This window comes from Pelodiscus sinensis, chromosome 24, assembly GCF_049634645.1.
Source record: "Pelodiscus sinensis isolate JC-2024 chromosome 24, ASM4963464v1, whole genome shotgun sequence".
In the NCBI taxonomy this organism is placed as follows: domain Eukaryota; kingdom Metazoa; phylum Chordata; order Testudines; family Trionychidae; genus Pelodiscus; species Pelodiscus sinensis.
The window spans coordinates 24,879,991-25,158,211 of record NC_134734.1 but is presented as its reverse complement, the minus strand read 5'-3'; the positions used below and the strand labels follow the sequence as shown (position 1 = coordinate 25,158,211).

The 278,221-nt window shown below is 59.0% G+C and overlaps 7 protein-coding genes across 9 annotated transcripts; 2 read left to right on the top strand and 5 right to left on the bottom strand.

The window, feature by feature from the left end:
* Window positions 1-11,132: 11,132 nt before the first annotated feature.
* On the bottom strand, window positions 11,133-37,650 carry NHLH1 (nescient helix-loop-helix 1). 2 transcript variants are annotated; one of them, XM_075907351.1, is made up of 2 exons: window positions 37,578-37,650; window positions 11,133-15,867 (listed from the first exon to the last, which is right to left on the bottom strand). In XM_075907351.1, the coding sequence occupies exon 2, from the start codon at window positions 15,470-15,472 to the stop codon at window positions 15,071-15,073; it is 402 nt and encodes a 133-aa protein (XP_075763466.1). In that variant the 5' UTR covers window positions 15,473-15,867; window positions 37,578-37,650; the 3' UTR covers window positions 11,133-15,070. The 2 variants fall into 2 exon arrangements, with proteins under 2 accessions (XP_075763466.1, XP_025041522.2); XM_025185737.2 differs by lacking the exon at window positions 37,578-37,650 and adding an exon at window positions 22,740-23,272.
* An 18,578-nt stretch (window positions 37,651-56,228) lies between these two features.
* Window positions 56,229-89,864, bottom strand: NCSTN (nicastrin). Of its 2 annotated transcripts, XM_075908336.1 has the most exons (17): window positions 89,709-89,864; window positions 88,223-88,327; window positions 83,406-83,529; window positions 79,109-79,227; window positions 77,034-77,179; window positions 76,274-76,424; window positions 73,717-73,826; window positions 70,641-70,793; window positions 67,508-67,612; window positions 67,260-67,337; window positions 64,945-65,114; window positions 62,860-62,962; window positions 62,534-62,629; window positions 60,874-60,961; window positions 60,602-60,756; window positions 59,692-59,904; window positions 56,229-56,884 (listed from the first exon to the last, which is right to left on the bottom strand). In XM_075908336.1, the coding sequence occupies exons 1-17, from the start codon at window positions 89,770-89,772 to the stop codon at window positions 56,771-56,773; spliced, it is 2,094 nt and encodes a 697-aa protein (XP_075764451.1). In that variant the 5' UTR covers window positions 89,773-89,864; the 3' UTR covers window positions 56,229-56,770. The 2 variants fall into 2 exon arrangements, with proteins under 2 accessions (XP_075764451.1, XP_075764452.1); XM_075908337.1 differs by lacking the exon at window positions 83,406-83,529.
* On the top strand, window positions 89,836-134,533 carry COPA (coat protein complex I subunit alpha). Its single transcript, XM_075908334.1, is given in 35 exon segments — window positions 89,836-89,993; window positions 91,230-91,343; window positions 92,613-92,686; window positions 93,055-93,135; window positions 94,337-94,413; window positions 96,372-96,403; window positions 96,406-96,480; window positions 103,248-103,357; window positions 104,127-104,226; window positions 104,903-104,914; window positions 104,917-105,037; window positions 108,748-108,830; window positions 110,911-111,061; window positions 111,596-111,662; window positions 112,091-112,166; window positions 114,629-114,711; window positions 115,811-115,950; window positions 116,967-117,052; window positions 118,968-119,106; window positions 119,736-119,898; window positions 119,984-120,130; window positions 122,456-122,645; window positions 122,900-122,995; window positions 123,700-123,788; window positions 123,965-124,088; window positions 125,786-125,875; window positions 125,953-126,062; window positions 126,628-126,705; window positions 126,875-126,943; window positions 127,109-127,245; window positions 127,599-127,785; window positions 127,874-127,984; window positions 131,529-131,690; window positions 131,900-132,094; window positions 133,919-134,533. Coding segments are annotated over 35 exon segments (3,669 nt in total). The 5' UTR covers window positions 89,836-89,953; the 3' UTR covers window positions 133,979-134,533.
* Window positions 134,534-136,617: 2,084 nt separating this feature from the next.
* Window positions 136,618-140,856, bottom strand: LOC142819511 (protein S100-A11-like). The gene is made up of 3 exons (XM_075907243.1): window positions 140,719-140,856; window positions 137,985-138,140; window positions 136,618-136,934 (listed from the first exon to the last, which is right to left on the bottom strand). The coding sequence occupies exons 1-3, from the start codon at window positions 140,719-140,721 to the stop codon at window positions 136,761-136,763; spliced, it is 333 nt and encodes a 110-aa protein (XP_075763358.1). The 5' UTR covers window positions 140,722-140,856; the 3' UTR covers window positions 136,618-136,760.
* Window positions 140,857-147,149: 6,293 nt separating this feature from the next.
* Window positions 147,150-187,133, bottom strand: LOC102459675 (uncharacterized). Its single transcript, XM_075908318.1, has 5 exons — window positions 186,772-187,133; window positions 180,286-180,444; window positions 154,594-159,018; window positions 152,628-154,379; window positions 147,150-147,605 (listed from the first exon to the last, which is right to left on the bottom strand). The coding sequence occupies exons 2-5, from the start codon at window positions 180,421-180,423 to the stop codon at window positions 147,150-147,152; spliced, it is 6,771 nt and encodes a 2,256-aa protein (XP_075764433.1). The 5' UTR covers window positions 180,424-180,444; window positions 186,772-187,133.
* Window positions 187,134-191,056: 3,923 nt separating this feature from the next.
* On the bottom strand, window positions 191,057-192,839 carry LOC142819642 (uncharacterized). Its single transcript, XM_075908026.1, has 2 exons — window positions 191,897-192,839; window positions 191,057-191,701 (listed from the first exon to the last, which is right to left on the bottom strand). The coding sequence occupies exons 1-2, from the start codon at window positions 192,444-192,446 to the stop codon at window positions 191,208-191,210; spliced, it is 1,044 nt and encodes a 347-aa protein (XP_075764141.1). The 5' UTR covers window positions 192,447-192,839; the 3' UTR covers window positions 191,057-191,207.
* Window positions 192,840-240,494: 47,655 nt separating this feature from the next.
* Window positions 240,495-268,331, top strand: LOC102460263 (basement membrane-specific heparan sulfate proteoglycan core protein-like). Its single transcript, XM_075908335.1, is given in 11 exon segments — window positions 240,495-241,089; window positions 241,870-242,190; window positions 242,277-242,573; window positions 248,594-248,920; window positions 249,469-249,735; window positions 254,545-254,798; window positions 254,800-254,866; window positions 254,953-255,249; window positions 262,666-262,995; window positions 266,963-267,241; window positions 267,707-268,331. Coding segments are annotated over 11 exon segments (2,718 nt in total). The 5' UTR covers window positions 240,495-240,953; the 3' UTR covers window positions 267,850-268,331.
* The last annotated feature ends 9,890 nt before the right edge of the window (window positions 268,332-278,221 follow it).

Genomic DNA, 278,221 nt, shown 5'->3' with positions numbered 1-278,221 from the left:
CAGTTTGGTAGCATCTGTAAACTTAATAAGCGTACTTCCTATGCCAATATCTAAATCGTTGATGAAGATATTGAACAGAGCCAGTCCCAAAACAGACCCCTGTGGAACTCCACTTGTTATACCTTTCCAGCAGGATTGTGAACCATTAATAACTACTCTCTGAGAATGGTTATCCAGCCAGTTATGCACCCACCTTATAGTAGCCCCATCTAAGTTGTATTTGCCTAGTTTATTGATAAGAATTTAATGTGAGACCATATCAAATGCCTTACTAAAGTCTAGGTATACCACAACCATCGTTTCTCCCTTATCCACAAGACTCATTATCCTGTCAAAGAAAGCTATCCGATTGGTTTGACACAATTTATTCTTTACAAATCCATGCTGGCTGTTCCCTATCACCCTGCCACCTTCCAAGTACTACAATGCCTCTCTTTTTTTAATATCTCTGCTGCCTGACTGTATGCTTCCAGTTCCAAATCAGGTGCATAGCTGTCCAGTCAGCTCATAACTTTGAGGTTCTCCTGTTATTTTCCTTCAGTTTCTCCAGCGAGTCATCATCTCACATCCCCATGTGGAATCAGCCCATGGCTAACGAATCCCAGCTCTCCGTAGCTGCCTCTCCTTACAGGTGCCTTGCTGAGGAGGTTGGTATCATTAGCCACATTTTACAGATGGTAAAACTGAGGCCCACAACAGGCATGTGACTTGTCCCAGGTGGTTCAGTAGGCTGGACACAGTAGTGGGAATTGAACCTAGATCTCCTGAGCCCTTTCTCTAGCCACTAGGCCACACTGCCCCCTCCCCACCTAAAAAATGATCTGATGGCCTTTGCCATGTGAAACAGCTGATGGTTCAAGCCCGGCTCCTGAGTCCCAGCAGAGCGAGCTCCAGCGACCAAAGTCCAGACCCTCCCAGGTATTTAGACCCATGGAATTTGGGGGCTTAAGGAACTCGGGGGGTCTCAGTAACTAAGGGGGGGTGTCTCCAGGGCTCGGTGGGAGGGTGGTCAGTGGCCTGTGCTGCCCCTATGTCATGGATGGAGACAGGATTCCAGATTCCTCAACACCCTGGCTGTGTCTAGACTGGCAAGATTTTCCATAAAAGTGGCCGCTTTTGCGCAAAAACTTGCCAGCTGTCTACACTGGCCGCTTGATTTTGCGCAAAAGCACTGACGATCTCCTGTCCGAAATCAGTGCTTCTTGCACAAATGCTTTGATGTTCCTGTTTGGGCAAAAGCCCTTTCCCGGAAATGTTTTTGCACAAGAGGGCCAGTGTAGACAGCTAAAAACTGTTTTGCGCAAAAAAGCCCCGATGGCAAAAATGGCGATCGGGGTTTTCTTGTGCAAAACCGCGTCTAGATTGGCACGGACGCTTTTCCGTAAAAACTGCTTTTGTGCAAAAGTGTCCGTGTCAAACTAGACGCTCTTTTCCACAAATGTTTTTAACGGAAAATTTTTTCCATTAAAAGCATTTGCGGAAAATCCTGCCAGTCTAGACGCAGCCCCTCAGAATATCCAGCTGGCTTTCCGCAGGCGCAGCAAGGGGGGGGACACTGGAGCGGGTTGGCTGTGCTGCTTCAGACAGAGCGGGGCTGGGACTCTCTCTAGGAAAAGCCCCAATGAGTTCAGCTGGGGACAGCTCAGGTGAGACTCGGCCAATTGCAGAGTTTGGGGAGCCGGGAAGGCCCATAGACCTGGCTACAGGGTCCCTCCCGTGGCGGAGAAGGAGAATTGCTAGAGGGCAGACGCCAAGGCCTGGGAGCAGCCTGGCACAATTCACCAGCCTGGCTCCCAGAGCAGATCTTTAGCAGGGCTTCCTGCTTTCCCAGGAGGCGTGTCCTAGGGGAAGGACGCGGGAAGCAGGTCCGGAGTCAGTTCCTAGCTCTGCTACAGACTCCCCCTGCAAATTATTCCACGTCCCTTTGCGGCTCTTCCCAGTCTCTCTAGCCCTGGTCTACTCTAGGGAATTCTTTTGGAATAGCAAGCGGAGCCCGTCATTGGAAACAACAGCTCCTGCTTTCCGCAGGGAATAGTGTTTCTTTCGCAGTAGCCGCAGTGTGGACGTGCCGGGGCCGCTGTTCTGAAATTCCTCCCCCGTGCTCCCTGGGGCTCTACTTCGAGGGGCCCGGCCACGCTAGCGGAGCTGCCTCGGAGTAATTCCGAGGTTCTCCCGCAGCGGGGTCGTGCTCTTTGCATTTTGTTATTTCGGGAGTTTCTACTTTGAATTTCGTTATTTCAAAATTTCAGAGAGTGCGGCTCTTGGGGCAGGGCCTCTCCCATAACGTGCCCATGCAGCCCCTGATCTGTGCACGGCTAGGCTCTACATTTCCGACATGCCTGTCTGTCCGTCTGCCCAGCCACGAACGCCTCCTAACTGCTAAGAGCTGGGCCCACCAAATTCAAGAGGCAGCCCCCGCTGCTCAGAACGTAAAGCCAGGTCGGGGCTGGGCCGTGCCAGGACAATGGGCTGTGCCTGGAATGGGATTGCATCTCAAAGCCACACAGAAAAGAGAATCACCAGGCAGGTGAAAGGGGCTGGCTGGGGGCACTCCCCCCTTCCCCTTCCCCTTCCCCTTCCCCTTCCCCAGGAGCACCCCAACCCCAAGCATCCCACCCCACGGGAGCCCTTTAGGGAGGCTGGGAGAAGGGGCAGCTGAAGCCCCCCCCTCATTCAGGAACGTTTCTGGCTGGGAGCAAGGGGAGAGTGTCCAGTTGGCTGCATTCCTCACTGGCTGGGGAGTGCAGGGGCAGATGAACTTGGACCTGCCCCAGCTGGGTGACAGTCTACCCTCCCCATGGAGCTGCAGCCGCCATGCAAAGGCGCATCTCACCTGGCCCCAAGCTGCTGCGGTGAGAGAGGGCTGGGGTTGGCCTTTCTCCCTGGGGCGCCTTGAACCCCTCCCCGCGATGCATCAAAACCGACCTTGTTTTGCAAACAGCTGGGTGTGGACAAATCCACCGTTTGGGGCCAAACAGCAGGACGCTCCCCAGCAGCTCTGCCCCGATCGCGGCCGAAAGGTCCCAGTTCGTCATTTCCAGAATGAAGCGCTTTGGGGTCAAAACAACTTTTAGCAAATCTCGAGTAGAGCGGGGAAGCGCGTCACCGAGCCGCTTCGAAATGGTCCAAACGAGACATTTCAAATTGTCCAGAGCGGAACCCGTCTCGGTGGAAGATTCAGATTGTTTTGGTCCCAGGCTGAAATCTCAGAACTTTTTATGGGCAGGGAAAGTTTGCTGCCCCGCCCTCGCCAGAGATCTGGCCCCTCTGGCAGAGATGAGCCAAGCCCCATGTGCATCTGTCCCCAGGCTATCTCGTCTGACCCTGTGATTGCGCTGTGGATGGTCAACTCATCCCTCCCGTGTACGTGGTACTAGAGTCCAGGAGCTTGCGGCTGAGCTCACGGATTACTATCTGGACCAGGGCTTCTCCACCAAGGATGGGGGCAGGTTTCCGGGGGTCCTGATCTCCCGGCTTAGCAGTGCTGAGTGACTAAGGAAAGAGGGGAGGGGGCTAATTGTGCAGACCAGGCTGCTCTCTGCCCCACGGCCTCACACGCACGGCGGGCGCCTGATCAGAAGAGGTGCTGGCCAAGGCCAAGCTCCTGCATACGTTGGGAGGGGCTCATGCTAGCAAAAGACAGGCAGCCACCGCACTGTGGAGTCTCTACCACATCCCGGGGGCGCTGAGCCAAGGGTTAATCCCCCTCTCCAGCCATGAGCCTCGCACTCCCAGCGTTGGCTGGAACCTCTCGTTGGCTGTGAGCCTGCAAGTTCCTCGACGCGGAGCCCATCTCGTTGCAGTGTATTCGTGCAGCACCTGGCGCCGCGCTCCGTGAGACACTGATGAGGACAGGACAAGGGGCTCAGGCCTCCCGGGATCCGTTCCTGGCTCTGCTGCTGCGTGAGCCTCAGCAAGTCTCCGTGCTCCTGGAAAAATGCCGGTGGCCAGACCCCCCCTCGGCAAGTTCTTGGAGATCATGGGCTGGGAGTTGCTGAGCAGCGTTATAAGCACCCACGGGCCCGGCCCTGAATCCGGAGGAGAGACGGTGCCTCCTCTGAGAAACCAGCAGAGGGCATTGCAGACTCAGCGGAGAGTCAGCCACCCGGCGTCCCAGCCAAGGACCCTGCCCGGCAGCTAGAGAGGTGCAGCCCAGATGCTGAGGCCCAAACCAGGGCTCTGGGACACAGAGAAGGGGGGGGGGGGTAGAGTGGAGGATGGGGCTGGTTGGGTGGGGCTGGTCCTGCTGTGGGCGGGGGGCTGGACTCGATGCCTCCCGAGGTCTCTGCCCACCCCAGGATTCCTCCCCAAAGGGCAAATGGATGCGATAAGGCCAGACCTGCCCTGATGGACACCCCCGCTGCTCACGAGAGCCTGTGCCAAGCATGGGGGGTGGGGGGTGCAGAGAAATTCAGCAATAATAGAACATCAGTTCTCTGCACATTCCCCCGACGGCGTATTCTCGTGTGAAACAGGCTCCTTGACTGGCTCCTGGCACAAGCCTTCTGCTTCTGACCACAAACAGCAAGGTAGACTCTGCTCGTTTTCAGTAAACGCACCTCCCCTTACTGCCTGCACTGGGGGGGGGGGGGGGCACCTGCAGGCAGAACTCTCTTTTCGGGGTGGGGGGGCATTTCGTAGAAACCCCACTTTTCAATGCAGAACTCTCAGCTGGCTCTAGCCAGGAGGGGCCCGGCCTCCCTACCCGGCTGGGTTAACCAACGTGCACAGTCCCTGTCACAAGGAGCCCACCCAGTCCTGGGGGGCCTGGCAGCAGGAGAGGGGAACACACCGAGGTAGACACCTGAGCTGCTCCCCTGCCAGCCCCAAGTCAGCAAGAGGCACCTCTGCTGCCCATCCTGGTTCTCTGGGCTTAGCACACAGCTGCTCCCTGCCAGTCCCAGACCCTGGACGGAGTCCCTGGCGGCAGGGAAACTGAGGCAAGGGGCATGTCCCGGCTGGCTAGGAAGACCCCTCCCGTCCCACGGCTGCCAGGCAGGAGTCCCCAGCCCAGTGCAGGCAGTAAGCCCTAGGGAGACCATAGTGAGGGTGTTCTTGGGAGAAGCAGGCACAATCCCAACCCTCCATTTCCAGGGCGCAGCCTGCTGCACCCAGAGCCCCGGCTGCAGGGGGATAGTGGCTCCTCTCTGAGCTCCCATCCCAGGGCGAAACCTGGTCGACAGGCACCTTTCGCACGTGGCAGGGCACTGCACCTCTGGCCGGGCTGATGTGTGCGAACAATCCTGCACAGCCCAGCAGGCGGCGCACCCCCCCCCCCCCCGACGGTGTTCTCATCCACGCACGGCAAGCCCATGCTTGCACGGGTGCACTCGGAGGCCTGCAGCTGGAGCGGAGGGTCCGTGCAGGTCCCGTGTGTGTCAGTCCAAGCTGAGCAGCCAGCTGCAAACTCCCTCTGCCACTGGAGCAGGCTCCACCAAATGCCAGCAGCTCTGGCTCCCTGGGCTGGTCACTCTGCCTCTCTCTGGACCCAGAGTTAGTCTGGATCTCTGAGGTCTGTCCCAGGCAGCACTTTCCCAAAGAGCCCAGGTACCTACAGCCTCCTCCTGTGTGCAGGTATATGCAGCCCTTCTCAGCCACAGGCGCAGCCAGAGTCTCTCCACCGTAGGGCGACCCGCAGGCTGCTGGATCCAAGCCCCGCAGGCTCTCAGTCCCGAGCTGTAGCTGCAACACAACAGCTCCTGGACTGGATATAAGGCTCTTCCACCGCAGCCTGGCTCCCCCCCACAAAATGGAGAGCCCCAGACTGCCCAGTCCTTCTCTGCACAAGCCCTCTTGCCCTCTTTCCCTGGTTTTCTCAAGGGCTCATGGGAGTTGTAGTCTCTAGGGCTAGATTACAGCACACAGGATCCTCCCAGAAAAAGTCAGAGGCACCTCTAGAAAGGGGGCTACGTAAATACACCCAGATCCCTCAGCCGCTCCTCGGAGGTCAGTGCTGCAGCCCACCCCTCCCCCATCATTCTGGCTGCCCTCAACTCTGCCTGAGGAGGTGAGCAAAGAAGCTCACAGGTGGGGCTGGGCTCCTCCCTTAAAGGGCCAGCTGCCCTGAAAAAGTCAATGGGACTCCCTAGGCCTGTGAGTCCAGCATGCAGGAGGGAGAGCCGGGTTTGGTGCCGAGCTGTGGGCCTGGCTTTCCCAGGGCTGCGAGCCACGCTGGGCGGCTGCTTCTCCCCCTGAAAATGCCTGGAGGTCTCCGCTGGGCCCTGCACCAACCTGAAAACATGCCTCAGAGCCCAGCGCTTAGCGTGACGCGGAATTCCGGTTCCCAGCCAGTTCTTAGCTAAGACGCAAGCGTGTGCCGGTACCAACCCCCAGACAACCACGTGCCCACGAGCACCTCGCCGATGTGCCCGCTAACGCGTCTGTGCGGGTGCGGATTTTCCATGCGTGGGGCACGTTTTATGGGCACCAGGCATGTGTGGATAGAAACACAAACCTCACAGGGGCGCTCTGCTAAGCCACTGGGTGGCATTGGGCTCTCTCCAGGCTCACAGGGAACCCTGCAGGGGCCTTGCCCCTGTGCATATGCACATACACTGATGCGGTCAGAGGCCTACAGGTCAGAGGACAGGTGTGTGTGGGCTGGGGACAAAATCCTGGGTGTGGTCTGAAAAGGTGACAACAACCCCCATGTCTCTGGCACTGTCTGCTACAGCCCGCAGGGGCCCATTAACGGTTCTGCTCCAGGGCTGGGTGCTGTACTGGCCGAGCAGTGTGGGCTAATGGGTGGAGCAGGGGAGTCCATGGCAGGAATTCTGGGTTCTGCTCTGGGCGTTGCCATGACCTACAGAGGGACCTTTGCATAAGTCTCTTCTCTGTTACTTCACCCGCCCGTCTGCTTGCCTCTCTCGGGCGGGGCCTGTCTCTCACTATGTGTGCACCATAGAAGGGAGCCGGGGCCTTGGGGGCTAACGCAGGGGTTTTCAGATGGGTCGCGCCCCAGCACTGGGCGGGGGATGTCGGGCCCTGGGGCTTGTGGCTGCGGGGGGGGGGATCAGGTGAGTGCGGGGGGGGGGGGGGGGGGGAGGGAGGCATTAAGGTAGCTCCCTGCCTGGCCTGGCACCGCAGACTGCACAGCAGATCCAGCTCCTAGGTGCGGGGGGAGGGGAGCGCGCACAGGGCACCGCGCACTGCCTCTGCCCCCCGCTCTAGCTCCGCACTCCCACCGGCTGGGAGCTGCTGCCGGCTGCTTCTGGGCACGGCCTGGTCTGCAGCCCCAGGAGAGGCAGGAAGCTGCCTTAGCCCCCCTCTGTGCCGCTGCCTGGGAGCTGCTGGAGGTCAGCCCCTCCTGGCCTAGCCCTGACCCCCCAGAAAGCCGGAGCCCCCTTCTGCACCTCAAAGCTCCATCCTCAGTCCCACCCCGGAGACACACTCCAGCCACATCACGTCCGGTCGCGGCATCAACAATTTTCTTCAACTGGATCACGAATAAAAAAGCTTGAACCCCCCGTGCTAATGTCCTTTGGACAGAATAGCACAAGGCAGTGCCCGTCTACAGACCGAATCCCCCGATTTTCATCCCACCTGTGGCTGGTGGAACACCCCCTTGACTAGCCTTTGGATAATGGCAAACCAGGAGGGAAGATGAATTTTGGAAGGAGTTTGAATCTGTGTGGCCTGTTTCCTGTGCTATGAAATGAGCTGGCACCCAGCACTGCCGAGAAAAAAAGAGATGGAGATAAAACCAGACAGGTTATAATGGAGATAGACACATGCTTAATCACTTTAAATATTAGATAGATAGATAGATAGATAGATAGATAGATAGATAGATAGATAGATAGATGGGGGGGTGTACGGATAAATAGATAGATAGAGGGGGGGTGTACGGAGATAGATAGATAGGTAGATAGATAGATGGGGGGGTGTATGGATAGCTAGATAGAGGGGGGTGTACGGAGATAGATAGATAGATAGAGGGGGCTGTACGGAGATAGATAGATAGGTAGATAGATAGATGGGGGGGTGTACGGATAGATAGATAGATAGATAGATAGATAGATAGATAGATAGATAGATAGAGGGGGGGTGTACGGATAGATAGATAGATAGGTAGATAGATGGGGGGTGTACGGATAGATAGATAGAGGGGGGTGTATGGAGATAGATAGATAGGTAGATAGATGGGGGGTGTACGGATAGATAGATAGAGGGGGGTGTATGGAGATAGATAGATAGGTAGATAGATGGGGGGTGTACGGATAGATAGACAGAGGGGGGGTGTATGGAGATAGATAGATAGGTAGATAGATGGGGAGTGTACGGATAGATAGATAGAGGGGGGTGTATGGAGATAGATAGATAGGTAGATAGATGGGGGGGGGGTGTACGGATAGATAGATAGATAGGTAGATAGATGGGGGGGTGTACGGATAGATAGACAGAGGGGGGGTGTATGGAGATAGATAGGTAGGTAGATAGATGGGGGGTGTACGGATAGATAGATAGAGGGGGGTGTATGGAGATAGATAGATAGGTAGATAGATGGGGGGTGTACGGATAGATAGATAGAGGGGGGTGTATGGAGATAGATAGGTAGGTAGATAGATGGGGGGTGTACGGATAGATAGATAGAGGGGGGTGTATGGAGATAGATAGGTAGGTAGATAGATGGGGGGGGTGTACGGATAGATAGACAGAGGCGGCGTATGGGGACAGATCATAGTATTAAACCGGCAATACTTTGTGATGACCGCTCGCTGGACAGGTCCCCTTGTGACAGTGGATCAAGAGACCCCGACTAGAGGCCAGTGCAAAGCTTGCTAAGAAAACGAGGCTGCCAAGTGAAGCAAGAGCAAACCTGCCCGTCCCCTTGGCAAAGGCAGACAGAGCGCGAGGGCCGGAGCCCCAGCCTGTCGGCGGAGCCACCCAGGCCAGCGCCAGCGCCAGTGTCTAAATTAGCATGAAGTGTTTCCATTGTGCGCTGCACAATGCGGCCCGTATGTCAGGGCCGGGCGGGGAACAATGGGCGGCCCAGCCGGGCGGGAGCTGGCGACAGAATGTTCACACGTTGCTAACGTGATTAATGTGCTCTCACGTCTCCGGCTGCTCGCCCCTGCCAGCCCGCGAGGGTGGGAACCGGCAGCATCCACCACACCAGTTCGCTAGGGCCCCTGGGGCGGAGCGGCAGAGTTCAAGTCAGGCAGCCCCAGGGCAAGGCTGGGGGCAGGTCGGAGAGGCCAGCCTGAGGCTGCGCCCAAGCGAGCGCAGGGCTGGCGGGAGGGAGGTTCGGCCTCAGAGCCAGCGTTGGAACAGGCAGGCCACAAAGGGGCAGGATGCGCCCACAGGCTGGGGAGGGAGAGCAGAGAACAGAGCTGTTGTTGGGTCCCTCTCTCCCAGCCCTGATAATGGAACCCAGGAGTCCTGACACCCCCCTGCTCTAACCACTGGACCACACTCCTCTCCTGGGACTAGAACCAGAACCCAGGAGTCCAGACACTTCCTCCCCCGCCCCCCTCTAACCACTGGACCCTATTTCCCTCCCAGAAATGAAACCCAGGAGTCCTGACCCCCCCTGCTGTAACCACTAGACCCCATTCCCCTCCCAAGACCAGACCCAGGAGTCCTGACCCCCCCTGCTGTAACCACTAGACCCCATTCCCCTCCCAAGACCAGACCCAGGAGTCCTGACCCCTCCCCCACTCTACCCATGAGATCCCTGCATGGGCTGGGGCTGATGACGACGCTGGTAGCGCTGGCCCCGCAGGGCACGTCCACCTGCAGCGGGCAGGGAGCCGCGAGCTGGTGGCGGCAGGCTGGCGGGTGGGCATCCGAGCTTGGTGGCCATTGCTGGCGGGCGGGCCTGCCCTGGGCGTGGGGTGGCTCTCCTGAGCCTGCGCGGCCCCATGGCATTTTACCGGCTAGCACAGGCCCCTGAGCAGTGAGGCTGCTCCGGCTCCGGCGCAGACGCACCCTGAGAGCTGCCAGCCCCGCCCCAGCTGCCCTTTTCCCTTTGCCTTGGTGGCCAGCGTCCCGTCTTCGCCCCGGGCCGTCCCCTGGGGTAGTCGCAGGCTCCCGTGTCGGGGAGCTCTGGGGAGGACACTGCACCGTCCCTGTGCGCTCCCCTCCCCCTGCCCGTGCCCCGACACTTCCATTCCTCCGGGTGTATCCCGTGGGGCCGAGGCCAGTCGATTGTGGGCAGGAGTCTGCAGCAAGTCCAGAGGCCAGGGCAAAGGGCGAACAGCCGCAGACTCTGCCCGGCCTGGACCGGCGTGAGGGGCCGGGAGGGAGGAGGGGGGGGGGGCACTCAAGGCCTGGGAGAGGCCCAGCGCATTGGCCTGACACGCTCGTTACTCCCAACGCGCCGTGGCCCGAAGAGGGACCCACGAAGCGCCACGTCGGGTACGACATGCAAGCGGCTGGCGGGGCCTGCGATCCGCTGGGGCGTGTGCTCGGCTCCTGCAGGGGCTGCGGGCGAGGCAGGGCACAAACCCAGCCTGCACCAGGCCAAGGGCCGGGTATTTACCTGCCTGGCTGGCGGGCCAGGGGAAGGACACGTTCCTAGGTACATGGAGCTCCCGAGTGGCAGGACATGGGCCCAGCCTGCAGGGCAGGAAGGGGGGCAAAGCACCATGGCTTGGGAGGCAGAGGGTCCCCCCCCCCCCGAGCTGCTTGGCTCCCCTGGCCCGGACGGCCTTGTGAGGCAGTTGCATGTGATTTGGGGGCCCCGAGCGCCCCTCCCCACATGTCGCGTCCCCAGGGGTGGATCTTCCATGGCTGCTGAGCTGGTCTGAGCCTTCCCCCATCCCTCTCCCACTGGCTGGATCTGTCCTGCCTCGCGCTCACTGGGGGGGTTGGGTTCAAAGCCCCCGGGAGACTCCCCCAGTGGGTCCTCCAGATCTAGGTTCTGGGGGTGGGCACCTCCCGTCTCATGACGCCCTGGGTGAGTCGGTGTCTTGCCACTGTGGATCGGGACCCTCCGCCATTTGCATGTGGCAGGAGGAACCGCCACGCCCCTGCTGTGCCGGAGCGTGAGCCTTGATTAGCCACCAGCCCTAACAGGCGGAGCCGCCGGCGTCAGTGCCCGCGCACAGAATGACCCAGCTGCAAGCGGAAAGACACCGACGAGGCACGAAAAGAAAGGAAGAACGAGGGAAGCGTCTCTTTGCCAAGCCCGAGCGCTCTCTCTTCTCTGGGGCCGTTTAATTCCATCCCCGGCCCCGCTTTCTTAGGCAATCGTAAATAAGAAACCCTGGAACATTCTAAACAGCCAAGACGCACAGACAAGGGCACGTTAGCTACAAGGGGCTGGTGTTCCCTCCACAGTTGGGTTTTGTTTGTTTTTCTTTTAACAAAGTGCACAACCCACAAATAAATAGCAACATACAGCAATACATTAATTCAATCCATATCCTCGTGGCACAGAGACGTGGCTGATGAGTGAAGGAGGCAGCGGGTCAGCCCTGCGCTCCCTGTCTGTCGGTTTGCCCTGCTAATCCGAGTGTGGAGGGGCACATCTGTCTCTGTCGTCATTGCTCAGAACACCCTGCCGCCCAGGAATCTCAAAGCACGCGGCAGATGTTTGCTGAGGAGTCTGCATGCAGCCGAGGTAGGCATCATTCTCCCTATTTACATAGAGGGGGAAACTGAGGCAGAGATGCGGGAAAGTAGCCTGCCCCAGCGAATCAATGGCAGAGCCAGCAACCGAACCCAGAAGGCCAGATTGGAACAGTGTGTCAGGAAACTGCCCTCTTTTCATCACTCGTGTTCACTGAATTTCATCTGAGCCCCCAAACGGAGCTGGAGAAGGTTCAGCTGTGGTCAAATGCCTCGAGAGACAGACAGACAGACAGACAGACAGACAGACAGATGATGATAGACAGACACAGAGAGGGTTGGGGGTACGTAGCTATAAAAGGATTCGTACAGTGATAGACAGACAGACAGACACCCGGGTGATGTAGTGCAAAAGGACAGAGAGAGAGATGGGAGTATATGGCGATAGATCGGTCAACGGATGGAGGTGTATGGGAGCAGACAGACAGACGGACAGACAGACAGATGGACAGAGACACTGGCCAGGTGAGCGAGTGAAGGGAGACAGACCATGAGATGGAGGCGCATGGGAACAGACAGACGGACAGACAGGCGGACAGAGACACTGGCCAGGTGAGCGAGTGAAGGGGGACAGACAGACGGACAGACAGGCGGACAGAGACACTGGTCAGGTGAGCGAGTGAAGGGGGACAGACAGACGGACAGAGACACTGGCCAGGTGAGCGAGTGAAGGGGGACAGACCGTGAGATGGAGGCGCATGGGAACAGACAGACGGACAGACAGGCGGACAGAGACACTGGTCAGGTGAGCGAGTGAAGGGGGACAGACAGACAGACAGACGGACAGAGACGCTGGTCAGGTGAGCGAGTGAAGGGGGACAGACAGACAGACAGACGGACAGAGACACTGGTCAGGTGAGCGAGTGAAGGGGGACAGACAGACGGACAGACAGGCGGACAGAGACACTGGCCAGGTGAGCGAGTGGAGGGGGACAGACAGGCGGACAGAGACACTGGCCAGGTGAGCGAGTGGAGGGGGACAGACAGGCGGACAGAGACACTGGCCAGGTGAGCGAGTGAAGGGGGACAGACAGACGGACAGACAGGTGTGTATGGGGATAAATGACAGAGTCTCACCCTGCAGACCCTTGGCCAATAGACAGGTGGGTTTTGCAGGCTCAGACCCACACAGTTCACGCTTGCTTACTTGGTCTGCTCCAGCTCTTTTCTGATTGGCTGCAGGCTCTGTGTTTTGTTTACAGTTCGCTCACTCAGCGATCTCATTGGCCAAACACCATTTCTCTTTGGTTCTAACGTCTGCCAATCAGCTTCTCTGCCAATACCCCAGGCTTGGCTTTGCCATTGGGGGGGATTTGCTGAGCTGGGACACTGGGGTTGGGGTTCCAAGGAAGTGCAGGGCACCAGGTGAACCCCAGAGCTGCGTCTGGGTCTCCAAGGAGGGACATTTGCTGGCAGGGGAGGGAGGGGCCTTCTCTGCTCGGGATTCACACCAGGGAGCATGCGGGGGCACACAGCCCCATGGTTGCCCACCTGGGCTGTGCGCTCCACAGCTGCCTGTGGGGTTTGCTCATCCAGTTCCCGTTCCCTGCAGCCGTCGCTTGCGCCTACATCTCAGCGGTCGCATGAAAGGTGCAGCTGCCCAGCGCAGCCCGTACATTAGCCCAGGTTGGCTCTGAGATAAACTAGAATGGTGCAAACCGAGCTCTTTTGTGGTAAACGGTGTCCCACTAACGGGTTAAACCTGGTGCCTGGAAACCCAGCAGGAGGCAAGACCTGATACCTGCTTTGCCTGGGGGTTAATGACAACACAAGGTGCATAGCAGAGGAGACTGGAGGCCTTATAAATCAATGACTTCTCATCATCAAAATAGGGTGTTGACTCTGAAGGCTAATGATGGCAACAAACAGGTCAGTTGTATTTATTTACTATGCACCGATCATTACAGCAGACAGATCCAGTCATCTGAGATCGTCGGTGGGGGCTGGAAGCTTGAGTAAAGAGTTGCCACATTTCCCCTAGCGGGACCCCTCTCACTAAGGGCATCTATTCTGAGCTCCCTGGGCTTGATTCTGTGCTGTCCACCCTGAACAGTCACTTCTACCAGTGCAAAGTGGGTGCAAAACACTCGCTTTGCATGGGTAGAAACAGCCGCAGGATGTGGAGACTGGAGTCTCCGAACAGCGACGGGCGCAGACTCTGACCTTTGGGATGCTGACGTGGACATTGACTTGGGAGTCTGCGCTCCAGCCTTGGTGGCAGCAGCGCACTGAAATCCCTGGGGACTGACTTGCGGCGAGTTTCCCTGCCTGCCTGGGGAAGGGAGGGGCTCAGGACGGGCAAGGGTTAGGTTTCCGGGAGCAGGTCTGAGCGAGGAAACACCTCTTTCCTGTTCACCAGGCACCTTCCACCCACCGCGAGGGTCCGGGCCCTGCAGAAAGCTGCTGCTGTCTCACTTGGAGAGGCTGCCCCGTGTCGTCCGTCCCTGTGCTTAGCGGCACGTTGGGTATTCCTCTCCAGGCCAGGACAAGCAGGGGCCTCTGGCCGTGCAAAGGCTCCCAGCCTCCCAGCAGGTCGCACTCCCCTTCATGTCTGCCTGGATCCAGGGCCCGCCACGGGCGTCAGCTCAGAAATGCAGCAGCTGCTTGAGACAGGGCCTTGGGGGAGCCCAACGTGCGGCGCCCCTGGGCACGATGCAGCCGACAGACAAAGGCCTGAGACGCCCTCGCTCCAGGCTGTTGCTCAGGCAGAAGGAGCCGAGAACCCAGGGCTGAGAGCTGCTGTGGGCCAGGCGTCCGGCCCGGGGTTCCAGTGAGAGATGGATGGGGGAGGGGCAGACGGGGCTTGGTGGCTCAAGAGGTCCGGCCTGTGGCTCAGACAGACAGATGGATGAAAGCTCGGTGGCTCAGCAATCCACCAGGAGGGACGTCGGAGACATGGACGGATGGGCCTCGGCTCAGTGGCTCAGTCTCCAGCAAGTTGTCAGGTAACATGTATAGTAGCTGCACGGACAGACAGACAGAGATGGGGTTGGTGGAAGGATATGGAGGAGAAATATGGACAGACAGATGTGGGCTTAGTAGCTCAAATGTCCAGCATGTGGCTTGAGTAGGAGATGTAGCAGACAGACGGACAGGCAGACGTGGGCTCGGCAGCTCAGACATCCGGCACATGGTTCAGGTAGAAGACCCAGCAGACAGACAGACGTGGGCTTGGCAGCTCAGATGTCCAGCACGTGGTTCAGGTAGATGTAGCAGACAGATGGACAGGCAGATGTGGGCTCAGTGCCGTCCACCATATGGTACAGGTAGGAGACCCAGCAGACAGACGGACGTGGGCTCAGCGGCTCAGATAGGAGACATAGCAGACAGACAGACAGACAGACATGGGCTCGGTGCTGTCCAGCACATGGTTCAGGTAGGAAACGTAGCAGACAGACGGACAGACAGACATGGGCTCGGTGGCTCAGACGTCCAGCACGTGGTTCTGGGAGGAGACGTAGCAGACAGACGGACAGACAGACATGGGTTCAGTGGCTCAGACGTCCAGCACGTGGTTCAGGTAGGAAATGTAGCAGATGGCCAGTCGTAGGATCTCGATCTTGGAGAGCTTCTTGTCGGGGGGCAGGGTGGGCAGCAGCTTGCGCAGCTCGGCGAAGGCCATGTTGAAAGCCTCGACACGGATGCGCTCCCGCGTGGCGTGGGCTGTCCGGTACTTGGCCGTGGCACGCCGCCGCCGCCGCCGCTCCTCCCGGCTCAAGTGCTGCAGGTCCTTTTTCAGAGCCTCGCCTGGCTCAGCTAGCCGGGACTGGGCACACAGGCCCATGCTACCGGCCTCCTCCGCGCCAGCCCCGCGGCCCCCGCAGTCGCTAAAGACCGACTCTGTCTCTGAGTGAGATGGGGGCACGTCGATTTCCGTCTGGTCTGAGTTGAGCATCATCTTTTCAAAGGATGGAGGGATAGATATACCAATGGGTGTGTGGACAGACAGACAGACAGACAGACAGACAGACAGATAGACACAATTCCAAAATAAACTGGCTCTGCGTCTAATATTTTGTTTTCTGGTTCACATCATCATCATCTTGTTCCTCATTAAAAAAATCCTTCCAAAGAAATGTCAAAGCTGGCTCCCCTCTCCGGGGAACCGACACACAAATCAACAATCTTCCAAATAAATAATTTAAATAAATACCATTTCCAATAAATATATAACTTAAATAAATAAATCTCTCCTCTCTGTGTGCGCGGGGTGCAGGCTCCGTCTTGCGGCTCGCGGCGCAAAGCGGTTTTCCTTCTTCAGGAGTCAGTCTCTGCAGGTGCCTCCAAGGGGCTCTAGAAAACAGAGACAGCGGCGTTCTCACTAACGTCCTGCTCCCACTTGCCGAGGAAGGAGGGAAGGAAGGAGACTCGTCTGTCCCGTAGGGCAAGCAAACAGTCCCTGTCACAAGCCAGCAAAGCAGCCTGGTGCAGAGCAGAGAACGGCTGGAGCTCGACACAGGCAAGGTGCTAGTGGGGGGGGGAGCTTGGGGGTAGCAGCAGCCCAGGGCAGCAGGAAAGGCCACAGGGGGGAGCCCGTGGCGAGAGAAGCCATTTCTCCTGGCTCTCTGGAGAGATGACAGGTGGTGGATTGGAGCGGGGGGGAGACAGGCTGTGTGGGTGGGGGTGGGGGCCTATTGTATATTACATGAGCCCGTATGTCATGGATTCTGGCACCCCAGACATATGGAACCCAGCACAGCTGCTTTGCTTGATGTGTCCAAGTAGAAGCCGGCTCCCTGCTCCCCCCGGGAGTCTGCAAGCAGGCCAGGAATCCTGGCTCTCTGCCTCCCCTCCCTCCGCTGCCTTCGCAGCCCTGCTCCGGAGCCCGCGCCCGCACACAGACGCTTCCAAAGCTGGGACTGTGGGTCTGGGGAAAGGCCAGGCCAGGCCTGACCCACCCCTGCCAACCAGGCCAGGCCTGACCCACCCCTGCCAACCAGGCCGGGACAGAACGGGACAAGGGGCAGAGTCGAGGGAAACCAAGTTTGGAAGGAAGAGGGTTAGAAGGAAAGCTCTAAGCTCTCGAGAGCAGCCACCGCCAGCGAGACTGTAAGCCAGAGAGCCAGAGGGCTAGTTAGCTACAGAGCTAGTTAGCTAGACACCAGAGAGCGAGAGAGCTAGTTAGCTACAGAGCTAGTTAGCTAGACACCAGAAAGTCAGCTAGTTAGAGAGCGAGAGAGCTAGTTAGCTACAGAGCTAGTTAGCTAGACACCAGAGAGTCAGCTAGTTAGAGAGCGAGAGAGCTAGTTAGCTACAGAGCTAGTTAGCTAGACACCAGAGAGCCAGCTAGTTAGAGAGCGAGAGAGCTAGTTAGCTACAGAGCTAGTTAGCTAGACACCAGAGAGCCAGCTAGTTAGAGAGCGAGAGAGCTAGTTAGCTACAGAGCTAGTTAGCTAGACACCAGAGAGTCAGCTAGTTAGAGAGCGAGAGAGCTAGTTAGCTACAGAGCTAGTTAGCTAGACACCAGAGAGTCAGCTAGTTAGAGAGCGAGAGAGCTAGTTAGCTACAGAGCTAGTTAGCTAGACACCAGAGAGTCAGCTAGTTAGAGAGCGAGAGAGCTAGTTAGTTAGCTAGGGGTGTATGGTGACAGAGATAAAATATTCCTATGGAACATCTGCACACGGCAGGCTGCTTTTGCCTTCTGACAAGCCATGCCTGCAAGAAACCGAGCGGGGGGATAAGCAGAGGCGAGCCATGGAAGGAGCACTCCGAGTCGGACAGTAACAGACTGACCTGTGCAGACACAGCCTCGCGCCTGTTCAGAAGTGCCCCGGAGAAGGATCTATATAAACACATCCTGGGAAACTCCCAGGCATGTGCACAGACATTCACACACACAAACTGACGCTCCAAAATTCACACACAGAGAAATTAACCCCCACACCAACCATACACGTGTACACAGTCATTCAGCCCTCACACCGAGACACACACATGAAAATCACAGACACAGGAATTTGTTAACACAGGCATGGGCACACAACAGACACACATCTCCCTACACACAGAATTACACACATGAGATAACGTGCCCACGCATGTATGCACACACACACATGCCTGTGCACAGCCAAAGTCTGGTTGTTTATATATATATATCTGTGTGTGCGTACACGCATGTGTGGGCAAGTTATCACATGTGTGTAGTTTTGTGTGTAGGGAGACGTGTGTCAGTTGCGTGCCCGTGCCTGTGTGCATTGAGTTAGAGTAAGGGGCTGGGAGAGGGACACTCAGAAAGCTCGTGGGGTGGGGCAGGAGGGATACAGCGAGTCCCCGGGTGCGCAATTAGCACAAGAGACAAAGGAGCCTCCTCCTAGTACCGCACCCACCTTGGGGCAGGGCCCCGGTTCAGGGCCCCGATCCGGCCAAGCGCCCAGACACGTGATGCAATTCCCCAAGCGTGTCCGTCCCGTCAGCGCGCGGCGTCCGTCTGACGTCACATTGCCTCCCCGCCTCCCTCGCTCGCCGCCGCTGCTGCTTTTCCCCAGCGTGCTGCCCCACACCCAGGAGCGCCCACTGCTAAGCCTGAGGGGGGCCAGGCCCCTGCGCTCCCTGCCCGGCCGGGGGAGCAGTGCACGGTGGGAGCGAACGACGGTCCGTGGGCAGGGGGCAGCCGGGAGCCGCTTTGCTTTTCAGGGGGCTTCTTACTCTGGGGGGTTTCACCCGGTGTTATTCCTTAGCAGAGTCCCAGGGCACCAGCTGCAGCACTTGTGCGTACTCACACACATGCACGCACACTCACATGTGTACATGCACACACACACGCACACTCACATGTGTACATGCACACACGCACCCGCACTCACATGTGTACATGCACACACACACACACGCACCCGCACTCACGCACACACGTGTACATGCACACACACACACACACACATACGCACCCACATGTGTACATGCACACACACACACGCACCCGCACTCACATGCGTACACACACACACACACACTCACATGTGTACATGCACACACGCACCCGCACTCACATGCATACACACACACACGCACCCTCACTCACATGCGTACACACACGCACACTCACATGTGTACATGCACACACGCACCCGCACTCACATGCGTACACGCACACACACACGCACCCGCACTCACATGCGTACACACACACACACACTCACGTGTACATGCACACACGCACCCGCACTCACATGCATACACACACACACACGCACCCACACTCACATGCATACATGCACACACACACACACGCACCCGCACTCACATGCGTACACACACGCACACTCACATGTGTACATGCACACACGCACCCGCACTCACATGCGTACACGCACACACACACACACACACGCACCCGCACTCACATGCGTACACACACACACGCACACTCACGTGTACATGCACACACGCACCCGCACTCACATGCATACACACACACACACGCACCCACACTCACATGCGTACACGCACACACACACGCACATGCGTACACGCACACACACACACGCACCCGCACTCACATGTGTACACACACGCACACTCACATGTGTACATGCACACACGCACCCGCACTCACATGCATACACACACACACACACGCACCCACACTCACATGCATACATGCACACACACACACACGCACCCGCACTCACATGCGTACATACACGCACACTCACATGTGTACATGCACACACGCACCCGCACTCACATGCGTACATGCACACACACACACACACACGCACCCGCACTCACATGCGTACACACACACACACGCACCCACACTCACATGCGTACACGCACACACACACGCACATGCGTACACGCACACACACACACGCACCCGCACTCACATGTGTACACACACGCACACTCACATGTGTACATGCACACACGCACCCGCACTCACATGCGTACACGCACACACACACGCACCCGCACTCACATGCGTACACACACACACACACACGCACAGGCCCTGACCCCAAAGAGCTCACAACCCTGGCTCCACACGGGACACGGCTCAAGGCTGCAGCTTCGCCCAGCAGTGCGGGCGCGAAGGGCTCCCTGGAGGATGGCGCTTACGCCCGTGGACAGCAGCCCCACGCTTAGAATCCCGGAAGCCTCGAACCCTGGACGTGGCAGGGACCGCGAGAGGCATTGAGTCCAGTCCCGCGCCTCCCGGGACCCAGCACCACTGGACCGTCCCTGGCGGGTGTCTCTGTCCAACCTGCCCTGAAATATCCCCAGCGATGGGGACTCCACAGCCCCCTGGCAACTTGCCCCAGCGTTTAACCCCTGACAGGCAGGACGTTTTTCCTAACGTCCAACCCAACCCCCGGCAGCAGTTTCAGCCCCTTGCTTCTCGTCCTGCCCTCAGAGGCCACGGAGAATGTTTTCCCCTCCTCCTTGTGCCGTTAGGTACTTGGAAACCGCTCTCATGTCCTCTCAGGCTTCTCCTCTCCACACGAAACAAGCCCAGTTCTTCCAGCCTCCCTCCTAGCTCCTGTTCTCTAGACCTTCCATCCCCACGCTGGCGCCTCTACGCGCTGCCTCGGGCGAGGGCCGAATCCCTGCAGTCAGGTCTCCGGAGCCCCTGAGACCAGCTCCCTGGCTTCGGTGGACTCATGCTGGATTCGCACCCATCACCCCCACCTGTCAAGCCTTTCTAGCCCCGCTCCGCACCCTCTGCCTTCCTCCTGGGACTGTGGCCGCCCCACCGCTCGCATGGGCCAGTTTGCCACCAGATCGCAAGGCCAAAGAGAACAGGCCGGAGTCTCTGCCAGCGCTGCGGGCGCCCCGGCGCTCGCTCTGGGCTGTGCACATGGCTGTGCACGGTGACGGCGTCGCTCCGCTTGTTCCCCAGAAGAGCAGCGGGCAGGTGAGGACACAAATGCGGACCAGGGGCTCATCGGCTCTGAGGGAACAGGGGCTCTTCCCCTGCCCCAGACAGCCCATAGTTCTAGATACTCCACGGCCCCCCGACTTTACAGGAGTAATAGAACCACAAACAAGATTCCACAAGCTAACACAACTCCCCCTAACCAGGCTTCCCAGAAGCCGGTTGCCCGAGCGGCCGCTCAGGAGAGATTCAAAGGCTGATCAGCAGAGCAGCAGGGTTTTGTTTCTATGGGTGGTGCACATGCCTTGGTGCACAGAAAAAAAACTTATTCTGCGCACGGATGGAGAAAATCTGTCCTCTGATGGAAAAGAAATGGGGAACATTGACCTAGCCTACGGTTTGTTTTGCCGTGATGCCTCTGGTGCAGACACAAACACGATAAGCACCCGGCCCTAGCCTCCTGGGAGGTGATTAATGGAAAAGGAGTGGCCAGGAGGATTGGGGGAGGGGGCAAGGCACGCCACCTGCCCACCCCCCAGAACAATCACCAGCAGCAAGTGGAGGAAAACCGGCCATGTCCCTACTTGCCAGCCGCTTGCAGGGACGACGCGAGAGGGAATCACGTCGAGCGGCCGGGCTCTGAGGGGTGTCGATTCTGCAGCGCCACCCCAATCGCTGGAATTACACCCAGTCCCCCCCTTCCAGGGGTCTGGCCCTTTGCTATTACAGCGAGATTGCGGAGTCAGTTCACTGCGACCCACCACGCAGGACAGGAGGCCTGGACAATTTCCACCCCGGGGAGCGGCCTCAGTCCAGTCCGGACTCTCGGGGCTCCGCGGGTCACTCGCACCAGTCGAGGTTGCAGAGCTGGGTGTAAATGGCCTTTCCCTACCGCCTCCTGGCTGAGCGAGCGAGGACTGCAGCCCTGGTGCTTTAGGCTGGTGACTTCCCCTCCCGGGTCTTCCCTCCGCAAAGCGTCTGTTTCGCCCGCATGGCCACTGCACAAGCCTGGGCGGGGAAGCCCTCAGCTTCCACCGGCCATGAATATCGAACCCCCAGTTCTGAGCCAACGGCCTCCCCCACTTCCTGAAGCTCCCTGCGTGGCCCCTTGCCTGCCCCTCTCCGTGGTGCCACCCAATGCAGCCCACGAATGCTTGTGAGAGGCACCCGCACCCTGCCCAGGCAAAGCCGGGCATCTGGGCCCAGGACACCCCATCTGTGCTGGGCGCCTGGATCTGAGCCACCTCCATCGCCCAAATCGACCCCCCTTCGACTTCTCTGAAGTGCAGCAGGTGCACGGCAGAGGGACTTCACGTCTGGTAGTGGGTGGGCAGAAGAAATGCTTTGTCCTGAGTATTGGTGCACTTCTGCGTGTGTATGGAATCATCTGTCCCCACGCACCTATCTAATCTAATGCAGCTATGGATCCACATGTACCCCCGCTAGCTTATCTAATCTAATCTAATCTAATCTATGTATCCACATGTACCCCCGCTAGTTTATCTAATCTAATGCAGCTATGGATCCACATGTACCCCCGCTAGCTTATCTAATCTAATGCAGCTATGGATCCACATGTACCCCCCGCTATCTTATCTAATCTAATCTATGGATCCACATGTACCCCCGCTATCTTATCTAATCTAATCTATGGATCCACATGTACCCCCGCTATCTTATCTAATCTAATCTATGGATCCACATGTACCCCCGCTATCTTATCTAATCTAATCTATGTATTCACATGTACCCCCGCTATCTTATCTAATCTAATCTATGTATTCACATGTACCCCCGCTATCTTATCTAATCTAATCTATCTATGTATCTGCACCCCCATCTATCTATCTATCTATCTATCTATCTATCTATCTATCTATCTATCTATCTATCTATCTATCTATCCCCACGCACCTATCTAATCTAATGTAGCTATGTATCCACATGTACCCCCGCTATCTAATCTAATCTAATCTATCTATGTATCTGCACCCCCATCTATCTATCTATCTATCTATCTATCTATCTATCTATCTATCTATCTATCCCCACGCACCTATCTAATCTAATGTAGCTATGTATCCACATGTACCCCCGCTATCTAATCTAATCTAATCTAGCTATGTATCCACACATACCCCCGCTATCTAATCTAATCTATCTATCTATCCCCACACACCTCTTCCCTCCCTCTCCAGCCCGTTCACACTGTATTTTCTCTCTCTCCCCACCCATGCCCCCATCCCCACACCGTGTCCGTGCTTGGGACCGCAGCAATGGGTCGGATCCCAGCCCATCAGTGCATCTCTACTGCCCCCCCCCCAACCCCGTGCAGCCACCTTACCCCTAACCGGACGGCATCCTCAGTCACTAAAGTGCCTCTGGCTCTCCTCTGCGTGCAGGACGAAGCTGGACCAATCCCAGCCCCGAGGGTCTGGCCGGTCATTGACAGCGCAGAAAGTTTCCCCCTTGCGCGCTCAGACTCCTGCTGAGAGGGACGGGCCCGGGGAGGGGCGCGATCCTGTGACCGGGGCCCAGAGCTGCTGAGGGGCCCATGGGCTGCTGCACAGTTCTATGGACACACCTCGAAGCATGTGGGCCATACACTATATATACATGCACCCAAGCCAGCATGCTGCCTCCCAGCCCAGGCTTCCGATTGGCCACTCCGGTGCTCCCCCCTCATCAATATTAAAGACAGCAGAGGGGATCCCATTGGCTGGGAGGGAAGTTCGAGCCCCCCTGGGAGGAGAGGGGAGGGGGGTTGGCCATGGTCCGGCAGGAGGAAAGGAGGCTGTGGGGTGGGGAGGAGAAGGAGACATCTGTTCACCATGCATATTTCATAAAGGGGAAATGGAGAGACGGGGGGGGGGGGGGGGGGGGGAAGCAGCAGAGACTTCTCTGCGTGGGGACGGGACCGAGAGGCCAGGCTGGGAACAGACACTGACCGGGAAACGCTGTGCTGGCGGAGACAGGCAGCCCTGCACTGCCGGGCCTGGGAGTCCCTCCGACAGCTGGTGCACAGCACTGTGCGTGGCTTTGTGCACGTGTTTGTATACCTGTGAATGCGTGTGCACAGCGCTGTGCGTGGCTTTGTGCACGTGTTTGTATACCTGTGAACGCGTGTGCACAGCGCTGTGTGTGGCTTTGTGCACGTGTTTGTATACCTGTGAACGCGTGTGCACAGCACTGTGCGTGGCTTTGTGCACGTGTTTGTATACCTGTGAACGCGTGTGCACAGCGCTGTGTGTGGCTTTGTGCACGTGTGAGTGTTTGTATACTTGTAAATGCGTGTGCGCAGCACTGTGTGTGGCTTTGTGCACGTGTGTGTGTTTGTATACCTGTGAACACGTGTGCACAGCGCTGTGTGGCTTTGTGCATGTGTGTGTGTTTGTATACTTGTGAACGCGTGTGCGCAGCACTGTGCGTGGCTTTGTGCACATGTGTGTGTGTGTGTGTTTGTATACCTGTGAACGCGTGTGCGCAGCACTGTGTGTGGCTTTGTGCACATGCGTGTGTGTGTTTGTATACCTGTGAACGCGCGTGTGTGCAGGACTGTGTGTGTGAGAGAGAGAGAGGCAGGCAAAGGTGTGCTGTTGGCGTGTCTCACACATAGTGCAGGGAGCCTAAGAAGACTTCCTTGGCATCAGTGCAACCTTCCTGTCTGTGGACGGGTCTTGAAGCCGGTGAATAGACTTTGAAAGTTGGACGGGCTAAGGGAGTCAGCCAGGCAGCCGCCCCTGGCAGGCACACAGCCACGGGGCATGGGCACGAACTCTGAACAGCGCGCCAGAATCTGTTCGGTGTTACATTAAGCTGTGTCCCCCTTGCCAGGCAGCCCAGCCCCTCTTGCTGATCCCTCCTTTAAACTCTCGTTTTAACCCTTCCTACATTGCTCTCAACACCAAGAATCTCCCCACAAATTCCCCTCCCTGGATTATCTACCTAGTTAGCACCCCCATCCATCCATCCATCCATCCATCCATCCCCACCCCCATCTATCTATCTATCTATCTATCTATCTATCTATCTATCTATCTATCTATCTATCTATCTATCCCTACACACCCCCTCTATCTATCTATCTATCTATCTATCTATCTATCTATCTATCTATCTATCTATCCCCACACACCCTATCTATCTATCTATCTATCCCCACACACCCCCTCTATCTATCTATCTATCTATCTATCTATCTATCTATCTATCTATCTATCTATCTATCTATCTATCTATCTATCCCCACACACCCCCTCTATCTATCTATCTATCTATCTATCTATCTATCTATCTATCTATCTATCTATCTATCTATCTATCTATCCCCACACACCCCCTCTATCTATCTATCTATCTATCTATCTATCTATCTATCTATCTATCTATCTATCTATCTATCTATCTATCTATCTATCTATCTATCTATCTATCTATCCCCACACATCCCCTCTATCTTTCTTTCTTTCTTTCTTTCTTTCTTTCTTTCTTTCTTTCTTTCTTTCTTTCTTTCTTTCTTTCTTTCTTTCTTTCTTTCTTTCTTTCTTTCTTTCTTTCTTTCTTTCTTTCTTTCTTTCTTTCTTTCTTTCTTTCTTTCTAACTAACTATCTATCTATCCCCACACATCCCCTCTATCTATCTATCTATCTATCTATCTATCTATCTATCTATCTATCTATCTATCTATCTATCTATCTATCTATCCCCACACATCCCCTCTATCTATCTATCTATCTATCTATCTATCTATCTATCTATCTATCTATCTATCTATCTATCTATCTATCTATCTATCCCCACACATCCCCTCTATCTATCTATCTATCTATCTATCTATCTATCTATCTATCTATCTATCTATCTATCTATCCCCACACATCCCCTCTATCTATCTATCTATCTATCTATCTATCTATCTATCTATCTATCTATCTATCTATCTATCTATCTATCCCCACACACCCCCTCTATCTATCTATCTATCTATCTATCTATCTATCTATCTATCTATCTATCTATCTATCTATCCCCACACATCCCCTCTATCTATCTATCTATCTATCTATCTATCTATCTATCTATCTATCTATCTATCTATCTATCTATCTATCTATCTATCCCCACACATCCCCTCTATCTATCTATCTATCTATCTATCTATCTATCCCCACACATCCCCTCTATCTATCTATCTATCTATCTATCTATCTATCTATCTATCTATCTATCTATCTATCCCCACACATCCCCTCTATCTATCTATCTATCTATCTATCTATCTATCTATCTATCTATCTATCTATCTATCTATCTATCTATCCCCACACATCCCCTCTATCTATCTATCTATCTATCTATCTATCTATCTATCTATCTATCTATCTATCTATCCCCACACATCCCCTCTATCTATCTATCTATCTATCTATCTATCTATCTATCTATCCCCACACCACAGCTCCCCAGTTGATTGACTGGGAACATCCCCCCTTTTCCCGGTCCCCCTCTTGCTCCCCCCCGAGCGCCTGGGGCTGCCTTGCTGCCCACTGCCCCCCTCCCGTCCCCTCGCCAGCACCCCATGGCTGCTTTCCCCGGCCATGGTGGCCATGTGTGCACACCTGGGCCAGCTCCAGCCCGGCCCCTCTCAGCAGATGGTGGCGGAGTTTGCAGGGAGGAGAGAAGAGGCCGGGGAGGGATCAGGTGGCGGCGAGGAGCTTGCATCACCATTGCTATGGCACTGATTAAAAACCAATATCTGCCTAATGAGCCTGTGGCAACAGCAGCACCCACCCCGAAACTAACCCCCACCCAGATACACACACACACGGCCAGACACACACAGACACACACATGGACACACATGCAGACACGCACACACAGAGACACGCACACACACGGACATGCACACGGATACACACACATGGATGGACACAAACATGGATACACACACAGACCCACGGACACACACAGAGACATACGCGGACACACACACATGGACACACACATAGACACACAGTTACGGACGCACACACACAAGGTGCCCAGCTCTCTCTCACAAACACACTTGCACAAATGCATCAGCTCTCCCCCTGTAATCATCACACACACACACACATGCACACACACATGGACACACACATGCAGACACGCACACACAGAGACATGCACACACACGGACGGACACACACATGGACACACACAGAGAAACGTGCGCACACACACGCGCAGACACGCACAGATGGACGCACACACACAGACATGCAGACGCACACACACGGACATGCACATGGATACATACACACAGACGGACACACACACAGAAACACGCGCGTGCACACACACATGGACGCATGCACACAGACATGCAGACACGCACACACAGAGACAAGCACACACACGGACATGCACATGGTTACACACACACGGACGCACATACACACAGACATGCAGACACAGAGACACACATGGACACACACATGAATACACAGATTCGGACGCACACACACAGACAAGTTGCCCAGCTCTCTCTCACACACACACTTGCACAAATGCATCAGCTCTCCCCCTGTAACCATCACACACACACACACACATGCACATACACATGCCAAAGACCCTGGTAAATATCAGACATGCTCACCCTCCCCTCCCCACTATATCCATGACACACACCTCCGCCCCGTCACCCTGCGCTTCCTTTGGGCCAGGACACGTCAGGGCTGAGCCTGGCACCTCTAGGATTGCTGCATCCGCTAAGAATGTAAAAAACTGCTTAAGCCCAGCTCTTCCATTACACAGTAACACTGCCGTCACCCCCACAGCCTGTGGCACACATGCACACACGCACACACACACACACACAGGGACGCACACAAGTGCACACGCAGGGACGCATACACACGTGTACACACACACACGCACACACACACAGGGACGCACACAAGTGCACACACAGGAACGCACACACGTGCACACACACACACGCACACAAGCGCGCACACAGGGACACACACACACGTGCACACACACACGCACACAAGCGCGCACACAGGGACGCATACACATGTGTACACACACACACAGGGACGCACACACGGACGCATACACACGTGCACACACACACACATGCACACAAGTGCACACACAGGGATGCACACAAGCGCGCACACAGGGATGCACACAAGCACACACATGCACACAAGCGCGCACACAGGGATGCACACAAGCACACACATGCACACAAGCGCGCACACAGGGACGCACACAAGCACACACACACCCGGACACATACACACGTGCACACACACTCCGCCTGCTGCGGCCCACACTCCCATCTCCCCGTGGGAGGCCTGATGGGCCGCATCCATATTTATTTATTTCTCTCTCTGCCCCCGCCCCCCCGGGGCCAGCGCCTCTCCTATCGCCCGAGATGCTCTCTGGGCATCCTGCCCGGTTCCCGGGAGGAGGGGACGCAGGCAGCCAGCTCTGGGGCTCCCTCCTGCTCTGCTCTCCGCTTCCTGGTAGCCCAGCCCCGGGGCCAGCGTCTGGGTCTCTGCTTTGTGTGCTCTTCCCTGACTGCTTCCTCCGGGCCGCAGACAAACGTCTCCATGTAGCCGAGAGCCACGTCCCCGGATTCTCTCCGTCCAATGCAAGGCACCGGTGTCATTCAGCCACCCTGAGGATTCCCTCCGACAGCTGGTGCGAACCCCCGGGAGGGATCAGATTGGAGGGGGAGGCATCAGCCCATAGCCATCAGCAGCAATGGTCCCTCTTGGGTTTTCCATTCGCGTGCAGAATAAATGCTGTTGGGTGCATCAAGGCGTGTGCGGATGTGCACCGCTGCCCGCTGCCCGCCGTGGGCGCTCCGCTGACCAGCGGGGCCCTTGGGGTCTGGAGTGCTCGCCGAGCGCCAGGGAACGCTGGATGGCGGAGGACGGGAACGCTAAGGCCGTTAAAGACACATTGTCGGCGTCGCATCTCCCAAGAGCCAAAGGAGCCGCTGCCGACGAGACCTCGGACGCTCTCAGGCCGCGCGGCGAATCTCCACCGCACTTGGTGGAAGCATCCTTCCGGCGCGTCCGGTGTTCTCTGACCCCCTGCTGAAAACGGGCGCGTTCCCCACCTGCTCTGCCCCCCAGCTGTGCCAAATTGCCGCTCCCACAGCCTGCCGGCCCGCTCAGTGCCAACGCCAGGGTGGGGGAAGGGCCGCTCAGTGCCAGCACTGGGGGGGGGGAGGGGGAAGGGCCGCTCAGTGCCAGCGCCGGGGGGGGGGGAAGGGCTACTCAGTGCCAGCACCGGGGGGGGGAGGGGGAAGGGCCGCTCAGTGCCAGCACCGGGGAGGGGGAAGGGCCGCTCAGTGCCAGCACCGGGGGGGGGGAAGGGCCACTCAGTGCCAGCACCGGGGGGGGGGGGGAAGGGCAGCTCAGTGCCAGCACCGGGCGGGGGGGGAAGGGCTGCTCAGTGCCAGCACCGGGGGGGGGGGGGAAGGGCCGCTCAGTGCCAGCACCGGGGGGGGGGGGGAGGAAGGGCCGCTCAGTGCCAGCACCGGGGGGGGGGGGAAGGGCCGCTCAGTGCCAGCACCGGGGGGGGGGAAGAGCCGCTCAGTGCCAGCACCGGGGGGGGGGAAGGGCCGCTCAGTGCCAGCACCGGGGGGGGGGGAGAAGGGCCGCTCAGTGCCAGCACCGGGGGGGGGGGGAAGGGCCGCTCAGTGCCAGCACCAGGGGGGGGAGGGGGAAGGGCCGCTCAGTGCCAGCACCGGGGAGGGGGAAGGGCCGCTCAGTGCCAGCACCGGGGGGGGGAAGGGCCGCTCAGTGCCAGCACCGGGGGGGGGGGAAGGGCCACTCAGTGCCAGCACCGGGGGGGGGGGGGGGGGGAAGGGCCACTCAGTGCCAGCACCGGGGGGGGGGGGGAAGGGCCGCTCAGTGCCAGCACCGGGGGGGGGGGGGAAGGGCCGCTCAGTGCCAGCACCGGGGGGGGGGGGGAGGGGGAAGGGCTGCTCAGTGCCAGCACCGGGGAGGGGGGAGGGGGAAGGGCCGCTCAGTGCCAGCACCGGGGGGGGGGGGGGGGGGGGGAGGGGGAAGGGCCGCTCAGTGCCAGCTGGGGCTGGTCTCAGGGCAGCTGGATCTGGGCGCCAGAGGCCTGGAGCTGCCTCTGGAGAGTGAGGCCTGGGTCCAAGCTCCTCTCGCTGTTTGTTTCCTCGCCTCCAGGCAAGAAAGGCCCTTGCATGGGACTGGGCGTGATGTGGGCAGTTTGGAGGGGGGCCATGCTCAGACAGTGGCCCAGGACTCCGGAGAGCTGCGCGCAGCCCGGAGCTCTGCCACCGCCTCCCTGGGTGACCCTGAGCAAGACACCTCGTTGTCCCCTGCCTTGGTTTCCCCACCATTAGAACAGGGGTAAGAACGCTGCAGGCTTGGAGGGGGAGCAAGCGGCTTCTCGCAGTGCTGTTCCCTCCTCCCCCGCTGGCAGAACGGCTCCCGCAGGGCTTCCCCGCTGCCCCCACTGGCCACAATCACGACCAATGGGAGCAGCGGGGCATCTGGGAGCTGCACCCCTTCATGCCCAGGCCCTTCCACCCCTATTGCCCTCAACTACCCCTTCCCATTCAGAACCCCCCTCCTCAGCCTGCTCCTGCACCCAACCTCCCTCCCAGACCCCACCCCCACCTCCTGCACCCAACCTCCCTCCCAGACCCCATCCCCACCTCCTGCACCCAACCTCCCTCCCAGACCCCACCCCCACCTCCTGCACCCAACCTCCCTCCCAGACCCCACCCCCACCTCCTGCACCCAACCTCCCTCCCAGACCCCATCCCCACCTCCTGCACCCAACCTCCCTCCCAGACCCCACCCCCACCTCCTGCACCCAACCTCCCTCCCAGACCCCACCCCCACCCCCCAGCACCCAACCTCCCTCCCAGACCCCACCCCCACCCCCCAGCACCCAACCTCCCTCCCAGACCCCATCCCCACCTCCTGCACCCAACCTCCCTCCCAGACCCCACCCCCACCTCCTGCACCCAACCTCCCTCCCAGACCCCACCCCCACCCCCCAGCACCCAACCTCCCTCCCAGACCCCATCCCCACCTCCTGCACCCAACCTCCCTCCCAGACCCCACACCCACCTCCTGCACACAACCTCCCTCCCAGACCCCACCCCCACCCCCACCCCCCAGCACCCAACCTCCCTCCCAGGCCCCACTCCCACCCCCCTGCACCCAACCTCCCTCCCAGGCCCCACCCCCACCCCCTGTGCACCCAACCTCCCTCCCAGACCCCACCCCCACCCCCCTGCACCCAACCTCCCTCCCAGGCCCCACCCCCACCCCCTGCACCAACCTCCCTCACAGACCCCACCCCCACCCCCTGCACCAACCTCCCTCACAGACCCCACCCCCACCCCCTGCACCAAACTCCCTCCCAGACCCCACCCCCACCCCCCTGCACCCAACCTCCCTCCCAGATGCCACCCCCACCCCCCTGCACCAAACTCCCTCCCAGACCCCACCCCCACCCCCCTGCACCCAACCTCCCTCCCAGATGCCACCCCCACCCCCCTGCACCAACCTCCCTCCCAGACCCCACCCCCCTGCACCCAATGTCCCTCCCAGATACCACCCCCACCCCGCACCCTTTGTATTGTCTTGGGAGGTGGCTGGGTCCGCACAAAGGTCTCTTTGGAGCGGGGCGGCTGGGGGACAGAACGGTTGAGGCCGCTGCTCTCGATAAAACCCTCGGTCTGACAGGAACTCGGCTCCAGCCCAGCCGCCTGCGAGGACGGTTCCCGGGCGAGGGGTGGGGCGGGAGAGAGGTGCCTGATGTGGAAGGCTGGGGTTTGTCTCTAGGGTGGGGAAGTCCTGGCCTCGGTTCGGAACTGGTCGGATGGCCCTGGGCCAGGCCTGCCTCGGGGGGGTGACCTCTCGAGGCCCCCCCGCGGGACGTTGCTGGATTCTACGGCCCAGCCGCGTGAGGAGCGGCTTCGATGGCCCGGGGCGCGTGTGCTCACGCGGGACTCGAGAGGCAGAACACGAGAGGACACCCAGCCTGCTCCGGAGCCTCGGACCAGGCTGCGCTCGGCTCCAGGTGGCTCACGATCCACGGGGATCCTTCGCTGGCTCCGCTGCCGGGCCCCCGAGGGATCTGCCCATCTCGCCGGGATCAGCTGCACAGAAGGAGCCGCCGAGGTCGACTCTGGTGCCACAAGCTGAGCGTGCGGCCCGGACACCCCTGGGGCTGCGTGCGGGAGCACAGGGAGGTAGGCAAGAGACTCAGAGGCAGCATTTGGCAGGAGAGGAGGCGACATATTGTACAAACCCACCGGGGACCGACTGGCCCGTGCTTGTCAGGGAGAGCAGACGGCGTTAACCCTTGAGGGGCTGGAGCGGACGCGAGCCTGACTTCCAGGGCTTCTTACGCCGGGAGGCTGCGAAAGCTAAATGATCGCCAGGGGCCTTGACCTGAGATCAGGGCCCAGGGAGAGACAGGTCAGTGCTGGGGCCGGTTCTGAGCCGTGAGAGCACGTGTCGGGCGGGAGTGGGAGATCCCACGCCGGGAGGGGCAGGGGCATCATTCAGAGTCGGCTGGACAAACCAGAGAAACGGGCTGAGGCAAACAGGATGAAATTCAATAAGGACCAATGCAAAGTGCTCCAGGGAGGACGGGACAATCCGTGTCACACGCAGAACGGGAAGCGACTCTGGGAGGAGTCCTGCAGAGAGGGATCTAAATCCGTGTCACGCGCAGAACGGGAAGCGACTCTGGGAGGAGCCCTGCAGAGAGGGATCTAAATCCGTGTCACACGCAGAACGGGAAGCGACTCTGGGAGGAGTCCTGCAGAGAGGGATCTAAATCCGTGTCACACGCAGAACGGGAAGCGACTCTGGGAGGAGTCCTGCAGAGAGGGATCTAAATCCGTGTCACGCGCAGAACGGGAAGCGACTCTGGGAGGAGCCCTGCAGAGAGGGATCTAAATCCGTGTCACACGCAGAACGGGAAGCGACTCTGGGAGGAGTCCTGCAGAGAGGGATCTAAATCCGTGTCACGCGCAGAACGGGAAGCGACTCTGGGAGGAGCCCTGCAGAGAGGGATCTAAATCCGTGTCACGCGCAGAACGGGAAGCGACTCTGGGAGGAGCCCTGCAGAGAGGGATCTAAATCCGTGTCACGCGCAGAACGGGAAGCGACTCTGGGAGGAGTCCTGCAGAGAGGGATCTAAATCCGTGTCACGCGCAGAACGGGAAGCGACTCTGGGAGGAGCCCTGCAGAGAGGGATCTAAATCCGTGTCACACGCAGAACGGGAAGCGACTCTGGGAGGAGTCCTGCAGAGAGGGATCTAAATCCGTGTCACACACAGAACGGGAAGCGACTCTGGGAGGAGTCCTGCAGAGAGGGATCTAAATCCGTGTCACACACAGAACGGGAAGCGACTCTGGGAGGAGCCCTGCAGAGAGGGATCTAAATCCGTGTCACACACAGAACGGGAAGCGACTCTGGGAGGAGCCCTGCAGAGAGGGATCTAAATCCGTGTCACACGCAGAACGGGAAGCGACTCTGGGAGGAGCCCTGCAGAGAGGGATCTAAATCCGTGTCACACGCAGAACGGGAAGCGACTCTGGGAGGAGCCCTGCAGAGAGGGATCTAAATCCGTGTCACACACAGAACGGGAAGCGACTCTGGGAGGAGCCCTGCAGAGAGGGATCTAAATCCGTGTCACACGCAGAACGGGAAGCGACTCTGGGAGGAGTCCTGCAGAGAGGGATCTAGGGGCCAGAGTGGACCACAAGCTAAATACGAGTCAGCAGTGGGACACCATTGCACAAAAAGCCAACATGGTTCTGGGCTGTATTGACAGGAGTGTTGTGAGCACGACACGAGGAGTCGTTCCTCCGCTCCGCTCCGCACTGGTTAGGCCCCAAATGGAGCCTTGTGTCCAGTTCTGGGCACCGCATTTCAAGAAGGATGTGGAGAAATTGGAGAGGGTCCAGAGAAGAGCAGCAAAAATGATTGAAGGTCGAGAGAACATGAGCTAGGAGGGAAGGCTGAAAGAACTGGGCTTGTTTAGTTTAGAAAAGTGAAGTCTGAGAGGGGGGATATGACAGCGGTTTTCAGGTTTCTAAAAATTTGTTCTTTTTACGCTCTGAGGACAGGACAAGCAGCAAGGGGTTTCAACTGCAGCAAGGGAGGTTCAGGTTGGACATTAGGAAAAACTTCCTGCCTGTCAGGGGGTGAAACACTGGGATAAGTTGCCTGGGGAGGTTGTGGAGTCTCCATCTCTGGAGAGATTGAAGAGCAGGTTGGACAGACGCCTGCCAGGGATGGTCTAGCCGGTGCTGGGTCCTGCCGTGAGGGCAGGAACTGAACTCGATGCCTCTCGAAGTCCCTTCCAGCTCTGTTTTCTATGAGCCTGCCCTGTGGAGACCAGGGCCCTGTTTAGCTGGGTGTGTCACAGACAGGGAGTGAGAGAGAGTCCCTGCACAAAGGCCTCACACTCCATGGGCAAGACCGACAGATGGGGGTGGGGAGAGGCAGGATTACTACTCCTATTTTATGGAAGGGGAAACAGAGGCACAGAGCAATGCAGTGACTTGCCCAAGCTCCCAAGGCCTGATCGGGTGCATTAACCCTCGGCCCACTCTGCCTTTCCGGGACCCTTGCTGGCGTGCAGGCTGGTTAGCTGCTGCCCGTGGAGCAGTGGGGGCACCGGCTGACGCAGGGGCGCCGTGAGGATTGCGAGACAGGGGTGCGCGTTAGCCAGTCACATCTCCTAACGCCGGGGGAGTCACCTCCCCCCCATTCCCAGGCCATCGTGGGACCCCCGGAGCACCTATCCCATAGTGCTTAGCACGGTGGGAGCTGCAGGGGCTTCTGGGAAACATCCCGGGGGGCGGTGTGGGCGGGTGCGACAGCCAGCCCTGAGCTCACAGCTTGTCCCGGGTTTGCAGGCGATGGGGGCGGCCTTCACAGAGGGGGCAAAGGGCCGCACAGACCTTGCCCACGAGGCTGCGGGGACCAGCCTGCTGCTTGGAGCACCAGGGTGGGGACCCTGAGCCTGACTCCTAGGGGAGAGAGAACAACAGGGACGGGCCCTGGAGAAGCAAAAAGGACCCCCCAGGGGCTGGATTCACACACAAGTGCTGCAAGGCCCATGGAGTTACATGGGGGAGTCAGGGGGCTGGATTCACACACAAGTGCTGCAAGGCCCATGGAGTTACATGGGGGGGTCAGGGGGCTGGATTCACACACAAGTGCTGCAAGGCCCATGGAGTTACATGGGGGAGTCAGGGGGCTGGATTCACACACAAGTGCTGCAAGGCCCATGGAGTTACATGGGGGAGTCAGGGGGCTGGATTCACACACAAGTGCTGCAAGGCCCATGGAGTTACATGGGGGGGGGTGGCTCTGCCCTCTCCCAGCTCCCCCAGGCCAACTCCTCTTCCCACCAGCTGCGTCTCCTCTCAGCTGACACGGGCGGAGCCGAGCAGAATCCAGCCCTTGGCTCGTCCACACAGGAGCCCAACGGCTGCTTTCTCCGTCTCCCAGAGACGCCCCCGGCCGGGCCGGGCTGCGTGGCCAGTGCCCAGGGGCGAGGTGGGAGACCCCCTTTCTCTCTGCCTGTCCCTCCAGCCTGCAGCAGGGTGGCGAGTGCGGCTCGGAGCCGGCCCGTTAGCAGCGCCAGGGCCGTGGGCTCCTCTGCGGCTGTGTTTGTGCACCCGTGGTTCTGGGGACGGTGCCCCTGCACGTGCGTGCGCAGCCGTGTGTGCAGGGCCATGCACGCCACGCAGAGCTGGGCGGGGTGCGCACAGGGCTGTGCGTGGACAGGTGGGGTGTCACACGCCCGTGCCCGGCTCTTGACAGGTCCCGGCTCTGCGCGGCTCTCCGCACCCTGGGCACGCCTGCCTGGCTGGTGACAGAAGGTCTCGGCTCCCCTCACCCCTCTCCCCTCCTCGCCTTTGTCTCCCTGGCTTTTATGGAGTGCAGGTTTTGTGAGCGGCCGGTGACAGACGGCCCCGGCGCTCGCTCACCAGACAATCTGTCACTGCTTTCCCGAGGAGAACGCTCCTTTCATGCGCCCGGCTCCTCTGGCCCCACTCGTCCCTTTCCCCACGTGGGCCCGGCTCGCCCCCGAAAAGCCAAATAGCGACAGAAGCTGCTGATCATAATATCGCTCTAATTGAGTCTGTCATAATCGGATCCAATCTAATTACGCCCAGATCCCTCTCCTCTCCTGACTCTCCCTTGCCCGCCCATCTGTCCCCCTCTCCCCTTCCAGTCTTTGTGTCCGGGCATCTGTTATCTGCAGGCCCTTCTCCCTCCCCGCCGGGTCCTCGCGCCCAGCCCCCGTGCGGCATGGCGGCCCGGCCGGCCTCCAGTGGGTCCCTCTCCAATCCAGCTCTGAGGCCTCGCCATCAATCCACTTAGCAGCAGCTCCCTGCCTCGCTTAGCCCATCTGCTTCTCCCTTGCTGGAGGCGGCGCCTGCTTTGTGTGCAAGTCCGTCTTGATTAGCCCCAGCAACCTCGCTGCCTAACGCTGCGCCCGCAGGGCTGGGGAGAGATCACCGGAGTGGGACGGGGCCCCGGGCCCTATGCAGCATCCAGCCCCCTGCCTGGCGTCTCGCCCCTCCACGGAGGGGGCTGGGCGGCACTCTGCACCCACTGTGACAGCACGGGGGGGGGGGCAGTGGAGAACGGGCCCCTGCAAGAGGGGTGGGAGGGATCCCCCCGCAAACAGGAAACATCAACCTCTCCCTTCTTCCCAAACCCGCACGGGGAAAACGGAGTCCCAGAGATGGGCCTGGACAGACAGGCCGTGAGGGGACAGGTGGCTAGAAGGGATCGGGGTGTGAGGGGATGGATCGGGGTATACAGGGATAGATCGGCGCGAGTGGGGATAGGTTGGCATGCGAGGGGATAGATCAGCGCGTGTGGGGAATAGGTCAGTGCACGTAGGGGTAGATTGGCATGCGAAGGTATAAACTGGCATGCGAGGGGCTGGATCAGCGCACGAGGGGTAGATTGGTGTGCAAGGGGATAGATTGGCGTGCGAGGGGATAGATTGGTCTGTGTGGGGATAGGTCAGTGTGCGAGGGGATAGATTGGTCTGTGTGAGGATGGGTTGGAGTGCAAGGGGATAGAGTGCCATACAAGGGGATAGGTCAGTGTGTGGGGGGATAGATTGGCGTGTGAGGGGAGAGCGCCATGCGAGGAGATAGGTCAGCACGAGGGGATAAGTCACCATGCGCGGGGATAGGTCGGCGTGCGAAAGGATAGAGCGCCGTGCGAGGAGATAGGTCAGCGCACGAAGGGATATGTCACTGTATGCGGGGATAGAGCGCTGTGTGAAGGGATAGGTCGGTGTGCGAAAGGATAGAGCGCCGTGCGAGGAGATAGGTCAGCGCACGAAGGGATATGTCACTGTATGCGGGGATAGAGCGCTGTGCGAAGGGATAGGTCGGCGTGCGAAAGGATAGAGCGCCGTGCGAGGGGATGAGTCACCGTGTGCGGGGATAGAGCACCGTGCGAGGAGATAGAGTGCCGTGCGAGGGGATAGGTCGGCGTGCGAAAGGATAGAGCGCCGTGCGAGGGGATCAGTCGGCGCGTGAGGGGATAGGTCAGTCTGTGTCAGGATAAATTGATGTGCGAGGGAATAGGTTGGCGCACCAGGGGTTAGGTCACTGTGCGAGGGGATATGTCGGTGTGTGAGGGGATAGGTCAGCACATGTGGGGATATGTTGGTGCGTGTTGGGATAGGTCGGTTTGTGAGGGGATAGCTCAGTCTGTGTGGGGATAGGTCGACGCATGAGAGGATAGGTCGACGTGCAAGGAGATAGAACGCCGTGCGAGGGGACAGATGCGTTGGGCCATTGCTAGGTAGAAGGGGGTGCGCGACAGTGCGAAGTGACACACAACTGTGCCATTCCACCTTGTGGCACTTTGCTCCGCTGTGCAGGGCTGTGGCTGAGGACACATGGTGGGGCCCCCACAGAACCGGGCCCCTTGTTTTCCAACCCTCCAAAGTGGGGGGGGGGGACACCACGCCGGAGCCGGGGGTGGGTTGGATGGGGGGGCACTTGTGTGGTTCTGCCGCCTTCCTGCCAAGCAGCTGGAGCTGGCTGCTGCCAGCCAGGGGCCGCGGTGCGGATGCAGATGCGGCCTCAGCGCCGGGTTCCGGACACGTGGGGGGACTTACCTGCAGGCTGGGGCCAGTCAGCGTCCTGCGGCTCCTGTGCTCCCCCCCCCCGGCTGCTCGGCAGGTAGGACAGGACGGTGCGGGAGCAGGGCCTGTAGGCGACACTGCGCTCAGAGGTGCAGCGCCTGGCTGCTTTGGGAGCCTCCATGTCACTCCAAGGGGATTTAGGCACTTCACCGCTCAGACCCATCGGCAGTTGATGGGACTAGGCTCCTAATGAGCCAGGGCTGGTTTGGAAAGGAGATCCCAGAGCTCTTGTGACCCGGGGAGCAGCAACAGGGAAAGACCTTTAACAGCTGGGCCAGCAAGGAATGGGGTCCGGTGCCTAGAACAGGCTCTGATGCCTAGAACGGGGTCCGGTGCCTAGAACAGGCTCTGATGCCTAGAACGGGGTCCGGTGCCTAGAACAGGCTCTGATGCCTAGAACGGGGTCCGGTGCCTAGAACAGGCTCTGATGCCTAGAACGGGGTCCGGTGCCTAGAACAGGCTCTGATGCCTAGAACGGGGTCCGGTGCCTAGAACAGGCTCTGATGCCTAGAACGGGGTCCGGTGCCTAGAACAGGCTCTGATGCCTAGAACGGGGGCTGGTGCCTAGAACAGGCTCTGATGCCTAGAACGGGGTCCGGTGCCTAGAACAAGCTCTGATGCCTAGAACGGGGGCTGGTGCCTAGAACAGGCTCTAATGCTTAGAATGGGGGCTGGGAGACAGGACTCCTGGCTTCTGTGTGCACCACTATCCGGGACTCATGGCATGACTTGAGCTGGCCAGTTAGCCACTCTGTGCCTCAGTTTCCCTCAGCTGTAAAATGGGGATGACACCACTCACCTAGCCTCTCCCCTCCCTGCCATGAATCCTTGTGATCAGAGTCCTTGCGTACGGAAGGGCCGGGCAGGCGACTGTGAAAGCCAGTTAATCCAGCTGGGGATGCGCCCAGCCGAAAGGCACCAGGGACACGCACACTCCGTTCGGCGTGATGCAGCAATGGTCACAGGCCAACGGGGTCAGGCTGAATTTCAGGTGTCTAAGTGACATGCCCAGGATCACACGGGAAGTCAGTAGCAGAGCTCCATATTGAACCCTGACCCCTGGGCCAGTGCTTTAAGCACCAGATCAGCCTCCCTCAGCAGAAGGAAGCTTGGGGATGTGACCGCCTCAATGAACCCAGCAGCAAGGGACCAAACCCAGACATCACAGCTCCAGGCAGCAGCGGGCCTGCAGTCTAGGGCCGCACAAGGGGGAGGGAGCCTGGGCGCAAGGCGTGCGGCTGGCAGGAGCCGGGGCTGACTGCATCCGAGACCGGGTGCCACGGGCAGTGGGGGCCAAGCGGCACCTTAGAGAGGGAGGCACCAGCCCGATGGAGCTTTGAGCCTTGTGGCATGGCGAGGGGGATTGCTGGCCACCCACCCCTCAGCGCAGGGACCGCGGAAACCCGGGCCGAGTCCCACAGCGCCAGCTGCTTTTGACCCTTCCCTCGCCCCCGCTCATCCGCCCAAAGTGCTTCCTCCCGGGAACAGCGGCACCAGGCCTGGCCTTGCCCTGGGCGCTCAGTCCCTCCCTGTCTCCCCGCAGCCCCCAGCCAGGAGCTCGGCGCCTGGGAGGAAGATGCACAGCTCCTATTTGATTCCTTTCTCCTCGATTGACTCTCCGCTGCCCCCAGCCCCGCCCCCAGGCACTGGGGCAGCTGCAAACCCTCCCCTCCGGGCTCAGCCCCACCCCTCCGCCCCCAGGGAGGGAACCGAGGCCAGAGGCCAAGCCCGGCCGCGTTGAACCCCCCCAGGCGTCAGAAGGGAAAAGGAAATTAACGTGGGGGATGGGGAGCTGGGGGTGCCACCGGGGGGGTCGGATGCGGCCAGAGGCAGGGGATGCTCTGCGTCAGGGCCTGCAATTGCCGGCTGCCTCTCCCCCAGGCCGCCCCACCCCACCGACCGCAACCGGGGACGGCTTGTAGGACTCCAGCAGGCTGGCTACGGCGGGGGGGCATGGCCGCTGGAGAGTCACCCTGGGAGCAGGGGGCAATGGCAAAGTTGCCTCTCTTTTTCCAGCCACGTGCAGAATAACTGTTGCTCCATGCACCATGGTACGTGCGGATGTGCACCACCGATATACGCACCTGCTGCCGGCCATGGGCGCTCTGCTAACCAGCTGGGGGCACCGGAGTCTCTCCTGGGCGGGCGGGCCCCCCAGCGTTCAGCTGCAGGGGAGCTGGGCCAGCAGGAAGGGGAGCATGCCGGGCAGTGTGCTCAGGCAGGCTCCTGGGAGGCCCTGGGGTCCCCTTTGGGCAGGGTCTGTCCAGCTGCCCTTTGAACCAGGCCCCCAGCGGAGGCGAGGCCACCTCAGCTCCTCTCCTGCTGCTGGGGCGCCCCTCCAGGAGACAGCGGGGCCGGGGCCGGAGCTGGGAGTGCGGCAAGCAGTGAAAGCGGAGGGCTGGGCGGACGTAGCGGAGGGAGGGTCGGGGCTGGGAGTGCGGCAAGCAGTGAAAGCGGAGGGCTGGATGGACGTGGCAGAGGGAGGGTCGGGGTCGGGGCTGGGAGTGCGGCAAGCAGTGAAAGCGGAGGGCTGGGTGGACGTGGCGGAGGGAGGGTCGGGGCTGGGAGTGGGGCAAGCAGTGAAAGCGGAGGGCTGGGCGGACGTAGCGGAGGGAGGGTCGGGGCTGGGAGTGCGGCAAGCAGTGAAAGCGGAGGGCTGGGTGGACGTGGCGGAGGGAGGGTCGGGGTCGGGGCTGGGAGTGGGGCAAGCAGCGAAAGCGGAGGGCTGGGTGGACGTGGCGGAGGGAGGGTCGGGGCTGGGAGTGGGGCAAGCAGTGAAAGCGGAGGGCTGGGTGGACGTGGCGGAGGGAGGGTCGGGGCTGGGAGTGGGGCAAGCAGTGAAAGCGGAGGGCTGGGCGGACGTAGCGGAGGGAGGGTCGGGGCTGGGAGTGGGGCAAGCAGTGAAAGCGGAGGGCTGGGTGGACGTGGCGGAGGGAGGGTCGGGGTTGGGGCTGGGAGTGCGGCAAGCAGTGAAAGCGGAGGGCTGGGTGGACGTGGCGGAGGGAGGGTCGGGGCTGGGAGTGGGGCAAGCAGGGAAAGCGGAGGGCTGGGTGGACGTGGCGGAGGGAGGGCCGGGGCTGGGAGTGGGGCAAGCAGCGAAAGCGGAGGGCTGGGTGGACGTGGCGGAGGGAGGGTCGGGGCCGGGAGTGGGGCAAGCAGTGAAAGCGGAGGGCTGGGTGGACGTGGCGGAGGGAGGGTCGGGGCCGGGAGTGGGGCAAGCAGTGAAAGCGGAGGGCTGGGTGGACGTGGCGGAGGGAGGGTCGGGGCCGGGAGTGGGGCAAGCAGTGAAAGCGGAGGGCTGGGTGGACGTGGCGGAGGGAGGGTCGGGGCCGGGGCTGGGAGTGCGGCAAGCAGTGAAAGCGGAGGGCTGGGTGGACGTGGCGGAGGGAGGGTCGGGGCTGGGAGTGGGGCAAGCAGTGAAAGCGGAGGGCTGGGTGGACGTGGCGGAGGGAGGGTCGGGGCTGGGAGTGGGGCAAGCAGTGAAAGCGGCGGGCTGGGTGGACGTGGCGGAGGGAGGGAGGGTCGGGGCTGGGAGTGGGGCAAGCAGTGAAAGCGGAGGGCTGGGTGGACGTGGCGGAGGGAGGGTCAGGGCTGGGAGTGGAGCAAGCAGTGAAAGCGGAGGGCTGGGTGGACGTGGCGGAGGGAGGGTCGGGGCTGGGAGTGGAGTAAGCAGTGAAAGCGGAGGGCTGGGTGGACGTGGCGGAGGGAGGGTCGGGGCTGGGAGTGGGGCAAGCAGTGAAAGCGGAGGGCTGGGTGGACGTGGCGGAGGGAGGGTCGGGGCTGGGAGTGGGGCAAGCAGTGAAAGCGGAGGGCTGGGTGGACGTGGCGGAGGGAGGGTCGGGGCTGGGAGTGCGGCAAGCAGTGAAAGCGGAGGGCTGGGTGGACGTGGCGGAGGGAGGGTCGGGGCTGGGAGTGGGGCAAGCAGTGAAAGCGGAGGGCTGGGTGGACGTGGCGGAGGGAGGGAGGGTCGGGGCTGGGAGTGCGGCAAGCAGTGAAAGCGGAGGGCTGGGTGGACGTGGCGGAGGGAGGGTCGGGGTCAGGGCTGGGAGTGCGGCAAGCAGTGAAAGCGGAGGGCTGGGTGGACGTGGCAGAGGGAGGGTCGGGGTCGGGGCTGGGAGTGCGGCAAGCAGTGAAAGCGGAGGGCTGGGTGGACGTGGCGGAGGGAGGGTCGGGGCTGGGAGTGGGGCAAGCAGTGAAAGCGGAGGGCTGGGTGGACGTGGCGGAGGGAGGGTCGGGGCTGGGAGTGGGGCAAGCAGTGAAAGCGGAGGGCTGGGTGGACGTGGCGGAGGGAGGGTCGGGGCTGGGAGTGCGGCAAGCAGTGAAAGCGGAGGGCTGGGTGGACGTGGCGGAGGGAGGGTCGGGGCTGGGAGTGGGGCAAGCAGTGAAAGCGGAGGGCTGGGTGGACGTGGCGGAGGGAGGGTCGGGGCTGGGAGTGCGGCAAGCAGTGAAAGCGGAGGGCTGGGTGGACGTGGCGGAGGGAGGGTCGGGGCTGGGAGTGGGGCAAGCAGTGAAAGCGGAGGGCTGGGTGGACGTGGCGGAGGGAGGGAGGGTCGGGGCTGGGAGTGCGGCAAGCAGTGAAAGCGGAGGGCTGGGTGGACGTGGCGGAGGGAGGGTCGGGGTCAGGGCTGGGAGTGCGGCAAGCAGTGAAAGCGGAGGGCTGGGTGGACGTGGCAGAGGGAGGGTCGGGGTCGGGGCTGGGAGTGCGGCAAGCAGTGAAAGCGGAGGGCTGGGTGGACGTGGCGGAGGGAGGGTCGGGGCTGGGAGTGGGGCAAGCAGTGAAAGCGGAGGGCTGGGTGGACGTGGCGGAGGGAGGGTCGGGGCTGGGAGTGGGGCAAGCAGTGAAAGCGGAGGGCTGGGTGGACGTGGCGGAGGGAGGGTCGGGGCTGGGAGTGGAGCAAGCAGTGAAAGCGGAGGGCTGGGTGGACGTGGCGGAGGGAGGGTCGGGGCTGGCAGTGCGGCAAGCAGTGAAAGCGGAGGGCTGGGTGGACGTGGCAGAGGGAGGGTCGGGGCTGGGAGTGGGGCAAGCAGTGAAAGCGGAGGGCTGGGTGGACGTGGCGGAGGGAGGGTTGGGGCTGGGAGTGTGGCAAGCAGTGAAAGCGGAGGGCTGGGTGGACGTGGCAGAGGGAGGGTCGGGGCTGGGAGTGGGGCAAGCAGTGAAAGCGGAGGGCTGGGTGGACGTGGCGGAGGGAGGGAGGGTCGGGGCTGGGAGTGCGGCAAGCAGTGAAAGCGGAGGGCTGGGTGGACGTGGCGGAGGGAGGGTCGGGGTCAGGGCTGGGAGTGCGGCAAGCAGTGAAAGCGGAGGGCTGGGTGGACGTGGCAGAGGGAGGGTCGGGGTCGGGGCTGGGAGTGCGGCAAGCAGTGAAAGCGGAGGGCTGGGTGGACGTGGCGGAGGGAGGGTTGGGGCTGGGAGTGTGGCAAGCAGTGAAAGCGGAGGGCTGGGTGGACGTGGCAGAGGGAGGGTCGGGGCTGGGAGTGGGGCAAGCAGTGAAAGCGGAGGGCTGGGTGGACGTGGCGGAGGGAGGGTTGGGGCTGGGAGTGTGGCAAGCAGTGAAAGCAGAGGGCTGGGTGGACGTGGCAGAGGGAGGTTCGGGGCTGGGAGTGGGGCAAGCAGTGAAAGCGGAGGGCTGGGTGGACGTGGCGGAGGGAGGGAGGGTCGGGGCTGAGAGTGGGGTAAGCAGTGAAAGCGGAGGGCTGGGTGGACGTGGCGGAGGGAGGGTCGGGGCTGGGAGTGGGGCAAGCAGTGAAAGCGGAGGGCTGGGTGGACGTGGCAGAGGGAGGGTCGGGGCTGGGAGTGGGGCAAGCAGTGAAAGCGGAGGGCTGGGTGGACGTGGCGGAGGGAGGGAGGGTCGGGGCTGGGAGTGTGGCAAGCAGTGAAAGCAGAGGGCTGGGTGGACGTGGCAGAGGGAGGGTCGGGGCTGGGAGTGGGGCAAGCAGTGAAAGCGGAGGGCTGGGTGGACGTGGCGGAGGGAGGGTCGGGGCTGGGAGTGTGGCAAGCAGTGAAAGCAGAGGGCTGGGTGGACGTGGCAGAGGGAGGGTCGGGGCTGGGAGTGGGGCAAGCAGTGAAAGCGGAGGGCTGGGTGGACGTGGCGGAGGGAGGGTCGGGGCTGGGAGTGCGGCAAGCAGTGAAAGCGGAGGGCTGGGTGGACGTGGCGGAGGGAGGGAGGGTCGGGGCTGGGAGTGTGGCAAGCAGTGAAAGCGGAGGGCTGGGTGGACGTGGCGGAGGGAGGTTCGGGGCTGGGAGTGCGGCAAGCAGTGAAAGCGGAGGGCTGGGTGGACGTGGCGGAGGGAGGTTCGGGGCTGGGAGTGCGGCAAGCAGTGAAAGCGGAGGGCTGGGTGGACGTGGCGGAGGGAGGGTCGGGGCCGGGGCTGGGAGTGGGGCAAGCAGTGAAAGCGGAGGGCTGTGTGGACGTGGCGGAGGGAGGTTCGGGGCTGGGAGTGCGGCAAGCAGTGAAAGCGGAGGGCTGGGTGGACGTGGCGGAGGGAGGGTCGGGGCTGGGAGTGCGGCAAGCAGTGAAAGCGGAGGGCTGGGTGGACGTGGCGGAGGGAGGGTCGGGGCTGGGAGTGGGGCAAGCAGGGAAAGCGGAGGGCTGGGTGGACGTGGCTGAGGGAGGGTCGGGGCTGGGAGTGGGGCAAGCAGTGAAAGCGGAGGGCTGGGTGGACGTGGCAGAGGGAGGGTCGGGGCTGGGAGTGCGGCAAGCAGTGAAAGCGGAGGGCTGGGTGGACGTGGCGGAGGGAGGGTCGGGGCTGGGAGTGTGGCAAGCAGTGAAAGCGGAGGGCTGGGTGGACGTGGCGGAGGGAGGGTCGGGGTCGGGGCTGGGAGTGTGGCAAGCAGTGAAAGCGGAGGGCTGGGTGGACGTGGCGGAGGGAGGGTCGGGGCTGGGAGTGTGGCAAGCAGTGAAAGCGGAGGGCTGGGTGGACGTGGCGGAGGGAGGGTCGGGGCTTGGAGTGGGGCAAGCAGTGAAAGCGGAGGGCTGGGTGGACGTGGCGGAGGGAGGGTCGGGGCTGGGAGTGGGGCAAGCAGTGAAAGCGGAGGGCTGGGTGGACGTGGCGGAGGGAGGGTCGGGGCTGGGAGTGGGGCAAGCAGTGAAAGCGGAGGGCTGGGTGGACGTGGCGGAGGGAGGGTCGGGGCCGGGGCTGGGAGTGGGGCAAGCAGTGAAAGCGGAGGGCTGGGTGGACGTGGCGGAGGGAGGGTCGGGGCTGGGAGTGGGGCAAGCAGTGAAAGCGGAGGGCTGGGTGGACGTGGCAGAGGGAGGGTCGGGGCTGGGAGTGGGGCAAGCAGTGAAAGCGGAGGGCTGGGTGGACGTGGCGGAGGGAGGGTCGGGGCTGGGAGTGGGGCAAGCAGTGAAAGCGGAGGGCTGGGTGGACGTGGCGGAGGGAGGGTCGGGGCTGGGAGTGCGGCAAGCAGGGAAAGCGGAGGGCTGGGTGGACGTGGCGGAGGGAGGGTCGGGGCTGGGAGTGGGGCAAGCAGTGAAAGCGGAGGGCTGGGTGGACGTGGCGGAGGGAGGGCCGGGGCCGGGGCTGGGAGTGGGGCAAGCAGTGAAAGCGGAGGGCTGGGTGGACGTGGCTGAGGGAGGGTCGGGGCTGGGAGTGGGGCAAGCAGGGAAAGCGGAGGGCTGGGTGGACGTGGCGGAGGGAGGGTCGGGGCTGGGAGTGCGGCAAGCAGTGAAAGCGGAGGGCTGGGTGGACGTGGCGGAGGGAGGGTCGGGGCTGGGAGTGGGGCAAGCAGTGAAAGCGGAGGGCTGGGTGGACGTGGAGGATGAGGGTCGGGGCTGGGAGTGGGGCAAGCAGTGAAAGCGGAGGGCTGGGTGGACGTGGCGGAGGGAGGGTCGGGGTCGGGGCTGGGAGTGGGGCAAGCAGGGAAAGCGGAGGGCTGGGTGGACGTGGCGGAGGGAGGGTCGGGGTCAGGGCTGGGAGTGGGGCAAGCAGTGAAAGCGGAGGGCTGGGTGGACGTGGCGGAGGGAGGGAGGGCGGGGGCTGGGAGTGGGGCAAGCAGTGAAAGCGGAGGGCTGGGTGGACGTGGCGGAGGGAGGGCCGGGGCTGGGAGTGGGGCAAGCAGTGAAAGCGGAGGGCTGGGTGGACGTGGCGGAGGGAGGGTCGGGGTCGGGGCTGGGAGTGGGGCAAGCAGTGAAAGCGGAGGGCTGGGTGGACGTGGCGGAGGGAGGGTCGGGGCTGGGAGTGGGGCAAGCAGTGAAAGCGGAGGGCTGGGTGGACGTGGCGGAGGGAGGGTCGGGGTCAGGGCTGGGAGTGGGGCAAGCAGTGAAAGCGGAGGGCTGGGTGGACGTGGCGGAGGGAGGGAGGGCGGGGGCTGGGAGTGGGGCAAGCAGTGAAAGCGGAGGGCTGGGTGGACGTGGCGGAGGGAGGGTCGGGGCTGGGAGTGGGGCAAGCAGTGAAAGCGGAGGGCTGGGTGGACGTGGCGGAGGGAGGGTTGGGGCTGGGAGTGGGGCAAGCAGTGAAAGCGGAGGGCTGGGTGGACGTGGCGGAGGGAGGGTCGGGGCTGGGAGTGGGGCAAGCAGTGAAAGCGGAGGGCTGGGTGGACGTGGAGGATGAGGGTCGGGGCTGGGAGTGGAGTAAGCAGTGAAAGCGGAGGGCTGGGTGGACGTGGCGGAGGGAGGGTCGGGGCTGGGAGTGCGGCAAGCAGTGAAAGCGGAGGGCTGGGTGGACGTGGCGGAGGGAGGGTCGGGGCTGGGAGTGCGGCAAGCAGTGAAAGTGGAGGGCTGGGTGGACGTGGCGGAGGGAGGGTCGGGGCTGGGAGTGCGGCAAGCAGTGAAAGCGGAGGGCTGGGTGGACGTGGCGGAGGGAGGGTCGGGGCTGGGAGTGGGGCAAGCAGGGAAAGCGGAGGGCTGGGTGGACGTGGCGGAGGGAGGGTCGGGGCTCGCCCGGGGACCGGGCTTTCCAGCAGGTGAGAGCGGGGCCAACAGCATTACTGCCCTGGCCAAGCCCCTTCAGTCCTTGGGTGGGCAGCCCCCAAGGGGCATCAGCCAGCTGCAGCCCCCTTCCCTGGGGAGCCCCCTCCTGAACGCAATCAGCCCCTCGTCCGGCCTTCAGGCTCTCTAAGCCCCCCCGGCCGGGCCCCCCCACGGCAGCACAGACCCTGCCAGAACCACACGTGCGACTCTGCACACCCTGCGCAAGACACCTCTCCAGAGGGCGGGTCCAGGTCCCACCCCGCCTCCCAGGGGCACCTTCCCCCCCCACGCAGGACACGCCCCCTCCCCCGTGGCTGACACCTCTCCAGAGGGCGGGTCCAGGTCCCACCCCGCCTCCCAGGGGCACCTTCCCCCCCCCACGCAGGACGCCCCCTCCCCCGTGGCTGACACCTCTCCAGAGGGCGGGTCCAGGTCCCACCCCGCCTCCCGGGGGCACCTTCCCCCCCCACGCAGGACACGGCGCCTCCCCCGTAGCTGACAGCTCTCCAGTGGGCGGGTCCAGGTCCCACCCCGCCTCCCGGGGGCACCTTCCCCCCCCCACGCAGGACACGCCCCCTCCCCCGTAGCTGACACTTTTCCGGAGGGCGGGATCTACCCCTCCTGCTGGGGGCACCTTCCACCCCCCCACGCAGGACACGCCCCCTCCCCCGTAGCTGACACTTTTCCGGAGGGCGGGATCTACCCCTCCTGCTGGGGGCACCTTCCACCCCCCCACGCAGGACACGTCCCCTCCTCCGTAGCTGACACTTTTCCGGAGGGCGGGATCTACCCCTCCTGCTGGGGGCACCTTCCACCCCCCCACGCAGGACACGTCCCCTCCCCCGTAGCTGACACTTCTCCGGAGGGCGGGATCTACCCCTCCTGCTGGGGGCACCTTCCACCCCCCCACGCAGGACACGCCCCCTCCCCCGTAGCTGACACCTCTCCAGAGGGCGGGTCTGGGTCCCACCCCGCCTACCAGGGGCACCTTCCCCCCCCCACGCAGGACACGCCCCCTCCCCCGTAGCTGACACCTCTCCAGAGGGCAGGTCCGGGTCCCACCCCGCCTCCCGGGGGCACCTTCCCCCCCCCCACGCAGGACACGCCCCCTCCCCTGTAGCTGACACCTCTCCAGAGGGCGGGTCCGGGTCCCACCCCGCCTACCAGGGGCACCTTCCCCCCCACCACGCAGGACACGCCCCCTCCCCCATAGCTGACACCTCTCCAGAGGGCAGGTCCGGGTCCCACCCCGCCTACCAGGGGCACCTTCCCCCCCCCCACGCAGGACACGCCCCCTCCCCCATAGCTGACACCTCTCCAGAGGGCGGGTCCGGGTCCCACCCCGCCTACCAGGGGCACCTTCCCCCCCACCACGCAGGACACGCCCCCTCCCCCATAGCTGACACCTCTCCAGAGGGCGGGTCCGGGTCCCACCCCGCCTCCCAGGGGCACCTTCCACCCCCCCACGCAGGACGCCCCCTCCCCCGTGGCTGACACCGTGTGGCCGGCGCTGGGCTCTCAGCTGAACTGACAGGAAAGTGACAAATGCCCCTTGTGGCTGCCCGTCTGCTCAGCCTTCACCTGCCCGGGGAGCCTGCGCCACTGCCGAGGGCCAAGGCGGGGAGCTCCCATTCGTCACTCGGGCAGACGCAGAGTCCCGGGCTCACTGGACACTAACCCGCGACCACGGAGCCGGGAGGGGCCCGCCCTGCGCCGCCGGCCCCTCACAACCCTGCCCGCACTTGGCTGGCACACTGGGCGCGGCTGTCCCTGCCCTGCAGGACACCCTGGGCAGCTCAGATAAGAGCGGAGCCGGGAGCGCAGGGCTACAAGCCGACTGCGCAGCCGCGCCTGCGGTAGGGCTGCCAGCTCTGCCCGCACGTCTCCACGGGCGACGCCATGCCAGGGCCTAACCCGCTCTGCCACCCTCACGCGACCTGAGCCAGCAGCCCCTTGGCGTGGGCATCGGCCAGGGCGGGCGTCTCTGCGCCGCAGGAGAAACGGGCACAAACAGGGCGTCAGGAATGGTCACACCCCCGCCTGCAGGGAACGGGAACGGGGCCTGGATTTAACGCAGCCCTTCTTTTACACAAGGGACGCCTGGCCCTGGGCTGGGACAAGGACATTGACTGGTCGGCGCATTGCAAAGCTCGTTTCTCCTGCCTTTACCGTGCATTTCCCTCAAACGCTACGCGGGGGACACACCCGCCCTCTTAACTAGCCTCCTTCACACGGGCCCTGCAATGGACAGGCACTGCGGAGCTCAGCCTCTGTCCTCTCCCACCCCCGAGAAGTGGGCTTTGCCTAGGGAAGCTCATGGGTCTATAGACTTTGGTCTCTCCGGTGCCACAGGGCGGCTCGCTGGTTTTAAGTTACAGACTAACACAGCCACGGCCCTGTCAGCACGGAGACCCCGCCAGCCCGCACATGGTGGGGGAGGGACACATGGGAGGGTGCACTGAGAGCAGCCAGTTCCACCCCATCGCACCCAAGCCCTTCCACCGAGTTCTCACCGGAGGCCACGCGACCGGCGCTGCCCTCTCCTCTGGGGCAGGGCAGAAGGCCTGTCTGCCCCCAGCTCTGCCCATCCCTTCTGCAGGGCCCTCGGGAGAACGTCTGGGCCTGGAGCGGCGGGGCAGGGCCGCCCTCGGCCTCGGCGCAGATTGCTTGCAAGCAGCAGCTCTGTGCACAGACAACCTCCCGCCCCAGGGAGCAGCTGCCCCAACACCCGCAGGCGTCAGCAGCCTGTTTAAACAGCGTCTCTGCAACGCTTGCCACAAGTTGCATCACTTCTGTGGCCTGCCCAGGGCGGCAAGGGGGTGGGAAATCAGCTCCGGAGCCCCGCGTCTCTTCTCCCCCTTGGCCCCTCTGCGCATGGCGCCGGGTGCACAGCCGCTGGCACAAGCTGAAGGGCTTCGTGACACCCGCTGCAGAGCGGGAACCTGTGGCACCAAGCAACCCAAGACGGGTCGACGGGAGAGGTCTGGCCCTCGCGGGTCAACACGCCGAGCTCCGGCGGGCTTTGGCTGACACCTGGCCGGGCTGAGGGACGGTCTCTGGGCATGACGCACCTCTAGCTACTGGGCGCTAACGGGGTCTGCGTCTCTGGAGGAGCTTCTCTCATTGCTGCAGGGCTCTTGCTCCTTCTTTGGAAGCAGCTGACACGGGCCGCTGTCCGAAACAGGATCCTGGACAAAGTGGATCCACTGCTCTGAACCAGGAGGTCAAACCCACGGCTCCTGCAGATGGGCCAGTGGTTGGGGAGTTTAGGAGACTGCAGTTCAATTCTCTGCCACAGACTGTGTGGGTGACCTTGGGTGAATCACTTGACCGCTCTTTGGGCCTCAGTTTGCATAGCTGTACAATGGGGATAAAAGCCCAGCCCTGCCTCACAGGAGGCTGTGAGGCAAATACATTAAAGGGCGAGAAATGCTCAGATTCTCCACTGCTGGGGTCTATTGACATACCAGATAGGGAGATGCTCCAAGGGAGAGGTGAGCTGTCCTAGCTGGATTAGCCCTGCCATGCTGACAGCACTGCCAAAGCTAGTTTGTGCGTCTCTCGGCTCGGCAGTCACAGCTGGGGAGCTAAACAGTGACCAGACAGAACACGCAGCCGCGGCGAGACATGGCCATGGAGCCTGCTGCAGAGAAGTTATTTACTTTCCATGTGCTTTGCATAATTTCCCTCGCCGCCTTTCCTAATTATCAAAGCAAACTGGCCTGGAGCGAGGGAATTCGCCAGCGCCTCGTCTTCCTGCACAGGCGGCCAGGTTGGAGCCGTGGCGCCAGCTAGCGCGAGCACCGCCAGCTGCAGAAGATCAAGCAGAAATAGAAGCTGGACCGTCTTCGAACAAGACTGGCGCAAACACATTTTCGGGGCGGGAATTGCGGGGGTGGGGCGGGACCCCCTTACAGGAGAGGACTGGGATTCAGGCCTGCGGGGTTCTGCTCCCAGCACTGCCATGGGGCAAGTCATTTCCCTGCTCCATGCCTCAGTTTCCCCAACTGCGCCCTCCTGTTGCCTTTCACCATGTAGGCAGACAGTGAACGGGGCTGCCACCCTTTCTAAGCACAGGGTCTTTGGAATTGACCTGCCAGCCAAGATCCTCCTCAAAAATAAATCCCCTGCCCCTGCTCACTCCACCCTCCCTCCCTTTCACCAGGCCGGGGCAGAGGTGGGGCACAGGCTCTGGTCTTGGTTAAGGAATTTGGGGCATGAGAGGGCTCAGAGCTGAGCTTGGGGCAGGGCGTGGAGGTTCCAGGTGCAGGCTCTGGGAGGTGTTTGGATGCAGGGTGCTTGGGGTGCAGGAGGGGGGTTCATGACTAGGGTAGGAGTTCGGGGTGTGGGCTCCAGATGGGCCCTGCTGACCTCAGGTGGCTCCTGGGTGGGGTGCAGCGGGGCTGAGGCAGCTCGCCCCTGCCCTGGCCCCGGCCCCATTCCCCAAAGCAGCCGGCGAACTCCCAACCAAGCCCTGGATATGGATGGGACACCCTGCTCTGCCTGCCCTGCCCTGCCCCACGTGCAGGCAGCTCCCCGGGAGAGGGCAGGCGATGTGCAGCAGTGGGGGGAAGGGCAGCTGAGGTGCCTCTTGGCCAAGCAGCTCAGGGTCAGAGGCTCCGAGATGCACCGGTAGCTCCCGACCCCCTGGCTGGGGACCGCTGCGGTGACCTCTCGGGGGCGGGACGGCCGTTGCCTTGCGTGCGTCCCCCCCACGCCCAGCTGGCCCTACACAACCCGCCTCCTCCCCACGGCCTCCCCTTCCTCCCGGACCCCAGCCTCCCACCAGGGCCCCGGGCAGACACGCCAGCAGCAGAGCCCATGACTCGCGCTGCGTCCTGCCACCGGACTCGCCGCATCTCCCGGCCGAGGCTTCGCTCCTTCGCAAGGGGCTGGGAAGCAGGGGGATTGCCCCACCGCTCCCCAGAGCCGCCAGCCTCGCGCGGGGAGAGATGCATCCAGCAGGCGCTCCAGGCCCACACAGGGCCCTGCCTCACGCTCCCATCCCCGGAGCCGGCCTGCTGGCTGCTCTCCGGGCACCTGCCTCAGCACTGCTGACTGCGAGCCACCCAGACAGAGCGAGCTCCAAGCCCCCAGACCTGGAGCCTGCACCCCAAACCCCTCCTGCCCACCAATCCCCTGCCTCAACCGGCACCCCCTTCGTATTCCGACTCCGAGCCCCCTCCTGCACCTCTCACCCCTCCTGCCCAATCCCCTGCCTCAACCGGCACCCCCTTTTGTATTCCGACTCCCTGAGCCCCCTCCTGCACACCAAACCCCTCACCACTCCTGCACCCCGAACCCCTACTGCCCACCAATCCCCTGCCTCAACCAGCACCCCTTTCGTATTCCGACTCCGAGCCCCCTCCTGCACCTCTCACCCCTCCTGCCCAATCCCCTGCCTCAACCGGCACCCCCTTTTGTATTCCGACTCCCTGAGCCCCCTCCTGCACCTCTCACCCCTCCTGCCCAATCCCCTGCCTCAACCGGCACCCCCTTTTGTATTCCGACTCCCTGAGCCCCCTCCTGCACACCAAACCCCTCACCACTCCTGCACCCCGAACCCCTACTGCCCACCAATCCCCTGCCTCAACCAGCACCCCTTTCGTATTCCGACTCCGAGCCCCCTCCTGCACCTCTCACCCCTCCTGCCCAATCCCCTGCCTCAACCGGCACCCCCTTTTGTATTCCGACTCCCTGAGCCCCCTCCTGCCCACCAAACCCCTCACCACTCCTGCACCCCGAACCCCTACTGCCCACCAATCCCCTGCCTCAACCAGCACCCCTTTCGTATTCCGACTCTGAGCCCCCTCCTGCACCCCAAACCCCTCACCACTCCTGCACCCCGAACCCCTCCTGCCCACCAATCCCCTGCCTCAACCAGCACCCCTTTCGTGTTCCAACTCCCTGAGCCCCCTCCTGCACACCAAACCCCTCACCACTCCTGCACCCCGAACCCCTACTGCCCACCAATCCCCTGCCTCAACCAGCACCCCTTTCGTATTCCGACTCTGAGCCCCCTCCTGCACACCAAACCCCTCACCACTCCTGCACCCCAAACCCCTCCTGCCCACCAATCCCCTGCCTCAACCAGCACCCCTTTCGTGTTCCAACTCCGAGCCCCCTCCTGCACCTCTCACCTCTCCTGCCCAATCCCCGGCTTCAACCGGCACCCCCTTTCATATTCCGACTCCCTGAGCCCCCTCCTGCACCCCAAACCCCTCACCCCCCCTACCCAATCCCCTGCTTCAACCAGCACCCCCTTTTGTATTCCGACTCCCTGAGCCCCCTCCTGCCCCCCAAACCCCTCACCCCTCCTGCCCCCCAAACCCCTCACCCCTCCTGCCCAATCCCCTGCCTCAACCGGCACCCCCTTTCGTATTCCGACTCCCTGAGCCCCCTCCTGCATCCCTCACCCCTCCTGCCCAATCCCCTGCCTCAACTGGCACCCCCTTTCGTATTCCGACTCCCTGAGCCCCCTCCTACACCCCAAACCTCTCACCCGTCCTGCACCCCAAACCCATCACCCCTCCTGCCCAATCCCCTGCTTCAACCGGCACCCCCTTTCATATTCCGACTCCCTGAGCCCCCTCCTGCACCCCAAACCTCTCACCCCTCCTGCACCCCAAACCCCTCCTGCACCCCAAACCCCTCACCCCTACTGCCCAATCCCCTGCCTCAACCGGCACCCCCTTTTGTATTCCGACTCCCTGAGCCCCCTCCTGCACCTCAAACCCATCGTCCCTGGCCCCACCCGAGCCTGCACTCCTAGCCAGAGCCCTTACCCCCTGCATCCCAACCCCCTTCCCCAGCCCTGAACCCCCTCCCACACTCAGAACCCCTTTCACCACACCCCCACCACAATAATTGGTATGTGCACCAACATGGGGACATGTCACGTCGCGCCGCACGTCCCCTCCCCCTTGGTGCACATAAAATTCATTGCGCTCCAGGTATGAAAAGGGAACTCTGGCGCTGACTAGTTTTCTTCTGGGTTTCTACCTTATTGTCTCCAGCACGAGGCACGGGAGGGCTGTTCCGTCTCCCCCCAGATGAACCCTCTCTTACTTCAGGGTGCTGCGTGCACAGCAAAGGTTAAGAGGAAATCAAAGTCGATGGCAAACCCTCGATTTATTTCCCAGCCATGCTCAGAATAAGCATGGCGCGCAGGCAGCGGGAAGGGCTTCTTCGCCACTGCTTATTAGCATTAGGAACGCTCTAATTAACGTGTCTAATCGCGGGAATGATGGAGAGAGCGTATCAGGGGAGTTCAAAACTGTGCTCTGTTGCAGCTGAGGACTGCTGCCGTACAGGCGCTGAAGCCAGAGCCCCTGCCAGGATGCAGCCCCAGGGAGCTAGGGGAGCAGAGACGAGGGCTGGGTAGGACTCTGCCGTCCCGGGATGGCTTGGGAAGAGGAGAACGAGCCCTCACACCGGGATGGAAGCGACTAGTCGACTATCCGATAAGCAAAAGCTCATCAGGCAGCCTAGTCCCGCCCCCCTTGCTGCTGGGGAGACCAGGAGCCGGTGCTGGGGGAGCCGGCTTAAAAGCCATTTCCCCCCTGCACCGTCTCCGCGGGGGCAGGGCAGCGGGGACCGGGCACGAGTGGGAGTCCCCGGCTCGTGTCCAGTCCCAGACGGAGCCCGAGTCAGGCCTGCTCTCGCGCCAGGGCCCCGCTGCCTGCTGCCCGCTAATACATCGACTAGGCAGAGCTGCAGCGGGCGGGCTCCGGGGTCGGGAGCTGACCCCGCTGTGGCTCCCCTGTGGGTGGAGAGTTCAGTGGAAAAGCCATCGCCTCGTCCATTAGCTGGTTAAGCTAAGTGGAACGTCCCTAGGCTCCACTCTGGGCAGTGCAGCCTGCTCCCAGTAGATGAGCATGTCCCCCAAATGCTACCGCTGCCACGGGGCCCTTGGTTTGCAAGTCAGGGGCGGATGAGCCATGGGGCGGGGCGCAGGGCGCGATGGGGCCTTCTCCGCGTCCGTCACGGCCGGCGAGCCAGCACCTTTCACTGCTGCTCGCTGCGTTTTCATCAGAAATACGGTGCCTCTCGCGCCGCCCATGCCCAGGATCGCAGGCTCCCCACACTCCTCTGCCACCCCACAATATCCTCCCTGCTCACAGATGGCACGGGCAGGGGGAGGGGGGGGGGACACTCACTTAGGGACCAGAAACCAGGGGCTGTGGATTCAGGTCCGCAAAGCCGGGAGCAAACCCACAAGTCCTGACTCTTCGAACTGGCAGGAGGCTGAACACCTGAGTCATTCGCTGAGAGCAGCAGGACGGAGAGGAGGGGGAGGAACGTTCCTTGCTCTCCCCCTGATCCGGGGAGGCTGCTGGCACCCAGGGCTTCTGAGGGACTGAAAACCCCCAAACCAGGACACATTCTGGGCTGTCAGTCAAGCGACTTTTGGTGTTTTGCAGCCTTGGCAGCAGCGTGGAAAACGCGTCTTTGGCGCTCTGCTCTCCAGCCTGGCCCCTCGCTGCTCCTCTCCCTTTGTCAGCTCCTGATAGGAGCACTGCTTATTGCCCCGTCCACAGGGAGACCTGCTGGCCGTCCGCGGAGCGGCGGAGGCACAGACAACAGAGGCAGCTGTTCGTCAGCCTCGCCAGCCATCGGCTTGGGCACCAAGAGCCTGGAGTGGAGAACGAGGTGGGGGAGGGTTTGTGTCTCTTCCTAGAGGGATAAATACTGAGGGGCTCAGTCAAGCCGTCCTCAGCAAACAGCACGAGCACTGAATCTGCACGCCGCAGGGAAACCCCTCTTAGAAATACGGCTCAGGCCGAGGAGAGCACCAAGAACGATTCCAGCCTGGCTTTAAGCGGAACCCTTCCCCCACAGACCCCTCAGCGCTCTGCGGTTACCCAGCACCCTTCTTCAGGGAGCAGAGCTCGGCGCCCCTGGCCCAGCTTGGGCTGGGTTAGAAATTCGGTAGGGCCAGGGGCCCCTGATCGGCGGCCAGGCCAGCAAGCGAGCAAAGGAAGCGTCTCAGGCCCGGTGTCCTGCCAGCAAGGCGTGTGGGGGGGACCAGCTCCCCGGCCCAAGGGAGGCAGGGGGATCGCACAGCACGTCCCGTCCCAGACTCCACTGGAGAACAGAGCTGGGGACCCTTCCGGAGGCTGCCGCAGGACCACACCTTGCTCCTTACGGAGGCTTAAGGGGTTTGGGGTGGAGCTGACCAGCTCCACTTGCTGAGAGTTGCTCCTTGACCCAGATCTGAGCGGGCCACTGGGGACAGCAACACCATTTCCCTTAAATCCAGGCTGCTGAAGGACAAGAGGAATTTCTGATAACCCAGCACCACTGGAGCGGCGGCTTCTCCTGCCCTCCCCAGCCCGCACTGCCGCCAACGAGCGCTCAGGCCCGGCAGGTGCTGAGGCCAGCGTGGAGAGTGCTTACTACTAGCCATGTTTTGGTGAGCGCGCCCGGGGCTATCCACGATGGGGGCCCTTTGCCCTGGGCGCTGTAAACAGAGCAGCAGACACCCCCGCCCCGCAAGGCAGACTTTTTAAACAGACCAGGGGAACAATTCACAGCCCAATCTGCGGGCCCGGCTCGCTCTCCTCCTCCGGCCTACTGACCACACAGAGAAACGCGCCATGGTGAGAAGTAAGATCTGACAAGCTCCATTTCCCCAAGAGCAGACGTGGCAATGGCCAAGGGACTGCAGGCCCACAATCCTTGGCCCCCAAGACGCAGCAATGGAGAAAGGCAGCGGGAGCATGTAGTGGGGGTTTTAATTAAACCAAGCTATTTATATATGTACAACCCCACCCTCCCCCCAATATTGCACCATTAAAAAAAGGAGCTTTTACATCTAATTATTTGTTCACTTCCCCTTCCCTTGCCCATACTGTAGTTTGCACCAATTCACAGCAGCTGTCAGACAATTCCTCAGCCAGTCCAGTTAAGTGCGGGACAACCGGGATTCTGAGAGAGCAAAGAAATCTGCAGTCCAAGTATGTCCGGAGAGGCCTTCTCTCGGGAAGCAGCCATGGCAGTACCCAGTACTGACCTGTCCAAACGGAAGGACAAAGCCTCAGAGGCCTGGTAAACGTCTAAGCAACATGATTTCTTGAGGACTTGGTCAACACAGGTTTCTGGGGGAGCGTCTTCTGTTTCAGGCCTGGCTCTCGGGCTCACCCTTGGAAATCACAGCGCGATCCCCATCACGGCAGAGGCACGTTCCAGCGTCTGCCGTGCAGCGTGAGTCAGAGGAGCTGTAATCCAAGCGGGGGCTCGTGAGCCCGCCGGACGCGCTCAGTAAGCCACGTCCCCAGGGCTGCTGAACAGCACGTGCGCTTTGGCATTGATGAAGTAGGTTGCGAGGAGCGAGAGGACCAAGATGGCGATGCCCACGACCAACGTGATGATCTACATGGGGACAAGAAAGGAAACACGTGATGGCGCGGTTACGAGCGCAGAGCAACGCGCTCACACCGGATGCAGAGCCCACCACGCTCCTGCTGTGGCCCCCAGGACAGAGATGGCCTCTGCCCAATGGCTTGCCATCTAAATCGAGAGGGAGGAAGGAATTTCAGGCCGAAACCTGCAGGGTCCATCCAGCCTTCTGTATCTCAACTGACAGCGGCAGGCACTTGGCGTCAGAGAAGCAAGTCCAGGCCTTGCATTAGGTAGACGTGGATAAACTGCTCCCCACGTTCGCTTTTCTTTCACTACCTCAGAGTTACAGGTTAGTTTAAGCTCCAAGCGTGAAGGTCACTAGCTCTTCCAAAATGTATGTTTGCATTAACTAGCATCCTCAGACACCTCAGTCCCCCCTCTGAATCCCGCCAAGTTCTTCAACTCCACAACGTCCAGTAGCAGAGAGTTCCACAGTTAAGTGCCGTGTGAATTTTTTCCCCTTTCTTTAATTTTGAATCTGATGCATTTTCATTTCATTGAACGTCTCCTTATTCCTGAGACACGGAGAGCAGACGTTCCCTATCCACCTCTCTGTCATTTGTTATTTATACACGTATTTCCTCTCTCATCGGACACCTTCTTAAGAAAGCAGAGAAGTTAACTGATCCGTTTATTTGTTCTTCATTCCAACAGCTCAACACCAACTACTGAGCATCAACTCTTTACCCTTGCTGAGCTTTTTATCCATTCCTAAGGTCTCATAACGGGCTGCTCTTTGGAGTCACCAGGCCTGATTCATTGATCCCCACGACTGCTGAGTACATGGCTACAGCTAACGCCCATTTCAAGGCTCCTTTACACTGTTGCGGGGTCATAAAGGCGCCTTTGTAGAACAGTGAACCCAGTTCGTTAGCTTGCTCACTTGGCTAGCTCTGCGGGTCTTGCCTGGGTATTTAAAGGCGGAGGCAGGGAGCTATTTTTGCCCCGGGTGGAGTTAAGAGCGACAATGCTGTGATACTCACTCAGTGGGTGGTTGCTTACAACCCTAGCAGCCCAGCAATTGCCCCGACATGCACGCCCGGCCCCAGGGCCACTTGCTGCTGTCACACAGGTCAGGCTGTGCATTCTCAGGTGGTTACAAACGGGCATGACATCACCAACAGCCAACCAGAGAGCCCCACGGGAGCCCCACAGCTGGAAGGGGATCTCAACCTTAACCCTTCTGTGGCTGGGGCTTAACAGCAATGTAGTCACTGGAAGCTGGCGCCAAGAATGTTGTGAACCTGACTAGCAATCGTGTAACAAACAGGCGAGTTGTGTTCGCTTGGTACCAGACCGATTTGCCTTGGAGCCCGTTTCCTTCCTAGGAGACGCACCTGGTGCTGCTCGGGTCCTTAACGCAACTGGCTTTTTAAAATGAAATGAGAATGCCCAGGCTTCATTTGAATCGCTGACGTGGGGCAGGGCTGGGGAGGAGGGTTCAGATGCAGGCTGACGGGGGACGGGGACGGACGACGGGACAGCCCCAGCCCTCTGTCATTGCAGCCGCTTGGGGCCAGGTGAGAAGAGCCTCTCCATGGCTGCGGCAGCCCCAGAGGGCGCAGCCAGGGGAGGGGTTCAGCCTGTGGGCTGGGGCGAGTCCACGTTCATCTGCCCCCTGCACTTCCCAGCCAACTGGGCACTGGCCCCTTGCTCCCTGATGAAGGGGAATAGCTGGAACACCCCTGTACCAATGGGGGGAGGGAACTGGGAGGCCCGGGCTGGGGCAGTCCCAGATGAAGGGGTGCCCCCAGCCAGCCGACTGGTTTTATGAAAAGCAATGCCATTGCAGGCACACCCCATTGTCTTGGCCCGACCAAACCCTGACCTGGCTTTACGTTCTGCTAAGAGGAAGCTGCCTCCCAATTTGGCGGCCCAAACTAAACTGCAAAAACAGGCGCTCAGCAGTGACGTCTGGCTTCTCCTTCTTTGTGCACCAGCACGACAGAGCCTTGGTACAGCATCACACAGAATGAATGCGGAGTTAACGGCAACATCAGAATTCAAAGTCCCACTAGCATGTCGCAGGTTTGTTTTTTCAGGCTGCCTACAGTTCCAAGGGATGCACTTCATTGTCACTTACCGCACGATTCGAAGGCCTTCCGTCTCCACCGGGGCTAGAACCGTGTTTTGAAAAGGAAGAAGAACTCAGGGAAGGACAGAATCGCTGAGTGATCAGAGCCCTGAGGACGCCTGCTGAGGCCGACAGAACACTCTGCAATTTCTACAGGGCCCCATCAGCCCTGAGGATCCCAAAGCATTTTACGCGCCTAATCCAACACACAGCACCCCCTTCAGCTCAAGCTGGGAGGGAGCTCAGAGCAGTTTCAGAGCACCTCGCCCCAGCTGTTTGGGGAGAAACTGAAGACGAATACGGTGCCTAGCTAAACCACACGGGGATCTTTGGGGAACTGAATGGAATTACCCTTGTGGAATTTTGCCAGACTATAGAATTTTGCCTTCTACCTTGCCAAGTGTCCAAGGTCCTTTATTCACCCAAACTGGAGCAAACTCGGGATCAGGCTACAGGTTCAGAAATGACTGAGGGGGAGGTGAGGAGGAGCACACCCCGGCCTTCTGTAGAGGTTATCCCAAGAGTTGAGCAAGCCCAGGCCTGCTCAGCTGGGGAGAGATTTGACAGGAAGCTGGCAGAAGGTGTCATGAAACCTGGTCCCAGCATATGTTTCAAAGCTTGCCCAGAGACACTGAAGTCAGCATGGCGCCTTGGCATCTATTCCCAGCATCGTCTTGATGAGGCTCTAAACACAACGACTCACCTCCAACTCCTTGCTGGCCACGAGAAATATGCGGGCGCGGATGTCCTTCCAGCGGCTCTCTGTCCACGTGGAGTACTCTGTGGAGCCCCACTCCTTCAGCTCGAAGGCAGGAGAGAGGGCCTTGGTCAGGTGGACAGTTGACTGGACGCAGAAGGGCACTCGCGACGTTGAGTTTGGCTCCCTGGAGCCCTGCACCCAGGTGTAATCGTACATCTGCCGAGAGAACACAGGGAAGTAAGAACAGAACCGTACAGCATCCCCCTCCCCCGGAAACTTCACTTGTTCTGGATCGTAACAGGCTTTGCTGATTACACTGCCAACATGCATTTGCTTCACCCACTGCTGAGAAGCGACCACCTCTAAGGCGGAGCATGGATGCTGTTTAACCACACACAGCAACAATGTACAACAGCTAAGGCCTGGCAGTAACAGCCCTGGGTCCAGCTGAAACTGCAGGGGAATGTTTATTGGCAGAACGTAGTTCACAAGCTAGTTTATCCAGCACCTCGGGACAGGCTCCTGTCAACGGCCTCACGAGATCTCTGATGCCCACCCGTGGCCAAGGTCTCGGCAGGAGCTAGAGACACGGTCTGGCCACAGAGCGAAGGACCGGACGCTCTCAGAGCTGGCACCCCCCTCGGACTGGATGCCCGCACTGCCAGCGCCTGTGCTGTCTGTGTGGAGTCTGGACCCAAGCTGCCCCCCCGCTGTGCTGCTTTCAAGGAGCACTCCCCTCCGACATGTCTCCCGCCTCGGGCACAGGAACGTCCTTCCTCTCCCCACGTCTCGCTCAGGACAGGAGGAGACTTTCCCACCCTGCTTTCTTCAGAGAGACGGAACGAGCCCAATTGCGCGCAGGGACGTCCGTGAAGCTCCCACCCCACCCTCATTCTGCTCCCCAGCAACTTACTTCCTTGTCGGCGCCGGGCGCTCTTTCGGGGTTCAGGCATTCCTCCTTGGTGAAATTGACCACCGTGCCCGTGAGGTTGGCCAGAACGAACTGCACTAGCTGGGTGGTGTTCACCGGGTAGGAAACCGCAATGTAGTGCTGGGGGGGCTCATCACCTGGAGAGTGCGAGCAGACAGGGTTGGCAGGGAGGAGGAAAGCCAGGGCCACGGGGCTTTAGAAAGCTCCCAGGGGACATGGGAACTAGCCCAGAATTCTTCCCACGCCCGGCTTACCCAGGAGTCCTTTCAGGTCTTGTTTAATGATGGACTGGAACCAGGAGTTGTTGGTTTTGATCAGAAATCCATAGAGCATTCGGGAGACCTGAAAGGGAGATGGGAACAGGCTCATCCCAGGCAAGAGTGGTGTCTGCCTTCAGCGGGAAGGACGTCAGAATTGACAGGCCCCAGCTGGAGAGCTGTGCCCAGGGCTGGGCACCCCACTTGGGAAAAGATGTGGACATACAAGTGAAAGTCCAGAAGACACCACCACAAAGGAGGAAAGGTCTAGAAAACGACCCATGAGGGAAGCCAGAGAACTGGGGTGTTCAGTCTGGAGAAGAGAAGACCAAGCGTGTAGAAGGTTGCTAGAAAAAAGCGACACGTTCTCTTTCCCCAGGACAGGACACGAAGCAACGGGCTTACATCACAGCAAAGCAGGTTTAGCTTAGACATTAGGAAAACCTGTGAACTGTCGGCACAGCCAAGCACTGGGACACGTTACCTGGGCAGGCTGTAGGTTTCTCCGGGTGTTTTTAAGAACAGGTCAGACACACACCTGTCAGGGATGGCCTAGCTGATACTTAGCCCTGCCTCAGCGCAGGGGACTGGACAAGATGACCTGTCAAGGTCCCTTCCAGTCCTACATTTCTATGATCTAGTCGGGGTGGGCAATCATTTTTGGCCAGGACCACTTCAAAAATTTTTGAAGTAGCCTCAGGCCACCCCAGAAGGGGCGGGGCCTAAACAGGAAGGGATGGGGCTCCCCCACCCTCAGACTATGAGTGGTTTGGAGGTAGGGGAGCCCCTTTGTCCCCCCTTCCCACTAGGCACCCATGCCCTGGAAGAGGCTTGGCATGCTCCCCCACCCTCAGGCCAATCAGGGCCTGGGGAGCGCAGGAAGTCTCCTCCCACTCTGCCAGGAGCAAGTGCCACGGGTGGGCTGGGGCAGGGGGAAGGAAGCTTCACACAGCTCCCCCTCCCCCCAGGCCCTGATTGGCCTGCAGACGGGGGAGCGCACGGCGCCTCCTCCACACTCCCCCCACCCTGCGAGCAGCGCGCGGTGCTTCAAAGTGCCACATGCTCCTGGCAGGGCGGGAGGCGGCTTCACGCGCTCCCCCACCCCCCAGGTCCTGATTGGCCTGCAGACGGGGGAGCGCACGGCGCCTCCTCCACACTCCCCCCACCCTGCGAGCAGCGCGTGGTGCTTCAAAGTGCCACATGCTCCTGGCAGGGCGGGAGGCGGCTTCACGCGCTCCCCCACCCCCAGGCCTTACTTGGCCTGAGGGCAGGGGAGCAGCAGAGCCCACCCCAATCTAGCAGCTAAAAGTGCAGGGCTGGGAGTCAGGACTCTGTTCCAGGTTCTGTCCCCCTCGTGGCCACGGACTTCTTGCCTGACCTCGCGTGATGCATCTGCACAGCCACGCCCCCCGCTTCCCGGTGGGGACTCTGCACACCAAGGGTGAGTATTGCTCTTGTTCAGCTTAACGCCTACGACGCCGGGAGCTGCTGGGAGGCACCAGAGAGGGTAAAGTGCTAGTCGTTCAGCTACAGCAGGGGAGGCAGGCACCCCGAGAGACAGACAGGCCAGCATGATGTGTAAACACATAAACAGAGACAGAAGGGAACTGCGAGAGCTCAGCATGCATGCCAAGGAGAGGATCCCATCTGCTCGTACCGTTCTTGGATCCGCCTGAATAGCAGAAGTGTTGCCGGTTCCCCCCGCAAGCTGGTACAGGGCACGGGCGACCACTGTGGCTACTTCTGCCAGGGACTGCAAGGGAAGAGGGCTCTGTGTTAATCAAGACAGGCAGGCCCAGCACAACAGGGAAGGAGAGCCGGCCATTCCTCACACATCCATCAAAGCATTTACCACACTCGGATCTGAGCGCCTGATGCCACCGGCGCAGCAGAAAGCCCCCAGGCCCCAGGAATGGGCAGCGAACCTGCCACCCAGAGGCAGATCCCCAGGCTCCACCCGCCCTGCGTGCAATGGACAGAGACCTGAGCTGTGTCCGTGACGTAGTCCAGAGTCTCCTCGGGGCTAAGCCCCTCGGGATACCGCATCAGGATGTTCTCCGCTGTGTCGTACACACTCTGGTAATATCTGAAAGAGCAAGGGAAACGGGGCTGGGGAAGGTGCGGAAAGAAGCCACAGGGCATGGAACTCAATGAAGCAGACATTGGGAGCAGTCCCCTGCCAGAGCTGGCCTCCCACGCACTCCTTAAACGATTTAACGAGGCTTTGCAAAGGTCTTTGGGCCTGGCACCACTTCTACCATCTGAGGAGTTGAATGCAATTGACAAGCTGCGATTAAACCGCAGTGTCCGGTGCCTCAGTTTCTCCATCCGTTACGTGGCTGGAGAAACTGAGGCTCGGAGTGGGGAAATGATCCACGAGGCCACAACACGTTCATGGGACCAGAACCCAGAAGTGCCGATTCCCAGTTCCTTTCTCCCAGCCAGGCCCACCAACTCCCCTGCACCCAAAGGTCCGAGAGGTTCCAAATGAACGAATGCTGGGAGACTCGCATCAAGAAATCTGCAGCAGCAATGCCCAGCTGAACGGAGGCTTGGGCGAGAAGCCCAGCACGATGGTCTGTGCTTCCAGGCTGGATGGGAATGCTGACAGCGATTCCCGAGAGCGAGAGCTGGAGGGACGAGACGCACTGCCCTCCGCTCCAAGCCTCGCCAGCACCCAGCGCGGGGCTGCTCCACAGGCCAGGAGAAGTGGGGTGCACCGGGGAGAGCGGCAACCTGGAAAGACAGGATGGGCAAGAGCCGCCCCGCCCCTCCATCCCCCAGCGCCCCGGGAGAGGAGGCTCATGGGACATCCACGAGGGGGTCAGGTGGGGTGAAGGGAAGAGCCGCCCCCTGCCCGGGGCCCTGCCGCTGCTCGATTAGAACACAGCAGCTTCGGGAGGAGCAGATGAGGCCCGGCACGCTCAGCTGCCATTTGCTCACCTCTGGCTCCCAGCCAGCTGCAGGGAGCGTTTCTGTACAAAACTGGATTTCTTTCGCTTGTCAGGATGATTATGTCGCGCCTGGTCAATTACATGGCACGTGGCTGCTCCCCCCACCCTCTGCCCTCCATCCACCCACTGTTCCGGGGGCTGGGCTGCCCTCTGCTGGCTACCGCTGGAAATGCGTCGTTCGGCCCGTGGCGCCGGTACCTGCCCCGCAATAGTTCCGCGGGCAGGTTTGCTAGGCTTTGCGCGCGCCGCTAACCCCACAGTGAGGAAGGCTCCAGCCACCTGGGGGCAGGTGCTGGCTGTGATGAACCCCCCCCCCCCCCGCCATTCCTTTTATGATGGACCAGAGGGCGTCAGGCATTTGGGTGGGTACTGGAAAATGCAAAGCGTCCCAGGACTCCTTAGGTCAGCAGGGCATGGGCCAGGCTGCCTCCGCTGGCCAGGAATCCTGGCTCTGCTCTGCAGGGTGCCTCACTTTGGCTACCACCAGGAGACCTGCCGTTCGAGGGTCTGGAAGCCAGACTACTCGGGCTACAAGCCGCTGGGGTTCCTGCCCTGTTCCGTGCCTCGCACGGCCCTTCTCTCGCGCACATTCCGCACTCCCGCTGAGCGGGGCACCGTGGCTGGGCGATGGGAAGGCAGAGGGAGAGCCCAAGTCCAGTTCCTAGCAAACAGGAGGCAGAAGAACCCGAGAGCTGCCAGACCGTCTAGCCCAGAGCCTTGGCAGTTTCAGCACAGAGGCTGATGAGCAAGTGAGTCTGGCCTCATGCCACACGGGCGGCGTGATGCAGGGTAACTGCTGTGGCTAGCAGTAATATTACAGAATACATTTTGTTTTATGCACCAAGGCATGTGTGGACGTGCACCACAGTAGACACGCCGCTGGCTGTGGGAGCCCATGCTAATCATTTCAATCTTTCCTGGGTGGCAGCCCAAGCGCTCAGCTTGCGGGGAACACTGGCCAGCCTGCAGTTTGCAGCACCGTTAAGCCCACACTGAGAACTTGTTTTGCTCCTGCAGTTTAAACCCAGGCGGGAAGAAATCACATCCCAGCTGATCCCGCCTGCCGCCCTCACACCCGCCCCGGACGCACAGGAGAGGGCGCTGCTCCCCGTACCGGTTCTGGAAGGCGGCGCGATGATCAGCCAGCACCGCCCCAGGGATGGGCCTGGCCCTCAGAAAGCGCTGGAAGGAAGAAGGCGGGAGGGGCTGCGACTGTGACACCTCCTGCAGCGTCACGTTCACACCCAGGCTGCTGTTGAGCAGCGTTTCCACCAGGGCTCTGACCTGCAAGGGGAGCGAGAGGAGTCAGGAGCGCGCTGCCGCTTACATCACAGTCCTTAGGCACAGCTGGCGCTCACGGCCGGGAGCTGAACCACTTCGGGCTGGGGTCTCACGCTACCCAAGGTCAGCGCTGGGGGGAGAACCCAAGTGCTGCAGGAGTAGCAGTGACTCAGAGGGTCCCGCCAAGTCAGTGAGCTGGGAGCGCAGAGATACGAGGAGGGGAAACAAGGTCCTGGCCGCTCGTGACCGGGAAAGGTCTCCGGGCACTTTTCGCCCTACGGTCTGAGCAGTGTGCAGCTTCACTCTGGCTCGGTCAGTTCCCGCCTGCTGGCCACGGAGACAGGACTTTTCACTCTGCCTGAGCTGCTGCACAAGTCTGCAGCCCTGCTCGCTCGGCTCAGACGGCTGCAGCTCCGGGTCAGAGAAGCCGGCCCAGGGGCTCAGACAGGTCTGCAGCGCTGCTCGCTCAGCCCAGAGGGCTGCAGCTTCGGGTCAGAGAAGCCGGCCCAGGGGCTCAGACACAGGTCTGCAGCGCTGCTCGCTCGGCCCAGAGGGCTGCAGCTCGGGGTCAGAGAAGCTGGCCCAGGGGCTCAGACACAGGTCTGCAGCGCTGCTCGCTCGGCCCAGAGGGCTGCAGCTCCGGGTCAGAGAAGCCGGCCCAGGGGCTCAGACACAGGTCTGCAGCGCTGCTCGCTCGGCCCAGAGGGCTGCAGCTCCGGGTCAGAGAAGCCGGCCCAGGGGCTCAGACACAGGTCTGCAGCCCTGCTCGCTCGGCCCAGAGGGCTGCAGCTCCGGGTCAGAGAAGCCGGCCAAGGGGCTCAGACACAGGTCTGCAGCGCTGCTCGCTCGGCCCAGAGAGCTGCAGCTCCGGGTCAGAGAAGCCGGCCCAGGGGCTCAGACACAGGTCTGCAGCGCTGCTCGCTCGGCCCAGAGGGCTGCAGCTCCGGGTCAGAGAAGCTGGCCCAGGGGCTCAGACACAGGTCTGCAGCGCTGCTCGCTCGGCCCAGAGAGCTGCAGCTCCGGGTCAGAGAAGCCGGCCCAGGGGCTCAGACACAGGTCTGCAGCGCTGCTCGCTCGGCCCAGAGGGCTGCAGCTCGGGGTCAGAGAAGCCGGCCCAGGGGCTCAGACACAGGTCTGCAGCGCTGCTCGCTCGGCCCAGAGGGCTGCAGCTCCGGGTCAGAGAAGCCGGCCCAGGGGCTCAGACACAGGTCTGCAGCGCTGCTCGCTCGGCCAAGAGGGCTGCAGCTCCGGGTCAGAGAAGCCGGCCCAGGGGCTCAGACACAGGTCTGCAGCGCTGCTCGCTCGGCTCAGACGGCTGCAGCTCGGGGTCAGAGAAGCCGGCCCAGGGGCTCAGACACAGGTCTGCAGCCCTGCTCGCTTGGCCCAGAGGGCTGCAGCCCAGGGGCTCCTCACACCAGGGTGCTGTTCAATATCCAGCACGGGGGTTTGCAAACAAACGTTCCTTCTCGTGACCCGCTGAAGAAAATCGCTGACGCTACGACCAACAGAATTGGACTGGTGCGTGCCCCGGGGAGAGGGGGGTGCTGAGGATCAGAGCTGTGAGGGGGTCAGGGCTGGAGCAGGAGGGGCGGCTCCCAGGCAGCAGGGGACTAAGGCAGCTCTCTGTCTCTCCTGTCCCCGCAGGCCAGGCCGCACTCAGCAGGCTCCCAGCCGGTGGGAGTGCAGGGTTACTGCTCAGGGCAGAGGCAGTGCGCGGGCCTGTCCCCCTAGGAGCTGGGGCTGCTGGCGGCCGCTCCTGGGTGCAGCGCAGTCTGTGGGGCCAGGCCAGGCAGGGAGCTGCCTTAGCGCCCCCGCTGCTCACCTGAGCACCCTGCAGCTTCGAGCGCCAGGGCCCGATATCCCGCCCCCCAACCAGTGCTGGGGCATGGCCGGTAGTCTGAAAACCGCTGGTCGGACACTGAAGCACCTATGGAGAGCGACTCCCCCCCTTCCCCCGAGACTAGCAATAGGCCAAGAGGTCAGCAGAGTCAATGGACGGAGGGAGCCGTACCCCGGCCGCCTCAGCCCACAGAAGCCGCTGTGCTGCTCGGATGAGGAGGGGTGCTCCCCCGCCCGGAGGAACTGGCTTCCCCTTGGGCCTCCGTGTGCAGCTGGGAACACAGGCGCGGGCGTGGAGCGTTCCGTTACCTGCGGCCGAACAGACTCGTTCCTTCCAGAGACGGGGTCCGTGTGCACCCACAGGGCAGAGGAGTTCCGCAGCGCCACCTGCCAGAGAGCGAGCCGCCTGTCAGCGCCCTGCCTGGCGGGGTGCAGAGGGAAGCCACCGACTCCCGCCCCCCCGGGACGAGACTGAGTGGGAGCTAGAGCGACCACCGCAGGGCAGCCACCAAGAGGCCACGGGGAAGGGCTGGCTGGGGAGAGAACCGAACCGGCACCTGACTCAGCTCCAGGAAGGAGTGAATGTTCTCCAGGCGGACGGGAAACTTGTTTCTTTCCATGTCGTAGACCATGCGGGAGCTGCCGATGTAATCAAAGGTCTCCTGTGACGGAACGAGAGCATCCGTGAGCCGCGGGCATTTGATAGTTCACCAGCGGGGGGACACTCTCCAACTAGCCTCTGTCCTCACGTGTCTGCAAATGTTGCCATTTGGTGGAGGCTCCAGAGCCGCCCCTCCCCATAAAAACCGCGTTGTCTGGTTCTGAGTGGGGGATAAAGGGCCCGAGGGCAGGGCCGGCCGACAGCAGCAGCCAGAGAGCGGCTAGCGACTTCCAGCAGAGCCCGGGGCGTCTCCACCCACCTCTGCTCTTGGCGAGCACTGACGGCCACTGGGACTTAGCGGCATAAACTGGGTGTGAACAGGCTCCACGGGCCTGCTGACGAGGGTACTGAGGCACCTCAGGGTGCAGGTAAGTGCCTTGAGCCCACAGAGCCAGGAGTGCCTAAGGGGCCTGGCCACCGTGGCACTTCCCACCAGTCTTCCTTCTACATCTCTGCGCGGGAGAGGGTCCGCTCCCCAGGGCGCTGCTCCTGCGGAACGAGCCGGATCCGCTCGCTCGGCCACTTGCTCCGGAATCAGGGATAACTCGCGCTGGCTCCATGTGCCTCCCTCACCGTCAACGGGAGATGCCTGGGCACCAAGCCCCGCCAGCCTCCGCACATCACAGTGCCTGCCCGCCGCCCCCGCAGGGATCCCAGAGCAGCTCTCAGAGAAGGGCTGACTGCAGCCCCCCGCGGGGGTCACATGGCCCCGCACACCAGAGCTCCACAAAGGAGGCGGCTGCAGATGCCTGGAGGGGAACATCAGCTGCTCACCATCAGCCTCCTTCCCCCACGAGCCTACGCTGGCTTAACACAGCCGCCCCCGGTGCCAGCGCGCGCTCTCAGGCAGGAGCCCATCGCGCTGCAGACAGCTCGCCCGCGCCTGGGAGTCACTGACCGGGCACGAGACTCACTGCCCCGTCCGGCCAGGCTAGAGGTACCTGGGAGAGCCTGGGACTCACGCCAGTACAAGGGACTAGGGAGAGCCAAGGGGGACGCGCTCCAGGCCAGAGGTTCTCACCCCGCGGTACGCGCCCTCCCGCCGGAGCTCTTCCCCATGGTACACGCCCCCGCCCCAGAGCTCTTCCCCGTGGTACATGCCCTCCCGCTGGAGCTCTTCCCCGTGGTACGCGCCCCTGCCCCAGAGCTCTTCCCCGCGGTACACGCCCCCGCCCCAGAGCTCTTCCCCGCGGTACACGCCCCCGCCCCAGAGCTCTTCCCCGTGGTACGCGCCCCCGCCCCAGAGCTCTTCCCCGTGGTACGCCCCCCCGCCCCAGAGCTCTTCCCCGTGGTACGCGCCTCCCGCCCCAGAGCTCTTCCCCGTGGTACACGCCCCCCGCCCCAGAGCTCTTCCCCGTGGTACGCGCCCCCCGCCCCAGAGCTCTTCCCCGTGGTACACGCCCCCCTCCCCAGAGCTCTTCCCCGTGGTACACGCCCCCCTCCCCAGAGCTCTTCCCCGTGGTACGCGCCCCCTCCCCAGAGCTCTTCCCCGTGGTACGCACCCCCCTCCCCAGAGCTCTTCCCCTGTAGTACGCGCCCCCCCACCCTCGCAGTACGCGTCCCCCTGCTGGAGCTCTTCCCCGTGGTACACGCCCTGCCCCCCCACAGAACTCTTCCCTGCGGTACGCGCCCCCCTCCCCAGAGCTTTTCCTCATGGTACACACCACCCTCCCCAGAGCTCTTCCCCGTGGTACGCACCGCCCTCCCCAGAGCTCTTCCCTGTGGTACGTACCCCCCCACCCCCGCCCCGGAGCTCTTCCCTGTGGTACGCGCCCCCTCCCCAGAGCTCTTCCCTGTGGTACATACCCCCCCAGCCCCGCCCCAGAGCTCTTCCCTGTGGTACGCGCCCCCTCCCCAGAGCTCTTCCCTGTGGTACGCACCCCCGCCCCAGAGCTCTTCCCTGTGGTACGCACCCCCCCACCCCTGCCCCGGAGCTCTTCCCTGTGGTACGCGCCCCCTCCCTGGAGCTCGTCCCTGCGGTCCGCGCCCCCCTCCCCCTGCGCAGCTCTTCCCCGTGGTATGTGCCCCCTCCCCCCGTGCAGCTCTTCCCCGCAGGCACACGCCACTCTCCCAAGGGCACATCAGCACATCCAGATGCGTGTCTAGTGCTAGACCAGGCTCCATGAAGCCCCAGCGAGGTGGGTGCAAACCACCACTTCAGACAGTGACTTGTCTGCACACAGGTTGTACCTCCCTGGGCTGGCACCCTTGGGACCTGACTCGTCCTGATCCAGGGAATTTGCTGGATCAGGGGAGCCACTGTGCCCCTCTGCTGCTGTCGGCTGCGGGGCTCTGCTCTAGCAACAGGAGTGGGGCCAGGGTTGGCCGAGGGGAGCCTGGGGGGAAGAGGCCAGGAAGCAGCGGAGCCCGGTGGCAGAGGGCCAGGAGCACAGCCCCATGGGAGCGCACCAAGCCACGCAGCCATCGGCCTGCGCTCCCGGCCCCTGCCTCCATGGGGCTCTGCAGCCACCCTACCTCCTCCCTAAGTAGCCTATCGTGGCACTGCAGACGCTCTGGAGGGCAGGGGAGGAGCTGCTGAGTTCGGGGCCCTGGCTTCTCCCCACAAATGCTCTAGCCTGGGAGTGCCCCGGGGATGCTGGGCCCCAGATGGTGTCGGACGAGGTCCAACCAGGCCTCCGCGCTGCAAGGCAAGTTTGGTGTTTACCTTCCAGCTCCCGCGCTGTGTAATTCTAAGGCAAAGTGACCCCGTGCGTGCGCGCTGTGACGTGCGCAGGGCCAGGCCGTGCCAAGTGAGCTGGAACGTGGGGGGTCGCGAGACAGACTCCGCAAGGGGAGACAGCTCTCTAGCAGGGTCGAGAGCCTCTTCTGCTCCCTCCGCTGCTGGGGAGAGCAGGCCCCACCTGTCAGCAGCTCCTGAGCACGTCCCCTTCAGAGGGACTCCATGTCCTCTGCCTCACTCCTCGTTGTGGGGCAGGGACCTCTAGCTCAGCAACAGGCCGGTGCGGACGGACAGGTCTCCCAATGGGCACAGTGCACAGGAGGGGGGGGGGGGGGGAGGAAAGTCTTACCCCTTGGAAGAAGGTAAACATGATGTTCCTGGGCAGCGTCAGAGCATCTGGCACTTTATGGAGAGCTTCGGCAGCCGCCAAGTGGGCCACGAAAGAGGAGACGGCACTCTCCGCCCCGGGGGCTACGTTCCAGAAGAAAGAATGGCTGTCGATCTGCAAGCGCAAGCAGGAGGCGTGACACTCGTGCGACATAGAGAGAACGAATCCAGAGGCTCTGGCGCACTGAAGAACGAGCAAACCCGACTGGGCAAGACCACGGCAGAACCCTCACCCCCAAACTCAATCCACCTGCGAGCCACGGAACAAGCCTGCTCTGCTATGAATCTGAACATACTGCTCCCAGACCTACAGCGGTCCTGCGGCTCTCCCCCAGCTCTGCCATGCGTCTCAATCCCGCCTGCAGCGCATGCTTGTCCCGGCCTGGCTCTCAAGCCAGCAGTGCGCACAGCCGGAGGTGTACTGATGGGTCAACTGGGGCACACTAGGGGCTAGAATGTGGCCATTAAACTTGATAGCCCCACTCGTTCCACTCTGTCATCTGTAGGGGTGGCAAACCAGGGAATGTACCAACTTTCGGGTGGCCCAGGGGATGAGTCACCAGGCTGGGAACAAGGAGACTTAAGTGCTAGTCTCAACTCTGACACTGACTCATGGTGAAGCCCTGGTCAAGTTACCTGTGTGACTCAGTCCTACTCACCTCCCTGGGTAAAATTAGGCTCGTTCACCTTGGTAAAATGCTTTGAGGTCCATGGCTAAAACCCCCACAGAAGAGCCAGGATTCATTAATGTGACCTCATTTACTTATGAAGATCCATGTAACAATATTCCTTCTTTAAAGAACCTGCTAGACCAGAGCGGATTTGTTTTGGGACGCCACAGTAACCTGATGGTGATCTGAGGGTATAACTGCCTTGGAGGGGAACCCTGGGTCACAAAGGGCTCTTCACCTAACAGCAAAAGGCAGAAAGAGATCCCACAGCCAGACAAACTCCTAGTCGAGATGTTTAACAGCGAGGACACTGGCGCACACTCCCCAGGGAAGCGGTGGCGTCTCCATCTCCCGAAAGCCAGACCCAGGCTGCTTGCCGTTCTGGAAGGTATGCTTTAGCCAAAGAAGTTATGGGCCCCGAGACAGGGGAAACGGGTGAAGTGTCATGCCCTGTATTACACAGGACACCAAGTACACAGACCGGTGGGTCTGTCGGCCTCAGGCTCTATCGATCTAGGAGCAGAAGGCCTGCAGTGCACGAGACCCCAGTATCTCAAAGCATCTTAGAAGCCATTCAGCCTACACGGTACGATGTGTGAGAGGGAGGCACGTGTATCCCCACGTGAGTGGCTTGCCCTGGAGCACACAGCAAGTCAGAGGCAGATCCAGAAATCAAACCCAGCAGCACCGATGTTCCCAGCTGCCACAATCACCACTGGCCCCTACTACAGGATAATGCAGTGGTCTCCAACCGTTTTACACCGAAGATCGCTTTTTAAATCTCAGAACAGGCGAAGATCTACCGCCCCGCCCCTTCCTTGAAGCCCCGCCCTCTCTATTCTCCTCCTGTCCATCACTTGCTATCCCCAGCCCTTACTTACTCACTCGGATAAAGAGTTTGCTTTTAAATTATGCGCTATATAAAATTAAAATCACGTGTTTATAGTGATGAAATAAATGGTCTGGTTTTTATTCATGCTATTTAAATCTAAAATGAAGCATTTATAATTATACCTTTTGTGGGGACAGAGTTCTGCAGCTGGGGGCAGGGGAGAGGGGACAGGGTGCTGGGAGGGCAGAGGACAGGGTTCTGCAGCTGGGGACAGGGTGCCAGGGGGGACAGAGTTCTGTAGCCGGGGACAGGGGAGAGGGGACAGGGTGCTGGGAGGGCAGAGGACAGAGTTCTGTAGCCGGGGACAGGGGAGAGGGGACAGGGTGCTGGGAGGGCAGAGGACAGGGTTCTGCAGCTGGGGGCAGGGGAGAGGGAACAGGGTGCTGGGAGGGCAGAGGACAGGGTTCTGCAGCTGGGGGCAGGGGAGAGGGGACAGGGTGCTGGGAGGGCAGAGGACAGGGTTCTGCAGCTGGGGGCCCGGGAGAGGGAACAGGGTGCTGGGAGTGCAGAGGACAGGGTTCTGCAGCTGGGGGCAGGGGAGAGGGGACAGGGTGCTGGGAGGGCAGAGGACAGGGTTCTGCAGCTGGGGGCAGGGTGCCACGGGGGACAGAGTTCTGTAGCCGGGGACAGGGGAGAGGGGACAGGGTGCTGGGAGGGCAGAGGACAGGGTTCTGCAGCTGGGGGCAGGGGAGAGGGAACAGGGTGCTGTGAGGGCAGAGGCCAGGGTTCTGCAGCTGGGGGCAGAGGAGAGGGGACAGGGTGCTGGGAGGGCAGAGGACAGGGTTCTGCAGCCGGGGACAGGGTGCCAGTGGCAGCAGAGAGACCCCTGCATCTGCCTCCTCCCAGGATTCTCCCCCCCCCCCGAGGGAAGCCAGCACATGCCTGCCCCGGGGCCAACCCCCCCCCTCCCGCAACGCGGCCTGGCCAACCCCCCCCACAACATGGCCAACCCCGCGGGTGCCTGCCCCGGGGCCAAACCCCCCTCCTGTGACGTGACGCGGCCCAGCCCAGCCAACCCCCTCCCCTCCCGCAGCGCAGTCAAACCCTGGGGCCGACCCCCGCTCCTGCGGCGCAGGGAAACCCCTGCGCTCAACTCACCCCTCTGGCGCCGGCGGCGCAGGGAAGCCTCCGCACTCCTCCTCCAGGGCCGACACTCCCTCCCCCAGCATGCATCAGAGCTGTGGGAGGGGAGCAGCCAGCGCATCTCCAGAACCCCCGGAAGTGACGCGGGCTTCAGGCAGGACTTCCGCCCACCCCACGGGAAGCCGGCACTACACTAGAGGTAGGTAGTGGGGCTTCTCAGGGGTGGCGGTGCCCAAAAGCCTCGCGATCGACTGGTCGAGGCCTCACAATCGACCAGTTGATCGCAATCCACGGGTTGGTGGCCACGGGGATAATGCCAGCCACGGCTAGTCAGCCAGGGGACCTGGGTTACAGGCAGGAGGACCACAGGAAGGACAGGCATGACCACCTACTCGAGTAGCAACAATGACGACTTCATCCGCAGGGTCCATTTTCCTGGAGGCGTTGATGGGTTTCAGGGTGCTCCACACATTAGAATCAGACAGGGGGTCGCAGACAACTTCTAGGAAGCAGAAACATTACGGCTCAAGAGCAGGAACTCTGGCAGTACCAAAGAACAAGGAACTGAAGCTATTCTTTGGCCAGCTACAGCACTAAGCCCCCTTCCGGTGATCCTGGGAGAAACCCTGGCCTCTCTGACACCAACGACATCAGTCCCAGGGGCGTCACTTTGACCCCAGGTGTTCACTGCTCCCCTGCCGCTTTGTCTGGTCACCGCACAGCCCCAAACAGCTGCGTTCGAGCAGGGCACTTTGCAGGCAGGACGCCCCTTCTCCCCCACCTGCCCGCCTCAGGGACGTTCTATGGCCCTCTGGCCTCCAGGGCTCTCGTTGCTTTAACTGTAAACAGTTCACACTGAAAAGGCTGAGGGGGAAGCTGGTGTCACAGGCGTCTGATGCAGGCAAAGCACGGCACATTGCTCTTGTGTTTTGCACACTGGAGTCTCAACGGGCTGGCAGGGTCTTGGGCTTCGCACTGGGACGGAGGCCAGCCCATCGCTCCAAACCCACAGCCAAGAAGGGATTCCCAACCATTCATTAAAGACAGAACCGCTTTCCTCAAGCCCGGGCCAAGCGGGCAGTTTGCTAGGGCCAGATGCAGCCACCCTCGCCTTTAGCTCGGAAGCGTCATCTGTGCCACCACTGGTCCCGGCAGGCAGCGCTTTGGCTTGGATGTGGCCTTCATCATAGCACCCGCTGTGACCACAGATCCCCCTCCAGGCGACAGGTCAGAGCGGCCCTGGGCTGGGCTGGGTCAGCTATTAACAGCCCCACCAGTTCTCCCACCCCCTGCTAGGACAGCACCCACCTGGGCTGGGCGGTGTCAGCTATTAACGGCCCCACCAGTTCTCCCGCCCCCTGCTAGGACAGCACCCACCTGGGCTGGGCGGTGTCAGCTATTAACGGCCCCACCAGTTCTCCCACCCCCGGCTAGGACAGCACCCACCTGGGCTGGGCGGTGTCAGCTATTAACAGCCCCACCAGTTCTCCCACCCCCGGCTAGGACAGCACCCACCTGGGCTGGGCGGTGTCAGCTATTAACGGCCCCACCAGTTCTCCCACCCCCTGCTAGGACAGCACCCACCTGGGCTGGGCGGTGTCAGCTATTAACGGCCCCACCAGTTCTCCCGCCCCCTGCTAGGAGAGCACCCACCTGGGCTGGGCGGTGTCAGCTATTAACGGCCCCACCAGTTCTCCCGCCCCCTGCTAGGACAGCACCCACCTGGGCTGGGCCGTGTCAGCTATTAACGGCCCCACCAGTTCTCCCGCCCCCTGCTAGGACAGCACCCACCTGGGCTGGGTGGTGTCAGCTATTAACAGCCCCACCAGTTCTCCCGCCCCCGGCTAGGAGAGCACCCACCTGGGCTGGGCGGTGTCAGCTATTAACAGCCCCACCAGTTCTCCCGCCCCCGGCTAGGACAGCACCCACCTGGGCTGGGCGGTGTCAGCTATTAACAGCCCCACCAGTTCTCCCGCCCCCTGCTAGGACAGCACCCACCTGGGCTGGGCGGTGTCAGCTATTAACGGCCCCACCAGTTCTCCCGCCCCCTGCTAGGACAGCACCCACCTGGGCTGGGCGGTGTCAGCTATTAACAGCCCCACCAGTTCTCCCGCCCCCTGCTAGGACAGCACCCACCTGGGCTGGGCGGTGTCAGCTATTAACGGCCCCACCAGTTCTCCCGCCCCCTGCTAGGACAGCACCCACCTGGGCGGTGTCAGCTATTAACGGCCCCACCAGTTCTCCCGCCCCCTGCTAGGACAGCACCCACCTGGGCTGGGCTGGGTCAGCTATTAACGGCCCCACCAGTTCTCCCGCCCCCTGCTAGGACAGCACCCACCTGGGCTGGGTCAGCTATTAACGGCCCCACCAGTTCTCCCGCCCCCTGCTAGGACAGCACCCACCTGGGCTGGGCGGTGTCAGCTATTAACAGCCCCACCAGTTCTCCCGCCCCCTGCTAGGACAGCACTCACCTGAGCTGGGTCAGTTATTAACGGCCCCACCAGTTCTCCCGCCCCCTGCTAGGACAGCACCCACCTGGGCTGGGCCGTGTCAGCTATTAACAGCCCCACCAGTTCTCCCGCCCCCTGCTAGGACAGCACCCACCTGGGCTGGACAGTGTCAGCTATTAACAGCCCCACCAGTTCTCCCGCCCCCGGCTAGGACAGCACCCACCTGGGCTGGGCGGTGTCAGCTATTAACAGCCCCACCAGTTCTCCCGCCCCCGGCTAGGACAGCACCCACCTGGGCTGGGCGGTGTCAGCTATTAACAGCCCCACCAGTTCTCCCGCCCCCGGCTAGGACAGCACCCACCTGGGCTGGGCGGTGTCAGCTATTAACAGCCCCACCAGTTCTCCCACCCCCGGCTAGGACAGCACCCACCTGGGCTGGGCGGTGTCAGCTATTAACAGCCCCACCAGTTCTCCCGCCCCCTGCTAGGACAGCACTCACCTGGGCTGAGGCTGAAGGTGCTCTGGATGGAATTGCGTCTCATACAGGTCACCGTGTTGGTGACGGCGTGCATGTGGGCAAACAGCTGCATGGCACACAAAGGGTACTCCGGGCCCGAGCCGTTCCGAGGGAGATTATGGTCTTGGTAGCACTGAGACAAACAGAAATCAACACCTTGCTCTTTAGAACAGTGCGGGAGAGACAGGGCTGGGACTTAGGAGACCTGGGTTTAGTCCCAGTCCCGCTACTGACTCACGGTGTGACCTCAGGCAAGTCATTTCACTTCCCCTACTTATCCTTTCCTCTCCTCCCACTCTTTATCTTGTCCATCTGGACTGCAAGCACCTGCTCCCACTGCATGTACAATGCCGATGCCCTGGTGTGCCACCCTCGGAAAATAATACAGGCAGAGACCTAGGTCTCTCCAGGTTAGAGTCTTCCCTTTCATAGCACCTTCCACCTGAAGATCTCAAAGCACTTCCCACAGGTGGGTGCATGCCAGACCCACCCCCCTTTCAGATGGGTATGAGGCACGGCATAGATTATTTACCCCATCTGCCCTCTCAGGTGAAGACTTTTCACCTGCTCCAGACATTACTCTTACGTGCAAAGAATCTGCCTGTTTCCCCAAACCGCCTCCAAAAGGTTACTCAGCCAGGAAGCTGGCACCTCAGATCAGCGTACGCTAGCGTGGAAGAACACGGTTCCCAACCCAAGGGGCACAGCCAGGCTCCCCTCTGCAGGTGCTAAGGCACGGTACCTGCTTAATAACTTGAGTCTCATTGGCATCTTCAAGCAGAAAGATGGGGAAATGGAAATCCTCGTAAGAAAGCCCATTCCCGAGAGGGTTCCACACAGTCCAGTTGCAGTGAGCGTACTGAGGGCCGTAATCACTGTCATAGACACCTGCGAGACATGGGCGGATCCAGTCACTGGGGAAGAGCAGAGACCGGGAAAGGCAAGGCCTGCTGAGCAAGCGGCCGCAGGCACAGAGAGAGCCACTGCAGGCTAAGAACCCAGCTGAGAAACAGAGCGCGCTGGAGTCCGTGGCCGCAGGAGAGACAGAGCGCTGCCAGGTGAAGAGAATGAGCGATAGCCATCCCGTGCCAAGAGGCTGGCAGGAGCACATACTGAGAGAACGCAAGGTGCACAGAGAACACTGCACTTTGAAAGAGACGCATCGTTTCCTGAGCGCCTCGTGCGCTGGAAGCACCCCAAAGTATTCAATAAGCGCCAATCACTGCAGCACCGACGTGCTGTGCGAACAGCATGAAGGTGAGGGGATGATGAACGCCAACGAACCAACTAACTGTGTGTTCATACTAGGGATGTGACTGTAGAAACATGTGAACAGTTCATCCATAAGCCTGGCCTATCAGTTAACATTCGCGGTTACACACAGGCTCCTGCCCTGCTCCTGTATCAGAGGAGCAGCGCAGGGTGGCAGGCAGGAGTCAGTATGCACAGGGAGCCTGCTTAAAAGCCAGCCCCCATGTGTACCGACTCCTGGGAGCCAAAGGCAGGTACCTGTTTTTCAGTGGTTACACATTCACACAATTACCCACATTTTAACATGCCTAGTTCATACAGCACCTTTCACTGCAAAGCAGTTTGGGCAATCTACACACAGCATAGCAATTCCTTCTGCCACCACCAAACTGCAGCCACCTCTGAGGTGGAACACAGCCCTGGGTTAGCTGCACAGAGCAGTGGGTTTGGGCAGGTAGTGACCAGCCAGTGACGTGAATACCCAATTGAGTCTGCAGGGAGGTAGAATGGGATTCAGAGCGTGGGAATTTGGCCAGGACACTGAGATGAACAGTGCAATGCCGCAAATAGAGCCCCAAGACCTTTCAGTGAGCACAGATGGTCAGATTGAGTTTACCCCTCATCTAAAAGACCAACTGCAGAGACCAGGTCGGTCTGCGTACCGCAGGGAAGAAACTCCTTAGTGAAGCACTGACATCCCTGTCTCGAGCAGGCACGTCAAACTCGAAGCCTACTGAGGGCCGCACAAACGAAAACGGATCGCTTTCAGGGCCCCCAAAGAAAATGTACTTCTATCGGAAAGTTGTAATTATTTATTATTATAGATTGCGTTTTAGGTATATTTGATCATTTCTCAGACCTTGCTTTAATAGAATACAATAATTTGACGTGTAAAATTATTATTTGCCCATATAAAATATTTTTTAATTTAAATATAAATTTAAGATACTTTTAAATTTTGTATATGATACGCAACTTAATTTGTTGCAATAAAAACAGGCATAGACTGGGATTAATCAAATAGAACAAGCTTCTGTGAAAATTTCAGATACTTTGTAAGTTTGAGATTTTGCATAAACATATAATTATTCACACAGTTGCATAAAATTGACATTTATTAATATAAAATATACAATTTGTGCTTTTATCTGGGAATAAATAAACCCTCCCAAAAAGTTAACAAAATATTCCCCTCCTCTCCCCCAGAGCCAGAAACCCCCATACCTCTGTTCTAACCCAATCTCCCTCCGCTCCTCCAGAGCCGCCCCTCCTGCTCTAATGCCTCCCCCCCCCCCGAGCCAGCCCCCCCAACTTAACGTCTCCTCCCTCCCCCAGAGCCAGGCACTCCCCCTCCTCCCCCCCAAGACTAATGACCCCAACCCAACCCTATGAGATCGAACACAATTCCAGCAGAAACTGGATCCTGCTACAGATTGTTAAGCTGCCTAACTGTTAAGCAACACTCCCCACAGCCAGTGTCGAGCTGCAGGTTGTCAGTCTTTTGCAAAACCTTCCTGCTCTGACCCCCACATCCCGAGCCAAACCAAGGGGTTCACGTTGCCTTACCAAATCCATCGTTTGGGCATTGTAAGCCAGGGGAGAATCCTCGTGGGGGGCTGGGTTTGGAGATGGCCACAGCCAGCCCAGAAACTCGCGATGTTCCCTTCAGCCGCAGCATCAGCTCCCTGGAACAGAGAAGGTGGGTGAAACAGCCTCCCCCCAGAGTCCCAGGGAAATCGTACCACAGAGCAAGATTAAGCACATGCAGCAGGAAAAGTATCCCAAAGAAAAAGCCATTCCATAATCTCCACTACTCCCCTGTGAGCGACTTGTGTCCCACAGATGGGGGACCAGTCCCGGCGTCACTCGCAGAGCCAGGAGCGAACCCGGGAATCCTGGGCCATCTACTAAGCTGTCTAGAGAGAGGCTGACAAGTACAAATACAGGCTGCACTCCCCTGCACCGGGACTCTCTTGCCCAGCAGTATCGGTGGTCTGGCAGGACTGCAGCTGAGCGTCCCGCGAAAGGCAAGGCTGGTGGTAGCGGGGCCAGGTGCTCAGTAGCAGGGCCATGAGAGTGGGGGGGGGCAGCCCGTGAGTGCTGGCAGACCAAGGGGGTCTGCATGCCGGCCCGGCCCAGCAGCGGGGACAGAGCCGCGGAAGCCCAACGGGGTCTGTGCACCAGCCCAGCAGCGGGGACAGAGCCGCGGAAGCCCAACGGGGTCTGTGCACCGGCCCAGCAGCGGGGACAGAGCCGCGGAAGCCCAACGGGGTCTGTGCACCAGCCCAGCAGCGGGGACAGAGCCGCGGAAGCCCAACGGGGTCTGTGCACCGGCCCAGCAGCGGGGACAGAGCCGCGGAAGCCCAGTGGGGTCTGTGCACCGGCCCAGCAGCGGGGACAGAGCCGCGGAAGCCCAATGGGGTCTGTGCACCAGCCCAGCAGCGGGGACAGAGCAGCGGAAGCCCAATGGGGTCTGTGCACCGGCCCAGCAGCGGGGACAGAGCCGCGGAAGCCCAGTGGGGTCTGTGCACCAGCCCAGCAGCGGAGACAGAGCCGCGGAAGCCCAATGGGGTCTGTGCACCGGCCCAGCAGCGGGGACAGAGCCGCGGAAGCCCAGTGGGGTCTGTGCACCAGCCCAGCAGCGGGGACAGAGCCGCGGAAGCCCAACGGGGTCTGTGCACCAGCCCAGCAGCGGAGACAGAGCCGCGGAAGCCCAATGGGGTCTGTGCACCAGCCCAGCAGCGGGGACAGAGCCGCGGAAGCCCAGTGGGGTCTGTGCACCAGCCCAGCAGCGGAGACAGAGCCGCGGAAGCCCAGTGGGGTCTGTGCACCAGCCCAGCAGCGGGGACAGAGCAGCGGAAGCCCAATGGGGTCTGTGCACCGGCCCAGCAGCGGGGACAGAGCCGCGGAAGCCCAGTGGGGTCTGTGCACCAGCCCAGCAGCGGAGACAGAGCCGCGGAAGCCCAACGGGGTCTGTGCACCAGCCCAGCAGCGGAGACAGAGCCGCGGAAGCCCAACGGGGTCTGTGCACCGGCCCAGCAGCGGGGACAGAGCCGCGGAAGCCCAATGGGGTCTGTGCACCAGCCCAGCAGCGGGGACAGAGCCGCAGAAGCCCAATGGGGTCTGTGCACCGGCCCAGCAGCGGGGACAGAGCCGCGGAAGCCCAGTGGGGTCTGTGCACCGGCCCAGCAGCGGGGACAGAGCCGCGGAAGCCCAGTGGGGTCTGTGCACCGGCCCAGCAGCGGGGACAGAGCCGCGGAAGCCCAACGGGGTCTGTGCGCCAGCCCAGCAGCGGGGACAGAGCCGCGGAAGCCCAGTGGGGTCTGTGCGCCAGCCCAGCAGCGGGGACAGAGCCGCGGAAGCCCAACGGGGTCTGTGCGCCAGCCCAGCAGCAGGGACAGAGCCGCGGAAGCCCAACGGAGTCTGTGCACCAGCCCAGCAGCGGAGACAGAGCCGCGGAAGCCCAACGGGGTCTGTGCACCGGCCCAGCAGCGGGGACAGAGCCGCGGAAGCCCAATGGGGTCTGTGCACCGGCCCAGCAGCGGGGACAGAGCCGCGGAAGCCCAGTGGGGTCTGTGCACCAGCCCAGCAGCGGAGACAGAGGCGCGGAAGCCCAATGGGGTCTGTGCACCGGCCCAGCAGCGGGGACAGAGCCGCGGAAGCCCAGTGGGGTCTGTGCACCAGCCCAGCAGCGGAGACAGAGCCGCGGAAGCCCAATGGGGTCTGTGCACCAGCCCAGCAGCGGGGACAGAGCCGCGGAAGCCCAACGGGGTCTGTGCACCGGCCCAGCAGCGGGGACAGAGCCGCGGAAGCCCAACGGGGTCTGTGCACCGGCCCAGCAGCGGGGACAGAGCAGCGGAAGCCCAACGGGGTCTGTGCACCGGCCCAGCAGCGGGGACAGAGCCGCGGAAGCCCAACGGGGTCTGTGCACCGGCCCAGCAGCGGGGACAGAGCCGCGGAAGCCCAACGGGGTCTGTGCGCCGGCCCAGCAGCGGGGACAGAGCCGCGGAAGCCCAACGGGGTCTGTGCGCCGGCCCAGCAGCGGGGACAGAGCCGCGGAAGCCCAGTGGGGTCTGTGCACCGGCCCAGCAGCGGGGACAGAGCCGCGGAAGCCCAACGGGGTCTGTGCACCAGCCCAGCAGCGGGGACAGAGCCGCGGAAGCCCAACGGGGTCTGTGCACCAGCCCAGCAGCGGGGACAGAGCCGCGGAAGCCCAACGGGGTCTGTGCGCCGGCCCAGCAGCAGGGACAGAGCCGCGGAAGCCCAACGGGGTCTGTGCGCCGGCCCAGCAGCGGGGACAGAGCCGCGGAAGCCCAACGGGGTCTGTGCGCCAGCCCAGCAGCGGGGACAGAGCCGCGGAAGCCCAACGGGGTCTGTGCGCCAGCCCAGCAGCAGGGACAGAGCCGCGGAAGCCCAACGGAGTCTGTGCACCAGCCCAGCAGCGGGGACAGAGCCGCGGAAGCCCAACGGGGTCTGTGCGCCAGCCCAGCAGCGGGGACAGAGCCGCGGAAGCCCAACGGGGTCTGTGCGCCGGCCCAGCAGCGGGGACAGAGCCGCGGAAGCCCAACGGGGTCTGTGCGCCGGCCCAGCAGCAGGGACAGAGCCGCGGAAGCCCAACGGGGTCTGTGCGCCGGCCCAGCAGCGGGGACAGAGCCGCGGAAGCCCAACGGGGTCTGTGCGCCAGCCCAGCAGCGGGGACAGAGCCGCGGAAGCCCAACGGGGTCTGTGCGCCAGCCCAGCAGCAGGGACAGAGCCGCGGAAGCCCAACGGAGTCTGTGCACCAGCCCAGCAGCGGGGACAGAGCCGCGGAAGCCCAACGGGGTCTGTGCGCCAGCCCAGCAGCGGGGACAGAGCCGCGGAAGCCCAACGGGGTCTGTGCGCCGGCCCAGCAGCGGGGACAGAGCCGCGGAAGCCCAACGGGGTCTGTGCGCCGGCCCAGCAGCGGGGACAGAGCCGCGGAAGCCCAACGGGGTCTGTGCGCCAGCCCAGCAGCGGGGACAGAGCCGCGGAAGCCCAACGGGGTCTGTGCGCCAGCCCAGCAGCAGGGACAGAGCCGCGGAAGCCCAACGGAGTCTGTGCACCAGCCCAGCAGCGGGGACAGAGCCGCGGAAGCCCAACGGGGTCTGTGCACCGGCCCAGCAGCGGGGACAGAGCCGCGGAAGCCCAGTGGGGTCTGTGCACCAGCCCAGCAGCGGGGACAGAGCCGCGGAAGCCCAGTGGGGTCTGTGCACCAGCCCAGCAGCGGGGACAGAGCCGCGGAAGCCCAGTGGGGTCTGTGCACCAGCCCAGCAGCGGGGACAGAGCCGCGGCAGCCCGGCTGGCAGTAATGCCAGGCTGCAGCAGACCAGCAGGGGAAGCCCCCTTGGGGCTGCAGCAGGTCGACAGCCTGATTGGGGCTAAAGCTGTGTGCTGCCGTGCCAGCTGTGGTGCTCGAACAACTGCTATGGCAGTGGTGCTGCGGCAGCCGTGTCACCCGGACAGCAGCGGGGCCAAAGGCAGAGGAGGCCGGAGGCAGGGATCGTCCCTGGTCCAGCAAATTCCCTCATCTGGGACCGCTCAGGCCCCAAGGGCGCCGGACTAGTGAGGTTCAGTGTGCACTAACGCACGTGAATATGGCCCGTTCTAGTTTATTTCTCTAAACGTAGGCACAAGGTCTGGTTTTCAGCGTTCGGCTGCTGCAGCCAACAAAGGGTGTCACGGAGGCACTGCCAAAACCAGGCACCCTTCGCAAGGGAAGTCACAATTCCAGATGTGGCTGCTCTCAACACACAGGTGCTTGATCTGTGGCCACTGACGTAGGCCACCCGTTTGCAAGCTGGGCTCCCGCTGTGTCAGCAGAGTTGAACCGGACGGGGGCCCTCACCTGGTGAACAGCTCCCCCTCTAGCAATACCATGTACGGGGGATGAGGTCCATCTGCAAGCACCCAGTTCAGGTCTTGGTCCTTCTCCACCACATGGATTACTCCAGTGTCCCCATTCATGGAGGCTGCAGAGAATGACAAAGTGCTCTAAGCTTCCCCGAAATCCATTCCCCTCAAAGCTGCACACCTCCTGGGCACTTCAGTGAAGGACAGGCCAAGCGGGATTAGTGGGAAGAAGCAACGGACGCACCCAGCTCAGCTACAAGCTGACTAACGACGAAAAAGCACAGCGGTCTCCTAAGTGACTCTGTCTGAAAGAGAAAGAGACAACTCGGGGACTGTGCCCCCTGCTCGCGATGCTCGCCAATCCCGTCACTGGGGGCAGCCAGGGGGCGCTGGGGCCACGCCAGCCCCGGCCTCTCGGGCCCCCCTCCCTGGCCACAGCCAAGCCTGGCCTCTCAGCTAGCCCCCTCCCCAATATCTTGCCTCCCCCTACACCCTTCCCTGGTCTCTTGGCCCCCCTCTGGCCACTGGAGGAGGGCCAGGGCCAAGTCAGGGGATGGCGGCAGTGGCTCTTCGCTGCGCTCTGGGACCCCGCAGGGAACCACCGCCTCCACTTGTCTCTGGCCAGTCGGGCTGTTGCCTGCCTGGCGCTCCAGCCTCGTGCCCCCCTCCACCAGATTGGAGCGCCAGCCGGCTTCCTTGGAGAGGGAGAAGGAAACCGGAGGCTCCGCCCCAGATCTGGCTTGCGGGGAAGTGCGTGCACTGCTGCGGGGAAGCAGTCCCCACACACGACGCTGGGCTCCAATCTTGGGAGGTATTTTGAGGCTGGAGCACCAGGCAGGTGGCAGCCCAAGCGCAGGCCAGGCAGAGGTGGCGGTTCCCCGCTGGGTCCCAAAGCGCAGGGAGGAGCCGCCGCCGCCGCCGCCACCCCCTGGCTCTCCTGCAGGGGAGCTGAGGGCCAGTGGGGAGCCTAGGGCGCCCCCAAGGAGGGCGGGGAAACCCGAAGCCATGGCTGCTGCTTCCCCTTCTGGGGACTCTGCTCAGGCTGGGGGGCGGGACGACACGGTGTCGCGATGATGTCACTGTTGCCCCACAGGAAAAGTTTCTGTAGAGATTGTAATAACCACCTGCACTTCTAACACAGATTTTATCTGAACAGTCTGATGTACTTTAGCCTCATCAACCAATTAAACGTCACCCGAGTCCCTGGCCTGTTTGACCCTGGCCTCTGCTGTCAGAAGCTGGGAACGGGCGACAGACTCAATTCCCGGTTCTGTTCACTCCTCTGGGGCAGCTGGCACTGGCCACTGTGGGCAGACAGGACACTGGGCCAGATGGACCTTTGGTCTGGCCCTTCCTAAGAGAGGCTAACACATACGAGGCGCTTGAGAGGTCTGGGCCAAAGTAGCGGTCAAAACTGTGCTGCTCTAAAGCCAAGTCAGGCTGTGAGCTAGGCAGGGCGGATGGCGCAGAAACATCCCTAAGAGGTGTAAGCTCAGGACACTCACACACAGACATTCTAGCAGGGCGGGTCAGAGCACCCGGATACCAACGTGTTCCCTAAGAGAAGAGGCACCCAAAAGATAAGGGCAGGATGACGGACAGAGATGTGGGTCTACAGGCTGCCCAGCGAATGTTACCTAGCGACGTCAGCGAGGCAATACGTAACGTGTTTGTACCGACGCATGCAATGGAGCCTTTGGCCAGGCCAGGGGGCATTGGGAAGTCCCAGCGCTGACTGGGCTGCAGCCATTGTCACAGGCACACATGTGCTAATGTAACTGCAGACATTGATCCAGGGAGCTAGGACAGTGCTTCATCGGCAATAAACCGGACCACAGGCCTTCACTACAAAGTCTGTAGGTTTATTGGGCAGGTCAGCCAAAGTCTACTCTGCGGCCTCTGTCATATGTGCAGAGCCAAGACAGCAGGCCGAAACAACCCCAACACACACCTGCCTCTTGGGGCAAGTGGGAAGATGTTGAATATGAACATTCCTGCGTACAGGGGAAAAGAGACACAGTGATGGGGAGCACAAGGAGGAAACAGAAGAGGCCAGCCAGTGTTCCCTCGAGTTTTTTTTCATCCATGTATGGAACAAATTTTGTTCTGTGCACCAAGGCATGTGCAGATGTGCACTACCAGTAGATGCACATGCGGGCACCCCGCTGATCAGCTGGGCAGCACTTGAATCTCTCCTGGGTGGGAGCCCAAGTGTTTAACTCATCGGGAACACGGGGCCAGCCAACAGCAAGGAAAAAAGGGGACAAATCAGCTTAGAGCTCATCTGGAGAACTACAAGAAGGGGAGAACGTGCGGTGAGCCAGGAGGGGTCCATGCAGCAGAGAAGCCTTGTGCAGGGGAGAGCAGAGCAGGACAAACTGGGACTGGCATAAAAAGACAAGTTTAACGTTTTCCAGCAGCACTTACTGCATCAGACACAGCTCAAGATAGACAGACACGATCACCTTTCCTGCTCAGCAGTTGCTGTAGTTGTCACAGTACTAAGTATTATGGGATTGAGAAAGGAGGTGCCCCTACAACAATCTGTATTAAGAGGTGGCTCACACCACGGTAGGAAAAAGTGGGAGCACCCCCTACAGCAGGGTGGAAGACCATGCACAACTGTTCGGCTCTTCAACTGCTGCTGTCAGGGCTCGCTTGGAAGCACAGCTCACTCCAAGGACACACCACGAGACTCAACCACAAATTAACAAAACGCTGAGTCACAGGAAACCCTTTCTCACAGCACCAAGAGCAGCGGAGGGAGTCTGTTAGACCAGTGCTCATTCCCTGTCACCCTGCCCTTGTCATCCCCAAACCCCACAAACCTCCAAAAGCGGCATTCTCTGCTCCGGCAACATCCGTCATCACCACACATGCTCCTGGACCAGAGAGCCGGGAGCCGAAGGGCAGGAGGGACGGCCGGGGCCAGGGCAATAGGGTCAGCAGCCTGGCTTGGGGCAGCGCAAAACCAGAGCCAGAGTCCCGCGGCAGCCTCCAGCAGCAGCGCAGGGCCAGGCCGGAGTCCTGCAGCAGCGTGGGTTGTTGTGGGGCTGGAGCCCCACAGCAGGGCCTGGGAGCTTGGGGCTGTGGTCAGGGCCCCACAGCAGAGCAGGACTCAAGTCCCCAGGCAGCTTCCTGGAGTGCAGGGTTGGAGTCGAGCTCCACAGCACCGTGGAGTCAGAGCCCGGCAGCAGCCTGCTGGAGCGCGGGGCCGAGCTAGAACCCCGCAGCAACCCCAGGGCTAGAACCCCACAGCAGCCCCCTGGAGCCCCACGGTTGACCCCAGATGTGCTGGGCTGGAACCCTACAGCAGGAGCTGAAGCCTCTGCTGACCAGGAAGCCAGCAGCAGCTGGGTAAGCAACCCAGTCAGGTTGGGGGTGAGGGAGGGAGAGGCATGATGCCTGCTGGGACAGCCTGCCAGCAGAAGGTGATGGGCTTGGGAGCCGGGGGCAGGAGACCTCCCCAGTCCAGCAAATTCTCTCATTAGGGACTGGTCAGTCCTGGTGATGCCAGACCAAGGAGGTCCAACCTGTAGTACAACCACTGCACAACATGAACAAGCTAAAACCTCAGCCCACGAGGGTTTTAAAATAATGTGCTGGACAGAGGAAAGCATGTGCTAGGGAAGATGCTCAACTGATTACACACTCTGGAACCAACTCCATAGGAACACAGGACACGTGACCGACAGCAGCATGGGAGGCAGGTCATCTTACTGAAGTACCTACACGTGCTGAAGTTAATCAGAATTTGCCTGTACAAAACTCAAGGAAATGGACAAAAAAATCACATTACAGAAAAAAATTGAAAGACATTTCACAGTGAGAGGCTTGCACTACAGAGGGACAAGTCAGTGCATATAGCAGCTTGCTTTGGGGAAGACATTAAAGAAGATTTCACCAGAGCTCAAAGGTTTACTATTTGAATATGATGAAATCTACTAACATCTCATGGATATTAAGTTAATTACGTACGACTGTGATAGGACTTCACAGCATGACAGAACGTGGCTGTAAGCCCCTTGCATTGCAGGCACATTGCCAATATAAACTTACTATAAACTATAGTAATTAAAACCATACTAATAAATCCATATACTTTTAAGTGATTAAGCAGATTAACGCCATAGGCTACACACAGCAACAAGAGAGATCAAAGCAATTTTGGGCTGCATATACAAAGTGGCCCCACATCAAAGAAAGAGTGTTCCCAACTCTCAGAATTTTATTGCAGCCTTGATTTAATGATTTTAGGCCAATCTCAGAATCTCTGACGCACTTGAGGTTGGGGAAACAGGAGAAGCAGTGAAGTGACAGCATCTCCCACATGGCTTGTAATGTGATCACAACTAAGTATATGGCTTTCGCTTTTTGGCACTAAATTGCCAAAAAGTCTTTGACCAACTAAAAGGAGTTCAGAAACCAGAAACAAACATTTTTAGTGTTCTCCAAGGGTACATCTACACAGTAATGTTATTTTGAAAGAACTTAGTCCGTGTCTCCACAGCAGGTGGTTATTTCGAAATAATGTCAAAATACTGTCAAGCTGTAGCACTTCTTACTCCAACTCCTGTAACCCTCATTGTATGAAGAGTAAGGGAAGTTGGAGGAAGAGTGCTCTATTTCAAAATAAGTGTAGTGTAGACACTCCCAATTTCGAAATGAGCTATTTCGAACTAAGCTACGCCACTGATGTAGCTCAATTTGCGTAGCTTATTCCTAGGTAAGCCCTGCTGTGTAAACGCACCCCCAGTGAAAAAGGTGGCTGCCTCTACAACTTAAAGTAAAATCACTATTAACAACACTTACATTGACAGCCTACTTGATGAGTGGCATTCAAAAGACGAACACATGGGGCAGTTCTGTTTAAGGGGATATAGATTTTCCTCTCTACAGAATTGGCCCAACAGACACCTGAAGAGAAAGAAACACAATTCAAGATAAATAAGAGATCACAGCCACTTGTTCAGTAAAAAGAACTACTTCAATTTCAAACAGGTCTTGTTGACTTCTGGGTGAAAGTAAAAGGCGTCCGGTCAGGGTGAAAATGAAAGGCAGCTAAGTTGTGAAGCAACCAATTCCCACCCGCCAACACCCCAGGACAGGAACATCACCAGCCTGATGCTGACTTGACCCCCCCCCCCCTCCCAGCAGGAGAGGAAATTGTCTGTTTCCTTCAACCGATCCTAGCTGCCCCCCCCCCCCACTGGGCCAAGTCCAGCCGCCCCTCCAGAGACCTTCCTTCAGACTGGGCTGCCCCAAGCCAAGACAGGGAGCCCATGAGGCCCCAGGGGAAGGGCCCCGCGCCTGCCGGCCCCCCCCCCCCCGGCCCCAGGGGAAGGGCCCCGCGCCTGCCGGCCCCCCCCCCCCGGCCCCAGGGGAAGGGCCCCGCGCCTGCCGGCCCCCCCCCCCGGCCCCAGGGGAAGGGCCCCGCGCCTGCCGGCCCCCCCCCCCCCGGCCCCAGGGGAAGGGCCCCGCGCCTGCCGGCCCCCCCCCCCCGGCCCCAGGGGAAGGGCCCCGCGCCTGCCGGCCCCCCCCCCCCGGCCCCAGGGGAAGGGCCCCGCGCCTGCCGGCCCCCCCCCCCCGGCCCCAGGGGAAGGGCCCCGCGCCTGCCGGCCCCCCCCCCCCGGCCCCAGGGGAAGGGCCCCGCGCCTGCCGGCCCCCCCCCCCCGGCCCCAGGGGAAGGGCCCCGCGCCTGCCGGCCCCCCCCCCCCGGCCCCAGGGGAAGGGCCCCGCGCCTGCCGGCCCCCCCCCCCCGGCCCCAGGGGAAGGGCCCCGCGCCTGCCGGCCCCCCCCCCCCCGGCCCCAGGGGAAGGGCCCCGCGCCTGCCGGCCCCCCCCCCCCGGCCCCAGGGGAAGGGCCCCGCGCCTGCCGGCCCCCCCCCCCCCGGCCCCAGGGGAAGGGCCCCGCGCCTGCCGGCCCCCCCCCCCCCCGGCCCCAGGGGAAGGGCCCCGCGCCTGCCGGCCCCCCCCCCCCCGGCCCCAGGGGAAGGGCCCCGCGCCTGCCGGCCCCCCCCCCCGGCCCCAGGGGAAGGGCCCCGCGCCTGCCGGCCCCCCCCCCGGCCCCAGGGGAAGGGCCCCGCGCCTGCCGGCCCCCCCCCCCCGGCCCCAGGGGAAGGGCCCCGCGCCTGCCGGCCCCCCCCCCCCGGCCCCAGGGGAAGGGCCCCGCGCCTGCCGGCCCCCCCCCCGCCCCAGGGGAAGGGCCCCGCGCCTGCCGGCCCCCCCCCCGCCCCAGGGGAAGGGCCCCGCGCCTGCCGGCCCCCCCCCCCGCCCCAGGGGAGGGCCCCGCGCCTCACCGCAGCCCAGCGCGCAGAGCAGGATCCCGCCGAGCCAGGCCTCCGCTCCCCTCCCCGCCGCCATCTTCGCCGCCGCTTCCGCTTCCGGCCGGCCCCGGCATGGCCCCGCTGCGCGCGCACCCGGAAGCGCCGCTCTGCCCTGCGGAGGCCGCCCGCTCGGTGGTGCCGGAAGCGGAAGCGGCGCCGGGGTCGACGTGGAGGCTCGAGGCCGAGGGCGAGTCCGGCCGGCGGGGGCGGGAGCCGCGATGCTGACCAAGTTCGAGACCAAGTCGGCCCGGGTGAAAGGTACCGAGCCCCCCCCCGCGAGCCCTCCCGAGACCGCTCCTCGGGCCCCGCCCCCCGAGCCCCCCCCGCCCCGAGACCGCTCCTCGCCCCCCCCGCGAGCCCTCCCGAGACCCCCCCGAGCCCCCCCCGCCCCGAGACCGCTCCGAGCCCCCCCCGCGAGCCCTCCCGAGACCCCCCCCGAGCCCCCCCGCCCCGAGACCGCTCCGAGCCCCCCCGCGAGCCCCCCCGAGCCCCCCGCCCCTTCTGCCCCGAGACCGCTCCTCGGCCCCCCCGCGAGCCCCCCCCCGCCCCGAGCCCGCTCCGAGCCCCCCCGCGAGCCCTCCCGAGACCCCCCCCGAGCCCCCCCGCCCCGAGACCGCTCCGAGCCCCCCCGCGAGCCCCCCCGAGCCCCCCGCCCCTTCTGCCCCACAGACTGTTCCTCTTTAGCCGCCCCATCCAGCCCCCGGCCCCAGCGCGATTCCCCCCCCCCCCCGGCACCGGGCTTCAACCCCCCCGCCCCAGACACTGTTCCTCCTCTCCCCCCGCCCGCTCGGCCCCAGGCTTCACCCGCCCCCGCGAGCTCCCTCTGCCCCAGAGTCTGGTCCGGCCGCCCCACACGGAATGAGCCTGTTTCGGAGCAACGCGTCCTCACTGCAGGGAGCCTGCAGGTCCGTCCAGCCCAGCCCCCGCGTGTGGGCCCTGCCAGGCAGCCCCAGGGGGAGTGATTCCCAATAACAGCCCTGGGGCATCCACACGGCCCCTGTCTCGGGGGCGGCGCTGTTCCCCGTGGGAGGAGGTTCACGGAAGTGTTAGACACCCCCCTCGTGCCTGCAGCGGGGTCACAAGGGTGTAGAAACTGAGCCCCAAGTAAATAATCCACACCCAGCCCCCTAGTTCTGGTTGGGAAGAGCCCTAATCTTGCTGCCAGTAGCTGTGCTGGGAGTTTGCTAGAAATGCTCCTGGTGTAGTTCCTGGATTTGTAGATGGTGGTGTTCCTATAAAGTGTCAGTTCTATCCTCCCCCTGCAACTGATGGTTAAATACATGTTGTTGTCTGGTTAGTCGTATTTAGAAATTATGTTTTTTTAAAAAGTCTGTGGTTGCCTATGAATGTAAGGCAGCGTGTCCTGCCCTTGGGGATTTGGCTAAGGTTTTTGGAAGTGGCTAGTAGTTCTGGCACCTGACTTTTTTTCACCTTCTCAGTGTCTTCGGTGATTGAATTTAACTGAAAGCTTCATTACTTTGCATCTCTCTTTAGGGCTCAGCTTTCACCCTAAGCGGCCCTGGATCCTCACGAGTTTGCACAACGGAGTGATCCAGCTATGGGACTACCGGATGTGCACCCTCATTGACAAATTTGATGAGCATGATGGTGAGTTTGGAGCGTGAAAGAGAAGAAGGCAGAAGGCCCTTTGCAGAAAATAGTGTGCTCCTGAGAAGAGGTAGAGGAGAGTGGGCTTTTAGTTAACACCCTGGATTGAGTCACAGGAGGCCTGGCTTCAGGTCCTAGCTGTTGTCGAAGCAAAAAAACGCTCCTCTCCGTTTAGGCAGCTAACAAACAGCTTTATTAATTAAGAAAGCACAGCATGAGCCAAACGTGGTCCCAGCAGAGCTGGGCCCAGTAAGGCTGGCTAATGCAATCAATCCTAGTATCTTTATACCCTTAGCCAAACAGTCTGATGTCAGGGCATCCAATTACAGAAATCATCAATTAAACTTGGAAAAACAAAACTTTATCAGCAAGATGGCGGACAGGTACGAGGGAGTGCAACTCCTGTCCCAACCAGCCCAATGAACACATACCAATAGCCCATCCTGTAGGCCTCTTCTCACGAGGTGACAGAAAGTTCACTCTGGTCTACGTGCTTGAGAGAAAAGCTGAAATGGTTTCTGATATACAAGATGGCTTCTAGCTAAATATGAAATGGTTTCTACAGCTTCGACACTGTGCCACAGACTCCATGTGTGACCATGAGCAAATAGCTTGTTTCTTGCTTGTACTTTCCCAGCTGTAAACTGGGGCTAATATTTCACAGCACTCTTATGATGATAACTTTATTATGGCGTAGCAGCCTGGGAGGTATCAGGTCTTATGGTGCTGTCGCTATATAACCCCACAGAAGAGAACTCTTTTGCACTGGCCTGGGGCAAATGTGGTCTTAGAAAGTTGTACCCTGGAACCTCTGTCCTCCAGGTGTCCCTAAGCCAGGAACACGTGTGGGACAGAGGAGGAAACGGCTCTGTGTGCTGCCACTTCCCTGCCCTGTAGCCAGGGTAATGGCAGTGCAGTGATGTGCTTCCCCTGCGACTTTTCCCCATCGTTTCCATAGCAATGCCTCAGAGTGGCATCAAGCACCGAGCCATGTGTGCGTTGTATCCCATTCGCTCATGCCCAGAGCAGAGCCCGCAGTGCCCTCCCTGGCCTGGCAAAATCTGTAATCCAGCATATCCTGTTTCCCAGGGTTGCTAGATTAAAGAGGCTCAAGTGTCCTTGACCTCTGTGAGTCACGTTGAGATTAAAATGAAGTATGATGCGCTCGAATTGTTCTGCTCTGAATGGAAGGGCCTGTTCTGGCTGTCAGTTTGGCTTGGTATACAGCTGTTTGTCTCCCGTCGTTTCACCTGCCTCTTCCTTCTGCAGGACCAGTCCGAGGTATTGATTTCCACAAACAGCAGCCACTCTTTGTCTCTGGAGGCGATGACTACAAAATAAAGGTAGATCAAATCTGCCTTCCACCCCTTCAAAAAGCGATGGTGGGCAAAGGGAGACAGGGCATTTGACAAAGATGTGCACAGAATGTGCCTTAATTTAGTTTTCTGTGAGAGGAAAAGGTGAGAGGATAGAGATGAAAAAAGGAAAAGGAGGGTTCAGGATTCAGCCCTTCTGAGGATGGGGGGTAATTAAATGAAGCCTGACAATTTCTGAGGGGTTTACAATTCTAGGCCTAGAACTGTAATGAAAAATGGGCCAGTCCAGCATGGAGGGTGGGGGATGCGTAAAAGCTTCCTGTGCCAGATGGGATGGCGGAAGAGAGCTGGGCAGAGTTTGGCAGGTGGTTCTCACTGGCCTCTGTCTCATATAGGTCTGGAATTACAAACTGCGCCGCTGTCTTTTCACGCTCCTCGGGCACCTGGATTACATTCGCACCACCTTCTTCCACCACGTGAGTGTTCCCACTCTAATGTCACGCCTCTGTGCCTCACTATATTCCTTGCTAGGACTCTCTGGCATCCCTGGGTAGGACTCTTTCCTGAAGAAATCTAGTGCACACAACGTGCTGGCTGCTGCGCAAACGTAGGAAGGCCTGATTTCTGCTCTGAAGAGCGTCCGATATTAAATTGTTATGGGGTCAGTTGGTACCACCAACTGCAGAGCTCACCAGGAGCGTCTCTCCTCCTGCCAAGGCATTTGGAGCACGATGGGGATGGGTGTTTCGTTCTTCGTGTGGGCTAGCTTCTTGCTCTTCCTGTGTGAATAGACGACACTTACCCAGAGCAGTCCGAGGTCCTTTTTCAGTGAAAGAGCCCCAGCAATATGCACAAACATGCCTCCGTCCTCTGGTGCGCATCTTGGCATCCTTGGGAGAACCGCCTTTGAAGGCAGTTCAGTCCATTATCTTCTCCCTGGTAATTCCCGCTGTTGCACGTTTGTACTGATGCTCTGTAGGTGCGGCAGAGCCCCGCATGCAGAGCTGTCCCATCCATAGGATGGTTTGGGCCGGCCTCCCCAGACCCCACGCTTTTGGGGGCCCCGTGGCAGCCAGCCTCCTATGGGCGAGACCTGTGGGATTTCCTGGGGCTGGGGGCCTAGTGCAGTAGGGTAGGTGTTGCCTCGCGCTCACCACGGTGGAGGCGGGGGGGCGTGACTTCTCAGCAGATCACCACAGCTCCAGGATGCGCCTCTTCCCGCTGCTGTGGAGAAGTGGGACACGGCTGGGAGGGTGCTGCGGCGAGGGGACTGCTCCGGGTCCAGTGGTGATGGGGGACCCCTGCTGCTGCTGTGCCAGGCGCCCCGTAAATCCCTGGGCTGAGGGGTGGGGGAGCAGCCTGTGGCCTTTGGGGATTGCCCCCGGATCCTGCGTCTAGGCCACTGGGGGGGTTGCCCCAGGTATCACTCCCCTCCCCCCGGGCAGGACACTTCCTGTGCAAGCGCTCTACAGGGGTTCAGTTACTCTGTCACTTTCTCTACCCTCCTTTTCTTTAAGGGAGATGATTCTGCAGTGGAGCTGGAACTCTTGCCTGGGGCAGCTGGCCCAATGACCTAGAAAGCCTCTGGGCTTCTCTGGCTGCGTGGCAAACCACTCGGAGGGAACCGTGAGGGTGGAGACTACAGTTTCAGCTGTTAATTGTCACATGTCTTTCTAGGAATACCCCTGGATCCTGAGTGCTTCTGACGATCAGACGATCCGGGTTTGGAACTGGCAGTCCAGAACCTGTGTTTGGTAAAAAGCAGCAACAGTCACTGCGGAGACACCAGTCGTCTCGAATCTTAGAAATGAACGGAGGGTCAAATTCTCTGAACTGTGTCTTTCACTACAACGTTTTGGTCATATTTGAAAGAACAGAAGTTCTTTTCCCAACAATTTTAGATTTGTTTTTAAATTGGCTCTAGAAATGAGGTAGAAATAACATGCAAAGTAACGCGCATTGGAAAGCAGAATCCAACTATACATATAGGTATAGAATGTGGGCTACTCGATGAGCTATTATCACCCAAGAAAGAGGCCTTAGAGTCACTAGGGATCGTTCTCTGGGAACATCCGCTCAGTGCACCACAGCAGCCAAAAAGCAAACCATGTTAGGGAGCATTAAAGGGATAGAGAATAAAGAGGAGTATAGTTTATTGCCTCTCTCTAAATCCATGGGACGCCCACATCTTGAATACTATGCATAGGTGTGGTCATTGCATCTCAAAAAAGGTATCTTGGCATTGGAAAAAGTTCAGAAAAGGTGAACAATTGATGAGGGATTTGGAACAGCTGCCAGACGAGGAGAGATTAATACAACTGGGAAGTTTCACCTTAGAAAAGAGGAGACTGGGGGTGTGCATGCTAGAGATCTCTAAACTCATGACTCGTGTGGAGAAAGTGAATAAGGAAAAGTTATTTACTTGCGCCCATAACACAAGAACTAGGGGGCACCAAATGAAATTAATACGTAGAAGATTTAAAACAAACACAAGGCAGTATTTCTTTGTGGTAACCTGTGGAACTCCTTGCCAGAGGAAGTTGTGAAAACCAGGAATTTTAACTGGGTTCAAAAAAAGAGCTAGATAAATTCATGATCCATCAATGGCTGTCAGTCAGGATGAGGAGGAATGGGTCCCTGGCCTCTGTCAGAGGCTAAGAATGGAGACAGGATGGATCACTCAATGGTTCCCTGTTGTGTTCACTCCCTCTGGGGCACCTGGCGCTGGCCACTGAGGGCAGACAGGACACGGCTGGATGGACCTTTGGTCTGGCCAGTCTGGCCGTTCTTATGTAAATAGCCTCTGAAGTCCATCTAGTTCATTTTTCTTGTCAGTGCAGGGTTATGTCCTCCAGTGTGATTGCCAAAGCTTTGTCCATTGTAAAGTGATCCTGACGAGTGGAGCTTTCCTCCATTCCTCCACTGGCGAGAGCGCTAGGTCAGGTTCTCCATTCCCTCTTTATCTCCTCATTTTGGGAGTCGGGCTCTTTTTTAAGTAGCATTCGCGGGGGAGTTTGTTTTCAGTTAAGTGTGTGAGATTGTGAAACCAATGAAAGAAAAACGCTCCCGTCTTTACGTATCCCGTGAACGCTCCACTGATGAGTTTCCTTAGTAGAGCCTCCTTTTCACCACCTTCATCCTGAACAACCCACAGCCATCTTTCAGCATTGGTTGTGCTTGCAGGTGGTGTGTTCCAAGAATTAAAGTAGGGTTGCTGTGGCTTTTCTGAATTGCAGTCTGCCTGTTTGGTGTCGGAGGTACATGGGCTGTGGTAGTAGAAGGGGTGACTCTGAGGAATTTGAGGAGTTTTTGGAGGATTTTTGAAATGTCTTCTCTGCTCTTTTTCTTCCTCTTGTTGGTTCACTGTGGTGGGCTGTGCAGTCTGGCAGCCTAAACTGTCTTCCGAAAATTTGTGTGAGAATTATCCAGGTTTTTTAGTAACTGCATCAGCGTTGATAGTTATTCATGTGGAGAAGTGTTGGCCTCAATGTACGTTATCTCTTGTATGCTTCTCTACAAAGTGATGCTTCAGATTTATTTCTTCTTCCCTCTCTGCCTTGCTGAGTTGCCTCCCTCCTCCCTCCCAGGAATGTCCCTCTATGGCTTTGCTCCCCTCCCACCCTCCCCAGCTTCCCTGCTAGATTCTGCTTTGAAATGTCAGGACCGGTGAGACTGTACGTTGAAACGGTGTCTTCTCTCCCCTTCTGTGCAGCGTGCTGACAGGACACAACCACTATGTGATGTGCTCCAGTTCCATCCCTCCGAGGACCTGGTGGTGTCGGCCAGCTTGGATCAGACCGTGCGCGTTTGGGATATTTCTGGTGAGCTGCCCAAGTCGAGGGGTATCCAGCAACAAAGCCCAGTTCAAAACTGCAGTCGCTGAAAGCAAGTGTGGGGGGAACTATCCAGTTCCAAGAAGGGCTACCGATGAGTCTGAGCCAGGCCCCAAAGGCGTCGGAGCGTAATCGCTGTCTCCGCTGCTGGGCTTTATGCCCCTCAGTCTCTTTGGGATGGCCAGCTAGATTCCTAGGCCCTGCGGGAGGTGCATATTGCTCCTGAGACATGGTGCAGCCCAGGCACTTGGCTGCCTTTGCTTTGCCGCCAGGGAGGGGAAGCTGCAGGCTGAGAGAGGGGTTCTGCAGGGCACCCTCATCCCTTGAGAAGCATTGTATCCAGAGGCAGCAAAATCCTGGTGATTGAGGGATGCGTCCCCCTCTCTTGGGCATCCCTCAAAGGGCTTCTCTGGGGACGAGGGAGCGGGCTGAGTTTTTGCCCCCCAGCTGTTGCTAAACAGCAGGTGGAGAAGAGGTCACTAAGCACAGTGGCAGCCAGTCCTCTGGGGGTCCCTGTCGCAAGGATGCAGTGTGGGCTAGAGACGAGCAGGTGCAGAGCAGCACTGGTGGCATCTGTGGTTCTACCCGTCCGGCAGGACGTGCTGCGAGGGCTGGCTCGGGACTGTTAGGAAAACGTTAGAAGGCCCCCTCAGGAAAGGCTGCACTACATCTGTGGGACGTGAAATCCACCGGTTCAGCGCTAGTTACCCATCTGCTTGCCTGGTTAACCGACTAAGTGGGATCAGGGCTGGGGACCACTCGAGTGAGGCTGGGGCTGCACCGGCTCCCGGTGCCCGCTCCTCCACCAGTGCGGTGCCCGGACCCACTGCGAATGGGGGGCTGCTCCGGAAAGAGCAGCCTCTGTCAGCAGTGGGCCCCCTGCCCGGCTGGAGCAGTACCCTGCCCGTGGAAGGCAGGGAGCTGCTCCAGCCCCTGCAGGACCAGTAAGCATTCCCCGTTGAAGTGATGCTTACCGGTTAACCTGTCGCTTCGCTGCTACCTACAGGAGTTGAAGCAATTGCAGATAAGTGACTAAAGGAGAGAAACAGCCAGGAGTCCTGTGGCTCCTGAGAGACTAACAGATGTGTTAGGGCATGGGTTCTCAAACTGGGGGGGCGTGAAGAAATTCCAGGGGGAGGGGGGAATGAGGTGACCCAGCCTCCCCCTCCCCCCATCAAATCTTGCTGCCCTGTTCAGTTCCTTTTTTTTTTTTGCTCAACGAGTTTTGCTGCTATTTGGGGGGGGGGGGGGTGAGGGTTTTTCAAAAATCAAAAGGGGGGCGTGATGCCAAAAAGTTTGGGAACCACTGTGTTAGGGCATGAGCTTTGGTGTGCAAAGCCCACTTCCTCCGGTGAATTGCAGTGGGCGTTGCACAAGCAGGGCCACAGCTAAGAACCAAGTTGTTTGTTTGTGTTAATGAGACTAATCAAGTCAGGAAGGAAGAGGCCCCATTCACCATTTGGCGTGGAGATGAGCATCTCTGGAGAGGGGAATTGCTGTTGTAATGTGTTAACCAGGTCAGATCCTCCTTCAGTCTTAAGTAGTAATGAGTTTGCAAAGGGAACTCCAGTCCAGCTGTCTCCCTTTAATTGGGCGGTTCTTTTGGAGAAGCAGGGCTACTTCCAAATCCAGGACTGCCAGTCCAGGGAGTCACTGGTCCCCTACAGGTCTGTGTGTTGCCTTTCCTGGTGTCTGGTCCCAGCACTGTTACTGCTTTGAAAGCTGTTGTAGGACTTAAGTTGGGGCCCTTTTCCCAGCCTGCCACTTTGGCCATTGCAGTTTTGACTGGGGGTTGCTGTGTTTGTAGTACACGCTCAGACATGACCAGCTGTGTCAACAATAGAGCTGGGGACAGGCGCTGTGAATATTTCAAACCTGTCCTTCTCTATTGCCAGCATGGGGAGTGTAACATCCATTCTGCCAGTAACCCCGCTGCTGCGTTCACCCGCACGCGCTCTCAGCAGATCCTGCCGCCAAAGGCATTTGGAGAGGGTACAGATGTGAGCAGCTCATCTGTGATCCAGATGCTGAATTATTGATTCCGTTGCCACTCCACTTCAAAACCACCAGGCCATGTGCCAGCAGAACACACTGGTGGGGTGGGGGGAGATTTGCAAGGTTGCCCCGAACGAGTTCTGCCCTTGGTCGCTTGGCTCCAACACAGCAGGTCTATTGGGAACGGCCTCTGTTGCATTCAGGCTGTGTCATTCGTGGAGCTGCACCCACAGCTTACAAATCAAGGGTCTGGCCGGCACTGATAGTGACTTAAAAACCAGCCCTGACCCAGCCGCCCCACTGTCTTTGGGAGTGGGGGGGGTCCTCAGCCCCTCTAAGGACTGTGGATGTTAGTCGTTTGATTTCAGTGGAATGAGCTGCTGGGTCGTCTTTCTTCTCCTAGGGGTATGCCTACACTAGCCCCCTCGTTCCAACTAGGGCGGCTAATGAGGGTGACTGAAATTGCAAATGAAGCGTGGGATTTAAATATCCTGCACTTCATTAGCATGTTCCCGGGTGGTCGCCATTTTGGAATTTGACTAGCCCGGAGTAACTGCCCGCGTCTACATGCAGCAGTGAAACGGAGGTTCCAAGTAACCCCTACCTCGAATTAGCTGGTAAACCTCATTCCAGGAGGAGTAACAGCTAATTCGAGGTAAGGGGTTACTAGTGTAGACATACCCCTAGTCGCCACTTGTCCAGAGACCTCCTCCCCCCACAACTCTCACCCTTCCTGGCAGTCGCAGCGGGAGGCCAAGGCCCGTGTGGCCCGTGGAGACCCAGCGCTTTCACCCCAAGGGAGGGCTCTCCGGTTTAGAGGGCTGGGAGCAGGGCAGGGCGGGGACCGGGGTGTGTTTGTGCTGGGAATCGAGGCCTTCCATTTCACATTGTTCTCCAACTCCCATTCCCACGTTAGAACCTGTGGGGTGGTCCTCTGCTGATCTCCTGAGAGCGAGTGTCAGTGTAGCCAGCATGTGCTGGCTTCCAGGGCGGCGTCCAAAATGCATGCAAAGCCGTGTCCTGCCAGTGCCGTGTGCTGGGGAGCAGGGCTCTTGCGCGTCACTAACCTTGACTCGGGCGTCCACAAACTAACCTCCTGCCTGTTTGCCTCCCTCTTCCTGATACCCTGAGGCTGCTTTCCTGCGGAGTGCACAGAACTGCTTCCCTTCCACCCGCCTGCCTCCTCTCCAGCTAACACTGCGGCCCTGAGTCCTTCAGGGGCTTGCCTAGCAGAGCTCCCCAAGCAGGGAGTCGGCCTCTGAGGGGTTTGCCCAGCAGCCTGCTCTTGGGGAGCTCTGGAATACAGGCTGTTGGAAGCTGGGGACGTGAGTCCCAGCACGGGCGCTGCAGGGCTGAGTACATGACTGTGGGGTCCCGAGCGAGCGTGTGGTGACACCCCCGGAGCTCAGCCAGCACGCAGTCACTGAGTAGTGCTGTGAGTGCCGATGGCTTAGGGGGTGAGGAAGGATCATAAGTCCAGAATGAAGCTGCTTTAGTTACCCCAGAACCCTTCCTTCGGTAGGCGGCAGCCCTTTGGTTGGGAGTGGGAGGAGACCGCAGCCTCGGTGCTCCGGCCCTGGCTGCTGACAGGGTCCATTCTTTGAGCTTCCATTTGGCTCATGCCTGTATGTGGCTCTGGCCATTGCACTCTGGAAAGGGAAACTGAGAAACCTCCTGATGCCGCAGGACTTCCTCCCCCTCGTTCCGTGAGCTGTCAGGGTGCAGTCAGGCCCTGGCCCTTTTCCCGAGAGCCCTTTCCTGCGTTATCAATGACTCCGCTTGGCATCTGCTCTCTTACTGGGACGCTCTTGAGCATGTTAAGTGCAGGCACCTTCCTCGCGCTTTCCTAACAGCTGTCCTGCTCCAAGCCCTTCCGTTCCTCTCCCGCTCCCCAGGGCGGCACAGGAAGCTGGTCCATTCTGCAAGTGTCCTGCCTTCCCTCTGGATTTGTGCAGTCAGCCCAGAAATTTTTCACCCGTCGCTTCAGTCCATTCTGCTGGCCTGTCAAAGGCTCAAGTATCTCTTCTCAGATCCCTCTGCTTCCCCTTTCCACAGCTTCTCTGAATTTCTGTCATTCCACTTCTCTGGGTCTGGCTCCTCCTGGTCATTGGAGCCATCTGTGTGTGCACCTGAGAGTCCACACGTGGAACATTCGCACCTACTTGAGTCAGTGTTTCACCCACCTTGCAGGTCTTGTCAAAGGGACACTAAAGATTGGAACCACGTCTTAAATCTCTCCTGCTCTGCTAACACCTGAGGAGACGAGAATTCAAACAAAAGACTTGTCCAATCCAGCGTGGTCTGATCCTCTCCTGCACTTCACCCACCCTGGGCAATGGCTCGACCAGTTGGGTCAGTTTCACTTTGTTCTGAGTCAGTGTCCGGTCCTGGATCTCAGTCGCCTGTACAGGCAGTCCCCGGGTTACATACAAGATAGGGACTGTAGGTTTGTTCTTAGTTGAATCTGTATGTAAGTCGGAACTGGCGTCCAGATTCAGCCGCTGCTCAAACTGACCGCCAGTTCTGACTTACATACAGATTCAACTAAAGAACCCCAGGCGTCCCCAAGTCAGCTGCTGCTGAAACTGATCAGCGGCTGATTCCAGGAAGCCTGGGGCAGAGCAACTCTGCCTCGGGCTTCCTGTAGTCAGCACTGGTCAGTTTCAGCAGCGGCTGACTTGGGGACACCTGGGGCAGAGCAGCTGGGGTGCTGCTGGGTTGCTCCAGTAGCACCGCTCCTCGCTCCTCGGCGCTACTGGACCAACCCAGCAGCACCCCAGCTGCTCTGCCCCAGGCGTCCTGATTCAGCCACTGCTGAAACTGACCAGCAGCGGCTGAATCAAGACCTGGGGCAGAGCAGCTGGGGTGCTGCTGGGTTGGTCCAGTAGTGCCCAGAGCGGTGCTGCAGGACCAATCGGCAGCGCCCCAGCTGCTCTGCCCCAGGGTCCAAAACAAAAGCCTGGTCTGCTGGGGGGAGGGGGGCACACTAGCTGCGCCCCCCCCCCAGCAGACCAGGGACACGGGGAGCAGAGCCGCAGCGGCAGCAGGGTGCCGTGCCTCTGAGGCTTTGCTCTGGCAAAGTCTCGAGGCGCGGGACCCCGCCGCGGCTGCGGCTTCAGTCCCAGTGCCTGTGGTCTGCTGGGGACGGTCCCCAGCAGACCACAGGCACCGGGACTGAAGCCGCAGCAGCGGTGGGTTCCCGCGCTTCTGAGGCTTTGCTCTGGCAAAGCCTCAGAAGCGCGGGAACCCGCCCGGTGCCCCTGGTCTGCTGGAGACAGTCTCCAGCAGACCAGGGGCACCGGAGCAGCTTACGAACGGGGCTTTCTCGCCCCGACCTCCGGGGCGAGAAAGCCCCGTTCGTAAGTGCGGATCCGACACAAGTCGGATCCGCGTAAGTCGGGGACTGCCTGTATTTTATTTAAGAGTCTGTGATAGTTTGGCATGTGACTCCTCTGTTTAGCGCCCCCCCCCCCCCCCCCCCCCCCCGCCTTTTAACATCCCCAAGCTTTGCTCTTTGTTTGGCAGCACACATGCCAGTTCCTCCCTGGTCTGTGTAGGTCAGTTTCTGACAGAGGAGCAGCTAGTTTGTCCTGCTGTATAAATAGGAAGTCCCCATTGATGGCCTGTGGCCCTGGAAGGAAGGGTGAGGGCCCTGCACAACACACAGCGCTGAGAGTTTCATACCACAGGTGGCTGTCTCTAGACACCAGTCCCTGTAATTGTCACTGCAGGGATGTAGACACGCCCGTTCCCGTAAGGAGCGGGAGGAAAGTTTCACACCTCACTTCCCACCCTTAGATTATGGCCAGGTACAGGACTCAGTCTAAATTGCTCTCTGTTTCTTAGAGCACCCTGGTGGGGCCGTTTCTGGTTCTCCCACCAAGGCTTACCCAAGGGTTCAGCTCTGAGCCATGCCCTTAAAGTGGCTCAGCCTGGTCTCTGGGAGGAACAGATTCAGTAGCATAGCCCCTGCTCAGACACGATCCTGCCTGCCAGTCCCACAAGCGGAAGGTTCCGTCAGCCTGGGGTTAGCATGTCCTGGTGGGTTTGCTTTAAAACAATCTAGAGGATGTTCCCTCCTCAGAGGGGAACCGTTTGGAAATGGGTTGGTTGAATGCTGGGACTGAACTTACTCTTGTGTGTTCAGTAATAACGATCAGAGAAACTGCTGGAGGATTCCGGCCTGAACTTCCAGTGAAGACTCGTTAAAGTTGTGGGTTGTCACCACTTCATCAGTCAATCAAGCTCTATCCAGATGAGCCGTATTTCTCCCCAGCCCATGGTTCCTCGGGAAATTTGTAGATTCCCCGATCACTTTCCAGAATACTCAGGAAGCCTGTATCGGTCACAACTGACTCAAGTGTCCACACAGATGATCCTGGCTCACAGCCGAGAGCAGAGCGAGAACAGCTGCCAAACTGGCCTAGGCGAAAGCCCCCTGAAGATGCAAGCTCAGAGTGGGAATTAAGTCTTGAAAGAGCGAGGAATCGGAGGGACAGTGTGCCTCCAATGTAGCCTCCCTGCTCATCAGTCCCACGGGGCTGAGCTGTGACTGCTGCCTGCTGGGAGCATTTGATCTTCGTGCACCTGGTCTGAGCTTGTGCTTTTGGGGAAAGAGGAAGGGCTCCTTGATCGTTCTCTCTCACTTCCCTCCTTTCTCAAAATTCCTCCTTCCTGCCACCCTACGTGTCTGGGTTAGTGCACTGTCTGGTAACCACATGTTTGCTTCCTCCACACCTGCTTCTCCCTCCCTCTCGAAGGCCTACGGAAGAAGAACCTGTCTCCTGGGGCGGTGGAGTCGGATGTCAGGGGAATAACTGGAGTGGATTTGTTCGGGACGACAGATGCCGTGGTGAAGCATGTTCTCGAGGTACTGTGTGTGTGAGCAGTACAGTGTGTCCAATTCCACGTAGGATAGCCCCAGTCTTACAAATGAGCGGGAGAAACACCTAAGGAGGGAAAGCAAGAGACTTGATGGGGCCCTGTGAATTCATGCGTTCCTTTGGAACGAGGCCCTCCTTACCCCCCAAAGCTTAACATCTCAAAACTCGTCAGCTGTGATCCAGGACAGGACCCCACTCTCTGTCCAGTGCAAATGACAGTGATGGTGGCAGATCCATGGCTGCTCTTGACCCTGGAGAGCAGTTCTGAATGGGGCGGGGCGCCACTCAGGGCTAGTGAAGGTGGGCTAGTGAGATTTCACTCCCTCGCTGCTACTGGGCCGCACCTGTGCTAATGAATCGCTGCTGCAGCCCCCTGAGGGAAGCCATCAGAGGAGCAGCAGCATCCTTGGCGCTAGTGCACGTTGTCTTCTGTGCCATCCAACTACTGGAGGGTAGATAACATGGTGGCAAACCCCTCTGGGTCCCGTTATCGGCTCCCACTATTGCTGGCGTGGGGGGGAGGCGCTCTGCGGAAGTTAATAGCGCAAGTGCAGCCTTGCTCTGCAAGCGCCTGGCATGGCCATGGAGGTCAGCCCACTGGAATGAAGACCGTCGGAGCTCACGGCAGGCCTGGGCTAGCACTTCCTGGAGTCTGTATCTTCTTTGCTGGAGCATTTTCTCTGGCTGCCCCATCTCTGCGTGCTGGCCTCGTGGAGCGCTGGGCCTGAGGTGAGACTGCTTTCTCCCGCCCCACAGGGCCACGATCGTGGGGTGAATTGGGCCGCCTTCCACCCCACCATGCCTCTCATCGTGTCGGGGGCTGATGATCGGCAGGTGAAGATCTGGAGGATGAATGGTAAGAAGCAGCCCCAAAAGGCACCCCAGGGAGAAGGGAGAGTGGAGTGGGGCCCTTGTTTATGTGTACACTGGCGTTGCTGGGTTTTCGGGGCAGAGGGCTTGGGGAGGGGGTGGGAGTCCGGGCAGGCCTGGGGAAGTGCCGGACGGAGGCTGCAACGGCACGAGAGTGAGGCTTGGGGGGGTGGGGAGAGGCTCAGGGTGGGGGTCCCATCTGGCACAGGTGTTTTCTCTCCCCCGGGCGCCAGGGGCATTCCCTCCCCCGGCACAGTTGCCAAAGGTAGGATGGGGGGAAAGGGTTTGCAGCGGAGGGGCTACTTAGTGTGCTGGCAGGCAAGACATGGGAACCCCCGCCCTGCTGGCCACTCCCAGCGGCCACCCTGCGGGAGGGCTCTGCCCTGGGCTCCCGGCCCTCCGTGGCCCCACTCACGTCCGTCCCTCTGGACAGCAGCCCCTCCCTGTCCTTTTCCTGGGGTGTCCGGTTCTCCTGCCACAGCATCCGTCAGTCGTGCTGCTCCAGTCGCAGGGCAGGGCGTTGGGCTGGAGAAAAGGCGCCGGTCGGAGCCGTATGTGGTGCCCAGCGGCCTGGGCTCCCTTTGATATTGGTGCTTATGCGTCAGGAACACCAAGAGCTTTGAAATGTGGCCCCGTCTCATTCTCTTCCACTCCTGTTTTAGAGTCAAAGGCCTGGAGGTTGACACCTGCCGCGGACACTACAACAACGTCTCGTGCGCCGTCTTTCACCCACGGCAGGAGCTGATCCTCAGCAATTCAGAGGATAAGAGCATCCGTGTCTGGGACATGTCGAAGCGGTGAGTGCGCTGCTGAGCTAGGTCTCCGATGGGCCTGGTGTTTCAGGCCGAGCAAGTACCAGGTGGTGAATTCCGGCCTCTGAGCGCTTCAGAGACGCTTCCCTGCAGCACGCCGCGCCTGTCGCGGACGAGTCGCAGGAGATGCTCATTGCTGCTCGGTTAGTGAGGACGCTAGAGCGTATTATTGAATGGGGTGAACGGCGCCTTTCCCGCCAGTCACAGAAGAGCACGTTAAAGGAGCACGAGCAGAGCTGCTTCCTAGCAAGTGCAAGCGTTCACCTAACGGACTAGGACTGTAGCGGAGCAAGACGCAGTCTCTTAGGATGGTAACAGACGGTTACTTTTGTCAGCGTGTAACTGGTGACATTTTTGGCGGTTACACGTTTACACGCTTGAGCTGATGCTCATGGAGAGACGGCTTGTAAGAGGCAGCAGTGCAGGGGGCGGGCAGATTGGGTACGTGCGGCATGGGAGTGGGTACGCGCAGAGAGCCCTCTTGAAAGCTGGCTTCCTGCGTGTACCGGCTCCCGCCTGCCCTCCCATCCCCGCACTGCTGCCTCTCTATCAGAGGCAGTAGCATGGGGGGAGGGAGAAGAGGCGGCCCCATGGGAGCTGGTAGGCGTGTGGGGCCAGCTTAAAAGCCAGTCCCTGCCTTGCTGCCTCTATATCAGAGGCAGCGGGAGGGGAGGGGGGTGAACTGATGAGCCCAGGTTTATTGGTTAATGGTGAATGTCTACACGCCAGCATCACTAGTCTTTGTACAAGATGGTTGCTCTTGCCTCCGTCTTTTCAGCTATTCCTTGGTCCTGCCCAGGACTCGCCGCAGAAATCCCATCCCTTGCGTGGTTTGTCTCTGTGGGCAAAGGGCAAAGGCGGAGTCTTCTCCACTCCTTGAGCCCTGCCTGGCCTTTGTCATGCGAGTCAGGAAGGTGCCCGGGGGTGTCGCCTGTCGCTGGGGCACAAGAGCCCCAGCTCCGCACCAGGAGAACCCAGGCTGGATCCACTCCACAGCTCTTTACTGTTAATATGTGGAGTGAGACCCAGCCCCGCTCCTCTGCCTAGGCCGGCCTTGTTCGCCGCCTTGCCCTAGGCTGCTCCGTCTGATCAGGAGCTGGAGGGTGTTTGTCACTGGGGGGCGGGGGGGGGGCGTGGCCAATGTGGTGTCGGGGCTCGGGGTCTCTCACGAGGCCACTGCATGCAGACACACCGCTGGAGGGTGTTTGTAACTGGGGGGGCGGGGGGGGCGTGGCCGGCGCGGTGTCGGGGCTCGGGGTCTCTCGCGAGGCCGCTGCATGCAGAGACACCGCTGGAGGGTGTTTGTCACGGGGGGGGGGGGGGGGGGGGCATGGCCGGCGCGGTGTCGGGGCTCGGGGTCTCTCGCGAGGCCGCTGCGTGCAGACACACCGCTGGAGGGTGTTTGTCACTGGGGGGGGGGCATGGCCGGCACGGTGTCGGGGCTCGGGGTCTCTCGCGAGGCCGCTGCGTGCAGAGACACCGCTGGAGGGTGTTTGTCACGGGGGGGGGGGGGGGGGCATGGCCGGCACGGTGTCGGGGCTCGGGGTCTCTCGCGAGGCCGCTGCGTGCAGAGACACCGCTGGAGGGTGTTTGTCACTGGGGGGGGGGCATGGCCAGCGCGGTGTCGGGGCTCGGGGTCTCTCGCGAGGCCGCTGCGTGCAGACACACCGCTGGAGGGTGTTTGTCACTGGGGGGGGGGGGGGGCATGGCCGGCGCGGTGTCGGGGCTCGGGGTCTCTCGCGAGGCCGCTGCGTGCAGAGACACCGCTGGAGGGTGTTTGTCACTGGGGGGGGGCATGGCCGGTGCGGTGTCGGGGCTCGCGGTCTCTTGCGAGGCCGCTGCGTGCAGAGACACCGCTGGAGGGTGTTTGTCACTGGGGGGGGGCGTGGCCAGCACGGTGTCAGGGCTCGGGGTCTCTTGCAAGGCCGCTGCGTGCAGAGATACCGCTGCAGGGTGTTTGTCACTGGGGGGGGGCATGGCCGGCGCGGTGTCGGGGCTCGGGGTCTCTCGCGAGGCCGCTGCGTGCAGAGACACCGCTGGAGGGTGTTTGTCACTGGGGGGGGGGCATGGCCGGCGCGGTGTCGGGGCTCGGGGTCTCTCGCGAGGCCGCTGCGTGCAGAGACACCGCTGGAGGGTGTTTGTCACTGGGGGGGGGGGCGTGGCCAGCACGGTGTCAGGGCTCGGGGTCTCTTGCAAGGCCGCTGCGTGCAGAGATACCGCTGCAGGGTGTTTGTCACTGGGGGGGGGCATGGCCGGCGCGGTGTCGGGGCTCGGGGTCTCTCGCGAGGCCGCTGCGTGCAGAGATACCGCTGGAGGGTGTTTGTCACGGGGGGGGGGGGGGGGCATGGCCGGCGCGGTGTCGGGGCTCGGGGTCTCTCGCGAGGCCGCTGCGTGCAGACACACCGCTGGAGGGTGTTTGTCACTGGGGGGGGCATGGCCGGCGCGGTGTCGGGGCTCGGGGTCTCTCACAAGGCCGCTGCATGCAGAGACACCACTGGAGGGTGTTTGTCACTGGGGGGGGGGGCATGGCTGGCGCGGTGTCGGGGCTCGGGGTCTCTCGCGAGGCCGCTGCGTGCAGAGACACCGCTGGAGGGTGTTTGTCACGGGGGGGGCATGGCCGGCGCGGTGTCGGGGCTCGGGGTCTCTCGCGAGGCCGCTGCGTGCAGAGACACCGCTGGAGGGTGTTTGTCACTGGGGGGGGGCATGGCCGGCGCGGTGTCGGGGCTCGGGGTCTCTCGCGAGGCCGCTGCGTGCAGAGACACCGCTGGAGGGTGTTTGTCACGGGGGGGGCATGGCCGGCGCGGTGTCGGGGCTCGGGGTCTCTCGCGAGGCCGCTGCGTGCAGACACACCGCTGGAGGGTGTTTGTCACTGGGGGGGGCATGGCCGGCGCGGTGTCGGGGCTCGGGGTCTCTCACAAGGCCGCTGCGTGCAGAGACACCGCTGGAGGGTGTTTGTCACTGGGGGGGGCATGGCCGGCGCGGTGTCGGGGCTCGGGGTCTCTTGCAAGGCCGCTGCGTGCAGAGACACCGCTGGAGGGTGTTTGTCACTGGGGGGGGGGCATGGCTGGCGCGGTGTCGGGGCTCGGGGTCTCTCGTGAGGCCGCTGCGTGCAGACACCCCGCTGGAGGGTGTTTGTCACGGGGGGGGCATGGCCGGCGCGGTGTCAGGGCTCGGGGTCTCTCGCGAGGCCGCTGCATGCAGACACACCGCTGGAGGGTGTTTGTCACTGGGGGGGGGGCATGGCCGGCGCGGTGTCGGGGCTCGGGGTCTCTCGCGAGGCCGCTGCGTGCAGACACACCGCTGGAGGGTGTTTGTCACGGGGGGGGCATGGCCGGCGCGGTGTCGGGGCTCGGGGTCTCTCGCGAGGCCGCTGCGTGCAGAGACACCACTGGAGGGTGTTTGTCACGGGGGGGGGGGCATGGCCGGCGCGGTGTCGGGGCTCGGGGTCTCTCACAAGGCCGCTGCGTGCAGAGACACCGCTGGAGGGTGTTTGTCACGGGGGGGGCATGGCCGGCGCGGTGTCGGGGCTCGGGGTCTCTCGCGAGGCCGCTGCGTGCAGACACACCGCTGGAGGGCGTGACTTCCGGCTGCCTGCGGTCACGCTGCCACGCGAGCGCCACGTCTATTCTGACCTCCTTCTCAAAGTGGCGCTGGCACCGAGGCGTCGGCTCAGTCTTGTTTCTCGTTCCCCCCAGCACGGGCGTCCAGACCTTCCGCCGGGACCACGATCGTTTCTGGGTGCTGGCTGCTCACCCCAACCTCAACCTTTTTGCTGCAGGTGGGAAGAATCCTTCCAGGCTCCGGCTGGTGGCGCGGGGGGGTGGGGCAGCGGGGCAAAGGGGTCCCATCACACGTGCCGGTTGAGCGGGATTTTACACCCCTCGGCCGTCCAGGTAGTATGTTCTTGGAGGTAGCTCGATGCACGCGGAGAGACTGCGTGTGTGGCCCACGCCGGTACCTAGGTTGGGGGCCACTGCCATGGTGTTCAGGGGTCCCAGACGTGGTGTGGGACCCACGGTGCTAGCGGCTGTGCACAGAGAAAAGACAGTCCCCGCCCCAGAGAGCTCCCGGGGTCAGGCAGGAGGCAAGAAGCGGTCCAGGAGGTGGGGAGTGCGTGGGAATAGCCCGGCTGGGCAGCGACGCTTGAGACGGGTGTCGGGGGATGGAGTTTTAAGGAGGGATCTGAAGGTCTGTACTGAGGAGTCTGGCAGGTGCTCACAGTGAGGGCGGGTGCGAAAGGCCCCTTTGAAAACGTGCCCAGTGGGCAGCGGCTGCTGGCAGTGGCAGAGAAGGGGAGAGGGGTGACGTGGTCCAGGCGACAGGCTGGAGAAGGATCCATGCAGCGACGTTCGGAATGGATGGGCGCAGGGATGTGGTTCGGGGGGGGAGAGGCGTAGGGATGTGGTTCTGGGGGGGGAGGCGTAGGGATGTGGTTCTGGGGGGGGAGGCGCAGGGATGTGGTTCTGGGGGGGGAGAGGCGTAGGGATGTGGTTCTGGGGGGGGAGGCGCAGGGATGTGGTTGTGGGGGGGGAGAGGCGTAGGGATGTAGTTCGGGGGGGGAGAGGTGTAGGGATGTGGTTCGGGGGGGAGAGGGGTAGGAATGTGGTTCTGGGGGGGGAGAGGCGTAGGAATGTGGTTCGGGGGGGGAGAGGCGTAGGGATGTGGTTCGGGGGGGGAGGCGTAGGGATGTGGTTCGGGGGGGGAGGCGTAGGGATGTGGTTCTGGGGGGGGAGAGGCGTAGGGATGTGGTTCTGGGGGGGAGAGGCGTAGGGATGTGGTTCTGGGGGGGGAGAGGCGTAGGGATGTGGTTCGGGGGGGAGAGGCGCAGGGATGTGGTTCTGGGGGGGGAGAGGCGCAGGGATGTGGTTCTGGGGGGGGAGAGGCGCAGGGATGTGGTTCTGGGGGGGGAGAGGCGTAGAGATGTGGTTCTGGGGGGGGAGAGGCGTAGGGATGTGGTTCTGGGGGGGGAGAGGCGTAGGGATGTGGTTCTGGGGGGGGAGAGGCGTAGGGATGTGGTTCGGGGGGGAGAGGCGTAGGGATGTGGTTCGGGGGGGGAGAGGCGTAGGAATGTGGTTCGGGGGGGGAGAGGCGTAGGAATGTGGTTCGGGGGGGGAGAGGCGTAGGAATGTGGTTCGGGGGGGGAGAGGCGTAGGGATGTGGTTCTGGGGGGGGAGAGGCGTAGGGATGTGGTTCTGGGGGGGGAGAGGCGTAGGGATGTGGTTCGGGGGGGAGGCGTAGGGATGTGGTTCTGCGGGGGGAGAGGCGTAGGGATGTGGTTCTGGGGGGGGAGAGGCGTAGGGATGTGGTTCTGGGGGGGGAGAGGCGTAGGGATGTGGTTCTGGGGGGGAGGCGTAGGGATGTGGTTAGGGGGGGAGAGGCGCAGGGATGTGGTTCTGGGGGGGGAGAGGCGTAGGGATGTGGTTCTGGGGGGGAGAGGCGTAGGGATGTGGTTCTGGGGGGGAGAGGCGTAGGGATGTGGTTCGGGGGGGGAGAGGCGTAGGGATGTGGTTCGGGGGGGGGAGAGGCGCAGGGATGTGGTTCGGGGGGGGGAGAGGCGTAGGGATGTGGTTCTGGGGGGGGAGAGGCGTAGGGATGTGGTTCTGGGGGGGGAGAGGCGTAGGGATGTGGTTCGCGGGGGGGGAGGCGTAGGGATGTGGTTCGCGGGGGGAGGCGCAGGGATGTGGTTCTGGGGGGGAGAGGCGTAGGGATGTGGTGGGGGGGAGGGACGCAGGGGTACACTTGCCCTAGTCAGTGCTCTGCTGGCGAGGTGGCGGGGGCAAGCGGCTCGGCTCGCCCCTCCCTGCCCCCCCAGGGTTTCCTCGGGATGGCCGCCGGTGACTCCTGCCTTTCCTTCCCAGGCCATGACGGCGGCATGATCGTGTTCAAGCTGGAGCGGGAGCGGCCGGCCTACGCCGTGCACGGGAACATGCTGTACTACGTGAAGGACCGGTTCCTGCGCCAGCTCGACTTCAACAGCTCCAAGGACGTGGCTGTCATGCAGCTGAGGAGGTGAGGGACGCGGGGCAGCCACTAGCTGGTGCTGCCGCCGGCCCCTCGGAATGACTCCCAAGGAGTTCAGTGCCCTGTGGGGTCGCTTTGAGGCAGGGTCTGCCATGTGGCTTGGGGAGTCGACAACCGGCTACGGAGCTCTGGCTTCTCAGCTGTTCCCCATTGGCGGGGGCCATTTGGTGACCTCTGTCTCAGCCCCGTTCCTGGTGGGGCCTGGTGTCCTCCCAGAAATCACCATCGCCGCTAAGGCTGATTGTCCCCGTTGTCTGCAGCAGCGGTGGGGACTTGCTCTGGGCCCCTCGGGCAGCTGTGGTTCGAGCTCTGGGGATCTGCCGTCTAGCCCGCGTACTGGCCTCTGCGGATGTCACGGCAGATACCCGCCGCTCCCGTGGGCAGATGCAGACACCGATGTAGTGTCCGCGCAGGGCTGTAGCCAGAGGATTCAGGGAAGACGCGCTCCGGGACGTGCGCAGCAAACCAGACACGGGCTCTCGGGCGAGAGCGATTCACTTCCTCTTTGTCTCCCCTCTTCAGTGGTTCCAAGTTCCCAGTGTTCAACATGTCGTACAACCCGGCCGAGAACTCCGTCCTGCTCTGCACGGTAAGGCAGCTGGGGTGTGAATCCTGTCGAACAGAACAGTCCCGTCGCTGGGTGTGCTGCCAGCCTGTAGGGAGTCTTCTCCCTCTCCCATACACACACAGCTGCCCGTTGCCTTGGGATCCAGGCTGTGTTCTCTCTGCTTTTTCCATCTGTGTGTGGAATAAATATTATTTGCACAGAGGCACATGCACCAGCAGTAGAAACACGCGATGCTGGTTGTGAGCGCTCTGCTAATCGGCATTTGAGTCTCACCTGAGCGCCTGCCAGAGCGCTCGGCTTACAGGGGACGCTGTATCCGGGTGTCCTGTGCAACACACAGCACCCGACGGAGATGATTTCTCACCCGTTGCAATTCAGTTCCCTCTAGAGGGAGGAGGTTCACGTGTGCGCGTGTCTATTTAATGTGTATTTCTTTCCCCTCTCTCCAGAGAGCCAGTAACCTGGAGAACAGCACCTATGACCTGTACACCATCCCCAAGGACGCAGACTCCCAGAACCCGGACGGTGAGCGTTTCAAGTGTTGTATTTCTCTGTGTTGTTCTCCCGTATCCCGTTGTAAAAAAGTGTCTGTTCCCGAAGTCTTTGTGTTCTCTCTCTCCCTACGTAGCCTGAGCAGCGTGAGTCATTTGGCAGGCCTGCCTGCTCACTATATCATGCGGTACATGGACTTGAAAAATTCATGTTCATCCCAAACTTTACAGCTGCAAATATATATTTTATAATTCAATTATTAGGGCCCTTCCATTTTCCCTTTCGGCACAGCAGGCAGCCTTCCTGGCTTGTCAGCGGAGATGGATGTCACCCAGATACGCCGTGCTCCGAGTGGCTTTCTACTCCGACAAGCGGCTGTGACAGTCACACTGCTGGGGCCCGATAGTCACATTCTCTCGCTGCAAATTCCAGATCTGATTTGCTCAATTTACAAATCAAACCATGATTCATTTTTTCCCTTCCACTTGGGATCTGAAACTCCAGCTGGGTTCTTCCTGCCGCTGTCGTCACAGCAGTGAGGCGCGAGGGATGAGGCAGGGTGGGGTGAGGCACGAGGCAGACGAGAACCCAGCTCGCGCGTTAATGACTTTCCTGGCTGATGCAGGTCTGCTGGAGGGACTGTCTCTCGTGCAAAAGGGTCCCGGCATAGCGCCGCGCTGAGCCGGAGAGGGGCCATGTTTACTCCCGTTCCCGTGGTGGCTGAGGTTAATGGAGCCGCTCATGTTCGCACATTTCGGTTGAAAGTTTAAAAAGTGGCTAGTGATTTTTGGGAAGTGACCTGAGGCCCCTCCGAGGGGAGTGATTGTCCCAGAGGGCGAATGCTCTGCTTGCTGAAGGTGAAGCCCTTTAAAAGTCTCTCCCGTTTGGTACTCAGCATCTCCCTGTCTCTTCTGGAGATCTTGGCCTTGGCCCTTAAAAACCACACGCAGCAGGTATATCTAAGGCAGCCTGCCGTGCTGGGGCAAATCCCAGTCGCACTAGGGATGAGAAGGGTTCACCAGTCAGCCGCAGCCTTAATAGACGAGTGGGGCTGGAGCAGCTCCCCGCCTGCTGCGGGCAGGGGGCTGTTCCAGCCCCACGGTGGGCCTGCCATGGACAGGGGCTGCTCTGGCCAGGCTGGAGTGGTTCCTGCAGTGGCTAGTGGGGAGGAGGGAGCTCCAGTGAGGCTGGAGCACCCCTCCACCCCCTCCCCCGCTCACCTCCCCCTTAGTCAGTGAACTGGATAGCCAGGGTTTTACATGCCTACTTTGTACCATCCTGCTGGTTCACCCAGACGCCAAGCCCTGACCTACAGACATCCCAGCCATGTCTGCATGCGCCATCAACCCTGAACTTAACCCGTAGGGGCAGCCACCTCCCAGCCCTCCGAACACTAGAGCTGGAGGCACCGTGTCCATCCCCTGCCCTCCCGGCAGGACCCAGCACCGTCTAGATCCCTCAGCCTGTTCCTCTGGGAACACGTAGGAGAAGAGCGAAGTCAGTAAATCGGGGCTTTTGGAACAAGGAAGAAAATGAGCTGCCACAGCAGACGGTTCATGGCCTTCCCTTCTACAGCACACATGCTGGGTAATAGGAATGTCAGGCACCTTCGATCTGAGCAGCTCTCGAGGGATGTTCTCCCACGTGAACCAGTGTGAGAGGCCATTGGTAGTCGGGCTGTGAAGGTGCATACGCTCAGGGAGAGCCACATGACTCCCATTCACGCGGGAGAGACCCCGTCTGAGCCAGAAATAAAATCCAGCTCTCCAGCCTCGAGTGTTTACCCACAAGAACGTCCAGCCCTCATCCCCTTCCCTCTTGGGGCACTGACCTCTCACAAGCCTGACCATAGGCCTCCTTGGCACTAGCGCCGGTCTGGATCTCAGGTAACCCAGCTATCGCGATGAAGACAGAGGCGGGAGCTAAGGAGCGGGCCAGTCGCTTTGTTTTACCGGAACTGGTCTCTCCCCAGCGTCTCTGGTCCCTCGCACAGAGCACATGTGCTACCGCTGCGGAGCCCTCAGCCCATCTGCTGCGGGCGCCGTGCAGTTCTCTCCAGGCTGTGCGCACATGGCCATTTGAAGCCGAGGGAGCAGCTGCACGCTAGGGAAAGCACATTCATTCTCCTCCAGCGCATTAGGCTGGGGAGCCCCGGCAGGGGGCCTGCATTGAAGCCGGGACCTCGCCGCTCGGTTTGCTTGGCCAGTGAGGCTCCGCTCGTTAGCTTGATGGAGTGCGCTGTCACCCACGATGGCCTCTTCTGCGCCAGGCAGCGGCGTTGGCTGAGTCTTGTGCTTGGCTAGCGCGAGGGGCTGGCGCTGGCCGTGTGGCGCTCTGAGAGGGCGGGGGGAGGAAATGAATCTTGCGAATCGCCTCGGGTTACATGGGATGAGTAGGAAGCAGCTGATCCCGCGCAGCCAAGATGGAGTCAAGCGAGACTTGATCATCCCAGCCTGCCAGAGGTTTTATTCGCTGCCTGTGCTTTGTCTTCCCAGCCCCGGAAGGGAAGCGTTCCTCTGGGCTGACAGCTGTGTGGGTAGCTCGCAACCGCTTTGCAGTCCTGGATCGCATGCATTCGGTAAGGGCGCGTCCCGGGGTCCTTGGAACTGGGCGGAAGTGCGTGTGCACGGAGAGGGGCAGTCGGACTGCTCACGTGTGGGCCCTGGCCCTGGCCCTGGCCCTGGCTTAACAGGAAGCGTGCTGGAGACGTGACATTTAAACTAATGAAAAGGTGTCGGGTAGGGAAGTGAAAGGTTCACCAGTTAACCAGCACCTGGCAGAGGCTGGAATGGGCGGGGGCTGCTGCAGACGGGCTCCTCTTGTCTGGAGCAGCCTCTGCAGAGGGAGCCTAACCTGCCCCCTGCCCGAGATCCTGCTTAGTGGCTTAGCTGACCTACCATTCGGTTACCCTAGCGGTTGCCTGCTGGGCTGGGATTGCAGTGGGGGGCCCAGGCTTTGAGTTGAAATGGGAGACTCGAAGTGAAACTGACCAGAGTCGGGAAGGAAAGTGGTCGGCTGGTGTCACTTAAAGGCACAAAGGGGTAAATGGCATTGTCACGCTTTACAGCCTGTCGGTTGCCTCCCCCTTGACGGGAGAGAAGCAGGGCTCAGATCGTCCCCCAGCGCCAGCCGGGCAGCTGAAGAAATACGTGTGCGCACCCTGCGACGTTAGTGCAGCGGCACAGCTCCGTGCAATAGACGCTGCCGCCACCTCCTGAGGAGCAGACTTTGGAACTTCCTGCTTCTCTCCCTTCCGCTGTTCCTTGTTCTCTGGTTTCTGGCCTCGGATTGGCCTCTTCCTGCTTCCTCCCTTTCGACCACCCCTCTGTTTCCCTCTCCTGCCGAGCGCTCTACATTTCCTCCGCTGCATCTTTTCCATCCTCGCCCCTCCTGCAGAGCTCGCAGATCCTGCCAGAAGGTTGAACTTCACTAGCCAGAGAGATACAGAGGAGGGTGCGAAAGTGGAACCGTGTACACGGTGAACCCACGAGCATGGGCTCGCAGTGCATGCAGAGACGGCTTAACCTGCCCCCCTTGGGGCTGGTGGGAGCTGGTACGTGCTGGAACCAGCTTAAGAGCAGTGTGGTGTGTAGACTCCATTTGGATTGCAAATGGGAAATCTTCTATTGTTCCTAACTAGCTACCTCGCTCCTCGATTTCCCCTCCCTGCACCACAGATCCTAATCAAGAACTTGAAGAATGAGATTACCAAGAAAGTGCAGGTCCCCAACTGTGATGAGATTTTCTACGCCGGCACCGGGAACCTGTTACTGAGGGACGCGGACTCCATCACCCTCTTCGATGTGCAGCAGAAGCGGTAAGGTCCCTCCCTTGTGATCCTGCCACGGGGTGCCTGTTGGGGCAGGGAACGCTGTTGATACCCACCCAGACCTAGCGCCAGCTGCAAGCAGTGTCACATTGAGCCAAATCGCAGCTACCAGCTGTTACAAGGGCCATGGTGCCGCTTGTTCTGCAGGCACTGTCACCTCTGAGGGACAGGTGTGTTCATCACTGCGACTGCAGAATCAGACTGACAAAGCACCAGCCTCAGTGGTGGTCAGGGCGCCGACTCCCCCTTGTTCTACACCTTGTGACAAAACTTACACTGGTGCGAAGTGAGCGTGAAATGCTGCCACTGGTGCACTGACCACGCAAGGCAGAGGGTGGGGGAGAACGAGGCTCTGAATTTGGCCAAAGCCCTACGCCCGTGCAGGAGTGATCCCTAGTGCACCTGGGTCTGTTGTAAAGGCCCCTGCCGGTACGCACACGGTGCCTTGCAAGCGTCCTTGTGTGTTACCAGGGTCTGTCGAATCCCAGAGGAAAGATACCGAGGCATTTACAGACAGATTGACTTGGCCTTTCACCCAGTGCTGTGCCTTGAAACTAGCCTGCTTCCTGTCATTTCTACTTAGCGCTAGCCCAAGGCCTGGGTTTCTAGCGCTGCAAGGAGGGTTGTGTCAAGCTGTTAGTGAAACAGAAGTTCCACGGGAACTGGAAAATCTGCCTCTGAAAATAAACCCCAAAGTTGGGGCTTTTAAGTTGTCGCTTTACACATCTCGGCCTGTGTAGCTTTGGGGGGCGTCTCCTGGTGTGACTAGACTCCCGAGGATCCGGCTCTCGGGCGAGGGCTCCTTACTGCTAGTCCGGCAGCGTCCGTTTCGTGTAGACGCGCCGTAATCGCTGCTTTCCAGTGCCGGCCCGGCGTAAAGGGCTCTTCGGTAGCTGAGAATCAAGCCCCGTGCTGCTCAGGAGCGGGAGCCCATAGACCTAAGGGGAGGGCTGCTGTGAGTCTCCCTGGGAGAGGCCCTTGCGGTAACGCTGTGTCCCCTGCAGGACCCAGGCTTCGGTGAAGATCTCCAAGGTGAAGTACGTCATCTGGTCAGCGGACATGTCCCACGTGGCTCTGCTGGCTAAGCACGGTAGGGGCCCTCTGCCTTGCACGCCCCGTGGGCTTCTGGGTAGGCGTGTGAAATCCCAATCGACCAGTTAACTGGTTAAACATTGTTTCACTGCTTACCCGCTTAAACGGGGGCCCTTCCTGCCGCGGCCAGGGGATGCTCACGCTGGGCTGAAGCGCCCGGCCTGCGGAGAGCTGGGCAGGGTCCCGGTGGCGGGGGGCTGTTCCTCCTGGGCTGAAGCGCCCGGCCTGCGGAGTGCTGGGCGGGGTCCCCGTGGCGGGGGGCTACTCACGCTGGGCCGAAGCGCCCGGCCTGCGGAGTGCTGGGCGGGGTCCCCGTGGCGGGGGGATGCTCACGCTGGGCTGAAGCGCCCGGCCTGCGGAGTGCTGGGCGGGGTCCCCGTGGCGGGGGGATGCTCACGCTGGGCTGAAGCGCCCGGCCTGCGGAGTGCTGGGCGGGGTCCCCGTGGCGGGGGGCTGCTCACGCTGGGCCGAAGCGCCCGGCCTGCGGAGTGCTGGGCGGGGTCCCCGTGGCGGGGGGCTGCTCCTGCTGGGCCGAAGCGCCCGGCCTGTGGAGTGCTGGGCGGGGTCCCCGTGGCGGGGGGCTGCTCCCTCTGGGCCGAAGCGCCCGGCCTGTGGAGTGCTGGGCGGGGTCCCCGTGGCGGGGGGCTGCTCCTCCTGGGCTGAAGCGCCCGGCCTGCGGAGTGCTGGGCTGGGTCCCCGTGGCAGGGGGCTGCTCCTCCTGGGCTGAAGCGCCCGGCCTGTGGAGTGCCGGGCGGGGTCCCCGTGGCGGGGGGCTGCTCTAGCTGGGCCGAAGCGCCCGGCCTGTGGAGTGCTGGGCGGGGTCCCCGTGGCGGGGGGCTGCTCCCTCTGGGCTGAAGCGCCCGGCCTGCGGAGTGCTGGGCGGGGTCCCCATGGTGGGGGGCTGCTCCCGCTGGGCCGAAGCGCCCGGCCTGCGGAGTGCTGGGCGGGGTCCCCGTGGCGGGGGGCTGCTCCTCCTGGGCCGATGTGCCCGGCCTGCGGAGTGCTGGGCGGGGTCCCCGTGGCGGGGGGCTGCTCCCGCTGGGCCGAAGTGCCCGGCCTGCGGAGTGCTGGGCGGGGTCCCCGTGGCGGGGGGCTGCTCCCGCTGGGCCGAAGCGCCCGGCCTGCGGAGTGCTGGGCGGGGTCCCCGTGGCGGGGGGCTGCTCACGCTGGGCCGAAGCGCCCGGCCTGCGGAGTGCTGGGCGGGGTCCCCGTGGCGGGGGGCTGCTCACGCTGGGCCGAAGCGCCCGGCCTGCGGAGTGCTGGGCGGGGTCCCCGTGGCGGGGGGCTGCTCCCGCTGGGCCGAAGTGCCCGGCCTGCGGAGTGCTGGGCGGGGTCCCCGTGGCGGGGGGCTGCTCCCGCTGGGCCGAAGTGCCCGGCCTGCGGAGTGCTGGGCGGGGTCCCCGTGGCGGGGGGCTGCTCCCGCTGGGCCGAAGTGCCCGGCCTGCGGAGTGCTGGGCGGGGTCCCCGTGGCGGGGGCTGCTCCCTCTGGGCCGAAGCGCCCGGCCTGCGGAGTGCTGGGCGGGGTCCCCGTGGCGGGGGGCTGCTCTTCCTGGGCCGAAGCGCCCGGCCTGCGGAGTGCTGGGCGGGGTCCCCGTGGCGGGGGGCTGCTCCCTCTGGGCCGAAGCGCCCGGCCTGCGGAGTGCTGGGCTGGGTCCCCATGGTGGGGGGCTGCTCCCTCTGGGCCGAAGCGCCCGGCCTGTGGAGTGCTGGGCAGGGTCCCCGTGGCGGGGGGCTGCTCTAGCTGGGCCGAAGTGCCTGGCCTGCGGAGTGCTGGGCGGGGTCCCCGTGGCGGGGGGCTGCTCCCGCTGGGCCGAAGCGCCCGGCCTGTGGAGTGCTGGGCTCTCAAGTGGCTGCCCCGCTCCCAGGGAACCCGGGCTGTAACCTTACGGCTTTCTGCTCTTCCCTCTCCCCAGCCATCATGATCTGCAACAGGAAGCTGGAGTCCATGTGTAACATCCACGAGAACATCCGCGTCAAGAGCGGGGCCTGGGACGAGAGCGGGGTCTTCATCTACACCACCAGCAACCACATCAAATACGCGGTCACCACGGGGTGAGTCTGCCGCCTCGGCGCCCGGCCTGGCGTGGGAGCCGCTCTGAGGAGCTGGCTTTGGCGTGGCCCCGTCGCCGGGGCGCCTGGGCTCGGTTGGGTCTTGGGCTGTGCCCCGGGTGCTGGGCCTCTGAGCCTTGGCAGTCCCTGCTCGCTCTGGGCGTGTGACCCATGCCCTGCGGGGACCCTCCCTCTGTAGCCGCGGCCTCCCAGGCAGCCCCCGAGGCGAGCGCCAGAGCCGGCTGTGCCGCCCCCACTGTCTAGAGCAGGGATGGGCAAGATCCGGCCCGCCAAGCCCTGGGGCTCTCTGCGCTGTGGGGGAGGGGGAGGCTTCACACGCCCCCGCCCCCAGCAAAGTCCCTCGGCCCCTGTTGGCTGAGAGCGTCCCAGACTGCCAGGAGGGGCTTGGTGTTGTCCCGCCCTCCCTGGAGTCAGGTCAGTTCTGGGACTCAGAGCGAGGCAGCCCTGCAGCCCAGCCCTGGGTGCTCAGCTGAGCCTTGTGGGTCTCGCTGGCGCCGGCTGCGGGCTCGTGGGGTGGCCTGTGCCCTGGGCTGGGCTGGCTGCTGACACCCTGGGGGCGAGGCGCATGGGCCGCACGGCGTGACGTGCAGATCCCTCCTGGCCCGGTCTAGGGACCATGGAATCATCCGCACTCTGGACCTGCCCATCTACGTCACCCGCGTGAAGGGGAACAACGTGTACTGCCTGGACAGGGAGTGCCGGCCCAGGGTCCTCACCATCGACCCCACGGAGTTCAGGTTCAAGCTGGCGCTGATCAACAGGAAGTACGACGAGGTGAGTGGGCGGGCGGGGCCTTCCCGCTGCCAGAGGGCGTGGCCTGCCAGGTGCACGCCCAGAGCCCGGCCCTTCCTCCCGCCAGGTGCTGCACATGGTGCGGAACGCCAAGCTGGTGGGCCAGTCCATCATCGCCTACCTGCAGAAGAAGGGCTACCCCGAGGTGGCGCTGCACTTCGTGAAGGACGAGAAGACCCGCTTCAGCCTGGCCCTGGAGTGCGGCAATATCGAGGTGAGAGGCCAGGGCACGACGGGGGCACCTCTGTGAAATGTGGCTCTGCGGCATGGCCTCGGGCGAAGGCTCGCCTGTGTTCTGGGGGGTGGGCGGGTGCGGTGCAGGGATGGCCTCTGCGGTTCTCCGGTGAGGCCTCTCTTGCCCTCAGCGTCCAGCCGGTCAGAGGTGGGAACCCCCTAGAAAGTTCACCCTCTCTGCTCAGGCCCTAGTGTTAGGAGCCGCCCTCTGCCCTAGGTCTCCCAGGCCGGCCGGCACCAGGTGTGCAGGAGACGTGGAGTTCCCAGCTGGAGCCGGCTTCCCTTAAGGGGCGGCGGGAGCGAGCGCGCCCTGGGCTTCCCTTAAGGGGCGGCGGGAGCGAGCGCGCCCTGGGCTTCCCTTAAGGGGCGACGGGAGCGAGCGCGCCCTGGGCTTCCCTTAAGGGACGACGGGAGCGAGCGCGCCCTGGGCTTCTCTTAAGGGGCGACGGGAGCGGGCGCGCCCTGGGCTTCCCTTAAGGGGCGACGGGAGCGAGCGCGCCCTGGGCTTCCCTTAAGGGGCGGCGGGAGCGAGCGCGCCCTGGGCTTCCCTTAAGGGGCGGCGGGAGCGAGCGCGCCCTGGGCTTCCCTTAAGGGGCGGCGGGAGCGAGCGCGCCCTGGGCTTCCCTTAAGGGGCGGCGGGAGCGAGCGCGCCCTGGGCTTCCCTTAAGGGGCGGCGGGAGCGAGCGCGCCCTGGGCTTCCCTTAAGGGGCGGCGGGAGCGAGCGCGCCCTGGGCTTCCCTTAAGGGGCGGCGGGAGCGGGCGCGCCCTGGGCTTCCCTTAAGGGGCGGCGGGAGCGGGCGCGCCCTGGGCTTCCCTTAAGGGGCGGCGGGAGCGGGCGCGCCCTGGGCTTCCCTTAAGGGGCGGCGGGAGCGGGCGCGCCCTGGGCTTCCCTTAAGGGGCGGCGGGAGCGGGCGCGCCCTGGGCTTCCCTTAAGGGGCGGCGGGAGCGGGCACGCCCTGGGCTTCCCTTAAGGGGCGGCGGGAGCGGGCGCGCCCTGGGCTTCCCTTAAGGGGCGGCGGGAGCGGGCGCGCCCTGGGCTTCCCTTAAGGGCCGGCGGGAGCGGGCGCGCCCTGGGCTTCCCTTAAGGGGCGGCGGGAGCGGGCGCGCCCTGGGCTTCCCTTAAGGGGCGGCGGGAGCGGGCGCGCCCTGGGCTTCCCTTAAGGGGCGACGGGAGCGGGCGCGCCCTGGGCTTCCCTTAAGGGGCGGCGGGAGCGGGCGCGCCCTGGGCTTCCCTTAAGGGGCGGCGGGAGCGGGCGCGCCCTGGGCTTCCCTTAAGGGGCGGCGGGAGCGGGCGCGCCCTGGGCTTCCCTTAAGGGGCGGCGGGAGCGGGCGCGCCCTGGGCTTCCCTTAAGGGGCGGCGGGAGCGGGCGCGCCCTGGGCTTCCCTTAAGGGCCGGCGGGAGCGGGCGCGCCCTGGGCTTCCCTTAAGGGCCGGCGGGAGCGGGCGCGCCCTGGGCTTCCCTTAAGGGCCGGCGGGAGCGGGCGCGCCCTGGGCTTCCCTTAAGGGGCGGCGGGAGCGGGCGCGCCCTGGGCTTCCCTTAAGGGGCGGCGGGAGCGCGCGCGCCCTGGGCTTCCCTTAAGGGGCGGCGGGAGCGCGCGCGCCCTGGGCTTCCCTTAAGGGGCGGCGGGAGCGCGCGCGCCCTGGGCTTCCCTTAAGGGGCGGCGGGAGCGGGCGCGCCCTGGGCTTCCCTTAAGGGGCGGCGGGAGCGGGCGCGCCCTGGGCTTCCCTTAAGGGGCGGCGGGAGCGGGCGCGCCCTGGGCTTCCCTTAAGGGGCGGCGGGAGCGGGCGCGCCCTGGGCTTCCCTTAAGGGGCGGCGGGAGCGGGCGCGCCCTGGGCTTCCCTTAAGGGGCGACGGGAGCGGGCGCGCCCTGGGCTTCCCTTAAGGGGCGACGGGAGCGCGCGCTCCCTGGGCTTCCCTTAAGGGGCGACGGGAGCGCGCGCTCCCTGGGCTTCCCTTAAGGGGCGGCGGGAGCGAGCGCTCCCTGGGCTTCCCTTAAGGGGCGACGGGAGCGGGCGCTCCCTGGGCTTCCCTTAAGGGGCGGCGGGAGCGGGCGCGCCCTGGGCTTCCCTTAAGGGGCGGCGGGAGCGAGCCTAGACCTGCAGAACATGGCTCTGCGGCGCAGCAGGGGAAGACGTGCCCCGAGTCTCACTCGCGCCCTGGTGAGGCGGGGCCGGGCCGTTATCTCCGTGGCACAGGCGGGGAACCAGGCTCCGAGACTTGCCCCAGGTCGTGGGCGGAGTTGAGCCTGGTCTGCGCAGTCCAGGCCTGCCCCAGGCTTCCATGCCGCTTCCCCCGTTCTGCTAGATCGCCCTGGAGGCAGCCAAGGCGCTGGACGACAAGAATTGCTGGGAGAAGCTGGGGGAGGTGGCCTTGCTGCAGGGAAACCATCAGATCGTGGAGATGTGCTACCAGCGCACCAAGAACTTCGACAGGCTTTCCTTCCTGTACCTCCTCACCGGCAACCTGGAGAAGCTCCGCAAGATGATGAAGATCGGTGAGTCCCCGGGGTGGGGGATGAGACGTCCACTCCTGGAGGCAGCAGCAGTCCTGTGGTTGTGTTCGTACACGCCCAGCACGGTGGGATCCTGGTCCTCCACCACGGCTGCGAGATGCTGTTGCAGTGCAAATAAAGACTCCTAAGGAAGGAGCCACGGGACACCGGGGGGGGGGGGGGGGGAGGAGACAGCTTGTCGAGGCACCTGAGACCTGCAGAGGGTGGTGACTGTTTCTGTGTCTGCCTCGGTTTAGCTGAGATCCGTAAAGACATGAGTGGCCATTACCAGAACGCCCTGTACCTCGGGGACGTGGCGGAGAGGGTGAGGATCCTGAAGAACTGCGGGCAGAGTGAGTATCACGGCGCCAGCTGCGTCTGCCACGGCCCTGCGGGTTGCAGGCAGGAGCCAGTAAACGTCCATTCCTGCATCTTGGCTTTGTCTCCCGTTTAATTGTATCGCAAAAGGGGGACTTGGCGGACCGTTAGCTGCTGCGCCTTGGCTGGGTGGGACCCGCTCGTTTGGGCGTTCCCCCCGTCTGCCTTCCAGCCAAGCTCTCAGACCATGCTCAGATGTTAACCCCTGCTGTGCCCTGGGGCAGCTCAGCATTACCACTGCAGATGGAGAAACCGAGGCAGAGCACAAGGAAGTGCCTTGTCTATGAGTAGTTATAGGGCTCCCAATTACGCACTTCGAATAGGGGCTCTCCTTTCTTGAGCCCACAGCCCCTCCTATGAGGCGATGGCCCTGGTGTGCTGCCGGTCTGACGGTCCGTGAGACCGGCTGTGGGAGTGCCCTCTCCTTCCTCGCAGTGCGTGTCTGGCAAAGGGAGTGTCTGTGCGGAGTTCTGGTGAATCGCCATTCCCCAGCGGGCACCGAGTCTCTGAGCTTGCCCCCAAACTCTGGTCTGCCCTGGCATGGACTAAACTCGCCTGTAAAGCGCGTTCTGCGCCAAGCGGGACATTGCAGCCGTCTGCCATTCGCACGTTCATGATGCGGTTTAGGAAGGATCCTAAACCCCCTGTCCCTCTGCCACGTGCCTTCCCTCCTTTGCAGAGTCCCTGGCCTATCTCACGGCTGCAACCCACGGCTTGGACGAGGAAGCCGAGAGCCTGAAGGAGACGTTTGACCCAGAAAAGGAAACGGTTAGTAGATCAGCTGGTCACAAGGCTCCGCCGGGAAAAGGAGGGGAGGGAGGGCTGTGGGTGCTGGTGCTGAGGCAGCTGACAGGCCCCGCTCCAGCCTGGGCTGAGCCCGGCCCCTTGGGCTGCCCAGAGGGGAGGCTAAGCCAAGGGCGTCTTCCCACGGTCTCTCCTTTCAGATTCCAGACATTGACCCCGACGCAAAGCTGCTGCAGCCGCCGGCGGCCATCATGCCTCTGGATACCAACTGGCCGCTGCTCACCGTCTCCAAGGGCTTCTTTGAGGGAACGATTGCGAGCAAAGGTGGGAACAAACGGGCTCAGCTAGTCATGGGTTAGCAGACTCGGTCGCCGTTCAGCGTCAAACCGGGCCTGCTCCGGAGCCCTCGGCCTGTGGGAAGCCTCGGCAGGGGCGTCCTCAAAGCCCTAGGGTATGTCTACACTACCCTCTTAGTTCGAACTAGCGGGGTAGTGTAGACATACCCCTAGCTCCTTTGGAATACAGACTCAGGAAAAGGGAAGGGCTGAAGCACTGGAAATGAACAGGGTGCAGTGAGGTTTCCCTTGTTCATTTTAGCCAGAGAGAGGGTTTAGAAAGAAACGTGCACACGTACGGACACGTGCACACGTACGGACACGGACACGCACGGCCACGGCTCTGCGATGGGGTTAAAGACGGCAATAGCCGTTCTTTGGGGGAACAGAGGAGGGAGTTGAGAGGGGGGGAGCTGTTGCTGCTGCTGTTTGAAGTCCGACCCTGGTTCCTAAAAGACAAGACCAAAACACACAGACCAGGGAGAGAGCAGCACAGTAAAGCTAGGGGCCGATGCTGTGGTTTCTAGTACTGATTTTTCACTCGCCACCTGACTGCGACTAGCGCAGGGCCAGCACCTGGTTTTTAGTCACGCTGAGACCTAGTAATCGCGGCCCCACGTGGCGCTGGGTCGGCGTTGCTTTTAGCTGCCTCTGGTCCCAAGCTGACAGCAGGGTTACACAAGATGCTGACTGGGCCAGCCACGCCAGATCCTCGTCAGACAGAAGGGAGCAGGGGAGAGGTGGGCAGGAAAAGGAGGGAAGAGAGCATTTCCCATCCCACGGGGAAGCGGTGATGTTTTCTGGCTCTTTGGCTAGCTCTGGCCAGGGTCAATTGCAGGATTAGCACAGAGAAGGTCCAGGTGGCAGCGTGATGGGGGAAGGTCTCTCCTTCCCCTCCTTGTCTCTCTCAGCCAGCCAGCTCCAGGGGAGCAGGTTTCTCCCAAGTCTGCAGTGTAGGGCCCCGAAGGAGAGCAAGAGGCAGGCTGACCCTCCCCTCCTGCTTTGTCCACCCCTTAGGCCTCATTTCCTCCCCTTCAGTTTGGATGTGTTGATTTCCAGCCTCGTGCGGTCGTAAGCGTCCGGGAAGCAGGAGGCCTGTTGATTTGGGTTGCTTTGGTCTGCCAGGCTGGGGCACGTTTCCCTTCGGCATTTGCTGCAATAGGCTCCTGTGACACCTTGCGAACGTTCTCCCCCTTTCCGTCCTGGGATCCGTTTGTACTCTCGCCCCAGAAGAGGGTCTCGGGCGGGGGCAGGCCCGTTGTAATTCCTCGCTCCTCCAGGCGGCCAGGGGCCTGCTGTGGGAAAGCCGCCAGTGGGCCGCGCTGCCTGGTTTACCGAACGGGTCCGTCGGCGCGGAGCCTGGCACTCCCATTGGCCCGTGCACCGACTGCAGCCAAAGGGAGCCGCCGGAGGCAGTGGCCTGGGCCCCCTTGGCTGGAATCCAACTACGGCCCCGTCAGGAGAGCAAGGCGGCGAGGGCCCGCGGCCCCCCTGACAAACGCCGTTTTGATTCCCTCGTGACTCCAGATTCCTGGTGCGGGCCCTGACATTGAAATCATCCCCAGGAAGTCCCCTGGATGATTTCACCTGGCCCCAGGTCCCCTCAGCCTTCCCCGCAGCAGGGTCTGGGGTGGGCCCGCGTAGTGTCGAGTGTCGGGGGCGCTGAGCCATCCTGTCCTTCCCCAGGCAAGGGCGGGGCGCTGGCTGCCGACATTGACATCGACACCGTTGGCACCGAGGGCTGGGGAGAGGACGCCGAGCTGCAGCTGGACGAAGGTGAGAGGGGCGCAGGAGGGGAGCGTCGGGGCGTCTCCCCTCCAGCGGGGCGCTCACCCCTCTCCTGTAACGCGCAGATGGCTTTGTGGACGCCGGGGAAGGCTTTGGCGACGAAGCCCTGGGTAAGGGCCAGGAAGAAGGAGGCGGCTGGGAAGTGGAAGAGGATTTGGACCTTCCCCCCGAACTGGTAGGGAGCCGGAGGGGGTCCTGGGAGGACGCTGGAGTCTCAAGCAGCGGGTTTGAGTGGCCCTTCAGGGCAAGGAACAGGAGAGCGCGCGGGCGTGATCCGGCCGGGGCCTAGCGAAATGGTCAGTGGTGGGGTTCAGAGCCAGCGCCCTTGTGGAACGTGGGGCATCTCCCTGAGCGACTGACCCAGGCTGGTAGCGTCACGCTGATGCTTTTCCTTCCCCGCGGCGAGTGAGCCCTCCCGTTTCGGGGGAACCCAAGGTTTGGCGCCGGGTGCGGGCTGTGTCTGCGGAGACGCTGGCTCCGGTGATGGGCCCCTACCGCCTGCTGGCCAGTGAGGCGCAGGGAGAGGTCCCAGGCCAGCCCCGACCCCAGCTCGCCCCGCCTGGCCGTTTCAGCAGAGGCCGGTGGCGGACCCGCCCCTCCTCAGGACCCCAGCCTAGAGGCGAAGGCTGGCGCACGAGGGCAGGGCAGCCTGGGCGTGCGCTCTCCCGTGCTGGCTCCGGCTGCAGCGCTGCAGCCCCGCCCGGCACTGGCGAGCTCCTCACGCCCTGCTTGCTCCCCAGGACGTCCCTGCGGGCCCGGCAGGAGGGGCAGAGGATGGATTCTTCGTGCCACCCACCAAGGGCACCAGCCCAGCTCAGGTAACTGGAGCAAACACCCCGCCTGGCCTGAAACCTCCTCTCGCAGGCACCCCCCCCCCCCGCCTGTGCGCCGGTGACGCTTGTGGGGAGACGCGAGGAGCCCTGCTGCTGGGGAGCGTTGGGCGGGGGGACCCTGCAGCTCCTCTTGTCGTCTTTCCTGCTCCCGTAGGTCTGGTGCAACAATTCCCAGCTGCCGGTGGATCACGTCCTGGGAGGTTCCTTTGAGACGGCCATGAGGGTGAGGCTCCCCGCTCCCTCCCGTCGGACTCCTCCGGCCAGGAGTCACGGGGCAAGGCCCCGCTCGTGGCCTGGGCCGCTCGGTGGCAGACGGGGGGTGCGGTGCTAATGGGCTCTCAGGCTGGCCGGCCGGTGTAGTAAGCGTGGCGCTTGCCTTCCCCTTCAGCTCCTCCATGACCAGGTGGGAGTGACTCACTTTGGCCCCTACAAGCAGCTGTTCCTGCAGACCTATGCCCGGGGCCGCACCACCTACCAGGCACTGCCCTGCCTCCCCGCCATGTACGGATACCCACATCGCAACTGGTGAGCAGCCGGGCGGACCCGCCGGCCCTGCGTGCTGCGTGTCCGGGGGCACTCCCCGTGTGCCAGTCGCTTTCTGACACAACAGGCCCAGCCCACACCCTGGGGCGGGGCATCTGGAAACACGTCCTCTGCCCCGGGGTAGCTCGCTGTGGGGAGTGACCCAGACTTTCCCAGCACGCACCGGAACAGCCAGTCAGGCGGCAGGGGGCCTCCGTGGGGCCGAGGAGCTGTGTGGATCTGGCCCGTTTGCACTGCAGACGGCCCATCAGGGTAACTCGCCCCTCCCTGCCCGGCTGGCCTCCCGGTGCATTCCCGGTTTCTCAGGGCCGGCCCTGCCCCTCCCACCCCTGCAGGAAGGACGCCGGCTTGAAGAATGCCCTCCCGGTCGTCGGCCTGAAGCTCAACGACCTGATCCAGCGCCTGCAAGTCTGCTACCAGCTCACCACGGCCGGCAAGTTCGAGGAGGCGGTGGAGAAGTTCCGCGCCATCCTGCTGAGCGTGCCGCTGCTGGTGGTGGATAACAAGCAGGAGATTGCTGAGGTGAGGGCCCGGCACGCCCTGGCCCCCAGGCCCCCGCTCTCGGGAGCCACGGGGGACGGTGCCTGACCCCGCGCTCCTCTCGCCACAGGCCCAGCAGCTCATCACCATCTGCCGGGAGTACATCGTGGGGCTCTCGATGGAGATCGAGCGGAAGAGGCTCCCCAAAGAGACCCTGGAGCAGCAGAAGCGCACCTGCGAGGTCCGGGACTCTCGGCGCTCCATTGTGGTGGCCAGGACGCTGGGTCCCTGGCTCTGGGTGGGAGCAGACCCTGGTTACAGGAGGCGACAGTCTCTCTGGGGGATCCCTTGGCCACGTCACTGGGCCTCAGTTTCCCCATTGATGATAACCCGCTTGCCATGCCGGCAGCAGCCTGAGACTGCCCTGCCCACCGAAGGCCCAGCCCTTTGCCCCTTGCAATCGGTGCCCGTTTTGTCCTTCGTCGGTCGAGTGGTGGTTGCCTGGTGTGTTCTGCTAGCCAGGGCCACGTCCTGTGAGGTCCACTAGCCACACCCAGGATCGCTGTGCTCATTGAGCTGTGCAGGGATCAACTGCACTGAAAGGTGAACCGGTTAGTCAGTAACCCTAACCGTGAAGGGGCAGTGCTCACCGGCTATCTGGTTAGTCGGTAACCCTCGCCGTGAAGGGGCAGTGCTCGCCGGCTATCCGGTTAGTCGGTAACCCTCGCCGTGAAGGGGCAGTGCTCGCCGGCTATCCGGTTAGTCGGTAACCCTCGCCGTGAAGGGGCAGTGCTCACCGGCTATCCAGTTAGTCGGTTACCCTCGCCGTGAAGGGGCAGTGCTCGCCGGCTATCCGGTTAGTCGGTAACCCTGGGCCGTGAAGGGGCAGTGCTCGCCGGTTATCCGGTTAGTCGGTAACCCTGGGCCGTGAAGGGGCAGTGCTCGCCGGTTATCCGGTTAGTCGGTAACCCTGGGCCATGAAGGGGCAGTGCTCGCCGGTTATCCGGTTAGTCGGTAACCCTCGCCGTGAAGGGGCAGTGCTCGCCGGCTATCCGGTTAGTCGGTTACCCTCGCCGCGAAGGGGCAATGCTCTCCGGCTATCCGGTTAGTCGGTAACCCTGGGCCGTGAAGGGGCAGTGCTCGCCGGCTATCCGGTTAGTCGGTAACCCTGGGCCGTGAAGGGGCAGTGCTCGCCGGCTATCCGGTTAGTCGGTAACCCTGAGCCGTGAAGGGGCAGTGCTCGCCGGCTATCCGGTTAGTCGGTAACCCTGGGCCGTGAAGGGGCAGTGCTCGCCGGTTATCCGGTTAGTCGGTAACCCTGGGCTGTGAAGGGGCAGTGCTCTCCGGCTATCCGGTTAGTCGGTTACCCTCGCCGTGAAGGGGCAGTGCTCTCCGGCTATCCGGTTAGTCGGTTACCCTCGCCGTGAAGGGGCAGTGCTCTCCGGCTATCCGGTTAGTCGGTAACCCTCGCCGTGAAGGGGCAGTGCTCGCCGGCTATCCGGTTAGTCAGTAACCCTCGCCGTGAAGGGGCAGTGCTCTCCGGCTATCCGGTTAGTCGGTAACCCTCGCCGTGAAGGGGCAGTGCTCGCCGGCTATCCGGTCAGTCGGTAACCCTCGCCGTGAAGGGGCAGTGCTCACCGGTTATCCGGTTAGTCGGTAACCCTGGGCTGTGAAGGGGCAGTGCTCTCCGGCTATCCGGTTAGTCGGTAACCCTCGCCGTGAAGGGGCAGTGCTCGCCGGCTATCCGGTTAGTCGGTAACCCTGGGCCGTGAAGGGGCAGTGCTCGCCGGTTATCCGGTTAGTCGGTAACCCTGGGCTGTGAAGGGGCAGTGCTCGCCGGCTATCCGGTTAGTCGTTTACCCTCGCCGTGAAGGGGCATTGCTCGCCGGCTATCCGGTTAGTCGGTAACCCTCGCCGTGAAGGGGCAGTGCTCGCCGGCTATCCGGTTAGTCAGTAACCCTCGCCGTGAAGGGGCAGTGCTCGCCGGCTATCCGGTTAGTCGGTAACCCTGGGCCGTGAAGGGGCAGTGCTCGCCGGCTATCCGGTTAGTCGGTAACCCTGGGCTGTGAAGGGGCAGTGCTCACCGGTTATCCGGTTAGTCGGTAACCCTGGGCTGTGAAGGGGCAGTGCTCACCGGCTATCCGGTTAGTCGGTAACCCTCGCCGTGAAGGGGCAGTGCTCGCCGGCTATCCGGTTAGTCGGTAACCCTTGCCGTGAAGGGGCAGTGCTCTCCCGCTATCCGGTTAGTCGGTAACCCTCGCCGTGAAGGGGCAGTGCTCGTCGGCTATCCGGTTAGTCGGTAACCCTCGCCGTGAAGGGGCAGTGCTCGCCGGCTATCCGGTTAGTCGGTAACCCTTGCCGTGAAGGGGCAGTGCTCTCCGGCTATCCGGTTAGTCGGTAACCCTCGCCATGAAGGGGCAGTGCTCGCCGGCTATCCGGTTAGTCGGTAACCCTGGGCCGTGAAGGGGCAGTGCTCGCCGGTTATCCGGTTAGTCGGTAACCCTGGGCTGTGAAGGGGCAGTGCTCTCCGGCTATCCGGTTAGTCGGTTACCCTCGCCGTGAAGGGGCAGTGCTCTCCGGCTATCCGGTTAGTCGGTTACCCTCGCCGTGAAGGGGCAGTGCTCGCCGGCTATCCGGTTAGTCGGTAACCCTCGCCGTGAAGGGGCAGTGCTCGCCGGCTATCCGGTTAGTCGGTAACCCTGGGCCGTGAAGGGGCAGTGCTCTCCGGCTATCTGGTTAGTCGGTAACCCTCGCCGTGAAGGGGCAGTGCTCGCCGGCTATCCGGTCAGTCGGTAACCCTGGGCTGTGAAGGGGCAGTGCTCTCCGGCTATCCGGTTAGTCGGTAACCCTCGCCGTGAAGGGGCAGTGCTCGCCGGCTATCCGGTTAGTCGGTAACCCTGGGCCGTGAAGGGGCAGTGCTCGCCGGTTATCCGGTTAGTCGGTAACCCTGGGCTGTGAAGGGGCAGTGCTCGCCGGCTATCCGGTTAGTCGTTTACCCTCGCCGTGAAGGGGCAGTGCTCGCCGGCTATCCGGTTAGTCGGTAACCCTCGCCGTGAAGGGGCAGTGCTCGCCGGCTATCCGGTTAGTCAGTAACCCTCGCCGTGAAGGGGCAGTGCTCGCCGGCTATCCGGTTAGTCGGTAACCCTTGCCGTGAAGGGGCAGTGCTCTCCGGCTATCTGGTTAGTCGGTAACCCTCGCCGTGAAGGGGCAGTGCTCGTCGGCTATCCGGTTAGTTGGTAACCCTTGCCGTGAAGGGGCAGTGCTCGCCGGCTATCCGGTTAGTCGGTAACCCTCGCCGTGAAGGGGCAGTGCTCTCCGGCTATCCGGTTAGTCGGTAACCCTTGCCGTGAAGTGGCAGTGCTTAACGGTTAATCAACAATCCCACTAACTGATTAACCAGGATTTTACACCCTGACTTAACAGGGAGGCAGGGTGGCGTAGTGGGTAGCGCATGGCTGGGTCTCCAGAGACTTGGGTTGCGTTCCCAGCTCTGCAGCTGGGCGAGTGGGGGCCAGTCGGTGCTCCGCTCTGTGGCCTGGCTCTCCGTCTGGGCGGTGGGGAGAAGGAGGCTATAGATCCGTGTGAGATCTGCTGGGGTTTATTAGCCGCCTGGGTCGCTGGGCGTGGCCTTGGCCCTCTGCCGCTCCACTGCCCTGCTGGCTTGGTCCTGCCACCGTCCCCCCGCAGCCGGGCTGCCCATGGCTCGGGCAGGCTCTCCTCCCACGGGGCCCAGGAAGCAAGTGGCACACACTGCCCCTTCTGACAGGGTCTCTCCCCCCACGCAGATGGCAGCCTACTTCACTCACTCCAACCTGCAGCCTGTGCACATGATCCTGGTGCTGCGCACCGCCCTCAACCTCTTCTTCAAGCTCAAGAACTTCAAGACGGCCGCCACCTTCGCCCGCCGGCTCCTGGAGCTGGGCCCCAAGCCGGAAGTGGCGCAGCAGGTAAATGCAGAGCAGAACGAGGGGGCTTGGCGCAGACCCTCGGGGAGCAGGGAGGCTGGGGCGGGGGGGGTGCAGGTCACAGGCGGGTGGCTGGGGAGGGAGGGAGGGAGGAAGCTCCCCTGTGCTAAAGGCTCCGGGGGATCCCCAGTGCGTGCAGCAGAGCTGAGGGCAGGTTGGAGCCGTTCCACTGACGCCCCGTCCCCCCCCAGACGCGCAAGATCCTGTCTGCCTGCGAGAAGAACCCCGTCGACACCTACCAGCTCAACTACGACATGCACAACCCCTTCGACATCTGTGCCGCCTCCTACCGGCCCATCTACCGCGGCAAGCCGGTGGAGAAGTGCCCGCTCAGCGGGGCCTGCTACTGCCCTGAGTTCCGGGGACAGATCTGCCGGGTCACCACGGTACGACGCCGCGGGGGGGGCCTGCCGGCACCTTCGTCACCCCGCTCCTGTTGGCTCTGCCGGGCTTGCAGGGATCGCCAGGCCACCTTCCCCTTCCCAAACATTACACCCGGGCCGCCTGTGCGGTAAGGTCGGTGGGGGCTGCTCTCCCATCGACACCGGCTACTCTTTCCATATTGGCGGAGTGCGGGGTCTGGGAGCGCGCTCGGAGATGGATTGGCCATGTCTTAGCGGCCGGGGGGTCGATCTGGAGGCGACCCCTTGTGGAGCGCGGGATCTGGGAGCGTGCTCGGAGATGGATTGGCCATGTCTTAGCGGCCGGGGGGTCGATCTGGAGGCGACCCCTTGTGGAGCACGGGGTCTGGGAGCGCACTCGGAGATGGATTGGCCATGTCTTAGCGGCTGGGGGGTTGATCTGCAGGTGATCCCTGGCGGAGCGCGGGGTCTGGGAGCGCGCTCGGAGATGGATTGGCCATGTCTTAGTGGCCGGGGGGTCGATCTGGAGGCGACCCCTAGCGGAGCGCGGGGGTCTGGGAGCGTGCTCGGAGATGGATTGGCCTGGTCTTAGCGGCTGGGAGGTCGATCTGCAGGCAGCCCCTGGCGGAGCGCGGGGTCTGGGAGCGTGCTCGGAGATGGATTAGCCTGGTCTTAGCGGCTGGGAGGTCGATCTGGAGGCGATCCCTGGCAGAGCGCGGGGTCTGGGAGCGCACTCGGAGATGGATTGTCCAGGTCTTAGCGGCCGGGGGGTCGATCTGGAGGCGATCCCTGGCAGAGCGCGGGGTCTGGGAGCGTGCTCGGAGATGGATTGGCCATGTCTTAGTGGCCGGGGGGTCGATCTGGAGGCGACCCCTGGCGGAGCGCGGGGGTCTGGGAGCGTGCTCGGAGATGGATTGGCCTGGTCTTAGCGGCTGGGAGGTCGATCTGCAGGCAGCCCCTGGCGGAGCGCGGGGTCTGGGAGCGCGCTCGGAGATGGATTGGCCTGGTCTTAGCGGCCGGGGGTCAATCTGCAGGCAGCCCCTGGCAGAGAGCGGGGTCTGGGAGCGTGCTCGGAGATGGATTGGCCTGGTCTTAGCGGCCGGGGGTCAATCTGCAGGCAGCCCCTGGCGGAGCGCGGGGTCTGGGAGCGCGCTCGGAGATGGATTGGCCTGGTCTTAGCGGCCGGGGGTCAATCTGCAGGCAGCCCCTGGCGGAGCGCGGGGTCTGGGAGCGCGCTCGGAGGTGGATTGGCCTGGTCTTAGCGGCTGGCAGGTCGATCTGCAGGCAGCCCCTGGCGGAGCGCGGGGTCTGGGAGCGCGCTCGGAGATGGATTGGCCTGGTCTTAGCGGCCGGGGGTCAATCTGCAGGCAGCCCCTGGCGGAGAGCGGGGTCTGGGAGCGCGCTCCGAGATGGATTGGCCAGGTCTTGGCGGCCGGGGGGGTCGATCTAGAGGCGACCCCCGGCGTAGGGCCAACAGGCCCCAGGGAAGGGCCGAGTGGGGCTCGGGTGCCTTGGGAGCAGGGGAACACCAGCGCCCGGGCTGCGGGGGGGAGCGCCTCTCCCCACTGAGAGCCTGACAGCCTTGGGAATGGCGGCGGCAGGGCCCGGACGGAGGCGCCGCAGGGTCCGAGCCGCTTGCCCAGGAGGCTCGTCATCGCGGCGCGGCGAAGCCTGGCGGGGGTGGTCCGGGAGACGCGCCCGCTGCTCCTGGAGGGCAGTGAGGGCGGGGGCGGGTCCCGTCCATGGCGCTCGCCGGCGTCCCAGAGCCGGGTGTGGGGGTGAGGGTCTCTAGCGGCGGCGGCTCCCCGGTGGTGCTTTAGCCGTTGATCGCCCCCCTTTGCTTCCCAGGTGACCGAGGTCGGCAGAGACGTCATTGGGCTGCGCATCAGCCCGCTCCAGTTCCGCTAAGGCCCTGCCCAGGCTGCGGCGAGACGGGAACTTCCTGCTTCCCTCCGGCTAGGCCTGGAGTCCTGCGCCCGGCAGCACGCCCAGAACCCTTCCCCTTGCTCCCGCTCCTCCCTTCCAGCGCCTGAGCCAGCCGCTGCCCCAGAGCCTCTGCGCCCTTGTGTGCAAGATCCTCTCGCCCTCCCGGCCCTTCCCCCAGCCGGCCGGCCACAGCCTGGGTACCGCTCCTGCGCCAGCAGAGAATATTGCCTTTGCTCGAGAGCGGCCCCTGAGCTCCAGCCACGTGCGCCAGAGCGAAGCAGCCGCTCTTAGTTCTCCACCCCCCGGGCTCGGAGCCCCCGGCCGGCAGGGCAGCCTGCGTCCCGTCCGGGCCCTGCAGAGCCAGGGGGTGGGGAGCAGGCGTTTATCCCGCCGCTGTCGCGCCCTGATCCCAGGAGGCCCCTGGACTTTGCTGCAGGCCGGTCGGGCCTCAGGCTCCCAGCTCTTTGGGTTTTGTCCTTCACAGCTTTTCCCACCGTTGTCTCCGTTTCACCTCAATAAAGTGAATTAACCACCCCGCCCCCTTCACTGGCTACCTCTGCTGAGGGCAGGGCCAGCCGGGAGAGGGAGAGGGAGAGGGAGAGGGAGAGGGAGAGGGTGTGTGTGTGTGTGTCACCCCTCCCCCCTCCCCGCCCCTGGTGCTGGAAACGCCCGTGTCTGACCCCCCCCCCCCCCCCGGTCCCCGGTGCCGGAAACGCCCGTGTCTGATCCCCCCGGTGCCGGAAACGCCCGTGTCTGACCCCCCCCCCCCCGTCCCCGGTGCCGGAAACGCCCGTGTCTGACCCCCGTCCCCGGTGCCGGAAACGCCCGTGTCTGACCCCCGTCCCCGGTGCCGGAAACGCCCGTGTCTGACACCCCCCCCCGTCCCCGATGCCGGAAACGCCCGTGTCTGGACCCCCCCCCCCGTCCCCGTCCCCGGTGCCGGAAACGCCCGTGTCTGACCCCCCCCCGTCCCCGTCCCCGGTGCCGGAAACGCCCGTGTCTGACCCCCCCCCCCCCCCCCGGTGCCGGAAACGCCAGTGTCTGACCCCCCCCCCCCCCCGGTGCCGGAAACGCCCGTGTCTGACCCCCCCGTCCCCGGTGCCGGAAACGCCCATGTCTTCCCCCCCTCCCCCCCCAGTGCCGGAAACACCCGTGTCTGACCCCCCCCGCCCCTGGTGCCCTTGAGGGGGCTGGGCAAAGCACCATGAGCTGTACCCTTCCCCACTGGCACTAAATGGGGTGGTGAGTGTTCAACGCAAGGAGCCCAGTCGATTTCATTGATCCGGGGGTGGGGGGGGGGGGGGGGGCAGGATCACAATCTGCAGGGGGAGCAAATACTTAACGGCAGCCCAAGGTCTGATGACTGGACCTCAAAGCTCAGGCTGGAAGCGCAGCCGCTCTTAAAGGGGCCACGAACAACTTCCCAAGGCTCACGGGCATTTTCCAATCAGGCTGGGTTGGGTTTATCTGCCCCAGGAATGACGTGGGGAAGTTCTCTGGTCTGGTGCAGGGCGGTCGTCACGGAACGCGACACCCATGCGGCCTTGTTCCCGACGTGGGCCAGCTCGTGTGTGTGCAGCGGGTTGAGCGTCCCGCTTCTGAGCTTTCGCAATGGAAGTGAGTCAGGGTCAGGCCGGGAGCGTTTCCACCAGGGGCCAGTCTAGCCCAGGACGAGGCCAGCTGACACCCTGGCACGTTTCCATGGGCCCAGGGACACCTGGCCCCCAAACCGCTCACTTCGCTGCTGTAGGAGGATGCCCCGAGTTTGACTTCACAGCTATGGGCAGCCAGCCTACGCGGGAGACTCCATGCTCCTGTGGGATCCCCCCCCTCTAATCACAGGCATTTCCCTCTCCTGAGCAGGTCCCGTAGGGCTCAGATCCAGACCCTCAGCCTTGCTTTTCAGCTTTTCTCCCCTTTTAAGGTCCCTGCTTCGGCAACAGCCCTGTCCTCGCAGCTCAGTCCGGGAGAAAGCCCAGGCCCTTCAGCGTGGCCGATGGGATTCGCAGCACCACGGGGGCACTTCATCCAATCTCAAGAATTTTATAGACTCACTGGAGTAGGCACGTTCTGACCCCAGATCTTTGCAACACTAAATGTAAGTTGCTTGTGTTTTGCATGGCTCTTCCCCTTTGAACGTAGACATCCCCCTCCCCCGGGTCAGATGCAGTGATTGTAACGTCCCCACCCTCGTCTCCAACGTTTGAGGGGAGTCGCTGTTAGTCTGTAACTGAAACCCAGCGAGCAGGCCGGCTGCAGCTGAGACTAACGATACTAGAGGGTAGCATGAGCGCTCGTGCCCCCAGCTCATGGGAAGGGGCCGTGCCCACCAAAGCTCAGGGCACCAGTGCTGCGTTTTGCTTGTCCCTAAGGTGCTACCGGGCTAGTCGCGGTTTCTAAGTTCCTCCAAAATGTGGATTTCCATGGTGCTCATTCCCTCCTCACAGCACTAATTCACAGTGTCCCCCGGCTTAACAGGTGGGGAAACTGAGGCAGGGAAGGTCCTGTCACGTCCCAAGAGCAGAGGCAGCAGCAGGGATAGGGCGGCTGGCTCCCAGTTTGGTCCCTCTTCTCCAGCCCCCCCCCAATCCCCAGCCAAACTTTTGTATGAAAAAACCAAGCCTAAGCAGGAGCGTTTATACCACTCTTAAGGGATACAAAAGCAGTGAGACCCGCCCTCGCGCGGGAGCAGGGCTGTCGTCCGGGGCTGGCCGTGCCGGGGGTGCGTCTGGAACGACTGCCGGGCTGTCGCTGTCGCTACGGGTCACAGTTTCTTTGACTGTGGGTGGCCGGGAGGCCCCTGCCCACACAGGACGTCGTGACAGGCCTGCGCGATGCCCCCAATGAGGTTCAGGAACTCCTGGAAGTCCAGCTGCCCGTCGCAGTTCAAGTCGAGCTTCTTCATCATCCGGTCCAGGACGCCTGGGTCCTTCTGGTTCTGGGGGAGACCAAGGAGGGTTTTACCAATCTCCCTGCTCGCAGGTCTGGGGAGCTACGCAGCTTCTCCCCGCGACCGGGCCCCTTCTGGGAATTCGGGAGAGACCCCCACCACAACGTGCTCCACATCCCCTGCATGCAGCACCGCTGCCCCGGCGCAGACCAGAGCCGGAGCGCTGACTGGCCACAGGGAGGCCGAAAGATCGTAAGAGCAGCCAGGCGGGGTCAGACCAAAGGTCCGTCCTGCCCAGGGTCCTGGCTGCCCACAGTGGCCAGCGCCGGGTGCCCCAGAGGAGGGAACAGAACCGGCAATCCTCACGTGATCCCTCCCTTGTCCCCCATTGCCAGATTCTGACACAGGCCCGGGACACCGTCCTGGCTAATGGCCATTGATGGACTCATCCTCCATGAATTTATCTAGTTCTTTCTTGAACCCTGTTAAAGTCCTGGTCTTCACAACATCCTCTGGCAAGGAGTTCCACAGGTTGTGCACTGCGTGAAGAAAAACTTCCTTGTGTTTGTTTTAAACCTGCTGCCTATTAATTTCATTTGGTGACCCCTAGTTCTGTTACAGAAAAGTCAGTAACTTTTCCCTGCTCACGTTCTCTACACGGGTCATGATTTTATAGACCTCTACCCTATCCCTCTGTCTCCTCTTCTCCAAGCTGACACGTCCCCGTCCTTTTAATCTCTCCTCACATGGGACCCGTTCCAAGCCCTCCTCAGTTTTGTTGCCCTTTGCTGAACTTTCTCCACTGCTGGGAGAGCTCTTTTGAGAGCTGCAATTTGCATCTTCCTCTCTGGCTGCTGGGGCAGAGCTCAGGAGGCCACGGCTCGGTGCGGGGGAGAGAGCTGGAGACAGCGGGGAAAGCGCCAAAGGGAAGGTGATTTCCAAGCCATGGCCCCAGGTAAGGACCTCCGAAAGCACTTCACCCCCCCCCCCCCCCGCACTCCCTCTGCTCCCTGCCCCGCTCCCAGCCAGCTACTCAGCAGAGCAGCCGTGTTGGCAGAAGCTGCAGTCCCCCCGCGGGCTGGGCGTCCCCAGGCTCACCTTTGTGAAGGAAGCCAGTTCGGCGTTCATGAAGGTGAGGAACTCCCGCTTGGACAGCGTGCAGCTGTCGCCTTCGCGCCCGGCGTAGCGCTGGAACACGGCCAGCAGGGACTCGATACAGCGCTCCGTTTCCGTCGGGGACATGGGGACCTTCGCCTGCAGGGGTGGAAGCACCGTGCGGCTGAGCCCGCTCCTCCCCCAGCGCCAAACCCGGGGGCCACCAGCTCCCCTGAGCCCGCTCCTCCCCCAGCGCCAAACCCGGGGGCCACCAGCTCCCCTGAGCCCGCTCCTCCCCCAGCGCCAAACCCGGGGGCCACCAGCTCCCCTGAGCCCGCTCCTCCCCCAGCGCCAAACCCGGGGGTCACCAGCTCCCCTGAGCCCGCCTGGCCGGTGTCGCCTGTTTTCCATCCATGGGCCCAGTACGTTTTGTTACATGCACTGAGGCACGCGCACCAGCCGGGGAAACCCATGCTGCCTGCGGGGGGTGCTCTGCCAATCAGCCCTCCCGGTGGCTGCCCAAGCGCCCAGCTTACAGGGAACACTGCTCCCAGCTCCAGCTGAGCCTTTCACCTGAGCACTGAAAGGAAGGGAGAGGCTGCCGGGTAAGTCAGGGACAGCACCAGGCTGCCGGATAAGTCAGGGACAGCACCAGGCTGCCTGGGCTCTGATCCCGCTTCTGGACGCAGGGCCTAGTGGTTGCAGCAGGCCCCGGGGGGTCCAGACTCCTGGCTGCTTTCCTGAGCTTCGGCAGGGGAGCTGGGTGGAGCAGGGAGACGGGAGCGGCTGCTGGACGAGTCTATTCCTGGGCCCGGCGGGCGGGGCCTGACCGCAAGGTGCCGTTGCTCAGGCGCTCCTACGCCAGCCCCATGCAGCTTTCTGGTTTCCCCAGGCCTGGTGCAATCCCTCCTCTGCACCCGCTCCCACGCTCTTCCTGCCCCCCCCCCCCCCCGGGCGCTGCGAGCCAGACCACAGCGAAGCCGCAGCTGCCAGCCCAGTGAGCGCAGTGGCGGAAAGAGGCCAGGGCAAGGAGAGGTGACGCGAGGGTGGCAGAGGCTCAGCAACGGGCCATGGGGCCTGGCAGGGCAGGGGGTGCGTCTGCACTGAGGTTGTGAAAGAGACTCCGGAACAAAGGTGCCTGGCTTTTCCACCCTCCTCATTAATATGAATTGGTTTTGGCTGCCAATCACAGGCAGGGGCGGGAAAGAAAAACACCCTCCTCTCCCCCCCACCCCCCATTTGTTGGGAGAAATTCGGAGTGAAGAGAAATGGGACTGGGGTGGGGCTGCTCCAAGCCACGTGGCCAGGGGCTAGCTGTGTCAGGACAGCCACAGGGTGAAATGCAGGCCTGCTGGCCCCAAGGGGGTGAGGCCTTTCCCCGGGGGGCACCGCTTCCTCCCTCGGCCCAGGGCGGAGAAAGGCCGCCTGGTTCTGGGGAGCAGCGAATGGCCTACGTAGCTTTTCCTCTACGAGATGCTGGTTCTACTGGGATACGGGGCCTTGCCTCTGGAGGGGGTGCTGGGCCGGGCGGCTGAGGAGCGCATGGGGAATGGGATAGAGGGGGTTCACCGGCAGGGGGTGCCAATCCAGCCCCAGGGCAGGGGGCCTAGCTAGCTCAGGGCACCAGAAAATAGCAGCCAGAGGCTCTTCCCTCTAAGCCACCAGTTCCAGTCAGACTCTGGTGATGGTGGCAGCGGTGGGTACACAGGACTGGGGCAGGGGAAAGGGAGACCAGGCTTGACCGGCCTGGGCAACGTGCACCCCTCGAGGTCCTGGCTAGGCCCCCCGGAGCAGGGCTGGCTGGCACACGTCCAAGGAGGCGGGAAGGCAGAGCAGCGCCCAGGCCCCCACCCGGGGCTCTGCTTGTGAGCAGGGGGGAGAGCCCCCTCCAGCCTCCTTCCCCCGAGCCAGGGCGGAGTGATGGGGGGACGCGCCAAAGGGCAGCTGGGCCTGAATGACTCAGTGCCAGGCAAGCTCTGAGCAGTGACTGAGCTGTGGGAGGAAGGGGGGGGGGGGCTCTGCCCCTCTCTGGCCTGGAGTCTCTGCCCCCCCCGGGACTCTTTAGCCCCCCCCCCCCCCCAGCAGCTGAATTTAGCCTTTTTTGGTGGTATGAGACAGGAAACCAGCCCCCCCCCCCCAGCCTGGCCCAGCTCCCCCGCCCCTCAGTGCCTGGCAGCCCAGGGTGCAAACCCGCAGCTGGGGCCTCCTGGGGTGGGGGGCGCCTCTGCCCAGGACGGGGGGGGGGGGGGGCTGAGTCCTGAATGGAGGGTGGGGTCTGGCCCCTGGGAAACCACCCTGCGCTGGGGCTGGGGGGGGGGGGGAGCGGAGCCGCCCTGCTGGGGCTGGGGGGGGGAGCGGACACACCCTGCGCTGGCGGTGGTGGGGGGGGGGGAGCGGACACACCCTGCGCTGGGGGGGGGGGGTCACAGCCTGGCCAGGGACCAACAACTCCTGCCCCGAGCAGCCTGGGGCCCTGCTGCAGCCTGTGACCGGCCCCGCCCTGGGGTGCTGGTACCGGGGGGGGGGGGGGGCTGCACCCTGGTTTGAGGCGGTTTCCATCGTACCCGGGGTTTGCAGTTTGGGTCGGCAGCTCTCAGCCCCCCCCCCCCCCCCCCCCCGACAGCTCCTGGGCAACTGCCAAGCCAAGCTCCGGGGGGGGGGGCTCCTGCCTCCCCCCGCCCTTCCCAGGGAGAGTTTATCGCCCCCCGGGAAAGGGGGGAGGGCCCCCCCCACTCACCATGGCTGCAGGGAGGGAGCGGACCGTGCGCGGCTCAGACTTCGGGGCGCTCTGAGCCCCGCCCGGCCCCGCCACCGCCCTTGGCTGCCTGGCCCGGCCCCTTCCCCGGCTGGGCGGAGGCTCGGAGCGGATCCGGACTCGCCGGCCTGCGAGCCCCACCCAGGAATGTGCCCCCGGCTGCCCCCCCCCCAGCGCCCCGCGCTGGCTGGGACCCCCCCCCAGAGCCCCGCGCTGGCTGGGACCCCCCCAGAGCCCCGTGTTGGCTGGGACCCCCCCCCCAGCGCCCCGCGTTGGCTGGGACCCCTCCCCCACAGCCCCGCGTTGGCTGGGACCCCTCCCCCACAGCCCCGCGTTGGCTGGGACCCCCCCCGAGCCCCGCGCTGGCTGGGACCCCCCCTCGAGCCCCGCGTTGGCTGGGACCCCCCCCGAGCCCCGCGCTGGCTGGGACCCCCCCAAAACCCCCACCGGCTGAGAGCGCCCCGCGCTGGCTGGGACCCCCCCCCAAGCCCCACATTGGCTGCGCCCCCCCCGTTTCTTTTCCTCCTTTTCTTTTAGCTTCTCTCCCCCCCTGCCCCCCCCTTCCCCTCTTGTCTCTGCTCCAAGTTCCGCTTCCCCGGCCGAGGCGGGGGGGGGGGGGGGGGTGCTAAGCTGCTGCCCGGGAATGTGCCTCTGTTTCCCCACCTGGCACCGTAACCAGCCCGCAGACGCTGGCCCCTCGGCTCCTACGCCCAGGGCACGCGAAGGCTGAGCCAGGCCAGGGCCAGTAACCGCGTACTGGACACGAGGCTCCGTGGCACTGGCCGAGCAGCACTGGGCAGAGGCGGCCGCAGGGGAGTCGGGTTGGACATCAGGGCAAGCGTCCTGCCTGGGGGGGGAACCTGGAGTAAGTTGCCGAGGGGAGGGGGGTTTGGAATCTCCATCATCTTCGTCTTCGGGATCGTTTCGAAGTGCCCCGTCCCGAAGATCACAGCCAGGGCTGCCACAGCGGGGAGGCAGCTTCCTCGTGTCCGGACCTATAGCAAGGTGAGGTTTGGGTGGGCCAGGATCTTGGGACGGCCCCCTTGGCCGCAGGCCATGCACCTCCCTGCCACCGAGCAGCCTGCATGGCCTGGGGAGAAGCCAGTGGGCGGGAAGCACTGGATCAGCCCCCAGGAGAAGCCGGAACCCCCCCCCCCCCGCCCTTAGCCCCCCTCCAAGTCTCTACCCCCTCCAAGTCCCCCTTCTCCTGATCTGCCCCAACGCCTGCATCCCACCTCATGCCCTGAGCCCCTCCTCACCCACTGCTCCTCCCACTCCACCTCCCCACATCTCCAGCCCTCTGCCCTGAGCCCCAACCCTGACTCCTGCACCCCCCCCCCAGCCCCCTGCCCTGAAGGACCTGAGCACGCCGGGTAAGACTCCCAGTTGGAGATACTTCAGAGCGGGCGGGACACATGCCTGCCAGGGCCTAGACCAGGCTATTTAACACGCGGCCATGGGTGGCCTGCGGCTCGTTGGTTTGCGGCCGCGGGGCGGTTTGGGTTCACGCAGGCTCAACACGTGGCCCGCGGGAGGGATCCTTTGAACACGGCGCCCACTGGGAACACGCTGCACAGCGGTGAGTCCATAGAACGGGCTTCTGCCGAGATGAGCCTTAGTAGTTAAATTCCTGGCCTGCCATTGCCCATGCAGAGTGCAGTCACGCGGGTGGAAATGGGGTCAATGTGGCAGTGTGTTAGTGTCAGCAGAGCTGCCTTACACGGGGCCTGCGTGTTGTGTAGTCTTGCCTTCAGCTTTGTATTCTGCCCGTCAGTGTGAAAGAAGCTGTTTGCATATATTTGCATAGATATTTGCATGTAAATGCCACCACATGTAAGTTGCGGCCCTCGGCATGTGCTGTGAGCGTCCGAAGTTGAGTTGCCCTGATGTAGCCGGTGCTGGGTCCTGCCGAGAGGGCCGGGACTGGACTGGACGACCTCGCGAGGGCCCTTCCAGTCCTAGGGGTCTATGAATCACAGTGGGAGTTGGGACCCTAAATACTGGGGTGAGTTGGAGCCTCGGGGCGTCAGGGCATCAGCAGGGCTAGAATCCAGCCCCAGAAGCCCAGGCCTCTGCTCTTTTGGCAGCAGGAGACTCCCCATCAGCTGTGGGCAGTGTCAGGCCCCTGACACACAGGTGAGCAGTCGGGTTTCTGAGCTGCAGAAGACAGGAGCTGCCCGCACACCAGCTCATTTCGCAGCTGACCTGAGTCTCGGGAGGGGGCGGAGTCGGCAGTGTGTTTGAGGAGGCTTGTGGCTTTTCCCAGGGGACTGGGGAGGATCCACAGGACAGGCGGGACTGTTCCTCACAGCAGCTGTTCAAGTGCAGCGCGGGTGGCACGGGGTAACTGCCAGCAAGACGTGGTCTGAGGGGTAAGCGCCCCCAAGCCTCACCTGAGAGCAGGTCCCTGCAGTGCCGCCCAGGCTAAAGAGCCTTAGGGTGGGAGGGGAAACCGAGGCGCCGCACTGGAAGTGACTTGGCTGAAGGGCGCGCAGGCAGACAGTGGAAGATCTGGGATTACAGCGCTGCTGACCCGACTGTAATCCAGTATCGGAGCTGCTGCACCCCGGGGCTGCTGGTAGGTGCCGCTGAGCCGGGTCAGATAACAGTCCCTGAGGCCCCGTGTCCTGACCTCTGACCGTGGCCAAAGCCAGGTGCTTCAAACGGTGATTATCAAGTGACCCATCCCCTGGCAATCAGACGCCAGGGACCCCCGGAGCAGGGGCTGCATCCCTGACCATCTTGGCTAAGAGCTATTGATGGGCCCAGCCACCAATAACTAGCTCTGTTTGGAGCTGTTATACTTTTAGCCTTCACCGCGTCCCCTAGCAGGGAGTTCCACAGGTCGGCTGTGTGCTGCATGGAGAAGCATTTCCTGTTGGTTTGAACCTGGGGGGGGGGGGCAGAGCTGTCCCAGTGCCCATGCCGGGGGGCTTCATCTTCTCATTGCTCTGACTTGGGGTTGGGGGGTTGTACCTGCTTTGCAGGCAGCCTGTGCCCAGGCCAGCTTTCCTGGGCCTGGCGCTGTTGATTCCACGCGGCGTGTGGATTCCGCCCCGTGCAGAGAGCCAGCGCGAGGCCCAGCTGTGACGAACGGCCCTCGGAGCTGGGCCTGGGAGGGGCCTGCTCTCTGCCTAAGGGGAGTTGCAGCTGGAACGGGCTCCGCGTCACTTGAAATGGGTTTCCTGTGTCACTTGCACAAGGGGGTTTGCAACACCGCACCGTGGCTGTGGGGAGGAACGGCTCCAGCCGCTGCTTCCCAGTGTCACCTGCCTGAGGCGGCTCCGCAGCATCCTAGTGATCCCCTCCCCCCCGAGATGCATCAAACCGTGCCGGGCGGGTGGGGGGGAGATCAGGGAATGTTCCTGCTCTTGACTCACACGGTGGCCGCTCCGCTCCCTCGGCCGTAACGCCCCGGAACTCAGTGATGCGTAGGGGCGCCAGCCACGCGGTGACTAAAGAGTTAATCTCAGGCAGGTGGAGGTGTCGGCAGGGAGCCAGAGGAGCCCATGGAAACAGGTACATTGGAGAGAACCCTGCCGGCTGTTTTCGTTGGGTTCTTAGGCCCGGGACGGGGGGACCGATGAATTGAACAGGCAGAAGTCCCAGGCCCGCGGGGGATACGGGGTAGGGGGAGGCCTGGACCGCGCAGTGCGGCTCTGTGAGCAGACGGGAAAGTGTCGATTGAGCGGCGGGCAGGGTGGCGCCTTTATCACGTCTCTTGGCTTTGTCCATAAAAACCCCTCTCTGGGCGGCGCTGCCTTGGGCTCGTGTGCTGGGAAGTAGCAGGAGGCCTGCCCCGCGGCCTCACGGAGAGCTCAGCCGCCTTCCCTCTGCAGGCTCGCTTGTGCGGAAGGGACGGGGGGGGGGGACCTTGCAAAGGGAATTAAAACCAATAGCAAAAGGTTTTATAGCCATATAAATAGGAAAAAAACAAAAAAAGAAGTAGGACCATTAATTACTAAGGCTGGAGTGGAGGTTAAGGATAATCTAGGAATGGCCCAATAGCTAAACAAATACTTTGCTTCAGTCTTTAATGAGGCTAATGAAGAGCTTAGGGATAATGGTAAGTTAACAAATGGGACTGAGGATAAGGAGGTAGATATTACCATATCTGAGGTAAAAGCCAAACTTGAACAGCTTAATGAGAGTAAATCAGGGGGCCCAGATAATCTTCATCCAAGAATATTAAAGGAACTGGCACATGAAATTGCAAGTCCATTAGCAAATTTTTTTAATAAATCTCTAGACTCAGGGGTTGTACCATTTGACTGGAGAATTGCTAATATAGTTCCGATTTTTAAGAAAGGGAAAAAAAGCGACCCGGGTAACTATAGGCCTGTTAGTTTGACATCTGCAGTATGCAAGATCTTGGAAAAAATTTTGAAGGAGAAAGTAGTTAGAGACATGGAGGCTAATGGCGATTGGGACAAATTACAACATGGTTTTACAAAAGGTAGATTGTGCCAAACCAACCTGATCTCCTTTTTTGAGAAAGTAACAGATTTTTTAGATAAAGGAAATGCGGTGGATCTGATCTACCTTGACTTTAGTAAGGCATTTGATACAGAACCACATGGGGAATTATTGGTTAAATTGGAAAAGATAGGGATTAATATGAAAGTTGAGAGGTGGATAAGCAACTGGTTAAAGGGGAGACCACAGCGGGTCATACTGAAAGGTGAACTGTCAGGTTGGAGGAAGGTTACTAGCGGAGTTCCTCAGGGATCAGTTTTGGGACCAATTTTATTTAATCTTTTTATTGCTGACCTTGGCACCAAAAGTGGAAGTGTCCTGATAAAATTTGCGGATGACACAAAGTTGGGAGCTATTGCCAATTCAGAAAAGGATCGGGATATCATACAGGAAGATCTGGATGACCTTGTAAATTGGAGTGATAGCAATAGGATGAAATTTAATAGTGAGAAGTGTAAGGTTATGCATTTAGGGATTAATAACAAGAATTTTAGTTATAAGCTGGGGACACATCAGTTGGAAGTAACGGAGGAGGAGAAGGACCTCAGAGTCCTGGTTGATTATAGAATGACTATGAGCTGCCATTGTGACATGGCCGTGAAAAAGGCTAATACGGTCTTGGGATGTATTAGGCGAGGTATTTCCAGTAGGGATAAGGAGGTGTTAGTGCCATTATACAAGACATTGGTGAGACCCCATTTGGAATACTGTGTGCAGTTCTGGTCTCCCCTGTTTAAGAAGGATGAATTCAAACTGGAACAGGTACAAAGAAGGGCCACTAGGATGATCCGAGGAATGGAAAACCTGTCTTATGAAAGGAGACTCAAGGAGCTTGGCTTGTTTACCTTAACCAAAAGAAGGCTGAAGGGGGACATGATTGCACTTTTTAAATATATTAGAGGGATAAATACCAGGGAGGGAGAGGAATTATTTAAGTTTAATACCAATGTGGACACAAGAACAAATGGATATAAGCTGGCTAGTAGGAAGTTTAGACTTGAGATTAGATGAAGGTTTCTAACCATCAGAGGAGTGAGGTTCTGGAACGGCCTTCCAAGGGAAGTAGTGGGGGCAAAAGATCTAGCTGGCTTCGAGATTAAACTAGATGGGTTTATGAAGGGGATGGTTTGATGAGATAACATGACCTTGGTAACTAATTGACCATTTATTATCAGTGGGAAATAGGTCAATGGAGGGATGCTAGGAGTTACTATAGGGAACTTTCTGGGTGTCTGGCTGGTGAGTCTTGCCCACATGCTCAGGGTTTAGCTGATCGCCATATTTGGGGTCGGGAAGGAATTTTCCTCCAGGGTAGATTGGCAGAGGCCCTGGAGGTTTTTCGCCTTCCTCTGTAGCATTGGGCACAGATCACAGCTGGAGGATTCTCTGCATCTTGGGGTCTTCATGGTATTTGAAGGCTTCAGTATCTGAGATCTAGGTGTGAGGATTATTCTAGGAGGGGTGGGTGAGATTCTGTGGCCTGCACTGTGCAGGGGGTCAGACTAGATGATCAGAATGGTCCCTTCTGACCTTAAAGCCTATGAGTCTATAAGAGGGTTTTACACTTGCTGGGGGCAGCCCCTCCCGCGCCAGCGACTCTGTGGCCTCGGAGAGGTTTGTAGCAGAAGCCGAGAGGCCAGGGATTTAAGGTCTCTCGGGGGCCCATCTTCTGCACTTGGCGTTCCAGAGCGGGGAACAGCCCAGACAACCTGCCAAGCGCCAGCAGCCCGCCGGGGCCGAGCCTGCTGACCCGCCTCTGGGCTGGGCGCCTCTCCCCTGGGTGAATTGTCCCAGTGGAGCCAGGTGAAGTCGGCAGCGCTCTGGCCCAGTGCAATTGTCATTCATGTAAACGAGAGGAGACTCTGCCCATTGACAGGGCTGCAGGCAAACTACCCCGGCCTGGCTGGGCTGTGTCCTGGGTCACTGAGCGAACCCGCTCAATGCCGACAGCTGCGCAGCTCTAGCCCGAGCAGCCGTCTGTCCGTCTGTCTGTCTGTCTGTCTGTCCGTCTGTCTCTCTGTCTGTCTCTCTGTCCGTCTGTGTCTCTGTCTCTCTGTCTGTCTGTCTGTCTCTCTGTCTGTCTCTCTGTCTCTCTGTCTGTCTCTCTGTCTCTCTGTCCGTCTGTCTGTCTGTCTGTCTGTCTCTCTGTCTGTCCGTCTGTGTCTCTGTCTCTCTGTCTGTCTCTCTGTCTGTCTGTCCATCTGTCTGTCTGTCTGTCCATCTGTCCGTCTGTCTGTCTGTCTGTCTCTCTGTCTGTCTGTCTGTCTGTCTGTCTCTCTGTCTGTCTGTCTCTCTGTCTGTCCGTCTGTGTCTCTGTCTCTCTGTCTGTCTCTCTGTCCGTCTGTCCGTCTGTCTGTCTCTCTGTCCGTCTGTCTCTCTCTCTGTCTGTCTCTCTGTCTGTCTGTCTGTCTCTCTGTCCGTCTGTCTGTCTGTCTGTCTGCTGGAGAACGGCGAGCGCTCTTGTCCGAGACTCTGGCTACAATGCCACGATGCGAAGTCTGCTTTCCCATCCTGTGATCGGTGTCAGAGCAAGTTCAGACACTGCCCGTTTTACTTGGCTCCAGGCGGTTTGTGCGTCCGCATTCCTGTGCGATACAGATCAGCGTGGGGGTTGGGTTTCTTCATCGGAAAGCCACGTTTTCCAAACTGCTCCACTCCCAGAGAGGCAGCAGAAGAAAGGAGCCAACTGCTGGAAAGCATTTGGCACCCACTGAGCCCAAGGTAGGTGAGTGGGTGGAAGGGCGGGTCCCCCATTGTTCTCAAGGAGAGCTGCCAGCTGCGCAGGTCCCTGGACAGCCTGGCCCTGCCATTAGGGGGAAGAAAATGTTTCACTCTTTGTGTGTGATGCAAAATGGCCTTTTAACCGCATGGCAATGTTCAGGGGGGCGGGAAGGGGGGGTCTTTCATCCAATTTGGGGGGAAATGTTTCCTTTTCCTGAAGCATTTGGGTTCATCAGCTTTGGAGAGAAAGTTCCCCCATCTCCATTTTCGTCACGTTTCGGTGGGAAATGTCCCCCCCAGGCGTGTGGGGGTGGAAGGGGTGGGGGTGGGGGGGGTGTTTTCATCCAATTTTTCCAAAGAAGCGGAACCTGCCAAAGCCTCTGAGGAATGTCGTGGGGAGGGAAACCGAGTGGAAAGTCACCAACCTGCCGCCCCAGGTTCCAGTTCCACCTTTGCGGCCACTGGCAGGCGAAGCCGGAGCCAGCTGGGTTTGCACTTTTCCGGTCTGTTTTCGACAGGCCCGGATCCCACGGCAGGGGAGATCCAGGTCCGGTGCTCCGCGAGGAGCCGGGTTTGCAGGGGATGCCCTGCCAGTGGGCTGGGGGGGAGGGTCTGTGTGTGAGGGTGTTTCCAGACAGGCCGGCTGTGCCAACGTACGTCTATCGCCCAGGTGCACAGTCCTCACATCCAGGCACCAGCATCACTTTGAGCGTCCTGCAGTACGTCCGTGTCACGTTGCTGGATCTTGAGGGGAGCAGCCGGATCACTGATGCACCCATAGGTGGGGGTGTTGGCCCCGGGAATGGTATGGGAGGGGGCCATGTGGGGTGTTGAATGGAGGCTTATTGTCCGATAATCCTGTGTATGCTGTTCTGGTGTTTGTATAATGTCTGTGTGTGCAATTATTAGCATGTACTCGTATGGACATTGAAGATTTCCCTGCATGTGGTTAAGCATTGGGCAGGGCTGAGCCTGTGGACATGCTAATTACCGAGGCCCTGTGGGACAATGGCTCTCAATGGGCCAAGGACACACCCAAAGAATGGGGTTTGTCATCTGAGGGCAGCCAGCAGGGAACATAGAGATTGGCCTCTGACCAGGTGACCTGCTACATACAAGAAGAGGCCAGGAAGGAGGTATAAAGAGGCCATGTGGTCGATGCCATTTTGTTCTCAGCTCAGCACTTCATCCCAGAGGCAGCACTGCAGGGATTGAAGAGCCCGGAAGACCTGTGAACCCATCCTGATCGTAGGATGTGCAATAAGAACTTTTAAACCAGCAGCTTCAACATCTCTGCTAGAGCCTGCATCGAGAACTGGGAGATTCGGTGCATGTAACGTACTGTACTTTAATAACCTTACTCTCAGGCTTTTCTTTCTTGTAATAATAAACCTTTAGATGTTAGATGCTAAAGGATTGGCTCAGCGTGATTTGTGGGTAAGGTCCAGAGGGTAAATTGACCAGGGATCTGTGGCTGGTTTCTTGGAACCGGACAGAACATGTTCGGGGTAGGTGGGATTGGGTAATAGGACCCCCACCGGTGTATGAGGCCCGGGGCCATGTGGGGCACGGATATTGCTGGGGTGTCGGAGGGGTTTTGCTCGGGAGGCTTCAGGCAGGCAGCTGAAGCGCTCTGTGGGACTGGTGTGTGGCCTGTTTGGAGAGGTCACCAGTCTGGGGGCTGTAAGGAGCCCCGGATTTGAGCAATTCGCCCTGAGCGGACGCCCTCAGCTGTGCCCAGACACGGCCCGGTCCGTCACAGTCCGGCTCAGCCCGCTGGGCCCTGTCCCACAACTGGCCTCTGGTGGGACCCAAAGTGGGTCCTGGCCAGTGTTCCCTCAGTGTGTGCAGAATAAAGTTTTATTCTGTGCACCGAGGCCTGTGCACCATGCACCACCCAGTGGAAACGCCGGCTGTGGGCGCTGGACTCTCCTGGGTGGCTGGCCCAGTGCTCAGCCCTTTGCTTCTGCTTTGGCCTCCCTGGCCTGATGACCGGGGGGTGCACTTGCTCCAGGGCCCAGCAATTCAACAGGACCCAGGGCTCCTCGTGCTGCTACCTCAGAAGCAGCGGGCTGAGCCCCAGGCCCTGTTTCTGGACAGCTGTGCGGGCTGTCAATGGGGGGGGGGGGTCATGGTGGGCCCCGGGCAACGCTGACGGTGATTTGCCTCCAGTCCTGCCCCGCCTACCCGAAATGCCGCCCCTGCGGGAGCATGGAGCCAGCCTCCCCTCCTTGCCCAGGTGCTCAGTGCCCCGTCCCCCCGCCAGGATTGGGGTGCTCAGGCGTGGGTCTCCCCTCCCTGGGGCGGGCTCAGGCTGGGTCCCTGCTCCAGGGACAGTGCAGCGATAAGGGGTGGGGGGACGCAGGGGGGGGGTGCAATGGATTGGAGAATCCCAGCTTTGGAGGTGGGTGCCCATGGCATGCGGGGGTGAGCGCGAGTCCTGCCCGTCAGGCGGGTTGCTGGTCCCGTCGCACCCGCAGCGAAATCCACCCGGCCAGGCCCCCTGCTCCCCCGGGATTTCCCTGAATGCAGGAGGCAGGGGCAGGTTCAGACTTGAAAACCCACATCAAGTTTCAGGCAAACACGGGGAGTCTTTGCCTCTTCCCTCAGGTTAAGTAACTGCACCCTTGTGAGTGCTGTGCTGGTGGTCTCACACACACACACACACACTGATTGCTATGGTGGTGGACACACACACACACTGATTGCTGTGTTGGTGGACACACACACACGTACACTATGATTGCAGGTGGGCACACACAAGCGCACTCACTATGATTGCTGTGCTGGTGGACACACACACACACACACACACACGCACACACACACGCGCGCTAGCAGACAGGCCAGAGACCAGAGGACCAGCGCCCCCTGGCTGTCCGGGAGGGGCTGAGTGACAGGCCGATAACCAGCCCCGCACAGAAGGTGGCCTCTGGACACCCCAGGCGGTGGGGGAGGGAAAACGTATGGGACTTAGCAGCGGGGGGGACACGCGAAGAGCCGCCCGCCAGGCCCAGCCTGGTCTGTGGCCTCAGTGGTCCCCGGAGGGTCCAGAGTCCGGGCGCCGCCCAGTCCCAGCCCTGCATCCGGCAATGGCCCGAGGCTGGCGCTCCGTCCGCAGCTCTCCGCGCAGGCTGGTACCCGGCTCTGCCCGTCTAACAGCGCCAGGCCAGGCGTGGGCTCGGGGGGGAGGCGGGGCAGGCTGGGGAATGGGGCAGCCCCCTGCGGACGTGTCCTTCCTGAGCCCTGCCCCCACCATCCTCTTGAGTCTTGTTGTGCGAGCCCCCCCCCCCCCCCCGCCACCCAGCCCTTCCCTCCTTGAGCTTCTTTTCTCCCTGCAGCCCCTGTTCCTGGGGCGGGGGCACATCCCGGGGGCCCACAGCTCGGTCCCACTTGCCGTCCGTAGCTCTGTTCCCCGCCAGCGTCTCCCGTCTCCCTGCCCATCGAACCGCCGACTGCACCCTGAACAGCTGATCCCCGTGATCAGGCACCGGGGGGAGCGGGGCCAAGTGCCTTTGCCTCGTTAACAGTGGGGGCCCTGATGGGAAAGGGCTGGAGGACCCGCCCCCCCGCTCCAAAACCCGGAGTTTAGCTGCCCCGTCACCGTGTCGGCCATGCCGGTTCCAGTGCCCGTCTGCGGCGTGCCGCTCTGCTGACAAACGTGGTGCAGTTTGTCTCACTGAACGTCCGTCGGTCTCAGGCTCCTACGTGGCTTCGGGCCAGCTGCTTGAAGCAACGTAGCTGCCCGAAGGCACAGATGGCACCTAATGGGATTTTCCCACGCGCCTAACTCCCATTGATTGCCCTAGGAATTAGGCACCTGTCTGTCTCCCATCTTGCGGTGCCTGCCTGCCTTTGACAGCCTGGCCCTGGGGTGCTCTGGGACGTTTTATCCCCTCCCCTGGCTCCAGAAGTGAGGAGATTCCTTGGGGCGGGCCATGGGCTGTGTAATTGGTTCTACTCAGGGGGATGAGAAGAGGAGCTGGTCTTAAACGATACAGTGAGCATCAGTCACTGCCCATTGCCTTTGGGGCAACACAGAAACACGCCAGTGAGCTCAGTCGTCATTTATTGTGACTTGGTGCGATACAAGAGTGAAGCAGAGACCCCGCCGGGCGCCCAGGGCTGCATGTCTGCTGCAGAGCAGAGCTCTCATTTCGCCCAGCCAGGGCCCGAAAGGCCTGGTCGTGCAGCCAAAACCCTCGCCATGCCCCTACAAGTCACGGCAAGCGGGATGGCAAGATCCAGGCAGCTCTGGGTGATACTTGACAGCAGTTCACATAGGGACCCAGGAGCACTGTGCTGTCCGTGGTCTAAGCAGCACAAATAGACCCAAAGACTGATCGATCCAACCGGTAAGGAGGCGGAGATGCTATAGACGTGTATGCATGGAAGATGGGGTGTGTGTAGACAGAGAGGTTCATAGAGGGGATACCTAGAGAGGTGGCTACGCTAGAGTCGATCTAGTAGGTGACTAGATACAATAGCAAGACAGAGCTCACACGTATTAGTCATTACACCCCTGACACCAAAGAGCCACGAGAAACCAAGCAGGAACTTCACCCAAGAGCACAGCACCCACCAGCCCCGTGTGCTGGACACATCTCTGCCAGGACTGGTTCACCTGCTCACATGCACCCAGGAACCCTACAAAGGCTGGAAGGAAAATGTGGGGATGAGGTTTTGGAAGGGACCCAGGAAAGATCGGTGGGTGGAAGCCCATGCATTCCACTGGGGAAAGTGGGCACCGCTGCAGGTTCCACGCTCTGTCCGCCGGAGAAAGCGGGCAGCGCTGCAGGTTCCACACTCTGTCCACCAGAGAAAGCGCGCACCGCTGCAGGTTCCACGCTCTGTCCGCCGGAGAAAGCGGGCACCGCTGCAGGTTCCACGCTCTGTCCGCCGGAGAAAGCGGGCACCGCTGCAGGTTCCACGCTCCGTCCACCGGGGAAAGCGGGCACCGCTGCAGGTTCCACGCTCTGTCCGCCGGAGAAAGCGGGCACCGCTGCAGGTTCCACGCTCTGTCCACCAGAGAAAGCGGGCAGCGCTGCAGGTTCCATGCTCTGTCCGCCGGAGAAAGCGGGCAGCGCTGCAGGTTCCACGCTCTGTCCACCGGAGAAAGCGGGCACCGCTGCAGGTTCCACGCTCTGTCGGCCGGAGAAAGTGGGCACTGCTGCAGGTTCCACGCTCTGTCCACCGGAGAAAGCGGGCAGCGCTGCAGGTTCCACGCTCTGTCCACCGGAGAAAGCGGGCACCGCTGCAGGTTCCACGCTCTGTCGGCCGGAGAAAGTGGGCACTGCTGCAGGTTCCACGCTCTGTCCACCGGAGAAAGCGGGCAGCGCTGCAGGTTCCACGCTCTGTCCGCCGGAGAAAGCGGGCACCACTGCAGGTTCCACGCTCTGTCCACCGGAGAAAGCGGGCACCGCTGCAGGTTCCACGCTCTGTCCGCCGGAGAAAGCGGGCACCACTGCAGGTTCCACGCTCTGTCCACCGGAGAAAGCGGGCACCGCTGCAGGTTCCACGCTCTGTCTGCCGGAGAAAGCGGGCACCGCTGCAGGTTCCACGCTCTGTCTGCCGGAGAAAGCGGGCAGCGCTGCAGGTTCCACGCTCTGTCCGCCGGAGAAAGCGGGCACCGCTGCAGGTTCCACGCTCTGTCCGCCGGAGAAAGCGGGCACCGCTGCAGGTTCCACGCTCTGTCCGCCGGAGAAAGCGGGCAGCGCTGCTGGTTCCACGCTCTGTCCACCAGAGAAAGCACGCACCGCTGCAGGTTCCACGGTCTGTCCACCGGAGAAAGCGCGCACCGCTGCAGGTTCCACGCTCTGTCCACTGGAGAAAGCGGGCACCGCTGCAGGTTCCACGCTCTGTCCGCCGGAGAAAGCGGGCAGCGCTGCAGGTTCCACGCTCTGTCCGCCGGAGAAAGTGCGCACCGCTGCAGGTTCCATGCTCTGTCCACCGGAGAAAGCGCGCACCGCTGCAGGTTCCACGCTCTGTCCACCGGAGAAAGCGCGCACCGCTGCAGGTTCCACGCTCTGTCCACCGGAGAAAGCGGGCAGCGCTGCAGGTTCCACGCTCTGTCCGCCGGAGAAAGCGGGCACCGCTGCAGGTTCCACGCTCTGTCCGCCAGAGAAAGCGGGCAGCGCTGCAGGTTCCACGCTCTGTCCGCTGGAGAAAGCGGGCACCGCTGCAGGTTCCACGCTCTGTCCGCCGGAGAAAGCGGGCAGCGCTGCAGGTTCCACGCTCTGTCCGCCGGAGAAAGCGCGCACCGCTGCAGGTTCCATGCTCTGTCCGCTGGAGAAAGCGGGCAGCGCTGCAGGTTCCACGCTCTGTCCACCGGAGAAAGCGGGCACCGCTGCAGGTTCCACGCTCTGTCCGCCGGAGAAAGCGCGCACCGCTGCAGGTTCCACGCTCTGTCCGCTGGAGAAAGCGGGCAGCGCTGCAGGTTCCACGCTCTGTCCACCGGAGAAAGCGGGCAGCGCTGCAGGTTCCACACTCTGTCCACCGGAGAAAGCGGGCAGCGCTGCAGGTTCCACGCTCTGTCCACCGGAGAAAGCGGGCACCGCTGCAGGTTCCACGCTCTGTCCGCTGGAGAAAGCGGGCAGCGCTGCAGGTTCCACGCTATGGCCATTCCTGGTGCGGTGGTGTGAGGTAAAGCTGCTTCTCCACGGTCTGCTCCAGCAGGTAGACATAGAGCGGGCTGCAGGGCAGGCAGGCTTTGGCGTCCTCTGCACCTGTCTCATCCGGCTCCTCCTCGGAGCTTGCAGACTCAGGGTGGCTCTGGCTCCACTCGCCTTCTTGGGGCGCCTCTCCCAGCCACGGCTGAAGCTTGCTGGCCTGAGGGCTGCTCCTCTTGCTTGCGTGTTCCTGAGGCTCCTTTGGACAAGGGAGGCTCCTGTTGGCTTGTGGAGGCTCAGTGTCCAGCGGGAGGCAGCTCCTGTCGCCCCCTGGTGGCCGCTGAGGACGGCTCCCTTCCCGTTGTCCTTCCAGGTCACATGGCTGGTGCTGGCTCCCCGTCGCTGCTCGCGGCTCAGACTCTGGTGTCTCCCTGAGGATCCCATCGCCCTCCCTGTGTTCTGGTTCACGGAGCTGAGGCTGGCTGTCCTCCCTATGCTCAGAGTCTGTGGCCGCCTGGCGGCTGCCCTCACCTCCCGCTAGGGAGCCGTCCCAAGGCTGAAGTGGGATGCCCACCTCTCCAGTGGGCGAAGGCTTGGGCATGGCAGGGCATCTCGTGTAGTCCCCTGGGGCGTCAGCATCACGCTGGGTCCCCACATCCTCCCGCGCTTCAGGCTCCCTCCACAGAGGCAAATGCCCCTTCTCCTGCTCTGGCTCATGACTCCCTGGCTGCTGCTGGCTCACCTCTTCCACCCCAGCTTCAGGCTCAGGTGGCTGATGGCAGCGCCTCTGTTCCTCTCGAGGTTCAGGCTCACGTGGCTGACGGTGGCTGCTCTCTTCCTCTCTGGGTTCAGGCTTATTTGGCTGCTGGTGACTTCTCTCTCCCTCCTTAGGTTCCAGCTCATGTGGCTGATGGAAGCTCTGCTCGTCCTTTCTAGGTTCAGGGTCAAGTGGCTGATGGTGGCTCTGCTCGTCCTTTCTAGGTTCAGGGTCAAGTGGCTGATGGTGGCTCTGCTCGTCCTTTCTAGGTTCAGGGTCAAGTGGCTGATGGTGGCTCTGCTCGTCCTTTCTAGGTTCAGGGTCAAGTGGCTGATGGTGGCTCTGCTCGTCCTTTCTAGGTTCAGGGTCAAGTGGCTGATGGTGGCTCTGCTCGTCCTTTCTAGGTTCAGGGTCAAGTGGCTGATGGTGGCTCTGCTCGTCCTTTCTAGGTTCAGGGTCAAGTGGCTGATGGTGGCTCTGCTCGTCCTTTCTAGGTTCAGGGTCAAGTGGCTGATGGTGGCTCTGCTCGTCCTTTCTAGGTTCAGGGTCAAGTGGCTGATGGTGGCTCTGCTCGTCCTTTCTAGGTTCAGGGTCAAGTGGCTGATGGTGGCTCTGCTCGTCCTTTCTAGGTTCAGGGTCAAGTGGCTGATGGTGGCTCTGCTCGTCCTTTCTAGGTTCAGGGTCAACTGGCTGATGGTGGCTCTGCTCTTCTCCTCTGGGTTCCGTCTCAAGAGGCTGTTGGTAGCTCCGCTCTTCCTCTCTGAGTTCAGGCTCATGTGGCTTATGGAGGCTCCTCTCTTTCTCGGTTGTTTCTGGCTCACGTGGCTGATGGAGGCTCTTCTCTTCCCCTCTGGGTTCCGGCTCACGTGGCTGATGGAGGCTCTGCTCATCCTCTCTATGTTCAAAGTCACGTGGCCGGTGGCGCCTCTCTTCCCCTCTGAGTTCAGGCTCATGTGGCCGATGGAGGCTCTGCTCTTCCTCCCTAGGTTCAGGGTCAAGAGGCTGTCGGTAGCTTCGCTCTTCTCTGAGTTCAGGCTCGTGTGGCTTATGGAGGCTCCTCTCTTTCTCGGTTGTTTCTGGCTCATGTGGCTGACGGTGGCTCCTCTCTTCCCCTCTGGGTTCAGGTTCCCGTGGCTGATGGAGGCTCTGCTCTTCCTCTCTAGGTTCAGGCTCATGTGGCTGACAGTGGCTCCTCTGTTCTCCTTTGGGTTCCGGCTCACGTGGCTGATGGAGGCTCTGCTCATCCTCTCTCGGTTCAAACTCATGTGGCTGGTGGCTCCTCTCTTCCCCTCTGAGTTCAGGCTCATGTGTCCGATGGAGGCTCCGCTCTTCCTCCCTAGGTTCAGGGTCAAGAGGCTGTCGGTAGCTCCGCTCTTCTTCTCTAGGTTCAAGCTCACGTGGCTGGTGGTGCCTCTCTTCCTCTCTGGGTTCAAGCTCTTGTGGCTGACGGTGGCGCCTCTCTTCCCCTCTGGGTTCAGGCTCAAGTGGCTGTCGGTAGCTCTGCTCTTCTTCTCTGAGTTCAGGCTCGTGTGGTTTATGGAGGCTCCTCTCTTTCTCTATTGTTTCTGGCTCATGTGGCTGATGGCGGGTTTTCTCTTCTCCTTTGGGTTCAGGTTCCCGTGGCTGATGGAGACTCCTCTTTTCCCCTCTAGGTTCAGGCTCATGTGGCTGACGGTGGCTCCTTTCTTCCCCTTTGGGTTCCAGCTCATGTGGCTGATGGAGGCTCTGCTCAGCCTCTCTAGGTTCAAACTCACTTGGCTGGTGGCGCCTCTCTTCCTCTCTGGATTCAGGCTCACGTGGCAGATGGAGGCTCCTCTTGTCCTTTCTGGGATGTGTCTGACGGCAGCTCCTCTCACCCTCTCTAGGTTCAGGGTCACAAGGCTGACGGTGGCTCTTGTCATCTTCTCTGGGTTCAGGCTGCCATGGCTGCCGTGGGCTACTACCATCCTCTCTGGATTCCGGCTCACGTGGCAGATGGAGGCTCCTCTTGTCCTCTCTGGGACGTGGCTGATGGCAGCTCCTCTCTCCCTCTCTAGGTTCAGGGTCACAAGGCTGACGGTGGCTCTTGTCATCCTCTCTGGGTTCAGGCTCACGTGGCTGACGGCAACTCCACTTATCCACTCTCAGTTCAGGTTCCCATGACTGATAGTGACTTCTCTCATCCCTTCGCAGCTTAGGCTGCCCTGGTTGATTGTGTCGTTTGTCATTCCTTCTGTACTCAGTCTCACATCTTTCATGAGAATATCTGTCATCCCCTTGGTGTTCTGGGGAATTTGGTTGATGGTGGCGCCTCTTTGCCCCTTGTGATTTAGGTGCATGTCTTTCCGAATGACTCATTTTGTCTTCTCGTGTTCCAGATTCCCGTCGCTGGGGACAGTGTTCGTCACGGTTTCTACGTTGCAATATGTGTCTGTCATAGAGGCGTGTCTCATCCTCTCGTGGTTGAGTTTCATGGGACTGATGGGAAGTTCCGTCGTTCTCTCTCAGTTCAGCAGCGTCTGTTTCGTAGTGGTGTCTCTCAGCCCCTCGTAGTTCAGGCTCACGTGGCTGATGACGGCTTTCTTCCCTCCTAGCTTCTCGATCACACCTTTCATAACCATGCCTCTCATCCCTTCGCTGCTCAGGTCTACTTGGCTGATAGTGGGTCTTCGCACCACCTCGTGGTTTCTGTTCTCTGGGCCAGTAGTGACTCTTACCACCCTCGATTGGTTCTTGCTCAGAGCGTCTCCTCTCATAACCTTGTGGCTCAGGCTCACGTGGCTGATGGGAGCTTCTGTCATCACCTCGCCATTCAGGATCATGCGGATGCTGCTGCCTCCTGTCTACCTCCCGTCTCTCGTGGTCACGTATCCCATAGTGGCGCCACTCATCCTTTTGTATCTCAGGCTGTCGTGGCTGAGGGTGGTGTCTCTCTTCCTCTCTTGCTTCAGGCTCACATGCTCCAGCCCAGCTCCTCTCAGCCCCTTGTGGTTCAGATTCACGTGGCTGATGGTGCCTTCTGTCATTCTCTCTCTCTTCAGATACACGTATTTCATGGCAGCGTCTCTCATCCCCTTGTGGCTTAGGCTCACGTGGCTGATGGCGGTATCTCTCTTCCTCCATTGGTTCAGGCTCATGTGGTTCATAGCACCAGCTTTCAGCCCCTCGTGGCTCCGGTTCATGTGGATGCTCAGATGGCTTAGGTTCATACTCAAATGGCTCACAGCAGCTTCTCTCATCCCCTCGTGGCTCAGACTCACGTGGCTGATGGCGGCGTGTCTCTGCCTCCCTCGGTTCAGGCTCACATGGTTCATAGCTCCAGCTTTCATCCCCTCGCAGCTCCGGTTCACCTCGTTGATGGTGGCTTCTGGAATTTTCTCTAGGTTTAGGCTCATGTATTTTGTGACGACCCCCCTGGTCCCTGCGTGGCTCCGTCTCATGTGGCTGCCAGTGGCTTTTTTCCGTCTCTCTGGCTTCAGGCTCAGGCATTTCGTAGCCTCCCTTCTCACATGGCTGCTCGCAACTCCCCTTGGCTCTTCCTGCTTTGGGCGCTGGGCCCTGCTTCCCACTCATTTCCTTCTCTGCTCTTGGGGGGAGACGTTGTTTTGGCTGCAGGTACCAGTAACAAACCTTTGCCACTCTGAACACCAGCAGCAGGAATTCATTGAAATCGACAGCCCCGTCCTCGTCATGATCCAGGAGTTGCAGAACTGCCTCTATGGTCGGAGGATCATAGGGGGTCTGCAGGAAAACCCACACCAGGGGAATTGGTATTTATCTTGCTGGCCCGTCCCAGCTACACATGCAAAGGCAGATGGGCCACAGTCTCCCTACATCCACCTCCCCACCCTGTTCCCTCTGACCTTTTCCGTCCTTGTGTGGAATAAATTGTTTGTGCACCGAGGCATGTATGGATGTGCACCACTAGGAGAAACAAGCTGTTCTGCTAATCAGCTGGGTGGGACTGGAGTCTCTCCTGAGTGGCCGCACAAAGGCCCAGTGTAACGGCTCCCCACAGCTTCTTCCCTTCTCACCAGCTCCCGCATGCCAGCCCTCTGCACTCCATCCCGTCAGTCATCCCTGGCTGCCAGCCCACCGACTGGCAGGTTCCCTCCCCTTCGAGAGACACCAGCTCCTCCCCTGGAGTTTATTGTCGGTCACCCGTCCCTGGAGGAGAATCCCACCTCAACCCCACTTCTTCCCTCCACTTCTCTCCCTGGGACATCAAGGTCCCCTCCCCCGCTTCTTTCAGCTTCATGGTCAGTGTTCGTCCAGCCCCGGATGACCCTCCACAGCCGACGTAGGAATCCAGAGGATGTGGATTCATCCGTCCCTTTCAGGCCGAATCTCTCACGCTGCACAAGCTATAGGCTGCATCTAGACTGGCATGATTTTGTGCAAAAGCGGCCACTTTTGGGCAAGATGTTGCCGCCTGTCTACACTGGCCATGAGTATTTGCACAAGAGCACTGACTTTGTAATGTGCAAAATCAGTGGTTCTTGCGCAAATACTCCGACACTCCCACTCAGGGATAAGCCCTCTTGTGCAAATATTCTACACTGGCACGGATGCTTTTGCGCAAAAGCAAATCTTTTGCGCAAAGGCACATGCCAGTATAGACGCTCTCTTGTGCAAATACTTGTAATGGAAAAACTTTTCTGTTAAAAGTATTTGCACAAAATCATGCCAGTCTAGACGCAGCCATGGTGTTTGAGAGAGGAACGGATAACTTGGCTGGTGTTACTGCACATGAGAGCAGAATGGATAACCCGGTGTTACTGGGTGTGAGAGGGGAACGGATAACCCGGTCGGTGTTACTGGGTGTGAGAGCGGAACGGATAACCCGGTCGGTGTTACTGGGTGTGAGAGCGGAACGGATAACCCGGTCGGTGTTACTGGGTGTGAGAGCGGAACGGATAACCCGGGCGGTGTTACTGGGTGTGAGAGTGGAACGGATAACCCGGTCGGTGTTACTGGGTGTGAGAGTGGAACGGATAACCCGGTCGGTGTTACTGGGTGTGAGAGGGGAACGGATAACCCGGTCGGTGTTACTGGGTGTGAGAGTGGAACGGATAACCCGGTTGGTGTTACTGGGTGTGAGAGCGGAACGAATAACCCGGGCGGTGTTACTGGGTGTGAGAGAAGAACGGATAACCCGGTCGGTGTTACTGGGTGTGAGAGGGGAACGGATAACCCGGGCGGTGTTACTGGGTGTGAGAGAAGAACGGATAATCCTGTCGGTGTTACTGGGTGTGAGAGTGGAACGGATAACCCGGGCGGTGTTACTGGGTGTGAGAGGGGAACGGATAATCCGGTCGGTGTTAGTGGGTGTGAGAGGGGAACGGATAACCCGGTCGGTGTTACTGGGTGTGAGAGAAGAACGGATAACCCGGTCGGTGTTACGGGGTGTGAGAGCGGAACGAATAACCCGGTCGGTGTTACTGGGTGTGAGAGCGGAACGAATAACCCGGTCGGTGTTACTGGGTGTGAGAGCGGAACGGATAACCCGGTCGGTGTTACTGGGTGTGAGAGCGGAACGAATAACCCGGTCGGTGTTACTGGGTGTGAGAGCGGAACGGATAACCTGGTCGGTGTTACGGGGTGTGAGAGCGGAACGGATAACCCGGTCAGTGTTACTGGGTGTGAGAGCGGAACGGATAACCCGGTCAGTGTTACTGGGTGTGAGAGAAGAACGGATAACCCGGTCAGTGTTACTGGGTGTGAGAGAAGAACGGATAACCCGGTCGGTGTTAGTGGGTGTGAGAGCGGAACGGATAACCCGGTCAGTGTTACTGGGTGTGAGAGCGGAACGGATAACCCGGTCAGTGTTACTGGGTGTGAGAGAAGAATGGATAACCCGGTCAGTGTTAGTGGGTGTGAGAGTGGAACGGATAACCCGGTCGGTGTTACTGGGTGTGAGAGCGGAACGGATAACCCGGTCGGTGTTAGTGAGTGTGAGAGCGGAATGGATAACCCGGTCGGTGTTAGTGGGTGTGAGAGGGGAACGGATAACCCGGTCGGTGTTACTGGGTGTGAGAGCGGAACGGATAACCCGGTCGGTGTTAGTGAGTGTGAGAGCGGAACGGATGACCCAGTCGGTGTTAGTGGGTGTGAGAGGGGAACGGATAACCCGGTCGGTGTTACTGGGTGTGAGAGCGGAACGGATAACCCGGTCGGTGTTAGTGAGTGTGAGAGCGGAACGGATAACCCGGTCGGTGTTACTGGGTGTGAGAGCGGAACGGATAACCCGGTCGGTGTTACTGGGTGTGAGAGCGGAACGGATAACCCGGTCGGTGTTAGTGAGTGTGAGAGCGGAACGGATAACCCGGTCGGTGTTAGTGGGTGTGAGAGCGGAACGGATAACCCGGTCGGTGTTACTGGGTGTGAGAGGGGAACGGATAACCCGGTCAGTGTTACTGGGTGTGAGAGCGGAACGGATAACCCGGGCGGTGTTACTGGGTGTGAGAGTGGAACGGATAACCCGGTCGGTGTTACTGGGTGTGAGAGTGGAACGGATAACCCGGTCGGTGTTACTGGGTGTGAGAGGGGAACGGATAACCCGGTCGGTGTTACTGGGTGTGAGAGTGGAACGGATAACCCGGTCGGTGTTACTGGGTGTGAGAGCGGAACGGATAACCCGGTCGGTGTTAGTGGGTGTGAGAGGGGAACGGATAACCCGGTCGGTGTTACTGGGTGTGAGAGCGGAACGAATAACCCGGTCGGTGTTACTGGGTGTGAGAGCGGAACGGATAACCCGGTCAGTGTTAGTGGGTGTGAGAGCGGAACGGATAACCCGGTCGGTGTTAGTGGGTGTGAGAGGGGAACGGATAACCCGGTCGGTGTTACTGGGTGTGAGAGCGGAACGGATAACCCGGTCGGTGTTAGTGGGTGTGAGAGGGGAACGGATAACCCGGTCGGTGTTACTGGGTGTGAGAGCGGAACGGATAACCCGGTCGGTGTTAGTGAGTGTGAGAGCGGAACGGATAACCCGGTCGGTGTTAGTGGGTGTGAGAGCGGAACGGATAACCCGGTCGGTGTTACTGGGTGTGAGAGCGGAACGGATAACCCGGTCGGTGTTAGTGAGTGTGAGAGCGGAACGGATAACCCGGTCGGTGTTACTGGGTGTGAGAGCGGAACGGATAACCCGGTCGGTGTTAGTGGGTGTGAGAGTGGAACGGATAACCCGGTCGGTGTTAGTGAGTGTGAGAGCGGAACGGATAACCCGGTCGGTGTTAGTGGGTGTGAGAGCGGAACGGATAACCCGGTCGGTGTTACTGGGTGTGAGAGGGGAACGGATAACCCGGTCAGTGTTACTGGGTGTGAGAGCGGAACGGATAACCCGGGCGGTGTTACTGGGTGTGAGAGGGGAACGGATAATCCGGTCGGTGTTAGTGGGTGTGAGAGGGGAACGGATAATCCGGTCGGTGTTAGTGGGTGTGAGAGGGGAACGGATAACCCGGTCGGTGTTACTGGGTGTGAGAGCGGAACGGATAACCCGGTCGGTGTTACTGGGTGTGAGAGGGGAACGGATAATCCGGTCGGTGTTAGTGGGTGTGAGAGGGGAACGGATAATCCGGTCGGTGTTAGTGGGTGTGAGAGGGGAATGGATAACCCGGTCGGTGTTACTGGGTGTGAGAGCGGAACGGATAATCCTGTCGGTGTTAGTGGGTGTGAGAGGGGAACGGATAACCCGGTCGGTGTTACTGGGTGTGAGAGCGGAACGGATAATCCTGTCGGTGTTAGTGGGTGTGAGAGGGGAACGGATAACCCGGTCGGTGTTACTGGGTGTGAGAGCGGAACGGATAACCCGGTCGGTGTTACTGGGTGTGAGAGGGGAACGGATAATCCTGTCGGTGTTACTGGGTGTGAGAGGGGAACGGATAACCCGGTCGGTGTTACTGGGTGTGAGAGCGGAACGGATAATCCTGTCGGTGTTAGTGGGTGTGAGAGGGGAACGGATAACCCGGTCAGTGTTACTGGGTGTGAGAGCGGAACGGATAATCCTGTCGGTGTTACTGGGTGTGAGAGGGGAACGGATAACCCGGTCAGTGTTACTGGGTGTGAGAGCGGAACGGATAATCCGGTCGGTGTTAGTGGGTGTGAGAGGGGAACGGATAATCCGGTCGGTGTTAGTGGGTGTGAGAGGGGAACGGATAACCCGGTCGGTGTTACGGGGTGTGAGAGGGGAACGGATAACCCGGTCATTGTTAGTGGGTGTGAGAGCGGAACGGATAACCCGGTCGGTGTTAGTGGGTGTGAGAGGGGAACGGATAACCCGGTCGGTGTTACTGGGTGTGAGAGGGGAACGGATAACCCGGTCGGTGTTAGTGGGTGTGAGAGCGGAACGGATAACCCGGTCGGTGTTACTGGGTGTGAGAGGGGAACGGATAACCCGGTCGGTGTTACTGGGTGTGAGAGTGGAACGGATAACCCGGTCGGTGTTAGTGGGTGTGAGAGGGGAACGGATAACCCGGTCGGTGTTACTGGGTGTGAGAGGGGAACGGATAATCCTGTCGGTGTTAGTGGGTGTGAGAGGGGAACGGATAACCCGGTCGGTGTTACTGGGTGTGAGAGCGGAACGGATAATCCGGTCGGTGTTACTGGGTGTGAGAGGGGAACGGATAACCCGGTCATTGTTAGTGGGTGTGAGAGCGGAACGGATAACCCGGTCGGTGTTACTGGGTGTGAGAGTGGAAGGGATAACCCGGTCGGTGTTACTGGGTGTGAGAGCGGAACGGATAATCCTGTCGGTGTTACTGGGTGTGAGAGGGGAACGGATAACCCGGTCGGTGTTACTGGGTGTGAGAGTGGAACGGATAACCCGGTTGGTGTTACTGGGTGTGAGAGCGGAACGAATAACCCGGGCGGTGTTACTGGGTGTGAGAGAAGAACGGATAACCCGGTCGGTGTTACTGGGTGTGAGAGGGGAACGGATAACCCGGGCGGTGTTACTGGGTGTGAGAGAAGAACGGATAATCCTGTCGGTGTTACTGGGTGTGAGAGTGGAACGGATAACCCGGGCGGTGTTACTGGGTGTGAGAGGGGAACGGATAATCCGGTCGGTGTTAGTGGGTGTGAGAGGGGAACGGATAACCCGGTCGGTGTTACTGGGTGTGAGAGAAGAACGGATAACCCGGTCGGTGTTACGGGGTGTGAGAGCGGAACGAATAACCCGGTCGGTGTTACTGGGTGTGAGAGCGGAACGAATAACCCGGTCGGTGTTACTGGGTGTGAGAGCGGAACGGATAACCCGGTCGGTGTTACTGGGTGTGAGAGCGGAACGAATAACCCGGTCGGTGTTACTGGGTGTGAGAGCGGAACGGATAACCTGGTCGGTGTTACGGGGTGTGAGAGCGGAACGGATAACCCGGTCAGTGTTACTGGGTGTGAGAGCGGAACGGATAACCCGGTCAGTGTTACTGGGTGTGAGAGAAGAACGGATAACCCGGTCAGTGTTACTGGGTGTGAGAGAAGAACGGATAACCCGGTCGGTGTTAGTGGGTGTGAGAGCGGAACGGATAACCCGGTCAGTGTTACTGGGTGTGAGAGCGGAACGGATAACCCGGTCAGTGTTACTGGGTGTGAGAGAAGAATGGATAACCCGGTCAGTGTTAGTGGGTGTGAGAGTGGAACGGATAACCCGGTCGGTGTTACTGGGTGTGAGAGCGGAACGGATAACCCGGTCGGTGTTAGTGAGTGTGAGAGCGGAATGGATAACCCGGTCGGTGTTAGTGGGTGTGAGAGGGGAACGGATAACCCGGTCGGTGTTACTGGGTGTGAGAGCGGAACGGATAACCCGGTCGGTGTTAGTGAGTGTGAGAGCGGAACGGATGACCCAGTCGGTGTTAGTGGGTGTGAGAGGGGAACGGATAACCCGGTCGGTGTTACTGGGTGTGAGAGCGGAACGGATAACCCGGTCGGTGTTAGTGAGTGTGAGAGCGGAACGGATAACCCGGTCGGTGTTACTGGGTGTGAGAGCGGAACGGATAACCCGGTCGGTGTTACTGGGTGTGAGAGCGGAACGGATAACCCGGTCGGTGTTAGTGAGTGTGAGAGCGGAACGGATAACCCGGTCGGTGTTAGTGGGTGTGAGAGCGGAACGGATAACCCGGTCGGTGTTACTGGGTGTGAGAGGGGAACGGATAACCCGGTCAGTGTTACTGGGTGTGAGAGCGGAACGGATAACCCGGGCGGTGTTACTGGGTGTGAGAGTGGAACGGATAACCCGGTCGGTGTTACTGGGTGTGAGAGTGGAACGGATAACCCGGTCGGTGTTACTGGGTGTGAGAGGGGAACGGATAACCCGGTCGGTGTTACTGGGTGTGAGAGTGGAACGGATAACCCGGTCGGTGTTACTGGGTGTGAGAGCGGAACGGATAACCCGGTCGGTGTTAGTGGGTGTGAGAGGGGAACGGATAACCCGGTCGGTGTTACTGGGTGTGAGAGCGGAACGAATAACCCGGTCGGTGTTACTGGGTGTGAGAGCGGAACGGATAACCCGGTCAGTGTTAGTGGGTGTGAGAGCGGAACGGATAACCCGGTCGGTGTTAGTGGGTGTGAGAGGGGAACGGATAACCCGGTCGGTGTTACTGGGTGTGAGAGCGGAACGGATAACCCGGTCGGTGTTAGTGGGTGTGAGAGGGGAACGGATAACCCGGTCGGTGTTACTGGGTGTGAGAGCGGAACGGATAACCCGGTCGGTGTTAGTGAGTGTGAGAGCGGAACGGATAACCCGGTCGGTGTTACTGGGTGTGAGAGCGGAACGGATAACCCGGTCGGTGTTAGTGAGTGTGAGAGCGGAACGGATAACCCGGTCGGTGTTACTGGGTGTGAGAGCGGAACGGATAACCCGGTCGGTGTTAGTGGGTGTGAGAGTGGAACGGATAACCCGGTCGGTGTTAGTGAGTGTGAGAGCGGAACGGATAACCCGGTCGGTGTTAGTGGGTGTGAGAGCGGAACGGATAACCCGGTCGGTGTTACTGGGTGTGAGAGGGGAACGGATAACCCGGTCAGTGTTACTGGGTGTGAGAGCGGAACGGATAACCCGGGCGGTGTTACTGGGTGTGAGAGGGGAACGGATAATCCGGTCGGTGTTAGTGGGTGTGAGAGGGGAACGGATAATCCGGTCGGTGTTAGTGGGTGTGAGAGGGGAACGGATAACCCGGTCGGTGTTACTGGGTGTGAGAGCGGAACGGATAACCCGGTCGGTGTTACTGGGTGTGAGAGGGGAACGGATAATCCGGTCGGTGTTAGTGGGTGTGAGAGGGGAACGGATAATCCGGTCGGTGTTAGTGGGTGTGAGAGGGGAATGGATAACCCGGTCGGTGTTACTGGGTGTGAGAGCGGAACGGATAATCCTGTCGGTGTTAGTGGGTGTGAGAGGGGAACGGATAACCCGGTCGGTGTTACTGGGTGTGAGAGCGGAACGGATAATCCTGTCGGTGTTAGTGGGTGTGAGAGGGGAACGGATAACCCGGTCGGTGTTACTGGGTGTGAGAGCGGAACGGATAACCCGGTCGGTGTTACTGGGTGTGAGAGGGGAACGGATAATCCTGTCGGTGTTACTGGGTGTGAGAGGGGAACGGATAACCCGGTCGGTGTTACTGGGTGTGAGAGCGGAACGGATAATCCTGTCGGTGTTAGTGGGTGTGAGAGGGGAACGGATAACCCGGTCAGTGTTACTGGGTGTGAGAGCGGAACGGATAATCCTGTCGGTGTTACTGGGTGTGAGAGGGGAACGGATAACCCGGTCAGTGTTACTGGGTGTGAGAGCGGAACGGATAATCCGGTCGGTGTTAGTGGGTGTGAGAGGGGAACGGATAATCCGGTCGGTGTTAGTGGGTGTGAGAGGGGAACGGATAACCCGGTCGGTGTTACGGGGTGTGAGAGGGGAACGGATAACCCGGTCATTGTTAGTGGGTGTGAGAGCGGAACGGATAACCCGGTCGGTGTTAGTGGGTGTGAGAGGGGAACGGATAACCCGGTCGGTGTTACTGGGTGTGAGAGGGGAACGGATAACCCGGTCAGTGTTACTGGGTGTGAGAGCGGAACGGATAACCCGGGCGGTGTTACTGGGTGTGAGAGTGGAACGGATAACCCGGTCGGTGTTACTGGGTGTGAGAGTGGAACGGATAACCCGGTCGGTGTTACTGGGTGTGAGAGGGGAACGGATAACCCGGTCGGTGTTACTGGGTGTGAGAGTGGAACGGATAACCCGGTCGGTGTTACTGGGTGTGAGAGCGGAACGGATAACCCGGTCGGTGTTAGTGGGTGTGAGAGGGGAACGGATAACCCGGTCGGTGTTACTGGGTGTGAGAGCGGAACGAATAACCCGGTCGGTGTTACTGGGTGTGAGAGCGGAACGGATAACCCGGTCAGTGTTAGTGGGTGTGAGAGCGGAACGGATAACCCGGTCGGTGTTAGTGGGTGTGAGAGGGGAACGGATAACCCGGTCGGTGTTACTGGGTGTGAGAGCGGAACGGATAACCCGGTCGGTGTTAGTGGGTGTGAGAGGGGAACGGATAACCCGGTCGGTGTTACTGGGTGTGAGAGCGGAACGGATAACCCGGTCGGTGTTAGTGAGTGTGAGAGCGGAACGGATAACCCGGTCGGTGTTACTGGGTGTGAGAGCGGAACGGATAACCCGGTCGGTGTTAGTGAGTGTGAGAGCGGAACGGATAACCCGGTCGGTGTTACTGGGTGTGAGAGCGGAACGGATAACCCGGTCGGTGTTAGTGGGTGTGAGAGTGGAACGGATAACCCGGTCGGTGTTAGTGAGTGTGAGAGCGGAACGGATAACCCGGTCGGTGTTAGTGGGTGTGAGAGCGGAACGGATAACCCGGTCGGTGTTACTGGGTGTGAGAGGGGAACGGATAACCCGGTCAGTGTTACTGGGTGTGAGAGCGGAACGGATAACCCGGGCGGTGTTACTGGGTGTGAGAGGGGAACGGATAATCCGGTCGGTGTTAGTGGGTGTGAGAGGGGAACGGATAATCCGGTCGGTGTTAGTGGGTGTGAGAGGGGAACGGATAACCCGGTCGGTGTTACTGGGTGTGAGAGCGGAACGGATAACCCGGTCGGTGTTACTGGGTGTGAGAGGGGAACGGATAATCCGGTCGGTGTTAGTGGGTGTGAGAGGGGAACGGATAATCCGGTCGGTGTTAGTGGGTGTGAGAGGGGAATGGATAACCCGGTCGGTGTTACTGGGTGTGAGAGCGGAACGGATAATCCTGTCGGTGTTAGTGGGTGTGAGAGGGGAACGGATAACCCGGTCGGTGTTACTGGGTGTGAGAGCGGAACGGATAATCCTGTCGGTGTTAGTGGGTGTGAGAGGGGAACGGATAACCCGGTCGGTGTTACTGGGTGTGAGAGCGGAACGGATAACCCGGTCGGTGTTACTGGGTGTGAGAGGGGAACGGATAATCCTGTCGGTGTTACTGGGTGTGAGAGGGGAACGGATAACCCGGTCGGTGTTACTGGGTGTGAGAGGGGAACGGATAATCCTGTCGGTGTTACTGGGTGTGAGAGGGGAACGGATAACCCGGTCGGTGTTACTGGGTGTGAGAGCGGAACGGATAATCCTGTCGGTGTTAGTGGGTGTGAGAGGGGAACGGATAACCCGGTCAGTGTTACTGGGTGTGAGAGCGGAACGGATAATCCTGTCGGTGTTACTGGGTGTGAGAGGGGAACGGATAACCCGGTCGGTGTTAGTGGGTGTGAGAGGGGAACGGATAACCCGGTCAGTGTTACTGGGTGTGAGAGCGGAACGGATAATCCGGTCGGTGTTAGTGGGTGTGAGAGGGGAACGGATAATCCGGTCGGTGTTAGTGGGTGTGAGAGGGGAACGGATAACCCGGTCGGTGTTACGGGGTGTGAGAGGGGAACGGATAACCCGGTCATTGTTAGTGGGTGTGAGAGCGGAACGGATAACCCGGTCGGTGTTAGTGGGTGTGAGAGGGGAACGGATAACCCGGTCGGTGTTACTGGGTGTGAGAGGGGAACGGATAACCCGGTCGGTGTTAGTGGGTGTGAGAGCGGAACGGATAACCCGGTCGGTGTTACTGGGTGTGAGAGGGGAACGGATAACCCGGTCGGTGTTACTGGGTGTGAGAGTGGAACGGATAACCCGGTCGGTGTTAGTGGGTGTGAGAGGGGAACGGATAACCCGGTCGGTGTTACTGGGTGTGAGAGGGGAACGGATAATCCTGTCGGTGTTAGTGGGTGTGAGAGGGGAACGGATAACCCGGTCGGTGTTACTGGGTGTGAGAGCGGAACGGATAATCCGGTCGGTGTTACTGGGTGTGAGAGGGGAACGGATAACCCGGTCATTGTTAGTGGGTGTGAGAGCGGAACGGATAACCCGGTCGGTGTTACTGGGTGTGAGAGTGGAAGGGATAACCCGGTCGGTGTTACTGGGTGTGAGAGCGGAACGGATAATCCTGTCGGTGTTAGTGGGTGTGAGAGGGGAACGGATAACCCGGTCGGTGTTACTGGGTGTGAGAGCGGAACGGATAATCCGGTCGGTGTTACTGGGTGTGAGAGGGGAACGGATAACCCGGTCATTGTTAGTGGGTGTGAGAGCGGAACGGATAACCCGGTCGGTGTTACTGGGTGTGAGAGCGGAACGGATAACCCGGTCGGTGTTACTGGGTGTGAGAGGGGAACGGATAACCCGGTCGGTGTTACGGGGTGTGAGAGCGAAACGGATAACCCGGTCGGTGTTACTGGGTGTGAGAGCGGAACGGATAATCCTGTCGGTGTTAGTGGGTGTGAGAGGGGAACGGATAACCCGGTCGGTGTTACTGGGTGTGAGAGCGGAACGGATAATCCTGTCGGTGTTAGTGGGTGTGAGAGGGGAACGGATAACCCGGTCGGTGTTAGTGGGTGTGAGAGGGGAACGGATAACCCGGTCAGTGTTACTGGGTGTGAGAGCGGAACGGATAATCCTGTCGGTGTTACTGGGTGTGAGAGGGGAACGGATAACCCGGTCAGTGTTACTGGGTGTGAGAGCGGAACGGATAATCCGGTCGGTGTTAGTGGGTGTGAGAGGGGAACGGATAATCCGGTCGGTGTTAGTGGGTGTGAGAGGGGAACGGATAACCCGGTCGGTGTTACGGGGTGTGAGAGGGGAACGGATAACCCGGTCATTGTTAGTGGGTGTGAGAGCGGAACGGATAACCCGGTCGGTGTTAGTGGGTGTGAGAGGGGAACGGATAACCCGGTCTGTGTTACTGGGTGTGAGAGCGGAACGGATAACCCGGTCGGTGTTACTGGGTGTGAGAGGGGAACGGATAACCCGGTCTGTGTTACTGGGTGTGAGAGCGGAACGGATAACCCGGTCGGTGTTAGTGGGTGTGAGAGCGGAACGGATAACCCGGTCGGTGTTACTGGGTGTGAGAGGGGAACGGATAACCCGGTCGGTGTTACTGGGTGTGAGAGTGGAACGGATAACCCGGTCGGTGTTAGTGGGTGTGAGAGGGGAACGGATAACCCGGTCGGTGTTACTGGGTGTGAGAGGGGAACGGATAATCCTGTCGGTGTTAGTGGGTGTGAGAGGGGAACGGATAACCCGGTCGGTGTTACTGGGTGTGAGAGCGGAACGGATAATCCGGTCGGTGTTACTGGGTGTGAGAGGGGAACGGATAACCCGGTCATTGTTAGTGGGTGTGAGAGCGGAACGGATAACCCGGTCGGTGTTACTGGGTGTGAGAGTGGAAGGGATAACCCGGTCGGTGTTACTGGGTGTGAGAGCGGAACGGATAATCCTGTCGGTGTTAGTGGGTGTGAGAGGGGAACGGATAACCCGGTCGGTGTTACTGGGTGTGAGAGCGGAACGGATAATCCGGTCGGTGTTACTGGGTGTGAGAGGGGAACGGATAACCCGGTCATTGTTAGTGGGTGTGAGAGCGGAACGGATAACCCGGTCGGTGTTACTGGGTGTGAGAGCGGAACGGATAACCCGGTCGGTGTTAGTGGGTGTGAGAGGGGAACGGATAACCCGGTCGGTGTTACGGGGTGTGAGAGCGAAACGGATAACCCGGTCGGTGTTACTGGGTGTGAGAGCGGAACGGATAACCCGGTCGGTGTTACTGGGTGTGAGAGTGGAACGGATAACCCGGTCGGTGTTAGTGGGTGTGAGAGGGGAACGGATAACCCGGTCGGTGTTAGTGGGTGTGAGAGGGGAACGGATAACCCGGTCGGTGTTACTGGGTGTGAGAGCGGAACGGATAACCCGGTCGGTGTTACTGGGTGTGAGAGCGGAACGGATAACCCGGTCGGTGTTAGTGGGTGTGAGAGCGGAACGGATAACCCGGTCGGTGTTACTGGGTGTGAGAGCGGAACGGATAACCCGGTCGGTGTTACTGGGTGTGAGAGCGAAACGGATAACCCGGTCGGTGTTACTGGGTGTGAGAGCGGAACGGATAATCCTGTCGGTGTTACTGGGTGTGAGAGCGGAACGGATAACCCGGTCGGTGTTACGGGGTGTGAGAGCGGAACGGATAACCCGGTCGGTGTTACGGGGTGTGAGAGCGAAACGGATAACCCGGTCGGTGTTACTGGGTGTGAGAGGGGAACGGATAACCCGGTCGGTGTTACTGGGTGTGAGAGGGGAACGGATAACCCGGTCGGTGTTACTGGGTGTGAGAGCGGAACGGATAACCCGGTCGGTGTTACTGGGTGTGAGAGGGGAACGGATAACCCGGTCGGTGTTACGGGGTGTGAGAGCGAAACGGATAACCCGGTCGGTGTTACTGGGTGTGAGAGGGGAACGGATAACCCGGTCATTGTTAGTGGGTGTGAGAGCGGAACGGATAACCCGGTCGGTGTTACTGGGTTTGAGAGTGGAAGGGATAACCCGGTCGGTGTTACTGGGTGTGAGAGTGGAAGGGATAACCCGGTCGGTGTTACTGGGTGTGAGAGCGGAACGGATAACCCGGTCGGTGTTAGTGGGTGTGAGAGGGGAACGGATAACCCGGTCGGTGTTACGGGGTGTGAGAGCGAAACGGATAACCCGGTCGGTGTTACTGGGTGTGAGAGCGGAACGGATAACCCGGTCGGTGTTACTGGGTGTGAGAGTGGAACGGATAACCCGGTCGGTGTTAGTGGGTGTGAGAGGGGAACGGATAACCCGGTCGGTGTTAGTGGGTGTGAGAGGGGAACGGATAACCCGGTCGGTGTTACTGGGTTTGAGAGCGGAACGGATAACCCGGTCGGTGTTACTGGGTGTGAGAGCGGAACGGATAACCCGGTCGGTGTTAGTGGGTGTGAGAGCGGAACGGATAACCCGGTCGGTGTTACTGGGTGTGAGAGCGGAACGGATAACCCGGTCGGTGTTACGGGGTGTGAGAGCGAAACGGATAACCCGGTCGGTGTTACTGGGTGTGAGAGCGGAACGGATAACCCGGTCGGTGTTACGGGGTGTGAGAGGGGAACGGATAACCCGGTCGGTGTTACTGGGTGTGAGAGCGGAACGGATAACCCGGTCGGTGTTACGGGGTGTGAGAGCGAAACGGATAACCCGGTCGGTGTTACTGGGTGTGAGAGCGGAACGGATAACCCGGTCGGTGTTACGGGGTGTGAGAGGGGAACGGATAACCCGGTCGGTGTTACGGGGTGTGAGAGCGGAACGGATAACCCGGTCGGTGTTACGGGGTGTGAGAGCGAAACGGATAACCCGGTCGGTGTTACTGGGTGTGAGAGGGGAACGGATAACCCGGTCGGTGTTACTGGGTGTGAGAGCGGAACGGATAACCCGGTCGGTGTTACTGGGTGTGAGAGCGGAACGGATAACCCGGTCGGTGTTACTGGGTGTGAGAGCGGAACGGATAACCCGGTCGGTGTTACGGGGTGTGAGAGGGGAACGGATAACCCGGTCGGTGTTACTGGGTGTGAGAGGGGAACGGATAACCCGGTCGGTGTTACGGGGTGTGAGAGGGGAACGGATAACCCGGTCGGTGTTACTGGGTGTGAGAGGGGAACGGATAACCCGGTCGGTGTTACTGGGTGTGAGAGCGGAACGGATAACCCGGTCGGTGTTACGGGGTGTGAGAGGGGAACGGATAACCCGGTCGGTGTTACTGGGTGTGAGAGCGGAACGGATAACCCGGTCGGTGTTACGGGGTGTGAGAGCGGAACGGATAACCCGGTCGGTGTTACGGGGTGTGAGAGCGAAACGGATAACCCGGTCGGTGTTACTGGGTGTGAGAGGGGAACGGATAACCCGGTCGGTGTTACGGGGTGTGAGAGCGAAACGGATAACCCGGTCGGTGTTACTGGGTGTGAGAGGGGAACGGATAACCCGGTCGGTGTTACTGGGTGTGAGAGGGGAACGGATAACCCGGTCGGTGTTACTGGGTGTGAGAGCGGAACGGATAACCCGGTCGGTGTTACTGGGTGTGAGAGGGGAACGGATAACCCGGTCGGTGTTACGGGGTGTGAGAGCGAAACGGATAACCCGGTCGGTGTTACTGGGTGTGAGAGTGGAACGGATAACCCGGTCGGTGTTACTGGGTGTGAGAGGGGAACGGATAACCCGGTCGGTGTTACTGGGTGTGAGAGGGGAACGGATAACCCGGTCGGTGTTACTGGGTGTGAGAGCGGAACGGATAACCCGGTCGGTGTTACGGGGTGTGAGAGCGAAACGGATAACCCGGTCGGTGTTACTGGGTGTGAGAGCGAAACGGATAACCCGGTCGGTGTTACTGGGTGTGAGAGGGGAACGGATAACCCGGTCGGTGTTACGGGGTGTGAGAGCGAAACGGATAACCCGGTCGGTGTTACTGGGTGTGAGAGGGGAACGGATAACCCGGTCGGTGTTACTGGGTGTGAGAGGGGAACGGATAACCCGGTCGGTGTTACTGGGTGTGAGAGCGGAACGGATAACCCGGTCGGTGTTACTGGGTGTGAGAGGGGAACGGATAACCCGGTCGGTGTTACGGGGTGTGAGAGCGAAACGGATAACCCGGTCGGTGTTACTGGGTGTGAGAGGGGAACGGATAACCCGGTCATTGTTAGTGGGTGTGAGAGCGGAACGGATAACCCGGTCGGTGTTACTGGGTGTGAGAGGGGAACGGATAACCCGGTCGGTGTTACTGGGTGTGAGAGAAGAATGGATAACCCGGTCGGTGTTACGGGGTGTGAGAGGGGAATGGATAACCCGGTCATTGTTAGTGGGTGTGAGAGCGGAACGGATAACCCGGTCGGTGTTAGTGGGTGTGAGAGGGGAACGGATAACCCGGTCGGTGTTACTGGGTGTGAGAGCGAAACGGATAACCCGGTCGGTGTTACTGGGTGTGAGAGCGGAACGGATAACCCGGTCGGTGTTAGTGGGTGTGAGAGCGAAACGGATAACCCGGTCGGTGTTACTGGGTGTGAGAGCGGAACGGATAACCCGGTCGGTGTTAGTGGGTGTGAGAGGGGAACGGATAACCCGGGCGGTGTTACTGGGTGTGAGAGGGGAACGGATAACCCGGTCGGTGTTACTGGGTGTGAGAGCGGAACGGATAACCCGGTCATTGTTAGTGGGTGTGAGAGGGGAACGGATAACCCGGTCGGTGTTAGTGGGTGTGAGAGGGGAACGGATAACCCGGTCGGTGTTACTGGGTGTGAGAGCGAAACGGATAACCCGGTCGGTGTTACTGGGTGTGAGAGCGGAACGGATAACCCGGTCGGTGTTACTGGGTGTGAGAGGGGAACGGATAACCCGGTCGGTGTTACTGGGTGTGAGAGCGGAACGGATAACCCGGTCGGTGTTACTGGGTGTGAGAGGGGAACGGATAACCCGGTCGGTGTTAGTGGGTGTGAGAGCGAAACGGATAACCCGGTCGGTGTTACTGGGTGTGAGAGGGGAACGGATAACCCGGTCGGTGTTACTGGGTGTGAGAGCGGAACGGATAACCCGGTCGGTGTTAGTGGGTGTGAGAGCGAAACGGATAACCCGGTCGGTGTTACTGGGTGTGAGAGCGGAACGGATAACCCGGTCGGTGTTAGTGGGTGTGAGAGCGAAACGGATAACCCGGTCGGTGTTACTGGGTGTGAGAGGGGAACGGATAACCCGGTCGGTGTTAGTGGGTGTGAGAGGGGAACGGATAACCCGGTCATTGTTAGTGGGTGTGAGAGCGGAACGGATAACCCGGTCGGTGTTAGTGGGTGTGAGAGGGGAACGGATAACCCGGTCGGTGTTACTGGGTGTGAGAGGGGAACGGATAACCCGGTCGGTGTTAGTGGGTGTGAGAGAAGAACGGATAACCCGGTCGGTGTTAGTGGGTGTGAGAGGGGAACGGATAACCCGGTCAGTGTTACTGGGTGTGAGAGAAGAACGGATAACCCGGTCGGTGTTACTGGGTGTGAGAGCGGAACGGATAACCCGGTCGGTGTTACTGGGTGTGAGAGGGGAACGGATAACCCGGTCGGTGTTACTGGGTGTGAGAGCGGAACGGATAACCCGGTCGGTGTTACTGGGTGTGAGAGAGGAACGGATAACCCGGTCGGTGTTAGTGGGTGTGAGAGGGGAACGGATAACCCGGTCGGTGTTACTGGGTGTGAGAGCGGAACGGATAACCCGGTCGGTGTTACTGGGTGTGAGAGGGGAACGGATAACCCGGTCGGTGTTAGTGGGTGTGAGAGCGGAACGGATAACCCGGTCGGTGTTAGTGGGTGTGAGAGGGGAACGGATAACCCGGTCGGTGTTACTGGGTGTGAGAGGGGAACGGATAACCCGGTCGGTGTTACTGGGTGTGAGAGCGGAACGGATAACCCGGTCGGTGTTACTGGGTGTGAGAGGGGAACGGATAACCCGGTCGGTGTTACGGGGTGTGAGAGCGAAACGGATAACCCGGTCGGTGTTACTGGGTGTGAGAGTGGAACGGATAACCCGGTCGGTGTTACTGGGTGTGAGAGGGGAACGGATAACCCGGTCGGTGTTACTGGGTGTGAGAGGGGAACGGATAACCCGGTCGGTGTTACTGGGTGTGAGAGCGGAACGGATAACCCGGTCGGTGTTACGGGGTGTGAGAGCGAAACGGATAACCCGGTCGGTGTTACTGGGTGTGAGAGCGAAACGGATAACCCGGTCGGTGTTACTGGGTGTGAGAGGGGAACGGATAACCCGGTCGGTGTTACGGGGTGTGAGAGCGAAACGGATAACCCGGTCGGTGTTACTGGGTGTGAGAGGGGAACGGATAACCCGGTCGGTGTTACTGGGTGTGAGAGGGGAACGGATAACCCGGTCGGTGTTACTGGGTGTGAGAGCGGAACGGATAACCCGGTCGGTGTTACTGGGTGTGAGAGGGGAACGGATAACCCGGTCGGTGTTACGGGGTGTGAGAGCGAAACGGATAACCCGGTCGGTGTTACTGGGTGTGAGAGGGGAACGGATAACCCGGTCATTGTTAGTGGGTGTGAGAGCGGAACGGATAACCCGGTCGGTGTTACTGGGTGTGAGAGGGGAACGGATAACCCGGTCGGTGTTACTGGGTGTGAGAGAAGAATGGATAACCCGGTCGGTGTTACGGGGTGTGAGAGGGGAATGGATAACCCGGTCATTGTTAGTGGGTGTGAGAGCGGAACGGATAACCCGGTCGGTGTTAGTGGGTGTGAGAGGGGAACGGATAACCCGGTCGGTGTTACTGGGTGTGAGAGCGAAACGGATAACCCGGTCGGTGTTACTGGGTGTGAGAGCGGAACGGATAACCCGGTCGGTGTTAGTGTGTGTGAGAGCGAAACGGATAACCCGGTCGGTGTTACTGGGTGTGAGAGCGGAACGGATAACCCGGTCGGTGTTAGTGGGTGTGAGAGGGGAACGGATAACCCGGGCGGTGTTACTGGGTGTGAGAGGGGAACGGATAACCCGGGCGGTGTTACTGGGTGTGAGAGCGGAACGGATAACCCGGTCATTGTTAGTGGGTGTGAGAGGGGAACGGATAACCCGGTCGGTGTTAGTGGGTGTGAGAGGGGAACGGATAACCCGGTCGGTGTTACTGGGTGTGAGAGCGAAACGGATAACCCGGTCGGTGTTACTGGGTGTGAGAGCGGAACGGATAACCCGGTCGGTGTTACTGGGTGTGAGAGGGGAACGGATAACCCGGTCGGTGTTACTGGGTGTGAGAGCGGAACGGATAACCCGGTCGGTGTTACTGGGTGTGAGAGGGGAACGGATAACCCGGTCGGTGTTAGTGGGTGTGAGAGCGAAACGGATAACCCGGTCGGTGTTACTGGGTGTGAGAGGGGAACGGATAACCCGGTCGGTGTTACTGGGTGTGAGAGCGGAACGGATAACCCGGTCGGTGTTAGTGGGTGTGAGAGCGAAACGGATAACCCGGTCGGTGTTACTGGGTGTGAGAGCGGAACGGATAACCCGGTCGGTGTTAGTGGGTGTGAGAGCGAAACGGATAACCCGGTCGGTGTTACTGGGTGTGAGAGGGGAACGGATAACCCGGTCGGTGTTAGTGGGTGTGAGAGGGGAACGGATAACCCGGTCATTGTTAGTGGGTGTGAGAGCGGAACGGATAACCCGGTCGGTGTTAGTGGGTGTGAGAGGGGAACGGATAACCCGGTCGGTGTTACTGGGTGTGAGAGGGGAACGGATAACCCGGTCGGTGTTAGTGGGTGTGAGAGGGGAACGGATAACCTGGTCAGTGTTAGTGGGTGTGAGAGGGGAACGGATAACCCGGTCGGTGTTACTGGGTGTGAGAGGGGAACGGATAACCCGGTCGGTGTTACTGGGTGTGAGAGCGGAACGGATAACCCGGTCGGTGTTAGTGGGTGTGAGAGGGGAACGGATAACCCGGTCGGTGTTAGTGGGTGTGAGAGGGGAACGGATAACCCGGTCGGTGTTAGTGGGTGTGAGAGAGGAACGGATAACCCGGTCGGTGTTACTGGGTGTGAGAGAGGAACGGATAACCCGGTCGGTGTTAGTGGGTGTGAGAGGGGAACGGATAACCCGGTCGGTGTTACTGGGTGTGAGAGCGGAACGGATAACCCGGTCGGTGTTACTGGGTGTGAGAGGGGAACGGATAACCCGGTCGGTGTTACTGGGTGTGAGAGCGGAACGGATAACCCGGTCGGTGTTAGTGGGTGTGAGAGCGGAACGGATAACCCGGTCGGTGTTACGGGGTGTGAGAGGGGAACGGATAACCCGGTCGGTGTTAGTGGGTGTGAGAGCGGAACGGATAACCCGGTCGGTGTTAGTGGGTGTGAGAGGGGAACGGATAACCCGGTCGGTGTTAGTGGGTGTGAGAGGGGAACGGATAACCCGGTCGGTGTTAGTGGGTGTGAGAGCGGAACGGATAACCCGGTCGGTGTTAGTGGGTGTGAGAGGGGAACGGATAACCCGGTCGGTGTTAGTGGGTGTGAGAGGGGAACGGATAACCCGGTCGGTGTTAGTGGGTGTGAGAGCAGAACGGATAACCCGGTCGGTGTTACTGGGTGTGAGAGGGGAACGGATAACCCGGTCGGTGTTAGTGGGTGTGAGAGGGGAACGGATAACCCGGTCGGTGTTAGTGGGTGTGAGAGGGGAACGGATAACCCGGTCAGTGTTACTGGGTGTGAGAGGGGAACGGATAACCCGGTCGGTGTTAGTGGGTGTGAGAGGGGAACGGATAACCCGGTCGGTGTTAGTGGGTGTGAGAGCGGAACGGATAACCCGGTCGGTGTTACTGGGTGTGAGAGCGGAACGGATAACCCGGTCGGTGTTACTGGGTGTGAGAGGGGAACGGATAACCCGGTCGGTGTTACTGGGTGTGAGAGGGGAACGGATAACCCGGTCGGTGTTAGTGGGTGTGAGAGGGGAACGGATAACCCGGTCGGTGTTACGGGGTGTGAGAGCGGAACGGATAACCCGGTCGGTGTTACTGGGTGTGAGAGCGGAACGGATAACCCGGTCGGTGTTAGTGGGTGTGAGAGGGGAACGGATAACCCGGTCGGTGTTAGTGGGTGTGAGAGGGGAACGGATAACCCGGTCGGTGTTAGTGGGTGTGAGAGGGGAACGGATAACCCGGTCAGTGTTACTGGGTGTGAGAGGGGAACGGATAACCCGGTCGGTGTTACTGGGTGTGAGAGCGGAACGGATAACCTGGTCGGTGGTTCTTTGTTCCTTACACAAGGGAATCCAGCTGCTTTGTGTAGGAGCAAAGCTGCTTGGTAAAATGTCAACGTTTGCAGGGTGAGGGGTGGGCAGTTTCCTTTTTAAGCCAAACTGCAACTTTTCAGACACTTGCCAGTGTTGCTGGATGCTTTCTTGGGTGGAATTTCTGCTCCGAACCTGACAGAGACCCACCCCTGCAATGACCTGTAAGCCCAAGGGCGGGCTCATTTGGGGACCGGCGAGACCCAGGTTCAAATCCCTGTTCTGCATCTGGTGGAATGTGAATTGGAACCTGGAGTCCCTACGGCTAGAGGCTGTTCTGGCACGTGGTGTCTCTGGCTAATTCGGTCACTATTTTTTCTCACAGGTCTTGGTTTTATGCCACAGAGGGATGGAAATGGGTAGAAACCTCAACACTTTTCAGGGAACTGAAATGTTGGGTTCCGCCCAACCCTTCACACAAGGATCGTAGGGTATGTCTACACTGCCTAGTTCGAACTAGGGTGGTAGTGTAGACATACCCTAAGTGTGACACAGATGGTGGAATGAAAAATATCATTCTCGAAACAGCTTGTGTGGGTGCAACTTGCACGGGCAACATTTGCACCTGCCAGACGGACTCTCGGTGCCCCTTGGAGCATGTTTCTCTTCTTGCCCTGCATTTATGGAGTTAGAGGCCCTCGTGCCTTGATTGGCACCTCAAATCGGTTGCATATTTCTACGTGCGCCTGCGGCAGCAAGCGCCCCCTTTGGAAGAGACGACGAGGGAATTTAACTGTGTGGCACAGCCACCAGCCTCCCCTCAGGACAAGGGCCGTCCCATGCGGGTTGCTGTGATCAGCAGCCCCCGACCCTGCCTCTGGACCCACGAGTGCTACGCTCAGCTCACGGCCAGGCCTCGAAGGCGCCCCGTCCGCAGGGCTCACCAGGGTGACGTCGGCAAACTCCCTCTGCAGGAACCGTTTCATCTCTCTGCAGCTGACGGTGGAGCAGCCCTCGTCCTTCTCCCCCTGCGTGCAGAAGATGCTGATGATGGTGGAAATGCTGTCCAGGAGCTGAGGCATCTTCCGGGGATCCGAGCAAGCCTGGAAGGGAAGAGCAGCCCTGAGCACAAGTTCTGTTTTCCCGGGGTGCCCCTCTGGGCAGACGGGGAGGATTCCCACACAGCAGTGGGGTTTGGATCGGGCCTGCCGTGCGCAGTTAAGGGGCACTGTTCTCCCGGCGTCACCGCGAGATACGACCACGCCCCCTGGCTTCAGGTGCCCATGCCAGGACCGCATGGGCACTGGGTAAGTGGCTGGCGTGGGGAGGCAAGCTTTAGCTCCGCCCCTTTGGTGCAAGCCCCACCCCTTCCATGCCCATTGACCCCTCCCCAGCACGGCTTCTGGCCCTGGCCAAGGCTAGCACATCCCCCCAGTGCCAGACAGCTCCCTGCCCCACCCGGCCCCCAGAGTGCTGGGCAACCCAGCTCCCCTCCCCCTCTCCCCGAGCAGCTGGGCAGCCCCATCCCCCTGCTGGCTCCCACTGCGCCTGCAACCCTGGTCCCTCCCCGCAGCTCCCAGAGTGCCCAGAAACCCAGCTCCCCCCCCGATCATCCAGGCAGCCCAGCACCCCCATTTGTGGGCACCTCAGTGCTAAGCAACCCCAGCCCCTGGAACAGGTGGGGGGCTCAGCCCCACTTGGCCCCTGGAGACATGGGGCAGCTGTGCGGTCCCTGCAGGAACCGGAGTAGCCGGGCAACCCCACTCCAAATGCCCTGGGATAGCTGGGCCGCTGTGAGGCTCCGCCCAAGCCTTGGGAGCAGCCAGCTGCCCCTCCCACGGCCCCATTTCACAGATGGGACAAGGAGGCCCAAGAAGGGAAAGGGCTTTCCCCAGAGCGAGTCAATAGCAGCACTGGGGCTAGAATGCAGGAGTCCTGACCCCGATCTCTGCTTCTGGGACGTGCGGTTTTGCCCACAGACGTTGCTCTATAACAGTGGTCCCCAACCATTTGGGGTTGCTGGGCGCCAGGGGGCGTGGCCATTCGTGGGTCTGGCCCACGAAAGCTCATCAGCTAATAAACCATCTTGTTAGTCTTTAAAGTGCTACATTGTCCTGCATTTTGCTTCAGCTACCCCAGACTAACACGGCTCCATTTCTATCACTATTCTGTATATTTTAGAGACTGTCTGATCAAGAACTCCTCCCAAACGGCAAGAGCTAGGACCACCCTCTTCTCACAACTTAAAGCATCACAAAAGTGTGAGCCAGGAGACCACAATGCACCTGGCATGGGATTGCTTCTCGTAAAACCGAAGAGAAAAGGGACAGAATCACCAAATCAAGCGCAGTCCTCAGAAGTGACTGTTGGAGGAAAAGGAAACACCACGAGCCAGAAAATCAGTGGGACCTGGAATAGGATTGCTCCTCAATGAACCTTACAGAAAAGAGGTAAAATGGAGCCATTTGGAGCTCTGCTCTGTTTGGGCAAAGCTAAATCAATGTTCAAGGTTTGCAAACTAGAAGAAAATGTTGTTGGAAATCAGATTGCCTATAGCCGGTTCTTGTTACAACAGAGCGAATGGTTAGCGTTTGGAGGGATGAAGGAAAAACGCGCTTGATGGAATAGCCATTTAAAACATTGGTTCACATTGTCCATTGATTTTTTTAGTAAAGTCTTTTTTAAAAGAAACACAAAATAAAAAGTAACTTATTAAAAGTCACATTAAAAAAAAAATTGAGTCAGAGCCCCAAGAAACACCAGGTACATCTGCTGGTTTTACAGATCTGAAGCCTGTTATCGGGCCCCCCCCCCAGTCTGCCCTTCTCCCACTTAAACACGCCCAGTTCTCTCCGCCTGGCCCCCCAGCTCATGGTTTGACACCCTCATGGGCTACGTCTATATTGGCGAGATTTTGTGCAAATACTTTTAACAAGAGTTTTTGCGTTAAAGTATTTGTGCAAGAGAGCGTCTACACTGGCATGTGCATTTGTGCAAGAGATGTGCTTCTGCGCAAAAGCATCCGTGCCAGTGTGGACGTTCTCTTGTGCAAGAAATTCATGTTGCCTGTCTACACTGGCCTCTTGTGCAAGAACAGTTGCGCAAAAGGGCTTATTCCTGAGCGGGAGCGTCATAGTTCTTGTGCAAGAAGCACTGATTTCGTACATTAGAACGTCAGAGTTCTTGTGCAAGAAGCACTGATTTCACACATTAGAACGTCAGTGTTCTTGTGCAAGAAGCACTGATTTCACACATTAGAACGTCAGAGTTCTTGTGCAAGAAGCACTGATTTCACACAGTAAAATGTCAGAGTTCTTGTGCAAGAAGCACTGATTTCACACATTAGAACGTCAGAGTTCTTGTGCAAGAAGCACTGATTTCGTACATTGGAACGTCAGAGTTCTTGTGCAAGAAGCACTGATTGCGTACATTAGAACGTCAGTGTTCTTGTGCAAGAAGCACTGATTTCACACATTAGAACGTCAGTGTTCTTGTGCAAGAAGCACTGATTTCACACATTAGAACGTCAGTGTTCTTGTGCAAGAAGCACTGATTTCACACATTAGAACGTCAGTGTTCTTGTGCAAGAAGCACTGATTTCACACATTGGAATGTCAGTGTTCTTGTGCAAGAAGCACTGATTTCACACATTAGAACGTCAGTGTTCTTGTGCAAGAAGCACTGATTTCACACATTGGAACGTCAGTGTTCTTGTGCAAGAAGCACTGATTTCACACATTAGAACGTCAGTGTTCTTGTGCAAGAAGCACTGATTTCACACATTAGAACGTCAGTGTTCTTGTGCAAGAAGCACTGATTTCACACATTGGAACGTCAGTGTTCTTGTGCAAGAAGCACTGATTTCACACATTGGAACGTCAGTGTTCTTGTGCAAGAAGCACTGATTTCACACATTAGAACGTCAGAGTTCTTGTGCAAGAAGCACTGGTTTCACACATTGGAACGTCAGTGTTCTTGTGCAAGAAGTACTGATTTCACACATTGGAACGTCAGTGTTCTTGTGCAAGAAGCACTGATTTCACACATTGGAACGTCAGAGTTCTTGTGCAAGAAGCACTGATTTCACACATTAGAACGTCAGTGTTCTTGTGCAAGAAGCACTGATTTCACACATTAGAACGTCAGTGTTCTTGTGCAAGAAGCACTGATTTCACACATTGGAACGTCAGAGTTCTTGTGCAAGAAGCAGTGATTTCACACATTGGAACGTCCGTGTTCTTGTGCAAGAAGCACTGATTTCACACATCGGAATGTCAGTGTTCTTGTGCAAGAAGCACTGATTTCACACATTGGAACGTCAGAGTTCTTGTGCAAGAAGCACTGATTTCACACATTGGAACGTCAGTGTTCTTGTGCAAGAAGCACTGATTTCACACATTAGAACGTCAGTGTTCTTGTGCAAGAAGCACTGATTTCACACATTGGAACGTCAGTGTTCTTGTGCAAGAAGCACTGATTTCACACATTAGAACGTCAGTGTTCTTGTGCAAGAAGCACTGATTTCACACATTAGAACGTCAGTGTTCTTGTGCAAGAAGCACTGATTTCACACATTAGAACGTCAGTGTTCTTGTGCAAGAAGCACTGATTTCACACATTGGAACGTCAGTGTTCTTGTGCAAGAAGCACTGATTTCACACATTGGAACGTCAGTGTTCTTGTGCAAGAAGCACTGATTTCACACATTAGAACGTCAGTGTTCTTGTGCAAGAAGCACTGATTTCACACATTAGAACGTCAGTATTCTTGTGCAAGAAGCACTGATTTCACACATTGGAACGTCAGAGTTCTTGTGCAAGAAGCAGTGATTTCACACATTGGAACGTCCGTGTTCTTGTGCAAGAAGCACTGATTTCACACATCGGAATGTCAGTGTTCTTGTGCAAGAAGCACTGATTTCACACATTGGAACGTCAGAGTTCTTGTGCAAGAAGCACTGATTTCACACATTGGAACGTCAGTGTTCTTGTGCAAGAAGCACTGATTTCACACATTAGAACGTCAGTGTTCTTGTGCAAGAAGCACTGATTTCACACATTAGAACGTCAGTGTTCTTGTGCAAGAAGCACTGATTTCACACATTGGAACGTCAGTGTTCTTGTGCAAGAAGCACTGATTTCACACATTAGAACGTCAGTGTTCTTGTGCAAGAAGCACTGATTTCACACATTAGAACGTCAGTGTTCTTGTGCAAGAAGCACTGATTTCACACATTAGAACGTCAGTGTTCTTGTGCAAGAAGCACTGATTTCACACATTGGAACGTCAGTGTTCTTGTGCAAGAAGCACTGATTTCACACATTGGAACGTCAGTGTTCTTGTGCAAGAAGCACTGATTTCACACATTAGAACGTCAGTGTTCTTGTGCAAGAAGCACTGATTTCACACATTAGAACGTCAGTATTCTTGTGCAAGAAGCACTGATTTCACACATTAGAACGTCAGTGTTCTTGTGCAAGAAGCACTGATTTCACACATTAGAACGTCAGTGTTCTTGTGCAAGAAGCACTGATTTCACACATTGGAACGTCAGTGTTCTTGTGCAAGAAGCACTGATTTCACACATTAGAACGTCAGTGTTCTTGTGCAAGAAGCACTGATTTCACACATTAAAACGTCAGTGTTCTTGTGCAAGAAGCACTGATTTCACACATTAGAACGTCAGTGTTCTTGTGCAAGAAGCACTGATTTCACACATTGGAACGTCAGAGTTCTTGTGCAAGAAGCACTGATTTCACACATTAGAACGTCAGAGTTCTTGTGCAAGAAGCACTGATTTCACACATTAGAACGTCAGAGTTCTTGTGCAAGAAGCACTGATTTCACACATTAGAACGTCAGAGTTCTTGTGCAAGTAGCACTGATTTCACACATTAGAACGTTAGTGTTCTTGTGCAAGAAGCACTGATTTCACACAGTAGAACGTCAGTGTTCTTGTGCAAGAAGCACTGATTTCACACATTCGAACGTCAGTGTTCTTGTGCAAGAAGCACTGATTTCACACATTGGAACGTCAGTGTTCTTGTGCAAGAAGCACTGATTTCACACATTGGAACGTCAGAGTTCTTGTGCAAGTAGCACTGATTTCACACATTAGAACGTCAGTGTTCTTGTGCAAGAAGCACTGATTTCACACATTCGAACGTCAGTGTTCTTGTGCAAGAAGCACTGATTTCACACATTGGAACGTCAGTGTTCTTGTGCAAGAACTCCCCTCCCGTGTAGACAGGCAGCAAGTTGACACAGCCTTGATGTTTGCTGCTCTTCTCTGGCACCGCAGCACTTTGTGCTCAGTCAGGGCCATTCCCCGGAGGATGCAGGGCCCAGGGCACCCCCCTGCCCCTAAGCCCTGCTCCTCCCCCGGCCCAAAGCCCCCTCCCCCGAGCACCACTAGCTGGAGGAATACCAGAGGAATTGGCAGGGGGCTGCCGCAGGGGTGCCCCCCCCCACTCACTGCAGCAGCGGGAGCCTGAGTGACCCTGCAGCCTGCTCGGCTCCATCCTGCCACCCCCCCAGCCCACTGCCCTCCGCCCCAGGGCTGGGCCTCTCGGCGTCCTGCTGCCGCGGTGAAGCCGAGCGCAGAGGGCTGGGGGCGTGCCGTGGGGGGTGCAGGCTTCTGGGCTGCGCTGGGTCCCACTGCTGCAGCCCCACGCCAGCCCGCCGGTGATCCCTTGGAACCTCCCATGGGATGGTTGAGGGGGCCGCCGCAGGGCCCCACAGTGCGAGGCTGAGGCAGCCGCCCTGAACCGTCCTACGGACGGGGCGTCCCTGTCAAGGGCTGGTGCCCAGACTCCACCAGCACCGCGCGGAGAGGGACAGCGACCCCTGTGACCTACAGCCTCCTGCCAACAAGCCCGCGGGGACACTCGCCTTCGCAAACAGCCCGGCGCCGCTGCCTGCGTCTGGGGAGGTGGGCTCGGCCCACGATGCTCGTGGCCAGACACATCTGTCAGTCTGGGAGGCGCCACAGGGCCCTCGTTATTCGTGTTGAAACGCATCGGGGGGGGGGGTGAAACTGGGCTAAGTTGCCCAGGGGGTTGTGGAGTCTCCATCCCTGGAGATATTGAAGAGCAGGTTGGACACCCGCCTGTCAGGGATGGTCCAGACGGTGCTGGGTCCTGCCGTGAGGGCCGGGGACTGGAGTCGATGGCCTCTCGAGGTCCCTTCCTGGTCTAGTGGGCTATGGCTGCCCCCCCGAAACACGTTCCATTTGTGACCTCCTACAAGCCCTGGGGCCTTTGCTGATGTGCCTGGGAAATCCACACGTCTCTGTCAATGGAATCCCCCAGCCCGTCCCTCGAAGGCAGCGCTAGCGGCTCCCCGACATCCCCCTGCAAAGCATCCCGCCACTGTCTGCCGGACGCAGCCCCGCGGTGCAAGGGAGAAGGGGGCTGTGGACTCCGACTTACCCGACGCACCAACGGGAGCACTGGAGGTTCAGTGGAGCCGTTGGGAGCGCGCCGACGAACCGAGTCTTTTATAGGCTCCTAAGGGCGCAAAGAAAGGAGGTGCCCTCGGCAGAGTCCTGATTCATCCTTAGCCCAGCCCTGCTCGCCTTTGTACTCTCGGAGGCGCTTTGACTCATTGGCCCCTCACCTAGCACTTTAGCCCAGAAATAGCAGCTGCGCTGTCACAGTCCGACTGCCGGTGGGTCCCACCTGGCTGGGATTGCAAGGGCATGGCCCCGGAAGGCTGTACTTTACATTTTTCTCCCATGAAGAAAGCCTTGCAAGCAGCCAAACTCGGCAGGCGAGGGCCAGTGGAACAAAGGGATTTTCTGTATGTTACATAGGGTCTGTCTACACTACCCTCCTAGTTCAAACTAGTGGGGTAATGTAGGCATACCGCACTTGCAAATGAAGCCCGGGATTTGAATTTCCCGGGCTTCATTTGCATAAGCGGGGAGCCGCCATTTTTAAAACCCCGCTGGTTCGAACCCCGTGCAGCGCGGCTACCCGGGGCTCGAACTAGGTAGTTCAAACTAGGTTCCTATTCCAAACTACCGGTACGAGGTGGTGGAACGAGGTGTACCGGTAGTTTGGAATAAGAAGCCTAGTTCGAACTACCTAGTTCGTGCCCCGTGTAGCCGCGCTGCACAGGGTTCGAACCAGTGGGGTTTTAAAAATGGCGGCTCCCCGCTTATGCAAATGAAGCCCGGGAAATTCAAATCCCGGGCTTCATTTGCAAGTGCGGTATGCATACATTACCCCGCTAGTTTGAACTAGGAGGGTAGTGTAGACATACCCATAGGCAGTAACACAGGATGAAATTAGGCCTCACGTGTCACGGTTGGGAGAGGGAGGGGACTGAAATCAAGATTGAAGTTGATGAAATTAATTGAGCTCAGAACCGGACAAAGACATTTGTCTGTCTATAGTACGGGCCCAGTATTTCAGCAACGGCAGAGATTGGGGCTTACTCCTATTGGTGTGTCTACACTGCAGTTGGAGGTGTGACTGCAGTGCGTGGAGACATCCCCATGTTAGCAATAATCTGGCTGATACACCATCAGCGATGCTCTGTAGCATGGTTTGCAGTGCGGACGCAGGACCAGCAAACCTGTGCTGAAGTTTGTACGGGCACGTTTTCACTGGTATTTGTGCTCTAGTTTGGATATAGGTCTCCAGCTGCAGGGTAGACATAACCAAGCGCCTGAAGTCAGTAGACTTTGGATTTGGCCTTCCAATCCTACAGGATGAGGACAATGCTTGACCTATGTTTATTTTTTAGAAGTGTCTAACCTATGCACTGTAATGAGTCTTCTGTCCCCTCATTCACTCTTGTGCAAACTAGGAGTAACTACAAATTCAATGCATCTGCGAAGTGGGTCTTTGCCCACGAAAGCTTGTGCTCCAAAAAATCTGTTAGTCTATAAGGTGCCACGGGACTCCTCGTTGTTTTTGCAGATTCAGACTAACAGAGCTACCCCTCTGATACAAATTCAATGAAATTACAGCAACACGAATCCAGCATACATGAGATCAGAAATAGGGCCACTTAGAACTGGGTGAATCGCAGCCTTCTCAGTTCATAGGCAAGTCTGAAACAAATTATTTTGGACTGAACCAAACCCAATTGTTATTTTGAAATGTTCAGTGAAGCAATAAGTTTAAGAAAAAGATGGAAACAAACAAACAAACCAAACCCCCATAGATCTGGGTTGCACATAACAGTTCAAAACAAAATGTTGCTTTTAGATTTGGAGCATTTTTTAATATTTTAAATGACAGTAAAAAATCAAAAGAAATGTTGAAAGGAAAAGTTGCTTTGAATAAACCCCCAAAACAGTCCAATTCTTTTCTGTTTTCTTTTCCCACTAGAATATTTTTGGAGTCGACAGTGAATAGACTCTGATAAATATTTCAGTGTTGCCAGGGCTACATTTTTTGATAAAAGTTTCCGACAAAAAAATTCACCTGGCTCTTGGGCTGCTACAGCATCATCCTTTATTCCTGTTTCTGGTCCAGGTCAATGTTTTCTCGATTATTTACTAATGGCAACACCTTTTTCTTAGGCATTGGCTGTCTGCAACCCATTCAAGATGCTCCCCCTTCATTAGTCCGCAACGTAGTGAAAGGCATTTTGGTGCATGGGAATAACTGAAGGATTTAGAAAATCACCTAAAACAATCAAAACCAGGAATGACTCTAACATGCTCTCTGAATGAGCTAAGTCATAAGATTGCGTTTGGCGTTTGTTCCCAGCGTTTGAAAACTAATCCATTAGGGTACGTCTACACTACAGCGCTAGTTCGAACTAACTTAGTTCGAATTAGTTAATTCGAACTAAGCTAGTTCGAACTAGCGCATCTAGAACTAAAAACTAGTTCGAACTAGCGTTTTGCTAGTTCGAACTAGCGCGTCCACACTGATTGGACGCAGGGGGGCATTTAAGGGCAGCTGAAACCGGTTCTGGCAGGGCATCAGGTCAGCAGTTGCTTTGTGTGGCTGCTGTCTGAGGCTATCTGAGGCTCGTGCTTAAAGGGACCCCCCCTGGACAGCCGGTTCTCAGCTTTTCCTGCTTGCTTGCCAACCTCGCCGAGGGACAGCAAAGCGTCGGTCTCTGTGCCCGTCTGTGTCGGTGCTTCCCTTCGGGGGGGCCGCCGCAGGTGGCAACATGGAGCCACGGCTCGCCCTGCACCTTCTGGTGCACGTTCTGGACTTGCTGCTGCAAGCCTGCCAGCAATGGCTCGAGGCTGCCTGGCACCACCTGGGGAACGTCAGCCCCCTGCCTCTCCGCCTGGCCGCCCTGGGGGCCGTGGAGGAGCCGCGGCGGCGCCCCGGCACCGGCGTGCCCCGCCGCATCTGGCGTCTGGACACCAGCAGCGACTGGTGGGACCGCATCGTCCTGGAGCACTGGGACGACCGACAGTGGACCCAGAACTTTAGGATGAGGAGGGACACCTTCCTGGAGCTCTGCGAGTGGCTCGCCCCTGCCCTGCAAAGAAGGGACACTCGCATGAGGCCCGCCATCCCCCTCCAGAAGCGGGTGGCCATCGCCCTCTGGAAGCTCTCCACGCCGGACAGCTACCGATCCGTCGGGAACCAGTTCGGCGTGGGGAGATCCACTGTCGGAGCAGTGCTCATGCAGGTACGGCGCTCGTCGGCCACCGAGCCGGGGGGGAGGGGGGCTGCGAGGAGGGGATGGGCCGCCCCAGGGACAAAGGGGGGGGCGGGAGGAGGCGAAAGCGCCCCGCACCGGAGGGGTCGGGCTGTCCCGGCCGTACTACACGCCGCCAGGGGGGTTGCTTCCGGGAGTGGGGCGCGGGGCACTGCCAGGGCACGCACGCTCCCAGCCACCCGGGCGCCCCACTGATTGACGCTTTGCTGTGTCTCTCTCCGCAGGTGGTCAAGGCCATCAACCGGGTGCTGCTCCGCAGGGTGGTCCGCCTCGCCAACCCGGATGCCGTCATCCGGGGATTCGGCGCCCTCGGCTTCCCCAACTGCGGGGGGGCCATCGACGGGACGCACATCCCCATCCGTGCCCCGGAACACCAGGCGTCCCGGTACGTGAACCGCAAGGGGTACTTCTCCGTCATCCTGCAGGCCGTATGTGACCACCGGGGACAGTTGACGGACATAAATGTGGGCTGGTCCGGCAAAGCACACGACGCCCGGGTGTACCGGAACTCCTCCGTGTGCCAGCGGCTGCAGGACGGGACCTTCTTCCCCGACCGCCACATCAGGGTCGGGGACGTGGACATGCCCGTCTGCCTGGTGGGGGATGCCGCCTACCCACTGCAGCCCTGGCTCATGAAGCCCTACACGGGACACCTCAATCCCTCCCGCCAGGCCTTCAATAACAGGCTGAGCAGGGCCCGCATCGTGGTGGAGGGGGCCTTCGGGCGACTGAAAGCCCGCTTTCGATGCCTCCTCACCCGTCTGGACCTGGCCGAGCACAACATCCCTCCCGTGGTGGCGGCATGTTGTGTGCTCCACAATTTGTGTGAGCGGAAGGGGGAGGCTTTCTTGCCAGCCTGGATGGCTGAGGCTGACCGCATGGCTGGACACTACGGTCAGCCCCGCACCGCCGCCGTCCGGGAAGCCCAGCGGGGGGCCATCCGGATCCGGGAAGCCCTGCGGGAGAGCTTCCAGGTGGAGGAGGAGGAGGACTGACCTCTCCCTGCATGCCCCACCGGGGCCTTCTTCCACCCTACCCCCCCCTTCCCCTTTCCCCTCCCTACCTACTGTCAAATAAAGACACCTGTTTTTCCAACAAAAACGTCTGTTTATTTCACAGAACTGGGGTGGGGGAGGGAGGAATGAAGGTGGGAGAAGGGAGGGGGAAACCTGGGACGAGGGAGCTGGAAGGGGAGGGGAGGGAAGGGAGGAAGGGAAAGGAAAGCTCAGGGGTGGGAGTCTGGGTGCCTCTCCCGTCTCGCCACACTGCGGGTCCGGGGGCGTCGGTGGGGAATGGTTGTGGAGGGGGGGGCAGAGAGGACAGGGGGTGTGGAGGAAGCAGGAGCGGAAGCAGGAGGAGCAGGAGGAGCAGGGGGAGCAAGAGGGGGAGCAGGGGGAGCAAGAGGGGGAGCAAGAGGGGGAGCAGGGGGAGCAAGAGGGGGAGCAAGAGGGGGAGCAGGGGGAGGAGGAAATGGAAAGCGGTCTAGCAGGCTCTGGAGGTGGCCTCGCAGGGCACGGCCCTGCTCCTCCAGGGCCTCCAGACTCCTCTGGCGCAGCCTGAGGTCCTCCTGGACCCAGTGGTCCTGGAGACGGAGCTGTCGGTCCAGGAACCGGAGATGCCGCCTCTGGTAGTCCTCCTGGTTCCTGGCTGTCCTGCTTGCCCGGGCGCGGGCGGCTGCTGCAGGCGGGGTGGTGCGCCCTGCAGTCCCCGGTGCTGCAGCTGTGGTGCAAGAAGACCAGCGGTCAATTACCCCAGGGGCCCAGGTGTGTGAAACCCAGCTCCCCTCTGCAAGGCCAGGGCCCCTGCAGGATCCCCAGCTGCTGCTCCGTAGTGGGCAAGGCCCAGGCGCACGGTCCCGGGGCTCCCTCTCGCCCCAGCCCCCCGTACACATAAGGGGAACACGAGGGTACTCACAGGTGGATGCCTCCCCGGCCTCTGATGATGCAGGCGAGCGGCTCTGTGGGGTGCCTCGGGGGTCCCGGGTCCTGGGAAGGCTGGCAGCAGGCTCCTGGCTCTCAGAGCCCTCTTCCTCCTCCTCGGTGTCCAGGAGCGGTCCCTCTGCCCCGGGGTCAATCACGTCCCGGGGGGCAGGGACGGCATGAGGCCCCAGGATGCGGTCCAGGGCATGGAAGTGGGGGCAGGCCTCCGGGTCAGCCCCTGGCAGGCAGGCCCGGGAGTAGGACTGCCGCAAGTCTTTAATCTTGCAGCGCACCTGCTCCCGGCTGCGCTGGTGGCCCCTGGCGGCCAGGCTGGCAGCCATGCGTCCATAGACGGCCGCGTTCCGGTGGCTAGTGCGGAGATCGTGGACATTTGAGGCTTCCCCCCAAACCTCGATGAGGTCCACGATCTCCGCACTTGACCAGGCGGGCGCCCGCCTTTTGCGCCCCCGGGCAGGCTCCCGGGAGCCGCCAGGCTGGTCGTGGGGAGCAGTGGAGGGCTGGGAGCCCTCGGATGGCTGGCTCATAGTGTGGCAGGTGCAGGCTGTGCAGGCACGGGTGCTTGCAGCCTTGCAACTGGCACAAAGTGAGTAGCCAGCCCGTGGCCCTTTAAGGGCTCCGGGGCCGGGAGGGGGGCAATAGAGTTTCCCTGGTGTTGGCCAGAGTGGCCACCAGGGAAACCTGGGAAGCCTTAGCCTCCCACTAGTTCGAACTAAAGGGCTACACAGCCCTTAGTTCGAACTAGCTAGTTCGAACTAGGCGTTAGTCCTCGTAAAATGAGGTTTACCTAGTTCGAACTAAGCGCTCCGTTAGTTCGAATTAAGTTCGAACTAACGGAGCGCTAGTGTAGCGCATAGGAAAGTTAGTTCGAACTAACGTCCGTTAGTTCGAACTAACTTTCTAGTGTAGACATACCCTTAGAAACCATAATAATCTCTTTTGATCCTACTCTCTATCATTGAGCGCTAATATAGAGCGCTATCTAGCTACATGTTCACTGCCCATCACCTTGCTAGATAAGCACGTTTAGTGACCTTTAATCATATACTAGTGATCAAACCACAGGAGTTCTGTGTAGCTGAAAAGCTTGTCTCTTCCAGCGACAGAAGCGGGTCCTATAAAAGATATTACTTCACCCGCCTTGTCTTGCTAATATAAAAAGTGACAGATTTTAAAATGTGAAGAACTAAAATAGAATTAAATAGAATTAAATAGAATTAAATTAATTAGAAGCATCAGAAAATGCCATTCTAATATTGGGGAATGGATGATTGAATCGAGGGGTAAGATGAACGTCAGAATCCGTTATAAGAATTTAAAAAACTCCTTATGGGAACTGTAAAATAAAGGAAATCTTCACTATAGATGCCACTTTCAGTAACTTGCCATTTGTAGTAAGTAATCACTTGCATACATCCTAGTGTTTTTGGCAACACATTTCAAAGCTGATGAAAGATTTTCATTGGTATAAACTTTTCAGGTTTTAGTTGGAAAAAGAAACCCATTAAACCCCTACCCAAATCAGACCTGCAAAAACAAAATGAATTTTGATTGTTGAAAACCAATCTCTCCCATTTTAGGGGATTATGATAAAAAATCCCTGAAAAATATTGACAAAAGTAAATTTTTTTAAAGAAAATTTCCATTTAGTCAATTTTTTTTCAATTTAAGTTTTAGCCATATACTACTTCCAGTTTAATTTTGTTTGATCTTTATTTTTTTTTAAAAATTACCCCTCAGCAAGTTGATCAATTTATGCTTGATCTTCAGCTGCTCGATTCAGATGGACTTTTCTGGGATTATTTTTGGACCCTTTTGAATCTTTTTACATGAGGACAACAGGAACAGATCAGACTGGAATAAGGCCCAAATCTGTTTCTTTGTTCATCCCTGAACTTCTTGGGAAATCAATGAGAATTTGGCATTCCCGAGCCAGTCTGTCCTTAAGATCACCCTCACCGGTGTAGGGTCTAGGACCCAGAACTTCCAGCTTCAGTTCCAGCCCCATCACCAGCTGGATTTGTGACCTGGGGTGAGTCCTGGAGTTGGCTTCCTTGTAAGCGAGAACACTGAGCTCCCTGGGTATTCTGAGCCTTAAGAAACGAGTGTTGGCAAAGCCCCGCGAGATACCCAGACACATGAATGTGAAAGATCATTACCAACAAGTCTGCATTTTTAACCTTTCTTTTAAGATAAAATTAAACTTGTGCAAATTATACACCACCCTGGCGTAATGACACCCTTGGGAACCAGTAATTTTATGGTAGATTAGTGTTATTATTAAGATGAGAATATTATAGGGTAGTCAGAGCACGTACGTTCAGTCTTACAGAGCAGAATTTATCACCCCACCTATAGGAGGGCAAAAGAAAACAGACAACCAAGTACTGGTAGGGTAACTAGGTAATCAGACACACAATGTCCCACCATGCATTGCAACTATTGAAAGACACGACTTATTTCATGCGTAGTTTCTTTTTCTTCCTTTCTTTCACATTTCAGTGCAGTCACCACAGTAGAGGTGTACTCTTAGCACCATGTACCCTTAGCACCATGTACCCTTAGCACTATGTACCCTTAGCACCATGTACTCTTAGCACCATGTACTCTTAGCACCATGTACCCTTAGCACCATGTACCCTTAGCACCATGTACCCTTAGCACCATGTACCCTTAGCACCATGTACTTAGCATCATGTACCCTTAGCACCATGTACCCTTAGCACCATGTACTCTTAGCACCATGTACCCTTAGCACCATGTACTCTTAGCACCATGTACTCTTAGCACCATGTACCCTTAGCACTATGTACCCTTAGCACCATGTACTCTTAGCACTATGTACCCTTAGCACCATGTACTTAGCACCATGTACTCTTAGCACTATGTACCCTTAGCACCATGTATTTAGCACCATGTACTCTTAGCACTATGTACCCTTAGCACCATGTACTTAGCACCATGTACCCTTAGCACCAGGTACCCTTAGCACCAGGTACCCTTAGCACCATGTACTCTTAGCACCATGTACCCTTAGCACCATGTACCCTTAGCACCATGTACTCTGCCTTTTGAAGAACACCAAGCACATGTGAGTTAATTAATCCACACAAAGCTCTTTTGAGCAGCAGCATCGTTATCCCTCATTTGCAGGTGTGCAAACGAAGGCCTAGTCTAAACTACGCCTCCCCTCCGGCTTACCTCAGATGCTATTTGCGTAGCTGAAGTCGAAATACTTATCGCGGTGCCTTTCATGCGCTAAGGTCCGCGGAGGCTGCTCTCTCATTAGCGCCGCCTACTCCTCTGGTCCTGGTGGAGAACTGGAGTCGACAGGAGCATGCCCGGAGGTCGCTATATCGCAGCTGAGCAGGCGGGATAAATGGGCCACCCATGGATCAATTGCTGCAGCATCGGTCCGCTGGGAAAACAAGCCCTACTGCACAGCACGGGTCAGGCTGACGCTGACAGGAGCAGCCACTGGTTCTGGCAGACTTGAGTTCTGGGGTGCTAGACTTAGATGCAAGAGGCATCTTAGACTGCAATGACCCACGGTGTCTCAGGGGGACAGCAAATGAATCAGAGAACATCTTATTGCCTAAGTATAACTCCATGGCCCGCCTGCATCTCGAATGCTGCGCACAGGTGTGGTCGCCTCATCTCCAGAAAGATACATTGGCATTGGAAAAAGTTCAGAAAAGGGCAACAAAACTGGTGAGGGGTTTGGAACGGGTCCCATATGAGGAGAGATTAAAAAGACTGGGACTGTTCAGCTCAGAAAAGAGGAGACTAAGGTGGGATATGATAGAGCTCTGTTAAATCATGACTGGTGTGGAGAAAGTAGGTAAGGAAGTGCTATTTACTCCTCATAACACAAGAACTGGAGCTCACCAAATGAAATTAATAAGTGGCAGGTTTAAAACAAAAGGAAGTCTTTCTTCACTCAGCGCACAGTCAACCTGTGGAACTCCTTGCCAGAGGAGGTTGTGAAAGCCAGAACTTTAACAGTGTTCAAAAAGAGCTAGAGAAGTTCATGGAGGTTCGGTCCATCAGTACATCCTAGCCAGGCTGGGCAGGGATGGGGTCCCTGGCCTCTGTTTGTCAGAAGCTGGGAATGGGCGACCGGGGAGGGATCACCTGATGATTCCCTGTTCAGTCCACTCCCTCTGGGGTACCTGCCATTGGCCTGCGGGCAGCCAGGACGCTGGGCTGGCTGGGCCTTTGTTCTGACCCAGCCTGGCCGCTCTGATGTTCTTCCATGGGGCACCCAGCAGCGAGACGCCCAAAGACAGAGGCAAGCTGAGGCAGCCGGGGTGACGGTGCCGTGCGGTCTGTAGTTGGCCTCTGCTGAGCTATGGCAGAACGCCCCGAGGCAGCCAAGAGCCGGCCGACGTAACCACGAGACTCTCGCCCGAGCTCTCCCGGCCGCTCAGCGCCAGAGCTGAACGCACCTGGGCTAGTCGGAAACGTGGCGCAAGGAGCAAGGAGCCCGCCTCATTTCCAAAGCTGCCAGGCTGCCTGACGGTGCAGATGGGCCCTGCGGGGCGTCCCCAACGGGCCTAAATGGCTTAGTCAGCGAATCCCCATGGAAACAGGCGACTGCAGACGGGGGGGGCACTGGCCGTGTGCCCCCCTAGCCTGGGGAAGGGCCGGGGCAACCCCTTCCTGCCCCACCCCAGCAGCCCCCCATCCTGCCCCACGGCGCCGAGAGGGGGTGGAACCGCCATAGCCCTCCCCGGACGGAAGCGGCACGGCCCAGCCGCCTTGCTGTGCTTGCCCTGCTGGCACTGCCGGTGGGTGCAGGGGGGCCTGGCGCAGACTCCTGCTGCTGGCACCGGCCCTCGCCCTCTAGTTCCCTGCTGGCTGCCGGCGCCGCCCGGCGTGGGGTGCACGTGGCCCCACATGCGCCCCTGTGTGGAAATCACCAAGCGCCCAGAGTCCCACAGGCATTGTGGTGCCCGTCTGACCATGGGACGGGGGCTGCCCGGCTGGGGCGGTGCCTGGGGGCACGTCCCCGGTCCTTCAGACTCCTGCGCACCTGGCGGTGGTGGAAGGGCGGCCTGCCTGCGCCTAGAGGCGCTGCTGGGCACCTAGGGCTCTGGCATGGGGGCTGCCCGGCTGGGGCGGTGCCTGGGGACACGTCCCCGGTCCTTCAGACTCCTGCGCACCTGGCGGTGGTGGAAGGACGGCCTGCCTGCGCCTAGAGGCGCTGCTGGGCACCTAGGGCTCTGGCATGGGGGCTGCGCGGCTGGGGCGGTGCCTGGGGGCATGTCCCCGGTCCTTCAGACTCCTGCGCACCTGGCGGTGGTGGAAGGACGGCCTGCCTGCGCCTAGAGGTGCTGCTGGGCACCTAGGGCTCTGGCATGGGGGCTGCCCGGCCGGGGCGGTGCCTGGGGGCATGTCCCCGGTCCTTCAGACTCCTGCGCACCTGGCGGTGGTGGAAGGACGGCCTGCCTGCGCCAAGAGGCGCTGCTGGGCACCTAGGGCTCTGGCATGGGGGCTGCAGAGAAGAGCGAGGAGAAGTTTGATAGCTGAGGGGAGCGTGTTCCTGGTGCACAGCTGGGGCGAGGGACTGAGGAAGACTCCAAGGGCCAGGCGGTCTGTTGTCTCCTAGTCTGCAGGGCGCAGGGCTGTCTGGCTCCGACCAGCAGCCCTGGATAGGGGCCTCCCCCAGTTCTGCCCCGGCGAGCGGACCCAGGCCAGCTTGAGGGAGTGCGCACTACTCCACCTCAAAGGGCAGAGCCATCCAGCAAAGGCTTCTGGGGCGGAGCGCAGCCATGACCTCCGTGTGGGCTGCAGTGGCAAACTTCGGAGCGGAGCCCTTACGCTGCTTCTGCAAGGACCGCGAAGCAGCCGGACCTGAAGGGGCGCAGCAGACGCAGGATTATTTGTCATTTATTACAGGGCGATACAGGGAAATCCGTTCCCTGCGCTGGGCAGTCCTCTTTCCACACCGCCCAGGCCGACCGGGCTTTCTGAAAGCGCTCGCCGCTCACTACGCGAGTCCCATTGGAAATAATGGCTCGGCTACAGCACGTCCAGTGGCGAAGGCGTTGCTCTTAGGACAAGGGCGGTGGGTAGGACAGAGGCTAATTCAAGAGTGTGCAGGAGACTCCCACTCAGCAAACTTCGACTTGCTCCCTTTGCGCACAACATAGAAACCCCCGATGCTTTCGCACCAGCTCACGTCTCTGCAATGCTGCATGGCCCTAGCAGAGAATGAGCCGCAGGTTCAGTGCAATTTTATTTTTTCCTAATGGCCGGATGGGTAATATAACCTCTGAGGACAGGACAAGAGGCAAAGGGCTTAAACTGCAGCAAGGGAGGTTTAGGTTGGACATTAGGAAAAACTTCCTGCCTGTCAGGGGGGTTAAACACTGGAATAAATTGCCTGGGGGGTTGTGGAATCTCCATCCCTGGAGATATTTGAGAGCAGGGTGGACAGACACCTGTCAGGGATGGTCTAGATCATGGGTTCCCAAACTGGGGGGGCATGAAGAAATTCCGGGGGGGGGGGGGGGGCGAGGAGACCCAGCCACACACACCCCTGTCAATCCCACCCCAAGTTTTGCTGCTATTTTTCTGGGAGGCGGGGGCGAGAGGGTTTCTCAAAATGAAAAAGGAGGTGTGATGCCGAAAATTTGGGAACCACTGGTCTAGACGGTACGGGTCCTGCCATGAGGGCAGGGACTGGACTCGACGACCCTCGAGGTCCCTTCCAGTTCTAGTACTCGAGGATTGTGACACTTACGTGTTCTGACCTTTCCCATGTTAATCGCTATGGTATTTCTCAGCTTGTCCTCTGTCTTTAAAGCCAGACACCACTGGGTGGCACATGTGTATTGTAGAATAGTGATAGAAATGTAGCCGTGTTAGTCTGGTGTAGCTGAAACAAAACACAGGACTATGTAGCACTTTAAAGACTAACAAGATGGTTTATTAGATGATGAGCTTTCTTGGGCCAGATCCACGTCCTCAGGTCAAATAGTGGAAGAAAATTGGCACGACTGTATGTACCAAAGGATACAATCAAAAAAATGAACACATATGAAAAGGACAAATCACATTTCAGAACAGAAGGGGGATGGGGGGGGGGAAGGTAAATATCTGTGAGCTAATGATATTAGAGGTGATAATTGGGGAAGCTATCTTTGTAACCGGTAAGGTAATTAGTGTCCTTGTTAAGACCTAGGTGTAAAATGTCAAACTTAAGCATGAATGACAGTTCAGAGGATTCTCTTTCAAGTCTGATGTTAAAAGGTCTTTGAAGCAGGATGTAGGTGGTTAAGTCATTGAGACAGTGTCCTTTCTGGTTGAAATGGCAAGAAACTGTTTTTTCTTTGTGATCCTGTCTGATATCTGTTTTGTGGGCATTGATTCTTTGGCAAAGTGTCTGAGACGTTTGTCCAATGTACATAGCAGATGGACATTGTCGGCACATGATAGCATAGATTATATTTCTGGATGAGCGGGAATATGTGTTCTTGATCTTATAACTCACTTGGTTAGGTCCAATAATGGTATCAGCAGAGTGAATATGTGGACAAAGCTGGCAACGGGGTTTGTTGCAAGGGAAGGTACCAGGGTTGGTATTAGTGTGGTATGTCCTGTGGTTGTTGGTAAGAATCATCTTGAGGTTAGGTGGTTGTCTATAGGAGACTATGGGTCTGTCTCCCAGAGCCTCTTGGAGTATGGTATCCTGTTCCAGTATAGGCTGTAGTTTATTGATAATGTGTTGGACAGGTTTAAGTTGGGGGCTGTAGGTGATGACAAGTGGTGTTCTATTGTTGGTTTTCTTGGGTCTGTCTTGAAGTAGATGGTTTCTGGGTATTCGTCTGGCTCTTTCAATTTGCTTTTTTATTTCTCGGGGTGGGTAGTTGAGGTTTATAAATGCTTGGTAGAGCATTACCTTACCCATTACAAAGATAGCTTCCCCAATTATCACCTCTAATATCAATAGCTCACAGACATTTACCTCCCCCCTCATCCTCCTTCTGTTCTGAAATTTGATTTGTCCTTTTCATATGTGTTCTTTTTTTTGATTGTACCCTTTGGTATAAATGGTCGTGCCAATTTTCTTCCACAACTTGATCTGAGGAAGTGGGTCTGGCCCTCGAAAGCTCATCACCTAATAAACCATCTTGTTAGTCTTTAAAGTGCTACATAGTCCTGTTTCATGTGCAGGGCTCGCCGAACCGTGGTGAGCCCCACTCGCCAGCCGGTGATCTGCGCATACGGCGAGTAGATTGTATTATTTGTCGAGCCCTGATCATGTGTATTGTGTGATTATTGCTAATCCCTTTGTGTAACCCCAGGACTGGATCATACAGCAGAGTGTATCCTTCAAAGCCACTTGTGGGAAGAAAGGTCTTTGCGCTCGGTGTGGGGGTGCCGAGGGACGGGTGCTCGCGTTCGGTCTGGGGGTGCCGAGGAGCGGGTGCTGGCACTCGGTCTCGGGGCGCCGAGGAGCGGGTGCTGGCACTTGGTCTGGGGGCGCCGAGGGGCGGGTGCTGGCGTTCGGTCTGGGGGCGCCGAGGAGCGGGTGCTGGCACTTGGTCTGGGGGCGCCGAGGGGCAGGTGCTGGCGCTCGGTCTGGGGGCGCCAAGGGGCGGGTGCTGGCATTCGGTCTGGGGGCGCCGAGGGGCGGGTGCTGGCGCTCTGTCTGGGGGCGCCGAGGGGCGGGTGCTGGCGTTCGGTCTGGGGGCGCCGAAGGGCGGGTGCTGGCGCTCGGTCTGGGGGCGCCGAGGGGTGGGTGCTGGCGCTCGGTCTGGGGGCGCCGAGGGGCGGGTGCTGGTGCTCGGTGTGGAGGTGCCGAGGGACAGGTGCTGGCGCTCAGTGTGGGGGCGCCAAGGGGGGGTGCTGGCGCTCGGTGTGGGGGCAGAAGACCAGGGTCATCATTCATATTAGAGTAGAGAGAATGTGGAATGGAGAACGCAATCCAGCCTGTGAGTTCTACTGCGCCTAGGGCAGCTACTTCAACCGCAGGGAGACACGGAGCCCCCGTTTGTAGCCATTGCCGTAGCAGGCAGTGCAGACTAGTGAGTCAGCCCCTGGCCTTATTGGCCTAAGGGATATGAGACTTGCCCGAGTCCTGTCTGTGCCATTACCTCATGCCTAATCCCCCATAAATGCCTTGTCTTTGGTTTCCTCTCCCACCCTTGGGCTATGTCGATGGCAGTCGCTTCGGGGCAGGGACTGGCTCTTGCTCTGTGTTTTACAGCTGCAAGCCCAGTGGGGTCACACTCTTGGGTGGCTACTTTAGACACAGCTGCAATAGAACCAATAATTATCGCGCCAGCGAGGGAGGAGACAGCAGAGGGCAGAATGCGGCCCGGCCCGTGCACCAGAGAGGGAGAGTTGTTTGTGGTTTACCACTGGGGGCAGAAAGGCGATTGTCACGGGGGGTTCGTTAGGGTTGTGAAAACCTGCTTATGAATATGCTGTAGCTGGAATACCAGCAGGGATCTGCTGAAGTCTGACAATTTTAGGAAGGGGCACACTTTTGAGAGTTGCAGCTCACTTCATCAGACGCATGAAGAGAAAGTGTAAAAGCTAGCAGGGGCTCAGAGATGGCGTGTTACATCCCAGCTCATTCATCAGGGTGGATGTGAATAAGGTGAGAATATCTAAAGTGGCAATTTATTATGGTAATGAACGAGCCATTCCCAGTCCTTATTGAGACCCATTCTGATGGTGTGAAATTTGCATATGAATTCCAGCTCTGCAGTTTTAAGTGAGACACTTTGTGTGACGTGTCACTGGAAAGGGTATAATCTGCTGAATATGATTAGCTCATTTGCATGCAGGTATCATTGCTGTATGTGCAGTTGGAAATGTGAAGTATAAACCTGTGTTACTGGAGTCACGCTAAGTGAGGGCCCTTGGTGGGAACGTAATGGCCCACTGCTTAGAACAACGAGCTGGGAATAGACTTGGTTTTCCTGTCGGCCCTTGAGGAGGGGCTGTGTCTGAGGGGTTCTGTGAAGCATGTGATCATGTCACCTGATACCAGAATCCATCCTAAACCAAGTACTTTTCCATTAAGAGCCGGCAGGAAGTTTATACTCAACCCAACAGGTTCCCACCGTGGCAATACTTATAGAAAGGTGGGAAGCCAAATAATAGGAGCGGCTGCCAGTCTTCAGTTCTCCCTGGCAACCCCTCCCAGGATGACTGCTGGGAACATCTGAGACTGAACGGGTTGGGGGAAAGGTGGAGCACGCACTGGGGGGCTGTCGAGACTCTGAAAGACGTTTACCAGCACAACGCTGGGGTGTGCCGAGTCTATGTCCCTCTGTTGCAGAGGGGTGTGAATTAGACGTATCAACGTTGCTAATGAAGCGGGGATTTAAATCTCCCGCGCTTCATTTGAATAAAAATGGTCGCCGCGTTTTGCCGAGTCAGCAGTTTGTCAGCAAAAAGCGGCTGTCAAGACGAGGATCAGGCGATAAAGAAAGCCTTTGTCAGCCGATCCTGTAAACCCCGTTTTACGAGGCATGAGGGTTCGGCTGATAAAGGCTTTCTTTGTCGCCCGATCCCCGTCTTGACAGCCGCTTTTTGCCGACAAACTGTTGACTTGGCAAATCACGCGACCATTTTTATTCAAGTGAAGTGCGGGGGATTTAAATGGCGCCAGAGGGATGTAGTCTACACATATCCTGAGGGTGAGAGATGACATGTAACCAGTTTTTTAGGGCACATTTTCACTTCCACAAAGATCGACACTCCAGAGATTGATCTTCCAGCATTTGATTTAGCGGGTCTGTTAAATCGAATGCTGAAGGCATCCCCGTTGACCCTAGAACTCCTTGCAGTTGCGAAGAATAAGGGAAAGTGATGGGAGAGTTTCTCCTGTCGGCCTCCCACTGTGGGGCCACCCCAGAAAATTGATCCCTGGTACGTTGACTCCAGCTGTACAATTCACGTAGCTGGAGTTGTGGATCTTGCATCGCTTTTCTCTGCCAGTGTAGCTGTGGCCTGTGTTTATTAAGCATAGCTGGCACGTTCTTCTTAGTTTGTTTAGCAAGCTCCATTGTTCTGTCTGTTGTCTCTTATGACCACTGACAGCCTAACTTTTATACCTCACCACGTCGCTTTTGTGTATTAATGAGTTCAGTGTAAGTATGGCTACCTGGGAGGGGGGCAGGGAGTCTGTGCCCTGTGGGAGACGGTGAACGTGAGCGTATTGTGTATAAAACTTGATACAGTGTAAGACACATGTATCTGGGGCTCAGGTCCCCCTGGCTCTGTGCTCTGGATGCTGAGGCAAGTCCCTTCGGCTGAGACTTCCCGGAGCTGAGCGGATCTCAGAGGCTGAGTGTGTCTGTGGCAGGACTAGAGGAGGCCAGAGGCAGGGGCGACGAGTGTGCTAGGTGGGGGAGGATCTGCCTTCCCAAACCACCAGCCTGTCCCTGCCCACACTCTGCCCCCAGAATGTCTGGGGCGGGGAGGCTGGGGGCACATGCTGCCCACCCTCTCCTTGGTGCTGGGGCTGCACGTGGGGGGCAGGGCCTGTGGACAGAGGGTGGGGCTGGGGGCTTGCCCGAGCAGGCTAGAATCAAGAAGCGTCCATGAGGGCAGGAAGGTCGGTTCAGAGGCTACGGCTAGACTACAGGCTTTTGTCGACAGATACTGTCTCCAAACTTCTGTCGACAAAGAGCGTCTAGACTGCATCCAGTTCTGTCGACAAAGCAAGCCACTTTGTCGACATGAAAGTGTAGACACAAAGGACAGTGTAGATGCAATAACGCCTTCTGTTGACAGAACTCTGTTGACAAAAGGCGTTATTCCTCATAGAGGGTGTGTCTAGACTACTGGGTTTTGTCGACAAAACTATACCTGTGTCTACACTACCGCTGAGTTCTATCGACATAACGTCAACAGAACTCAGCAGTTTAGTCGACGCTGGTAAACCTCATTTTACGAGGCATAACGCCTTCTGTCGACAGAGTTCTGTCGACAGGTGTTATTGCATGTAAACTGTCCTTTGCGTCTACACTACCATGTCGACAAAGCAGCTTGCTTTGTCGACAGAACTGAATGTAGTGTAGACGCTCTTTGTCAACAGAAGCTTTGTCGACAGTATCTGTCAACAAAACTTCTGTTGACAAAAGCCTGTAGTCTAGACGTACCCAGAATGAGGTTAACCGCCATCGACAAAACTGCTGAGTTCTGTCGACGTTATGTCATCAGAACTTGGCGGTAGTGTAGACGCAGGTATAGTTTTGTCAACAAAAGTCCGCTTTTGTCGACAAAACCCTGTAGTCTAGACACACCCAGAGGTATTTCAGCCCTAACTGAAACTTCTCAAAGAGTGCCACCAGCCAGCAGTTTCTACACAGCAGGCAGGACTTTCAGCAGCCGGGCACACCCCAAGGTCATCTAAAGGAGGAACGAGAGCTGCAGACCATGAGAAGGAAATCTTAGGCAAGATCACAGAGCTTAGCTCTTGCCAGCTGTGGACCTGGAGGGTTGCACAAAAAAGATGAATGCGGGTTGAACCTCTCTGGTCTGGCACTCTGTGGTCCGGCAACATCCGTGGTCCAGCATGATTTCAGTGAGCCGGATGGGCCGCTTATCATGGGCGTGGCCAAGTTTCCCGCAGGTCCATAAAGTTTGTTTACAGCCCCCAGGCCTGGCTCCCAGTGTTCTGGGCTGTTCTGTAGCTCTAATTTACTCCAAGTGTCTTCCCCGAGCCTAGCAAGCAGGGGCAGAGTTGGTCTGGCAAATACTCCCGTTTGGCGCAGATCAGGTCCTGACAGTGCTGAATCAGAGAGGTTCAACTTGTATAATTATTACAGATGAGGAAACTGAGGCACGAAGCAAGGCAGCAGTTTGTACTGAGCACGTGTCTTCATTCCAGCTCCTCCCTCCCCACAACCGCTGAATGCCAGGACCAGAAATGCTCTCTGTGCTCCATCACCAGCTTTGTTGTATTGTGGGGACCTGGAATATGCTGGATCAAACCTCCAAGTCCCATCATCAGCACAGCCCCTGAAGCAAGCTCCCTGTGTGCCCACGGCACACACAGCAAAGGCAGGGGCAGTGCACCTCTGCTCCCAGCTGTTCTGAGCTGGAGGGACCCCCTCTAAGAGCGAGTGGAGAATTCGTTCTCAAGGCACGTCGGTCTCCTGCCCATCCACTTGGACCGTCCTAACCAGCGCTGGGCACCCTGGGCTAGCGAGCGGGCCGCTCCCTCCTTCGTCTCAGCGGGCAGCAAGACCAGAACCGTCTCCTGGGCTCGCTGCGCTTGCGTCCCTGGAGTGGGCGAGGTTGTTCCGACTGGCCCCCGCGCTCTGTGATTGGCTGCAGAGGGAGCGTCACAACGCCGGGTGCAATCAGCACGCACCTCACTTCACCTGCCCTGGCTTCGCGTGCGTGTCCCTTTAGTAACACCGGTAGGAAGAAAACAGCACGGAGAGAAACCAGCAGGCACGTGGGCAGCGACAACTGCAGTGTCTCGTGGGCCGCACGGGACCCCGACGGCGCGCACCGGTGCTACTGCGAGTGGTGAGTGTACAATGTGCGCACATGGAGGGCTGAGTACCAGCTCGGCAGAAGCATGGGTGTGAATTCAGCACAGCCGGCTCACAGCACTGCTCGGTGCTGCCTGTGCCAGCGTGGCTACACTACTGGTTTGAGTGCACGAGCAGGGACTCGCACCTCTACCTCCAAGCACTGGCAGAGTGTGTGACTTGGGATGATGCATGTCGCATCCCTTTACAGTGGGAAACTGAGCAACGGGGCGGTTAACGCCCTGTTGGGGTGGCACTGGGGTGTAATGACAGTTTTCTGAGATCCGAGAAATGCTGCATTATTGTTCTCATGTTGAAGTCGAAGTCGGGACGGGTGGGGGCAGGAGGGAGCGGTGGTGTGGCTAATCTTGACATGCACACTGGTCTTTTCCCATGGTGGGCATCCCAGTTAACAGTAACGAGAGGTGGGCTGGGAACACGGAGAATCAAAGCAGGTGACACATTCCTATCTGCTACTTTCAGATGCTGATTTTCCCGTCCCTGGATAGAGGTTTGTGGGCGAGGCTGGCAAAGAAGCGAATCTGTTGCAGTGGGTGTGTACGTAGCTAACACTGTAATAAACAGCCACAATTTTAAAGATGCATCATAATTTTGGGCTTGGAGGAGGAAATACATTGGAGTTGCAGACAAACTGGCTTTTCTGGAATACAAGCTTGGCTGCATTATCTCTGCTAAGGCTTCTTAATAACAGTGAAAATAATAGTTGCTCACTCCTGCGTGACATGTCGGGCCAATCAATGCAACTGCTCTGCAAGGAACTTAGGGCTCGGTGTCGGGATAGTAGCACGTTGGTGCTCCAGGCATGGCCAAGGCAAGATGCTAGGTGCAGTGCAAACACAGAACACAAAGCTAGTCCAGGCCTCAAAGCCCCTAAGCCGAGGTAAGGCAGGAGCCTCATTCTAAAGGGCCCTTCAAAGCACTTTTCTGTAGTTTTCAGTTTTAGAATCTGTGCAATGTTCGACCATGCAGGAAACCCGCCATTCATGGGGGACGTGTTCCCGCAGCCCAGCAAATGGCAACATTCGTGAATACTGGGAACCTCGGTTCCCGGCCCATGTGGTGAGCTCCCTGCAGCAGCCCTCAAACTCGCCATGGGGAGCTCGCCGCAGGGGCCGTGGGGACTTTCCCGTGGCTCCCTCCTCCAGGCTCTCTTGTAATATTTTCTTCCCTAATGTATTTTAATTTCACTCGTTTTACTAGGCAAATACTGATTTGCTGAGAGACGACAGCGGCGCTGTTGCCTTTCCCCCGTTGGCTATTTGTGTGTCTGCATCAGAGCAAAGCCCAGGGAGCTGGTTCCCACACTCTGTTTCAGGGCTGCGGGCAATTGTGCTTTTGCTGGAGGGGAATGTGCTTCCCCTCCGTGCTTGGATTGATTCTGCTTCTGAACAGCAACTAGCTGCTTTTCTGTCCAAAGGGATTGTTCATTACACGTAGTCACAGTCCCTTTCCCACTGAGTCACAGAATCACAGAGCACTGGGACTGGAAGGGACCTCGAGAGGCATCGAGTCCAGTCCCCTGCCCTCACGGCAGGACCCAGCACCGTCTAGACCATCCCTGGCAGGGGTCTGTCCAACCTGCTCTTACATCCCCAGGGATGGAGATTCCACAACCCCCCAGGAAACTTATCCCAGTGTTTAACCACCCTGGCAGGCAAGAAGTTTTTCCTAATGTCCAGCCTAAACCTCCCTTGCTGCAGTTTAAGCCCCTTGCTTCTTGTTCTATCCTCAGAGGCGAACAAGAAGGCTGTGTCTACATTGGCACCCTTTTCCGGAAAAGGAATGCAGATTAGACACTTCGGAATTGCAAATGCCGTGGGAGATTTAAATATCCCCCATGGCATTTGCATGAACATGGCTGCCACTTTTTTCCGACGGGATCTTGCGGAAAATAAACCCTTTTCCGGAAGATCCCTTATTCCTACTTTCAAGTTGCCTCCCCTGAGATGGAGACAGACAATTTCTCCTCACCAGGGAAGGACTCTCAGTTGTGGGACCTTTTCTAATAATCAGGGACCTTTCAAGTAGGAATAAGGGCAGCCATGTTCATGCAAATGTTGCGGGGGATATTTAAATCCCCCGCGGCATTTGCAATTCCGAAGTGTCTCATTAGCATCCCTTTTCCGGAATGTAGACACAGCCGAACAGTTTACCCCCCTCCTCCCTGTGACACCCTTTTAGATACCTGAAAACCGCTCTCATGTCCCCTCTTGGTCTTCTCTTTTCCAAACTAAAGACAATTCCTTCAGCCTTGTCTCATAGCTCATGTTCTCTAGACCTTTCTTCATTCTTGTTGCACTTCTCTGGACCCTCTCCGATTTCTCCACATCCTTCTTGAAATGTGGTGCCCAGAGCAGGACACAATACTCCAACTGAGACCTAACCAGTGCAGAGTAAAGCGGAGGAATGACTCCTCGCATCTTGCTCTCAGCACTCCTGTTAATGCAGCCCAGAATCATGTTTGCAACAGTGTCACGCTGTTGGCTCATATTTACCTTGCGGTCCACTCTGACCCCTAGATCCCTTTCCGCAGGACTCCTTCCCAGACAGTCGCTTCTCAGGCTGTGTGCGTGAAACGGATTGTTCCTTCCTAAGGGGAGCACTTTGCATTTGTCTTTATTAAACTTCATCCTGTTTATCCCAGAACATTTCTCCAGTTTGTCCAGATCATTTTGAATTATGGCCCTGATCTCCAAAGCACATCTTGTGCCCCCCCCTGCAATTTGTCTGGTCCCTTTGATGTGCTGGGGGTGGTGTGTGTTTGTGTTTTGTTTAGCAATGTTAATGTTATGTAGCTTATAATTATTGCAGAGTTCTCTCTGACAGGCAAAGAAGGGAAGATAAATACAGTGTAGGTTGGATGCATAAGTGGGGCACATTAGCATAGAGAACATCATAATTGTGTCAGTATCAGGGACCACACCAATGAGAATAAAATGTTTCTGCCTGAACATCCCCGTGGCTTTATCCACCGTGCCCCTCCCTCGGTATTCAGGATTCATGGGTACTATGCCAGCTCCCCTAGTAACCACATGCACGTTCTTTCACATGTTAATGCGTGTGGCGCACATACTGCGTGTGCTCCTCCCTGGATACCTGCACTCAGACCACTCTTGGCAAACCCTCATCGCTGCTCTGCAAAGCACCCCACTTGAAGCGTGAGTTCGTGCCCTTGCTTACGTCTGGCCTTACGTGTTTGGCTGCCATTTGCCCTGAGTGGCGAGCAGGGTTCCCTTCGAGGCCTGTTTTCAGATGCGGGTTCTCTAGAACAGTTCTGAATAAAGGCGAGCCTTGCGACGGAGCCGGGCTGCCAACGGGGGAGGGGGAGCAACGGGAGTGACTGCCCCGGGGCCAGGAGATTCAAAAGGGGCCAGTGGCACACCCTGGGCTGAGAAGATGGGGGCACCTCGCGATGCATTGCAGGCAGAGCTGAGGGCCGCCCCCCCCTCCCCCTTGCCCAGGGGCCCGGTGAGGCTGTTGTCTCCCCTGAGATGGAGACAGACAATTCCTCCTCACCAGGGAAGGGCTCTCCGTTGTGGGACCTTTTCTAATAATCAGGGGTCAAAGGTCCCATCCCAGAGGACTCCTCGCTGGCGGGGGGAAGAGGGATGCCACATGCATTTGGGGACTGTTACCTGGCTCTAGATTTGGCTGGCGGGAGGGATTGGCCATGCATAGGCCAACAGGAATATCAGCTCTAATTAATGGTAAGAAGATGTGTAGCACGGGTAATAAGCCTCCCGCTTCCAGAGTTAAGCCAGTCTCTAAACACCTAGGGTACGTCTACACTACAATGTTAGTTCGAACTAACATTCATAGCCGCTACACAAGCGCTCCGCTAGTTCGAATTTAAATCGAACTAGCGGAGCGCTTAGTTCGAACTAGGAAAACCTCATTTTACGAGGACTAAGCCTAGTTCGAACTAGCTAGTTCGAATTAAGGGGTGTGTTGCCCCTTAATTCGAACTAGTGGGGGGCTAGCCCTCCCCAGGTTTCCCTGGTGGCCACTCTGGCCAACACCAGGGAAACTCTATTGCCCGCCTCCCAGCCCCGGACCCCTTAAAGGGGCACGGGCTGGCTACGGTGCCCGTGCCAGGTGCAAGCCTGCCAGCACCCAGCCAGCAGACCCTGCACCTGGCACGGCACAGAGCCACCCACCCGATGTCCCCCAGCCCTCCCCCTCTTCCCGGGACCAGGCTGGTGGCTCCCGGGAGCTTGCCCGGGACCGCAAGAGGTGGGCACCTTCCTGGGCTAGTGCAGACATCGTGGACCTCGTCCATGATCTCCGCACTAGGCACAGGAAAGTGGCCATCTAGGGCAGGATAGCTGCCAGCCTGGCCACCCAGGAGCAGGTGTGCATGAAAATCAAGGGGGTCCACTGAGACTCCCCGACCCTGAGTCCTGAGCTTACAATGGCCGTCCTGGGTCAGACCAAAGGTCCATCTAGCCCAGTAGCCTGTCTGCCGACAGCGGCCAACCCTAGAGACCCTGGAGGGGATGGACCGAAGACAGTGACCAAGCCATTTGTCTCGTGCCATCCCTCTCCAGCCTTCCACAAACCTTGGGCAGGGACACCACTCCTACCCCCTGGCTAAGACTACTCCATGGACCCAACCTCCATGACTTGATCTCACTTCCCTTTAAACTCTTTTCTAGTTGTAGCCTTCACAGCCTCCTGCAGCAAGGAGTTCCACAGGTTAACTATTTGCTTTGTGAAGAACAACTTTCTGTTACTAGTTTGAAGCCTGCTACCCATTCCTTTCCTTTGGTGTCCTCTAGTCCTTCTTTATGGGAACTCATGAAGAACTTTTCTGAATGCACCCTCTCTACCCAACCCCTGCTTTTAGAGACCTCTATCCTGTCCCCCCTCTGTCTCCTCTTTTCTAAGATGAACAGTCCCAGTCTCTGTAGCCTCTCTTCATCTGGGACCTGTTCCCAACCCCTGATCATGTTAGTTGCCCTCCCCTCTCCTAACCTTTCTCTTCCCCTCTCCCACCTCCTTTTCCCAGTCTCCCCCAGTTTTGTTCAATAAAGACAGAGTCAATGTTGGAAGAAACGTTATCTTTATTTTGTACATCAGGAAGGGGGGCTAGGGAAGGGTAAGTGGAAGGAGGTGAGGGAGGAATGGGGTACGAGCCCCCGATGGGGAGGACTGGGCTGGCTCTGCAGGCTTCTGGGGGTGGAAGCTCTCCTGCAGCCCCCCAATTGCCCCCTCTCCCCAGATGGCAGCCTGCGGCAAGTGCAGCCGGTCTGATGGCCGAGTGCTGTGATGTGCCCAGTGTGGGCACTCCGGGCACTCCAAGCCAGGACTGGTTTTCAAGCGGGGCACCCCGAGAACTGTCTGTCCGGGGTGGGGGTCGGGTCCCTTTAAGCGCAGCCCTCGGCTAGCCTGCGAGAGCATCTCCACGCTCTAAGTCCTCCTCTGATGCCCTGCCGGCACTGCTTCCGGCCATCCTTAAGCCCGGTTCAGGGTCCACTAAATGTGGACATGCTAGTTCGAATTAGCAAAACGCTAATTCGAACTAGTTTTTACTTCTAGACGCGTTAGTTCGAATTAGCTTAGTTCGAATTAACTAATTCGAACTAAGTTAGTTCGAACTAACTCTGTAGTGTAGACATACCCCTAGAGATTCGGAATCGGGGGGGTGGATTTTCCCATGTCGTTTTCTGTGGAAGAACTTCACTTTCCTACCGGTACTGTCATATTGCAACCCTCCCCGGGGGGGGGGGAGGAGGGGGTCCCATCAGGTGCGGTGTGGGGGGGTTGCGACAGGACAGTACCTGTAAGAAATGTAAGTGTGGGGTGGAGTGCTGGGGGCTCATGGGGAAGTGTAGGAGTGGGGCAGGGGGTTGGAAGGTGTAGCGGTCTCGGGGCTGGGGTGTGGAGGGTGTGTGAGGTGCAGAAGTCAGGGCAGGAGGCTATGGGGTGTGGGGGGTCTCAGGCCAGCAGATTGGGGTGAAGGGGGTGCAGAAGTCAGGTCAGGGGGTTGTGGGGCATGAGGGTCTCAGGGCAGGGGATTGAGCTGTGGGGAACGTAGGAGTCAGGGCAGAGCGTTAGGCTTGTGGGGGGCTCGGGGCACGGGGTGGGGGTGCAGGAATCGGGGTGGGGGCGGGGAGCTTAGGCAGGGCTGCTGTGAGTGATTTTTGTGCGTTATGTGGTTTTGAGCCGGGTACTGATCATTTGGAAGCGAATGGACCTTAGGCCCTCAGACTCCATTTGGAAAGATGCCGGGGAGCAAGGGGAACACTAGGCCGACCTGGGTCAATCCGGCTCTAGCTGGATTTTCCCGCCAGAAGCTCCTCGAAGGTTCTTGTACCTCAGCCGCTGAGCTGATAAAAGCCCTCGCCCGCCAGTCCCGGGCGCCTCTTCGTTCCACCTGAGACCACGCGCAGGCCACGGCCCCGCCCCCCGCCCCGAGGGAGTCCATCGGCGCTGCCGTGGAGAAAGGGAGGAGATACTCACTGCCGCAGGCTCCATGCCATCACCCACCGTGCCGCTGGGCTCTCCCCAGCGCTCCTCCTGCGGCTGGGTCCCGACTTCCCTCCACACAGTAACACGAACGTCCCTGTGGCCCGGGGTCTCTCCTCTCGCTCTTCTCTTCCTGTTGCCACCCGGCACGTTGTGGGGCAGGGCGTCCTGCCCCAGGCATCGTTCCCGTACCGCGGGCTGGAGCGCGGCACTGTGCGGATGCCGGCCGTTCGGTGTTGGTGTTGAGGGTTTGTGTTTTAATGGGTTTTCTCTCTGTTCCTAATCGCTGTTCATTATTCCTCAGTACGTGTGTCGACAGCCGTCAGCGTGTTTTCACCTAGCGCTGCATTCGGGGGGGAAGGGCCTTGCCGGGGATGGATCCGGTACTGGCTGGGGGCTTGCACTTCTGAGAGGGGACAACCCCGATTCAGGGTTTTCTTTGTTTTTGTAGCTGCCTTTGTCCCTGAGGTACCAGTGTGCAGGCTGTGGGTGCAGCAGTCAGGGCGGGGGCTGTGGGGCACCGTGGGGGTTTGGCATCTGGCAGGGGGTTGGAAGGTGTGGGGAGCTCAGGGCCAAAAGCACGGCCATCCACTGCCCAGCTGCCAGGCCCCAGGGCTGGCTGGGATCATGCTGCCCGGCTCCTGGAACCTGGGCACACTGGGGCCGCAGCACCAAGCGTCCATAGCCCTGCCCCCAGCCAGCCAGTCTCTTATCCGTGCGCCGCGTCAGGGCACATCCGGTCCCTTTCACCATCGCTTCCCCTGCAACGTCTGGGTTCCTGGCCCCTGACAGCCACAGGGCACGGATCCAGCCTGGAGATTCCTGTGTCCCTAGCTAAGAGTGGAAAATATATTTGTAGGTACAATTTGTTGAACAATTAACTGAAAACCATTAGTCCAATAACTACACGCGGCCACCTCTAGCTTGGGAGATGCCGCCAAAGTGTGTAGAGCAGTGCACCACTGGGACGTGATCTGTGACAGTCTGCACACGTGATTCGTTCCTTCATCTCCCCTGCTCTTTTGTAGCTCCCTTGTAGCAGGATGATTTATCAGCCTCTAAACGCCGACCAGACAAGGTACTTTGTCTGCGCACCCTTTTACCAACAGAGGCCGCTGTTGGAATGTATAGGCCCGTAAACAAATGAAATGCACAATGGAAAAAAATGTGTAAAATTCCACTGGGACATTAATTGGACACAGACGTTGCCATTTGAACGTCTCCAAGCAGCACAGATTTGCGCTAGGGGTAAGACATTGCCTGCTTTGAAAAGCTACATTTAGCCAAAATTCCACAAATCTGCTTAGACCTGGTTACTTTTTGCTGGAAGAAGAGTCCAGCTGCCTTGGTGGGTTTAAATTACTTGTACTTTTGGAGTAGGTGCAGGCACACTTGACAAGCAGCTTATGTGCTGCTTATTTTCTCTTTGCATCTCACTGGATGGTTGGGAGGCTTGACGGAGGCCTTGTCTAGACTGTGGGCGCTTGGCCTAAGTTATGCAGCTTCAGCCATGTGAACAATGTAACTGACATTGATGTACTTAGGTCTGCTTACCATGGTATCTTCAAAGTCGCAAGTTGGCAGCTGATGGCCTGTTGTCGACTCTGCTTACTCTCCCAGTTTTGGTGGGGTATTGGAGTCAATGGGAGCATGCTCGGTGGCTGATTTATTGCGTCTATACTAGACATGATAAATTGACCCCTGCTGGATTGATTGCCGCCTGCTGTTTCAGTGGAGAGTGAAGACATGCCCTGAGTGATGGTGCTCTGAATTCTTGGGCAAAAGAGGCGTCTATGGGGCTGGTTCCAGGGGACCAGTCAGGTCCCCAGGGTGCCGGACAAGAGAGGTCCAACTGTGCTTGGCTCTGAGGCCGCACCGCACATTCCCATGCATGCACACGTGGAGGAAGGTGGTTTTGCAGGCTGAGAAAGCTGCAGCTCCCCCGCTGGATTTCTATGACCCTGCTTCATGGACTTCCAGCTTGAAAGCAGGGGAGCACTTGGTGCTCCTGGGCTCAGCCAAATCCTGAAAAAGCGTCAAAGAAAAAGTGACTCCAGTGCAAGCAGGGTGGTTCCAGGCAAAGCTCTTTCCCGGGAAGAGTGACCAGGCCTCAGTGCTCTTTCTCCAGTTTTCCATCTTACAGCTCTTCTCCCTCCAGTCCACTGGTAGGGAAGTAATATTTCCTGAGACAAACAGGCCGTCGGAGCATGACTTGGAAGTGCTCAGACTAGAAACACTACACTAGAGTGACCCTTTGTATTATTCCCTAGGAGGAAGCGCTGGGCTGGGTTCCCTGGGGAGCCAGTCCCCATCCCTAGAGGTTTTTATGTTCCAGCTGAACACAGCCCTGGCTGGGATAGTTGAGTTGGGCCGGTCCTGCTACGGGCAGGGGACTGGACTTGATTATTCTTGAGGTCTCTGCCTGCCCTGGGATTCGGTTATTTTAACTTCTTTGTGGATTCTGCAATTTTTCTTCTCATGTAGAACTTGAGGAAGGCGAGAGGAGACGTGCAATGGAAACACGACAGACTGGTGGAATGAAGGCTTCCAAACAGGCATGAGGAAATGCAGTTATGCAGAGACTGATTTGCTTTTAGGGTTGCTACTTTCGGTTGGACGAAACACACATCAACCTTTCCTTCTGGGAGACTCCAGGATGCTCCGGGAAGGTTGGCAAGCCAATGGGCTTTGGATGATTGTCTTTTGCAATGAGTCATTTGGCTCTAAGCAGCCTCAGGGATGGAGTTGCTGTTGCCGATTAAAGGATTCCAGACCCGGAGGGTTTATACCAATCAGGCTTGTTCATCTAGTTGATGCAAGTTTGAGGGTTTGCTTTTGTTTTGGTGATGGCATAGATAGCTACACCAGCCTGTCAAAGTATTACTCAGAGTTACACATCCAGAAGACTGACTAGCAACACACACATCCACGATGGATTTTTTGTATTGTTACTTTTAATAGAAACCTCCCCATTTGGAGTGAAGCAAATAGAGCTATTCCTGAACTAGCACTGTTTGTAAATTCCAGTGCTAATTCCTTGTAATTGACATGTGACGAAATAGTGTAATAAACAACTGGATTCTTTCCTTTACAAATTAGACAATTCTGCATTTCCTTAAACCTTTTTGTTTGGTCCTGCCCTTACTTCCCCCTTCCAGCTCCCTACTCCCAGGTTTCCCTCTCCCTTCTCCCACCCTCTCTTTTCCCCTCTCCCGCCTCCTTTCCCCAGTCTCACCAGAGTTTCATCCTTCCCCACAGTTTTGTTAAATAAGGAGAGTTTGTGTTCATGAAAATACGTGTATTTTATTTGACATCAGGAAGGGGGGTTAGGGAGAGGTAAGTGGAAGGAAGTGAGGGAGGAATGAGGCACAAGCCCCCAGTGGGGCAGACCAGGGAGGCTCTTAGTGCTCCTCAGGGTGGAAGCTCTCCCACAGGGCCTCCTGGATACTGACAGCCCCCCGATGGACCTCCAGGATGGCAGCCTGCAGAAAGTGCAGCCAGGCTCTCAGCAACACGTCCATAAGAAGCACCAGAGTGCCCAGGGGCGGCACTGGCTCCATGGTGCAGAGTGCTGTGGTGTCCTGAGTGAAGGCAACCACAGCATATAGAGACAAAATGCTTTGCTCTCCCTCCTTGAGGTAGGTAAGCAAGCAGGGAAACCTGAGAACCGGCTGTCCAGGGGGGTCCCTTTAAGCACAGGCCTCAGATAGCCTCAGGCAGCAGCCACACAAAGTAACTCCTGACCTGATGCCCTGCCGGACCTGGTTCTGGCCAACCTTAAATGCGATTCAGGGTCCACTCAGTGTAGACGCGCTATTTCGAAATGCATTTTGTGTGTAGACACGTTATTTTGAAATAACTTATTTTGAATTAACTATTTTGAAATAAGATATTTTGCAATAACACTGTAGTGTAGACCTACCCTTATAAGAGCAGGACCTTCCCAAGTAGCCTGTAAGGCCGGGTCTACACTAAAGGGGAAAATCGACCTAAGAAACACAACTCCAGCTACGTTTTGTGCCGTCCACACAGTAGGAGGTTGACAGGAGCAAACTCTCCCTTTGACTTCCCTTCCTTCTCACGAGGAGCAGGAGCACTGGTGCCAGTGGGACGCCCTCTCAGTTCGAATTAGCAGGCCTTCACTTAGACCCGCTGAATCAAATGCTAGAGGATCAGCCTCTGGCAGGCTGATCTTCTCCGTAGTGTAGACAAGCCCTGACTGACTGCGTGTCAACCCCTCACTCTGTACAATTCCACCCTTGCATGATCAGCACCCGAGTAATTTCATTCCCTGGCTTCCCTCCAGCCTTTAATTGGTGATGTGTTGAAATTTAACTCACACTTCCTGGAATCCTCTGCCTCCCAGTGTTTGCTTTCCCTCTCTATTACTTTCATCTCTGCTTGGCTCCGGCCTCACCCATTTCAATCTCCCTCGCCTTTCACTTTAAAAGTCCCACACACCATGAAACGAGGGGAAAGAAAAATTCGGATGTAAACTTTCGACACTTCATACAAACCCTTGTATCTAAAAAGAAACCATCTGAGCTTTTCTTACAGCGCAGTGTTCTCTGGATGCCACAAAGAATTCAAACCCCACCAGCCAAGCCCCACGTGTGGGTGAAGTCAGAGGAGAGCTACTATGAGCTCCTTTATATTTTAGAGAGTTTGCCTGTTTAGCGGTTTGCTCAAGAACGCTTCCTACATGGTAAGAGCTAGAGCCCCCAAATTCCATTTGGAGCTTCCTCTGTCATAGCTTAAAGCAAGGTCTCGGTTGGGTTGTGCCAGGAAAACAGGATTGCCTGGAATGGGATTGCTGCTCATAAAACCATGCAGAAAAGAGACAGAATGACCAAAGCAAATACCGTCCTCCCAACTGACATAACTGAGCAAATGCTGAAAGAGACTGAACCAAGGTGAGGCAGACAATTGGGATTCACCTGCAATAAGAATGATTCTTAATAAACCTTGCAGAAAAGAAATAAAATGGAGCAATTTGGAATAATGCTGTTTGGCGTAAGTAAATCAATGCTTAAGGTTTGAAAACTAGAAGAAAATGTTATTGGAAATCAAATTGACTATAGCCCTTTCTTGTAAGACATAGTGAATAATAAGAGTTTATAGGGATGAAGAAAAATACTCTTGATGGAATTCTCATTTTAAAAAAATACTAAAAAAAGGAAACATTTTAAGAAATCTGAAAACAACCCAACTTCCTAAAAATAACACTGCATTTTTGAAAAATACAATCATTTCAATAAAGAGTGTACATTTTCCTGTTATTTAAAAAATGAATTGAGTTCAGGACCCGAGCGATGCTGGGTTCATCTGCTAGTGTCCAATGCTTTACTCGGTGATTTTTTTCCAATTGGCATTATGTGGGTCAAGTGCGAGGACTTACAAACAGCATTTGCTCACACAATGTCACGTGTCTCTCTTTGAAATAATTAGAACTAACAATGAAAACACCTATTCAAATTAATGGGGTAATTTAGTAATTGAAGAATCTGTAGATGAAAGAGGTTTGGATTGTGAAAACATCACATCTGCATAGCCCTGGCGTGTCTCATTTCCAGGCACCCGGCCATGGAAACATGTAAAAAGTCTCCCACATAATGTCTGCCCCACGCCCGTGCTTCTGGATAGTATCACAAATCCCTTATGGAGAGGTGTATGGATACTGGGCAAGATCAAGATCTTTTCTCGTGAAGGTTCCTTCTTTTGCTCAGCTGCCATTGGCTTAGTAGCCGGACAAGCCCCTGTGGGCTGCATTCATTTTCCACAATAATAAGAATGAATTGGTGGCAGGGCTGGCTAACCTAGCAAATCCGCAATTCAAAACTTTGCCCTGTTGTACGGTGAGTTTTGCATCAGGTTCTTTGTCCTATACAGGCCCTTATTCCCCCTTCAGTATTCTCACCAGACACCCCACCGCTGCGTGCAGCTCTTTCAAATTTCAACCTAATAACACGTTGAGCACATTGGACGCAGCTGTGAAACTCAAGAGAGATCCAGGTGCGGCTTGTACGGCCCCAAGCATGACAGGGTCTAGGTCCATGCACAGGGCTCCTAGTTGCTCTGGCAATTCCTAGCAATAATAATGATCATAGCAATGCCGTTTGAGAAGCAACTGAGATCTTCCTGGATTCTCTTTGGCCATCAATTGATCGTGTTCACACCCACCACTGGCTCCATTCTAAGGGCCAAATTCATCTCTGCAGTAACTGGGCTGATTCCAAGGAGGAACGGGGCCAGGAAAAGGAGAAGTCTTGCCATGGAGACGTTCAAGTGGTCAAACAGGCAGAAGTAACATAAAACGCGGGTATATTTTGAGATATTAAATCCTTTCCTCTGGCAGGAGCAGTGAGACAGAGCCCCCGAGGCAATGCCCATGTGCATCGCCACGCCATCCTCCTCGAACACACAGCGCTGAGGGATGGAGGAGGGATTGCTCACTGCGCTGAGATGCTGCATCACACAGAACCCCTCTGACAGCCGGGGCAGCAGAGGTGCAGCACATCTGGATACACTCCGGTGGGAGGAGGTGGTTGTGGCCCTCTAGCCCATAGGGAAGATGCAGACTTTGCTGCAGTGGGACTGGTCCAGTGTCAGAGCATCAGCCTCTCTCACCAGTGCCCTGCTGGCTCTGCTCTGCCTTCCTATCTCTGGCCACATCACTTCTTCTGGGCCCCTGCAGCACCTTTTACAAGGGAAGCAAAGGAGGGGCCATCTGGGGGAAGGCTCATGTGAGTGCAGGAGAGAATGAAACACCCGGAGACAGAGGATGCCGTGAATCGTAGCGTTTATTGCTGCACCTCTACAGTAAAAGGCGGGAAGGGAACAGAGAACGGAGAGGGGGAAATCTCCAACATGTGAATCGTCTGCAGCACACGTGCCACAGGATCTCTCCCAGGCAGCGCTGAAATAGCAGGGGCTCCAACACGAGTTTCTTCTTACACGTGAATGAATTGGCCCCTCGACAGGAGAAGCAGGCGCAATGTGCAGTGAGTGGAGAAAGGCTGGAACACTCCTAGAAACACGTCCCAGGGCAAGGGGAACGTCAGACGAGCGGAGTTAGGAGGAAGCTACTGTGCATGGGGCTGTCATTCGTGGTCCTTCCGTGGCTGTCGGTGGTTCCGTGGGCACTAACAAAGCCTCTTTTCCTTGCAGCACTGCTGCACTGGTGGGCATTTGGGAGGGCACGGAACGCACTTTTGAGGGCATGGACAAGGACACGGATCCACACACTTAGGTGGGCAAGGGCATGGACACGGATCCACACACTTAGGTGGGCACGGGCAGGGGTGCACACACGTGGTGCACTTCTTCACACAGACATTACAGCAGGGATCCACGCACTTGGTCACACACTTGGTCTCACAGACGTTGCAGCAGGGATCCAGGCACTTGGTGGTGCACTTGGTCACGCAGCATCCGGGAGGCGGGCAGGTCTGTTTGCATTGCTGCTGGTGAGCCATCTTCCTGGGGTGGGGGCAAACCTGGAAGACAAAGGAGGATTGTGGCTTTGCAAAATGAAGTCCAATATTAGCTTATTAGTCTCATGCACCAGAACGTTCAGCAGAATCAGAGGCTGGTGCTCCAGAGGGGGGTTGCCATTGGGAAACAGCTGCAGGAAGAAGAAGCAGGAGGCAGCATGGACCGAAATCCCACTCGAAAGGCCGGCAATGGGATTCGCGGCAGAGCCACAAGACACCAAACAGCCCTGCTGGTAAGAGCAAGCAGAGAAAAGCCGAAAATCGAGCCCAGACACTGAGTTAGCGCCCAGTGGCCGGCAGGAGACTTACCCAGTTCAGCAACAGGAGCAAGTGGAGAAGTGAAGTGGATTGGGGAGCAGCGGGGCACACGTCCTTTTATACGGCTCCATGGCCCAGTCTCCGGAAGTGAGATGTCCTAGAGCTATGCACGTCTCATTTGCATAAAGGAACTTGCTCCAATTACCCATCCTTCAACTACTTATTTGCACCATTATTTTTAATAATTATTTGAAGAGAACACGTGTGACAGAACTGAGGAAGTGTTGGTGATGCCTGACCTACAAAATTCATATTAGGAAATAGAATTCAAGAACCACTTTGCTTAAAATAAACATGGATTTTCATTCATTTTTCTGTAGGCTCTTGCATCTTCCTCCTAAGGCCTCAGTTACTGTTCACAGGCAGAGAGAAGATGGATGGATGGATGGTCTGAGCCGTTATGGACAATTTTATGTTCCTGCTAATGTGCAGTGTCTGTCCATGACGTACCACATGTTTCTTTGGGCACAGAGGTACACTAGGCCTCCGGGCCCTTGGAATTTGTAACAGTTGGACACTCCAAATGGGGGCCATTGTTCGCTTTTACTCTTGCTGGAATGAGTATTTGCTGGGTGTTCCCCGAGAAGACGCTGGGGTCTTTGTTGGGTGACGTGGTGTCTTGTCCTCATGGAGCTATTTTGCACTGATACTTTCTCCTAATTCCCATACAGCCTGTAAGCTGCTGAGGCTGACGCTTGTCTCTCTGCATATGAGGTACCAGTGCCCCTATGGCGAGAATCATCAAAAAACCAAGATGCCTTTAATGTGAGTGTGGCATTGTGTCAGGTAATGGCATGTTCCCTCCTCACCCTTAAGGCCAACACATGGGGGCCATTAAGAGCCCATCCTAAAGTTTCTGACAAACTCTTTCCTTTGTATCCCCTGCTAGTCCCACTGAGTCATCTAAAGGGCCCTGTGGGCTCACATATTCAAGGCCATGAGGTGTGTAATGTTCCCGTGGGTTTGTACAGCAGCAGCTGGATTTAATGGCCAGTGACTCAGGCCAAGTCTACAGAACACTGGGAAGGTCAGCTTAAGGTACACACTCTAGCTGCATAAATAACATAGATGGAGTTGACACAACTTAGTCGAGTTTGGATAGAGAAATGCTCCTTTTGACTTTCGTTACTCCTCATGATGGTGATGCGTATCGGCACCTATAGGGGCAACCTGGGTCTTTCATTTTAGTAGGCCTGCTAAATTGAACACCAGAAGATCAACCGACACAGAATCGTTCTTCCCGCAAGCCGAGATATGGCCTTGGCCTCCAGTACGGCCGACATGGGCATATCTTTCCCTGTGGCATTCCTGTGGGCGTGTCCTTCAAACCTGGCCCCCTGGGTTCCAGGAGTCAGGCCCTACCTCAAGGACATGGGTTGGAAAATTACCTCACATTCTTCTGATACCTGAAATTGCCTCCTAGTGAGTCACAGTCATTAAGTACCTTACAGGAGGTAGGGTGATATTTGTGAATAAGGCACTGCAGGGGAGAACGCGATGGGATTCCTGGTTCTACCGCTGTCCATCTGTGTGATATTGGACGAGTCATTCCATCTCCTCCTAATGGCTTTTTCCCCTCCTAATGGTGAACCGCAGCAAATGGGAGCCCCGAACATCCATGGCTCCAGCTTGCAAATAAACTGGAACGGTCAGTTAGGAGCTATCTCAGAGTGGGTTCGCAAACCACTTTCAGAAGTGCTGGACTAGGTTAAAGTGCGTGCGACAGGGACGGGGTGTCAGAATACGTTTGTACAGCACCGAGCACAATGAGTTCACTCCAATTTTTCCTTCAGCGGAAATTTGATTTCAAATCATTGTAATCATTTCTGAAGAGAGACATTTTGTTTTCAGGGCCTCTGTACCTCAGCACTGACCAGGAAACAGCACTTTGCCATCGGCTGCCACCAACACGCAGAAGAGTATTAAGAAACCATTTCAGAAAAAGGAGGAGCCACGAGTTGTTATTCCCTTTCCCAGTTTCTCACAATCATGGAGGGCAGTGGCATTACACAGACTATGAATTTACCCCTTATCGGGTGTCTGGCGGCTCTCTGGAACCCTCAGCAAAAACGAGTCACAGAAAGGTCCCTCTTGACCACGTCTACTTTTCCCAGCTGTACCCAGTCTTCTTAAAAGCCTGAATAGCATCTCAAATTGGTAAGATGGCAGCTGCCTTCACCAGCAGAAAGGCGATTTGGCCTCAGACATGCACAGCTTCAAGACCAGCACGTGAATCTTCACCTCCGATGTTAGATATATTTGGGTGGGAAATCCACCAAAAGTTCTGACGCAGATCTGGGTGGCTTTGAAAGAGTCTGCCCTAGGGCATGCAAGGTGGTGAATGGAATGATTTCATAACAAATGCTGAGATTTTGAAGCCAGGTCCACAACCCCTAGTATCTCATGTTCTCCTTAGCAGAAGATGGAAATATCAAGAAGATGCTTCTCTTTTACCGCCGCTCCCAATGGCCAGACATCGCCTCAGAGCTTAGCCATGTGAGAGAGGACGCTCTTCACTGTCATGGAACCATCCGCAGTTATGGAATGAAAAGCAAATCCTACATCCCTAGGTCATTTATTTCTCCCCTTCTTTCTTAGCTCCCGTTCCCCGGCTTTGCCTGTCTTAGTTATTTCTCTGAAACCTCCAGAGTGTTACGTCAATTTTCTTGTTAGCATGTAGGGATCAGAGTCTTCCATGGGATACGTAACTGATTGGCTGTGATCCTCGGGGATATTGCTCATTCCGCAGTGAATCACTCTGCACAATTCGACTGCAGGATAGTCATTGGGGGAATAATTTCATTTGCCAGCCCCCAACCCAACATTTAATTGGAGTTGTGCTTAAACTTGCCTTGATTGTGCAAATATTAAAATCTACTTTGTCTTTCAGGTTTCCCCCCACCCCAGGAAGATGGCTCACCAGCAGCAATGTAAACAGACCTGCCCGCCTCTCCAATGCTGTGCGACCAAGTGCACCACCAAATGCCTGGATCCCTGGTGCAACATCTGTGGGACCAAGTGTGTGGCCAAGTGCACAGATCCCTGCTGTAATGTCTGTGTGAAGAAGTGCACCAAGTGCATGCATCCCTGCCCATGCCCGCCTAAGTGTGTGGATCCGTGCCCTCCTAAGTGTGTAGATTCATGCCCTTGTCCTTGCTCATGCCCTCAAAAGTGCCCTCCGTGTCCTCTAATATGCCCACCAGTGCAACAGTGCTGCAAGGAAAAGAAGCTTTGTTAGTGCCCACGGAACCACTGACAGCCACGGAATGGAACGGAACGACAGCCTCACGCTCAGGAGCTTCTTCCGGACTCCACTTCTCTGAAGTTCTTGTCTGTTCCTGGGAACAATCCCAGTTCTGGCCACACGCTGTCTGCAGTGTCTCTGATTCTCCTGTACAAAAGTCAAAGTGTTTCCATGTAACAAAGCAACTCTCCGTCTTTGTGCTTCTAGTATAATAACTAAACCTGGGAGAGATCCTGTATCACGGTGGTGATCGCTCCCTAGTGCTGGGGATTTCTCCCTCTCTTCCCTGCCCCTGTTCTGTCTGTTAACGTGGCTGGGCAGCACTAAAACGACGACTCACGGCATCTTCTGCCTCTGGGTGTTTCATTCTCTCCAGCAGTCACTTGTGCCTAGAGCTAGATGCTCCTTCCTTTGGTTACCTTGTAAAAGGCCGTTCCCTAGAAAAGTGGATGCAGGTGCCCAGAAGCCACGATGGGACCAGAGGCAGGAAGGCGAAGCAGAGGCAGCAGGGCGGAGGCTGATACTGTGGGACAGGAATGGTCAAAGGGCAGCTTGCTGTGCTCCTCCCCCTTTTACCCTTCAGTCTCAGCGTTCTGTTGATGCTCCCCAACCGGTATCCTAACACTCTGCCGTACTCCACGCCTTCCACTACCCGGCTACCCGGCTCAGAGTCGTAGAAGCAAAGGATTCTAGGGTGGGAAGAGACCTCGGGAGTCATCGAGTCCCACTCCCTCCCCGGGGAACCCATCCCAGTGCTTCACCATCCCCTAGGGAAGGAGTTTTTCCTAATGGCCAGCCTAGACCTCCCACTGTTCAACTTGAGACCATCGCTCCTTGTTCTGCTACCACTAGGAACATCCTCTCCCTTCCTCTTTGGAACCCGCCGTCAGGGAATTGAAGGCTGCTCTCAAATCCCCCCTTGCTCTGTAACTTCACAAGACGCCCACATCTGAAATGAGCCTCAGACTTAGGGTGACCAGCTGTCCTGATTTCACTCTGACTGTCACAATGATTGAGTGTCTTGTCTCATCCTGGGGCCTATTCCCCATGCACTAACACCCCCCTCTCCTCCTGATTTTTTACTCTTCCTGTCTGGTCAATCTAGTAAGAGTCAAATGTTCTGAGTTTTGGTCTTTCAGCACATTGGGTGCAGCTGTGAAACTCAGGAGAGATCCAGGTGCGGCTTGTACGGCCCCAGGCAGGACAGGTCCAGGTCCATACACGGGGCCCCTAGTTGCTCTGGCAGTTCCTGGCAATAATACTGCTCATAAGAATGCAGTTTGGAAGGAACTGAGATCTTCCAGGATTCTCTCTGGCCGTCAATTGATCGTGTTCACACCCACCACTGGCTCCATTCTAAGGGCCAAATTCATCTCTGCAGTAACTGGGCTGATTCCAAGGAGGAACGGGGCCAGGAAAAGGAGAAGTCTTGCCATGGAGACGTTCAAGTGGCCGAACAGGCAGAAGTAGCATAACATGCGGGTTTATTTTGAGGAATTAAATCCTTTCCTCTGGCAGGCGCAGTGAGACAGAGCCCCCGAGGCAATGCCCATGTGCATCGCCACGCCATCCTCCTCGAACACACAGCGCTGAGGGTGGAGGAGGTGTGAGTCACTGGGAATTGATAGTAGAAAAAGAACAATGAATGGCAAATGCTGATGCAACAGTCCCCACAACTGGTCTGCCACTGTGTTAGCACATGGAACATCTAGGGCTAAACTGCAGACCTCTTGCCCCTGAGCTCAGTAGGGCCCCCTTAGCTATAGTAGGCTGTTACCTCCAAATCCCCCTTTTTTTGAGCAGCCACTCAGGAGGGATACAACCCATCCATGACACGGGAGCATCACTGTGATGAGCATGAGAAGAGTGGGGCAGAGGATCACCGGGCCTCTTTGGCCTCCCACAATTAATGGCGTATTCCCCAGGATGCTGGATCTAAAGTGTTTTAGAGCTGGCTCGTTCTCCATGCCAGTGATTTGCAACATTTCCCTTAATCTCCGATCTCAGCTTGGTCTCTCCACCATGCCACAGAGTGGAGTTTTGGTGAATGTGGATGTTGCTAAGTGGCAGGCAAATCGATAAGTTCCCACTGCTCCATTTCCTTCCGAAGCAGCTTCTCAAGGTCTTCCAGGCTCCCCCTCGGGATGTCAGGAGAAAGGGCTGTGTGGTGCGCCAGAGCGCTCCGTCAGCCGGGGAAAAACCTGGTGCAAAACTCACCGTACAGCAGGGCAACACTTGAACATGGGGACGTGCTGGGCTAGCCAGCCCTGCCACCAGTTCATTTGTATTAGTGTAGAAAGGGAGTAGAGCGCACAGGGGCTTGTCCGGCTACTAAAGCAATGGCAGCCGAGCACAAGAAGAAATGATCACAAGGAAAGATCTGGACCTTGCCCAGTATCCATACACCTCTCCATAGGGATCCCTGATGCTACCCAGAAGCACAGGCGTGGGGCAGACATTATGTGGGAGACTTTTTACATGTTTCCATGGCCGGGTGCCTGGAAATGAGACGCGCCAGGGCTATGCAGAGGGGATGTTTTCACAATCCAAACCTCTTCCATCTACTGATTCTTCAATTACTAGGTTGCCTCATTATTTTTAATAGGTGTTTTCTTTGTTAGTTATAATTATTTCAAGGAGAGACACGTGGCATCGTCTGAGCAAATGCTGTTTGTAAGTCCGAGCGCCTGACCCATGTAATGCCAATTGGAAAAAAAATCCTTTGAGTAAAACACTGGGTTATTGGCGTTTATGGATTTCTATAAGATCCCCTTCACAGTCGTTCTTCACCTTCTTCTGAGATATGCTCACTGGTCACTGTCAGAGACACGATACTGGACTAAATTCATCTTTGGTCTGACCTGCTATGAGCAGTTTTCTATTCCTGCTAATGAGCAGCTTCCCTCCATGCTTCTATAAGTGCAGCGTTGATGTTGGAACCATATTATTTTAGCACAAGGCTAGTCTTCACTCTGATGGTCTCACTAGAAGAAATAGCTGGGATGCTGAAACTTCATTCTCATTCTAATGCATTATTATCTACTACATATTTTAGAGAATTTGTTTGGCTGTGTGTTTGATCAAGAACTCCTAAATGGAAAGAGCTAGGATCACGAAACTTGTATACAACTTCCTCTGGTCATAACTTAAAGCAACCTGTGGAACTCCTTGCCAGAGGATGTTGTGAAGACCAGGACTTTAACCGGGTTCTAAAAAGATAAATTCACAGAGGATTGGTCCATCAATGGCTATGTTTGCCAGAAGCTGGGAACGAGCAATAGGGGTGGCTTCACTTGATGATTCCATATTCTTGTTATTCCTTCTGGGGGCAGCTGGCATTGGTTCCTGTCAGAAAACAGGATACTGGGCTAGATGGACTTTTGGTCTGACCCAGGATGGCTGTTCTTATTTCTTATGTTCTTAATGTAAGAGTTTGGTTGTTCCAATAACATGGGATGTGCCTGGAATGGGATTGCTTCTCTTAATACTAAACAGAACAGAGACAGAATAAGCAAAACAAATACAGTTCTCTCAATTGACATAACTGAGTGAATGTTGAAAGAGATGACCCAAGATGAGCCAGAAAAATAGGACGAACCTGGAACTGGATTGGTTCTCAATAAGCCTTACAGAAAAGAGATCAAACGGAGACATTGGGGCTGTGTCTAGACTGCATCCCTTTCCGTAAAAGAGATGCAAATTAGACACATCGCAATTGCAAATGAAGCGGGGATTTAAATCCCCCCTGCTTCATTAGCATAAAAATGGCTGCCGCTTTTTTCCAGCTCAGAGCTTTGCCGAAAAAAGTGCCAGTCTAGACGGGGATCTTTTGGAAAATAAAGCCTTTTCCGAAAGATCCCTTATTCCTCTTCAAGCCCTGGGATTCTATGGTTCTAGGGATTTTCTTTAATTTGGAATAAAACAAATTTCCTCTGAAGGAGAAATAGGAGTGAACCCATTGTACTACGTGCTGTACAAATGCATGCCGACACATAGTCCCTGTCACAAGGATTTTAATCTAGTCCAGCGTTTCTCAGAGTGGTCCGCGAACCCAGTCTGAGACGGGCACTAACTGGCCATTCTCTTTATTTACTTACCGGCTTGGGAGCCACGGACCCTAGTGGCTCCCATTGGCCGTGGTTCGCCATTTGGAGGGGAAAAAGCCATAGGGAGGTGACATGACGTGTCCAATATCACACAGATGGAGGTTGGTAGAACCAAGAATACCATTTAGTTCTCCCGACTCCCATGCAATGCCTTATTCACAAGATCACGCTGCCGCCTGTAAGGTACTTAATGACTGTGACTCACTAGGAGCAATTTCATGTATCAGAAGAAACTTAGGTAGTTTTCCAGCCCATGTCCTCGAGGTAGGGCCTGGCCCCTGGAGCCCGGAGGGCTAAGATTGAAGGACACGCACAAAGGAACTCCACCAAGAAAGATACGCCCATGTCAGCCGTGTCGGAGGACAAGGCCATGTCTCCATGTGCAGGAATAATGACTCTTTGGCAGGTCTAGTAAAACAAAACACCGAGGTTGCCTGTACTGGTTCCGGTACACCTCATTGTTGTGAGGAGTAAGGGAAGTCGAAAGGAGCATTTCTCTGTCAACCTCCCACTGCAGAAATGGCTCCAAGCTCGACTAAGGGATTTCTCCATCTATGCTATTTTCGTAGCTAGAGTGCATACCTTGAACTGACCATCCTGGTGTCGTTTAGACCTGGCCTAAGTCATGGGGCCTTAAATCCATTCGCTGCCGTACAAACCCACTGGAGCATCACGCTCCTCATGGCCTTGTAAGATGGGAGCCCACAGGGCCCTTTAGTTAATTCAATGGGACTAGCAGGTGATGAAGAGGAAAGAGCCTGTCAGACACCCTAGCATGGTGTGATGTAGTGGGGGTACGGGCCACTCGCTGGTCACTGTGCTTGGGCTGTGGGCTGTGGATGACCCCTACTGGCCTCTCTCTGTAAGCACTGCGCAGCGGGGGGTCGCCCTGAGGGCCCTCCTGTGTAGACCATGGCCCAGGCGGTTCTCACCACACAGGGAAGGAGTTTGAACAAAGGAAGGGCGTGGTTAGGGGAAGAGTGAGTCTTGGCTGGGAAAACATGAGGAGAAGAGACTAAGCTGAGTACTGGGAGTTCGGGGGCCTGTGGACCCTTCCCCAAGGGCTCTGAGGCTATCTGGCCCCTCACTTCGATGCCAACATGGAACCCTGGCTCTGCTGTACCTTGCAGAAGCAAGAAACCCTCTCTACTCTACTGGTTGGCAGAGACTCATCTTATTGTAGACGGGGTGCAGGATCGGGGGGGTCCCTGACACGCTGTCACAGATGGGCTCTTAATGATCCCACGTGTTGGCTTTAAGGGTGAGGAGGGAACATGACACTTCCTGACACAATTCCACACTCACGTTGAAGGCATCTTGGATTTGTGCTGTGATGGACAGGAGATGGTTCTCATCTCTGGGGCACTGGCATGTCATATGTGGAGAGACAGACGTCTGTTTAAGAAGCTTCCAGTCTATACCAGAATTAGGAGAACATATCAGCTGAAAATGGCTAGAAGTCACCATAAGGACAAAACACCATGTCACCCAACAGAGACCCCAGTGTCTTCTGAGGAGACACCTGGCAATTACTCATTTCAGCAAGAGTAAAAGCGAACATTTAGTCAACAGTCATTGAGCAGGAGTAAAAATGAACAATGGCCTCCATTCGGTGTGTCGAAGTGCTACAAATACTGAGGAACCAGGGGGCCCAGTGTACCTCTGTGCCCGCGGACGTATGTCTGGTATGTCATGGCCAGAGACTCCACATTAGCAGGGAGAAAAAAATGCCCATAATGGCTCAGACCATCCATCCATCCATCCATCCATCCATCCATCTTCTCTCTGCCCGTGAACAGTAACTGAGGCCTTAGGAGTAAGATGCAAGAGCCTACAGAAAAATGATTGAAAATCCATGACGTTTATTTTAAGCAAAGGATTGCCAGTGTTTCCTGAATTCTATTTCCTAATCTGAATTTTGTAGGTCAGGCATCAGCACATATCACCAGCACGTCCTCAACTATGTCACACGTGTCCACTTCAAATAATTATTAAAAATAATGGTGCAAACAAGTAGTTGAAGGATGGGTAATTGGAGCAAGTTCCTTAATGCAAATGAGACGTGCATAGCTCTAGGACATCTCACTTCCGGAGACTGGGCCATGGAGCCGTATAAAAGGACGTGTGCCCCGCTGCTCCCCAATCCACTTCACTTCTCCACTTGCTCCTGTTGCTGAACTGGGTAAGTCTCCTGCCGGCCACTGGGCGCTAACTCAGTGTCTGGGCTCTATTTTCAGCTTTCCTCTGCTTGCTCTTACCAGCAGGGCTGTTTGGTGTCTTGTGGCTCTGCCGCGAATCCCATTGCCGGCCTTTCGAGTGGGATTTCGGTCCATGCTGCCTCCTGCTTCTTCTTACTGAAGCTGTTTCCCAATGGCAACCCCCCTCTGGAGCACCAGCCTCTGATTCTGCTGAACGTTCTGGTGCATGAGACTAATAAGCTAATATTGGACTTCATTTTGCAATCCCAGAATCCTCCTTTGTCTTCCAGGTTTGCCCCCACCCCAGGAAGATGGCTCACCAGCAGCAATGCAAACAGACCTGCCCGCCTCCCCAATGCTGCGTGACCAAGTGCACCACCAAGTGCCTGGATCCCTGCTGCAACATCTGTGAGACCAAGTGTGTGACCAAGTGCGTGGATCCCTGCTGTAATGTCTGTGTGAAGAAGTGCACCACGTGTGTGCACCCCTGCCCGTGCCCACCTAAGTGTGTGGATCCGTGTCCTTGCCCGTGCCCGCCTAAGTGTGTGGATCCGTGTCCTTGTCCATGCCCTCAAAAGTGTGTTCCGTGCCCTCCCAAATGCCCACCAGTGCAGCAGTGCTGCAAGGAAAAGAGGCTTTGTTAGTGCCCACAGAACCACCGACAGCCACGGAAGGACCACGAATGACAGCCCCATGCACAGTAGCTTCCTCCTAACTCCGCTCGTCTGACGTTCCCCTTGCCCTGGGACGTGTTTCTAGGAGCGTTCCAGCCTTTCTCCACTCACTGCACATTGCGCCTGCTTCTCCTATCGAGGGGCCAATTCATTCCCGTGTAAGAAGAAACTCGCTGCATTGGAGCCCCTGCTATTTCAGCGCTGCCTGGGAGAGATCCTGTGGCACGTGTGCTGCAGACGATTCACATGTTGGAGATTTCCCCCTCTCCGTTCTCTGTTCCCTTCCTGCCTTTTACTGTAGAGGTGCAGCAATAAACGCTACGATTCACGGCATCCTCTGTCTCCCGGTGTCTCATTCTCTCCTGCACTCACATGAGCCTTCCCCCAGATGGCCCTCCTTTGCTTCCCTTGTAAAAGGCCCTGTCCTACAAAAGCGGCTGCAGGGTCCCACAAGAAGTGATGTGGCCGGGGTAGCAAGGCGGAGCAGGGGCAGCAGGATACCGGTGGGGAAGGCTGATGCTCTGGTACTGGGCCGGCAATTACACACCCCTCAATTGCCTGTCTGCTTCACGAGTGCCAATGGACATTGTATGCAGGTATGGGAAGCGGTCACATATCACCTGCCAGAGGAAATGCTGTTTGTAAGTTCTGTGCTAGGATCGGGGCTTGTCAGGTCACTGGGGGCGATAAGGCGTTTGGGCCTTTAGGTTCTGACATTTTGTCCTCAGTTAGTTCTGGCTTCTGCCAGTTTGCACTGAAACTTCTTTCTATTTCTTTTATTTTCCAATATCGAGGGTGAGCTTCTGTGGGAGGGATCCAACTGGTTCCCTGTGGGATGCCAGTGGCCCCGGAGGGGAGGGGAGGGAGAGCAGTCTCCTGTCCATCTCCGCTACACTGCAGCATTGCTCACGTACGAGGCCATGCGCCTGGGGGGAGAATGGTCGTTCTGACGACGTGGAGAAGATTCAGCAGGGGACGGATTCCTTTACTGGAAAGATCGCAGAGGGAATTTCCCAGGTGTCTTTCTGGGCAGGGCCTGGCTCAGGGAGGCCTGAGGCACAGCCGGTGAGGACAGCCTGGAACTGCCCAGGGAAAGACACGCCCGTGTCGGCAGCGCCTGAGGCTGACGCCAGCTCTGCCATCTGAACCCGCCGGGGGGGCCTCCCCGGGGGCCCTACAGCCTGTGAGTCCAGCCTCCACCGAGCCAGGAGCTGGCGGCGTGGAAACAAGCAGTGACGCCGGAGGAAGGGACGTGCCCCTGGGAGAGGCTCTCGGGACCCCTGTGCTGGGGGTGTGGGCATCACTGCAGATTGCCCCTGCGAGCACAGCGCCCCTAGTGCCAGGCTGGAGCTGGCTCTGTGTGGAGTGCGGGAAGCTCCCCTCGTCCTACTCTGTCCCCCCGGGCACGGGGCTCCTGTCAGAGTGGCCTGCTGGGGGGAGGACTGGCTGTCACTGGCAGGCTCTGCCGGAGCCGCCCCCCCCCCCGGTATTCTGGGCCAATGGTCTTTGAGCGTTCGCCGTGCCCCCCACAGCCAGCTCTCAGTCGGTCTCCGTAGTGCTGACTCTGACTGCCGAGGCTGTGCCCAGCCTGCTCCCGAGCCCCGCTGTGTCTGCACCCCTGCCACAGGCCCCCCACGGTGGTGCCCACCCCGTCCAAACGCCCCCACTGCTGTCTCCCCGCTCCCTCCACAGACCCAGGTGTGACAGACGAGATCCCACTTCTCCAGAGCCCCTTTCCTCAGCCCTGCGCCCAAGCCGGCTCCTAAGCACCAACAGTGCCAGGGCTCGTCTGGCTGGCCAGGGAGCAGACGGAGCCGTGGCACAAGGAGTGAGACTCGGGAGGTAAGTTCCTCGTGTGCAAGCCAGCCCTGCCGTGGGGGTGCAGACATTGGCCCCAAGGGCCAGCACATTTCCCGCGCTCGTAGGCGGCTGCTGCGGCATGGTGGACACCCGACTGGTGACTGACTCGGTGACCTCGGGTGAGTTACTGCCCCTGTGGTCTGTTTACACTGTGAGCTCTTCAGAGCGGGGTGGTGTCTGGGTCACAGCTGCTATTCTGCCTCGGGGTAAGGAGGGGTCTGCTAATGTGGATAGTTTCTGGTAAAATCCTCAACATGTGTTGCGTGCCAGTAGTGCATGACACAGCATGATTCACCTCTTTCATGCGCTTTACTGATCTGCAAAAGCGGCGAGGAGTCCTGTGGCACCTTAGAGACTAACTGACGTGTAGGAGCATAAGCTTTTGTGGGCAAAGACCCACTTTGTCAGATGCATGTCGGCAGACAACCAATCTCTGGTTTACTGATCTGGTCATCCTGTTGTGAGGGGAATCCCCGGGGTTTGTTCTGTCTCATCGTCCTGGGGGAGTTGTGTGCGAAGGGGAGAACTTTGGTTTGGTAGGATTTTGTTTATGGGGACTGTTCTGAATACGGACCCTACTATGTGTCTATGTTAGGGAAGGGAGGTGCCAGCTAACTGGAGCATGATGTGGTTTCTTATGGTCCTTGGCTCCTAGAAAGCTCATTCCAACTCAGACCTGGGATAGCTCTATCTCCTAACTGGAAGATCTTTATTCCCTTCTTAACACATGAAGCCCTTTTCTCCCAAAGAAACACGTCGAGGTAATGTATTAAATCGCCTTAGGGTGACCTGGAAGAGTCGCACAGTTCAGTGAGAAAGCCACATCCCTTACCAAGTGGACAAATAAACCCTTTTTCGCAAGAGCTCAAGGAACAGGAAGCGCGACGCTCTTCTTTTGGCAGTGACGTCTTTTCCACCGAGGCGGGCAAGAATCCACAGCGAGAATAAACGGGAGAATGTTTTCACTCGTTAAAATCCCGAGGTTTTGCATGTGCATAGCTAAGCCAGTCCCCTTCCTACAGAGTGACTATGGCGGAGAGGAGATGAAGATCAAAGAGATCAAAGAGCCATAGAAAAGGGTAAAATGAATCTGATCACAATGGCTACGTCTACACCGGCACCCTTTTCCGGAAATGCTTAAAACAGAACAGCTTTCCGTTATAAGTATTTCCGGAAAAAGCGCGTCTACATTGGACACGGACGCTTTTCCGGAAAAAAGCCCTGATCGTCATTTTCATGACTGGGGCTTTTTTGCGGAAAAGACTACTGTGCTGTCTACACTGGCCCTTTTCTGGAACAGTTTTTCTGGAAAAGGACTTTTGCCTGAACGGGAGCAGCATAGTTTTTCCGGAAAAACACTGACAATTTTACAGTAGATCGTCATTGCTTTTTCAGAAAAGCAAGCGGCCAGTGTAGACAGCTGGCAAGTTATTCCGGAAAAGCAGCTGCTTTTCCGGAAAAGTGACCCAGTGTAGACACAGTCAATGTGTTTTGGTCTCTGCCTTTGTCTTACTCCATGTGGCTGCAGGACAGGCAGGTTTTTTGGCAGAACACTCACATTCCATCTGAACCCCTGAATCACACGCGAGTTGGATACCTGTCGGCAGACAACCAATCTCTGGGGTTTCCCAGCTTTGGAGGGCTTGACTTTGAATGCTTTGTGTTCCTTTCCTGCGATTTTTCATGGGCAGCATATTTAAGGACAGCATGACCTAGAGACTGCTCTCTCCTAGCACCAGATACAGGTGCTTTCCCTGCTGCAAGAAGCCCAATCACTTTTGCTTGAAGTGGAGCATAGGCCAGGTCTTCACTACGCCAGACATTCGACTTACGACATGCAGCTCCAGCTACGAGAATTGCACAGCTGGAGTCAACGTACATTAAACCGAATTTCTGGGGCAGCCCCACTGTGGGAGGTCAATGGGAGAAACTCTCCCATCAACTTCCCTTACTCCTGACAACTCCAAGGAGTACTGGGGGTCAACGGGAGCACCCTCAGCATTCCATTCAGTGGGTCCTTACTAGACCCACTAAGTCAAACCCAGGAAGATCGATCTTCGGAGAGCCGATCTTTGTGTAAGTCTAGACAAGCTCATTTGCCTACTGTTGATGTAAAGCTTCCAGGTGGGTGTGAATCCACCCTGTTCCTGGGAAGCTGTCTTAGTGCTTATTCATTCTTTCAGGCTCATTTTTTGAGGGGTAACATTAGTTTGAATCAAGGGGTTTGATTCGAAATAACGCATCCCGGAGCGCACTTCCTGGTTCGAATCATCTGTTGAGCGGAGTAACGCGCCGGCGACCTCATGGTAATGAAGCGTGGGATATTTAAATTCCTGCTTCGTTAGGAATTTCGGTTGCTTACATTTGCATCCCTATCTTGAACTAGGGAGCAAGTGTCGACATACTCTGAACGACAGGGCAAGAAAATGGCAAATGAAATTTAATGTGGATACGTATAAAGTAATGCACATTGGAAAAAATAACCCCAACTATACGTATAATATGATGGAGGCTAATTTAGCTACAACTAATCAGGAAAGAGATCTTGGAGTTATCATGGATAGTTCTCTGAAAACATCCACGCAGGGTGCAGCAGCAGTCAGAAAAGCAAATAAGATGTTAGGAATTATTAAAAAAGGGATAGAAAATAAGATGAGGAATATCTTACTGCCCCTATGTAAAACTATGGTACGCCCACATCTTGAGTATTGTGTACAGATGTGGTCTCCTCACCTCAAAAAAGATATTTTGGCCTTGGAAAGGGTTCAGAGAAGGGCAACTAAAATGATTAGGGGTTTGGAACAGGTCCCATTTGAGGAAAGGCTAAAGAGACTTTTCAGTTTAGAAAAGAGGAGACTGAGGGGGGATATGCTAGAGGTCTATAAAATCATGAGTGGTGTGGAGAGGGTGGATAAAGAAAAGTTATTCATTAGCTCCCATGATATAAGATTAAAGCCCTAAATCAAATTAGCTGGTATTCCTCCTGCAATGTGGTTTACCAGCTAATTCGATTTAGGGCTTTAATTCGGAATCCTGTTTCACTGCCGCGTGTAGACGCGGGCGGTTACTTCGGGCTAGTCAATTTCTAAAATGGCAACCGGCCGGGAACATGCTAATGAAGTGCGGGATATTTAAATCCCGTGCTTCATTTGCAATTTTGGTCGTCTTCATTAGCCTCCCTAGATCGAACTAGGGGGCTAGTGTAGACATACACTAACAGAGTTTAAAGAGAAGCTAGATAATTTCCTGGAGGTTAGGTCCATAAAAGGCTATTAGCCAGGGGATAGAAATGGTGTTCCTGGCCTCTGTTTGTCAGAGGCTAGAGAAGGATGGCAGGAGACAAACTGCTTGATCATTGTCTTCGGTCCACCCTCTCTGGGCACCTGGTGCTGGCCACTGTCGGCAGACAGGCTACTGGGCTAGATGGACCTTTGGTCTGACCCAGTACGGCTGTTCTCATGTTCACAGCCTTAGTTTACAATATTTGGTGAGTGTGAGGCTGTAGATTGTAAAATCACATCTTGTCCCCTCCTCTCACCACCTGGCTGCCGTTGGGCACAGGGCACCAGTTTAAAATATCTGTGTAGGGCCCCATAAATCCTGAGGCCAGCCCAGTCATACGTAAGCAGACTCCAGATCAAATGAAATAAGCCAATGACAGCATTGGCATAACTAGAATTAATTTACCTGCACAGACTCACCACCGCTGCGAGCCGTCACCCAGCCTCTCAGAGGCAGAATGGGTCTCCCAGTATGGCTTGAAGGCTGGGAAATTCTGACCATTATAGACCCTTTCCATAAGCTCAGGGAAGCACTGTGCTATTTTACAGATGGGGAAACTGAGGCATGGAGCGAGGCAGTGACATCACCATGGGTGAACTGGGAACAGAACCAAGCAGTCCCCATGTCCTGTTCCTCTGGCCCATGCTCCCACCCACCCAGTTACAATTTGTTCCTCTGCCCCAGAAGAGGAATGTTTTGCAGCACGAGGTGTGTGTGGGGGGGGGGGGGCAGAGAGGGGCCTTTCACCTCCAGGAGCCCCCCCCATTTCAGTCACCCCAAAGGCCCCCATCCTACAAGGACGTATGCACAGCGGGGAGGGTTGGTAGCTGGTGCAGGGTGTCCTAGGGCCGATGGGTCCAGTCTCTACAGAGCATACTCTGCGGTAGCCCCGTGCACTGCAGGGGGGCTGGTCCCGCCGTCCATGGCCGAGTTCCCATTCACTGCACTAGGGCAGGAGCGGGTTTTTAGTCCGTGCTTGCAGCTCTACCTGATCACCCCCACTGCCTCTCAGCCCCATGCGGGTACCTTCAGCCTCCCCCTCCACTGCAAAGGCTGTGTCTACATTGGCACCCCTTTCCGGAAAAGGGATGCTAATGAGACACTTCGGAATTGCAAATCCACGGGAGATTTAAATATCCCCCGCGGCATTTGCATGAACATGGCTGCTGCTTTTTTCTGGCTCGGGGTTTTGCCGGAGAAAAGCGCCAGTGTAGACGCGATTTTCCGGAAAATAAACCCTTTTCCGGAAGATCCCTTATTCCTACTTGAAATTACTACTCCGAAGTGTCTCATTAGCATCCCTTTTCCAGAAAGGGGTGCCAATGTAGACACAGCCAAAGAGTCTCGTTTTTCAACAGGAGCGTCGCCCCCCCCTCCCCCCCCCCCCGCCGTGCCACACGCCTGGTGCTGCCCCGAGATCGCACCGGCTCCCTGCAGGGCCAGAGGAGACCAAGGAGGAAGGAAGCTGCAGTGAGGGCGGGGGGAGGGACCTTCCCCACCACAGGCTCTGTGGTCAGCGTGTCTCTGCGCCTCACAGGATGCAGGGCCCCAAATAGACCCGCTCCACAGCTGACAGTCACAGCCCCTTCCACAGCCTCCTTAGCCCTCCCCCCCAATGGCCCTGTAAGGGCGTGGGCTCAGCGCCACAGCACCTCCTGCTGCTCACCCCGGGAGTTAGCTCAGACCATCGGCACACGCTGCCTGCTGACCGCCCTCTCCCGCTGCTCTCCTCTGCCTCCCTGTGCGCCCGCCTTGCGCGCTGGACTGGGCCGTGCGCTTCCCCCCTCGCCGTGGGCGTCAGCCGGCCTGGGGGGTCTCACCTGCCACTGCGGCCAGCTGCACCCCAAGGACCCTCACCGCAGGGGTAGCGCTGGGTGGGGGAGGGGAGAACCAAGCTCTGGTCCTGCCCTTCCCTCCATCCCTTTCACTGCTGGTGTTCCCCAGGCCACCTCCCCGTGACCCGTTGCACCTCACTGGCTGCAGCCTGGGAGGTCTCAGACTGGACCCTCTCTCTGCTCCTCTGAGCCGAGCCTGGCCTGGCGCTTCTCCCTGGGAACTGGTCCTGCACCCTCCCTGGCCAGGGCACAGCTGCCCTCCGCTCTGCTGAGCCGCTCCTTGTATCAGGCCTGCCCCAGCAAGACACCCTTTGATTGGCTCCTCTAAGCCTCTCCCTGACTGGAAGGGTTAGTGCAGGCTCCCCCTGGACTGCGTTGAACCCCTCCCTTGCTGCAGTGGGGCAGCTGCCCCGCCCCCACCCTCCCCTTTAAGTAACTCCCTGGGGGGGGGGGGTTGTTTCCTAATGTTCCAGCTTCTCTCACAGCTGGGCCCTTCTGCAGACTCTCCACCCCAGGAGCAGCCTGCTTCCCTCCTCAAGTGTTTGGGACCCTCAGCTCCCGAGTGGGTTCCAGGGGTTCTCTGGGGTCTCCCTGCCCCAGTCTCCTAGTGGCCTCCTCCTTTCAGGGGAGTCTCAGGCTGAGCCTCCTTCTCTGGGGGCCGTGCCTTTGCGGGTGGCCTTTCTGGAGGCAAAGGAAGCACCGTCTGTGACGTCCCTTTGCCTTGTCCTCGCTCTCCCTGTCTCTGCCTTCAGCCTCTCTTCAGGGCTCACCTGGGCCTAGCAAGTCCCCTTGGGGCACTCCCTCTGAACATGCCTGGGCTCCCCACATGTGCGAGGCCTCCCCCAACCCTTCCAGGGGGCACTCCCCCATCTTTTTCTTTCTCTGGGTGGGGCCTCCATGCTCTGAAGGGGTCTCCTTTGCCCACAGGTGTAACAATCTTTTGGCATCCGTGTCCCGCCCTTGGTGCCTGGCCTCCCCTGAGGTTCACGTGCCCACCCCTGGATTAGTCCCCAGTGCAGCTCGGATTCTCCTAATCCATTTAATAAGGACAAATGCGAAGTGCCCCACTTGGGAAGGAACAATCCGTGTCACACACACAGAACGGGACGCAACTGTCTAGGGATCTGGGGTCAGAGTGGACCACAAGCTGAATGAGTCGGCAGTGTGATGCTGTTGTAAACAAAGCCAACATGATCCTGGGATGCATCAACAAGAGTGTTGTGAGCAAGACACGAGGAGTCATTCTTCCGCTCTACTCTGCGCTGGTTAAGCCTCAGTTGGAGTCTTGTGTCCAGTTCTGGGCACCGCATCTCAGGAAAGATGTGGAGAAACTGGAGAATGTCCAGAGAAGAGCAACGAGAATGATGAAAGGTCTAGAGAACATGACCTATGAGGGAAGGCTGAAAGAATTGGATTTGTTTAGTTTAGAAAAGAGAAGACTGAGAGGGAACATGAGAGCCGTTTTCAGGTATCTAAAAGGGAGTCACAAGGAGGAGGGAGAAAACTTGTTCATCTTTGCCTCTGAGGATAGAACAAGAAGCAAGGGGCTTAAACTGCAGCAAGGGAGGTTTAGGTTGGACATTAGGAAAAAGTTCCTAACTGTCAGGGTAGTCAAACACGGGAATAAGTTGCCCAGGGAGGTTGTGGAATCTCCATCTCTGGAGATATTTAAGAGCAGGTTGGATAAATGTCTATCAGGGATGGTCTAGACAGTATTTGGTCCTGCCATGAGGGCAGGGGACTGGACTCGATGACTCTCGAGGTCCCTTCCAGTCCTAGTATTCTGTGATTTTGGAAGTGCATTAAACTAAACTCTTTAAATTCACACCCCATCTTATTCCAGACTCACATTCACATGTAAACCAAATTCCTAAAGGAGACCAAATCCTCGACACTTAGCAAACGCAGAAACAGAATTTCGTAACATCCGAGCCCAACCCACGACCAGCTTGGAGGAAATGGAAGCCGCTGGGCAACTCCCTAAAGGACTAATCAGCCCTGAAAGTTCCTCTGGGCGGGCAGTGACTCAAATTGCAGCACCGTCCGTTTCTGCGCAGCCGGGACTCAGACCCTTCGCAGAGCAGCCGTGCACAGAGTCACTCAGGAAGAGCGGTTCTGGAATAACCCGCCATGCAGACACGCTCCTCGGGGAGGGCTGCATTGGAGAGCTGATGCTGGAGGCATCTGTGCAGCACCCACCCCGGCTCTCAAACTGGCTGTCGGGGCCTGTGGCGATGGTGGGGAGGAAGGGACGAGACTGAGACCAGAGGACCCCTTGCTGGCTCCGATGCCCCCAGCGAATGCGCCTGGCTCCCCTCGCCCTGCTGTGAAGAAAGGTCTCAGACAGCAGCTGGCACCGGGCTGGTGGTTTCTGCTGAGGCGGGCTCAGCTCGGTGGGTTTCACTGTTGTATGTTTAACAGTCACTAAATCTCTCGCCTTCTCGCCAAGGACTTCCCTTTCCTGGGGCGGGCGCGGTGCTGCCCTTGCACGCTCCTGGTGCTAAGGACGCTGAGGTGCAGGGGTGAGCCCTGTGCCAAGCCCAAGTGGGGGTGAATTCATTCCCCTCCAGCTTAGCTGGCTGCGGCGGATACTTCTGGAACGTCGACCCCTCTGGTCACCTGCGAGTGGAACCGAACCTGGGACCGGCCACCGCAGGGCCCTTCTGAGGGCGGGGGAGGGGGTGCACTGTGCTCCAGGTGCCACCCAGGGCTGTGGGGGGACAGATGTGGCACGCCCGCTTCTTCCGCCTGAGGCCCCGCCCTTTTCGAGTGCACAGCTGCCCCCCCACTTTGCCCAGGGGCCCAGCCTGGCTGCCGGCTCCAGACCCCACCCAGGAGGTATGTGGGTTACACTTGCTCTCCCCTAAACCCTGTGCTGGCGCAGCGCAGCCGCTAAGCAGCAGGCACGTTCCACCCCAGCACAAGTCGCATCTCCACGGGGAGCAACGTGCCAGCAAAGGTGGAACAGCAGGTTGGGATCATGTGTCTGTGCTGGCCCCTTGGTGCCTAGCGGTGAGAGAGCAAATCAGGTTGCAAGTGAAAACGCGACAGGGAGCAGACGGAAATCAGAGCAGCCAGCAACACAGCTAAGCTTTACGCCCCTGCCCTCCTGCGGGCACCTGGCTGGGGTGATAGTGGCCAGGCTGCCTCCGGGATTCGGGGGGGTGGGGGTGTGCTGGGAACTTAGGGTTTAGAAATCCATTTTTAGCAGCACAAACTCACACTCAGACACTGACCCAGGCATGGGTGCAAGTAGGGGGAAGCAAGGTCCATTTGGGAACTGGCTCCCTTTACTGCACTCTGCACACACACACACACACACACACACACACACACACACACACACCTGCTGACTTTCACTGGACAGGCCGGGGGGGGGGGTAGGGGGAGAGAGAGTCAGGAAGACACACTGTTACCCTGGGGCAGGGACTTGGGGAAACTTGCCTGGAGAGGGGGAGCTGAAGAGCCAGGAGAGGAGAAAAGCCAGCCAGAGAGAGAGGGGCTCCAGGAAAGAGACCAGGGGAGGGAAGATGCTGGGGGAGGGGGAGGTGCACCAGCGAGGAATATTTGGCTATAGGGGATTATGCAAGAGTGACGCATAGTCAGTGAATATGCAAACCAGCACGATACATCACGACCATGGAGGCTTCCCGGCTGGAGTTGTAGGCCCAGGTGACCGTACACCCCAGTTTGGGAAGGGGCCTCGCAGTGAGGGGGTGCATAGGGAGCCCGATCTTCAGCCCCGGCACTCTGCGGGTAATGGGTCCCCAGTGAGAACCGGGCCCCAGCTGACAGCGCGGCAGACTCCACTGACACACACAGAACCACCACAGGCGGAAGGAGCCGTCACCGTTTCACACCCACCCAGCCCCGAGCGCTGAGTGTCCCCGGCTGGGCAGCCTTGAGCTGACTGCACGAGTCACCACAAAAGGGAAGAGCTTCTCACGGGGAAGCTGCAGCGCTGGGGGGCGGCTCATTTCCTGCAGCCAGCGGCCGCTCAGCCAGACCCTGCGTCACACCCACCATGGCCCCGGCTCTGTCCCCCCAGGACACCCGCTCCCTGTACCGACGCCGCCCGCTCGGCCTGCCCCTGCCTGCCGGGATGGGGGGGGCTCTGCGGCCTTCCCTGCTCTGGCTCCTGCTGGTGTCACAGCCCGTCGGTGAGTGTCCATCTGACCTCTCGGGCAGGGAACTGCCATGACAAACAGCAACTCCTGCAAGCCCCTTGCTTGGCTCCCAGCATCCTCTCCAGCAGCTGGGGGACAGGCCGGGGGAAGCTGCCCAGACCCCGAGGAGCCTGGGTGGCTGGGAGATGGGTGGGCAGCCCCTGAAGAGTCCCTGGGCTTTGGGGCTCACATCCCCGGGGTACAGAGAACGCTGAGAAGGAAAGAGACTGGCTGTGGGGGGGGGGGGGGCTGGGATAACAGGAGAAGCACAGAGAGTTGAGGGCCCTGGGCTGGGAGGCAGGAGGACTTGGGACAGGGAGGGACAGGGCACTGGGGGACTATAGACACGGACTCCAGCAAGGTGGCTGTGGTACAGGGGATACAGGGAACCCCTCCAAGAGGCTGGAGGCAGCAGAGCAGATGGGGCTGGGGAGCAGCCTTCCCTGGGGCATAGTGCAAACCTCTTGGCCTGGCCCAGTGAGAAGTGGGGTGAAGCTGGGATCAAACTGGCCTTGGGGGACACCCCACCCGGTGCAGGTCAGTGCGGAGGCACCCAGTCAGGGGGTGGGGGAGTCAGAGGTGCCGCCCCTGGGAGGTTTAACAGAGGGATGCAGGCTGATCCGTCCAGACCCTTCCACCAGAACTGAATTGCACCCCCCTTCCCCCGCCCCCCCGCCCAGGCCAGGATCCCGGTTTAGCCCACGGTTCCCTGACACGCTCGGGCCCAGTTAACCCTTCACTTCCCTCCTACTTCGTGTGTTTCTGAACCCCCAGGGTGCAGAGAAACGGACGTGGCTGCAATCGCAGGGGAATCCGTCCAGTTACAGCCAGTGACGTGGACGGAGTCTTGGGTAAAAATCTCCTGGGGGGTTACACTGGACTCAGGAGAGACGTATCGGCTCCTAACAGCTAATAAAGGGGAAGCCCCTCACCTCCGGTCAGTCCTGCATTTTGCCAGCAGAGTCACTTTGCACCCTGAGAATCTCTCACTGCAGATTGATCCAGTTAACAAGTCAGACAGAGGCCTCTACACCTTGGAAATAACAGCGGCAGGAGGCCGTGTCGACCGCACCACGTTCCGTGTCTCTGTGTTTGGTGAGTCTCAAACTCCCGTTCCCCAGGGCGTGTGACCGACGGCAGCCGCCTCCCCCGGCATCTCTCACCCGGGTCTCTCCTTCCAGAGCGCGTCCGGCGGCCAAACCTCACGGTGCTCTCGGCCCACGCGCAGCACGGCCAGTGCAACCTCAACCTGTCCTGCTCCGTGCCTGGCGCTGACGCAGTCACCTACAGCTGGTCCCGCGGCTCCTCTCCCATCCCGCCTGACAGGGACCAGCAGCTCCATGGGAACCAGTCCCTGCTGCGGCTGGTGATCGATGCCGACAGCAACGAGACCTTGTACCGATGTAACGCCAGTAACCGAGCCAGCTGGGGCGAGAACACTGTAGAGCTCCAATCGGTGTGCAGCTTCCCAGCCCCAGGTAAACATCCCTCAGTGTCACCCCCATTGCAGCCGGAGTGTCACTAACGCCGAGGCCCCTTTGTTCTCCGCTAGCAGCATGAAAGGGCCTTACAGAGCAGCCAGCCCTGGTTCCGGCTGGTCTGTGCTCAGTCGTGTCTGTGTCCGAAGAGACGTCAGACGCTCCCTCCATTCGGTGTCAGGGAAGGTGGACGGGGGCCGGCTCTGGGCCCACGAGTGTCTGTGGTTTCAGAGCAGAGGGCACATTGATCCAGCTCAAGCAGCACGAGATCCAAAGGCTGCAAGCTGGGATGGGGGAGGCATTCCCCCTGGCTCAGACGGGCAGAGACCCTGGGGGCGGGATTCCCCTTCTCTGCAGCATGGGTCAGGGGTTCCCAGGCGCCCTGGCCCCTTTCCCTGCTCACTCCATGGGTGCAGCAAGCGCAGGGCGTCACCCATCGCTCCCTGCCTGATCCAATCATGTTCCTCCCCCCAGGCACTGATGTCCCAGCGGGGCCAAGCCCTACACTGACCTATTGCCACGTGAGGGGGATTCTCCTGCTGGTGGTGCTGGGAGCCCTGGTCACGGCCAGCGTCACGGTGCACGTCTGCACCCGGGACAGAGAGAGACTGGACTGAGCGAGCCCAGTGGCCCAGGCACGGAGCTGTCAGTGCTGCTCGGGGCCACGGCACCATCTGCAAAGGGGCTTCTCTCTCCTGCTGGAAACGGGAGCCCAGAGCTCACCTGGCGACGGGGCCCAGTCTCACGGGGTTGCAGTCACAGGAGCCCCTTTGGGAATGTTCCCCGTGTGCCGATCACGCCACTGACGCCTGCTCTCAGGGGCTCCCTGCCGCCGAGCGCTCTTGGGTCAGACGCTGCTCTCCCCAGGCCAGGCACAGAGTCGGGGTCACCCCCCCGCAGAGCCAGGCAGACACTGACCCGCTGCAGTGCTGGGAGGGGGCAGTTCTAGGGCCCAGCCCCCGAAAGGGATCAGAGCCCAGATAAATCCGTCCTGCTCCGCGTAAGTTTCACAGCACAGCCCGCGAGGACGTGCAGCCTCTCTCAGAGACAGGGAAGAGGGATGCGCAATGGCCCCTCCCCGCAGGGACAGTGATTTACATTGGGGGTGAATAACAACCGCTCCGGCACTGTCCCTGCGAAGGGGGTTACGTGGCTGCCCGTGAAAACAGATGGGAAGTGACTAAGTGGCAGTGACCAGGACCCACGCGGCCTGTGCTCACTCACGCCAGTGCAGGGCAAGCAGACCCCCCGAACGAGCTGATCTTGGTCGAGGCAGAATCTTCAGGCCAGAGACTTTACCCTGAGCTGGGCGCCCGGCCCTTTGCCCCCTCTCAGGGGCTCCAGACAAGCGAGGGCGGAAGCTTCCCAACGCTCACATGGTCCATGGTCTTTCCCCAGGGCGGGACCTGTTTGTTCTGCATCCCCCATTCTGGGGAATATGGGGCTCAAAATGGCACCGCAGTGGCAGGTGCTGCCCACGTGTCCTAGGACAGCGCTCACCAACCAGTCGATCGGGACCCACTGGTAGATCTTGGCGCCTCTGACGGGTGATCCTGACTGGTCTGGCCAAGGGGCTGTCAAGCGCCGGCGCTTCAGCTCCTCCCCAGAGCGCTGCGCATCTCCTGCCCTCTGCCTTGGAGCTGTCCCCGGAGGAGCCTCTGGCTTTCTGTGCAGGCAGGGGAGGGTGGGGGTGCTCATGCCAAGGTGCCCCCCTTCCTGCTCTGTATCCTCTCTGCACAGAGCAAACAGGGCACAACAGGGCCAGGGAGGGAGTTCGCCAGCTGCTTTTGGGAGTGGTGCAGGGCCAGGGCAGGGGGGAGTCTGCCTTAGCCCCGCTGCACCCCCACCCAGGAGCCCTGAGGTCAGCAGTGCCCAGCTGGAGCCCATACCCTGAACTCCTACCTTAGTCATGAACCTCCTGCACCCCTAGTCCCTGCCCAGCCCCGAGCACCCTGCATCCAAACGCCCTCCCAGAGCCTGCACCTGGAACCCCCGCCGGCCCCCCACGGCCTGCCCCAAGCTCAGCTCAGAGCCCTCTCACATCCCCAGTGCCAAGGCCAGAGCCTGCACCTGGAACCCCCTCCGGCCCCCCACGGCCTGCCCCAAGCTCAGCTCAGAGCCCTCTCACACCCCTGGTGCCAAGGCCAGAGCCTGCACCTGGAACCCCCGCCGGCCCCCCACAGCCTGCCCCAAGCTCAGCTCAGAGCCCTCTCACGCCCCTGGTGCCAAGGCCAGAGCCTGCACCCCAATGCCTGGTGAAAGGGAGGGAGGGTGGGGGGAGAGGAGGAGGCGGGGCCTCGAAGAAGGGGCAGGACGTTGGCGGGGCAATGGTGTTTGGATGGGAGGTAGATCCCGGTGTGCACTGAAATTCAAGAAGCGATCTCATGCTTAAAAAGGTGGCAGGCCAGTGTCCTAGGCCCACCACGGCTTCGGCTTGCAGGACAAACAAAGCTGTTTACCGGTCACTGAGCTGATCACCAGCCACGATTAGTGACTCAGCAGCACAGTTCAAAGTGCAAACAACAATCTCCAACATCGGGGGTCGGCAAACCCTGGCGCTCGAGCAAGTGGGGCCGGAGCTCAGCCCTGCCCTCCTCCCTGCACAGCGGCTCCAGCCTCGGCCACGCAGCTGCAGGCGGGAGAACAGCTCCGGCTGCCTGGCAGGGGAGGCGGCAGGGGAGGCGCATGCGTCCCTGGGGCTACTGCTGCGTCCTTGGGGCTTGCCGCTCCCCGGAGCTAAGGGGCTAAGCCACTCTCCCGCACTACAAGCTCTGTGCCTGCTTCGGGAGGGGGCGGGGCAGAGCCTGCTGGGGGGGCGGCTGGTCACAGGTGGCACGCTGGGGCCTGGGGTGCACCATGCTTATGGTGACTATGTCCCTTTTTTCCTGGGACAGGCCCGGATTTAAAGGTTCTTTCCCCATAAAGGAGGCAAATGTCCCAGAAAATGCATTCAGCTCTGACTACAGACTAGGGCTGCCAGGTGTCCAGTATGACCTGGACACTCCTGTCCGGTAAAAAAAATTCAGGAAATACCAGACACCTAAAATGTCCGGTATTTGCTGGTTTTTTTCCTCCTGCCGGGGGGCGAAAATACCAGACATCTGGCAACCCTACGAACACACTCAGCAACCGGGCCCAGCCTCCGGCCCTGCTCAGACGCCTCCTCCTCACTTACCTGGGTCCACAGGGGCTTGTCTTGTGGCTGGAACAGAAGAACAAGATGGTCACTGGCAAAAGAGCCTCTTCTTAAAGGGGCTATTCTTTTTTTTGCTTGCTTAATAACGTCTGTCGGTGTTTACGTCTTGTCTGGACGAAGCCCTGGCTGGGCTGATTGAGTTGGGCTGGTCCTGCCTTGGGCAGGGGGCTGGACTGGATGACTCCTGAGGTCTCTTCCAGCTCTGTGGTTCTACGATTGTGTGTCACTGGGAGCCGGGCCCCAGCCCCCCGCGTGCCAGGCCCCAGTGACACACAAAGAACCCCCACAGGCGGAAGGCGCTGTCACCGTTTCACCCCCCCCATCCAGCCGCGAGCAAGAGACATGAGAGAACCTGCCCCGACCCGACGCCCTGACCAGGGGCCAGGCCCAGGCCAGGCCATCGCTCGACCCTGATCTCAGGTCCCAGCCCTGCGGGTCTGGGGCGCTCGGCTGTTTGACTCGTTGCGCCATTCGCCACAAAGGGGAAGAGCGTCTCGTGGGGGAAGTTGCAGCGCCGGGGGGGGGGGGGGGGCGGCTCATTTCCTGCAGCCAGTGGCCGCTCAGCCAGACCCTGCGTCCCACCCGCCGCGGCCCCGGCTCTGTCCCCCCAGGACACCTGCTCCCTGCAGCGACGCCGCCCGCTCGGCCTGCCCCTGCCTGCCGGGATGGGGGGGGCTCTGCGGCCTTCCCTGCTCTGGCTCCTGCTGGTGACACAGCCTGTCGGTGAGTGTCCATCTGACGGCGCGGGCAGGGGACAGCCTCTCGGCTTCTCCCATCGTCCTCTCCTGCAGCTGGGCACAGGCTGGGGGGAAGCTGCCCAGACACCCATGAGCCCAGGGTGGGTGGAGGGGAAGGCACCATTGGGGTTGCGGTTGCCGGGGGGGGCAGCCCCAAGGAGCCCAAGGTTATCGGGAGGGATGGAGCAGGCCCCAATGAGCCCGGGGTGGCTGGGGGGAGGGGTGGGCAGGCACCAATGGGGTTGGAGTTGCCGGGGGGGGGCAGCCCCCAAGGAGCCCAAGGTTACCGGGAGGGATGGGGCAGGCCCCAATGAGCCCGGGGTGGCTGGGGGGAGGGGAGGGCAGGCCCTGAAGCGCTCAGAGCGGGCGCCCCTCTGCAGTGGGGCAGATCAATGACATGGGGTCGGAAAGGGATGGGGCGGGTCTGGAGAGTGAGGGGAGAAGCCGAGAGCCTGGGGGCTCTGGGACAGGGCGACAGGGGATGTAGGAAGGGGAGGCGAGAGGAGATGGGGTGAGGTTGAGGACCGGGGCCAAGCCCAGGGGAGGGGTGGAAGGGAGACACCAGCGAGGTGGCCGTGTCGCCGTGGGTCACACACCAAACCCTGTAGGTGGGGGGGAGGGTACCTAGGGGCTGCTCAGGGTTATTGCTCCTTGATCCTCACTCAGCCTCGGCACAGCGAGCGCCGGGGACGCCAGCTCTCGGAGCTGCACACAGAGCGGAACGGCCCCTCCCTCTGCCGACCGGCCGGCTGGGCCCAGCACAGCACCCGCCACGGGGCAGGGGCACCCGCCGGAGCCTTTGGGGGGACAAGCGATGGCCGAGATTTCCGAGCCGCTGGGGAAGGGAGCCCCACAAAGGGCTGGTTCCGCGCTGCTCGTGGGGAAGGGGAGAGGGGGGAGGGGGTAGAACGGGGGATGCTCTCAGAAGAGGTAGGTGGCTGCAGAGCCCCAGAGCGCAGCCCCCCATAGCCAGGGGCAGGGGCTCAGCCTGGTGGCCACAGGGCTCAGTGTGCTCCTCACAGCCCCCCACCTCTCCCCCCAGGTCCTCCCCGGACACCCCTCGGTCACTGCCGGCCCCTCTGCTGCCCTCGAGCGGAGCCCTGCAGCCCCAGGCCACAGAGGAGCCGGCACTGAGCTCCCCGGCCGGCGAATCCCCAGGTGCCGGACCGGTCGGGTGCGCGGTGCCGGGCCAGGCAGGTCCAGCCGGTGCAGGAAGCATCGTTCGTGGGGGAGGGGTCCGGCTCACGATTCTGAGCTGCGGGGCCTGGCCGTGCCACCGTTTCTCCCTCACCTTGTGCCGGGGAACCAGCCCCGCAGGGCGCAGCGCGACGGGGAACCAGGGCCCGGATCTCGGCCCCTCGTCATCCTCACTCGGCCGCTCCCTTTCCTCCCCCTTCTGCGCGGCTGTGAGCCGGCTCGGGCGGGGGCAGGATGGGGCTGGGCGCTGACGACAGGCTGCCCATTTCCAGCCCGAGCAGCAGCCGCCAGCCCCAGCAGGGCGGGACACGGGGGGCTGGGCAGGGGCCCCGCGGGGCTGGCTGCTTCACTCACCCGTTTGAGGGTCCCCCGGCCCCGGCCGGCCCTGCTGCGGCTGCAGCGCCTGGCAGGTCATTGGCAACGCGGCCGCGTGGCAGGGGCATTCGGGGCAGCCGCATTCCCCTGCGCTGGCGCCAGGCCCCTGAGCAAGAGACGGGGTGTAAGGGGCCAGATCGTTCAGCCGTCCGGGGGATGGGCTGGCCTCAGCAGCCTCCCTGCGGCTACGCAGACCCCTCCCCCCCAACCACATTCAAAAACCGCACCCAGAGCCACTCTCAGAGCGGGCCCCTGGCTCTGGAACACCCCATTGCTGAAGGGGGTCTGGCCGTGGGGTGCTGGATACCAGGGTCGAATCTGGCAGGGTTGGGCCCAGCTCCCTCGGGAACGGTACCTCCCCCCCGCTGCCCCAGCTGCGTCTGACCCCGGAGCAGCCGCTCTCCCTGGGTCTCGGGGGCAGGTGTCGCGGGGCTGGGAGGGGACCCGGCCAGGTGTGACCCTGACAGGGTGTGTGGTGGATCCGGTCCTACCCTGCTCTTCTCTCCCCTGCGCAGGTCCCGCCAGAGCAGAGGCCGGCGTGATGGAGCTGAGCGGGATTCTGGGGGGCTCGGTCACTTTCCCCGTGGGGGTCCCAGCAGAGCAATTTAAAACTGCTGCCTGGATAGTAAACACAGCTAACAGCATAGCCACGGTGGGAGCAGGAAACCCCCCCGCTCTCATTGTGTCACACCCATCCTATGAGGGACGCCTGACAGTCTCTGCCCAGAACTACTCCCTGCAGATCAGCGGCCTGAGGGCGGAGGACACGGGCACCTACAGCGCTCTGATCACCACGGCCACCGGCACCGTCCACAGACGACACTTCACACTGCGCGTGTACGGTGAGTGCGGGGCCTGAGGCTCAGGGCGCTCTGGGAGCCCGAGGGCGGCAGGGTCCCAGCGTCTCTGCGGCTGCTTCTCCTCCTCGCTCCCCCTTCCACTGCTCCCCCAGCCTGGCCTCCCTGCCCCCTGCAGCTCCCTTACCCTGCCCTGCCTGCTCCCACCCCACACAGCCCCGGCCCATCACACACACAAACACCTCTTGGCAGCGGGTTTCCTTCCCCAGCCCTGGGCTCACCTGCCCAGTTGGCTTGGCCCAGGGCCCATCCCCCTCCCCAATTTCAGCAAATCCCCATTTCCTGACAGAAACACATGACTTCGAGACACTCCGACTAGCTTCCCCCCACCCCACACTTCCCCACCCCCCCGGGATACCCTTCTGCCCCCCACTTCCAGCGGGGCAGGATCACCCTCATCCCCTGCCCTGCTCCCAGCGTGCTGCCGAGAGGCAGGCCGCTCCGTGCGCTCCACTTCCCTGGCAGATCCAGGCTGCGGCTGGCCCGGGGCTGCAGGAATTTCAGCCCTGCCTGTGTCTCTCTGCCCGCTGCAGAGCGAGTGCCGGAGCCGACCGTCGTCTGTGCCCCTGGGCCCTGCGAGAATGGGACCTGTCACCACCGCCTGGCCTGCACCGTCAGGGATGGAGGGGGGAACGTGACCTACAGCTGGACAGATCCCGCAGGGGGCGCTGTTCTGGCCACGGGGCCCATCCTGAACAAGGCTGTGGGAGCCGGGGATGCTCACCTGGCCGTGACCTGCACAGCCCAGAACCCGGCCAGCCACAGCTCCGCCACGGTGTCTGCGACGCGCCTGTGTGCAGGTAACTCCCCCGGCCCTGCTGTGCTGCCCGGCACTCACGCAGAGAGCCCTGGGCTGGTGCCGCGCTCTTGCACCCCCCCGGCCTTGGATCCCAGGCAGGATCTGTGCCCCCCCCCCCCACGGACGCCCCGTCTGCAGTCTTTAACCCATGAGCCTGACAGCCCCTGCTAGATGTTTATCACCGGGGCAGTGTTGGGCAGGGCCCAAGGGGGGCCCAGTGCAGGCTGAGACGCGGGGGGGGGGGGAGCCGTTTCTCCTCTGCCCTCCCCATGGCGCTCCCTGCGGGGTCTGTGCCACACGGGTAATCCACACCGGCAACCTGACCCCCATGGCCCTGGCCGCAGCAGGCTGGTGGCCCAGCTGGGACCTCCTGTGCCTTGGACTCAGCGGGCTGGTTACACACAGACCTTCGAGCTGCCCCCCTCATGCGCCAGGTGCAGCACCCCCATCCCCACTGTCAGGCCACTGCCCCTCTGCCAGCGACCCGCTCAATGAGCAGCCCCACAGGTGCGACAAGGAGCGTTGGTGCAGAGCGAATGGGACAGCCAATGCCCACACAAGGGGGAGAGGGGCAGCCACGCACATCGCACACACCGGACTGCAGGGAGACACTGTGGAGCCGGGATTCCCATGCAAATGTGACACCCTCAACCTACCCACCTTGGAAGCATTAAACTGAACGCTTTAAATTCACACCCCATCTTATTGCAGACTCACATTCACGTGTAGACTTGTCCCGTTCCTGGATTTTAAGGGGAGCAGCCAGGTCACTGCTGCACCCATGGGGGGTATTTGCCCCAAAGTGTCTACAAAGGGGGCCATGTGAGGTGTCAAACACAAACTCATGCTCTGCTGATTCTGTCTATGCTGTTCATGTAATGATATAACAGCTGTGTGTGGAGTTAGAAACATGGACTCTGTGTGGATGCTGGAAAATTCTCCGTCTATGGCTGAGCAATGGGCAAGGAGTGCTCAGCCAGTGGCTATGCTAATTAGCAAGGCTCCAGGGACAATAGATCTCTACGTGCCCGACACACACCTGAGGAACGCCTGGATACCTGCAAGCCAGCCAGGACAATGGTTGCTGACTTGGGACTCAAGGGTAGGTTGTTGGACCATGTGACCTTCTCTGGCCAAGAAGATGTCAGGAGACGTATGGAAGTGCCATGTGGCACCCTCCACCTTTGTCTTCAGTTTTGCTCTGAATCCCAGAGGCAGCCTTGCAGGGAACAATGAGCCGGAAAGAACTGTGGACCCTCCTGACATAGGATGTAACCAGAGACTTTTAAGAGAGCAGTTGTAACATCTCTGCTGAGAGCCTGTATTGAGAACTGGGAGATTTCATGCATGTAACGTATGATCCTTGAACAACCTCACTCTCAGGCTTTTCTTTCTTTTAGATTCTAAAGGATTGGCTCAGCTGGTCTTGGGGGTAAGATCCAGAGTGTACATTGACTGGGAATCGGTGGCTGGTTCTTTGGAACCGGACGAACCCGTTCGGGGGAGGTGAGATTGGGTTCTAGACCCCTTGCCTGTGTTAGGTGTTCTAGAACCTGTAGCAATTGGGATAAGGAGAGCTGGGTGTCTGAGGGGTTTTGCTCGTGAGGCTTCTGGCTGGCCAGATGGGCAGCTGGAGCGCTCGGTGTGACCGGTTTGTGGCCTATTCGGGAAGGTCCCCAGTCTGGGGCTGTAAGAAGCCCCGAGTATGAGCAATTCACCCTGAGCAGACGCCCTCAGCAGTGCCCAGACCCAGCCTGGTCCATCACAAAACCAAAATCCTAAAGGAGACCAGAGTCATCGACACTTCGCAAATGCAGAAACAGAATTTCGTAACGTCCGAGCCTGACCCACGACCAGCTTGGAGGAAATGGAAGCCGCTGGGCGACTCCCTAAAGGACTCATCAGCTCTGAAAGTTCCTCTGGGCGGGCAGTGACTCAAATTGCAGCACCGTCCGTTTCTGCGCAGCCGGGACTCAGACCCTTCGCAGAGCAGCCGTGCATGGAGTCACTCAGGAAGAGCGGTTCTGGAATAACCCGCCATGCAGACACGCTCCTCGGGGGGAGGCTGCATTGGAGAGCTGATGCTGGAGGCATCTGTGCAGCAGCCACCCCGGCTCTCAAACTGGCTGTCGGGGCCTGTGGCGATGGTGGGGAGGAAGGGACGAGACTGAGACCAGAGGACCCCTTGCTGGCTCCGATGCCCCCAGCGAATGCGCCTGGCTCCCTCGCCCTGCTGTGAAGAAAGGTCTCAGACAGCAGCTGGCACCGGGCTGGTGGTTTCTGCTGAGGCGGGCTCAGCTCGGTGGGTTTCACTGTTGTGTGTTTAACAGTCACTAAATCTCTCGCCTTCTCGCCAAGGACTTCCCTGTCCTGGGGCGGGCGCGGCGCTGCCCTTGCACGCTCCTGGTGCTAAGGACGCTGAGGTGCAGGGGTGAGCCCTGTGCCAAGCCCAAGTGGGGGTGAATTCATTCCCCTCCAGCTTAGCTGGCTGCGGCGGATACTTCTGGAACGTCGACCCCTCTGGTCACCTGCGAGTGGAACCCAACCTGGGACCGGCCACCGCAGGGCCCTTCTGAGGGCGGGGGAGGAGGTGCACCATGCTCCAGGTGCCACCCAGGGCTGGGGGGGGACAGGTGTGGCACGCTCGCTTCTTCCGCTTGAGGCCCCCCCCTTTCGAGTGCACAGCTGCCCCCCCCCCACCTTGCCCAGGGGCCCAGCCTGGCTCCCTGCTCCCCAACCACACCCAGGAGGGTTACACTTGCTCTCCCCTAAACCCTATGCTGGTGCAGCGCAGCCGCTAAGCAGCAGGCACGTTCCACCCCAGCACAAGTCGCATCTCCACGGGGAGCAACGTGCCAGCAAAGGTGGAACAGCAGGTTGGGATCGTGTGTCTGTGCTGGCCCCTTGGTGCCTAGTGGTGAGAGCAAATCAGGTTGAAAGTGAAAACGCTACAGGGAGCGGACAGGGAAATTGGAGCAGCCAGCAACACAGCTAAGCTTTACGCCCCGGCCCTCCTGTGGGCACCTGGCTGGGGTGATACCGAACAGGCCACCTCCGGGATTCGGGGGGGGGGAGGGGGCTGGGAACAGTGTTTAGAAAACCATTTTTACCGTCACAAACTCACACTCAGACTGACCCGGGCATGGGTGCAACTGGAGGAGCGGGGAGTGAGGGCCAATGGGAACGTGTGTGGCTGCTCAGATTTCCCTGCTGACTGACTCCCTCTGGCCAGGCCTGGGGAGGGGGGGGGAGGGGGGACTGTTACCCTGGGGCAGGGACTTGGGGAAAGTTGCCTGGAGAGGGGGAGTGGAAGAGCCAGCAGAGGAGGAAGGCCAGCCCGAGGGAGAGGCTCCAGGAAAGAGACCAGGGGAGGGAGGATGAGGCGTGCTGAGGGGGAGAGGAGGCGGGGGAAGGAGCAGGGGTGGAATCTTTGGCTGTAGGGGGTTATGCAAAAGAGTGATGCATAGTCAATGAATATGCAAACCAGGTTGTTACATCATTTGCATGGAGGCTCCTTCTTGCGGGTCCTACAAGCTCCAGCCAGGGTGACCGTACGCCCCAGTTTGGGAAGGGGCCGTGCAGTGAGGGGGATGCACTGGGGCCCCGATCTGCAGCCCTGGCACAGAGGGGGTAACGGGGACCTGGTGTGACTGGGAGCCGGGCCCCAGTTCCCCGTGTGGCAGGCCCCAGTGACACACACAGAACCGCCACAGGCGGAAGGAGCCGTCACTGTTTCACACCCCCACCCCCGTCCAGCCCTGAGCGCTGAGAGAAGCGTCCCCAGCCCAGCCACTGGCCGGCCTTGAGCTCCCAGCACGAGTCACCACAAAGGGGAAGAGCGTCTCGCGGGGGAAGCTGCAGCGCCGGGGGGGCGGCTCGTTTCCTGCAGCCCGTGGGGAGCGGCTGCTCAGCCAGACCCCGCATTTCACCTGTTGTGGCCCCGGCTCTGTCCTCCCAAGACACCCGCTCCCTGCACCGACGCTGCCCGCTCGGCCTGCCCCTGCCTGCCGGGATGGGGGGGGCTCTGCGGCCTTCCCTGCTCTGGCTCCTGCTGGTGTCACAGCCCGTCGGTGAGTGTCCGTCTGACCTCGTGGGCAGGGGCTGTTGGCTTCACCTGCAACCCTGCGCCTGGATCCCCCTCGTCCTCTCCAGCAGGTGATGCGCAGGCCGGGGGGACGCTGCCCAGACACTGACGATCCCGGAATGGCTGGGAGGGGGTGGGGAGGGCCTGGAGAGCCCCTGGGCTTTGGGGCTCACATCCCCTGGCAGCAGTGGGTAAAGACACCGCTGAGAGGGAAAGAGATGGGGGGGGGGGATAACAACAGGAGAAGCACAGAGAGATGGGGGGCCTGGGACAGGGAGGCAGGAGGACTGGGGGGAGGGAGGGAAAATCAGGGGGCAGGGGCAGGGTGCGAGGGGAACACAGAGAGGGACTCCAGTGAGGCGGTTGCACGGCAGCAGGAGACAGCAGAGCGGATGGGGCTGGTGTACCCCCCTTGGCCTGGCCAGTGAGAAGTGGGTGGAGCCAGGATCAAACTGGCCTTGGGGGCTGCCCCCACCCGGTGCAGGTCAGCGCAAGTTCACCCAGTCGGGGAGGGGGAACCAGGGGTGCAGCCACCGGGAGGTTTAACAGGGCTGCAGACTGATCCGTCCAGCCCCTTCCACCAGCCCGAAATTCCACCCCCTGCCTCTCCCCAGCCAGGCCAGGCCAGGCCAGGCCAGGATCCCGTTTAGCCCACGATTCCCTGACACACTCGGGCCCAGTTAACCCTTCACTCACCTCCTGCTTCGTGTGTTTCTGAACCCCCAGGGTGCAGAGAAATGGACGTGGCTGCAATCGCAGGGGAATCCGTCCAGTTACAGCCAGTGACGTGGCTGGAGTCTTGGGCAGAAATCTCCTGGCAGGTTACACTGGACTCAGGAGAGACGTATCGGCTCCTAACAGCTAATAAAGGGGAAGCCCCTCACCTCCGGTCAGTCCTGCATTTTACCAGCAGAGTCACTTTCCACCCTGAGAATCTCTCACTGCAGATTGATCCAGTTAGCAAGTCAGACAGAGGCCTCTTATACCTTGGAAATAACAGCGGCAGGAGGCCACGTCGACTGCACCACGTTCCGTGTCTCTGTGTTTGGTGAGTCTCAAACTCCCATTCCCCAGGGTGTGTGACCAACGGCAGCCGCCTCCCCCGGCATCTCTCACCCGGGTCTCTCCTTCCAGAGCGCGTCCGGCAGCCAAACCTCATGGTGCTCTCAGCCCACGCGCAGCACGGCCAGTGCAACCTCAACCTGTCCTGCTCCGTGCCTGGCGCTGACGCAGTCACCTACAGCTGGTCCCGCGGCTCCTCCCCCATCCCGCCTGACAGGGACCAGCAGCTCCATGGGAACCAGTCCCTGCTGCGGCTGGTGATCGATGCCGACAGCAACGAGACCTTCTACCGATGTAACGCCAGTAACCGAGCCAGCTGGGGCGAGAACACTGTAGAGCTCCAATCGGTGTGCGGCTTCCCAGCCCCAGGTAAACATCCCTCAGTGTCACCCCCATTGCAGCCGGAGTGTCACTAACGCCGAGGCCCCTTTGTTCTCCGCTAGCAGCATGAAAGGGCCTTACAGAGCAGCCAGCCCTGGTTCCGGCTGGCCTGTGCTCAGTCGTGTCTGTGTCCGAAGAGACGTCAGACGCTCCCTCCATTCGGTGTCAGGGAAGGTGGACGGGGGCCGGCTCTGGGCCCACGAGTGTCTGTGGTTTCAGAGCAGAGGGCACCTTGATCCAGCCCAAGCAGCACGAGATCCAAAGGCTGCAAGCTGGGATGGGGGAGGCATTCCCCCTGGCTCAGACGGGCAGAGACCCTGGGGGCGGGATTCCCCTTCTCTGCAGCATGGGTCAGGGGTTCCCAGGCGCCCCGGCCCCTTTCCCTGCTCACTCCATGGGTGCAGCAAGCGCAGGGCGTCACCCATCGCCCCCTGCCTGATCCAATCATGTTCCTCCCCCCAGGCACTGATGTCCCAGCAGGGCCAAGCCCTACACTGACCTATTGCCACGTGAGGGGGATTCTCCTGCTGGTGGTGCTGGGAGTCCTGGTCACGGCCAGCGTCACGGTGCACGTCCGCACCTGGGACAGAGAGAGACTGGACTGAGCGAGCCCAGTGGCCCAGGCACGGAGCTGTCAGTGCTGCTCGGGGCTACAGCGCCATCTGCAAAGGGGCTTCTCTCTCCTGCTGGAAACGGGAGCCCAGAGCTCACCTGGCGACGGGCCCAGTCTCACGGGGTTGCGGCCACAGGAGCCCCTTTGGGAATGTTCCCCGTGTGCCGATCACGCCACTGACGCCTGCTCTCAGGGGCTCCCTGCCGCCGAGCGCTCTTGGGTCAGACGCTGCTCTCCCCAGGCCAGGCACAGAGTCGGGGTCACCCCCCCGCAGAGCCAGGCAGACACTGACCCGCTGCAGTGCTGGGAGGGGGCAGTTCTAGGGCCCAGCCCCCGAAAGGGATCAGAGCCCAGATAAATCCGTCCTGCTCCGCGTAAGTTTCACAGCAACAGCCCGCGAGGATGTGCAGCCTCTCTCAGAGACAGGGAAGGGGGGTGCGCAATGGCCCCCTCCCCGCAGGGACAGTGATTTACACTGGGGGGAATAGCAACCGCTCCGGCACTGGCCCTGCGAAGGGGGTTACGTGGCTGCCAGTGAAAACAGACGGGAGTTGCTATAGGGAATTGCTGGGTGTCTGCTGGTGGGTCCTGCCCACATGCTCAGGGTTTAGCTGGTTGCCATATTTGGGGTCGGGAAGGAATTTTCCTCCAGGGTAGATTGGCAGAGGCCCTGGAGGTTTTTCGCCTTCCCTGTAGCATGGGGCGCAGATCCCAGCTGGAGGATTCTCTGCATCTTGGGGCCTTCAAGGTATTTGAAGGGTTCAGTATCTGAGATAGGTGAGAGGATTATTCTAGGAGGGGTGGGGAGATTCTGTGGCCTGCACGGTGCAGGGGGTCAGACCAGATGATCAGAATGGGCCCTTCTGACCTTAAAGCCTATGAGCCGGGAAGTGACTAAGTGGCAGTGACCAGGACCCACGCGGCCTGTGCTCACTCACGCCAGTGCAGGGCAAGCAGACCCCCCGAACGAGCTGATCTTGGTCGAGGCAGAATCTTCAGGCCAGAGACTTTACCCTGAGCTGGGCGCCCGGCCCTTTGCCCCCTCTCAGGGGCTCCAGACAAGCGAGGGCGGAAGCTTCCCAACGCTCACATGGTCCATGGTCTTTCCCCAGGGCGGGACCTGTTTGTTCTGCATCCCCCATTCTGGGGAATATGGGGCTCAAAATGGCACCCCAGTGCCAGGTGCTGCCCACGTGTCCTAGGACAGCGCTCACCAACCAGTCGATCGGGACCCACTGGTAGATCTTGGCGCCTCTGACGGGTGATCCTGACTGGTCTGGCCAAGGGGCTGTCAAGCGCCGGCGCTTCAGCTCCTCCCCAGAGCGCTGCGCATCTCCTGCCCTCTGCCTTGGAGCTGTCCCCGGAGGAGCCTCTGGCTTTCTGTGCAGGCAGGGGAGGGTGGGGGTGCTCATGCCAAGGTTCCCCCCTTCCCGCTCTGTATCCTTCCTGCACAGAGCAGACAGGGCACAACAGGGCCAGGGAGGGAGTTCGCCGGCTGCTTTTGGGAGTGGTGCAGGGCCAGGGCAGGGGGGAGTCTGCCTTAGCCCCGCTGCACCCCCACCCAGGAGCCCTGAGGTCAGCAGTGCTGTCAGCAGACAGTCAGGGCAGTGTGTGTGTGTGTATGTTTCTGAGAAAAGGTTTAACGTCCGTGTCTTTACTGCTAGGACCGGGGTCCCATCGCAGAGGGTGGCCAGCAGGCCAACAGACGCCTCGTTATATAGGAAGAGCTTATTACACCTTAGATTTTAGCTGCTAGAACACAAAGTTCCTTCGCAGCGGGCAGCCTGGGAAAGGCTGAAAGGTGCCCCAACGGATCTTGTCACCTGGGAGTGACACAGATCCAAACGCCCAAGCTCTCCCTATGTCTGTCCCTTTATGACCGGCTGAAGTTCTTTTAAATTGTGCTTGGTTCTATTACAGCAACTGAAGGAGTCAGGTTAAAGCTTAAACAGTTACAGGTTTATTAAAGAAGCTTATAAATCAGATGGTTACAATGGCTATTGCTCTATTTCTTAAATGCTAGCAAATATATATATATATAGGTCTTAAAAATGATTACAGGAAAAAGGTAAAGATAGAAAATAGAAATAATGGTACCAAGTGACAGCTTAATCTTTAAAGAGCTCTAACACTATGTATATATATACTTAAGCAAAGGACCACATCCAGGTACAATTTTTACCCCTTTCTGTGCCTCTCGACTCCAACGTGTCAGGCCAGGGCCGGTCTCTCAATTCCTAGGAAAGATGAATACGAGGTGGGTGTCCCCTCTGGAACCTCGGGAGATCAAACACCTAACCCGACCAGCAGATAGATGGTAGATTGACACGCAGAGAAAATGTGCTGCTGGACCCATCTATATACCCCTGGGAGCCCGTATCCTTTCTTAGCTAAGATGCCAAATTGTACTGGTCCGTTTTGTGGCGCCAGTTCTTACAAGCAAGTTTCAAGTTAATGTACACTTGCAAGAGAGAGAACTAAATTGTGAATACTAGATATTTTTTTACTGGGCGAGAGATTCCTCCCCCCGCGGACGGATGTGTGTTCGTATCAATATGGGTTAAGTCAAGGACACTCCTTGGCAGCCTTTTGGTCAGTAATTGGCATATCTCTGTTTACAGCCATTCACGGTCACACAGCCTGGGCCTTCTGTTCTGTGTGCCCTGTATGCTCCAGGCTAGCAAAAATGGATGTTACAAGGGGGGTTCCTGTCTGGCTACAAGTGCCCAGCTGGAGCCCATACCCTGAACTCCTACCTTAGTCATGAACCTCCTTCTGCACCCCAAGCCCTGCCCCAGCCCCAGCCCCGAGCACCCTGCATCCAAACGCCCTCCCAGAGCCTGCACCTGGAACCCCCACCGGCCCCCTACAGCCTGCCCCAAGCTCAGCTCAGAGCCCTCTCACGCCGCCAGTGCCAAGGCCAGAGCCTGCACCCCAATGCCTGGTGAAAGGGAGGGAGGATGGGGGGGGAGGAGGAGGCGGGGCCTCGAAGAAGGGGCAGGACGTTGGCGGGGCAATGGTGTTTGGTTGGGAGGTAGATCCTGGTGTGCACTGAAATTCAAGAAGCGATCTCATGCTTAAAAAGGTGGCAGGCCAGTGTCCTAGGCCCACCACGGCTTCGGCTTGCAGGACAAACAAAGCTGTTTACCGGTCACTGAGCTGATCACCAGCCACGATTAGTGACTCAGCAGCACAGTTCAAACTGCAAACAACAATCTCATACATCGGGGGTCGGCAAACCCTGGCGCTCGAGCAAGTGGGGCCGGAGCTCAGCCCTGCCCTCCTCCCCGCACAGCGGCTCCAGCCTCGGCCACGCAGCTGCAGGCGGGAGAACAGCTCCGGCTGCCTGGCAGGGGAGGCGGCAGGGGAGGCGCATGCGTCCCTGGGGCTACTGCTGCGTCCTTGGGGCTTGCCGCTCCCCGGAGCTAAGGGGCTAAGCCACTCTCCCGCGCTACAAGCTCTGTGCCTGCTTCGGGAGGGGGCGGGGCAGAGCCTGCTGGGGGGGCGGCTGGTCACAGGTGGCACGCTGGGGCCTGGGGTGCACCATGCTTATGGTGACTATGTCCCTTTTTTCCTGGGACAGGCCCGGATTTAAAGGTTCTTTCCCCATAAAGGAGGCAAATGTCCTGGAAAATGCATTCAGCTCCGACTACAGACTAGGGCTGCCAGGTGTCCAGTATGACCTGGACACTCCTGTCCGGTAAAAAAAATTCAGGAAATACCAGACACCTAAAATGTCCGGTATTTGCTGGTTTTTTTCCTCCTGCCGGGGGGCGAAAATACCAGACATCTGGCAACCCTACGAACACACTCAGCAACCGGGCCCAGCCTCCGGCCCTGCTCAGACGCCTCCTCCTCACTTACCTGGGTCCACAGGGGCTTGTCTTGTGGCTGGAACAGAAGAACAAGATGGTCACTGGCAAAAGAGCCTCTTCTTAAAGGGGCTATTCTTTTTTTTGCTTGCTTAATAACGTCTGTCGGTGTTTACGTCTTGTCTGGACGAAGCCCTGGCTGGGCTGATTGAGTTGGGCTGGTCCTGCCTTGGGCAGGGAGCAGGACTGGATGACTCCTGAGGGCTCTTCCAGCTCTGTGGTTCTACGATTGTGTGTCACTGGGAGCCGGGCCCCAGCCCCCCGCGTGCCAGGCCCCAGTGACACACACAGAACCCCCACAGGCGGAAGGCGCTGTCACCGTTTCAGCCCCCCCATCCAGCCACGAGTAAGAGACATGAGAGAACCTGCCCCGACCCGACGCCCTGACCAGGGGCCAGGCCCAGGCCAGGCCATCGCTCGACCCTGATCTCAGGTCCCAGCCCTGCGGGTCTGGGGCGCTCGGCTGTTTGACTCGTTGCGCCATTCGCCACAAAGGGGAAGAGCGTCTCATGGGGAAGCTGCAGCGCCGGGGGGGTGGGGGGGGGTGGGGAGGAGCTCATTTCCTGCAGCCAGTGGCCGCTCAGCCAGACCCTGCGTCCCACCCGCCGCGGCCCCGCTCTGTCCCCCCAGGACACCCGCTCCCTGCTCCAACGCCGCCCGCTCGGCCTGCCCCTGCCTGCCGGGATGGGGGGGGCTCTGCGGCCTTCCCTGCTCTGGCTCCTGCTGGTGACACAGCCTGTCGGTGAGTGTCCGTCTGACCTCGCGGGCAGGGAACAGCCTCTCGCGTTACCAATTCTATCCGTGTGCTGCTTGTGCTGTCTTAGGGTATGTCTACACTGCAAAGTTAATTCGGAATAACAGCCGTTATTCTGAATTAACTTCCCTAGCGCCTACGCAAGCAAACCGCTATTTCAAATCGAATGTCTTAATTCGAGTTCGGTGAACCTCATTCTACGGGAAGTAACCCCAAATACGAAGTAGCTAATTTGGAATAAGCCCTGTGTAGACACTTAGTCCGAATTACCTGGCCTCCAGCCTTCCCAGTTTCCCCGGTGGCCACTCTGGGCCAAACCAGGAAAACTCTTCTCCCTCCCTCCAGCCCCGGAGCCCTTAAAGGGGTAGACTCTGGCCACAGTGTCTGCGCCAGCTCCAAGCCTGCCAGCCCAGAGCCAGCAGTCACTGCCCCGACCCAGTGGCCCCAAAGCATGAGCCAGCAAGCCACTGGCAGCCAGCCCTCCACCGCTCCCCAGGAGCCGTCTGCCAGCTCCCAGGAGCCTGCCAGGGCCTGGAGAAGGCAGGCGCCTTCTTGGTCCAGGGTGGAGATCAGGGTGGACCGTACTCAGGTTTGGGGGGATGCCCCCAGCGCCCATGATCTCGGCACTAGACAAAGGAATGCGGCCATCTATGGCAGGATAGCTGCCAGCCTGGCCACCAAAGGCCACATGCGAACCCAGGAGCAGGTTTGCATGAAAATCAAGTTGGTTCGGTGAGACGCCCAACCCTGAGCTTCCCCTCCCCCTTCCTCCCCTTGCCTCCCCCTTCCAGCTCCCTCCTCCCAGGTTTCCCCCGCCCCTCTCCCACCCTCATTCCCATCCCAGTTTTGGTCAATAAAGAGAGTTTGTTTTTGGCAAGAAATGTGTTTTTATTTGACATCATGAAGGGGGCTAGGGAGGGGTAAGTGGAAGGAGGAAGGAATGAGGCACAAGCCCCAGTGGGGCAGACCAGGGAGGCTCTTAGTGCAGTAGCGCCGAGGAGCAGTGCTGTGGGACCAACCTGGCAGCACCCCAGCTGCTCTGCCCCATGCGCCCCCAAGAGCAGCTGGGTGCTGCCGGGTAGGTCTCGCTGTGCCGCAGGCTGGCGCTACTGGACCAACCCCGCAGCACTCCAGCTGCTCTGCTGCAGGCGTCCCGATTCAGCCGCTGCTGAAACTAACCTGCTGGCCAGCGAATCCCCAGGTGCAGGATCGGTCGGGTGCGCGGTGCCGGGCCAGGCAGGTCCAGCCGGTGCAGGAAGCATCGTTCGTGGGGGAGGGGTCCAGCTCACGATTCTGAGCTGCGGGGCCTGGCCGTGCCACCGTTTCTCCCTCACCTTGCGCCGGGGAACCAGCCCCGCAGGGCGCAGCGCGACGGGGAACCAGGGCCCGGATCTCGGCCCCTCGTCATCCTCACTCAGCCGCTCCCTTTCCTCCCCCTTCTGCGCGGCTGTGAGCCGGCTCGGGCGGGGGCAGGATGGGGCTGGGCGCTGACGACAGGCTGCCCATTTCCAGCCCGAGCAGCAGCCGCCAGCCCCGGCAGGGTGGGACACGGGGGGCTGGGCAGGGGCCCCGCGGGGCTGGCTGCTTCACTCACCCGTTTGAGGGTCCCCCGGCTGGCCCTGCTGCGGCTATAGCGCCTGGCAGATCATTGGCAACGCGGCCGCGTGGCAGGGGCATTCGGGGCAGCCGCATTCCCCTGCGCTGGCGCCAGGCCCCTGAGCAAGAGACGGGGTGTAAGGGGCTAGATCGTTCAGCCGTCCGGGGGATGGGCTGGCCTCAGCAGCCTCCCTGCGGCCATGCAGACACCCCCCCCCCAACCGCTGTAAGGCGCTGCCACACGGGGAGGGCCACAGCTGGCTTAGAATCTTCAGGGAGCGTTTCACTCCCCACGTCTGCTGAGGACAGACACCAAGGCAGAGAGCCAGGACAGCGCCGTGAGCCGGGGTCACGTCCCTGCTGCATTGCAGGCGCCTTGTGTGACCTTGGGAAAGTCTCTGCACCAGCGGGTGACGGTCTCTGTGCCCCAGGTCCCCTCTCACTGATTCTGGCCTTCTGCGGCAGCTTTTTGGTGCAGCTGTTTTGACGTGTGCCGGGTCAGAACTTGGGCTGTCTGTGCCGGGGGAGGGGTCTGACACTTTCCTTTTCTTCCGTCTTTCCTGCTGCAGGAGCCTTCGGAGAGGAGTCGGGGCCCACGAGGCTGAACGGGGCTCAGGGGGAGTCGGTCACTTTCGCTCCTGTGGTTCCAAGGGGAAGCCGGGTTGACAGCGTAGTCTGGAATGGAAACTCAACTATCGCAATTGTGACACCAGGAGAACCAGCTCCACTCAGAGTGATACACACACATTACAGAGACCGACTGCGGGTCCCTAGGGACGGGGGCTACTCCTTGCAAGTCACTGACCTGCGCCCTGAGGACACGGGCACGTACACAGCGCAGATAGCCACCCAGGGATCCCCCGACCCCATCTTCCGGAGGTTCGCCCTGCGCGTGTACAGTAAGTCCTGGGCAGAGGTGGCCCCTCTCTCCCCAGCTGACGGGTTGCTCCGAGTAGGGCAGGGTGGGCATGGCTGGGGGATGCAGCGGGGGGCAGAGGGAGGAGGGTCTGCGGGGCCAGAGCCCTGGGCAGCGGCGGGATGAGGGAGGCTCTCAAGACCCGTCTCACTGTCGTGGCTTCCCAGACCTGCCCGCTGGGCACTTTCCCGCAGCTGCTGCTGACAGTCTGCTCGGCGTGTGTCCCAGGAGCCTGCTCTAGGGAGCTGGGCAGGCGCGTCTGCACCGCGGGACCCTGTCGGATCCAAGGGTCTAGGTCAAAACCAGACAAAGGGGGAGGGTTTTCAATGTTCTAGAACCTGCTGAAACTCCTGATCTGCACTAGAGACACTGTGGACTTTTCCGTGTAGCTGGGATTAGGGAGTGAACTGGCCGGCCCCCCCAACGAGTGGGGTTTACCGACTCCCGTTAACCCAGGGGCTGAAGCACCCCGTCTTACACGCTGGCCTCTGGGAGCGGGGCCAGCAGCCCGACGGCCCCTCTTCCAGGAGGGCAGCTTCGCTGTGGCCGGGCAGGCTCCTCCGCAAGAGATGGGCTGGCAGGGGCTGGTGGCTCCAGCTCAGCTCTGGGCTTATCTAAGCTTTATCCTGCAGAGCCTGCAGCGCGTGGCACCGTTTAACCGCGAGAATCTCAGCGGTTACACGATTACCCCTTCATCGACTTTCACAGCCCGAGCTGGGATACGTTGGACCTGTTTCTCAGTTCTCTCTCAGCCTGGACTCCAGTTTTCGAGGAACAATCTCAAGTCCACAAATACCTGCAGCCACGTCAAACAGTATAAACAGCTAGACACCCCCCCCCCCCTTACCTCTGTGCTTGCTGTAGGAGAAAACTATGGCAAGAAATCTTTGCAGACAAGCTAACCCCTGCAATAGTAGAGGCCAACTCTCTACATTTAGTCCAGTAAAACACTCAATGCAAAAAACTACCTTGAAGTAGGGTTGTAAACTTCTATGCCAGCAGGGGTGGGTGAGAGTTTTGTGGGGCCTAGAGCAGCACAATTTCACGGGCCCCCCCCTTTGGAGAAAAAAATAGAAAAAAGGTGTCAAATGCGCAAATGGAAGGCTATTGTCATGTTAAATGTGAAAAGGGTAAATTTGATAGAAACTTAATTTAGTTGGATAATTTTTATTCTAATTATATTGTAAGTCATTCTTAAACAAAATTCTGCATTAATAACTAAAATTTTCATTTGTATTTCAGTCTGTTTTTGCTGTCTTGCTCTTTTGGCAGCACATTCTTCATCTATGTTATTAAAGTCCATTTCTTTACACAGGTCGTTTTCAACCGATATAATCGAAAGATCTACAAAACGCTCTGGGCTCATAGTAGATCTTAAGTAATTCTTTATTAGTTTCAATTTTTCCATAGTACCGTTTAGACTGAGATTAGAGTCTTCACGTTTTCTTTTTTTTTCTTTAATTTCTGGCTTCCCAACAAATATTTTCTGCCTGAGTCTCTCGCTCTGCTAGTCATTTTATAATTTGGGGTTGTCGGCGAATTGACACTTATAAAATTGTTATTTATCTGTAAAAAACGGAGTGAGTGAAATGGCGCATGTGCCACGGCCACAGCCGACAGGTAGCAGCGCGTGTGCAAATCAGTTTCAATCCGTCGCCCGTTGCGTATTCACATTACTTCATTACACATTTCACATATCAATTTTAAATGTTCGTTATTAAAAAACCTAGCCAATAGCCCGTCATAAAACAGGATTTTTGGGTCTCTCCTCCACATCTGTCTCTCCCCCCTCCTCCTACTGTCTTGCCCCGTGCTCTCTCAGCTCTCCTCCCCCTCCTGCCTCTCACTTGCGGAGCCCAAACAGCCGTTTGCGCTGCTTTCTCCCGGATGGTGGCCCGGCTGAGCTGTGCAGAACTCAGCTGAGCGCCATGGCGGGAGGTGAAGGGGGATGGGGCGGAGATGTACATGGCCGGGGGCGGGACCTGGAGCCTCTGTCATGCCCTTCGCCTCCTGCCGTGGCGCTCGGCTGAGTTCTGCGCCGCTCAGCCGAGCCGCCGCGCCAGAGCAAGTGGCGCAAACGGCCGTTTGGGCCCCACGCTGCACCCTCGTGCTGCACCGGGAGCGTGGGGCCCCAAACGGCTGTTTGCTCCCGCGTGGCGGCTCGGCACGGGGCCTATTGACGCGTGAGGCCCGGGGGAGCCGCCCCGCTCGCCCTGCCCTATATCCGCCGCTGTGTGCCAGTGCAGGGAGCAATCACACACATCCTGAAAGTTAAGCCTGTGTTTACATTTTTCCTGAATAGGGACGATTTTCTGAATTGGGTAGCAGACGTCACCACTGGGGTGAAATGAATCGGTGGAGCTGACCAAGGTCTGCTTTAAGATGAATATAAAAGCAATAGTCCGGATGTGCAAGGCTGAGGAACCGTCTCCCCAAGAGAAATGCAGGAAGCGCCATAGCCTGGGACACGGTTAAACGCTACTAGACAAATGCTGGAAAATCTACTCGGAGGAACAGCTTTCCACTAGTCTAGGGATGGACTGCAACAGAGGGACCAGAGGCGTAGTGAGGGGGCAGATGGGGGCAGTTGCCTGCAGGTGCCGTGCTAGGGGGGTGCCGGGCGGAGGTGGGAGCAGAGCACACAGCCCCATGCGTTGCACGAGCAGTGAACCTGGTCTGTATGGAAATGCTCCCTGTCGGATTGGGCTACTTCTGGCAGCAGTTTCCTATAGGAGCATTTCCTTACAATCGCACCAATAAGAAAGGGCTGCCAGTGGCACATTGCTATGAGGTAGCAGCTTTCAACATTACAGGCCAAGCGGTGGGAGCAGCCACTTTACAGGTAGGGTTACCCTGCTGGGATCTGCGGAAGAGGGTTGGGGGGGCACTGGGGGTGCCTGGCTGTGGGGGAGGGGCATTGGGTTAGAGTGGGGGGGATGTGAGGGAGAAGGGGCATTAGGTTGGAGAAGGGGGCTGGAGGTGCCTGGCTCTGGGGGAGGGGCATTAGGTTGGAGTGGGGGGCTGTGGACACCTGGCTCTGGGGGAGGGGTGGGTGCATTGGGGTACTTATAATTTTTTTAACGGGGCACTTTATTAAACAAAGTAGAAACACACACGGCTCTCAACCAGTGTCTCACCCAGTGGTACGAACGCCCCCAGGGGTACTCGAGAGACGTCTGGAGGGTCCATCAACACAATTGAAATTTGGAGAAAACTGATTTTTGGTTTAAGTTCTACAGCGCTTTATTATTTTTGTACTTTTTACGCCCAAAAATGGCAGCACCTGCCTGGCAACGATTAATTTACTTAAACAAATGTGCTGCAATGGTAGAAAAAATTGTGTTTGTCTGAAAACTGTAGAGACTGGGGGGGACTTGTAATTTTTTTAAAGGGGGGTACTTTATTAAAAAAGGTTGAGAAACGCTGCTCTAAACCATTCCTTGTGGCCTCCCTGTTTCCTTTCTCCTTCGGCGAGCTGGGCAGGCAGCAGTGTCAGTACAAAGATATCAGAGGTGCACACAGTGCTCGCTCTGCCTCAGCTGGTGCTGGATTATCCGGGCCTCAATTCCAAGGGAGCTGGCCTCACTGAGGTGATCGAGTCCCTCCTTGTTTTGTTGTGGATAGTGCATGTGGGGGCCTGCCCCAAACTGGAGCGGGTGGGAGAAGACGTGGTACAAGCTCTCCCCTCCTCTCAGGGTCAGGCTCAGCCATGCACCCAGTCCTGGCCCTGCCGCATGGCGGCGGAGGGGAAGGGAGGAGCACACATTTTGCTTTTGGCCCTGGACACATTACATCTTTGCTACGCATCTGAGAGGGGCTTCCCCTTTCCAGAGCTTTGGGGATGCTCTGATGGGGGCTCCTGTCGTGGTTTCAGACACACGCTTGTAAGAATCTGCTCTTGTTTCGCCTCCCACCGGCGTTCTGGCCTTTTGTCTATTTCTCCCAAACAGAACGACTGGCAGAGTCGGACATCACAGTCACCCCCGTGCTGGGCTCAGTGAACACTGTGAATGGGACATGTAGCATCACCCTGAACTGCACCGTGCAGGGGGCAGGAGAGGACGTGAACTGCACCTGGAACCAGACAGAGGCCGGCACTGTCATCTCCACGGGGGCGTCCATTCACATCTCGCACAGACTGGGAGACGAGGGCGCCTCTGTTACCTGCATGGCCAGGAACCCCGTCAGCAGCAGCTCAAGATCTGTCTCCCTGCAGGACGTGTGTGCAGGTAACAATCGGCAGCCACCAGCCCTGGGGGAGTCACATTTGACAGCAGCTGTAGCTAATGTGGCGGGGTTCACACTTGTGCCCCTGGCAAGGGTTCAGGAAAGAGCTACAAGAGTCTGAGGCCTGGGAAATGCATCTCACGAGGAGACACGTCAGACGCTCCCTCCATTCGGTGTCAGGGAAGGCGGACGGGCTCTGGGCCCACGAGTGTCTGTGGTTTCAGAGCAGAGGGCGCTTTGATCCAGCAGAAGCAGCACGAGATCCAAAGGCTGCAAGCTGGGATGGGGGAGGCATTCCCCCTGGCTCAGACGGGCAGAGACCCTGGGGGCGGGATTCCCCTTCTCTGCAGCATGGGTCAGGGGTTCCCAGGCGCCCCGGCCCCTTTCCCTGCTCACTCCATGGGTGCAGCAAGCGCAGGGCATCACCCATCGCTCCCTGCCTGATCCAATCATGTTCCTCCCCCCAGGCACTGATGTCCCAGCGGGGCCAAGCCCTACACTGACCTATTGCCACGTGAGGGGGATTCTCCTGCTGGTGGTGCTGGGAGCCCTGGTCACAGCCAGCGTCACGGTGCACGTCCGCACCCGGGACAGAGAGAGACTGGACTGAGCGAGCCCAGTGGCCCAGGCACGGAGCTGTCAGTGCTGCTCGGGGCCACGGCACCATCTGCAAAGGGGCTTCTCTCTCCTGATGGAAACGGGAGCCCAGAGCTCACCTGGCGACGGGCCCAGTGTCACGGGGTTGCGGCCACAGAAGCCCCCTTGGGAATGTTCCCTGTGTGCCGATCATCAGGCCCGGCTTTAGGAAGTGTGGGGCCAATTCGAACAACTTTAGTGGGCCCCCCCCCAGGATTTTTTGTTGAGCCAAAAAAAACCAGGCACCCACACAACAAACCACAACCACACACAAATATCACAGCAGAAGTAGATCTGATCAAAACATAGTAGAACATTAAAAAAAAAATAGAATGCCATCCTTTATTATGCAAAATTTTACACAAAATTAAATCAGTTGCCTGAAGGCCAAATATTTTCATTTGCAAACTATCCAATTTTTTCAATAAAGTTTAAAGTTTGATTTTTAAAAAGTTACCAGAGAGCGTTGCAGTTTTCTGTTACATTGATTTACTTTTTCAATAGCAAACTGACACCTCCCCCCCAGCCCCCAGTGCCCTTCCCCCTCCTCTCCCAGCATCACCCTGCCCCCTCCCACTCACACCTCCCCCCAGCCCCCAGTGCCCTTCCCCCTCCTCTCCCAGCATCACCCTGCCCCCCTCCCACTGACACCTCCCCCCCAGCCCCCAGTGCCCTTCCCCCTCCTCTCCCAGCATCGCCCTGCCCCCTCCCGCTGACACCTCCCCCCCAGCCCCCAGTGCCCTTCCCCCTCCTCTCCCAGCATCGCCCTGCCCCCTCCCGCTGACACCTCCCCCCCAGCCCCCAGCGCCCTTCCCCCTCCTCTCCCAGCATCACCCTGCCCCCCTCCCACTCACACCTCCCCCCAGCCCCCAGTGCCCTTCCCCCTCCTCTCCCAGCATCACCCTGCCCCCCTCCCACTGACACCTCCCCCCCAGCCCCCAGTGCCCTTCCCCCTCCTCTCCCAGCATCGCCCTGCCCCCTCCCGCTGACACCTCCCCCCCAGCCCCCAGTGCCCTTCCCCCTCCTCTCCCAGCATCGCCCTGCCCCCTCCCGCTGACACCTCCCCCCCAGCCCCCAGCGCCCTTCCCCCTCCTCTCCCAGCATCCCCCTGCCCCCTCCCACTGACACCTCCCCCTCCAGCCCCCAGTGCCCTTCCCCCTCCTCTCCCAGCATCCCCCTGCCCCCTCCCACTGACACCTCCCCCCCGCCCCAGTGCCCTTCCCCCTCCTCTCCCAGCATCACCCTGCCCCCTCCCACTGACACCTCCCCCAGTGCCCTCCCCCCGGCATTTGTCTCTCCCGCACCCCTGTCCCTTGGTGCCCCCCCCGCCGCACAAGCCCGGTCCCGGCCTTCTGCCTTTCACGGGGCGGGGCCGGGGGCGGAGCCAGCGAGACCCCGCCACGTGGCCTCCCAGGGCTTTTAAAATCCCGGGCCGTGACGTCACGTGACGTCACAGTCTAGGCGTCTTCCCCGCCCACGGGCAGCAGCAGGCGGCGAGGGGGGGCCGCGGGGGCCGCTCGGGGCGGGGCGGGGGGGCGAGCGGGGGTTCGGGGCCAGACCCGGCTCCGGCTCCGCGCGGGTGGAGCAGGGCCCGGCTTAGGGGCCCGGTTCGAACGGCCCGGGCCGGCCCTGCCCCGAGCGCTCTCGGGTCCGACGCTGCTCGCCCCAGGCCGGGTCCCCCCCGCAGAGCCCGGCAGACACTGACCCGCTGCAGCGCGGGCGGGCCGGGGGCTGGTCTAGGGCGCGGCCCCCGGAAGGGTCCGAGCCCGGGTAAACCCTCCTGCTCCGCCCGGTGTCACAGCACAGCCCGCGAGCCTCTCAGAGACAGGGAAGGGGGGTGCGCAATGGCCCCTCCCCGCAGGGACAGTGATTTACACTGGGGGGAATAGCAACCGCTCCGGCACTGGCCCTGCGAAGGGGGTTACGTGGCTGCCCGTGAAAACAGCCGGGAGTTGCTATAGGGAGTTGCTGGGTGTCTGCTGGTGGGTCCTGCCCACATGCTCAGGGTTTAGCTGGTTGCCATATCTGGGGTGGGGAAGGAATTTTCCTCCAGGGTAGATTGGCAGAGGCGCTGGAGGTTTTTCGCCTTCCCTGCAGCATGGGGCACAGATCCCAGCTGGAGGATTCTCTGCATCTTGGGGCCTTCAAGGTATTTGAAGGGTTCAGTATCTGAGATAGGTGAGAGGATTATTCTGGGAGGGGTGGGTGAGATTCTGTGGCCTGCGCTGTGCAGGGGGTCAGACTAGATGATCAGAATGGTCCCTTCTGACCTTACAGTCTGTGAGCCGGGAAGTGACTAAGTGGCAGTGACCAGGACCCACGCGGCCTGTGCTCATTCACGCCAGTGCAGGGCAAGCAGACCCCCCGAACGAGCTGATCTTGGTCGAGGCAGAATCTTCAGGCCAGAGACTTTACCCTGAGCTGGGCGCCCGGCCCTTTGCCCCCTCTCAGGGGCTCCAGACAAGCGAGGGCGGAAGCTTCCCAACGCTCACATGGTCCATGGTCTTTCCCCAGGGCGGGACCTGTTTGTTCTGCATCCCCCATTCTGGGGAATATGGGGCTCAAAATGGCAGCCCAGTGCCAGGTGCTGCCCACGTGTCCTAGGGCCACCACGGCTTCGGCTCACAGGCAAACACGGCTGTTTACCCGTCACTGAGTTGAGCACCCAGCCACGATGAAGGACTCGCCTCAGCACAGTTCGAACGACAAACGATCAGTCTCATTCATCGGGTCAGCAACCCCGGCACGAGAGCCGACCGTCACTGGCCCGTGGGGCGGGAGCTCGGCCCTGCCCCTCCTCCCTGCGCAGCGGCTGCAGCCTCGGCCACGCAGCGGCAGGCGGGAGAACAGCTCCGGCTGCCCCTGCCCACCCAGCGCATGCAGTTAACCCGCTCTCCTGCTACAGGCTCTGGGCCTGCGTCGGGAGGGGGTGGGGCAGGGCATGCTGGGGTGGGTGGCCGGTGGCTCCCGGTTGCCCCACGCTGTTCCCCGCAGGCCATGTGGGGGGGGCAGGGAGCCCATTCCCCAGCACCCCTCGGTGCCCAGCGGGGCTGGAGCCAGCCTTGCCTCTGCCTGCCCCAGCCTCGGAGCTGCAGCCAGAAGGCACAGGGCTGGGCCAGGCAGGGAAGAGACTCTTCCCCCTCCCCTCCCACCGCTCCCGGGGCTGCAGGTCCCAGCACTGCTGCCCTGCCGGTGACTGTGCTAAGGGCACAGGAATGGGAGGGCAGAAGGGGGTGAAGGAGGATGCTGGGGGGGCAGAATGGGAGAGGACGGGGCTGCACTGAGGGGCATGGGGCAATGCAGAGGATCAGGCTGAGGGGGATCATGGGGCTGAAGTACAAACCAGGACACACAATTAACCAAAACTGGGTTAATAGAAAAGAAAAGAGAAAGCTTTTATCACCACCACAGTCTTCCTGTTGCGAGCAGAATGACTGGACTGAAAGGCAACACCGTGTACGCGCCTGGAGAGACTCCACGGGCCTAGAACTTAGTTACAAGAAAAGCCAGAACATGGTTTAAAAGTGCAGACATCAGATCCTACACCCAACCCACCAACTAACGACACCTAACAGATTTATCGCACTTGACCCTGCTCCGGAAAGTGAAGAACGGTTTCTTGGAGAGAGAGACGTGTCTCCCTCAGAAGCTGGCGGGAACTCTCCGAGACAAAAGAGGGAAAAACCCAAAATCCTTTGTCCCAGTTTGAAAGTCCCACCTACATTCCTATTGGCCGCTCCAACTGGCTAGGTGTAGTTAACCCCTTAGTCCCCAGGCTGCATGACAAACACACAGCGCTGAGGGCTGGAGGAGGGATTGCTCACCGCGCTGAGATGCTGCAACACACAGAACCCCTCTGACAGCCGGGCAGCTGTTCCTCCCCCCATGGGTGCAGCACATCTGGATACACCCCGGTGGGTTCTGGCCCTCTAGCCCACACACAGCAGGCTGCAAATGGGGAAGGTGCAGACTTTGCTGCTATGGACCGGTCCAGTACCTGAGAATCAGCCTTTCCCATTGGTTCCCAACTGCCTCTGCTCCGCCTTCTTACCTCTGGCCACATCACTAGTTCTGGACCCCTGCAGCTCCTTTCGTAGGGCAGGGCCTTTTACAAGGGAAGCAAAGGAGGGGCATCTGGGGGAAGGCTCATGTGAGTGCAGGAGAGAATGAGACACCCGGAGACAGAGGATGCCGTGAATCGCAGTGTTTATTGCTGCACCGCTACAGTAAAAGGCGGGAAGGGAACAGAGAACGGAGAGGGGGAAATCTCCAACATGTGAATCGTCTGCAGCACACGTGCCACAGGATCTCTCCCAGGCAGCGCTGAAATAGCAGGGGCTCCAACGCAGCGAGTTTCTTCTTACACGTTTATGAATTGGCCCCTCGATAGGAGAAGCAGGCGCAATGTGCAGTGAGTGGAGAAAGGCTGGAACGCTCCTAGAAACACGTCCCAGGGCAAGGGGAACGTCAGACGAGCGGAGTTAGGAGGAAGCTACTGTGCATGGGGCTGTCATTCGTGGTCCTTCTGTGGCTGTCGGTGGTTCCGTGGGCACTAACAAAGCCTCTTTTCCTTGCAGCACTGCTGCACCGGTGGGCATTTGGGAGGGCACGGGCAAGGGCACGGATCCACACACTTAGGTGGACAAGGGCATGGACACGGATCCACACACTTAGGCGGGCACGGGCAGGGATGCACACACGTGGTGCACTTCTTCACACAGACATTACAGCAGGGATCCACGCACTTGGTCACACACGTGGTCTCACAGACGTTGCAGCAGGGATCCAGGCACTTGGTGGTGCACTTGGTCACGCAGCATCCGGGAGGCGGGCAGGTCTGTTTGCATTGCTGCTGGTGAGCCATCTTCCTGGGGTGGGGGCAAACCTGGAAGACAAAGGAGGATTGTGGCTTTGCAAAATGAAGTCCAATATTAGCTGCTTAGTCTCATACACCAGAACGTTCAGCAGAATCAGAGGCTGGTGCTCCAGAGGGGGGTTGCCATTGGGAAACAGCTGCAGGAAGAAGAAGCAGGAGGCAGCATGGACCGAAATCCCACTCGAAAGGCCGGCAATGGGATTCGCGGCAGAGCCACAAGACACCAAACAGCCCTGCTGGTAAGAGCAAGCAGCGGAAAGCCGAAAATCGAGCCCAGACACTGGGTTAGGGCCCAATGGCCGGCAGGAGACTTACCCAGTTCAGCAACAGGAGCAAGTGGAGAAGTGAAGTGGATTGGGGAGCAGCGGGGCACACGTCCTTTTATACGGCTCCATGGCCCAGTCTCCGGAAGTGAGATGTCCTAGAGCTATGCACGTCTCATTTGCATTAAGGAACTTGCTCCAATTACCCATCCTTCAACTACTTGTTTGCACCATTATTTTTAATAATTATTTGAAGAGGACACGTGTGACATAGTTGAGGACGTGCTGGTGATAAGTGCTGATGCCTGACCTACAAAATTCAGATTAGGAAATAATATGCAAGAAACACTGGCAATCCTTTGCTTAAAATAAACATGGATTTTCATTTATTTTTCCATAGGCTCTTGCATCTTCCTCCTAAGGCCTCTGTTACTGTTCACAGGCAGAGAGAAGATGGATGGATGGATGGTCTGAGCCATTATGGGCGTTTTTCTCTTCCTGCTAAAGTGCGGTCTCTGTCCGCGACATACCACAGATGTATCTGCGGGTTCAGAGATACACTGGGCCGCCTGGGCCTTGGTGTTTTTAGCAGTTGAACATTCCAAATGGAGGCCATTGTTCGCTTTTACTCTTGCTGGAATGAGTATTTGCCGGGTGTCCCCCTAGACGACATTGGGGTCTTTGTTGGGTGACGTGGTGTCCTGTCCTCATGGAGCTATTTTGCACTGATACTTTCTTCTAATTCCAATATAGCCTGTAAGCTGCTGAGGCAGACGCTTATCTCTCTGCATATGAGGTGCCGGTGCTCCAATGGCGAGAACCATGACAAACCCAAGATGCCTTTAATGTGAGTGTGGAATTGTGTCAGGAGCTGGCATGTTCCCTCCTCACCCTTAAAGCCAACACGTGGGGGTCATGAAGGGCCCATCCTAGGGTGTCTGACAAACTTTCCTTTGTATCACCTGCTAGTCCCACTGAGTCAACTAAAGGGCCCTGTGGGCTCACAAGTTCAAGGCCATGAGGTGCGCGATGCTCCAGTGGGTTTGTATCGCAGAAGCTGGATTTGAGGCCCCATGACTTAGGCCAGGTCTACACAACACCGGGAAGGTCAGCTTAAGGTACACACTCTAGCTGTGTAAACAGCGTAGATGGAGTTGACAGACCTTAGTCGAGTTTGGAGCCATCTCCACAGTGGGAGGTCGATCGAGAAATGCTCCTTTTGACTTCCCTTACTCCTCAAGAGGGTGAGGCCTACCGGCACCAATAGGCGCCACCTTGGTGTTTGATTCTACGAGACTTGCAAAATTGAACACCAGGAGATCGACTGCCACAGAGTCGTTCTTCCTGCAAGCAGAGACATGGCCTTGGCCTACAACACGGCCAACATGGGCATATCTTTCCCTGTGGCATTCCTGTGGCCGTGTCCTTCAAACCTGGCCCCCCGGGTGCCATGAGCCAGGCCCTACTTTGAGGACATGGGTTGGAAAATTACCTCAGATTCTTCTGATACATGAAATTGCCTCCTAGTGAGTCACAGTCATTAAGTACCTTACAGGAGGTAGCGTGATCTTGTGAATAAGGCATTGCAGGGAGAACGCGATGGGATTCCTGGGTCTGCCGCTGTCCATCTGTGTGGTATTGGATGAATCATTCCATCTCCTCCTAATGGCTTTTTCCCCTCCGAATGGCGAACCGCAGCAAATGGGAGCCCCAAAGCTCCGTGGCTCTGGCCACAGGAATGGCCAGTTAGCAGCTGTCATTCCAGCGGTGGGGCTGGGCTCCGGCAGCCCTATACACTGGGGTAACGACGATCTCCTCCTAACTCTCCCTGCCAGGGCCACCTGCCCCTCCCTCTTCAGGAGCACCGAGTGCTTCATTTAGCACGGCCGGCTGCAAAATATTGCACTGCAGAAGGGATTGGTGGTTCCAACCCTGCGAAACGCACTCTGTTTGCTCGCCCTGCCCCAGTCTCCGGGTACCGACTAGTGCACATGCCGCTCAGCATTTCGCTGTCTTCCGCAGAGACATGTTGCTGCTCACAAGAGTCTTTGCTGAGGGAAGTTGACATTATGTCGCTCCTCCCATTGCAGACCTGCCGAGGGGGGTTTCAGTGCATCCTCCCCCCGTTCCCTCTCAGCTGGTTTGCAACGGCAACACCCTCTCTGGAGACGTGTCCCCTACTGCACCAGCCTCTCATTCTGCTCAGTGTTCTGATGCACGATGCAAACGAGAAGATAAATCTCTTTCCTTGATTCTGCAAATCTTAAAATCTGCTTTGTCTTCCAGGTTTGCCCCCACCCCAGGAAAAGGGCTCACCAGCAGCAATGCAAACAGACCTGCCTGCCTCCCGCATGCTGCGTGACCAAGTGCACCACCAAATGCCTGGATCCCTGCTGCAACGTCTGTGAGACCACGTGTGTGACCAAGTGCGTGGATCCCTGCTGTAATGTCTGTGTGAAGAAGTGCACCATGTGTGTGCACCCCTGCCCGTGCCCACCTAAGTGTGTGGATCCGTGTCCATGCCTGCCTAAGTGTGTGGATCCGTGCCCTCCGTGCTCTTCCAAGTGTGTAGATCCGTGCCCTTGCCCATACCCTCAAAAGTGCCTTCCATGCTCTCTGAAATGCCCACAGGTGCAGCAGTGCTGTAAGAAAATATGCTTCGTTAGTGCCCCTGGAACCACCGACAGCCACGGAATGGAAAGGAATGACAGCCCCACGCGAAGTAACTTCCTCTGGACTCCGCTTCTCTGACGTTCTCCTGTGTTCCTGGGAACAACCCCAGTTTTGGTCACACGCTGTCTGCACCGTCTGTGATTCTCCTGTGCACAAGTCAATGTGTTTCCATGTAACAGGTAACTCACTGTCTTTGTGCCTCTGGTATAAAAATTAAATCTGGGAGAGATCCTGTAACACGGTGGTGAATGCTGCTTAGTGCTGGAGATTTCTCCCTCTCTTCTCTGTCCCTGAAACAAAAACCAGGACTACGCAGCACTTTAAAGTCCAACAAGATGGTTTATTAGGTGATGAGCTTTCGTGGGCCAGACCCCCTTCCTCAGAGCAAATCACTGATCTGAGGAAGTGGGTCTGGCCCATGAAAGCTCATCACCTAATAAACCATCTTGTTAGTCTTTAAAGTGCTGCATAGTCCTGGTTTTTGTTTCAGCTACCCCAGACTAACACGGCTGCATCTCTATTACTATTCTCTGTCCCTGTTCTGTCTCTTAAAGTAGATGGGTACAATAAAAACAACGAGATTTACTGGAGCGGTCGAGAAAGGCTAGACTGCCGTGCTGTGCTGTATCAGCTGATTGTCGGCACAGTGCGCGGCCATTTTTATTTGAATGAAGTCGGGATTATTTAAATCCCCGCTTCATTGACTGTGTGGAGCAAACTACTTTACATGGCTCCGTCGACGGAGCCATGTCGTCTGGACATACCCTAGAAGTTCCCACTGCTCCATTTCCTTCCGAAGCAGCTTCTCAAGGTCTTCCAGGCTCCCCCTCGGGATGTCAGGAGAAAGGGCTGTGTGGTGTGCCAGAGCGCTCCTTCAGCCAGGGAAAAACCTGGTGCAAAACTCACCGTACAGCAGGGCAACACTTGAACATGGGGACGTACTGGGCTAGCCAGCCCTGCCACCAGTTCATTTGTATTAGTGTAGAAAGGGAGTAGAGCGCACAGGGGCTTGTCCGGCTACTAAAGCAATGGCAGCCGAGCACAAGAAGAAATGATCACAAGGAAAGATCTGGACCTTGCCCAGTATCCATACACCTCTCCATAGGGATCCCTGATGCTACCCAGAAGCACGGGCGTGGGGCAGACATTATGTGGGAGACTTTTTACATGTTTCCACGGCCGGGTGCCTGGAAATGAGACGCGCCAGGGCTATGCAGAGGGGATGTTTTCACAATCCAAACCTCTTCCATCTACTGATTCTTCAGTTACTAGGTTGCCTCATTATTTTTAATAGGTGTTTTCTTTGCTAGTTATAATTATTTCAAGGAGAGACACGTGGCATCGTCTGAGCAAATGCTGTTTGTAAGTCCGAGCGCCTGACCCACGTAATGCCAACTGGAAAAAAATCCTTTGAGTAAAACACTGGGTTATTGGCGTTTATGGATTTCTATAAGATCCCCTTCACAGTCGTTCTTCACCTTCTTCTGAGATATGCTCACTGGCCGCTGTCAGAGACATGGTACTGGACTAGATTGATCTTTGGTCTGAGTGGCTCCCCTCCCTGCTTCTATAAATGCAGAATTGATGTTGGAACCATATATTTTTAGCAGAAGGCTAATCATCATTCTGGTGGTCTCACTAGAAGAAATAGCTGGGATGCTGAAACTTCATTCTCATTCTAATGCATTATTATCTACTACATATTTTAGAGAATTTGTTTGGCTGTGTGTTTGATCAAGAACTCCTAAATGGAAAGAGCTAGGATCACAAAACTTGTATACAACTTCCTCTGGTCATAACTTAAAGCAACCTGTGGAACTCCTTGCCAGAGGATGTTGTGAAGACCAGGACTTTAACCGGGTTCTAAAAATATAAATTCATGGAGGCCTGGTGCATCAATGACTATGTTTGCCAGAAGCCGGGAGCGAGCAATAGGGGTGGCTTCACTTGATGATTCCATATTCTAGTTATTCCTTCTGGGGGCAGCTGGCATTGGTTCCTGTCAGAAAACAGGACCCTGGGCTAGATGGAACAGCCTTGACAAGCATATCCAAGTCACCCATTAACAGTCTCTCTGTAGAGTGAAGGGACTCGGTCTATCGTTGTAAGGCCGGTTTTCTGCCCTTCTAATCCTTCTTGTGACTCTTCCCTGAATCCCCTGCCACTTATCCACAGCCAACTGAAGCACACGCGCCACTCTTGGCCACAGGTTCCCAGCAGCAGTCTCATCTGTGTGCAGCCTGTCCCAAGGCTGTGTTAGCTCTCGGGGCCACAGCCTCACACCGGGCGCCCGCATTCCACCGATTCTCTCCCATCACTTTTTGACCATGAGGGACCTGCAGTAAATGGCACCGTTGACTGGCGCTGTCTTGCCACGCATTCCGTTGAGGAGCCTGCTTGCCAAGGGGTCTCCCGTCCGGTAAGGGGGGCCGGCATTCCTTGTTCACGTCACACTAGCGGGCTCCACTCGTGAAAATGCACCAGGAAGGGGCTGAAAGAATCCTTGAGTGGGATCATGATGGTCACAGACGGGA

Excerpts from the sequence above, each read along its gene's own strand:
- LOC102459675 (XM_075908318.1), bottom strand. The coding sequence starts at position 180,423 with ATGCCTCAGCTCCTGGACAGCATTTCCACCATCATCAGCATCTTCTGC. Across the intron at positions 159,019-180,285 it reads AGTTTGCCGACGTCACCCTG|ACCCCCTATGATCCTCCGAC; the intron begins GTGAGCCCTGCG and ends GTTTTCCTGCAG. Across the intron at positions 154,380-154,593 it reads TCTACCTGCTGGAGCAGACC|AGCGTGGAACCTGCAGCGCT; the intron begins GTGGAGAAGCAG and ends TCCGGTGGACAG.
- LOC142819511 (XM_075907243.1), bottom strand. Across the intron at positions 136,935-137,984 it reads AACTGGCTTCCTTCACAAAG|AACCAGAAGGACCCAGGCGT; the intron begins GTGAGCCTGGGG and ends GGTCTCCCCCAG.
- NHLH1 (XM_075907351.1), bottom strand. The coding sequence starts at position 15,472 with ATGATGCTCAACTCAGACCAGACGGAAATCGACGTGCCCCCATCTCAC.
- NCSTN (XM_075908336.1), bottom strand. The coding sequence starts at position 89,772 with ATGGCGGCGGGGAGGGGAGCGGAGGCCTGGCTCGGCGGGATCCTGCTC. Across the intron at positions 76,425-77,033 it reads AGACTCAAGTTATTAAGCAG|TGCTACCAAGACCATAATCT; the intron begins GTACCGTGCCTT and ends TGTTTGTCTCAG. Across the intron at positions 70,794-73,716 it reads TCGTCATTGTTGCTACTCGA|ATCGACAGCCATTCTTTCTT; the intron begins GTAGGTGGTCAT and ends TTGCGCTTGCAG.
- LOC142819642 (XM_075908026.1), bottom strand. The coding sequence starts at position 192,446 with ATGAGCCAGCCATCCGAGGGCTCCCAGCCCTCCACTGCTCCCCACGAC. Across the intron at positions 191,702-191,896 it reads GGCCGGGGAGGCATCCACCT|CTGCAGCACCGGGGACTGCA; the intron begins GTGAGTACCCTC and ends CTTGCACCACAG.